General features: G+C 41.7%; 7 protein-coding genes and 1 long non-coding RNA gene across 17 annotated transcripts; 4 read left to right on the forward strand and 4 right to left on the reverse strand.

The window, feature by feature from the left end:
• Positions 1–8,305: 8,305 nt before the first annotated feature.
• tiam2a (TIAM Rac1 associated GEF 2a) lies at positions 8,306–99,958 on the reverse strand. Of its 4 annotated transcripts, none has more exons than XM_056393859.1 (27): positions 99,915–99,958; positions 57,445–57,539; positions 55,306–56,487; positions 51,565–52,018; positions 50,694–50,866; positions 49,593–49,817; positions 45,861–46,046; positions 45,408–45,551; positions 41,672–41,728; positions 36,653–36,829; positions 35,923–36,027; positions 35,743–35,821; positions 35,506–35,595; positions 35,185–35,403; positions 32,462–32,556; positions 20,480–20,713; positions 19,096–19,164; positions 17,924–18,049; positions 17,248–17,356; positions 14,767–14,946; positions 14,364–14,482; positions 13,686–13,794; positions 13,187–13,245; positions 12,968–13,070; positions 12,620–12,713; positions 10,887–11,041; positions 8,306–10,564 (listed from the first exon to the last, which is right to left on the reverse strand). In XM_056393859.1, exons 3-27 carry the CDS (start codon positions 56,479–56,481, stop codon positions 9,861–9,863), a joined length of 5,241 nt encoding a protein of 1,746 aa, XP_056249834.1. In that variant the 5' UTR covers positions 56,482–56,487; positions 57,445–57,539; positions 99,915–99,958; the 3' UTR covers positions 8,306–9,860. The 4 variants fall into 4 exon arrangements, with proteins under 4 accessions (XP_056249834.1, XP_056249833.1, XP_056249835.1 ...); XM_056393858.1 differs by lacking the exon at positions 99,915–99,958 and adding an exon at positions 79,524–81,807; XM_056393860.1 differs by lacking the exon at positions 99,915–99,958 and adding an exon at positions 61,394–61,526.
• Positions 98,527–124,730, reverse strand: scaf8 (SR-related CTD-associated factor 8). 3 transcript variants are annotated; one of them, XM_056393862.1, is made up of 20 exons: positions 124,593–124,730; positions 123,576–123,659; positions 109,131–109,175; positions 108,553–108,714; positions 107,939–108,095; positions 107,673–107,800; positions 107,322–107,498; positions 107,156–107,235; positions 106,913–107,033; positions 105,461–105,592; positions 105,142–105,251; positions 104,326–104,519; positions 104,134–104,234; positions 103,798–103,911; positions 103,451–103,607; positions 102,941–103,071; positions 102,495–102,636; positions 102,375–102,413; positions 102,023–102,244; positions 98,527–101,871 (listed from the first exon to the last, which is right to left on the reverse strand). In XM_056393862.1, the coding sequence occupies exons 1-20, from the start codon at positions 124,620–124,622 to the stop codon at positions 99,929–99,931; spliced, it is 4,269 nt and encodes a 1,422-aa protein (XP_056249837.1). In that variant the 5' UTR covers positions 124,623–124,730; the 3' UTR covers positions 98,527–99,928. The 3 variants fall into 3 exon arrangements, with proteins under 3 accessions (XP_056249837.1, XP_056249838.1, XP_056249839.1); XM_056393863.1 differs by lacking the exon at positions 124,593–124,730 and adding an exon at positions 120,206–120,299; XM_056393864.1 differs by lacking the exon at positions 124,593–124,730 and adding an exon at positions 120,206–120,296 and having other exon boundaries at positions 123,576–123,604.
• Positions 124,731–125,851: 1,121 nt separating this feature from the next.
• On the reverse strand, positions 125,852–174,677 carry LOC130179906 (connector enhancer of kinase suppressor of ras 3-like). 4 transcript variants are annotated; one of them, XM_056393045.1, is made up of 25 exons: positions 174,458–174,677; positions 158,517–158,680; positions 154,392–154,594; positions 152,956–153,043; positions 149,315–149,356; positions 148,317–148,436; positions 148,053–148,112; positions 147,228–147,296; positions 146,945–147,091; positions 145,382–145,506; positions 144,701–144,888; positions 144,507–144,593; positions 144,164–144,414; positions 141,922–141,959; positions 139,927–139,969; positions 134,613–134,666; positions 134,029–134,068; positions 133,355–133,524; positions 131,821–131,894; positions 130,118–130,189; positions 129,139–129,203; positions 128,589–128,713; positions 127,975–128,329; positions 127,369–127,559; positions 125,852–127,223 (listed from the first exon to the last, which is right to left on the reverse strand). In XM_056393045.1, exons 1-25 carry the CDS (start codon positions 174,507–174,509, stop codon positions 127,023–127,025), a joined length of 3,024 nt encoding a protein of 1,007 aa, XP_056249020.1. In that variant the 5' UTR covers positions 174,510–174,677; the 3' UTR covers positions 125,852–127,022. The 4 variants fall into 4 exon arrangements, 3 of the variants coding, with proteins under 3 accessions (XP_056249020.1, XP_056249022.1, XP_056249021.1); XR_008829341.1 differs by lacking the exons at positions 125,852–127,223; positions 127,369–127,559; positions 127,975–128,329; ... (3 more) ...; positions 131,821–131,894; positions 133,355–133,524 and adding an exon at positions 136,743–136,822 and having other exon boundaries at positions 134,038–134,068; XM_056393046.1 differs by lacking the exons at positions 125,852–127,223; positions 127,369–127,559; positions 127,975–128,329; ... (7 more) ...; positions 139,927–139,969; positions 141,922–141,959 and having other exon boundaries at positions 143,110–144,414.
• A 2,837-nt stretch (positions 174,678–177,514) lies between these two features.
• qpct (glutaminyl-peptide cyclotransferase) lies at positions 177,515–185,431 on the reverse strand. The gene is made up of 7 exons (XM_056394443.1): positions 185,272–185,431; positions 182,809–182,955; positions 182,141–182,422; positions 180,239–180,406; positions 179,503–179,602; positions 178,759–178,875; positions 177,515–178,664 (listed from the first exon to the last, which is right to left on the reverse strand). The coding sequence occupies exons 1-7, from the start codon at positions 185,392–185,394 to the stop codon at positions 178,465–178,467; spliced, it is 1,137 nt and encodes a 378-aa protein (XP_056250418.1). The 5' UTR covers positions 185,395–185,431; the 3' UTR covers positions 177,515–178,464.
• A 629-nt stretch (positions 185,432–186,060) lies between these two features.
• On the forward strand, positions 186,061–192,767 carry mocs3 (molybdenum cofactor synthesis 3). Its single transcript, XM_056393366.1, has 13 exons — positions 186,061–186,307; positions 187,457–187,589; positions 187,701–187,793; positions 188,434–188,554; positions 189,461–189,535; positions 189,733–189,850; positions 189,922–190,030; positions 190,132–190,194; positions 190,688–190,851; positions 191,058–191,105; positions 191,681–191,777; positions 191,882–191,989; positions 192,582–192,767. The coding sequence occupies exons 1-13, from the start codon at positions 186,215–186,217 to the stop codon at positions 192,737–192,739; spliced, it is 1,380 nt and encodes a 459-aa protein (XP_056249341.1). The 5' UTR covers positions 186,061–186,214; the 3' UTR covers positions 192,740–192,767.
• Positions 192,768–192,873: 106 nt separating this feature from the next.
• prkd3 (protein kinase D3) lies at positions 192,874–230,568 on the forward strand. 2 transcript variants are annotated; one of them, XM_056393363.1, is made up of 19 exons: positions 192,874–193,814; positions 194,692–195,339; positions 212,664–212,802; positions 216,598–216,729; positions 217,318–217,475; positions 218,952–219,144; positions 219,249–219,326; positions 219,421–219,607; positions 220,124–220,247; positions 220,466–220,543; positions 223,651–223,927; positions 225,263–225,315; positions 225,733–225,805; positions 225,913–226,019; positions 226,196–226,357; positions 227,318–227,416; positions 227,506–227,773; positions 228,271–228,356; positions 228,907–230,568. In XM_056393363.1, the coding sequence occupies exons 2-19, from the start codon at positions 195,064–195,066 to the stop codon at positions 229,078–229,080; spliced, it is 2,664 nt and encodes an 887-aa protein (XP_056249338.1). In that variant the 5' UTR covers positions 192,874–193,814; positions 194,692–195,063; the 3' UTR covers positions 229,081–230,568. The 2 variants fall into 2 exon arrangements, with proteins under 2 accessions (XP_056249338.1, XP_056249340.1); XM_056393365.1 differs by having other exon boundaries at positions 225,266–225,315.
• Positions 230,569–240,826: 10,258 nt separating this feature from the next.
• Positions 240,827–243,437, forward strand: foxa2 (forkhead box A2). Its single transcript, XM_056392720.1, has 2 exons — positions 240,827–241,151; positions 241,832–243,437. Exons 1-2 carry the CDS (start codon positions 241,080–241,082, stop codon positions 243,005–243,007), a joined length of 1,248 nt encoding a protein of 415 aa, XP_056248695.1. The 5' UTR covers positions 240,827–241,079; the 3' UTR covers positions 243,008–243,437.
• Positions 243,438–245,013: 1,576 nt separating this feature from the next.
• Positions 245,014–261,075, forward strand: LOC130179679 (uncharacterized). Its single transcript, XR_008829311.1, has 2 exons — positions 245,014–245,294; positions 259,141–261,075. It is a non-coding gene; the product is annotated as an uncharacterized LOC130179679 (long non-coding RNA).
• The last annotated feature ends 25,019 nt before the right edge of the window (positions 261,076–286,094 follow it).

Consider the following 286,094-nt stretch of genomic DNA (forward strand, 5'->3'; position numbering starts at 1 on the left):
GCATAAGAGGTCATAAAACCGTCATAGTATGGTCAAGCATCAAACAAAATAGTATAGTAAGGCATAAAAATGCCAAAAAACGTCATAGTATAGTATCGCATAAAGCGTCCAAAAAACATCATAGTATATTAAGGCATAAAAGGTCATATAAACATCATAGCATGGCAAGGCATGAGATGAAATAATATAATTAGGCATAAAAATGCCAAATAACGTCAAAGTATAGTATGGCATAAGAATGCCGAAAACTTCATAGTATAGTATGGCATGAAACGTCCAGAAAACATCACAGTATATTAAGGCATAAAAGGTCATATAAACGTCATAGTATGGCAAGGCATGAGACGAAATCATATAATTAGGCATAAAAATGCCAAAAAACGGCATAGTATAGTATGGCATAAGAATGCCGAAAACTTCATAGTATAGTATGGCACAAAACGTCCAAAAAACATCATAGTATATTAAGGTATAAAAGGTCATAAAACCATCATAGTATGGTCAGGCATCAAAAAAGATAGTATAGTAAGGCATAAAAATGCCAAATAACGTCAAAGTATAGTATGGCATAAGAATGCCGAAAACGTCATAGTATAGTATGGCATAAAACGTCCAAAAAACATCATAGTATATTAAGGCATAAAAGGTCATATAAACGTCATAGTATGGTCAGGCATCAAACAGGATAGTATAGTAAGGCATAAAAATGCCAAAAAATGTCATGGTATAGTATGGCATAAAACGTCAAAAAAACATCAAAGTATATTAAGGCATAAAAGGTCATATAAACGTCATAGTATGGTCAGGCATCAAACAAGATAGTATAGTAAGACATAAAAATGCCAAAAAACGTCATGGTTTAGTATGGCATAACACGTAAAAAAAAACATCATAGTATATTAAGGCATAAAACGTCCAAAAAACATCATATTATATTAAGGCATAAAAGGTCATATAAACGTCATAGTATGGCAAGGCATGAGACGAAATAATATAATTAGGCATAAAAATGCCCAAAAACGTCATAGTATAGTATGGCATAAAACGTCAAAAAAACATCATAGTATATTAAGGCATAAAAGGTAATATAAACATCATAGTATGGCAAGGCATGAGACGAAATAATATAATTAGGCATAAAAATGCCAAAAAACGTCATAGTATAGTATGGCATAAAACGTCCAAAAAACATCATCGTATATTAAGGCATAAAAGGTCATAAAACCGTCATAGTATGGTCAGGGATCAAACAGAATAGTATAGTAAGGCATAAAAATGCCACAAAACATCTAAGTACAGTATGGCATAAGAATGCCGAAAACGTCATAGTATAGTATGGCATAAAACGTCCAAAAAACATCATATTATATTAAGGCATAAAAGGTCATATAAACGTCATAGCATGGCAAGGCATGAGACGAAATAATATAATTAGGCATAAAAATGCCAAAAAACGTCATAGTATAGTATGGCATAAAACGTCAAAAAACATCATAGTATATTAAGGTATAAAAGGTCAAAAACCATCATAGTATGGTCAGGCATCAAAAAAGATAGTATAGTAAGGCATAAAAATGTCACAAAACATCAAAGTTTAGTATGGCATAAGAATGCCGAAAATGTCATAGTATAGTATGGCATAAAGCGTCCAAAAAACATCATATTATATTAAGGCATAAAAGGTCATATAAACGTCATAGTATGGCAAGGCATGAGACGAAATAATATAATTAGGCATAAAAATGCCCAAAAACGTCATAGTATAGTATGGCATAAAACATCAAAAAAACATCATAGTATATTAAGGCATAAAAGGTAATATAAACGTCATAGTATGGCAAGGCATGAGACGAAATAATATAATTAGGCATAAAAATGCCCAAAAACGTCATAGTATAGTATGGCATAAAACGTCAAAAAAACATCATAGTATATTAAGGCATAAAAGGTAATATAAACGTCATAGTATGGCAAGGCATGAGACGAACTAATATAATTAGGCATAAAAATGCCAAAAAACGTCATAGTATAGTATGGCATAAAACGTCCAAAAAACATCATCGTATATTAAGGCATAAAAGGTCATAAAACCGTCATAGTATGGTCAGGGATCAAACAGAATAGTATAGTAAGGCATAAAAATGCCACAAAACATCTAAGTACAGTATGGCATAAGAATGCCGAAAACGTCATAGTATAGTATGGCATAAAACGTCCAAAAAACATCATATTATATTAAGGCATAAAAGGTCATATAAACATCATAGCATGGCAAGGCATGAGACGAAATAATATAATTAGGCATAAAAATGCCAAAAAAACGTCATAGTATATTAAGGTATAAAAGGTCAAAAACCATCATAGTATGGTCAGGCATCAAAAAAGATAGTATAGTAAGGCATAAAAATGCCACAAAACATCAAAGTTTAGTATGGCATAAGAATGCCGAAAATGTCATAGTATAGTATGGCATAAAGCGTCCAAAAAACATCATAGTATATTAAGGCATAAAAGGTCATATAAACATCATAGCATGGCAAGGCATGAGATGAAATGATGTAATTAGGCATAAAAATGCCAAATAACGTCAAAGTATAGTATGGCATAAGAATGCCGAAAACTTCATAGTATAGTATGGCATAAAGCGTCCAAAAAACATCATAGTATATTAAGGCATAAAAGGTCATATAAACGTCATAGTATGGCAAGGCATGAGACGAAATCATATAATTAGGCATAAAAATGCCAAAAAACGGCATAAAACGTCAAAAAACATCATAGTATATTAAGGCATAAAAGGTCATAAAACCGTCATAGTATGGTCAGGAATCAAACAGAATAGTATAGTAAGGCATAAAAATGCCAAAAAACGTCCTGGTATAGTATGGCATAACACGTAAAAAAAACATCATAGTATATTAAGGCATAAAACGTCCAAAAAACATCATATTATATTAAGGCATAAAAGGTCATATAAACGTCATAGTATAGTAACGCATAAAAAGTCATAGTATAGTAAGGCATGAAAAGTCATAATATAGTAAGGCATAAAAATGCCAAAAAACGTCATAGTATAGTATGGCATAAAATGTCCAAAAAACATCATCATATATTAAGGCATAAAAGGTAATATAAACGTCATAGCATGGCAAGGCATGAGACGAAATGATATAATTATGCATAAAAATGCCAAATAACGTCAAAGTATAGTATGGCATAAGAATGCCGAAAACGTCATAGTATAGTATGGCATAAAACGTCCAAAAAACATCATAGTATATTAAGGTATAAAAGGTCATAAAACCATCATAGTATGGTCAGGCATCAAAAAAGATAGTATAGTAAGGCATAAAAATGCCAAATAACGTCAAAGTATAGTATGGCATAAGAATGCCGAAAACGTCATAGTATAGTATGGCATAAAACGTCCAAAAAACATCATAGTATATTAAGGCATAAAAGGTCATATAAACGTCATAGTATGGTCAGGCATCAAACAAGATAGTATAGTAAGACATAAAAATGCCAAAAAACGTCATGGTTTAGTATGGCATAACACGTAAAAAAAACATCATAGTATATTAAGGCATAAAACGTCCAAAAAACATCATATTATATTAAGGCATAAAAGGTCATATAAACGTCATAGTATGGCAAGGCATGAGACGAAATAATATAATTAGGCATAAAAATGCCAAAAACGTCATAGTATAGTATGGCATAACACGTCAAAAAAACATCATAGTATATTAAGGCATAAAAGGTCGTATAAACGTCATAGCATGGCAAGGCATGAGACGAAATAATATAATTAGGCATAAAAATGCCAAAAAACGTCATAGTATAGTATGGCATAAAACGTCAAAAAACATCATAGTATATTAAGGCATAAAAGGTCATAAAACCGTCATAGTATGGTCAAGCATCAAACAAGATAGTATAGTAAGGCATAAAAATGCCACAAAACATCTAAGTATAGTATGGCATAAGAATGCCGAAAACGTCATAGTATAGTATGGCATAAAACGTCCAAAAAACATCATAGTATATTAAGGCATAAAAGGTCATATAAACGTCATAGCATGGCAAGGCATGAGACGAAATAATATAATTAGGCATAAAAATGCCAAAAAACGTCATAGTATAGTATGGCATAAAACGTCAAAAAACATCATAGTATATTAAGGTATAAAAGGTCATAAAACCATCATAGTATGGTCAGGCATCAAAAAAGATAGTATAGTAAGGCATAAAAATGCCACAAAACATCTAAGTATAGTATTGCATAAAAATGCCCAAAAAACGTCATAGTATAGTATGGCATAAAACGTCCAAAAAACATCATAGTATATTAAGGCATAAAAGGTCATATAAACGTCATAGTATGGCAAGGCATGAGATGAAATAATATAATTAGGCATAAAAATGCCAAAAAACGTCACAGTATAGTATGGCATAAAATGCCAAAAAACGTCATAGTATATTAAGGCATAAAAGGTCATATAAACGTCATAGCATGGCAAGGCATGAGATGAAATAATATAATTAGGCATAAAAATGCCAAAAAACGTCAAACTATAGTATGGAATAAGAATGCCGAAAACGTCATAGTATAGTATGGCATAAAACGTCCAAAAAACATCATAGTATATTAAGGCATAAAAGGCCATATAAACGTCATAGTATGGCAAGGCATGAGACGAAATAATATAATTAGGCATAAAAATGCGAAAAAACGTCATAGTATAGTATGGCATAAAACGTCAAAAAACATCATAGTATATTAAGGCATAAAAGGTCATAAAACCGTCATAGTTTGGTCATGCATCAAACAAGATAGTATAGTAAGGCATAAAAATGCCAAAAAACGTCATAATACAGTATGGCATAACACGTAAAAAAAACATCATAGTATATTAAGGCATAAAACGTCCAAAAAACATCATAGTATATTAAGGCATAAAAGGTCATATAAACGTCATAGCATTGCAAGGCATGAGACGAAATAATATAATTAGGCATAAAAATGCCAAATAATGTCAAAGTATAGTATTGCATAAGAATGCCGAAAATGTCATAAAAACGTTATAGTATAGTGAGGCATGAAAAAGTAATAAAAATCTCATAGTTTACTAAGGCATAAAACGTCTTAACATCATAGTATAATAATGCTTAAAATGTAATAAGAACGTCATAGTATAGTAAGGCATGAAAAGTCATAGTATACTAAGGCATAAAATATCATTAGTATCATAATATAGCAAGGCATACAAACATCATGAAAACATACTATGGTAAGGCATAATTCCTCATAAAAAGTCATAGTAAGGCATGAAAATGTCCTAAAAACATCATAGTACAGTAAGGCATGATGAAGTCATATACACTTCATAGTAAGGCATAAAAATGTAATAGTATATTTAGGCATAAAAAGTCATAAAAATATCATAGTAAAGTGAGGCATTAAAAGTCATAGTATAGTAAAGCATGAAAATATCCTAAATACGTCATATTATAGTATGGCATGAAAAGTCATAATATAGTAAGGCATGATTAAGTCATATACACGTCATATTAAGACATAATAAGTCATAAAAATATTATATTAAGGCATGAAAAAGTCATAAAAATTTAATAGTATATTAAGGCACAAAAACATTATAGTATGGTAAGCCATAAAACACCATAACGTCATAGTATAGTAACGCATAAAAAGTCAAACTATAGTAAGGGCATAAAAAGTCACAGTATACTAAGGCATAAAAACGTCATAAAAACATTATAGCAAAGCATCCAACCTCATAAAATATCATAAAAACACCATAGTATAGTTAGGCATAAAAAGTCATGGTATAGTAAGGCATGAAAAGTCTTGGTATAATTAGGCATGAAAATCATAGTATAGTAAGGCATAAAATGTCATAAAAACATCATAGTATAACTATAGTATAAAGCCTAATAGTATAGTAAGGCATTGAAAGTCATCAAAACGTCATAGCATAATAAGTATAGTAACTCATAGAAACGTTTTAGTATAGTAAGACATGAGTAGGTCCTAAAAACTCAGAGTATAGTAAGGCATGAAAAGTCATAGTATAATAAGGCATAAAAATCATAAAAACGTCACAATATAGTAAGACATAAAAAGGTTATAGTATAGTAAGGCATGAAAAAGTCATAAAAATGTCATAGTATATTAGGCATAGAAACTCACAGTATAGTAAGGTATAAAAAGTCATAAAAATGTAATTGTATGGTAAGGCATAAAATGTCATAACGTCATGAAAACATCATAGTATAGTAAGGTAATATAGTAGTAGTAGGTAGTATAGTCCTCCCAAAATATTGGTAGGGACATGTCCCTACCATCCATATGCAAACTTCTTAGGAAATAGCATATGGTTTTTGATGCAAAAAAGTGATTTATGAAATGGGACAATTTGCCCTTGCTGGAGATATGCTCTGTTCTGAGCCATTCTAGTCTCCTGTAGATATAGCGAATGAGAAGTTTAAGTAGTATTCAAATAAGTGTAAGGAGGTAAAAAGCATGCCCTTCTGAATTGAATTGTATAAAGTATAAATTAGGATTAGCACTTTCAACCACTGTTGATGTACAGTCTACAGTTTTCTTTGTATGCATTTGATGGCACGTTATCGTGGTGGACTAACAAGTGTTGGTGCCCAGGAAAGAATGTAAAAGGTTAGAGGCGACTAGGGGACATTTTACTTTGTCAGTCATTCCCACACAAAATTAGTGTAATCATTTTGGCAAAAAAATAGCTCAAATGAAAAATAATGACCCTCAGCCCACCACCCATCATAATTAACTTAGATACTTTTTACTATGGATTTCACACCATAAACTGCCACAGCTGTCTTTTAAGTGCATAAGTGTAACCTTATAAATCATGCCCGACCTGAACCAAACACAGCTGCATCATTCTATTTATTTGACAGCTAAAAGTGTAGCTGCTACCCCAGACACAATCATGACATATTGATCAGTGATTTGTCACAGATTGTGAAATGAAATGACTCCAAAGTAGTGAATGAGCACTAGATCCTGCCCATATTAGTGTGCCAACATTATCTGTCCAAACATATTTGAATGCCTCATCATCATGGTTGGTTGTCTGGTAGTCCTCTACACCGGCTCACTATGTCATGAAAAAACTGTGTGTGTAAAACTTTGCTTGGAGGAAAATACTAATCATGGCCCTACAAAGAGCTTTCCTTGTCTAGCCCAGTGGACTGCATCAAAATGAACAGGTGGTGGGTTGGCATCAGGTTGTAAAAGAGTAATTTCACCCAAAACACAGAAATTGAGTCTTTGTTTCTGCTCAGACTCCTTCCTTTTGAGGAAGTCAAATCTGAGTTTTTAACATTTTAAAGTGAGACTATGTGCCATTTGAAAGTGGTAGCCATGTGATGACTAATGTGAGCAAGCTACATATTACTGTCGAGCAGACATCTAGTCAATTTACTGATTTTATGACTCGTCTCTACTTCTGTTACAATTAGTTAATGTTACATAGGTGCTTTAAACGTCCCTATTGAATTCCATTCACCTATTTGGAGAGTAGAAAAATAAAGCAGAAAGTAAGAAGCCATGCAGATAGTACAAGGGGGGTCAGCCCTATGTTCCCACAGCCCTATGTTCCCAAATTTCTCAGAACTTTTTTTTCACAGAAATTTTTGAAAATTAGGGTTAGGGTTTGGGCTGTGGGAATATAGGGTTAGAATTAGGGCTGTGGGAATATAGGGTTAGGGTTAGGGCTGGGGGAATATAGGGCTAGGGCTGTGGGAACATAGACACGCTCCCGTACAAGGCTAAGAGGGAAAATTAATGAGACTTGCAAAACATCCTTTAATTGATAATTAGATTGTTTTCAGTCTGCTGATTTTAAGATAATTAAGAATAGAAAAAGAAATTGTATTTGTGTAGTTTCTAAATATGTTCAGCTGTGAGAACATGTCCCAGCATGGGTAACTACACACGTTCGTGTAAAAATCCATGCACTCTAGTGAAGCTATTTCTCCGTCTTTCTTCGTATAACTGGCCCACTTCTGTCATATAATTATGTATTCTATTGAGGATATGCCTTTCCTTCAAATACCAGGATATAGAACTGTGTTTCGTATGACAGCTAATCAGGGACTGGTAGCAAGTCTAGCCCTGGGACTGAACCTGATAAGACACTTAGTTCCCTGCACTGCTTTACCTGTCAATAGAACATAAAAGATATGCAAAACTGAACCAACAGACTTTGAAACTGAAGTTGAAAGCATTGTTCTCCAGACATCATTCACAAATAAAACTTTTATTTATAAAACAATTCCATAAGAATGGAATAATGGGGCATTCACATTCATTGGTATCCTAGCATTAAAGGCATGGTAAAGTTGAGCTGAGAAGGTAAAAATGTTGCGGTTTGCCTTTTTATAGTACATCAACATGTACTTTATGCTATGGCAAACAATGTTTTACAAAAATATCAGTTGCATTTGTTGCAAATTCCTGCCTTGTTTCTCATCTGTACAGTGTCAAGTATGTATGAGAGAATACATAAATGTGTCAAAGATAGAAAAGATCATATATACAGGACAAATAGAAACATAAAAACAAACATTGGGTTTTAAACATTACTGCAGTTTAAATCATTCAATTAAGCAGCCATATCAAACATTTGTACATTCAAATGCAAATACTGGAAATTACAATCTTCAGCAAAAGACAGCCAAAATCCAGCAGGCTACATTTAAAAGTAAATAAACGCCAAACTGTATTACATATTTTTTATTTAAGAGTAGACCAAATCTTTAGCCAAGTGTTCAAGCCTTCACCCAAAAAGTTACTTTGCTAAGATATACATAATCAAACCTATTAATAAATAAAAACAGCATTAATAACATTAAAACCTGTACAAATAAAAAATATTTCAAATATATAGGCAAACAGTGTACTTTAGTGCACAAAATACCGCAAAAAGGCTTAGTTGCAAAAGTCAGTCTACTTCCTGTTAATTAAAGCCCATGCCCCTTCTCATCTGGGAGTCTGACTTGACAGCCACAGCTCTTGGTGTGGATCTTATTACTCTGTGATAGCTTTAACTCAGTGCCTGCTTTCATTTAAGTTTTGACAAAAATTACAATTCGTAGTAAGTGGTGACCTACAGTCTTTTGGTTCTGTGAAACCAAAAATACAAATGAATACTTCACCAATCCTGAATCCATGTGAAAACCTGCTGTGCCAAAACTGTCCCAAATCACCTAAGTGGATGTCTGAAAAACTTATTTTACCTCAGTATCTCAAGGATGCACTGTGGACTTGTCCTCCTCTTACAACTTTTGGGACTGAAGGACCAACCTGACAGACCAAGGACATTCTCCCCACTTCTTTCTGGAAAAGGTCAAAAACTGAATAAAAACTGCCAGTCAGTATGAGCTGCAGGGGAAACTTGGAGGGAATACGTCACTCAGACAGTTTGTTGGGAGGAGGCAAAGCCAAGAGAACCGAGGTGATCGCGGGTACGCATCAGTGCTTGGCAGATTCATTGCAGTCATAATCATGGGGACAGAAATCACCTCGCTTCGCCTCTCTAGGGAGAAAAACTGGGTCTGTTAGCCAATAGGTTTTCATTAGAATTTATCATTTACACCTAACCCTTCAGCAGGCAGGCGTGTGGCTTACTAAACCAACTTTGGAATTGAGGCACAGCTTCACAGTCACCCTGGTACAGCCCACAGTGGATGACAGGGGCTTCCCCTATTGTGATAAATGGGCTAGGGTCAGCCCCTCTGACCTCTTATGACCACTAACCTGTGGCCCAGGTACAGTATAGTCTCAACCACCTTACCCTCTAGGAGGAGGTGGTATTTTCAGAGTCGGTGGCACAGCTCTCAGCTGGGTCATAGAAACAGTCTTCATTGACTACAGACGTCAGACTTTGAACACTAAACTCTCGCTCCAGCAACATGTTGAAGTCCACCACCCCAGATGATGATGCTGCATCCGTCTGATGGTCCAGTGACCTGCTATGCTCCTTCATGTTCAACAGTGCACCCTGACTCTTCCTGAAACTGCTGGGTTTCCTCTTAACAGCATTGAAGTGTCCACGCATCAGTTTGGGTTGGGTCTCTGGAGTGTCCCCGACTCCCTCAGGTTGAACACAGGGTGCCGGTGCACATTTTGAGACAGCGTCCTCAGAGAGTTTAAGTTGGAGAAATTGAGCCTCAATGGCACTAGCTGGGGAGCTGCTGTCTCCACTGTCCCTCCTTGTTCCCCCCTCACTAAAGCCGTCATCATCCTCATCACTTAAAATATCTGACTCTTTGACAGAGGTGGAGCGGGATTGTGAATTAGACCCAGGTGTCTGAGACCAGTTCTGCTGGACAGGGAGAATATTAGAGTCAGAGGAGGTGCAGGGTGGAGGAGCCCCTGGTGAACTGCAGGTTCCACAGCTCAGACTTCCTTCATCTGAGTCTGGCCCCAGCTTGGTATTCCCAGCTTGGGCGGAGAGATCTCCAAGTGGCTGCTTACACAACCAGGAAGCCCTGGAGGAACCTGGTAATGAAGGTGGAGACAGAATTTAGAAATGCCACTCTTATCTGAGCAAAACACTTGCACCATAACCCGCTAGCATTTTATGGGCTAAAAAGTAAGATATGATCATCTGCAAAGTACATGCATAGCCGAATAACCTTCAAGGGTAAATGCAAGTCAGCAAGAATCACTCCTACGCCCTATGTGGATGTGTTTTTTTATTTCTTTCCCAGGAAGCATAGCCTGGTATGTGAAACAAGTGTCAAGTGTTTCATAGATGTTTAACTGAAGGAAATATCTCCTCCATAAAACACAGAAATACTTTTCATAAAAAAACACCCACCTAGCCTTGCAGAGGAGGGCAGGGTGCTGCGCAGGGGGGCCAGGTGCTCCTTACAGCTCCTGTCCATCGTCCCTTCACTCTTCATGTTCCTCCTCACATTCTCCCTGAGGATGGCGCGGATCACCTTGATGATGTTGACCTTGCTCTCTGGCACACTGTGGAGGACACAGCAGAGGTACCATAGTAACATGAGCACAGGGTATGTTAAACTTGATTTCAGAAGCTAAATATAGATTAAGAGGATTGTGAGAGAGCTCCATTGTTCCCCGGTGTCATGGGTGATTTAATTCATTAGGAGTGATCCCAATTTCACAGTGTGTAATGAGAATTACCAATTTGGTCACAGGCTTCACTCTCACCACTATCCACATGTAGACAGTTTGCACCATTAAATGCTAAAAACGACAGTAAACATTGCAGAAAATGCAGATAACTATCAACTATGAGTGTCTTTGGGGGCCATGATATGAAAACAAATGGCTTGACAAGATTAGATTATTGGACTATATATGAAAAAATGCTACATGAATAGGGAACAAAGTGGAACATTTGTATTTTCTAGTGGATTTTAGTGAATTCTATTATTAGAAGTCATCATTAAACAAATAGTTCAACATTTTGGGAAATATACTTGTTTCCTTGTACAAAGCTAGATGACAAGATAGAGCTGGATCCCAGTTACATATCTGCTCACTGACTATGAAGTTAGTGTCAATTAGCTTATCTTAGCATAAATGCTGGAAATTGGGAAACTGGTTCTGTTGAAATGAAAACAAAACCTGCCTCCCAGCACATCACTCACCAACACATCTCTCATTTGTTTAATCTGTACAAAAAGATAATGTGGACAGAACCAAGCTAGCTGTTCCAGTATTTATGCTAAGCTAAGCTAACTGACAGCTGTCTGTCACTTCATATTTAAGACAGATGAGAGTGGTATCGTCCAAAGGAAAAAAGAGAAAATGTGTATTAACTGAAATGTAGCACTATTTTTAGGGCATTTATTATGCTTCTGATACACTGAAAAAATAAGTGATGTTTTTTTCTTCACTGTTTCTCTTGAGCTGGATCAGCACCCACCCACTTTAATACTGGTTTACCTTAAAGAGGGTGGAATTTGGGGAATGATAATTCCAGTTTATCACAACTTGGGTATTTCATTTTGTAGCCTCTCCCATCCTTTCCATCAGTAATTAAGATAAACATCAACAGCAACATTAAGATTGGAAACATGGCAACATCTCTAAAGAGAAAACTGACTCTAAAAAGTAGACAGAACCTGTCTGATCATCTGACTTTTTGTTGGAAAAAGCAAGGGTGGTCAACTTATGTGGATGAAAAAATGAAACAATGGTAAACATTTGGGTATGTTCATTACAGTTTACATACCCACTCTGGTTCAACGTTGGCCTACTGTTTTTGCCATAGTTGTGTGCACACTGTTATTCCAAACATTATCATAGTGGTCACTTTGGTTTATGCCCTGTGAGACTTTTAATGATGCCACCATGTTTCCAGATCTCAGCAATTACTTTGTTGAGTACAATGTTATCATAAGCAATAGATATGGTGGTCAAAACTACAAAAATGCAAAAGTTGTAATAAACCTTAATTATCCTTTAAAATATATCCTAATTCTGTAATATGTAATGGGTAAAAAAACAACAGTGGCATCTATGAATGAACATCAGAATTAACCATCACTGATTCCACCTGACAGTTTAATCTCTGACCTGCTATACAGCTGGAAGACAGTCTCCGGTCTCCCTTTCACTTCAGACCTGGAGTGAATCAGCTCCCAGATGCAGCTGCTTTCTGTGCCTGTTCCTGGGAGAGCAAGGAAATAAAGGAGAGGCTTTTAATCACACAGTCCAAATATGGTTTATGGTTTCAGAAGGAGATAAGAATGGGGGGGGGGGGGCTGAAACGAAATGCCAGAAGAAGTGTGTGTGTGGGCAAGGAGAATGAGCTTAAAGGTGTGTGTGGGGAAATATGAAGCGGGAGAAAGAACAAAAAGATTTAGAGGATGTACTTTGTGAGTGATTTAGTGTGGGTAATGTGGCAGTATACCGGCCTCTTACCTGCAGTATTTCCCAATCTGACCTGCAGTGCAGAGAGCGGGATGAGCCATCGGAACTTAAACGGGTCTGAATCCCCGTGAAAAAGTGCTGATCGAGGGTTGGCCTGGTCATCACATAGAAAATGCCACATAGGGGAAAAAAGAAAAACGCTATGTTTCTCACCAAAGACAATATTTATGGCATGTGAGAGTAAATGAGTGCAACAGACACAATACTTACCATCTTCTTTTTCAGCTTGTTGTTTTCCCTGTAGACCAATATCACCGCTTTCTTGAACACTGGAGAGAGAGAACACATCAGCGTCTTAGTTCTGACTGCGAATGCCTCTTGGGGAAAGCCGACTGAAGGAGTGCAACCCACAGAAGCATTTTAGATGCCAGCTTGAAGCCCTAAAGCATATATCAGCGCTACAGCTATGGATATTGAAATTCATTGAGATCTGTTTGAGTGCTACTGCAGACAATTCTGTGTGGCTCTACAGCAAACCTAATAAACTTGGTTTATACTGATTAAACATTTTAACTGCAAACATGGGTGACATAAAATTGTCTTCTATTTGGTAATTTGTGCTGACACGAAACAGCATGTAGAGTTAGTCAGTAATAAGAGCCAAGATATCAGTTGCCAAACACCTTCTGGATTCTGGCAAGGTGGGAAGGGGAAATACACATTCCCAAAATGCAACAGAAATCATGGCAGGAGCAGTGTACAGACTCACCAAACACAGTCATTTCAGGATCTTTTCTCATTCTACCCAACGATGGATGTGGGTTGAGCCAGACAACTGAGGAATGCATGAGAAACTCTCCCATCGAGATCTCTGTGACCTGAGAGAGAAACATAAAGGAGATGTTTTGGAAGAGAGTGGGGGAAGAAAAATAACAAGCCAGACATTTGGCTTTTCACTGCTGTGTGAGATCCATACTAAGTACCACTGTCTGCGAATGGAGTTTCACAGACACTACAAGCTGGTGTTGGTACATAGTGTGAAAGCAGATTCCAATCAAACCTTCATCTGGTCTTTATCTGAGAAAGTGTTTAAATACATAAAGTACCCCAGACAACATTATTTAGCATTCACTTTGAATATTTATACTGCAGTGCTTACCAACTAAATATTCCATCAATTTGTAAATGTATTCAGTCCCTAGAGGCAATGCACAGAAGACGTCGTAAACAGCATAAGAAGCTAAACAACTCCACACTGATGTACTGATAGTTTGCTGGGTTGAAGTAGATAAGTTCTGTATTTCATTTAATCTTCTATGAGAAACCCATGTAGCAGGTGTCCTGTGAAATTCAATTTGATATCAATGTACAACTGATGCTAAGCCAACTTTAAATATATAAGACTATTCTTGGTGATTATAAATCTGACTCTGAAACATGTATCTACCTCCTTATCATGGCCAGTCTGCTCAGCAACTAGCTGATCAAACACGGAGCCGTAATCCTCGTAGATCTTCTGCATCTCATTGATGTGGCTGGCCACCTTCTCCATGGCTTTCAGAGCCTCTGCAGGGACAAGAACAGAGCAGAATTGTTGACTGTATATGTAGCTGCTTTGCATTACAGTAGCAGATTGTATTTGCTCATTGTGTGTGTGCATTGTGTATGGGAACAATGCCAGTTCTTATGTGCCAAGATCTGTCACTTAATGTTCCCATGCATGGCAGCATAACAACATGACACTGAAATGACAAGTGTGAGCATATATATTTTTATTGAATCTTATCCGTTTGAGGATGTGCATGTATGTCTGTAATTATATGTGTCTGTATATGTATTTCTCTCCCTACCAGTGAGGTGGTAGTGCTCCTCGCTGTCAGCATCGGTGAGAGAGACCAGCTCCCTGAGCAGCAGGGGGTACTTGAGCACCCTCTGTACTGGTTTAATCAGGTAGGACTCCAGGGTGGATGAGTGCTGCTTGGTGGGGTTCCTCGCATCCAGGAATTCCTTGAAGGCCTGATCTGTCTTAGCTGAAATAAAACACGTACTGTATTAATATGGATCTCTGGGCAGTCTGTTATCTTCATCTGTTTTTGGTGTTTGTGTTTCCTGGTCGTCTCAAGCAAACATACTTAGAGAGACGTGGCTACACTGTGAGCCAATCAGATGTGGCATAGAAAAGTGTTGAATATTATTAGTCCTAGTGCAGAATCATGGTGCAATAACATGTCTCCAGCAGGGGGTAGTGTAGGCTTCTCCTCGACCTACCATGACAACTGCAGTATTAAACTGTAAACATCTTTTTTGTTTATGAATCCATTATACGCACCACTTCTGAGTATCTTAATAAAGTGTAGACAAGGTGTTTTCACACAGTAAATACAAGTAAAAATTATTTATATATATATATATATATATAAAAACTATAACTATATCTAGCAGAACTGTGACGAGTTACTTGAATACATAGAAAAGCTGTTTTATTGACAACCTGGTGAAAATGATCAAGTTGGGGCTGCTGAGTTTACTCTGAAGCCAACAGCATAGTGTGAAATAGCAGGTATAATAAAGAACAAGCCTTCTGTAAAGGTGATGACATTTTCCCCGAACAGTATGCTTCCACCACGCGTACTGAGGGGGGCCATTAAAGTATTAATTATAGCACTCCCAGCCACAGACAGGCAGCCGCATTGACACCTCCCTGAGTAATTGGCAGGCAATTAATGAGTCGACAAATAAACAGAGAAACTGAGGCAACCCAGGGCCTTTGGCATGATGAGAAAGGGAGGGGAGTGATGAAGATGGCAGAGATGGGCATATAATTACTTAAAGGGTTTACAAACGCCCACAGATTTCTTGTCTGTGTCCTTGGATCAGCTGGTTGTGACTAGGATGGGCTGGATGTTCTGTATCAAGCCAAGCCACCTACATACTCAGTGTGTGTGCACTGTACAGTTATCGCCTTGTTATACTTCGCTGTTCTTCTCTGTGCTGTGCAATGATTGTACTACATGTTGCTCTAATGTTAGTGTATGGCACAAGCTATAACATTTAAAGCTCTGGTTAAAGAACAGGGTGTCTAAACCCTGTGAATACTGGTGCTTTGAGTCTGGCATCTTTCCCTTCAGTCAAACATTTGGAGTCATTTTGCTTCAAGTTGGAGCTGCCCGCAGACTGAAGCATTTAACAATCATTATGCAAAGACTTAAGTGGTGTTTTGAAAAGGACAGCCAGTAATTTTTGACCATATAAATCATAAATAAAAAAAACGTTTGACTCGTGGTAGTGGGGCTACCCCTCTGTTTACATTTGGATCACAGTTAACAGCTCATCTCTAAAAGAAACAGGAGGGTTCTCCTCCTATTTTTATAGTTCTTGGGTGGGATGATATATCTAATCATAATTTTCATGATTTTTCTAAATATTTAACTGTACAGAAAATCCTTCATTGCACCAGTGTTGCTTTGAAAACCATAGACACCGTACATTATTCTCTTCTAGATGATTCTGACCCATCAGAGACTTTTCATCAGAGCGTTTTTCTCCGGTCTAATCCTATTAAACATCAATCCTACTGCTTACTTCGAGGAATATCCTCCGCAATTCTGGTAATGGGGCAGATTTAAGCAGCGCAGGGGGGGCAATTTGCCCTCCCCACCCCCCCATGTCAGCAAAGAAGCCAATCTTCTTACATTTCTCTCTGTAGTGGGCAGAGTTCCCAAATAGTGGCAGAGGGGCTGGCTTCTTAGCGGGCGTAAATCAACTTTAAAATTTCTACTCTGTCATATGCTGAGGGAGACGCAAGGAATTATTAGGGCTCTCAAGTTGTCACGTTGGCATATCTGCCATTAGTGGACAAGGTTATCCAAAGTCTGTGTATAAATATATGCATGTATTTGTTTAAACTTCACCTGCTTGAATGTTAAGAAACTGCAGATCTCAAAATGAAAGGCGAGAAATCTTTCTCCTTTTTTGTAACGCTAATATTTTGGGTGTTTCTGTGCATGATGTTAGACATGGAACAGGGCTTGCAGTAAATTGGAGAGGCATCACTCACCTCACTTTCATCAACTCTCTCACTCCGGGACGTTTGCTTCGGTACATAATTGATTTGTTTCCCAAAAGTAAGGACCAAACCTTCAACAGTGAGTGCCGTGAGGTGTCTCTGATGCAACATGGGTGCAAGGAGGCTGAATTTAGCAGGGGTGTGGCACACTTTGGATTAATATGTATCTGCAGATGTATTTATGCCAATCCTCACTCCCACTTTGTGCGGCAGTAGTGAATTTAGGTCGTCATGTATTCTTCATGTGCTTAGGTGTGTGTTGTACCTCTCTCCAGGACCTTCTGGACCTTGATGTGGTTGGCACAGAAGCCGCTGTAGAGCTTGAAGTGGTCAGCATAGTAGAGGAACGAACCCCCAAGAGAAAACAGCAGCTTCTGAAAACAGAGAGGATGTGAGAGGAAAAACAGAGACAGGGAGTGAGTGTTGCACACGGATGGAGAGAGAGAACGATGCTACACATGGCCAGAGTCAGGATGAAAGAGTGCGAACATGTGAAGTCGTAACCGGACCTCTGTCCTCCCTCTCTCGGGAGACTATTCGAACGCCCCCTCTGTCCTCTCCTTCTTGCCTAACCTTTTGAGCACACTAGCTTTCAGCAGCTCACAATTCAACCAGTGAACCACTGCTTCAATCAATAGACCCCACATCTTGTCATGTCAAGGCTATAAATCAGCCGGCAATGCTCCCGTCACACCTCCTCAATTATTTATAAACCTCAAGATCTCAAAGATCACGCATTTCTATGGAATTGTGGCTAAAAATCCCCTGAGTTTGAGAATAATGTTGTTCTGTATACTCTGTATATCTGATGGAATCTAAACTGAATCTTTGGACATTTAATCAATAATATAATGTGTGTGTTTGTGTGTGTGTGTGTGTGTGTGTGTGTGTGTGTGTGTGTGTTGTGTGTGTGTGTGTGTGTGTGTGTCTGTCTGTCTCACCTTGAACTGTGAGGGAGTCTCCAGGGTGCTGAAGTCAGGTGAGGAGGCGATCCTCTCCTCCAGCGTCTGTAGGAACACCCTCTGGAAGTCCAACATCTCTGGCAGGCTGCCAAACAGACTCTCCATCTGAGGAAGAGAACAGGGGCAGAGGGTTAGTAGGATGAAGGATAGAAAGAGGCAAAGAAAGGAGAGGCAGTTTGGAATTGTGGGAAGCTCATGTTAATTCTCAGGGATGTATGAGAGGAAAATAGTACACAAAGTGTGACTGGGTGGATAAGAAGAAATATACGGCTACAAGAAAAAAAGAGCCAAGATAGCTTGTGATTCATAACAATCAGGGAGACAGGCACCCTGGAGTGTTATAAAACCACTCTGATGGCTCCATCTCTGAGAAAGGCACTTAGGGACAAGCTATAGCCCTGCTGGTAATACAGCACACATCCATGTATAAACTTCTCCAGCCTTACACACCCTGGCCACCACACATACCCAGGGTCAATGCTTGCCTTCATTAAAAAGCGTTCAGGGGCTAACATGCCCTTGTCCATTTTGTGTCTGGACACGTCCCGCTGTCCCATAATGGCCTTTTAATTTGCACCAGTACTCAGCGGCCTATCGACTAGTGTGTCTTGGGAGAGACGTCCTGTGTTTGAGGTCACGCCTGGCACAGTGCTGCATGGGCAGGGCTGGAAACTCCAACACTAAGGTCATTAGCATGCTGCGGCTCTTCAATATGTTGTCACAGGAACTCAAAACACACAGTTTGACATGTTTTTTTTTAAATTAAATGAAAAATCTCATTATCATTATCTTAATGAAAAAGGTGCACTGAAATCAGTGGACAGCTATAAGGTGGTAATGTGAAAGAGAGGTGGATGCTTAGAGGGTAGGTTTCCTCTTAAGCTGGCCTTTATTAGTGTGTCCCACTGGGATGCTAGAAGGTCAGTGTAGGGGAATGCTAATTTGTCCTCCAGCCTATCACAGTGGTAATGAGGGAGATATGGCCAACCAGAGTTCATCATCACCACCACCTTTGGGTAGTAAACACTCAATGAATTCGATGTCCTCAATTCTCAGATACAGCCTTAACACCTCCCATAACACGCCCCTGTGCACTACACCTCTCCTTACATGTTCCATTCTTCATACATACACACAAATTTGCCACCTACCTCGTCCAGTGTGAGGAAGGTTTCATTCTGCAGGGGTTTCAGGTAGATCTCAAACAAACAGGCCAGGTCCTACACCAAATATCCAAAAGGTTAGTGACAAGGAATCAAACACAAAGACTAAACATTATTCCTTAACCTGCCTGTCCTTTAACATCCATTTCATCGCCCCTTATTTCTCCCTGTATAACCTCTATCTGCCTGCCTCCCACAATCCCCCACCTCATTCCTCCACAATCTCCCCTCACTCTCCCCTTCTCCCCGCAACCCCCACTCCTTTAATGTGGCTGTAGCTTGTCTTGGTATCAGTGGGGATATTCTCATTAGGTTGATTTATGAGCTTCCTCCTGCCCCTCCTCTGCCTCACCCCCCCGCCTTAGCTACCTTAGGCACTAGTGGTGCACAGATACGGGTGAACAGGCACTCTGGGAAGACAATCTCCTCCCTCAATTACAAATCAACAGCAGGTTGAAGATGAGGGGTGCACGGGGAAAGGGACTCAATGAAAAATGAGGAGATGAAAAAGAAAAGGAAAAAATGCCAGACATCTCATGTGTTGCAGACACAAGAAGATCATGAATGTGGCTCTTTAATGTGCATCAGGGAGGAAAAGGTCATATTGGAAAACATGAGGGCAGCAAAATGATTGGGCGGGAGGAAGATAAATAAGGCTAGACAGGAGGAGGAGGGAAGGAGGAGCCCCAACTGTGACACAGGAAACAGCATCTCTTTCAGTTTCTCTTGTTCTTTATGTCCCATATCACCAGCACAATAACTTACATTAAGGGAATAACATGACATTTGTGAGATATACTTGTTCGCTTTCTTGCTTAGAGCTAGATGAGAACATTTATACCAGTCTCATGTCTGTATGGTGAATGTGTAGCTGGACCCAGCAGCCCTTTAGCTTCATTTAAATGATAATCCACAACGCACCTCTAAAATTGACTGAATATTGTATCTCATTTGTTTAATCTACATAAAAACCCAAGTGTAAAAATGACAACTTGTCATTTTATGGGGGGGTTATGTGCCAGACCATTTCTTGGCTGGAAGCAGTAACCTCCTGTCTCAAATGCTCGCGGCCAAGAAACAGTCAGGCACATAACCCGCCATAAAACCTCCGAAAGTTGTTGTTTTTACACCTCAGTTTTTGAACAAATTAAACAAAGAAGCTATAACATGTTAATTATTGAGCTTCAGAGATGCTAGGCAGATTCTTTACCTTTGAAAAGAGCAAGGCTTAAGCTAACTGGCTTCTGCTACATATTTTTGGCCTGGTTTTAAATATAATGATTTTATAACCAAGGAGTAAAAAGATTTTTTATTATGTTTTATCAAACTTTCATACAGGCTTCTGAGAAGACACTAAGCTTTGTGGTCTCACCTTCACGTAGGACTTTTCTGTGTCCACCAGCTCCTGGATGACCTTTCGTAACCTTTCAGTGGCACTCATGTGCTTGGGGCAAGGTCTGATGAGGGTGGCCTCTCTGGTGGGCCCCGAACCCAACTCCCCTCCCTGCTTCACCCGAGGTTCCTTGTTGTCCTCCATCACACCACCAGTGCCTGAGGCCGTCCCTTCCTGGAAGGACTGGTAGAGAGTGCACACTGTGTCCACGCTCTGTAGGGGGCAACAGAGAGACAGGCGTGGTATTTAGGTTAGGTAGCTCAGGGATTATAAACAGCCAGCTGGATAAAATGAGGATCACCCTTGTGATAATAACCTGCTTTGCATGCATCCAAACACAGTCGTGCATGTGCCCACAAACATATTCATTAAAGATGCATTAAAATGTCTTTTACCTCCCTCATTTAACTATTCACCACTAACGATTTCAGGTCTACAGCTGTATGAAATAATGATGTATATACAGTGGTTCTGCACTGTACATGGCCAGCCATTCCCCTGGGTATACTAAGGGTGTTATGGAGATTTAGTTATGCACCCTATGCTAATTGGCTTTGCATCAAAGACTTTACAGTGCATCTGAAAGACTGACTGGATATCCCAGCAGATAGTATTATAACACATTACATTCTTCTAAATCCACAATGGACAGTTATGCAGCTTTGTGTCACATCAGTTCCAGAAAATGCAAAATGCCAAGAGATCCCAAGAGGTCACGTATTAGTTTGTAATAGTTTGTATTAGAGGGAGTGGAGGACGGGGTTAGTAGCATCTCATTTTCTAAATTTGGTTGGTAATACCTCTGCTCATTCACAAAAAGTACAATCCTCCTCTAGCCCGCTTTGTACTTCTTTGATAGGTGGAACCCCATGACGAACTCAGCGTCATACCATTTACAGAGGTATTCGACGGAAACAGATAATCCGCATTATTTTATATTGGACTGCATTGCCTGGGGTAAGGAAATTAACATCTGCTCGAGGCACCATACTGAGAAGCCTTGCCTGTGGCGGGTAAGATTTTGTAGACTGTGAGCAACTGTGGCAGAAAATGAACCATAATCAGCCTCTCTGTTCTATTCCCTGGAACATGAAAAAAAAAGCTGTGGGGGAGAAGCCTCTCCCTTCTCTCTACATTACACCATGGTTGCCACTCTGCAGTATATGCTTTTCAAGTACAATAACACATGTATGTGCACTTCAATCAAAATAAATACATTACTTTCATACCTCACAAGCTACTCAAGCACATCACTTCATCAACTGCACAAAGCTTCGATACACTATATAGTGCAAGTCATCGAATATGATTTCTGTGCTAAAAATAACCCCATGATGACCAGTCCTTATTCCAAGTAAATGACATGATGTAGCATTATAATCTGTGGCCAGGCACTAGAATCAGCAGAGGCTGATAAGTGCCAGTAATAGCAGGTTCCAATCCGCTGCACAGCAACACAGCACGGTGGGATGGCCAGGCAAAACAGCTGTTCAGCACTCTCCATATTCCTCTGTGTGTCTATGTGCGAGTGTGGGCGTGCTGGTATTGAAAATATTGCATGAGCAAGCATCCAAGTGCAACTCACTGCTGAAAGGCTGTACACTAACACACATGGATCGATAAAGCCTTCATTCTGACACTGCAGGCATCGTTGCACACACATGCACACACACTGAGCAGTGTACGAAAGCTTGTCTGAGCCACTCAGCTCTGATACTGGTGTGAGCTACCACCCACAACCCACCCACCCGTCCCCAAATTCCACTCCCAGGGAGCCCAGAGACAATCAAGGCTTCCATTAATAAGCCTGCGACTCATCAGCTAGCTCATTATAGCATGGTCACTCCAGAGACGGCCCCTGTATGCTACAATATAGACTGTGCAAGAGTGACAGACTGAAAGAGAGAAAAGAGAGAAAGAGACAGAAGGGAAAATTCCTCTCTGTCTCCTCTCTGTATGTCTGGGTTAAGACTCTTTCAAGTGATCCACCGCCCACAGCAGCGCTCCACTCTGGATTGCTTTGAATGTGGGCTGATAATTACAACGGGGCCTTGATGCCTCCCTGTGCACTGGTGGAGGGACCAAAGATCCAAGTGGAGAGCCAGACACACTCATACACTGCAAACAGGCATACCTGTATAGGCAAGCACACACTGCCTCTGGGTTGATAATAAACCTTATGCTCTATTAACAGTCAAAACACGATGAACAGTTGACAACGGGCTCATTATAGCAGCCATACGAGCAGCTCTGTGAAGCAGCAGTTCTTTGGGCTAAATGCTAATGTCAGCATGCTGACATTGCTCCAATGAGAATGTTAACATGCTGATATTAAGCAGGTATGTTTACGATGTAGAACATCTTAGCGTGTTAACATGCTAACATAAGCTAATTAACACTTAACAAGCTAAGGCTGATGGCTGAAAAGGCCATACGGCTAGCTTTTTAGACTCGCTGCTAGCTTCCTTAAAAAGGCCTTATTACGCTAACGGTTTATCTAGTATAAGAGTGCAGCTTCCTCCAGTTGGAATACATGGTACTTTTTTAGCCCACAACTGTTTTCTTCAGTGTCTGAGCTGATGGGGAATTAAAAACATTTACCAACATTTATTTTAATTATGTGCATGAAAACATTAATGTAGCACATCGATGTAATTCATGTAAATGCAATCCATAAATAACCATTGAATATCACACGTGTAACTACAGCTGCTGACAAACACTGTCCAACTACAGATGATAAAATGTGCTCCATACACCGATGATGGTGCCACACACAGCGCCAGTCAACCTTCATTCACTGATACGTGCTCTGGGAAAACTCCATATTGCACCAGGCAGGGAGACAAGGGGAGATTGCCTGAAGGAAACACAGAGGTTGAAGGATATCAGAGCGACATAATCATCAAATAGGCCACTGGTAGCTCCACACACAGGAGAGCAGCCTTGTGCAGACAGATAACAGTCATATCTGCCATTTATTTCAGCTACAGGCGCCCGGAAAGGAGAGTGGAGGTCTGCCCGGGTCTTTCAAGATTCGTGTGTGCGCCCTGGCAGCACACACCACCGCTCAAGTGCTGAGTTAATTCTCATCACACCCACACACTGAAAGGACGTAGGCTCATGTTCACATTGCACACGCGCACAAATGAGATGATGGAGGAGCCACATGGTTGGGGTGAAAAGGAACATATATGCTTGATTGGGCGCTTGGGGACATGTACACAGACAAAAAACGCTTTCACCTCTCATGCAGCTTCCTAAGTAAATAAGATATCCTCAACATTAAATGGCAGATACCTGCAATGGAGCGTGACAAGAAGAGGTGGGCAAGGAAAGAGAGAAGGAAAGAGGAGGGGAAAGGTGGGGGCCCACACACTGTCATGACTCAGGAACTGCAATTGCTTCACAACAATCCTACCAACAGAGACTGACATGCAGCCCAAATAACCAATTAAGAACGGAGGACAGGAGCCAGCAGAGGCGGGAGAAAAGCCTGGGAGTGCCAGAAAAGACAAGTGGATTCGACAGTACCGCTGTGGATTCCTATTCAGGTTTTCATGCTGACAGCTATCAGCTCTGCATCATGTTTCCACCTCTCCATGTCCTCTAGTCAATTTAGAATAGAAGTCTCTGTCAATCCTTGCAGGTTAAAAAATAAATAAAATAAAATGCCCTGAGAGGCTGTTGAGTCATTTTGTCTCCATCTACACGGTTTCCTTTCTGACGGAGTCCAGCAGCATTTCTTTCATTTACAGTCAGTTGTCAAACACATGTACACGATGTTCCATTTTGCTAGATCCCTTAGGACAAAGTGAAAGGTTGCTATACTCTCCATGTCAAACAGAAACGTATAAATCCACTCACATTTTCATTCTAAACTGACCAAAGAAATCCCCCTGACATAAATCAAGCTAAACCTCTCCACCAGTCATCTCATCCCTCTGAAATGAAACCACATCTATTCAATCCAGAAAGCCCCTATTGAACCAACTCACTTTATGGAGCAGTCATACTTTTAGTCCTTTACTGATGACTTTCTATTGTCTCTCTTAACGAGGCCTCTTCATAAACTGCATCAAATGTCACAGCATAAACAGTGTCAGTCTTTTCTAAATATTTACTTGCTCTCTCGGTCCTCTGCTCACCATGAAGAGCAGTCTGTAGAGCAGCCTCCATGCTGCTGTGGCCTGCCGCTGGGTCCTCCGGGCCAGCGAGCAGCCCTTCCTACGCAGCCTGCCTCCCCTGGATGCTGGCATGGCAGCTCCGACTCAGAGACAGTATGTGGTTTGCCTGACCAAACTGGACAGAATATCCGTGACGGAACAGAGAAGTTGGCTTGACCGTCCTTGAGATCTTCCCGCTCCGTCAACCTCCTTATTTTTCGTCTGATGGTCAGTCGATCTTCTCTTCAACTTTTCTCACACTCCTCCTCCTCTTTCCCTGCCCTCTCTCTCTCTCTAATTTGCAGATGCCCGTCTCCGTTAGGCCCAGGGTCAGAAGCCTCAGTCTTGAGTACGCCTCAACCTCTGGGGTGGAGCAGGCTTTGATGGGGATCGAGCCATTGATCCTGCGTCCTGCCGTTCTGTGGGCGTAGGCAGAGAAAAAGTGCTTGCTGCTGGCTTGTGTTGCATACCAATCAGTCGTGGACGGTCTGGCCACTTGGTTTGTTAAAATAGAAGGGGAATTCTTCCCTTCACATTTGTCCTCGCTCGCTATCTATCTCTTTGCATCAGCGCTGGTCTATCAGCCTATGACTCTACCTCCACACTCTGCCATCCATCTTACTTCCCTCTGCCCATTTGCCTCCAGATATCTCCATTTCTCCTTCCTCTTCCTCTGGTTCTTTTCGGCTCCATGTGACCTCTCTGGTGTGATTTCCAGAGAGCTGAATGGAGAGGCCCGGGGCTGTATCCGTGTCCAGTCTCTCAATAGCAGCAGTACAATGTAGACTGTTCTGGCTTGTTACCTCCACACACAGAGGAATGGCTGACTCAAAAATGGGAGGCTCTGAGCCGGTGGGGGTAACAGGGCAGGAATGTTAACTATGGCCTCGCACAAGAATAAAACGTGACATGTATCGCACATTGCACAGACCGCTTTCACATGGAATAAATAAACAGACGAAGGCTCTGTCCTTGAAAACTGAACTTGTTTTCCAAACTTGTTTTATTACAACCAAATTTTGCCAGTTAATTAAAGGTGTTAGGATTTGGGAGGCAAGACTTTGGCTCAGGTACTTTCTTGTCTGGTATCCTGTAGGAAGACAATGCAGTGTCAAGGTGTGTGAAGGTTCCTCAAACTGTTCCTAAGCCTGACGACAGACAGTCAGTCATTTTTGGGCATTTTAGAAGAGAGACCAGGAAGAAAATGGGAGCAACATGCAACAAAAGTCCGAACAAGACATGAACCAGGGTCACTGCAGTTTACGGTCAGCACCTTAACCTCTGGCCATCATGGCGCCTCTCAGTCAGGATTTTTCTGTAAAGCCTCCATGCTTCAAACAAAATAAGTTGCATGATGAAAAAAAGAGAATTTCAAGCCCAACCAACTTTTAAACATCCGTACACCTGGCCAGATACTGTCATAAAGTGTTTCAGAGTCCACCGTCAGAAAGGAGGTTTGATGTCCTGTTAGAATATCCAACACAGATTTTGTTTCAGTCATGCCAAGGCCTTACCAAGCAGGGTTTTAAGGCTTTTTTGGGGGCACATGCACAATAGTTGTGGACTTATTGAGCTTGCCATCAAATATTCATTCTCATTTGAGTCATACTCCAATACTTGTTTTTTTCTCAAGTGTTGGGCACTTGAGAAAAAAGAAAGGGAAAAAAAAGAAAACACACACACAAACACACACAGCTCAGCACTGTCAGACGGGGAGGTTGCAAGATAAACACTAAATACAGTCTCCATCTCCCTTTTACGCTCCGATGGAGTCATTATGTTCAGAGCTCAGATGAAACGCTGCTCAAATCAAAGGAGAAGCCTCGCGCTTCACAAGTGGAGAGGCCACATCTTAGCAGAAATAAACAAACAAACTTGGGAAGGGAGAGGATAAAGTAGAGGGGATGAAATACAAGCGTGTCCCTGGGGCAGGCTTTACCCATCCCTCACAGGGTGCAGCCATGTCATGACACGATGAGAGCGTGAGCGAGAGAGCAAGAGAGAGAGAGAGGGAGAACGAGAGAGAGAGGTGGCCCGGTGGCCGGTAGGCAGGCCAGTGATTCATTTGCCATGTTAGTGGGCTATAGTGCCACAATGCCATCTTCTTTTCAAAGCCCAATAAAGGAAGACACATGCTCATAAATCAAACAGAGTAGAGGGGAGGAGAGAGGAAGACGAGAGGGAGGGCTGGTCCCGTCGCGCTCCACTCAAGCCCATTTACGCCTTTTATTATTCAGCCTAAACAAATATTATTCCACAAAGTCTCAGAGGACTTTGGGAGAAGAGTGTGTTTTAATAATGAACCCAGTTTCAGATTAAAGCACCCATTCTACTGAGTCCCCTAGGCTATTCAGATCGACTCTGCATGACTGCCAGTACAAAGGCAAAGTAATGCTAGCACTGTATGCTATTCTTACTCCTACAGGATGCCTAAACGCAAATGAAAGGTTAAGTGAAAATGCTTGTTGCCAATGTTAACATACCATGATGACAAACAAGTCTTTGGAATAACTAATGGAAACCCCTGTGCTGCCCCCGTTCCCCGTCCTGACCTGGAAAACACTCAATCTGAAGCAAAAGGACTCATCCAGGACTATCCACACCACTCAACTGCCAAAGATGACATGATACTAACAGATAATACAGCCACTGTGCACACAAGGTGACCGTTTGAGAGAAAATACACACCCATAAAGACACTAACTGCTGGTCAAACCAATACAATTAATTCTAATAGGGCCCATACTGCAGAGATAACATCATGGATGGCAGTAAAGGCAGGAGAGATGAAGCAAAAAGTAACACTATGACCTTTTGACCTGCTCCTCTCTGCCTAAACTATAAACCTTATAAGAGAGCATGAATTAAAGATCACCAGGACAGAGCTGTGCAGAGAGAAACCAAGAGCAAAGGTCTACAGCTCTGTGAATGACTAAATGCTAAAATCAACATGCTCACAGTGGCAATGCTAACATGTTGATGTTTAGCAGGGAATATTCACCATGCTCTGTTAGCATACTAACATTTGAAAATTAGCACTGAACACAAAGCCCGACTGAGTCCAGTGGAAATGTCATTAGTCTTGCAGGTATTTGGATAGAAACCAAAAAAGTGGAGAGATCTCCAGTGCAACAGCGGCAGATGAAAATTCAGAGGATCATCGTAGGCTCAATCTTCTGGGCGCCATTTGTATGTCTGCCAAATTTCATTGCAATCCATCTCATGGTTTTTGAGATGTTTCAGTCTGGATCAAAGTGGTAGACTATCCATCTGACTGTCTTTGCCCCACTACTACCATGGCTAAAATAATTCATATATAGTGCATATAATATTGTAATTCTTGTGGTCTTTAAAGTTGATGCTACTATGCAAATAAAATGCAAATAAAAGGCGTATGAATTCTGACTCACACTAGTCAAGACTCACATTCCTGGAGATATTTTTACCACATACACACAGAAGGTTGTGGGAGTTGTGTGAAACTTTGCAGCTTAAGTGTGAAGACTCATAGTATCAGCTACCTCAGTTAAAACCTCCCACAGCCCATAGTTACCGGTTGTTTGTCCCCTTTGGCGTCTCTCTGGCAGGACAAGCAGGCAGCCATGTCCTGGGCCAGGCAGGCCAGCTTGTCTTTGACGAGCCTTCCCAAACTGAGCAGCGCAGAGCCCAGGAACAAGTCCTTCTCTTCAGCCTTGCAGCCGGACGGCCAGAACCAACACATGGCCAGGAGGGAGCACAGGGCCTGGGCAGGGGACTGGTCCCACATAAAGAGCTCGATGAAAGTGGTGAGGTAGAAGCACGACTGAGGAGCTTCATCGTTCACTGGTGGGGCTACGATCGGGATGGCCACTGACATGTCTGTGCCAGGCACCCCCTCTGTGGTCATTCTAGCCAGATCTTGTTCATGTTGGATATGGGTCCCTGTTGGTCCCTCCGTCGCTCCTTCTTTTCAAGTTTTTATCTGCCTTTCCAACTTGTTTACAGTGGAGTGCATCGACGAGAGCAGGCTAGCATTAACGGGACTGACAGCAGTAAGCTTAGATTATTAGTCTGCTCACGGCCAGATGGTGGCTGATGGGCTTAGTCATAACACACACACACACACACACACACACACACACACACACACAAAAATTATACCCCCCAAACTCCCATCCCACAGACAGACACACACCAGTTGGGTAAAGGGGATTCTCTAAAGTTTAGGGAGGGGATGTTGTAGCTCCGAGGAAGACAGGATCATGTTTGAAGATGATGATCCGTAGGCATCCACCACATCTTTTTGAAGTCTAGGACCCATATTATGAGAGGGGAATCAAAACTGATTAATTCAGTCTTTTAGTCACACATTTTTATGAAAAGTGTTAAAACACCTCAAAGACTCCTCTCGACCACTGAGATCAGTAGAAAAGGAAGGTCGAGAACAGAAGACAGAGGAAGACGGAACAAAAACAGCACAAATGTTACAGTCTACTCATCTATATGTCTTTTCCTAATACTGAATAATATCACTGCTCATAATAAGTAAATAAAGCCAAAAAGTGAAGTGTAGTTTGGCTCTAGTCATAGCTTTCTGCATAAGACCATTTAAATGCTCTTACTCAAATGTCTGGACAAAAGCAAAGAGGCTTAATATGTCTGTCTGCTGTTTAACCTTTGGTTTAATACAAGACATGACCGTCTACTTTACAATGTGTCAAATATACCACATCAATTTATGGGTAAAAATCGATGCCACTGTATTTATAATATAATGGAATTTGACATTAATGTAACATGGCAGTAATCCACCATCAGGCCAAGACCTGATTATGTGCCATAAATAAGACAGATACTGTTTCATTAGATTCCAAAACATTATAAAAAACTACATTGTTACTATTGATCAGTCAGGAGACAATTTTCTCAACTAATCGAATATTTGTGAAACAACTGAAATAAAAAAAAGCCCAAGTCCGAACCAACAGTCCAAAATCCAAATATAGTCAATTATATTATATTACAAAACGCTCAAACTCTAAATAGCTAACTAAATATTTACATATGAAAAGCTGAAATCAGTAAAATGTTGACATCTTTGCTTAAAAAATTACTTAAACTAACTCATTAATTAATTTTAACGCATCTTTAACCGGATACATTAAAGTAGAGCTGAAACTCTCCCGTTATTTTCATTTTTGGTTCTTCAGTTAATCATTTGGTGTACAAAATGTCAAAAAATAAATCCCATGTTGATATATTCAGTGTCCGAAACCCAAAGGTATTCAGTTTACTTTCATCTGAGATCAAAAATAAAAACAGAAAAAGAAGCAGGAATTTTTGCCAAGAAGATGAAACAATTATTCAATTATCTGAATTTTTCCCAAACACTTTTCGGAGCAGGGATGAAAAGGTAAATTTGGTGCTAGAGGCCCTCAGTACATCCTAATATGTTTATCTGCATGTGCATGGATACACGTGTGTGACTTCACTTCAGTGGACTGGTGTCATGCGGTGAAACCAGACCATGCCAGATTACTTCCCGTGTCCTCCCATCTGTCCACTGGGATCGCCTGGTATACTATAGCTGTGTGTGTGCTCACATGTATGTGTGAGAATGTGCTGATGACCTGCCAGCCAAACAAATCCCCCATGAAGCATTTACTCGAGCCTCTCAGTTCCTAAACAAGCAGAGATTAGGTGAGGAACGGACAAACTGGATGCTGCAGTTTTTGAATTTGAAGATACACGTCCACATTACTGTGTCTCCTCACTAAAACAACTGCGTGCATGTCAAATCAATTCAATTTCCGGTGCCTCATGGGAGTTATCCGGGACCAATTCAGTTGACTTCTGCAATCGATTGGTTAAGCTCTTGATCGTACCACAACATTGTGTTAAACCAATTGCTATGGTGCTCTATAGCCAAATGTAACATTGAGTAAGGAATCACGATCATTATTCTGATGGCAAACAACAGTATCAACTGTGCCTAGTAAGCACTTTGCCTCAAACAAACAAACAAACACACACACACACACACACACACACACACACAAACACACACACACACAAATCTCTCTTCTGTAATAAGCGCAAATTTGAATGCGACAAACCAATTAATCAAAGGTAGTCAGTCTAGTGAGGTAGCCGATTACAAGGTGTGACAAATGCCTTGAAATTAGACATTCCCTTCCATCCATCTCTAATGACTCCCACGCTGTGTGCACGCATGTGTGCACCTATATGCTGATACATGGCTGATTTTCTACCCGGTGACTCGATTTCTTTCTCCTCGCCCCAGAGAACAAACTGATGGCAGCGCCGTGATTAAATTCCATTCTTCGTGACGGCAAAAATCTGATTTACCAGCACCAATATCTCACCCCGTGTTTTTTATATCGCCTTCACAGTGGCTGACTCTTCCTGATGGAGGGAGAGAGCTTTTTCTCTTCTTATGCCTCAAATGTGCACATATGCAGTGACCTAAGCGTTACACATTCATAAAGCTCCCCTTCCTCCCTGCTCCCCCCCTCCCACACACACACACCTATCTTCCATTCTTCCATTCATTCCTCAGTAAAAGACAAACGGCGGGGATGTAGCAGCAGCAGCAGCAGCAGCAGTGGTGCAGTGCAGATCCCAGCGCAGTGGGACTGACTCATGTCGCCGGGCAAACAAAAAGAGAGACGAATAGAGCCAGAATGGAGAGAGGAGAGCTAGTTGTCCTGTCTAATCCACCTCCTGGCTGACCTCAGGTCAAATAATGCACGGCATCTTCTGACACAGGCAATTAGAATAAAGCTATGCCAGCCACGGCAATTAGCGATGGTTTCTGGATATTTGGCCTGGATTTATTATCATTCAATCACGGCTGAAATGAGCGCAACACTGCTGCCTATTCCCCTTTCCATGTAGCTCAAATTACATAATGAGCAGCTTGTTAAAAGTGCGCCAAACAATCACTCACACTGTTGACCACAACCACATGCCTTTAAAGAACACGAAATCTTAGCTGAATGTTGGAGAAGACGGTGAACATGTATGAACACACACACGCGTCCACTCTCAGGCTTCAATCGCGTGACTATTCATGATGACCACACACACTCATTACTGCTCTCAGTAAACACCGGCATACAGATTGTCCTGTATTACAATACCACACTTCTGAGGCATAATTCCCAGTGGGACCAGTTCACACTCGGTTTACTGACTTCAGTAAAGTTGGTTTACACATCAAAAACCTGACCGGATATTGAACAACAGACAGGACAGAAATAGGTGTGCAATCTGCCGAAAATCGCAAGGGACAACCATTGGCATATTTATAGAGGAGATATTCCTCTAAACCGGTTTGAAACACAGGAGTTGTATTAATTGCAGGGTACCTAGACCAAAGACAGGACTTTTAAGGCAAAGACAAACACAGGAATATGTCACCAGTAAGAGAATCTGCCTGTCTAAAACATGCCCACTAAAGAGACCTATGTAGCTTTTCTTGTTATGACAGCCTCTTCTCTCAGTCTGGATCCCATCTGCATGACAGTAATAAGCTGTGTTTATACTGGTGGCTAAGATGGAATATCCTAATTATTATGGTAATGCTAAGGATTGTTGCTGAGAGCCCCACAGCTGCCACTGTGAGTGGGCACAAACACACACGCTCGACAATGTGCACATTTTGATTCACACAAACAAACCTGGAAGGAGAGAGAGAGGTACCGTATGTGGATGTCTAAGAGACAAAAACATACTTTCTGGCACACACACACACACACACACACACACACACACACACTCTTGCCCCTCCTACCTTGCTGTGCTGAACAGGCCTGTGTGCGCAGTGGGAGTGACCATTCTCCAGTCCTACGCACAGGGACTCAACACCGTCAGCTGCAGTACACACATCTGGAAAGAGAGGCGGAGGGAACAGTTTTAGAATTATGTTTGGTGTCACTCTGTGTGTGTGTGTGTGTGTGTGTGTGTGTGTGTGCGTGTGTGTGCATGCGTGCGTGCGTGCGTGCGTGCGTGCGTGCGTGAGTGCGTGCGTGTTCTGCTCACACCACCCATCACTGCATCTGTCCTACAGTGGTTTTTGCTACAGCACATCCTTCTTCGGACCACAAAACACGAACAATGCTGGCTGGTCTAAACCCATCATGAGCGTCTGCCAGTTGCACAGAATTTAAATATGTCTCCAAACTAAAAATGGCAATGGCCTTCTGTTATCCCAAAAAAGAAAAACAAACACTTGGCAATCCTAATTAAAGACTCTGTTATCTATTTTCTAAAGCCCTAAAATAGTTTCATAGCTAAAAGTTCACTGCTCCTCTTAGTAAAATGTATATTTGCTTACGAACCCCCCTGACATGACGAAATCATCAGATTAACCGACTGTTTTGAAAAGATTTTCCTGATATTACCTACTTCTCATTAAATTCAAGGTCCCGAGGACAAACTCTCTAGCAGTTGGCACATGAAAAGACTTATCCCTGATTGTAGCCTGGGAGGCAGGCCAATGTGACAGCACGAAACAAAAAGAAAACTTCTGGACTCCCTGTGGAGCTGAACTTCTCCCTTTTTTAAGCTCGCAATCATAGTCGACCAAATGCCTGACTGCTAGAGCGGAGTTACTGACATATCTCCTCTTCTAAATTTGATTCTCGTGTCTTAAACGTTTGCATCAGGCTGAATGAATCCAGATGACAGACAGTTTCCTTCTAGGAATGCCACCGTGAAATCGTTTTTGTAATTTGTGTCAGACAAGTGTTAATTCCTGACTGTGGGCATTTGCCTCTCTGCCTCCTTATCAGCCTGCCTGGAATCATGTGCCCTCTAGAGACGGAGAAGAAAACTGCAGGAACTTTGATCACACCACTTACTATAATGAGGCCTTCAAGTCATTAATCCATTTGTGTTCAATTATGGCTGCAGAGGAGCAAAACACTAATGAATTACTATCATTAAGATGATGCTTTCTCCAGAACTGACTCTTTCTTTTGACTGCTTTTTTGATGGAAAGCAATGAGTAAAAAAGACATCAAATGTTCTTGAAGGAAAATACTGTTAGCAGCGTTTTGGTCAATTTTGGCATAATTTCATTTGAAAAATGAATCGACTAACAGGTTATTCAGTGGGGTAAAGGGCAGGTCATGAATCAGCAACATGCTGTGTCCAAATCTGCAAGTCATGTCCTTCTTCTTAACTCGATTGACACCACCCCGTCTTCCTCTGACTCTCTAATAAAAACCAAAAATATAACCTTGGAAAAATCTGAATTGTCATAATATTGAAAACTGCCACCGTCTGCTCTTTTTAGAACTTGTACACTTCAATGCTGACCATTCCTGAACAATTTGTGAATCTACTTTTTAGTCATGACCTGTTGAAAGAGGTGGTGTACTGTACTGTACTGTACTTCTCTGACAAACCAAGACTAATTCAAATCAATAACAATGGTTTAAAATATAAGTTCTGATCCGACTGCATCCTCAACTGTACTACGAAAAAACATCAAATTGTTACATAGAGAACTGCATCAAATCCTAAACCTATATATATCTATAATTTATACACCACAGATCAGATCAGATCTGGTTGAATTTCCCCTACCTTCAGCGCGAGACCCAAACAAAAACAGATGGGTATCAGCTGTGCCTGTCCAACGACATGGACGACCTCACTGTTCAGTTCTGACACCTCGCATCCGCAGTGAGACCGAACCAAGCCGACAGAGCACTATATATTCATTGTGATAATGAGCTCTCTGCGGTCAAAGGCCCCTCCTGGTCTTTCTCTCTCTCCCCGAGGAAGCACAGAGCTATGAAACTTCATCTGAAACTTTTTCTACCGCTTTTAACTTTTGACATCCGCCGCATTATCTCATGCCTCTCTTTTGAGGAAGCAGAGAACTTAACTGGAAAGGAAGTGTGGTGGTTTTCTTGAGGCCGAGGTGAGAGAGAACAACCTACTCTCTCAGCTATTACTACTAATGTGAGCAACTAAACAAATTCTAGGTTTCATAAATAGCTCCTCACAAATTATTGCTAAAAAGAACATCACTGAGATGTGTGTTTTTTTGTTTTTTTTGTGACTTAGATGAAAGAACTACTACAGTATGCACCAAAATAAAGCACAACAAAACAGATCAGAAAAACTGGATGGGTAAACTGGGATTAAACTTTGAGCAGGCTGTTTACAGGTTTAACGACACAGCTCGCTTACAGAGGAAAGAAAACATTAAACTGGTGCAGAGTCAACAGAGACCGAGCTCCTCCTGAAGGGTGTGCCAAGTTGCTACATTTTGCGGTAGAAGAAATGTATCTCTCTTCATGCTTCTCCTTCTCTCTTTTTCTGTCACACACCAAAGAGGCGAACTAACTGAAACTAAAGGGTATTAATATCAACTTTAAATTTTGCTGCATTTCCATTAAATACAAATCTTTTAAGTACAAAAACAGTCCCACTAATGCTGGTTTGAGAATTTGTGCGTTTTCATCCAGGTGTGTGGTTTTGTATCATTTTCAATTTAAGCACCTGAGGAGGACTTGGTTCGGTGGTGCTTGCTGCGAACCTCCTGGTTCAGCTTGGAAGGAAGGGCCGGACGGTTGGGGGCCATGTTTGGTGGCAGGGGACCGTCCCGCCTCAGGCTCAGGTGCAGGCATTGTTCGGCGAACAACGTCTGGATCAGCGTCAGGTCCAGACCGGACACACACCGACTGTTCAGCACCAGGATCTCGTCACCTGGGCGCAAACCTGGTAAAAACAAGCACACACATTTCAGTTAAGAGATATTAAAAGCCACAGGGATCACACATGATACTGGTGATTTCAGGGTTATCTTTGTCTAGTAAGCACCTTCGTTGAAGGCCAGTCCATCAGGAAGAACCTCACTGACAAAGATGCGGCTGTTCTTTTGGCTGTCTATGTGTCCTGTTACTGCAAAACCTGCAAGGAGGAAGAGAAACAGAGATGCAGAGATGCAGAGACAGGGACAGTTAGACAGACAGAAGGAGTACACAAACGATCGTGAGGTGTATAGAAAATTACAAACACAATTAGACCTAAATCAATCCACATCAGAGGCCAACTCACCGAAGTCTCCGGTGGCGCTCGGCCTGCTCATGTGCAGTGTAAACACATTGACTGGGGAAACCTCCAACTGATCATTGAACTACAGGGTGATATCAAACAAACCAATACCCATTAAATAAGGTTAAGATAACGAAGAGCAGTGTGTATCCACGTGTGATTATGTAGGATTGCCCTCCTCACCATATCGTGGACGAGCTCTCCGGCCGCCACGTATCGAACCTCCGCGTCCTGCCCTGCTCGCCTGTGCAGTCGGAGGCAGTGCAGGCCCGGATCCAGCTGTTTCACCTGTTCACACAAGAGCCCTTAATGTTCAGCAGCCTGTATGCACACAATCATCCCACATATTTCATGCACCAACGCTTAGTATGACAGCTGCTGCGTGGCCAAAGCATGAATTATTCACCGACTTTACACTTAGTGATGAGAAATTTGAGGTAAACAAAAAAAAGTTTTTCCCAAGGGACTACATGTATGGTTATGTATGGTTGTGTGTGGGTGTGTGTGTGTGTGTGTTCGTGTGTGTGTGTGTGTGTGTGTGTGTGTGGGGGGGGGGGGTGTCCATCTATTTGCAGTCATCCTTAGAGGACTGTGTGGAGTCAGACACTGCAAGAATAGGTGTGGTATTTTAAGCCCTTGGGAGCATAACACAACCAGATCTCCTGCTACAGATGCTTAAAAAAAACAGACCACACCTGGTGTATTAACAAACACCACAAGACGGGAAAATATGCATTCTCACCATTAAGTGTGACTAGCAGGACTATGTTAAAAACATAAAATTATACTACACAACTAAATCTAAATGACATCACTGCCTTTATTTGGCGTTTTGTGCTATAACTGTCAGGAACATTGTTCTCTCGTTCTGGTGACATGTCATCATTTCTCTGAAACTGGCCGCCAACCCAACCTTGCAGGCTGCAGAGAGAAGGTCGGCGGCTGTCTGGTCTCTTCTGACGGGAACTTGGACTGTCAGGCCGTCTGGCATGTAGACACACGTCAGCATGTCCGTGGCACAACTGATGCTGTCCCACACACCGCCCTCGGGGGGCGACATGGAGTAGATGCTGGTCAGCACATCCAGCCTCTGTGGGAGTACGGAAAAGGGGGTGAAGAAGAGGAGGCAAAAGAAAGATAAAAAAGAAAGCAGGTGAGAAGCATTGGGCGGAGGAGAGAGTAATCAGAAAAAGGAGGAGTTGGAGGTAAACAGAGCGAGGGAGGGAGTGAATAGAGAGAGAAAGAGAGAGTTAGAGTTTGAGTAGCAGCACACAAATCAATAGAGTTCCATTAGTCTAAATGCTTGGCAGTGGATCAAGCAGCGGAGCAAAGATGTCATACAATTAGCCTCTCAGAAATTCATTTGACAACACAGACGGCAGTTGCTGCACATAATAGTCATCGTAATGACCGTGTACACAAGAGGACTGGCAAAGGTCTAGACGTCCAGATGATATCTGTGCACTTCTCCGGGACTTATTTGGTTTGAAAAGCCACAAGCACACTTTTCGCTTGAGTGATGTATAGGGACAATTTATTTTAAAATCAGTCAAACTTTCAGAGGGTAATTATTTGCTGGTGGCACTAACAGTGAGGTTTGAACTGGGTATTAAGGCTGGAGGGGTGGTGGGGGTTAGCCCGCCGCTCAGCTTCACAGGCAGCCATTTGGGGGTTTTGGTTGCGACTCTGTGTCTCTGGAAGGGAAAGCACTACTGCTGCGCTGTGGGGCTGTGGGAGACGCCACAGTGCAGCCTAAGACCACAATTATCAAGAGCCTAGATCTTAAGGAAAGGCTCAGTCACACCAAATGTACTGAAACTCCTGGGTTGAAAAAGCCAGTGATTCATCACTACTGACAAAAATATGAAGTCTCAGTTAAACTGAGACACAGGACCAAAGAGGAATATGTGCCTTAGAGAATAGGTCTGGGTATACGGCAATGTTTTAAATGCATTATGGGATCACAAAAATAGAGAGTGCTGTGTGTCTGAGGCTTTCTGTCTGATGCGCATGTGTAAGAGCTTCTCTGTCTGTTTCAGAGGCTGGATGCTTGCTGTTGATGAATCACCTCAAGAGGAAAAAGACCTTTTTTCCCTGCCAGACAAAAAGCCTAAAGGGACAGGCTAAGGTCTCTGATTCACAGCATCACTTAGCGTCTCACACACACACACACACACACACACACACACACACACACACACACACACACACACACACACACACACACACACACACACACACACACAGAAGTAGCAGTGTAGCTCAGAAAAACACAGGCACACAGACAAACATTTGCCTAATTTTCCATCTTAATGTCCTTTTGACTAGTCTACTTCAGGAATCAGTGCTGAAATAAAGGCCACCAATGTTCTCACCAAAATGTTTCCCTAACCTGTTGGTGATGGAGGAACACAAGGTGCCACTTCAGCACCCACCCTCTGCCCACCTCTTTAGGGATGTGAGGTCATGCTTACAAACTGAGGATGAAAGAATAAGACGTCACTGCGACTGGTTGCATAACCGCCGCGTTTGTGCCCCAGCAATATGGCGTGACCGGAAAACTAAGATTTGGTTGCCTGCGCTGACCTGACCGGCGGTTGACTAACACTATACACTCATTCATGGTCAGAGAGGGTTGTGACGGGCCGACGGTTGCCTGGTCAACGTTCCATGAACCGCTGCCAAGAGTACAAGTCCAGGCACGCGCTGGACTTCAACAAGTGCTCCCTGTGGCGAGCGTGTACTCTATTTACGTTCACATCCAGCCAAATAACTCAAACCAATACTTCAGTTTTTCCTCTAAAGTGTGGAAATTATTTCCAAGAAAGTCAACCTCCACCCTGGAGCTTCTAAAGATGGAATGTGGAGTTATGGACGGTTTGGTGGCTTCTGCACAAATACACCCTTTCTGTTCCACTTAGCAACTGGGTAACACACAAATATTACAGTGCTGCCTCGAATAGATATGATGACCATATAGAGGAACCAGAAGAGTAAGTTTATCCAATTTCCTTCTATTAAATCTATTAAAAGAGTTTTACTGTTCATTTCCTTAAAGCTCCACCCAAGATTCCTCTTTCCACGACTGTGACACACAATCACACACGCAAGGTGACGATAATGGCCACCTAGACGGGCACAGTACGAGTGCCTGCTCCACAGCAATGACTTCAAAGTCAAAGAGGGGGTGTGTATTCATGGGTAGTGGAGTGTGGTGACACAGAAAGGGGGCTCAGTATGTCACGGACGAGAGCGATGGCGTGGAGATCACGAGCCAATAAAACATTTCCACAACCCTCCTCTGGACTTTACTCAACAGAAGCAGGCATTTGCACACGTTTCAAATGAGTGAATGAGTGTGAGCATGCGATATCAAGTCAGAAAAATCACAGGTGAAGTAATATAAGATATTCTTCAGCAGTCAAAACATATACGCTCTCGCCACTGCAGACAGAGGGAGTGGGCGGATGGAGGACGTGAAGAGCAAAACCGAGCCATTCAACATGACCTGTGTTTTAACTTCCACAGAGGCCAAGGCAGCTCCTATAGTGAGATCCCATATAGATGTTTATTTCTCTCTGCTTTGTGCAACACTCACAACTTGCAGCTAGACAGTGTTAGCACACCCTCAGCCTGTTGAAACAGTTGCTTGGTTCAAATCGTGTAGGAAGCAGAGAGACCACTTGACAAACCCACATGGACAGTCGCACGCTCTACAAGAGTGCGCCAGCCAGTGCAGCTACAACGAAGCTTGGGCACACACTCATACAAACATACCCTTCACTTGACTTCACTTCAAAGGATTAGTGGAAGATGGCGGCTTATTAGAGTAATTTGGAGGATCTCAGATCCAAGTAGTACAGCAGGAACAAAGTCATCAGGACAGAAATGAAGAACCGTCGTTGTTGACAAAAATCAATACAGCTGCGCTAACCTCTCTCTCTCTTTTTCCTACTTCCCACCCCGAAGAGTCTTAATCCCCACTAAATCAAAATGGATCCTTGTGATGAGCTGTTTTCCAAATTCACATCCAAACCAAGGAGACATCCGAGCATTCATCTGAGGGGAAGCCACTACATTAAAAGCAAAATTAAAGCTCCGACCCAATGAAGGCCATTATTGTTTCCCAACCACTTCCTGTTCTGGGTCCATTTCTAAACCCTTAATGAGGGCAGTTTTAACACTCGCCACATTCACCAAAGGCTCACGCTATGAATCATTGCATCCTGTGGAACAGTGATCTTCATAACACCCATTCGCTCTGTCTAAAAGTGTCCATTATTCTCGTCTGTCAGCATCACACACATCTGTTCCTCCAGGAAGGCTTTGATGAGATTGTATTTGAAAGGCAAAATATATTTATAAAACATATTACGTAACAGATACCTGTAAAGAAATTCATATATTCTAGCTTCCTTTCATATATTTTCAAGCTTCCTTTTCACATGGAGGACAGGATACAGGCTCAGCAACGATGCAGCTCCATTTGAAGTTATTTTAGTTACCAGCTCAAAAGACGTGTCAGCAATACAGAGGTTTGTCAACAAAATCGTTCTTCATTAAAGGAATAGTTTGACGCTTGAGGAAATATTCTTATACGCTTTCTTGTCAAGAGGTAATTGAGAAGATCAACACTGCTCTCGTGTTTGTGGAATATGTCATGTTAAATATGAAGGTATGGCCTGCAGGCGATTAGCTTACCTTAGCTTAGCATAAAAACTGGAAACAGAGGTAAAAAGCTAGCCTGGCTCTGTCCAACCCTAAAATGTTCATACAAAAAGCAGTAAGTGTAAAAATAATTTAACTATCACTTAACATAACTATGTGCTGGGCTACTGGACTTCCTTGAAACCAGGCCAAGTAACAGTCCTGCACATCCCCCATAGAATGGCAAATTGCTGTTTTTACACCTCACTTTTGTGTGGATTAACGAACAAGATGTAGCATGTTAAGCTGCTGGCTGTAGCTTTGTATTTAACAGACATGAGAGTGATGTTAATGATCTTCACATCTAACTCTCGGCAAGATAGAGAATTTCCAAAAATGTGGAACTGTTTCCTGAGGGGATAGTTGAGGTTTATTACAATCTGGGCAATATTTCTGAAATCTAATGAGACTTCAACTTCTAATAAAGGAAAAATACCCTTTAGAAGGCAGCAGTCTCATTAAGCACGTCCCTACTGTCCAGCTGCTGATGTAGCAAATGAAAAAGGCCGACCAAGGGGACAAAGAGATGTTGAGGACAGCAAGGTTTGGAGCTGAAGCTACAGGATTATGTCACGCTTCCTTGATGGAGGCATGTAACCACCAATTAACCTGCAGATGCCGCAGCTCCAGCGTCTGGCTGCTCAGATGGCCGGAATTCACACTCATCAATCATTCAACACTTTTACCATAAGCCCATACACTCACACTTTCAACATCCAACACTTCAACCCAGCACCCTCCATTAACTCAATTATGGTGTGAATCGGACCCCTGTCCACAGCCGCGTTTAACACGGTTCTACTGCTGCAAAAATCTCGTCAGATATGCTGTCTGTTTGTATTTCAGACACCTGCAGATCGACATGAAAGGAATCTCTTCTTTGATCCTGTACAAATAATACACACACACAAACACACACACACACACACACACACACACACACACACACACACACACACACACACACACACACACACACACACACACACCCCATGTGTTAAAAATATCTTTACACAGCCCACTATCAAAGCCATGACAGACAGCAGAGGTCAAAGCAACAGAGGACTTGTTTCTGCCACGGCTACTTCACGCTGAAACTGATAATTCAGCACATAAAGCAGTACCGCAGGATGGATATGACAGATGGCAGTGGAATTTTTAAAAGATATATCAAAGATCCTCAAACCGTAATGGACGGAGAAAGTTTCTGAACACTATGACTCACCTCAGTGCTCCTGGGAGGCAAGGCGTAAGTTTGACCTCCAGCGTCGCCGTCAAAGATCTGAAATCAAGAAACAGACAGTCAGAGCCACAGACAGAGGGGCACCACACCGATTGACTCATGAGCGATTAAGTGCCCAGCCACTCCGGCAACACAATATTAGACACATACAGTGCTATTATGCAGTTAATTAAAAACTACGCATGGCGAGTGCAGCGCTTTGATACTGCTTCCAGACGGGTCTGCAGCCTTTGAAGGTGCAATAGTGGAAATATGGTCTGTGTGTGTGAGCGGAGGGGGGTGTGTATAGACCCTAAGTGGTTTCTGTGTAGCAGGGAGATGAAAGGGGTAAACAGTCCAGTTACAGATGAGAAGAAGATGAGCTCTCCCCCCCTCTCCATCTCCACATTCACCCTTCAGTGTCGAAATCTTTCACTTCTTGATCCATTCCTCTCTCTCTCTCCTCCTCCTCTCGAGCTCCTCTCCCTGGCTTGTGATTGTAAGGCGTCCTATGTCTGGCTAAGCCTCAGAGCTGGAGGTGACTCTGCAGCCTCGGAGGGCTTTAACAACTCTATAATACAGCAGTGACACAGAGCTATCCGTTATGTGAGGGTGTAGCCCAGGTCCTCACTCAAACCGGCTGCAGTTATCAGCTTTTGCTGGGATACTTTGTCACTGGGCAGGAGAGACATGATAGGTGGTGGCAGAAATGGGGCATTTTGTTCTCGATGACACAATCTCACAGGTGTTTGTATTTTGCTTTGAAATTAACTGAGTTGCAGCTGAATTTCCAACGACAATTCCCTCTTATACAAAAAGGGACAGTCCCCTCAAGTCTCCAGCACAGTCTCAATACGCTAATTTCAGGATAATTTTTGTCCAAAAACAATCCCAAGAAAATTCCTTTACAATAAAAAAAAAAAAATCCAGCTCCCGTTATGGTAGTAGAACCCTCATCCGACCTCTGATCAGCAGACTACAGTAACTCTCCCTGCCCAACACAAGTACATTTATAAAGTGGCTGTAAACAGTGCTGCTTCGCCGTAAACTGACTAATTTTAGAAAGCTTTACCAACTCTCCCACAAATCCTCAGACCTTTCTGGCCTACTTCCCACAGCCGACTGCCGGCCAGCTCCTTACTGTATACATAGCACTGCTAAGACGGATGAGAGATGGGAAAACGAGAGAAAAGGAGACGGGGGGGAAGAGCATGACTTTGGAGAAAGGTTGTCAAGCCCAGCGTCACAGTGGTAAATGGGATTTAGGCTTAGTCAACACAGATGAGTCAGTATGGAAACTGTGGGAGAAAGACCGCCGGGTAACGCTCTGATGTTTATGCTCTGTGGACCAGGGGGTTTGAGAGAGGACGAGGCTGAGGGGAAAAAAAGGAAAGTCAAATGGTGAGAGAAATCGTGCAAGAGATGGAGATGAGACTCTAGGTTTAAGATTAAATAAGCAGGAAAGAAGAAAAACCAAAAGATAGTGGGTTTGAGTTGGAGGAAGGTGGATAAATGGAGAGCAAAAAGGGAGGGAAAGCAAGACGATATCTTGAAAATCTTAGAGAAAAGCACAGTCTGAGAACCTGAGAAGGGAACAACAGATTAAGTGCATGGAGGAGAGTTTGACTCCTGAGATGACCTCGCTATCCAAATCCATCTCCAGCAAACACATGTCTCGTGAGTACCACATGAGAGATCAACCGGGGAGCTAATGACGTCACTTAAAATGGCCATGGCTGAATTTCCAACAGTGAATAACATTAAACCGAATTAACACTACAATGATCTCTCAAAAAAAAAAAGTCAAACAACACAAAAACAGCAGATGTCCAGGAAAACCCAGCGCTCTGAAAATCCCTTGAAGCACTAACAGCTATTAACTGCTCCTTATTATCCTCTATGTAAAGAAGAAAACACCAGAAAAGCACGAAAAAGAGCCTGAGAAGGAAAGTAAGTGAAGCCTTTTAATATTTAGCGTCTTTACACTAACCATCTGCTGATGTCTTCAGGGCTGAGGAAAGAGTGGAGAATGCCATCTACCACATATGGCTTTTAATAATTCATGTGTGTTCTGCAGCGCCACCTTGGCCTTCTGCACTGTGAAATGTAACTGGGCCTCATTAGGCCGGCCGGCTGGAGTTCCCCCGAAAAATAATAATACACACACACACACACACACACACACACACACACACACACACACGTACCTAGTCGCTGACAGACGTGTGCAAATGCACAAACATAAGTATCACTGAGCAGGTGGTGGGGTGGATGAGTGAGATAAGAGCAAGTGAAACAGGACAGAGAACATTTTGGGAGCAGTCAAGAGACGGGGCCCATCAACATGAAGAACATGACCGGTTCTTTGCAAGCTGTGCGTGCTCCAGAACAATAAGATCCCATATTGACATCACAGGATAAAGAAAAATGAAGGTAGACTGTTGTTAATCAAAACCACACTCTCCCTCCCATAGTCTCAACTAATGAACAGAGGTCCATAAAAGACTTGCGCAAATGAGTGTTTCCTGTGGCGATTCTTAAAATAGACCACCAAGAGTAGTGTAATCTCCAGGGCCATACCTTTAGGGTACAGAGTGGTGGATTTCTGTATCAATAAATAACCAGGCTGCATGAGTCTAATTACAAACCTGAGAGGATTTAGACTCCCCCCTCTGCACCTGGGTAAGGAATGCTCTCCTGTGTTTGTGTTGATGGGAGGTTTGCACTTAAACTTACAGGGAAGCAGAGGGGGACGAGAGCTTATGTGCTTCTAATTAATAAAATCTCCTTAGGGGGAAAATGTGCTGAAAGCGCTGCATGACTGTAACAATCTCTTTCTTTCTTTCATGTCAGCGCAGGCACTGTACATGCGAGTAAGCAATAAAGCAACATGTTTTCAGGTTGTTTCACTAACAACATTTGCAATGTGCACTGAGGGTGTAAGCGTCAGGACACAGTTTTTCTCTGCAGCACGTCTCAAGAGGCCGTGTGGGTTCACATGTACACATGTAAGCGTGAGATGCTTAGAAGTTAGAAGTTCTGAACACAACCTTCACACTTCTGCATGCTCGTGTGTGTGCATACTTTCCCCTACTGCTAAATGAGGTGGGTGATCCTGCATTAGGAATCCACTAATCCAGACCACCCGAAGAGTTTTATTACTCTGGGAATTCAGCTGAGCTTAGTTAGTGTCACCTCAAGGTCTAAGTGCTGCTACGCTGACAAAAACACAAGAACACATATAGTTTGTTATGTAATCTCTCATCTTAGTACCATATCTGTTTTTGACTGAAGTGATCGCTCGTGGGCTTGCTACAAGTCACATTAAAAATTCTTCTTTCTTCCGGTAGTTCAAAATGACACAGCAACAGAACACAGTAATCTTTGTGACAAGAAAATAGCTGCAAATGAAGCGCTATGTGGTGCACAATCTTATCCTAAGGCAAGAGAGCTGCACTGTGTTTGACTACAAAGAAAAACACCAATAGCGCTAAATTTTTAATGCAGTGTTTTACATATATGCATAGAAAATTTTCAATAGTTGTTCCTGAAAAAAGTTTGATGATATTAAATATGAAGATATTAGAAATTTTAACAGTCTCAAGTTAGAAGTTCTGAACACTTTGCCACATCCTTCACATTGTTAACATAAGAAAGACGTTAAACATACAATCTGAGTTTTGTAATTTTTACAAAATAGCACATATTTCCATCCATCCATTTGCGTGGTCAGTAATACCTGTGATGCAGACGGCCTCTTGTCCCGGCCTCTCTTTGTAAGGTTGTCGAGGCCTTTGAGCGAGGAGAAAAGTCCTCTCTTGCGCTGTCTATAAGTCAGGGACAATGAGCGCCTCCTGAGTGTGGCCTCATCTCTGGAACAGATCTGAACAGATTACACAATATCAGGACTTGGATCAGTTAGCTCAACAAAAAATTTCATCTAATCAGACCATCTTAATTAGGTTTATTTTCCTCCAGTAATGTATAAAGGGAGCGTTAGCAGGGTGCTTTTTAGTTTCAAATAATTATAAGATTTCAAAGGTTACTGTTAGACATCAAGTAAATTAAAACTGAAGTATCTAATACAAGGAGCTACTGAGCACCCAAACAAGACACACTGCTGGTTCTCTGATTCTTTATTTTTAAATTCATTCATTTGTCCTTTCCCAGTGCCTGTCCTGGGGTTCCTCACCAGGGCATGGAAGGAGGAGACAGAGAAGATCCCCAGGCGTCCCAGGGTGGTTTTGGTGGGGCGGCTGGCGATAGCTAGCAGGCTCTTTGGGTTGGGCAGCTCTCCACCCTGTAGACTGGCCAGGTAACATCGCATCCTGAAGAGATCCATGTTAAACCTCTCCAGGTTCTGCTCCCACTGCTGGATCTGAAGGGAAAAGAAGAATATTATTTTGGTAAGTTGGGTAGAGGTTCTCAATGTGAATTTGGTGGCTGAGAAAAGAAGGTTGAGGGGAGGTAATGGAGCGAGCTGGGAGAGGAGGGAGGGAGGGGAGGGAAAAGGGGGAGTCAAAGAGGGAGATCTAGGGTCAGTTGAGTGCTTTCCATCAAGCGGCAATTGCTTGCAGATGTTGGTGGAGGGCATATATTGGTGGAGGTTTGATAGTGAGGGGTGACTATGTATCTCGCAAAGGAATGAGTACGTGTGCAGTAAATTGAAATACCCATTTTTTATGTAAGTCTAGAGAGGATAGTGATGTTGCACAGACCACCCGTTAAACCTCCACCATGCACACGTACACACACACACACACAGTACATACACACAATACAGTTGCCTTCCCACTAACTGTTTGCAGTATGTAAGCTATGAGAAAGTGCTTATTTTGTTGGCTGGAGACTTGTTTTAATGAGAACATTCAAGCTAAACAACACTCTGTAACAACTGACTTTAATGGGTCTCGTCTGCACTGCAAGTTCATTTACAATAACGCACCCTATGGCGTTGTCCCATTAGGTCTCATTAACATTATGAACAAACTGAGGAGGGATGGGAGAGTTGTGTTTTATGAACCTCTGACTTAAACAAATTCAAACATCTTAAACAAGGAACTTGCACAGAAAATCACCAAGGGACATTGGTGTGCTATGTTATGTGCTAAACCCATGAAAATGCCTATGTATGTTGCTGTGCAGGTGGCCTCCGTTAACAAGTCTTGGGTCAATGACATTCAGCCATTATTCCCATTCCAGACATGAGACCAGCTGCTTGGAGTCCACATGCTTTGGTTAAAAAATGACCTTGCATTTTGGTATGTCAGTCATTCAAATAATTAAGAGAATGAGACACAAGAATGAAGCACTACCAGCATCCACATCAAACTTCATCTCTAGGAAATCAGCAGGGTTAAGATGCATATTACTACAAGGACATAAAAGGTTTGAGACTAACTTTTAAAAGAATAAGTGAAATAATTTGTCTCTTACAAATGAAAACTTGAATTCATGAGCAATAAAAACACACCATTGCTCAGTTTTAGCGCTACAGCTTTACTTGGTCTGGTATGACCAGTAGCTTTTAGTAGCTAATATTAGCAAACTTTATAATGATATAGATGTACTATACTGAGTCAGTTTGCTAACTTGATGACTCTTCTCTACTTGTTCTACTGTTACAACATGTTTTAGCATTTAGCATAATTTTGTCATTGTCACTTGTGGCCACATTTGCCGCAAGCAAGCAAAAGTTGCACAGTCTCATTTTGCTGTGTACGATAACTACCAGCTAATTACCAGCCATTGCTATGGACTATAGAGAGAGAATATGGGCAACTAGCCTCGTCTGAAAAGTTAAACGTAGCTCATAATATAAGACAACAACCAAAAAGTGGGTCGCCTTACTTGGATAACGGTCATCATATAGTATTAGCATGGTTAGCATGGAGCACCAAAGCAAATGATTCACCACGGACACATGGGTGACTTTGGTGTCTATTTTCCCATCACATAATAGGCAAGGTGACAAACTTCACATATTCACTCTAATGCCCGGTAATTCCGGTCATGTCTAATACTTAGCATTATTCTGCTGAACCCGAACTCAATGTCCATAAATCCTCTGATGTGTTCCAGACTTCCAGAGAGTAGACTGAAGACGACTTGAGATGAGGAAGGTGGTATTACTGGGCAAATCAGATAAGCTCCTTCCTCAAAAGCAAAGACAAATTTAGGAGAGTCGCTGCTTTGGATAAACTCATGTCTATGTGTAACTATCACACAAGATCCTAGCATGCTTCTGATTTACATGCCATCTGGATGTGTTTGTCAACAGTCAAATATCTGCATTTTCATTCGAGGATGTTCAAAAATAGTCCTGGGCAGAAAATTCGAGTTGATGATTAATGCCAGGGTGTATCACTGAGCAGCAGAATTTTTTGAGAGAGGCCTGAATGCAGTCAGTTGCTTAATATGTGTAAGCAGGTTTGAATCAGCGCAGTGACACAATCAACCAACATCAGTGAAAAACAAAACGTGTTTAGGCCCATCTGGCCTGCGTGCGCCACTTATTCACATCCATTTCAGAGCCATTGAGCTCAGCAGAAATAAGACTTTCTTTTAACAGATTCTCATCTTTTCTTGCTGCCCAATCTCTGTAAAAGCCCAAATGCATAATAAGTCTTTCAATGCAACTTGATCGCAGTGCGTGTGTGTGTGTGTGTGTGTGTGTGTGTGTGTGTGTGTGTGTGTGTGTCTGTGCGTGTGTGTGTGTGTGTGTGAGCTTGTGTGTGTGAAAGAGGGGGTAAAGGCAGACTTCAAAAGAGGTCTACTGGCACTGATTTCAGTAGACATGGGTGGGGGTGGGCGGGGACATCAAAGTAGTGCCCTGTTGGTGCGAGACAACCCCACCGAAACCTTAAATCTATCATCAGCCTCTGGGCGCCTGTATCAGAGTCCTGTCCCATACCCCTCTGACCCTATCATTGACTCCAACCCCGTCTGTCTCTTTGTCTACGCTGAGGTGGCATACTGGCTAATTGGAAACAGATCCCAGCACAGTCAGTCAACTAGTCAGGCAGTGACATCTCCATTTGTCATTACTGCAGTGAGCTGTCCAGCTTCTATCTGCTCGTTCTTCAAAATAACATATTCATGTTTCCACTCAGGGTGCTTTAACTTAAGAACAAATAACAAGACGGACAGTATCCAATTTACTTTCCTAGCGCATGAGCAATCAGTGCATAAGGACATGGGCAGCTGATGTGGCCACACAGATGCAGAAAGTATACATTTACATTTATTGGCATTTTAAGGCTCTGACCATCTGAGTTTCAGGTATAAAACAGCAGCGGGATTTTCCCACATTCCTCAACAAGCACTAGTTTCTTGTAAAAGTGTTTCTTGCTAAGCTATAGGTTATGGGCTTTTTATACCCATCTGAAATCTGCTGTGTGTGTGCTACAGCACAGTGCTAGGTGCTTGGGATTCTCCCCCAGGCTGTGAGGAGGAGGAAGAGGATAATGCATGTTGAGAGCCCATTACCAGGAAACATCTGGAATCCCAATCTGATGCTCGGGGAAGCGAGCTGCTCCCCTGGGCCCCTCGCGATGCGTTCGGGGACTGATGCATTTAGGCCACTTCACCCACCCACAGACAAAAATAAAGCACAGGCTTGTCACCAGAGTGACAAAAATCAGGAAATTAAGTAGGGCACATCATGTGGTTGCTACATGTATCATGCGGAACAATGACACAGAGGAGTCAGCAAATCATAGCATAGCTTGAGAAGAGCATACGTTACAGAGCTGATGTATCAATACTGTAGAATAATGCAGCAGATTTTCTGTGAAATTTATCCCAAGGCCATGAAATGTAAATGTAATGTGTAAATAATGCAACAGCGGCCTCCAATATTGTGACACTGGTATTAATTCCAACAAATTCAACTGATGCCGCAGTATCATCACCACCACCTGACCTGGTTCTCAATAGCTTTGCGGTTCTTTGGGTCGTTGACCACAGTCAGCTGCAGCTCAGCCATCTTCTTCATCTTTCCATCCATGTCGATCTTCTGCAGCAGGCCTCGGACCTGGCTCCGCAGCAGACGCACCGTATCCTCCTTCCCCTGGCGCTTGGCCAGCAGCGAGGCACTGGCAGAGTGGATTGCTGTCACCCAATTCTCCAGGTCGGTCTGGTTGCTGGCCTGGAAGGGGCAGAGAGGGACAGGGAGTTAAATTTGATGAAGCAGTAAGGACAAGATTATTGTTACAAGATGAATTCAGAGATCCAAAGCCTTATAAATCTCCTAGGATTGCCAATGCACCGCTATTGTGTTATTCTATCATACATCACAGTAAGATCATTGGGGCTGTGCTGGATCAATGAAAGAAACCTTGATTAACAGTTCCTCTATGGGAAAGCACAGGTTATGAACTCTTGCTGAAATTAAACATACATTTTCCATGTTAATAAGTCATTTCATGTGATTCAATCTAGCAGCAGAACATTGGTCGTGAACACCTTTTTCAGTGACAATGTCTCATGCTCATGAGGCCTTGTGAGTGGAAACAAAAGGATGAAACTGAGGTTCTATCGTCATGTTACAGAGGTGATTTTCTCCATGCTTGCCTCCAGGGACACATCCCAGCACTATTTTATTAGATGTAGGTTTGGACCCCTGCGACATAGAGCAGTCTGAGAAACCTGTAATCTTGAGTGGAGGAGGATACACAGAGGGAGCCGAGGCTCTGCATGAATTTGGTACTGATATGTAGGCCAGTAATCGGGTAAATAGGATGTTCTCTCAGACCCTTTAGCTGAGAAGTTTGGGCAACCACATGCCGAAATTGGTCATTTCATATGCAAAGGAAAGGGAAGTGTGTCTCTGGTATAATTCAACCACATCTGTGTACTGCAACTGCGTGCAGTGGAAACATGCTGGTGTATATCTATTTGCTGTGTTGGCCTGACAGAGATGTACATGTCCAAAATACTTCAATGATTCAACTTTTCTAATTATCTGCAACTGATTTTTGGTAGATGTTATATATGGAGAACTATATCATCTGACGTGTTTCACCTGAAAGAGGTAGACGTCTCCGTATGAGTTGCTAAGGCAGAAGACATTCTCCTTTTTGGGATGCTCAGGAACGGCCTGGACAATGCTGTCTTCGGCCAAGAGAGCGTAGCGAGGCGACAGCTCCTGCTCCGGAGAACCTTTACCATAAGTCTCATAGAACAGCAATGTACATCCTGGAATGAAGGTAGTGGAGATACAGACACAAAGACAAAGAGATAGAGACAGACACAGTCACAAACGTCATGAGCAAGTGATGCAGAAAGAAAGTGTAAATCATCAAGCTGAGTTTCTCTAATATTGTAAGTGTGTGTTTGGGGTTTTTACAGCTGTCGCTTAATGTTTTACAGACAAGATGTCCTTGTAAAAATATCTGAGAAATGAAGTTCAGCACGACTGGGATATTTGCAGCAGTATTGAAACATAAAAGCACAAAAGTTTTACATACTCCCAAAAGGCCACTTGGAATCATAAAAATGATAAGACTGTCCTTGCTTGTACCTTTTCTTTTTTTGTAACTTCCAAGAGGTAATCTTCAGTAAATACTTAGCAGTATGTGGACGTTCACACATTTGGTGGCCTGAATTTTTATCTACTTGACTAAGAAGCTTTTAGGGTTGGAAGGAAGGACGAATACTCAATGTCAAGTGTGATGCCATAGTCAAGGACGCAACTGCTGTTAAAAGGAAAACCTTGTCAACAAAAAGCAATCCGGTGCTCCTCAAACCTGACTTCAAGGAATTTGAATTTGGATAATCCACTTAACTCTCAATTTAGAACCACATGGCAGCACATTCTTTCACGCAATTTCAAGAATGACAAAAAATTGTTCCGCTCTCTTGCGCACCTCCTCCATCGCCAGACTCAAGCTCACCTTTCAGGGTCACCCAGTACTGCTTCCACTTGCGGCGGTTCACCAGCTCCAGCTTCCTGTCCTTGTGCAGTGTGACAAGGGGTTTAAAAGAAAGCCATCCGGCCCGTCGGACCACACCCTGCTCCTTCTCAAACAGTAGGTCCAGCTGCTCCAGGGAGCCCTCCGCTGACTCGCTGCTGCTCTCCCCCTCTTCGGTGCCAGTGGACGGGTCTCTCCTCTCGCCCCCTCCCCCTCCGCCCTGTCCAGTGCCTGTCTCCAACTCCCTCATGAAGTTCTCATAAATGTTCTGGCGGAGGGCATCGCTGGTTGTTTGGTGAATGGCTCCTGAAGATTGGGCCCTGGACGCTCCAGGGAACCAGAGGAGGCTGGAGACCTGTGAGGGGGAGCTGGTGTCTGCCGTCAGGCCGTCGACTCCACTGTCAAACGCATCGCTCAGGTCCTTGTACCTGGTTTCCTGATAGGGCGAAAAAGACGGAGGAAAGGCATGATGATTGTGAGCAGATGTGGAGAGAAGATAAGACTTTCATGATGGCTAACAGTTTTACTGATTATTTGGCATTGGGCTAGTTTGGAAATTTCAAACTTAGCTCAGAGATTCATCGTTCCCATCTACATTTAGACAAAAAAAAAAAAAAAAACACAACCCGTTTGCCCTAAGACGTGCACACCTCTGTAAGCACTGTGAGCTTACGCTGGGACCAAAAATCAAACTCTTTTCAATTAGCCCTGAGGCTCTGCAATATTGCGGTTAGAAACTTCTGAAAAAATCTTGTCAAACCACTCAAACCTACTTCAAAGTCCGCATTACAGTCTCTAAATCTAAATCTTTCGCGAGGCTGAGAAAGTGGGACAAATTTCCTGTGATGGCACCTGGGAGGTTGGAACCCTCCAGGCTCAGACAATTTCAAGTCATTTGAGGTCTGCTGTGGCTTCCCAATTCCCCAAATGAACACTTGATGGAATTGCACTCTTTCATGCCTAATGACAGCCTACCTACACTTGACTAGATTGCAGCATCGATTCTGCCCCTGGCAACAGAGTGGAGTGCTCTCAACATGCAGACACGCTGTATGTGCTGTCGCCACGAAGCTCATGCTCCATCTTTGTTTGTTAATGTGTCTCGCTCAGTTCTGTCCATGTCTTCTCCATTCTTGTTTCATGTCATTTTGACTGTCTCTTCTTGATAGTTAGCAAACAATTCTTTTTTTTATTTTTTTTTATTCTCACATCCTGTAACCAGACAGTCCAGAGATCCTGTTTAGCTACAAGGATCTCTGTGAACCTACAGTGTTCACTTAATGACAGCCCTAACGTCCAACTGCCGCCATGACATACACAGTATTTGTATAGCATAACCGTAGGAATATCAGTACTGTGCACAGGGTGTGTTTTCAACAGCTTTACTTATTTTCCTTTAGCAGGCACAACCCAAATGTATCCACCGTCTCCCTCACCCTCCTCCAGCTGCCTTTCATTACAAGCAGGTTCTTGGTCTTTGGCATCACGGGTCACTGCGTGACCTTTAACCCCTCAACAGAGCCCTGGAGCCCAGGTGGAGGGGAGCCAGAGCTGGAGGTGCTCCTGACTTTGGTTGACCTGCTGAAAGGAGGCACTGTGACCGGCCCTTGAAGATTTATGCCGCAGAGGTTTCGGCAGTCAACAAAATGGCCCCCGAAGGACAGAGGAAATTCAGTCTGAAAACAAGCTTCAAGCACCACACTTTAATGTAAACTAGTTACAGGCCTCGTCAAAAAGAGAATCCCAGGTGTAAAACACTGATTCTTTTTTTTTTCTTTTTTTGCATGAATTGCCCTCAAGGTTTAATGGAAATTTAGTCTTTCTAGAATTGTCTCTAAAAACAGAGCACAGCTTGTTGGAGTTTGTCACCATTACCGGGAGCTGGCAATGGATTTTATTTTCTTTGATTAACCACACCTCGTTTTTAAGTTTCTTGAGGATTTCTGCAGGCAAAAAAGCACAGCCTTCTATCAGCCTTACGTCTGGAGAAGGAAACAAAGGCTTAAGTAAATCTGTGCCCCTGAAACTGGTTAAGCACCTGCACATGGCCATAGATTAGCATGGTGTTATGGCAAGGAGGAGATTTAGTGGCAGACATTACTAATGTAAAGTGAAAGCAGTGGAACACTCAAAATGAATACTGCCCTGTCTACTAGGTATTTGTCACTACAGAGGCAGGTGACAGTGTCAAGGCAAAGTATCTCATATATTTCACTCAGCATTATCTGCTGTTTAAGCACAAGGAGAAGCTCGCAAATTCTCAGAAGGAAATGCCACAGCGATTGTTATGTTCCGTCCTTTGGTTTGCTGTCAGACCCAGCTGACTGAACACCAATCCCTATTAGCAGATTTACTCTCTAAGGGATCATGAGGTGAGCCCAGAAAATCTGCACAACACAACAGCCAGAACAACCATAAGTCATTAATTAACATTAGAGGAGAGGTGGAGTTAAATCTTCAGCTAGGATTTAGTTTCTCTCTAACAGAGCCTCTCAGAGGCTTAAAGCTATTCTCTTGGCAGTGCCCAAACAGTGTTCTTAAAACTTTTACAAGGCAAAGCTAAACGAATTAATGCAGAAACAACTGCTTTCAAGCCTGAAAGACAGAAGGACATGAGTTCAGGCTCAGTTTGAACACATTTTTCATGTCGAATTAAAGCTATTAAGAATGTAGTGGTTGTAGGATGTAATCCCATGGATCTTAAAACATGTGCAGGCAACATGCAGACAGTGCTGCGGTTATTTCCAACCTCTCCTCTGACCCGTGCCTGTATGGTACAAGTATCATTTTACTACTGGGAAAATGTTTATGTATATATCAGCTGTCTGCTCTGTGTCTCCTATGTTAAGTGTTGCACGGCAGATACGTTCCAGTCTCTAATTTTCTATGCACATCGGTCAGCCATTAGTTCAACTGAAGCCCTGAAAAATCCTTTTCAATAAAATGCTAATCTTGGGCTAATGAGCACCAAGGCTAAAATCATATCCATTAGGTCAACACCCTTACAGCCAACATGCGCATCCGCCTGTAATCAAAAGAGCTAAAAACATTAACACATGACAAGTACTGTACATTCAACAGCTAATCACAAACAATCACTATGCAATAAAACTTCACATGTACCCACCCAGATACAGTCATTATAGCATCTGCACGCCAGCCCCTGACTTCTCGTCCTCAGAGAATCATCCATGTCTCACATTGTAAAAGCTACTGCCTCTCATCTTTGTTCCACCGACATGAAAACAACAACACCACCCAGCACCGGTTGCTTTACAAATTTCATTTTGTGCTGCCCCACTGTGCCCTGTCCTCGGACAGCTGGTGTTGTGGTGCTAAAGACCACAGGATGGTGGTTGGTTACGGGCCATGCCAGGACAACCGCTGTGGCTCACAATCAAATAAACCTTGCCAAACAGAAAACTGTTTGTGCATGGCTGATGCCCTCTCCTGTCTAATAAGCTGTTACTCTAAGTGTCTAATGATGGAGGAACTACAGGTCACCAAAATTAAAAAGTAAAACATTCATCTATCTCACTATGAGCGCTATAAGTTACAGGGCGACAACAAACACCACATCTATGTGACCGAATCTTTTACCTACCATGTAGATAAGATCCCTGTATGAACCCTGGGAGTGATAAAGGAGTATGAATTATTAAAAAATGGTGAGCACAAGACTAAATAAATGTGATCCCCAAAACCTGTCATTGCCAAACTTACCTGAGACTTCCTTTTCTTGCGGCTGAGACTGCCTGTCCAGTCACTGAGGCGTCTGATGCGGTTTTTGATGGAGTCTTTCTTGTGGAAGACGAAATCTGGCGCACCCTGGTCCTGGTGCTGTTCCTGGTCAGGGTAGTGGTCTAGGTCCTCGCTCAGGGTGTGGGCTTTGGGCCTGCGACAAGGCAGGGTGTATGAAGAGTAATGTCGGACTTCAGGGCATTCTTCCTCCAAGGGCACATCCAGGACGGATGCGAAGGAGGCCCGGTGTGGCCTCGGGCCTGGCAGAGGGTCCTGTAACTGGGAGGACAGGTCCCTGGCTGTAGGAAAAGTGGCAGCCATTGTGGAGTCCCTGTATAGGTCTGCGATAGACACAGGGGGAGACTGTTCAGTGAAAGAGTCGAGCTGGTGGATGGGGGAGTGACCTAGCGTCCTGCTGGCAGAGCAGGGTTGGTCTTGCTCACACACCTCTGTGCTTTGCCCCCAGGGGGAATCGTACCATGAGCCATCAGAGCTCAGTGAACTTCCCTTGCTGGTCCTGGCCGTGGAGGAGGTAGAGGCCGGCGGCGGACCGCTGCGGTGGCCATCCTGCCTACTACCACTGGAACCAGGCAGACTGGGAGTTGAGGCAGACTCCACGTTGGGAGAGAACTTGAGGAGTTGTACAGGGCCAGAAGCCTCATCCAGGAGGAGTGGGTTCCCAGAGGTGTTGGTGAACTCCACCCTCAGACTGCCATCCTTCTTGATCACCACCCGCGGGCTGCTCTGTTCCTCTAAAGCCTCATGTTCATCACTGTGTCCATTCAGGGTGTGCCCATTAAGCTCAGTCCCGTACGGATTATCTTCATACTCATCTGACATATGACGCCTTCGTATACCACATCCAGGGGACCGATGCCAGCGATGTTCACTTGGGCTGCCCCTCGCGCCCTTGGTGACATAGTCGTAGTGCCGAGCAGAGTACGGCTGTCGGCTTTTAGCAGGGGACAAACAGCCACGGCCGACACACCTGGCCTTGTACCCTGAGCCTACTGGTGCGCTTTTCCACCACGTGTGGGGTGACAAAGCGTCGTCTTTGGCTGAGCGGAGCTTCAGTGAATATGGCTTCTGTTTCCCAGGGAAGACAAAGCTGGTGCCTTTGGGGCCCTGGATGCTGTACTGGCTCTCTGAATTTCCCATCTCTGCCTGGAAAAAAACAGAGAAGGAAAACAAAACTATAATGTCACCGGCATGCTGGAAGATTCATGGTTACCCACACGTAAGGCAGCATATTAATGTGTGATGGTATGACATAATGCCCGATCATCAGAGACATAAAATGAACATATTACTAATAAACAATAATGGCCACACTCCCATAAAACCATGCCATACATACATATAATCGTTTAATTTGCAGTGGCCATTTCCAGAGTAAAACAGCAGCAGCTCTAACATCTTCCTTATGCCTCTCAAAGAGAATAGTTACACGTAATTCTGTCACATCTGGCCATTAACCTGTTTGGTCTACCCCCCACTCATTTTACTACATTCTTCCATTCTTCCTCTCGAAAAGTCAAGTCAGATGAACAGGCTTTAGGCTGTCATGGTTGTTATGTGTGACAGACTTCAGGACAATGAAAAAAAAAAAATCACTTCCAGACTGTCCACAACATTCTTACATTAGTGACGGAGAGACATGGCCACACAGATATTTCATTACAGGGTTGATGCTATAGCACGTCAACAGCTGAGGACACCGCAGCCGGTAAGAGACAGTAATGCATCTGTGGCTGTGTGTGATGGGATTACATAATAAGGTTCAGGTAAATACCTTCAACGGTCTTCAAGTCATTGAATTAGCTCAGCAAGTAGATAAGGAACTAAAACAAACCTCTCTGCAACATGTGGAAGGGATAAATAATGAAAACAGTTAAGCTACACACCCTGGGAAAAGCTGCTGTAGTAAATGATGACCATTTCAAAAGGATCAATACATTTGAAGTAAAGTAACATCTATCTGTACTTGTATGTGACGATGAAAAAGCGAACCGACAGATTGTAATGTGTATACCAAGTACGGATTTTAAATCTAGGCTTTGATATTACCGAGCATAATAAAAGTGACATGGCAGATATGAAGGCCACGGTTCCCAGACTCACCTGCCTGAAAGTCTCGTCTCAGATTGGAGTTCCTATGCACGGTTCTCTGCGCCTCATTTCTTAGGACAAACTCATTCCTCCGTCGTCTGGCTCATCTGAAACACAGAAACACACAGAGAGAAGACTGACTTAGTGGCAAGTCTCTTTCCACAGCACTGTAATTTACTTCACGTAATGAGCTGCATGTTTGATAACAGGTGTGCCAGTTAAAGAGCAGATCCTAATCCCCCAGCATTTGGGGGAGGACAGTGTTTGGTAGGCAGCACTACGTGTTTCTCACTGGGGTAAAACAAAAGCCAATGCAAGGCTGAAACAGAAGTGAAGCTGCTCCACTATCTGTCTTACTTTTAGTAGTGTCTGGAAAAAAACACAAAAAAACATTGTTCATATTGGCAGGTTTGCAAAAAAAAAAAAAAAAAAAAAATGATACAGCCAATATTCCAGAGATGAAAACATTTCCTCTCCAAAACTATGCAGCCCTATATCAAGCAGGTCCAGTCAACAGCTTTGTACTGTCACAAGACAGCACAGTAGAGTAGTGCCACCCTGGCGCTTCAGTATGACTAGTTTAAAAATTCACTCCACCCCCCAAATTTAACTCTCCTCAATCATGCATCCAAACCAAACATTAGTCACATTTTTCCACCTTCCCACAAGTAAATGACGTCGTCTTTGATCAGGGTTGGGAAAGTTTTTGAAAGCCGGCTACAGTTTGCCCGTCTGTTTATTTTTAAACTTTGGAATCCTAGCTTGCTCCCTTTTTTTTTTCACTCGTCACCGCCAAATTTGTCGGGGGGGAAGGATCCAAAACCAGAAACGGCTGAGGAGCGTTCTTGCGGAGGCACCGGGCATCTTCTCCGTCTTGCGAGTGTAATATAACCCACTTACATGGAAGGAAGGCTTTCAAATAGTGCTAACACCACTAAGCCTCGCAGCACACGTACAGCATGTGTAAGGTTACAGTGTAAACAGCCGACTGCCAAAAGCCCTAACCTTCAGGATTAAGTGATCTGCAGAATTAAGAGTTTATCTGCTCCTGCTTGGATGCACCTTGACTGTGAGGTGAGATTAAATGGTGTTGACTGAGTAAATGGGCTACTGCGAAAGAGTGCGTTTAATAAATGAAGGTGAGAAAGAAATTCCACGAGACTTGAACGATTGAAGTGTAAAGCACATGTAGCCCTAGACCCCAAAGTCCAAGGATGGGGCAAAAATCCACGCTAATGTTACAAAAAATCAAACATGACAAGGTGCCACACAAGGAAATTACTCTCCCCTTATTTAAACTGTTTAGAATAAGTGTGAAAATGCAGCACCTAAAAGTGCGATGGAAACTTGGGCATAGACGTGTAAGCCTTGTAATGAACTTGAACCATCACTCTGAGCTGATCAGAGGATTAACTAAACACTTGCTTCATTCGTCATGAGTTAAGAGGGCGAACCAGAGAAGGAAGACATTGAATACAAGCAGCATTGATACCGAAAGGCGCTATAACCCTGAACCCGCCTATTGAAACAGCTTTTTGCCACTAACACACTAATAATTTCCAGCTTTGTCATGCTACTTGAGCTGGGGCCAGGGGTTCACATGGGCCCTGAGCAAAGCTGAGCCAATAGCGCTTTATGAATGCACGGTCAACTGCCCTTGGCTGGTCTAAGTATTTGAGTCCACTTCATTAACCCAGAAAGCTGTGAGGAAACTGGCATATTTTATTACTCAATTCCTTATGTCCCCTTTACATCCAATGTCCATGCTTACTCCACCAGACCCCCAACTTTTATTAGTATCAACAGTTTGCAGTGAAACTAGCAAGCATAGGAAAGTGAAGGTAAAGTGATTCAAAGTACCTCTACATGAATGGAGAGTAACTAAACAATGCTTTTTCTGAGTAAAGACCGTGAAAGCAGCTGCTGACAACAGCAGGAGTCAGCGTAAAGCTTGTTGTCGAACTTGTCACAATGACTCGTTCTTTTAACACTACTACTGACGCTTTTCTTGCAAAGTTTATTCACGCTGCGCAGGGCTGCGAGTATGAAAGGCTCAAAGGCGTGTCTGCCAACACACAAACTTAAAGACACACACGTTCGCCTTCTGCTGCGAGTTGAACTGGAGTATTGTGCGGCTGTTTTGGGAGAACAACAAGACAAGTCTTCCTTTTAGCTGCAAACCACTGGGCCCAGTCTGAACTCTCCCCTCCCTCTTCCCCTCCAATGCTCTGTTCTCGTCAATAGGTTTCCTACAGGCCATCTGCTCAGGGGCAAAGGGACCACTGCCACCCCATCGCTCCTCCACACACCCCATGACCTGACATTCTTCTCCTGCTGCCCCTGGGTGACTCCCACGTAAGCTCCATGTTTAGTCTGGTACTGGTTATGTCTTGGGTCTAACATTGAGGAATGAGCCACACCTCGACATGGTATAAACACAGTAGGTACATGAAGTGTTAAAGAAGTAACTGTCTTTTTCCTTTATGAAGACCACCGTGCATCTGTGTAACAGCAGGAAGCTACAACCTCTGCCTCACCGACGCAGCGTCTGGAGAACTACGCTTGTAATTCTGACCCTTGTGTCCTTGAATCTAAACTTGAGAAACAAAGCTGGAAGAACAAACTATTGACACAGCAGTGTGAAACACACGATGATTCCCCCAGAGAATTAAGCCACTGTAATATCATGATGCTGTTCATGCAGTTTTTTTTTTTTTTAAAGCTACTCTACCATAAAGCCTTGGAGATATTCGATTTTTTCACAAGTTTTCCACAACAGTACATTCAATAAGCAATAACTCTGAAAATATGGATTAACCATATGCTTAATTAATATGTGGCTCTGATAGAAGAAATTATAAATCAACAATGCAAATGACAAATAAAGTGGCCAAAATAATCTCATACCAACAAGCTTTCATGTTTTTGAGTTATTAGCCTGTGAACTAGACATTATGAGGTCATTTGTTATTGGTGGTGACTGTTAACACAATCACACTGCTTTCTTCCTGTCAAATCACAGCCCATGGGACTTGTCGCTTATCACTTCCCTCTGGCGCTGTGACAATTGAGCTCTTAAAGGAGCAGCGTACTTAAAGCTTCACTTCTTTTAAACACAGCCCCAATTCAAACTTATGTAAAATAACCGAAAAGTTCGGCCAGCACAAAACACAACTACAACAGGAAGTGAAGAAGAAGAGAGAACAGTGTTATTGGAGCCAAAGACGAGAAGGACTCCTGCCGGGTTTTTGTCATATGAACCAGATTTAAAGTATCCTGCGGTCGTTTGCTTATGAGGAGAAATGTCTATCTATGAATCATTCGCTGAAAGCCTATATTACTGTGTGGTGGATTCAGCCAAAGCCACCAAACATCCATCAAAGTGCTTGTTAAGTGTCTTTCGGACTTTTTCATAATACATTTAGAAGCTCTCCGTCTGGCTCCTGACCAAAAATGACATGGCAGCCTTCTGAATGATTTATACACATATGCCACTGCCATTCCAGAGTGATGCCAAGAAAATAAGATGTGTGTGTTAAAATATATACAGTGTGCTCCCACAGAGCACCCAGCAGCATTAGCATGAGATACAAAGTTCAGACGATGTGGTTGAGTCAGTCAAACACACTTATTCCTATGAGTGAATGTGAGTCGGGCATAAAGTGCTGACAACCCTGAAACACAGAGGGGCAGAAGTGATAAAGTCTGAGATTGTGAGCAGTCACTTTGTTCATTCACATGGCTACATGAGATAAAAACTAAAGCACAAACTGCTATCTGACGATTACAGGTAGAAACTAAACAGCACTCACACATGCAAACACACAGTATAACCCACACCTGTGCATCTCAACAATTGGAAACACAATGCAACCTCTTCACCCCGTCCTCCTCTTCTTACAGTACATTGTAGAAACAAAGGGAGAGAAAGATAAAACACAGAGCACACAACATCTCTTACCTCTGTGGCCCAGGCTTTAATCTAGAAGCTCTTTGAAGAGCTTGCAAAGGAGAAATCTAGCTGGTGTTCTCTGATCTCAAAGTTGATTCTCCCTGTGAAGACTCGTTGAGTCTTAAAGCGACGCACACACACACACACTGCATCTGACTCACACACCCAGACACACTGGAGGACACGTGGAAACTCCCTCCCGGCTTCGTAACAGCAGCAAATCACAATCCTCCCAGGGTAACCCTGGGTAACAGAGCACCGAGAGGAAAAGCCAGAGAGCAGGGAGGAAAAAGTGAAAAGTTCTCAACAGAAGAGCTCTCTCAGAAAGAGAGGCAAGGATTTTTTATAGCACTCATCCATTAGTCTCCACTGCGAAAAACGCTCCACTACTCCACAGTGTTGTTTTTCCTATATCCTGCTTTTCCGTTGGCTAAGAGGAGGATGCAGGGCTTGTTACAGCCAAGGCGGTTTTCCATAGCTGTTTGAGGCGATTGGCTAAGACAAGCTGGCGTATAATGGCTGCAGCGCTGCCTGGGAGGCACTGGGGAGGGCGCAATGACTGGAGCTCTTGTCTGACCCTAAATACCACAATGACCCCAGGAGGAGGCCAGGGAGGCAGCCAGCTACTGGGGAGACAGAGAGAGAGAGAGAGAGAGAGAGAGAGTATGTATATGTGTGTATTCATGAGTGTGAGCCAGGGAATAAGAAAAAAAGTTCAGTGAGTGAAGACAGAGGCTTGGTGTGAAAAAGAGCAGGGCCAAAGAAGAAATTACACAGGAGGAAACAGAGTTAGTGACATGGCTAAGCTGTTTGAAAGTTTCTCGGGGCCAGAGGGGACACATTTGCATCTCATTTTGAGCAGAAGTTAATTATAGCAACAAGAAAATGGAGTTAGAATTTCTGAAATGCACTCGATGTGTTGTGACTAAGCCTCATCCCAGCAGAGACGAACACGAGACTGCCGTCAGTCTAAAAACACACGCATGCCTCCATTTGTCTATGGTTCACATAACTGTGGTCACGCAGTCAAACTGGACCCATTCAGAAAGCCACACCAGAACACAACACAGCATCAGAAATGGACGGAGCGTGCCAGAGTGTTCCCAAAAGCTGCTGCCGACTCTCTTGCGAGCCAGTTTTGTTTCAGAGCAACTGAGTGAAAGTTATTAGTGTTCAGGGACGTGTCACAGCACTCCTACAAATGGAAAACATGAGAGCCTGTGTAACTAGGATGCTCAAATCAGGTCCTTCTTTAGAAATTCCTCTTGGTCTGAATAGCCATTCAAAGTCATGTCCATGCCACGCTGTATGAGCAGCTGTGGAATAGTCTGCTGCTTGACATAGAGACATCAGCTCCGGGGCACAATATCAGCACCGTTCACTGGGGCTAAACAACATTGTTAACAACACAATAGTCCTGAGCTTCTCTCAAAGCCCTTTGTCCTGCTACAGAGGGACGCAGCTAAAAGGTTCGTCAACAACACGCTCAGAGAGACTGAGAGGCATGAAAAAGTGAGGCACCGAAAAAGGCAGGGAGAGGGCAGGAAGGACCGTTGGGATGCATATTCATACAAAGCAGGTGCTGGCTTTAATTTCACCCGGCCAAATGGTCTGACCCCTAATTAAGATCAATTAAGGCTCCAGCAAGCTCTCCAGAGCCAAATTAAATCCCTTTATATCCAAAATCTGGGCAGCTAACTCACTCATGCAGCCTATTTTCCATTCATGTCTTCAACTGCTGAACTAATCCTGAACCTGGAGGGTGAAGCTGAAGGTCACATTGCACTACATCATGATAATGACCTAATTAGGCAAAATACTGACGTCACATTGTGCGTGCGTGTGCCTTACTCAGGAAAATCCAAATGCAGCACAGGAAAAGACATAAATCAACAGAATTCACATGGAGGAACTTGGGAGTGCAAGTGTGTGTGTGTGTGTGTGTGTGTTTGTGTGTGTGTGTGTGTGTTTGGTGACACAAGTTTCAGAGAGTTTATCAGCACAGCTTTGATTTGGGATAATGCTCTCAAACACCAGGAATCCCCTACTGATACTGAGGCCAAGATGGCCCCTAATGGCCTTGTTGACACTGTGCTCAATAACTGCAGTTGGACAAAATCCACATCCCTTACACAAATCCTCTCTTCCATTTCATGAACAGTTAAACCAACACTGGGGAGCCCCGGTAGCTCACCTGGTAGATCCAGGAAAAGTCCGTCTCGGGCCCTTTGCTGCATGTCATTCCCACTCTCTCTCTCGCCCCTGACTTCCCTGTCATATAACAACTTGTATAATGGCCAACAGGAAAAGTATAGGTCTGAAAAAGTCGCACTGGCATCTGGGAACGTGTAAAGAGCAATTTCACTATTTTTTGACATTTTTTAAAAGGAATAGATTAAGAATGAAAATAAAGATTAGTTGCAGCCATATTGTGCAGTGAGAGCAATAACTCTAGATGTATCCAGCAAACTGGCTCAAGCATCCCAGATGGATGCATTGCATTTACAGTATGTGTTAAACTGAAAGAGGAAGGCACCTTAACTTTCTATGCAAAACAGGATTTTTATCTAAAACATATAAATTATGTCACATATAATCTCAGACAGATTACTTGCAATAATCCGTCTCTGATGAATAACTCACACTGGTCTGGTGATGCTCATGGGACCGGGCTGACAAATGGGGTGGAGGGGTGTGAGTGGGGAGCCGGAGGGAGAAATATGAGTTTTCAGTCAGCATGCTAATATTTCTCGACTCCCTCCTAAACAGCATGATAGAGCCACTCTCATGGCTGGAGGCCGTTTGTGGTTTGATGCCATTGATTATCCTGTTCGCTGGGGACTGCAGTCTGCGGCAATTTGTGAGCGAAACGTCCGCTGGGAGGAAATAAATTGATCTTAATTGCTCATTGGAGCAGGGATTAGTACACTGCCTTATCCAGGAACAGTGATTTCAAATATCTACAGTCTGGGAATACATTAGAAATTATAACTTGGAGGGTCGGAGCAATTCGGGTTATAGACTGATGGAATTTACTTCAACTGGGAGGCTTTAAGTCAGGGTGAAAGGTCAAGTCTTTTGTTAGCTGTTTCTACCACCCTCAATCCCACTCCACTTCCAAATATATTCTTCATCTGAACATCTTTGCATCTAAAAAAATAAAGACTGAGGTCATATAAACTCCCCATATTACTTTACTTTACAGACTACACACTGAAAGAAGTACAAATATAATAAATGTGTCTCTAATGTTCTGTGACATTCAAATCATTCAAAGGTTATCACTCCCACTATCTATCTTCCATCCCTACTCTTCTGCCTCATCATCCATCTGTCCCATTCAGTGAAATCTCTATTTTCTGCCAGCCTCCCCTTCTGTCAGCTCAGTTCATTTTCTACAGATTGGAGCTGCTGTCAGCCCACAACAGAGTGTCCGACACCGACTTTAAATTAACCAGGATATGTCACCGCACGCAGGCTCTGTGTGTGTGTGTGTGTGTGTGTGTGTGTGTGTGTGTGTGTGTGTTGAGTGTGTTTTCGAGAGGACATCACCAGAGGGTTTGCTCTCTGCTGGCAGAGGCAGTGTAGAAATCCAAAATCAAGAGATGTGGTGTAAACATGTTCTGATTCTTTGTTTAGAGGAGACACCGACTCAGAACATCCTCAAGGAGGAGGTGTGTCGGTGTCTGTCTGCTTCTTCCTTTTGTGTGTGTGTGTGTGTGTGCGCACACTTTTATATGTGCATGTTGTGTGTGGCGGAGGGAGGAACAGGTTAACAGCTCTCATAAAAAGATGGTGAGAGTGTGTGAGATCTAGCAAACAGCTGGACGACTGCAGGTGCAAATCAGCTTTCCATCAGCTTCTCTGCTAATTAAGCAGCTTAATGGACAGAGGAAGGTTGCGTTGAGGGTTAAATCTGTGAAGGAATAAGACATGCACACACAAACGGCATGTACTTGACCTTCCAGATCTGCAGTATCTGGTTTCCAGACTGACTGATATTCCCATAATTTAGCTAGATTGATTTTCCAGTGCAATCAACATACTCTCCAGCACCACCTCAACATCTGTGCACAACATCTCAGCTTTGTTGTTTGATCAGCCTCCTTCTATTATCACATAAGCTTTAAGATCCCCTGTTCTTAAGCTGCAGAGTTATAGAGAAAATACCTGGGGGTGGTGGTAAAAGAGTGACAGGCGGTGCATGCGAAAAATGTGGAACCACAGTCTGTGGAAGCCACAGGGTCAGATAAGAGACCCCGAGGCCGGTGGAAAAACAAACAAAAACCCAGCCCTGCCCAGGAAGACAGGGCAAAGCCCGACAGCTTCCTTGCACAAAGGGGAAGGAGAGATACCTCATTATCTCCCCGCCGACATGAGATAGGGAAAGAAAAAGTGCCTTTGAGGAGGAGAAAAGGGAAAAGAACAACATCAGTTGTTAACCTTCAGCAAGGTCAGTTTGAATCTTGAGCATCATCTGTAAAGGTTCACAGTGACTTTGTATATTCTGCACATAAGAGTGCAGACGCCTGCATAATACAGCCGCATTAAACTCATTCGCAAACTGTATTATCTCCAGAGGAATTGACTGTGGCTGTCTTTTGTGCGCTGCCGGATAATCTGTCACACGCTACGTGGTGTGAGCTTTAGTGATTAATACAATCAGCCCGAGACTCACTCACTCATTACCATAGCAATAGCCACTGTAGTATACTGTGGCGGGTCATGTGAGACACACTCCAGCCTCCCTAAGGTGATCCATCAGAGATCATTGACCATTGGAGTACAATATCCATCACGCAGAGCCAGATGCTAGAGGTCACACGCATTCACCAGAGGTTTCAGGGGAAACAATGAAAGCACTGAGGATTTGGGAGCAGGTAGATGAGTGCATGTACAGTAATTTAAGCCACACATCCAAAACCACAGGCACACACACGCAGCATCAATCACTGGACACAGCAGGAAAACAAAATCCTACGGAGGGAGCAGAAATCGATTCATCGGCAATTTGAAAAGGACAAAAGTGAATCTCTCAAAGTGCCCCAGGTGTAAACTTGCATGATAAAAGCTGCGCCTTTGAATCAAAATGGCATGTGGCTGGTGAATACGGCTCTATCTGGGGCAGTAGGGCAAACAACCAAGCCTGGCTTCATCCCAACACACACACACACACACATAAACCACACACACACCTGCTAAACTGGCACATACTGCAGCAGGGGAAGGCCAAACAGTCTGCATCCAGATGCTCAGTGGGTATATATATGAGAGTGTGTGTGTGTGTGTGTGTGTGTGTGTGTGTGTGTGTGTGTGTGTGTGTGTGTGTGTGTGTGTGTGTGTGTGTGTGTATGTGTGGCTCTTCGCCCCATCCATCACTGCCGCAGACATGCATTAATCCCTCTCTGCATTCTTGAGGAGCTCTGACGCCAGAGTTTGCCCTTGTGGCCTCCCCCACCCTGGGTGTAGAGCACAACCCACGGCCCCTGAGCTGCATCTTCCCTCTGCAAGAGTAAAACTTTATTTGAAAATTTGTGTGAGCTGATGGATCACCAACATGTGATTTCAGCTCGGGGAAAGCCAGAGGACAGGTTGACGCTAATGGATATGGTAATTCAAATGTTATCTCCCTTTGCCAAGGCAAGCATATGTTCATGGTAAACTACTGCTCCAACTGGCAATGTCCCTCCTTTTTATGGCCTATTAAGGGCCAAAGAGTGGATCACAGTCAGGCCAAACAGAACATGAATCACTCAGCTCGCTCTGATCTAATTCATCAGAGTTATTCTTTTGACCGTGCAGGTTACAGGACCATCTGACTGACAACACAAGTAAGTGACCTGGAAAACAAACCAATGAAAATGAAAAGTAGGCAAGAAATACAAAATTAGGCATCGACTGGGTCACAGTAATTGCAGGCGCTTGCTCAGCACTTTCGCTGATGTTTATACACCATGGTCTTGTCTACTAAAGCTATTAAGTGTGACAAAGTGACAGGCCAAAGCCAAGATGACGCTTAAAATCTATTAGAGGTGGTTAGACTAGTCTGAGCCTGTCTGGTTGGTTTGCTCATGGTGGTCAAGGTTGAGACAGATAACAAAGGAGCTGAGCCATTAAAGGCCATTACCTGTGGCAAATTACTGTCTGCTTTAAAGCCTGTCTTTTTCTACATAACCAAGACTGAAAGATTGCTTCTGTTAAGTGCTCAGGATGGATGTTACCTGGTGAGAACTAGCTTGCTGACATCCAACATGGCAGCTCAGTCAATATGGTGCAAAAATGTCCCTTTCAGCGTGAGATAAGTCAGAGCCAATCGACTTGCTCTTCATGTGGCAAACTTCTCTTAATACGCCAGCACTGATCAGATTTATTCCGCCTTGTTTCAAAACCCTGACACTTAAAGAAATGCCTGAAACAAGTGAAACTGAACTACAAACAAGCAGGATAATCCCTCTCTGCCAGAATGGAGGATTAACTTGTTTAAAACAAATTTCAGGACTGCATTGCTTATTAGGGCTGACATTTTTTTTTCACAGCTGCGAATCCAGACCACATCACAAATGCATTAGACAGCGGAGGGAGGAATGCAATTTTCTTTCTGTTTAAACTGAAAATTAATGTGATGATTCACCGGAGAGGCTTTAGTATTCTCATCACGCTGTTGAGCCCCTGTGAGACTAGCATACATCCTCGTGTCTGGCTGAGCCGGAGAGGAGCCGGGCGGCCGGCTGTAGATGGTAGGATAAAGCGGTGGAGTTGTCAGCATCAGGTTGTGGACCTACATCAGAGCCCTGTAAACACAGGACGACAGTCTGGACGGCTAAATAAACCATCCATCAGGTGAAATCAACGCTGTTTATATACGTCTCGCTGGATCACGAGTCTAAATGTATGCATGTTTATGCATACGCAGCTTATAAATGCCCTTAAACACTCATGTAGCGTCTAATAAGGACGTATCCGACTTACAGTACAGCTTTAGTAAACATAGTTCTGAGCTCACAGGCAGAGAAAGCTCATGTAAATCTTCTCTTAAAGCAACCGTCCTCTGACGTAAACCTTCTCACAGCTACTGGCTATCTACAGATGAGGGGAGAGCAACTAAAAGTCTCTGCTGAGCTGGCCGTTGATCAAAGGTGTGTAAATTCCCAAAGCAATAAACAGGTTATGAAATAAAACCAGCTTAGTGCAATCTCACTTTTACAGCAAAGCAGAAACATTATTGCTCCTGTTATCATTAACCAAAACAATTTGTTCTATTGCAGCTTCAAGCCCAGCTGGCCATGATATACAGTATCTGTAACCATGTACTGTCCACAGCACAGATAACAGGAGGGAAATCTGAGCTAGATTGTCTGCTCAGCAGCCTGAGAGCACTGTTGATGGGTGAGACAGCTGGTGAGGAGCCAGGCACGCACACACACACACACACACACACACACACACACACACACACACACACACCTCATCCTTTAGAGCCACCAGTCTTGGGTGCCTGAGGTATCTGCAAACAATGTATAGGCCATTCTTTGTATGCAAAGAATTGTGCACACAGTCAAGCCACATTTTTCACTTGTATACATCTAAGTGTAATTTGATTAAAGCTCATCCTCTTCATACATTAGGCCACAGATTTGGAAGCGTCTTGACAGACTTAATTTGATTACAACAGCCAATAAACAGCCACACCTGGGTGAATAAAAACTTCAAGTGACCATTAGCCTTAAGCTATGACGAGCAGAGAAGTTTCGCTTTTGTTTAGAGTGTGAGAAAAATACGACCAGACCGGACCCGCCCCGCAGAAAAGAGCTCAACGCTCACAAACAACATCTTTTAACACCTGGTGAGAGTGTGTGCGTGTGTGTGTGTGTGTGTGTGTGTGTGTGTGTGTGTGTGTGTGTGTGTGTGTGTGTGTGTGTGTGTGTGAACACAACTTTGTAAATCTTCTTGCCTCTTTTCCAACAGATCCGTGGTCAGTACACAACCCGTGACCTAGTTTCTGTACCCAAAACTGTGTCATGGGTTAACATGTTATTAATTGAAATTCATACAATTCGTGTGAAACCTGTTTTAGGAAATCTGCATGTGAGAGTGCGCATTTAAGTGTGTACCACTGAGGTTTGTGCATTTATCTCCGAGTCATTTTCATTTCAAGTAGAAACAGATTTTCACTCTTTAACGTTGTGGCGGGAATTCTATAAAGCTCAGTCTAAAGGAGCCCAAATGACAGAGGCCCGATTAGATTTCACCGTTGAATTATCACAAGAAATTAGCTGGGAGCCGTTATCGACCTATAATCCAGAACAGGTGCTCGACAAAGCACTCAAGAAGCAGTGTGCTTTGAGTGGGAAAGTTAAATAAACGCAACAACAAAGACTGACCTGTGCATGCTGCAGGAAAAACACCTAAACCAGTTTCTCGAGTCATGCGGATGCAGAGGCACGTGAGATAATTGGATTGCTGCAGAGAAGTCACAGAGAAATCTTTGCAAAACAAACTCCTTTGTCCTGCGCCTCAAAGCCTTCTCACTAAGGAATGTGGTTCATAAAGGCCGATAACGTAGGAACAAGCCAATGCGGGCATCTAATGGCACCTCATCTGAGCGCATGGCACGACTCGGCTAAGCGCTAGCAGCTGTGCCACATGTGCACGGCTTTTATCGACATGATTAAATTAAGACCCCTGCCAAACTCATTATTATCCCATCCATACAGGGAGGCTCAAGAATGTCAATGAGGACCACGCTCATTATGTAGTCGTCATGCACAGTGCCCTGAAAAAAACAAGTACTTTCACACAATTACAGACAGTAAATCAACAGTATATTCCAGCAGACAGGCTTTCTTTTGTGACTCTGAAAAATTATAGACCAGTCTTTAATTTCTATCCTGTAAAATAAATTCCTCAACCAATTGAATTACTGCTCACAAGCAGACGTGACAGCCCGCTGATGTCCCATAGGACGGGCTGGAGGAATCGACAGGCAGATGCTCCGACCAGCAGAGGTCACGGAAGGTCAAGCTGTTCCATTATGAGAGGACAAGGGTGGTATTTATTCACTGCCGTCTCCTCCTAAGCAGGGGTGGGCTTAGAAAGAATGGAGATGGATACTTAACCCTGGAGGCAAACGGCTCACTACAAACCATCCACTGTCTCTCTCATTACTGGTGGAGATACGGAGAGAGGAAGGTATAAAAAAAAAAATAATAATTTTTTTTAATAAAGACAGAAATTCATAGATTATGCAACTCCTCAATAATCAAGAGAAAATACTGCCACCCAGGCTGGATAAAGACAGAAAAGAATAATACACACTGCCAAGACTCATGCACTGCAATCCACTTTAAACAGCAATAATGACCACAGAGGCATATAGCGGTTTAAACAAACTAACCTGATCTGACTTGTCTGCAGAGTCTGTGGGACTGTTTTGTCTAAGATTACATCAAAGCGGCTCAGATGTTCCTCTGCACACAGCTTATAGAAGATGACTGTGAATTTTTCTTCAACATTTTTCACACTATGTATGAATGTATCTTGGCCTTGGACTCCCGTGGCTAGCCAGAGCCATTTTGCAGGGCTTGCCAAAAATCCCGGTCATTAAGTGTGATGATATAGATGCTGGTAAAAGATCGGAAAGAATGAATGCAGTCTTCTAGCTTGTTAAAATACTTGTTGGCTTAGAAAAAAAAAAGCCTGTGGCACTGTATGATAGCATGATTAGCAAAAGCAGCGGGCATGTCTGGGACCAACCATGAACACTTAGACAATCCCCCTTACACACACACACACAAACAAACACATCATCCTTGTTTCAGAAAAGCGGCTCACTGACTAATGGCATACTTTCCCTGGGCCACACTTAAGGTCCAATTGTGAATGTCTATGAAAAATATAAGGTTGAAATGCATTAATTTCCACTTCTTAATTCAAAATCTCATCAGCTAGAGGACACATGTACACATGAATCACCGAGTGAAAGGAAAAAAATACAGAGTGAAATGATACATGAGGCTAATAATACAGCATGACTGTGTAAGTACAGCTCAGCCCAGCTCCTTTCACTGTCACAATCATCTTAGCTGTCAGGAAACCCCAGTTCCTGGTGTTTCTCAACTTTGTTATTATTAGTTTAAGCTGGGGCCTGCCAGTACGAACCTATGCACTGTATAATATCGTTATTAGAGTAAGAAATAAGGCAACCGCAAGTTTCCAGTGAGGCCGATTTCTCCACGCGAGCAGACCGCAGGGCTTGCCGCTGGAGACAAAACCGCTCGCGCGCGCACACACAAAATTACTACTGAGGAGCAGGACAAGCGCCTAAAGAGACAAGAATGGTTTTCAAAATAGCTTCAAGAAAGTATCACAGTCATTAAAGTCGTTCTTTTACAGTTAGAGTCTCTGCCAGGCAGAAACAGACATGTGGACTGAGAGAATTGGCAAGAACCAATGAAAACTGTTGTGCTGTAGCCAAGCCTCAGCATGGACACCTGAGGCAAAAAAACAAGTGAAATTAAGCTTTCTAGCTGTTGTTTGTATTGACGCACAATATGGATTACAATAATACAGACACTGAAATGCATCCAGTGTATGTCCATGGGTTTGAGTGACACAACATCCACCGATTAGTCACCAGTGAGGGCGTGCTCCTTGGATCACTAACCTCATAAAACTGAATAAATGATTTCACCCTCCAAAGGGGAAATGATTTATAATGAATGACTTCACCGCTGTACGCATTCACTTTACACCAGATCCTGTAACATGCGAGGCGAATATCAATGAGCATTTAAAAGGGCGGTTGCTGGATGCAGAAAAATGCAACATTTCTGAAAGAGGGTTTTTTCTTTGATATGCTGGCAGAGGGATTCCTAGCATGAGAGCAGATGAGTTAGAGATCACAACCTTGACTGTGTGAAAGCCAACAGGCGGCTCGCTCACACACGGCTACTCCATCAACATGGATGATGAGAGAGTTACGCCGTGTAACACAGACTTGTTATTATTCAGCTAGAAAGAATGCAAGCAGAGGAGCTGCTACACAACATGTGCGCCGCAGCGGACCCCGCATACTTCAGCAGGATATGCACGTCCCTTGTAGTTGTGAGTCAGTTGTTCCCGTTTCACCACGGAGAGACAGTCTAAACTGCAGACACTGCGCTCTCACACATCACCCACATCCAGAGGGATCCATCTGGAAATGCCAACAATGGTCCAGTTGAGTGGGTCAAACCACTGGGGAGGCTTGAGGGGTTGAGTGAGATGATCCGTACTAGCTGCTGTCCTCGCTATGGCATAAAGTCTCATGACTAGGTCAAAGGGAAGGGTGGGGTCACAGTGCAGCAAAGCTCAGGAAGCCCTAACGCCAAGTCATGACCATCTGAAGGCTGCTTTCAATTTTTTTTAATTCAAAGTATCTTTTGAATACTGTTCTATTGTATGTGCCATAGACTATGGTTAAAGAAACTAAGGAAACTATGGTTATGATATTTACCTTTTTAAAGGAATAGTTAACATTATGGGAAATTCGCTTATTCGCTTTCGTGCCAAGAGTAAGATGAGAAGATCGATAACGCTCTGGTGTCTGTCTAATATTAAGCTGGAGGAGATTGTTCGCTTTGCATAAAGAAAGCAAATGAGCGTATTTCCTAAAATATCAAACCATTCTCAAACTCATATCATGCAGCTTAGACGTTCCATATGTGAGAACCTTTCCTGGACAGAGGAACCAGGAGCAGATCAATCGCAGTCTATTAACCAAGCAGTTCACTTTCTTGGCTCCAGCACCTTTAATAACATTAGGATCGAGCTGCAAACAATTTACGAGTCAGCTTCTCCAATGACAGTTGAATGTCAAATACCATGAATAGCCTCTGATATCCCTTGTACACAGAGCACACACGTGTCTGCTGTGTTTACAGCAGCGTGGTGAACTGGTTGGCCTCCATCTCCTCCTTAATATCACACCACAAGGTTCACAGATTCAGTGTCATTCTGTGGAGCCTCTGTGAGAGGCGAGTTTTTTTATAATTCACTGACATGGCTTTGAACCCACGTTGGCTAAACTGCTAAAACTTTTAAAAAGCAGCATTTATGAGAGCCTGGTGGTATATGCCGTGACACCGTTTGGGGAAGGAGATGTATTAATATTGCAGGACTGTCTCAGGTTGCAACAAGCTGAGCAGCGACCTGCACTCTGCGTAATCTGCTTGACTTGGCAGCAACCCATGGAGGAACCTGCTAGCGGTAATACTGACCTTCTTGACTTTGTATAAATACAGTACTCGTATACAGTACTTGTGTGTTTGTTGTTGGTGATGTTATTCGATAAGAGTGATTCGTTTGGCTTGTTTCAAAGTAAAAATAATGCCAGGACAGGGAAGCAACCGTGTGCCACACAATTTCACCTGCAGGTACACGGGTTGAGAAACTTTTTTCTGCTTAGCCGCAAATATTTCTCCTCTAAACAACAGGGTAAAAAAGTCTAGACCGTTCTTTGCACCTGCTTTTGCACCTGCGTCCGTCAACTGTGAAAACCACCCAAGCTATGGACTGTGCAGCCAGGGCGGCATGGGGAGCTCGCCAGGCCGTGTGAGCTTGTTGGTCCCCCTGTGCCAAAGAGGGTGAACCCTGGGTTAAAAAGCTCTTATATAACAGCCGAGCAGAGATGATCTTGGCGCTAGCAGAGCAGAGAAAAGTGGAACTGAAAGTTTCTGGAAGATGAGGGAAACCCAAGTTGACGGTAGTGAGTAATGGAGAAAGGCTAGTAAATCTTTGGGCATCCAGAGGGTACCGTAAAACTAAGCAAGCCCACACACAGGTTCTGCTACTGCGGCCTGGCCCGACACGCCGCTTGACTTCCCTTACCACTGGGGATGTTATGCATGTTTTACACCATATTCCTGCCATTTCAGAGGCATTGACTGCAAAAACTGATGAAACTGATAAAATGTTCCTACAACTACTGTTTCTTTGCTCTTATCTTAATGTGCTTTACAGTAAGTTCCTTCTCTCACATATCCTTTTCCTTCGCACAGCCCGTCAGCCAAATAAGCCTTGACGATGATATCACCCCAGGAAACAGGTTATTTGGATACATTTACCTCTTTGGAGAAAGGGATTTTCAAGAAAGGTTTAATTGAGCATGTTCACTGAGTGGATGCCAGGATTGTCGTTGACCTAAAGCAATCAGGACCCTGTCTCTGTTGACGCTGGCCGGACGCCAAATGACTGAACCAACATGACAAAGGCCTGGAGACTGAGAAGTGGAGAAAAGAGCTTATCTTGCTCGGAGATCAAACCACCGACTGCTAAAGCAGGGAGGGGGCTGGACAGGGAGAGGAGTGCTAATGAGCCTGAAAATGTTCCTCAACATAACACGAATACAACGGCTGCCAAAGACCCTCCAAAGCACCTCACGTCTGTCACAAAGCCCAGGAAAGTGTGCAGATAAGGTGACATCATGTCCCATGCAATTCAGTTGAGCAAGTTACTAAGCAAGCGAAAGAAGGGAAACAACATCAATATCTAGGGAGACTGAAGAGTTATAGCAAGTGTGTGTTGTGATGGCTGATATATGGCTGCGAAAGATAAGACTATGATGAATGGACTGTTAGATACAGTTGGGTCCATGTGTGGTCACTGATGGATTTATGTACGTCTCAAAACTCTTTCCCATCTGCTATTTATAACTTTGCAGAACTAAGATTTATCACTTACTCAGGAGAACATATTGTGATGAGACACTAATCAGGCTGTGGTGATGGAGGGATTTGTAATCTAATTTAACTATAAAAAAATTATTTAACATTTGATTCTGAATATGTTGACACAAAAAAAATAAAAAATAAGAGGAGGCTGGGCTTCCTAGATTTCATCCAAAACAAAAGGACAGCCAATCTCCACCCACTGATGAGCAGGTGGGATGTGTTGGAGTAAATGTGTACCCAGAATTTGCTTCATCCATCACGGAGGACAATGTGAGACACATGGCGCCAATTGAACATCCCAGCACCGAGCACTTTGGCCTGTAGCACCAGCTGTGTTTGCCTTCCCAATAGGACAAGGATAGTAAGTGAGACCTTATGGCTACTGGACCGAGGTAGGGCAGATCAATCACAATTTCTATTGTTATCAGGATTGACTGGTAAGCAGGCGTAGAGCCAACAGAGGAAGGGGGTAGAATGGGGCGTTTCCATACAAACAGGGCCGTTGATTCCCCGAAGAATGCGGCAACATGTGTTGTCGTTTGAAGTAGCTATCAGAAACAAAATATATCAGTCTTTGTTGCACACAGACATGATGCAACTCGACTGTTTCCAGCTTGAATTCATAATCAAAGGCTCCAACAGGATTCTACACACAGCATCAACGTGCTGAAATAATGTGCTTTGAGAATATAAGATCACAAACACCCCAGCTGGGTTCTCCATAGCAGGCGTATTGTCAAGATAGCAAGTCCAATATGTGGATCATTACGCCAGCAAATAGCTTCTGTATCCAGTAACTCCTTGTCCTCCCCGTCTCATTGTTCATACATTTTGATAATCAAACTACTCCTTGTGCAGCCACGGCTTTTCAATCACTTGGTGGGGTTCAGAGTGCTGAAACAGCACCTTCTCCAGACTGAAATATTGTATGCCGTCTGCTATGCTTATAGGAATTACATGCACTGCTACTCAACTGCTACCATGGGGGCTGTTTGCCTCATGTACACCAATCTTCACATGATTTATATGACCATCAATAATAGGATGGTAATGGCGTGTCTTCCAGTTATTTCTTTGGGGTCAATGAAAGTCTGAATCACAAGTGAAGTCGTCTGGCACTGTTTAAGAGCCACCTCATTCCCTTGTTCGCCTACAGCCCAATCATCTGCTGGCTAACTCTTAATATGATACCTTTGTCTGACACTGTAAAAGCTCCCACCACCATTTAATCTTCATTTTTGTGTAAACCTTACAGGCCATTTTCTCTAGCAGGTGACCCAGAGGGGGTGCAATTCAATTTAGAGCTACACATTAATCTTCTCAAAGGCTGGTGCGTTGTGGCTGTTACGAAGAGCGTGAACGGGTGCGTCGATTCAGCTGGATGGCACCACGTCGCCCCTGCTGAGCTGGACAGAAGGTTCCTGTTTGTGCAGCAGAGGAGGAGATCTTGTGCTGGACCAGATACACAAAGTGCAGCTGACTGAACAAATCCCTCAAACTGGATGGCTGACCGTGTGTGTGTGTGTGTGTGTGTGTGTGTGTGTGTGTGTGTGTGTGTGTGTGTGTGTGTGTGTCTGCCAGCCCAGTAGCCACAGCAAAACAAGTTAAATTCAGAATCACTGAATTATGCAGCACACAAGGTACAAAGCTTCTCTTTGGGCTGATTTTGAGTCACAGGGCTGAGGGTTATTGTTTTTGTCCAAACTGCCGCTACAGGACAGGACGGGGAATGTCAGCATCGTGTTGGCGATAGCTCTCTGACCTGTAGTTGAGTGCACCAAGAAGGGGTCAAAGCCAGTCATGTGTCTCTCGGTGAGTGTGGTAGCAAATGAAAAGTCTTGGCCAACATGCTGTCAACACCAGCTTTTAGTCCACCTGCTTTTTATAGCAGCCACTCCAGACGCTGCTGGCCGCACACTACCGGCAAACACGTTGAAAGCCAAATATAATCTCAACCGCAGCAGTAAGAAATAGAAACATACAAGCCACTATTATGCCTTGCCTGACATGGCCATCTAAAAGTAGAATAAAAAAAAGCCTCGAAAGGGCATTTCATTGTAATCGAGAGTCAGAGTGAATATGTGGAGAAATGGAAAAAAGAACGTTTTTTGTTCATTTCAGTTTGATCCATTTCAGATCCCTTTGTCTGGAAGATGCAGCAGTCATGTGGAGCGCCTGTGGTTTCCCCCTGCAGAGCCTCTCTACCTAGAGACAGTAAAAGGCCTTCATCCCCGTGTGACAATAAGCACAGATGTTACCCATGCCTGATAAGTCACATGCACGCCACCTTATATGGAGAAAAATGTGCCGAGGAGAAGACATGAAACATCGGCGTTTTTCGGCCAGTGTGCTAGCACTTGAGAATTAACGACGATGGGCACTCACACACAGCCTGCGCAGAGGAGAACAAATCCTTTACTCACTCGACGAAATTCGTCGTTCACACAGAGCATCAAAGTATCAAAGGCAAGAAGAGTGCTCTTTCCACAACAGCACAACTGTTCTTCATCACATATCTCAACAAAGTTACACAAAAAGCAAATCAACTGAGTTCAAAACAGATCGTTTCATGGGGGAAGTTCCTGTGGCAGTTATGTCACTGTCTGATGATGTTACTGAGCCCTTCAACTTAAATTAGACGAGTGACGAGCTGTAGATGCCTGTGAAGCAACTCAGTGCCACCCAGAGAGGGGGTAGCATTACATCTCTCTTTTGTCACTGGTAAACAACTTTGACAATTGGCAGTCCTGCCAGCTGAGAGGCAAAATGTGCAACACTTGGCACAAAAGGAAAAGAGTGAATAAGCAAAGCGATTCACATGTTTTCCACTAAAAGGAAATCACAGGCCACACTCAATCAATATCACTCTGGTTCAAGACCCTGTCCCAACCCCGGGAAAAACAGAACAGTAAAAACATAATGTTCCCTGTGGTCGAGGATTTCTTTGCCACAAAAATGTGAGCCGCATAGGCCAAAATATCTATATAGTGCCTCGGCTTCTGACCCGTCTCTGGGTACACACATGAGAACAACAGCAATTATGTAAGTAAATAACTATTTCTGTGTAGTCCATTAAACAGGCAGGGAGGCTGAAACGCCTGACGAAATATAAACCAATCACACTGCATGTTCCCCCTCCAGAAAAATAAACAAATCACATTCTTGGGTATCTTTCCTCTTCCGCTCCTTCTGGGTTAGGGTTAGAGTCTAATTTCCATTCCACGTGAATGGTTGGTGAAACTTTACATGGTATCAGCTTATCCATCATTAAATAATCATTTATCACATTAATTACCATTACCATATCACATTTCCTCGAGATTGAACTTGGTAGAGCTGTGAGAATACTGGACTCCAGCCTTCACACAGATCAATGACCAGGCCAGCCCGTCCCTTTAAGTCAAACATTAGCCTGTGTTTTTATTATTGCAACCCTCCCCAGCAGCGTGCAAAGGTAGCAGGACAGCCACTCTGACACCTTCATGTGTGGGTTTCCATGACAGAGGGCCCACCATGCCAAAAGGCATGCCCGGCCCTTCCTCCTGCTCCATGGCTCTGTTTGCTGTGGGCAGGCCCTTCACTCCAGGGGTCTTTGGGCCCCTTTTGTTGCTTCTGTATGTTTCTAGAGAGCCCTTCACCCCAGCGCACAGCCAAACGACATACAAGTGGAGGATAAATCACATCCAAACACAAGAGCAGAGCATACCCCAGCATTTAGTGGAATGACCAATGCCCCCAATTTCTTAGTTCATAAATCAGAAAGAAGAAAGAGAAGCTATCAGCAGCCTCCCCGACATGGATGGACACTGCTGTGGACTACATGTTGAACATCTCCACACCCATTGTGTCAATGGAATGACACCCAGATACCTTTAGTATGGAGTTTTAATTAATTTCCAAGGCTGAATATAATAACAGGATGCAATTCATTTTATTTATCAAAGCAAATCATAGTTCACATTGCACAAAAGATTTAATAACCCATAAACAAACACCCATACTGACCGTTTTAATTTCAGATGATCATAAATATAAAAAGGGAGAGGTCATTCTCTGTATCTCCAGGACAAAGCACACTGATGAATAACTATAATGTACTTTTTATACTGTGACAAATGATGTTAAAACTCCTTTCACTGTGAAATTAGTTGTTTCACTGACGACAATCACATGTCTGTGCAGGAAAATCTTTTCTCTCACGGCTCCTGCAGCCAGATTTACTACACACAACGACCAAAGAGAAAACCCTGGTGAAATTCATTACGACTATCATGCAAACATGCTCAAACTTGTGTTTCACTGACACGTTGAAAGTGAATATAGTGATGCGTTTAGGAGTTAGAGCGGACAAAGCGCGCGCACACACAGATGAACGCTGATGAGTCCTTTAAAACCAACGTGACTGTAAAATAAGTTCGCTTGCAACTTACCGGCTAATGTTGCCTCTGATAAAACATTCTTCGCTGCGTATTCACGTGTTTCCCTCTTTGCGAAAGCTAAATATAGCGCTGCTGCATTTAACAGACACATAAAAAATTGGATTTTCTTGGAGTGTACTTCCACGATTCCTCTGTTTCCAGACCAAATGTTCCTGGGACGGAGCGCCAAGAGACTGCGGACTCCTCCCAGACAATGTGGGGTTAAACTCCTCCTTCCCACGGACACTGAGAGAGGGGAGGTGGTGGCCGCGCGCCTCACTACAACATGCAGTACCTATCTAAATGTATCATAAAACACGGTAAATCAGGAGAAGGCAAACTATGGTGAGTGGACCTTCAGAGGTCCCTCGGGGAGATGTCACGGTCCTCAGCTAAATCAAATAAAATTTAATTACATGACTGTTTCTCCTAAATGAAAGGGGCACTCAACTGATTTCGTCATGAGAAGGAATAGGATATACAGCTGTAATGGTGACTGAAATAAAATTAACCCAGATGATGTCATCAGGGTTATTTCAGTTTGGGCATAAGACTTTTATTATTCTTTTATTTTTAACAGAAAGCCTCCTTTATGAACTGGAGGTATGGGTTTGACAGATATGGACATTTTGGAGGCAGGGGAGGCTTTAAGGAAGAACGCCATCGAAGTGCACTGTATGGGAAATGTAGGACCCAGTGTTTTTGCACCTTGAGCCATACTGAGGACTAAAGTTAGGATTTCTCAACCTCTGCTGCTACAATTTTAACCTTTTTTTTTTTTTTTTTTTTTTAAATCTCTCTTGTAAGTCATACACCTTAATGGGGTGTAAAACTAAATAATCTAAACAACTAAATAATTGGAGCACCCTTTTTTTTTTTTTTTAAATTAAGGCTCAGATTTAGAGCAAAAGTGGAAACAGATAGTAGAAGCATGCACAGCTGTGTTTATAAAACACTGGATGTCTGCTAAACAGATCTATTCACACATTTGTCAGGCCATATTTTCCACATGGACCCTTCCACACATGGACAGATGATACATTTTATGTCACAGGGACACTTACAGACCCCTGTAGACATACAGATGTGGAAACTATAAATCAAGCTATGGTGTTCTGTATGTTTGTTTATTCACAGGTTTCACAGCAACAGATGAAATCTGATATTTTTGTTGTCACTCATGATGAAGACAGACGGAATATCTTAAGTGTGATTTTTTTCTACATCAGGTTTTACTGTTTTAACTACTTATCGACTATAGATAGATACATACACCTCAGTTCTGCCCTTAGGTTCTCATTCAGGTGTTTTGCTTGGGAAAGTGAACAAGGTGAACATATTTTGCATAACACTATCAAACCTGTCTGTCACAAGGATAAATGACCTGATCAGAAGAGTGATAGGAAACAGGTTTTTTTCAAATAGCATGCAAGTGAAGAGGTTGGTCATTGTTATTCTTGTACCTAATGTTTAAGCATTCATTCCTCCCTTTCATTTTCTCTCTATCATTCTCAGTCATCCTCATTGAAATGCATCCACTCCCTGATAACACAGTTGCAATGAGCAGGCCTTCCTTCCCACAATCTCCTTTGCGATGCTCGTAAACCTGGTGTTTTGTAATGTGTCTCTTTGGCCAGGCGTGTCGGCCTGGCCAGACCCTTCTAATCTGCATATCAGCCTCTTTACAGCTGCTACAGTGGCGTGTGAGCACAGTTCCCTATCTCTCTCCTGCCCATTGTAGCAGCAGATAGTGTAATGCTCTGTTCCTTTCATCACAGACCCATCAAGATCTGTCTACACAACAAGCAGCCCCCCCCCTGTCAAATTTAGCCACAGAGTATTCAACTCCAGTTAGCCAAGCATATTGTTTTGAAAACAACAAAATATCTAATTATGTGTCTACGGTCAGTGTCAAGGGATTATGCATACAAACAAGGTTGTGAATCATCGAGAAGAACCATCATGTTGAACTATGATTACTGCAATGATCCACTGGGAAAATGTCTCTCAGTTTTACCAGTGACGTGCTACAGATCTCCACCCAGTATGTAATGTTGTTCAGTGTCACATCCTGGAAATATTCTAGCCACATAGAGGTTCTCTGTGTCGTCCGGCAGCAATCAGGAGCTCTGGTCACTCTGCATCTCATTAAATATAATTGACTCTGACAGACATCCTGCCACCCATCCTCCTGTTCTGTCTGTCTGCTGGTCTGACAGGAGTAAACAACCCTGCCTGCGCCTTTCCCATTAACTCACAAACAACTGGTCGATAACTAAGGATAGCTGAAATATTAGTATTGCCAGTTTATTGCTTTAAAACACATCAGGGAGCAGAAAAACAGTGAGCTCAGCTAACATTTCCTTTTTTTTTGTGCTGACACACAAAAAATATATATATATATATTCCACAGATACGCAGACAAGCATGGGCTCATACACATGTACACACAGTCACACACTTATCAACACCTCAGTACCCACTCCCTCTCTTAAATGAGCCTTCTCAACACCTTCAACTAGCCATCCTGACTGTTACCACTTTGTCCAACCATTATGGCCATTCTAATAGGGTCGTGAAAGCGATTGTATGTGTATGTGAGTGTGTGTTACTGTATGTGAGAGAAAGGAAGGGGGTCGGCAGATCCCCTGCTAAGTGATTTTCTCACCCTTCTCACTGCTGCCCATTGTACAGTGTGATGCGGCCATTATTACCACTGTATGAGTTGCAGAACTGCGAGGGCTGGCCTGTTCAGTGTCTACATGTAATTACCCTGCTCATTTGTCATGAAGCCTTTAATGGCTGACTGTGGCTGGGAGAAAATCTTCTGTACAGTTGTTTGAAAGGCTGGCAGGCTGGTGTGGAAGGTCCTCTGCGGTTGTCTAGAGGGGAAGGTGGGTTTGTATGTGACAGCGTCCAGAAAGCACAAGGAGGGAGTTGTCATGCGGTGTGTGCGTGTGTGTGTGTGTGTGTGAAGCAGACAGAGGGAGGGCTATAATCAGACACTCTCACGCCACACCCTGAAACAACTCCTTACTTGTTTCTAAATACAGCAGCTAACATTAAAGCATCCACAACCACGAAGAGGCGACTGCAGCAGCTCAGACAATAGACAAAGGAAATCTTTGCGCAGGCAAGGCAATAGAAGGGTATGGGTGAAGATAAGGTATGAAAAAGCCAGGGCATTTTAAAAGGCTTTTAATTGAGCATGACAGGTCTGATCTAAGTGATAGCTTGCAGACTCCTGAGGCCCTAACTAATGAGAAATCAATGACGACAACGAGTCAACTGTGTGTCACAGAAGCCAACCTCTCACGCCAGTGTTATCATGTGTGGTCTTTGAAGCATGCACAGAGCGCTTAAAGCCGATCATTTATCTTCCTTTACATGTGATTAGCATTAGAATTAAAAAAAAACTCCTTTAGTCCTTCTTCTTCTTCTTGAGTCTGTAAAAATAAACTTTTTTTTGAATGAATTCCTTAAACTGTAGACCTGTGAAAACGATTCACCAGAATCATCACCTACAGTCTCATTTTGTGCTGAAACAAATTCAGCAGTAGGAGATGAAAGTGATGCTTGATTCAGTGGACATACTGTATACCTGTATTAATATATATGTGACAGATTTACCCCCCACACGTTGCATCACCTGGGGTGTCTGACTGCCTGTCTGAGAGGAGAGAGTAACACAGAGCAGGGGAGGGGGAAGGATGTGCATGAGCTGTTGATTACTTGAGTTCTAGGTGAAGGAACTACCACGAGGGTGTGAGAGAGAGTGAGGAGATGATTAGGTTTTTGTGTCCCCGCATGAGGAGAAAAGATTGAGACGGCCATTTGATGAATGGTTGAACTGGTTTGTAAGACAAAGATGGAGCTGAAGTGAAATTGCACCTGCGGAAAGTAAATTCGGGAATGTGTAAATAAAAGACCACATTAGCACATGAAGCCACTGTGTAGTGCTAAAAGTGCTAGCTAGTGCTAGCTATCTTGCTATTGAACTGATCGAATATTAACTGTATATACTGTAAATGACTATTTGCAAAAGTTTGTTTACTGCAGGGATTGTAATTACTTCTTTTCTCTTCAAAAATTAACCTGAAATTTGTCAAGGGGTTCCCACTTCTGCTTTCAACTGTATCAAGATCATGCATGACCAATTGTGCCTTGTGGGAAGGCGTCTCCATTCTCTCTCTCTGGCTGATTGCCTATCTGCATCTACTTGCGATCATTGCTCTCGGTCAAATGAATCACTTCAAGAGCACAGAGTTTGCATGTCTCAGACCAGCCAAGAAGGGATTATCAAGACAGCATCATGATATTAGTTTGTCACCATGGTAAATGGTAGAAGAAATCCCAAACAAGTTCAGCATAGGTGATTCCAGATTGTGCTGTGTTGATGAAATTGATCAAAGCCAGACACAGGAGCAAAGGGAAAGACTGTGCAACATCAGTTAAACTGTATCAAAATGTATCAAACCTAAACAAACCATACTACGCTTCAGGACATTGTTCAGTGGGGATTAGTCACTCATTGTTGTAACAGACATACAGCAGTGATTCTGTACATGAGTAGTTCCTAAGCCCTAGGCTGAACACCTGCAGGCTATTTTTGCTTGTCACAATTTGTCTTTTTGTGAAGTCCATCAAGTGCATTCATTCAGCCACTCATGGATATGTGATTGCCTAACTTTAGCTCTGTCTACTTTTTTATCACATTTCTTGCTGTACATGACACACGATCTGCATTTATTTGTTGCAACAATTATGCAATTTTTTGTGATGTGTGGACTGTCACGTCTGTTTCCATGTGAAGTAAGAATCAGATGATATTTCAGTCAGTCAACCACAGTCAGCAATGACTGTTCAGATGAGCAGTGATGAATCAGGAATCTCTTTCTTATTATTGACACACGCAGAGACTGTATGAATCCCTCATCGGAATATGTTCACTTACCATACAGTATATTCAGTTTACTGTATAACCCCGATGCTTGGCTCACTGAGACCAGCTTTGTGGATACATCTCAATGTCTGTTGTGTGAAACAGTGAAATCTGTTCTATAGTTTTACCAAATCCTTTAAGGCTACAACACTAGACAAACTACCCTCTGTAAGCAAATGTTTTTTTCTTTATCTATTTAAGCCCTTATGTTTTATTCTACCTCTCACCAATTCCTCTCGGGCAACATTGCCCACCTACATTAACTCAATCATATTGAACTGCCTTGAGTTTCTCTCTGGCTATTAGAGAGAGCTTCTCTATCTAATAGCCAGTGACTCTGCAGTGACTGACAAGAAAATTGCTTAACCTAAAAAGCCATGTTTGTCTTCCCATCAGGCCGTGTCAAGTCTGGCACACAGTGGCACTGTACCATGTCCAAACATGGAGAGAGAAAATATGATTGATAGACTGGTGGTGGGCAGCTCGACATGTGGTCAGCATGACATGAGACCACGATCTAAAAATGTACCCAAGAAAACAAGAGTGCCCGTTTTTACATTTTCTTTAACTGAATGTAGGGCAGATTTGACAATGACAAAGTTGCGAGTGTGTAAGTGGCCAAATATAACTCACACGAGAGAGGGAAGGATATAAATGATTGAGAGACTGTGAGGACATTACTTTATGAAAGAAAGATCAGGAACGGACAAGCTTTGTCTTTTACAGACTCACTGAAAGAGAATAAGGAAGTGGTCTGTAGCTCTGGGCTGGCGTGACAGTTTAAGCTCCTTCAAATCTCTTCACTCCTGGTTGAATGACTATAACCACAGCCCTGCAGCCAGAGGCCAGTAGAGGTGAATCCAGAGCAAACACAGGGACATTTGATTAAGTGATCATAAGATTGAATTGAGTCAAACGAGAATAACATATTACAAGCCAACAAACATACACTGACATTCAAAAGCTCTATTCAGTAAAAAAACAGTAAAGGCTGACTCCAATGAGTGAAATGCAATCATTCACTCTGAAGTGTAACGTGGTTTGTACTGGTCTGTGCAGAGGCTATATTCTGCTCATTCTAATTTAATAAGGGCAACAGACAAATGGAAAACAAGCCAAACAAGCCAGACAATTCAGACGCAAACAACTCAGAGCAGCAAGTTGAAGGCTGGGAATCACGAATGTGTTAATTACATTCTTTAATTACATTCTTTAATAAAACCAACATTCAACCGCACTACTACTTTTTCACCAATTAATGCAGCTTTGACGGTGACATTACTGGCAGACACGGATAATATGGAAAGTGTTAGAAACAAATAGGTTCTTATTGCTCCATTAGGACTGTGCTTGTTGCTCAGCCGGCCCACTAAGGTAACGTTCCCACACCCATTACCTCCTAGTTCCCCACTGAGAAACACTTTCACACCCATGTGAGTGGAGTAGAACATACGGGCTGTTAAAGTTACCTTGTTAAAATCTGCTCATTTCACTGTCTTAATTAGAAACACAACCACACTGCTCTGGGTCTTTCCCACAAAATCATCACCTACCAGTACGACACAGAGTAACAGAAAGCGCCAAACCAAAGCGAGGTGGTTGTCTGTCTGGCAGCTCAAGTTTTAAATGAAGTAAGAAATGTACGACCTCGAGCTGTTAGTGGAAAGATGATACCCCCCCCCCCCCCCCCCCCCCCCCCCCCCCCCCCCCCAAACTGTCTGGACTGGTTTGGTTACAGGCCCCATGGAGGGAATAACTGAAGTTTATCCCCAAGGAGAAGTCAACTGCAGCAGAAATACAGTTCACTATGCTAAATTTAGTGTTCCACTTGGCTGCACATGATACACTCTTTTATTAATTGACCAATTGCTAAACCCCGCTCCCGAAGAATGGGTGACCTGTCATATTTTAATAACGTAGTGAGATGCTGCAGGTCTGTCAAGCTTTTGCTTTCTTCACATTTCATAGCTGTGTGCATTGCACTGTAGTGAGTGTGATACTCAGTGTCCAGAGTTTGAACAGCAGTGTCTTATTTTAGCCTTTACAAAAAAAGCAAATCAAAAGCATAATGAATGATTAAACAGTGTGTTTAACTGCTCTAATGTAAGTGGCAGCTGTTAGCATGCTAGCTAAGTACATTAGTTTTTTGATTTACAGGCCCACTACTAGCATACCCAGTGACACATGCTCTGCCCTGCTCTTAATTTGATTTTGGAAAATTTACACACCAGAAAACCCTGTCAACTTTACCCATGATAGCATTATGTTTGTCAAACAAATATTGTTCTTATTCCAAAAGCCTTTTCTATTGTAATGTTAGAAATGAAAATATACTGTTTGAAAATATGAATAAGTATGTGGGCTAAAAATAGGGTAATGTTACTTCTTTATTATATTTATCATATATATGAATCATCAGCTGGTGAAGATGCTAACTTTTGCCTGGAAGGTGTAGCTTTAGCCTTAGTCTTTTAGAACAATATCAAATGTATATTTAAGACACTTTTACATTTTTACATTGTTCTTTTAAAAAAGGGAAACAAGTCAGCTGGAAACATTGCTCCATTAATTAAAAAGTCAACTAAAATGTTTTCAACCAATTCATGGAGCTAACGTTTGCCTAATTATCTAGCTAGTTACAGCCGATAAAATCTGACCGTGTGGGCTGTCATGTCAACCAATAAAATTGGCTGGGTAGAAATGAGAAACCTGCTTTTATCCACTTCCATCTGAAATTAAGGATCCATTGTTTCAAAAATTATTAAGTTTACTAATAATTACTAATTATGCGCCATGCAATGATTGAAATTGCGACAGTTGCAGCACTTAGCGAATCGTCATTCACAATCCCAATAACAGTAGATCTATGACAATTGTTTTTTGTGGCTTTGTGTCTTGTGGCTTTAAAACAATGCATCAAGAAAATAAAGGACTGGAAATTATACATTTCACCACATTTTACATTTACAGCTCTTCAGGCCCTCAATAAGTTGAGATTAATATTTAGGTTTTTAGGTCCATTTCAAAAAGGGTGCACCCTGGTCTATTGTGTGAATTCGCGTGGGAGAGCTGTGAACAAAAGGAAAGCACTCAACACGTTTCCATTTTGTAGCAGCAGGTCTCCCTTGGTGTTTATATTCTCCACAGCAACCCCTTTGTGTGTGTGTGTGTGTGTGTGTGTGTGTATTTACCTATTAGCTCATTTAGCTAATAATAGCTAATGGATCTGTGCATGCGAGACTCTTTTCATTTGGGCTGTAAAATCGGATTAGTTCTCCTGTGTGCTGTGATGTATGTGTGTGTGTGTGTGTGTGTGTGTGTGTGTGTGTGTGTTTGTGTGTGTGCATGCATGCGTGCGTGCAAACATGTTACAATGATTTCCTCTCGAAAAGGAGAAAGAATCTTCCACTACTATGAAGACAACACGGAGTGTGGTTTGCATACAGGTAACGGACAAAATAAGTGAAAAGCCAAATGGTATATGATGAAGTTAAGTATTGCCCTTCAAAACAGCTTCATGTCTTCTAGTGCTGCTGCTGTACAAATCCTCAACTGTGTGTAACAGGATATTGGAGCTTTCTATAAGAGGGAAAGGCTCCAGGTCTTAGAGGGAAGCACAGAGCATCCCAGACAGCTTTAATGATGTTTAGGTCTGGTGATTTGGGAGGTCATGGGAATCATTTGAGTTCATCCTGGTGTTCACCTCACTCTTACACTTGTTTAACAGTGCATATAAGGGCTTTATCATTTTAGGAATGGTTCATAGATTAACAAGGATGGATTACCAACAGGGCAAAGTGGCCAATTGCTGCATGGCCTAAGACCTCCAGTGGATTTAAAAGCTCCAAGCTTTTACTGTGCATCAGCTGCTTCCTGCCATGTTACTTAAACATATCTAACTTCAAGACTTGTATGTTTTAGTTTTACTAGTATTTTGCATATTCCTAATATGTTTAATTAAATTACCTCACCTCAAACCTGGGGCTAGAAAAAATGTACATATTGCACAGAGACTGAGGCTTAATCGGGGTCCAACATCCATTTTTTGCCCTGAGCCCACATTGCAAGTTAACCTGGCCATTTCATCCATTACAAATCAACTACATGATCAAAATGTGTTGTTTGGTAGCCTTCAAATAATTGTCCTGCAAAGATTTCCATTTTTTCATTAATTCATTCATCCATGTTGATCAAGTCTGACTTGTGTCAGTAGATCTTTGTTGGCAGTGCAGCTGGTCTCAGTTTGACTTTTGGCAGTTTAGCTGAAGGTTACCTTACCACTGGAGCTATATGGTTCTGCTGTTCCATGTAAACACTTTAGCACAAATTACACAGTGCAATTTGAATGTGCACAGCTCTGATACTAAATGGAAATATTATAAAATCCCATGCAGACAAGCCTGGCAGTTTTGTGTAGATGCAGATATCATACCTTTTAAAACTATCTTTGTCCTGTTTTCATAGTTGGTTGAACTGAACAGCAGATGAGTATGTAGTTACTGAACTGAAACTGTTCCAAATATAAGCAGTGGTTATATCAGCTATATTAGGCTTGTATAAAAATTTAAAAATGCATAAATCCACAACCCATATATTAAAACCCACAAAGCACTTATTAAAAAGCGATTGTCAGACCTCTTTTACGGCTGACACGCACCACTAATTGGCACACTGGTTACTGTGCCTGTGTAGCTAACCTTGTAATTACGATGATGTGATGTGATGATATAATGATCAAAGTTACTTGTTTTATATGAAATGTTTCTGTTAATTTGTCCACTGCCTATGTTTAATATAAATGTATACTTGCTCCTACCTGATTACTTGGAAAAAAGGTTCCAAATTGTAATAAAGTGGAATTATCCTTTAACTGTTGTATGTAAAAGCCACATCACCAGATCAACCATATTTCTTTTCTCCACGCTCAATCCTCTGTCCAGTCCCTGTCAGCTTGCCAAATAGACCTTACCTCTCAGCCTCCTCCAATTTGTCCCCCATCCCAGCCCAGAGTGGTCTGATCTGAAACCAGCCCACACTTATCATCCCTGACTCTTACACTCGAGATGAGTGCCAGATTCATGTTTTTCATTTTCACCCCAGTGTCCCATGTGACACTCAGGGCGTGGGGGCGAGTAATAAGGTGGGGGAGGAAGAAAGGATAGAAAGAGAGAAAGGGTGCAGGCCAAATTGATTGGCAGAGGAGCAGAGGGGCAGCTTATTCCTTACAATTCCCTCCTTCAACTTGTCAAACCCTCTGCACTGGTCCCTGACCCTCTTCTTGTCACTCTCCACCGAGGTCATTACTGGTTCCTGTTCTGAATTAGCTCCTGTTTCATGCACTGACACTTTCTGACTCTGTTTAGTTTTAGTATTTAGTATTCTAATGTTAGTGCATTACTCTGATTCAAACTAAAATTCAACAGGTTCATGAAGGTAGCAACTGTTGCAGGAATGGATTTTGGTCTGAATTATAGTGTAGAATCATCACTCATACTATGTTGAAGCAGTACACAGTCCAAACTTCTGGTATTGTCTCTCTCTCTTTAGCACACACTTTGCTGAGAGATCAAAGAAAGAGCAACATTATCCAAATAAGAAGACTGACATTTTAGCAGCAAAAAGCTGTTTTTGTTTTATTTTTAATACAGAGGGAATGAAATCTCATCAAAACACAATTATATATTTGTATCCAGGTAACCAGGTTTTCTCAGATGTATCCACATATTTTGAATGAATCAAAACCAGAGGAAGCTGCCGGTTCAAAAACATTATGTTAAAGATTTAAAACTACTTTTTATTCATGGCTACTAAAAAAATGTCTGTTTGTTAGAGGACCAGCTAATCCGTGATTTCCCTCTAAATGATTGACTTCATTTAAGGTGTATTCCCTTAGTTTGAAGAGTGATTTGCTCTCTCTGGACATGACGGAAATTAAACTTAAAAATAACCTTTGAGTATGGTTTCAAACTGTATTTTTAGTTGGTTTTATGATTCAGTAGATCCAACTGAGAGGCTCAGTTACCAAGTAAATCTGTCCAGACTGTGCCATGCTTCACTGGGGATTAAAAAAAAAGAAATAAAAAAAAGCAGCTATAAGAGGTGAGACGCAAATGGTAAGAGGAGGAATAAGAAAGGATGAGGGGAGCAAGCGGAGCGAAAGACTAATGAAGGTGAAGCACATGGGGAGGAAAGATGGATGAAAAAGGGAAAGTCCAACCATGGGGAATAGATGTGGAATCAGATGCAAGGATGTGAAGAGTGCAGCATCAGCCCTCCTCTGCTAATCACTCATTTGTCATTTCATTTGCAGAGGCCGCGGGGCGAAGCATGTATAGTTTTTCATATCACATCAGAGGAGAACAAATGGTATCCGAGCTCGAGGGAAGAACAAAGGAATGACAATGCGAAGGATAAAAACAAAAGGTTAGAAATGTAGATATGCAAGTGAAAGTCAAGCTTTTTTTATGGTGACATCACAATTTTATTTTATAATTAATATAGAATAATACTTCATCAGCTACTGTCTGCCATGTTTATCCACCTGCTACTACATGTCCAAGAATTAACAGGATAGGAGGCTGATCAAAAGAGGGACAGGAAGGAAGAGAGTATGAGAGCTTTTCTGCTTTATCTGCTATAGGTCATGGACTTCTCAACCCTGATTACAGAAACACACACACACACACACACACACACACACACACAGTCTCTCTCTGTCTCTCTCTCTCCCTCTCACACACACTGGTGTGACATCTGCTGTGGATAGGCCCTGTCACACTGCAGTCTCTGCTGGGGCCGGCCGTCACAGATGTTCACAGCGAGGTCCTCAGTCCATTCCTCCACCCCTTGGGAGAGTTCAGACCAGCGGTCCAGAGAGACAGGGAGACAGGAAATCTGTTCTTTTTCTATTTACCAGGCCAGCGGATCCACAGTTACACACACGCACACACAAACACACACACGCACACACACACACACACACACACACACACACACACACACACACACACACACACACACACACACATAAACACATGCGTACACACTTCAGTCCTTACTATCCAATTTAACCTGCATGAGGACAAGACAATTTATTCAGGAGTGTTTTTTTTCCAGAGGAAGACTGTGTAGGTGTATGAAAGAAAGTGCGAATGTGTGGAGGAAGGAAAAAAAAGGTGTGTATTTGCTTATATTTGTATATGTGTACAGTGTGTGTTTGTGTGTGTGTGTGTGTGTGTGAGAGAGAGGGAGAGAGAGAGAGTGACAGCCTGGAAATCCCTGATGCCTGCTGGTCATTAATAAACATGATCATGAATGTTTAATCCCCATCAGCAGGGTGGCAGGGGAACCCTCGTGGGTCATATTGACAAAGTCGCACACACACACACACACATACACTATCTCACACACACACTATCTCACACACACACTCGACAGATTGGAGGAGCGGCAGGAGGGAGGTTTGAAGCGCCCAACGTGAGGTTAACTACTCATGAGCAGGACACCGCCTCTCCCTTCACTGTGTTAACCGTGTGTGTGGGATGATGAGAATTTTCTGTACAACTTGTTTTACACGTAAAGCTTCAAATGAATGTCAACATAAAAGACTGTTCATGTGTCTGCGCACACTCCTGTCCAACTTTAAAGAACCTATTGATAGTAAGAATGCACAAGAAACAAACAGATTTAGCCATTAGGGCTAAGGAAACTGGGATACACTGTGAAAGTGTGACTAGGGAGGAATAAATTCCACAGCAGAGAGGTTTCCCCCGTATTTCAGGAATTTTCTACGAATGCACGCCTTGAAATAAAACAGAATAAAGTAGATCTCCGCACTTGAATCAAGAAAAAGATTCTCAAGTGAAGAAGCAAGTTGGTGTGTGACAGAAACTCGCTGAATTCATCTCAACCCTTGTGCAAAAATGTTTCCAATTGTTCCAGGAAACTCAGATTTCTAGGATTCAGATAAAGTGACTTATTAAGATAAAGTGAAGTTATTTCTTTAGAAAAACACTGTATTAAGAATTAGGCTGATAAATATTGATTTTCCAACATTTTCCTCATATTTAAAGTTGCTTATATTGGCCACTGACATGATGGACATGTGCTGTATGTCCTGTTGTGGTGGGAATAAACACAGGGAGAGGAAATGTTCAAGAATACAACAACTCTTTGTGCTGTGCCCCACGTCTTCAGAAATGATGCATTTTTAATGTTGAAGTAAATTCAGTGTAATCAGGATCAAAACCAGGTTGGTTTGTAGACACGGTTCTAAAGAACTGCAACATGATGCCAGTCTTTTTGTTCGGTTTCATTATTGTACATGTAAATGGAGATTTAATATGAAAGTACACAAACATGTAATTTATTTTTAAACAGGTTAATTTGCGAACGTAGCAACAAAAAAAAACATTCTGGTTAATGTGACAAAAACTATTTCTTTGGTTTGAGATTTGTCGCACATGACTGTCTAAGTGCTGTTTCAGAGGCTTCTGCATCGTGTCAAGAATATTTGGGGATTATTTGCCTAAAAATCTTAACAATTTAATGTTTCAGTTCATGCTCAATGTGAACAATTTTCATTGGAACTACTTTCTACAGAAGAAACAATCCCTGTTAAAACGGTTGAAAGTGTGTTCTGTGAACTATCCAAAGTAATTTGGACCTTGTTTCTTGGAAATAGATGATGATCTTTAATATTTGAAAAGTAATTTATCAATTCTGATTGTACTTCTCGCCAATGTTTTTATCTCCAAAATAAAACCCAAACTATCCGCATGATCAGACACCAGTGAAGATCAATGAGGAGATACGTTTTTTTAGATGTTAGCCATTGGATTTTGTATAACATTGGCCTAAAATGTTTGCAGCTTTATCTTAAAGAACTTGAGTATCTGCTTTAAAAACATCAGTGCTATTTCAAACATCTGATTTCATTTCATTTTGTTGTTTAACACAAAAACATCCATTAAAAACAGAACCACGTTTGATGACAGTACCTTGATATTTACAAATCTGTTGACTTCCTCTTACAACAAAGCAACCTCCCACCCCTCTGCCCGACCTTCCCATGATTCTGATGAGTCAGGAATTTCCTATCTTTTTTAATTTGACACCGTCTGCTCTGTGTCTTGTGCACACTTCAGAGTGACGCCTCCGACTCTCAGGAGGGAATTTGCTTCTTCCCATCGTAAACAAACACACAGACAACGAGGAGGCCTTCAGGGCTAATTACCAGCTAGCTGCTGCTGCGGCTAACAAACAGCACAGGGGGAGCAAAGGCAAGGGAACAAATGAAGTCACATGTGTGGGCAGGTAGACACACACACACACACACACACACACACACACACACGTTCACTATGGTTCTTAATGGAAACAATGAAGCTTGTTTTGGCGGTTGATGAACCAGGTGTCACATCTGCAGGAAGAAGCTGAGTCAGCCTTTAATAAGCAGCTTTTATAAGGTCTTCCTTTACAAACGATGACAGACATGTGAATGGAGGCGACCCAGACTGCATGAGAACAAAGTGAATATAAAACGTCTGCATTGTGAATGTGTGTGTCAGGCCTTTATCACACACCTTCTGTAGCTGCAGAGGACTGCAAGAATGAGAAGAGGCTACATAATCAGAAAATTGGTTGAGCATGCAGTGGGAGCTGGTTAAGCGAGTGTGTATGACTGCGATACGTGCACAAATGTGCCCACTCCCATGAGAGCAGCGCTGATGGAAGACCGTCAGCGGGAGGCTACAGCCCCTACCTGCCTGTCCTGTCTGATACATTTCATGTTTCCAAATTTCCACAATGTGCTGCGCTGTCAAACTCTCGCCCCGCTTGCTCAGCATCTCAGCACACCTCCCTCCCTGCACACCCCCCCCACCCCATCCCACAAACACACACATATTCCTCATTTGTGTTGTCAGATTTAATAAGCTCCCCTGTCACCCAGATTACACACACAGCACTCTGTGAATCATGATTGGATCCTCTCTAAAAATCAGGAAGAGTGTTTGTTGTGCTCATCACTGTCTCCTTGACTACTTCATTTTCCCAGACACCTCCCTGTCTCTCCAACAGTGGTAACCTTTAACCTCCTACGACCCTGCCCTCACCCTGTAATGAGCGCAGCGCAGCTTGAGATGAGAAGCAGAAGCACTAGCACTGACAGAAGTCATCTAATGATCCAGAGACAGCCACTTTGGGCAGATAGTCATGTAAACAGATGATGTATGTTCACTGATATTTGTGTTTTGAACTGGGGCCACTCACAGGGAAGATTAGGGGCTAACAATGTTAACAGAGACAACAGTTGTAGACATCAATCCTGAAATGTAAATGCCCTGTCTCTGCCTCTGCAAACCATGTTTGCACTAATGGGTTTAATTCTGGTTGCATTGTGGCACCGCTGACACACCGCCAGTACACACACACTTAGTTATGTGTGTAGGAAAAAGGTATTCAGTGACAGGCATGTAGACCACTGATAACACACACACACATACATACACCCGCCTCCTCAGTATGCAAATACACACTGACTTGGCAAAGACAACCTCTTCTCTCTTCCTGCTCCTGGCATGGATAAAAAAAAAAAAAAAACCCAAAACACTTGCCACCAAATTTTTATTCTCCCCAAGAGAGGATGAAAGAAATTAAATGTCCACATGAAAGTCAAGAAATAAAGGAATAATGAGTCAAGCTGCTGCCTTCAAAGACAAAAGTGGAGCAACACTCACTGTGTACAGGAGAACAATCAACAACATTGTCGAGAAATGCTACGTCTGGATTTGCTGTATTTGCTTTGAGACAAAGCAGTAGATAAAAGTTGTGGTCCTGCGGTCCTCGCTGCGATTATGAGCGTGTTAACAGATACATGCGGCATTATTACAAATTACTGGACTTGTGTCAGGGTGGTAGGGTCAACATCTAAAATCACTTGTGAGATTTTCTTTTTAGTGAGAATAGGAATAAACTTAATTTGAGCCATGGCAATATCAGTCAGCGTCCACAACTTTGGTCCAGAATAAAATATCACAGAAACTATCACAAAAGACTTTCAGGCTCCCCAGAGGATGAATCCTAAACATTTTGTTTATCCCCTGACTTTTCATTTTCTTTTCATCATCACTTCCACTCATCCAATAAAATAATTATATAAGAAATAAGGCCCCATATTGGCAGGTACACATGTGGGTGAAATGCCCTTGAGCAAGGCATCGCTCCCCACACCATCGGCTCCGGGGCTTCTGCTCTAACTTCCTACACTCACGCTTCCTTGTGGTGCAATGGGACAACTCTGTGACCTTGGTGCCTCTCTCAGCCAACTTGCAGCAGGGTGCGGCCTGCGGAGGGGCTGAAGTCCTGAGTAGGCCAAGTTCCTGGGTGAGGGGAACTTTGGGAACCTTGGCCGAGCCTTGACGAGTCTGCTGGCTCTGATAACGGCGAGCAATGCAGGAGAAACTTACACACACTCCCACAGTGGTGAGTAATTACTGTGGCTGCAGAGTGTGTGCCGAGATAGGGGATTCCTCTCCCGCATAACTAGGTGGACGAAAGATAGATTGTCCTGTTTTTTTGCTCGACTCGATCTCTGGTGCTCATGAATTCGTGAGAGCAGCCACTGTAACGCAGACACTCTGTCTCTTTCCACTTGGCACAGACTCCAGCATGCGAATATGATATCTGGGTATCTGGCCATGGGAGATAGAGGCTGATTTAAGTCTAGAGGTTTTGGGAAGGGCTAATCAATAGCTTTAATCAATTAAGAATGCAGCAACTGAGAAGCTGCAGAAACAGGCCAAATCTCACACTAGAAGGACCTCATTCCATTTATCACACTGCTCCTGTATTGATCCGAAAAAGGTATGGAGAGAGGCAGAGGAATTAATTTCAGCGAGGTGACACCGTGAGGATCCTGCATGGCAGCAATTTTCTATGCCCTTTTCTCTACCCTGGCCCTGCTGTTGTTTCAAAGGAAGTGATTTCATGTGTGGGTATACTTCGCCTGACGGGCTTTTTATTTGTCTAAGTGAGAGTGAAGCACAGAAGGTAAGAGAGGTGAGCACTGCAGATTTTGAGCTGTCGCACTCCAAGAAACCAGTCTGCACAGAGCACACTCCGTCTGCCATAATAATGATGAGCGCTGCAGTACCACACTGACCTCAAATGGTCAGAGACGGTACTGACATTACAGTTCCACTAACTGTAGTCCTGTTAATGGCAACAGGAACACTGTATCTGTTGTGGAAATGAGCCACTAGTCATCAGTCTGAGTAAAACTAATTAAAAATGCTCCTCACTGAGCTAATTGGGCCTTGAAGTTAAGGCACCTCCAGTTCATATCAGACTAGGAGATTTTATGATTTCCTCACATCATAGTAAAAACATTTACAAGTTAACCTTCAGCGCCGTCTAATTTTCTTCCTCTCAGCAGGGAACTCAAATGTATCTGACCTACAGTCAAAACCACACATTAGCGCTACCATCTGGGTATGAACTAGCAAGTGTATTATCATTCCATGCCATTACGGTTTAGGTGCTCTCATTACTTGTCCATGCTGAGGTAATCCTCACCTAAAGGTCAGGCTTGCTTTGGTCTGTTCCCATAGGCTTAGCTAGGGGTTTAGATTGAGTATAAATTGAAAATGATGTGCAAATGGATTGGCACATGAGCACCATTAGACTCATCCCTGAGCTTTATTGGAAAGCCAGGTCCAAATGTTGATATTTCATTCTATCACGTTTCCTAATTAAAGTTTACAATTGTGAACGCGTCCTTTATTCTGCTGTAGATAAATAACTGAAAGATGCTGGACCTCTCCTAGAGAGGGGATTTATTTTTATTGATGTCCAAACGAGCCCTGGCCAACTGCTGTGTACATGTTTGTCTGTTTCAGGGCAGATAGTGGTTGATTCAAAGTCTCAGCCTGTCAAGTCTTTCTGAGGGGAGGTCAGGAGGAGGTTGGACTTGGCTGACTGCCTGGGCCTCTGGGAGCCAGGTGGGAGCTAGAAATTTATGGAGTGAGTCATAACAGAGGACACACAACTGGGTATTTTGAGCTCAGCTTTATCCCTGAAAGGTCCCCGGATGCTTAATCCAGAGCCAAACTATGAAATATGTTGTTCTGTGTATTAATGTTTGGATTAGCAAACTAAGCTCAGGTGTAATTGGAGGTAGAGACATTTTGCCACACATAGTGCTGCTCTTCTCCCGGTGTTTTCTTTATGAGAGTAAAAAGCGCTGAAATGGCATCAGTAGACACCATGATGCATGCGATTGTTCAAATAAATCCCCTAGCTTGTGTTTTCTAACACTAGCCAGGCCATAAATGAGTATAGAGAGGCGTTGGTGTGTGCTGAGTGTGCACTTCCTCCAGCTGTAGCAGCCATGTCCCTAGCAGTGCAGGGTGGAAGGGGGTGGGGGTTAAAGGCAGCCAGCATCTTCTCCTGCCTCCTCCACATTTCCGTCATCTACCTACTCCCTCCTCCCCCATTTGTTCTGTTGTGGTAAGCACCAGATGGCTGCTTTTTATTGTTTTTCTTTTTATAATGATAGGAACTGTCCCCGTGAGAAATGTGCACTTCCCTAGAATTCAGCGAATCATTTGACCGCTTCAGTAAGAGGGCGCTTGGTTATAACCTACACCTTTATTGCTAGGTCTGAAATATATTAGTGGTTTGACTGGAATTGACCATTATTCGACATCTCAGGTGTCAGGAGGCTTTTTCCAAGGAAACAGGTTTGTTCTTTTCTATTGCTGCCCTCAACATTTGCTGGATACTAATTTTAAAAAGTACCTTAAGAGTTAGTCTGCAGTCTTAATGTTTTATTTATGTGAAAGAACCTTAGAAATAAGGATATTTGATGCTTATCTCAATAGACAATCTACTAAATAAGATATGTCAATACCAGAATCTTGTTATTGGTTTAAACTACTAACATGTCTGGTCAAAGTATTAGTTATCTTAGTTGCATTCTGCTCTCGAGGTCGAAGCTGCAGTGTTGATGTGTTTGCAAAAGTTCGTCTGATTGACTTCAATCAGGATTCATGACAATAAGAGCGGTAAAAAAACTGATGCACCTTCAACTTTTATTCAACATCACAACTCCTGTAGTAGACATTTGGTCTGAGAGAACAGCAGACTATGGATTTCTAGTAGTATGTCTCAACAGAAAAGCACTACAAGTATGAAATGAACAAGAGAGACAAGAAGGTTAAAACATGGCTACAGGCCTGCATGCACAGAACAATGGAGTATATATTGTTCTCCTCTAGGTGAGTGCTGTACAAACTGCCCAGCTACCATTCAAACGGTAGGCCAGTCAATTCTGTGCAGGTAGCATTCTGTTCATAGAGCTGTCTGAAACTGAGTTGCACGCACAGTCTTGTGTACATCACACAGTAGTGTTGGGTAGCATCATGAACGACAAATCCATTCAAAAAGGCACAATCCCCTCCTCAACAGTCACCCAGCAAAAGCTTAGGGAAACATACAGGCTGAAGTCATCAGTAACTAAAAACTACAAGTCCCACGGTTGCATCCAACAAAGCGCTCTGTGGATGGATGGTATAGCAGCAACTTGGGTTACGAGAACATCAAATCGACTGAAGTGACAGCACACAATGTGTACGAGTCTGTAAAGCAGTCTTAGTTTCCACTGGTCCTCGGTCAGAAAACAGTCCTAAAGCATATGTTTTTAAAACAGACAAAGCATGTTTATTTCAAACTAAAACAATATGCACCCGACATGAGAACATCCCTCTGTTCATTTTCTTTCTCCCCCCCTGGCATGTCATTTTCTGTTTGTGTTCACTGTATAATTAGAAACAAATTACAGACATTTATTTTGGGGATACAACATTTTCATGTTTTCATTTTAAAAGTGTTCATTTTTTTCCCAATTATAAGCAACTGTACTGGTCTCACCGTATGCAGGCTATTTGTTCTCCTTAGAAATAGAAAGTGTTGTAGGACACCACAAAAGCATTCTTTGAAAACTTTGCAGCAGCATTTTAAAAGAAGAGGAGACAGAAAATGGGGCCAGCAACTGCCGTTTTCAAGTATTGTGTTAAACTGTATTCAATCCATAGTTGAACAGCCAGGATTTCTTACTCTCTTCCATAGGAAGGTCAAAGCTTATTTTCCCCATATACAATTGAAACATTTTGGCAGGCAATTTGATAAAATTCACCAAGCTTAGATTAATTAAAATGGGTGGGGTTGCATTACATTTTAAAAAAGGAAAAAGGAAATAAAATACAAACAAAATTTCTATCAATAAATCAGCTAATGAGCCTTCTATTTAAGTACACTGGTATTTGTGAGAGATAAAATCATTTGTTATTGGCTATCAGACAATAACTGATGTGAGTCAGTATTCGTCATGTCCCGTGTGGTGGTGGTTTGCTGACATAAGTACAGAGAAGAAGAGACAACTTTACAAAATGATCTTTTACCTACTGAGTGATGATTATGTCCCCTCAGTGTCTGTGACAGTGTCTACCACTGGCTGACTCGCAGCTTCCTCCATGGGCTCACTCTGTTCATTGTCTACGTCCTTAGGAGAGGCAAGCTGCTCCTGCTCTGGTTCACTTTCAGGGTGCATTGAGTCAGAGGAAGGGTCTGCAGTGGGCTCAGGAGAGGCCTCAGGTGTGGGTTCAGCCACGTTGCTACTGTCCATCCCAGGTCCGTTGACCCACTGGGGGTGGGGTGAGGAGGCTCTCTCTTGTGACTCCTCCTCATCCTTCTGTGGACTTTCCTGCTCCTCCAGGGAGTGAGCTGTCTCTCCAGGGGGGCTGGCAGCTAGTGTGAAGGCCACAGGTGAGTCCTGGGATGACGCCTCAACCAAAGGTAAGGCTTGGATTGGGGTCTCAGTGTCTGGAGAAGCAGTGTCTGGAGAAGCAGTGTCTGGAGAAGCGGTGTCTGGAGAAGCGGTGGTCTTGGATGGGGATTCGGCTGTGGGCTGGGATTGTGATTCTGTTTGTGGAGGGGTTTCTGATTGTGGCGATGACTCGGCCTGGGTGGGAACCTCAGTCAACGGGCTCTGACTCTTGCTATTAGGTGATGCGTCAGGTGACTGGGCAGCCAGTGGCGATAGCGCCTGGGGGGTTTCAGATGGACCTGAGGTTTCTGACTGGGGCTCAGGCATAGCTGCTTGGCTCTGGGATGGAGGTGGAGACTTTATCTGCACCTGAGGCAGCTGTTGGTTCAGACCCATGGGGGAAGGTTTGGCCTGAGCTTGAGGCAGGAGTGGGGACTGAAATCGTTGCTGCATTTGGGGGTTCAATTTGAGTGGTGCAAGCAGTTTGCCTTGGTTCAGGGTCAGGTTGGGATTAAGAGGTGGAGTTGGAAGCAGAGGTGTAGGTAGAGGGAGAAGAGGTGTCCAGCTCCCACGTTCACGTTCCCTCTCGCGATCTCTCTCTTTGTCACGGTCTCTCTCGCGTTCATGCTCCCTGTTGCGATCTCGGCCCCGCTCCCTGTCTCTCTCCCTCTCGCGCTCCCTCTCACGGCTGTGACGGTTACCATTCATCTCCCTCCTGAAGTCAAAATCTCTTTCGTCTCTGTCTCTTTGTCTGTCCCATGGTCGTCTTCGGTCATCTAGGTCTTGATGTAATTCACTATCAAAAGGAGCTGTGGCACCACCACTTCGGTTCCAGGCCTGTGGCCCCCCAGCAGCACCAGCATTTCCAGGAACGCCTGCTCCTCCTGCTGTCCCAGGACGGCTGTCAAAGCGGTTGGGGAAGTTCTGCCCAGGTGTGGGGCGCTCCTCCTGGAAGCCTTTTGGAGCGCCAGGAGCCTGTGGGCCTCCTCTCATGCCATCTCGTTCATCAAAGTCTCCTCTGGCCTGGTTCCAGCGGTTATCAGGAGTGAAGCCTGCAAGAGCCTGCAGACGTCCCACTAGGCTGGTTCTGGCTGTCCCTGGGGTCTGGAGCAAGGGAGGCCTGCCCCCTCCACCTCCTCCTGCTCCTCCACCACCAGCTCCAAGGGGCTCCCTGTGCTCTGGTGGCGGGGTCCTCAGCAGGCCTGTGCTCTGCTTTTCCATTGGGGGGAAGCGATAGTCCTGGTCTTTGCCTTCATCAGCACCAGAGGAAGACTCATCTTCTGTCTTGGATAAACTTTCATTGGTAAGGTTCGGGGCCCTGTTGAAGGGGTCCAGTTGAGAGAAAGGAGCTCTGGCACGGGCCTGTAGAGAACTGTCGAGGAGGCCAGCAGCCTGCTGGGCAGGGCCCTGCTGCATGAGGAGTGGGAAACGGGCTGCAGCCCCAGGCTGAAGGAGGTTAGGTCGCACATCTAGAGGCAACAAGCCAGGCATTCTCTGCCCAGCCAGACCAGACTGATGCAGCGGGTGGGTGAGGGAGGCTGTAGGGTGCATGCCAAGGAGACCCATCCCACTGCGGACAGCATTCTGCATGCCTGGGAACAAAACATAACAAAAGAAATAAATGTTAAAATTCTTCTTAGTCAAACACAAATAACCTTTATAACCCCACATAAAAAAAACTTTTAAAAGAAAATACTCCACAAGATGTGATCCGAGCATCCACCAGACAAAATCTATTATCACCTTGCAGTGTGAGCTCTGCAGCAGCATCCAATCCCTCTGCAGACTGAGCTGTTTTCTCATTGGTGGCTTGAGTTTGGACTCCCACAGGGTTGAACACACCGGCTCCGGGGATGGCTGAGGGCATGAAGCTGCCAGGGATGGTGCTGGTTGGAGGGATCATAGCGCTGAATGGTGATTCCTTGACAGCTTCTTGGTTGGAGGCCACTGAAGGCTGCACTAGAGCTAAAGGTGAGTACAGGAGAAACAACAAATTTAATCAAAAATAATAAATTAAAACTAAACTAACTACTTTGCCAATTTTCAGACTATATGCGTGTATTAGCTATAGGAATAGCAAGTCATAAATACTTACAAGTAGTTGCTGAGGCCATTCCTGCTGTCTGCATAAAACCTGCACAATAGAAAATAAGTTTTGTGTAAGCTTGTGAATTTTTCTGGATCTGATCTTTATGTGGCTGTTTGCTTCATTTACCTGGTGGAGGCTGTGAGGCATTGAAGCTAGCCCTTATGAAGGGTGGTGGCGGCCCGTAACCTGGAGGGGGTATGCCCATGGTAACAGGGAAGGTGGGTGGCACCAAACCTACTGCACTGGGAACGGCCTGGGCAACTGGTAGCTGGATGAGAGAAATGTGAGTGAGTGTACATGCAAAACATGGGTAAGTTAACAGTGTGATATCTTACATGGTACACAAGTAACTGATTGAGTCTCAGTGGCTGCCCAAGCTCCCATTTAATGTCTGCTGCTCTTTCTATGTTTAATAGATCAACCAAGTACTACTTATTACAAAGAAAGATGCATCATCATCCATAAACAAAGAAAAAAATAAATAAAAAATCTAGATGAAATATTTTAAATTTTGAATAATTATTTTATGGAGAAGCTGGCAAGCATCAAAATAGTGTGTCTATGTGCAGTACCTGTACAGGCATCATGGTAACCTGCTGGTTGTAGGTCTCAGTCTGGGTGTTAGATACTGCTGTAGTCTCTGCGCTTACTGGTTGACTTGCAACTTCCTTCGCTGGCTCAGCATTCTTGGCTGCTTCCCACTCTGCAAAAAAAAGACAAACCATTCAAAAGAAATTCAAAACGATCAACCAAATATTTCTTTTGGATTAAGGAGTTTAGCTGTGTTTTTCCAACTCAATTTTTGTCTTCATTTTCCTAACAGGGTGGGGGGTAACCCGATGGGATTTCTTAAAGGATTTTGGGCATTACCATAACAATACCATCTGAGGGAATGAAAACTAATCCAGTAACATGATCAAATGCCAAGAAGTGTTTGTGTTTGGATATCTGCGTTATGCTTTCATCATGTGTGTACACACTTGCTTGTTCTGCTTATATTTAAACAATCACTGCTACCGAGTCAATAGACTTAGTATCTGTGTTCAAGAAAGAAGTTGATGAGTAAAAGTGTTTATTTTCACCATCATTGACGGTCTCCTGGTCAATGATTCCTCCTTCAGCAAAGCCATCCAGATCATCCAGCTTCACCTTCTCCCAGGGTATGTAGGTGACACCCAAGTCCACATCCCAAAACTGCTTGTACTCCTGCTTTACGCCCTTGTTCAGAGCCCATGCAATCTGGATCACATACACATATGAAGGTCAGGAAACAGCCTTTTCAAAGTCATTTCTAGGAGCATACAAGGATCCATGTGCCTGGAAAGCTAAACTATCACTGAGGTTACAACATTATGTAAAAGAAAAATTACATTAGAAACCACAAGGAGAAAGACAACACAATAAATCAAATTATTAAGATCATGTGTACCTTGATGACCTTTGAGCCAATCTTATAGGAGCCGGTGCTGAGCTTCTGGCGGGCGCGGTATGCATCCTGTCTATGGACCATACAGATGTAGGCACAGCCTCTAGGAGGGATCATCTGCAGAGACACACAGATTACATTACATAGGAGAATGGAAGGTTAAAAGAAAATGACAAACAAATTAAAACTATGGTGGTGATGGTGGGGTGATGGGGGCACAACATGATAAGCAGTTTATGGTCACAATAAGGTAATGACAGACTAAGACTCACCTACCAGTTTTCATTTTAACAATCTGGCTAACATGCTGTTACTAAATTACAGGGTTAGTATACTTACATTGATAGACTCAATCTGGCCAAATTCTTCAAACAAGTTGGTGAGGTCTTGCTGAGTAGCCTTTTTGTCCACCTGGCCCACCCACAGAGTTGTGCTGCACACTAGGTAGGAGATATTACTCATTAGAAAAGGCACAGACAGGAAAAAAACAATGAAAATATTCATCAGCAATCATCGACGTCTTCCACTTACCACTCAGAGTCTTGGATCGTATGGGAGGCAGTCCTTTCTTCTGCCGCTCTTTCTCTCGCTCTCGGGCACGTCTTTCACTTGAGTAAGACCGTGATGACTTCCTCTTGCGGTCTCTGGATCGTGAGCGGGAACGTTTGCGGTGTTTGCGTTTCCGTGAGCCAGACCGGGACCTGGACCGCCTCTTCTTGGGAGACCTACAGAGGGAACACCAAAACTTTTGGAACTACTTCCTCGATTGTTGTGCTACCTTTGAGCATCAACAACTTTTCTCAAATATCTTAACTGTATTGAACTGCACTATGATGAGTAACTAGTTGGTGTTTATGTACTACAGCAACCTAATATTACAAGCTTGTATAGGCAGATAATCACTATCCTAAGTGACTCCTCTATTTGGAAATACAGTCAAACACGGTCTTTCAAATGTCAACACATTTAGACAGAAGTACACAGAATCCAGATCTGGTGCCAGTATCTCTTCCTGACATAAATGTGATGAAGAAAAGCACTGTCTGGTCAGTCTGTGATGTCTTAACGTTTATCTAGTGGGTCCACAGAGGAAACATGGGTAATTCTTCTGAAGTAAGAAAGTAGAATGAGCTCCATCACCTCTTTATACATAAACATATTACAGTCAAAACCTGTTCCATACACTTATCTCGGCTGATCTTCAAAGCAACACGGTCAGTCCGGTTGTATCAATACTAAAGGGTCACAGCTTTTTTCACTTATACAATTCAGAAAGTTCAGTAATATTCCAGGTACGTTTGATAAATTCTGCCAAAAAAATGTATTTCTGAAATAAGTGGGACTGACCTAGAGCGTGATCTTGAGCGTGTTCGGGAGCGTGTACTAACAGTCTTCTTCTCCTCCGCCTCAAAGATCTCCTCCTCCATTCCATCTGGGCCCTCGTCCAGATCCATGTCCTAAAAAAAAGACATCATCAACAACTCCCTACACAGAAATGCAAAGTCATGCAGAAAACTGCAGTAATTATCATGAGACCTTGGCCTGCAGCTAAATCAACTCTTCTATGTGCAGTCCTTGTGTTGAGACATTCAGTCTATTTACAAAAGTTAATTAATACTTTCACAGTTTTGTTAAGTTTAGATAATGGCCCACTGATCAGGCTTACCTGCTGTTGGTTGTCTATGGAGTCATCCAACTTGTTCTCTGGCTCAGGAAGCTGTGGCTGGCTGCTGCCTTGAGCAGTCGCAACAGAGTTCTCTTGGCCAAAGATTGAATCCTGCCCTTCTATGCTCATGGCCTGGAGGAAGAACAAGAGCAATATTTTTAACAGGTCTTTCATTTAAAGCATCAAAACGGGTAAGTCTCTGCATATTGACTGATAACTTTGTTAAACAATGATAAGAACCCAACTGTTTCCATTTCCTGAACTTAATTTTTTTTTAGGAATTAGAATTATAAATGTAGGGAATCTCCTGTTGCAGTAGCTTAATTTGAGCACAATAATTGATTGTGTGCTTTCTGGTTTTATTTTTGTGCCAATATTATTCCCAACTACCACTTCCATTTCAAATGTAGGATCACTTGTATGTGGAGACCCACACACTGCTCTGAAATACAAATTGTTGTCAGTGTTCTTATCTGTACAACCGTTTAGGCCAAAGCCCTTAGTGTTCTAGTGCTGGAGCTGGATGTGCTTGAAACATTAAAAGTGTGGATCTGAGTATGTGATTGGACTGTTTGCAGTGGATGATATTTCGTTGTGAATCAATATAAGGCTATTTACTACCCAGTATGGCAGAGCAGATAAACAATCTTGATTGTTATTACAAAAAAAATGTAACGATGAGTAATTTTCGCTAAATGTACTGTGATGTACTGCATTAGGGTCAAACCTCTCCACAATCACCCTATTAGGCTACAACCCTAGGTTTATGTAGCTCACTTGTGTATAGAGGCAAAACAGAGAAAAAGCAATCTCTTTCAGTCACTACCCAAAACTAATGACCATCTGTGATGGTCGTAACGAAGACTGACTAGTAAATCGAGAGCTCTGCCTTCTGGCTAAGCTCCCTCTTCATCACAACAGCTGTACTGCTCCGCCTGTCAATCTCCCATTCCATCCTACCCTCACTTGTGAACACCCCAAGACACTAGCCACTAAGAAATTAGCCCTAAGTGCATGGAGCGTAATAAGCATAAATGCCAAATTGTTTAAAACCACAACAAATATTGTAATTTGTGAAGGGTTGAATTTTAAACTATACCCCTTGCAATTCAAATTAAAAAGTACCCTGTGTTCTTGTAAATATGTTCATATTCAGTTTTACTCACCATAACATGTTGTATGCATCCCTGAGGTCTAATGCACATATTTAATATGTTTCCCTCATCATTACAAGTATTAAATGTATATATCAATAATTATGAAAAAAATATTGGGAGAATATTTTTCACTCTATTGTCCTTCCCCTCTACCAAGGATGGTGAATGTAGTGAAAGGCGGGGAGGAAAAAAATAAACTGTTAACCCAAGCCTAGCTCCAGCACATTGTGAAAAATGTTCTGATGAAAACTGCTCTGAGTGTGTATGTGTCTGTGTCTTTGTCTGTGCGATCTACCTTCTGTTGGTGCTGCTGGTGCTCTAGCAGCTGCTTTTGAAACTGCTCCAGGTTCTGCTGTTGTAGCTGCTCAGCTAACTGATGGAAGAGGGAGCTGTTGATGGGCTCAGACACCATAGGCCTGGAAATGGTCAACAGGTCATTAGATACAAGCACTTGGTGGATGCGGTCAACACAGTGAAGTGGCATTAACTCTGGATCATTATTAACTAGTTAGTGTGTAATGATAAAAAAACAACTTACAGTTGAGATGACGAAGTGTCCTTTTTAGATTCTTCACCGCGTTCAGAATCATTGCTGAAGTCAAACGGACCCAAAAGTTTCTGCAGCAAAGACACAACATAATCACATTAGGGGGGTTCAGATGATGTAGGAAATAAGTAACTAACGCTGCTGTCTCTAGCCTTACCTTATTAAAAGAAGAGACCCTCTGCTCCAGAGGGTTGAGGCTGTTGGCAGTAGCAGCCGCTGTGAGTTGTGCCGTCAGAGCTTGCAACTGCACCACTAGGCCAGCATCCAAGGCCTGCAGCAGGGATGGCTGGGGCTTCTGCTGCTGCATCTGGAGACTCTGTACCAGCTGCTGCAGCTACAACAAGTGATAACAGAGTGTTATGTGAAACATTTGACCACCAGCAACGGCAATTTAGAAGTGTCAGGACTAGTGTAGTAAGACACAAAAATCCAACAGTGCTTATCATTTAGCCATTATCAAAAATCTTTAGTTTAATAACTGAGACTTTGATTGGACATGCACGCTAACCTGTTGTCCTTGGGGACTCTGTAGGATCTGTGCCACAGCAGCCACAGTGTCTGTGTTGGTGATCTGGGAAGCCCAGTCAGGCAGACCCTGGACTAAGTTGGCTGGGGTGGCCGGGGTGGCTGGAGTGCCTTGATGCACAGAGATACAAATGTTGTTATATAAAACACGAAGTAAACACATTACCTAGAGATGCCAAACAAGTAATCTGACCACATTATCAGAGGGTGTGTGTGTGTTTCACTGTGCTTATGTGTGCTCTGACAGACCAGGTGTAGTGTTATTGACCGGGGCAGCACTGCTGGGCATTACAGGGGTGACACTAGGAGGTGGAATCCCTGCTGCCATGTCCAACAGAGGCTGGATGATGTCACTCTTGAAGACAGCATTCTTTTGCCACAGGTTGAGGACCCGTACAATCTTACTCTGGAAACACCAACACAGAGAGGCAACGGTGACATAACAGTAAAATGTGACATTGACATTGTTGTCTAAATGACAACATTTAGACCAAGAAAATAACCAGCTAGTAACATAGATCAACGCTCTCTGATGGCCAGAAATGGAAGATTTATGCAAAAATTAATAAAAAAATATTTCTGGCCTTAAAATAGTTGCTTAGATAGCTACTTTAACCTAACTGAGAAATCTTCCACTTCTTTTACATTAGTTCAAAGCTAATCCCTTATATCAGCACATAATGTTGAAGGACACAGACAAACTCAAACAAATGCAATGATGCGAGTCCACTGCCAATCCCTTATCTATTCATCAAATTACCTATATATATAAAATGTCTAATATCATCTCTCATTGAACCATGACAAGCCAAAAAATGAAAAGCCACAGAGATGAACACAAAACCTATTAAAAACTATCTGACCTTATCATCTGAAGGGCAGCGGTAGAGGTGCTGGAACGTAGCGATGATATTCTTGCTGAAGCGAGGGGCAAAAACATCCTTCTCCGTGCCAAACTGGTGTCGTGACTGTCTAACAATTGAGTCGATGACGTACAGCCCTGGAACCTTGTATTCTGGTTTGCACTGTAATACAGACACAGACAGCTGGTGTTAGGATATTCTAAGAACACTTAATTAGTCTATGAATTCATTATCTGGGGCCTTTTATGCATAACTTAGGTAACGTAAGTGATGAATTTAGCAATTTATGCAGCTATACTAACACTTCAATTTGTTCAGAAGAAAACTGTTAAGAAAACACATACATACGTACATTTGCAGAAGTATGAACACTGCATTTACACTGAATATACAATTATTAAGAGCATATTCTGGCCTTTATCAACATTTTGTTTATGAGTTCTTTCGATTTTGAAAAGGGAAATCAAACTTAACTGAATTTACCTCATCATCACATTAACTGACTAGTGGAAGTGTCCTTAAAAGTTTGTAAATTATTCATGGGTTAACTGTTGTTCCTTATCTAAAAGATGACTCACCTTTTGGATAAACTTTTCTACACTCTGGACAACATGTTTGTAGAACTGAAAGAGAAGCAAAGGGAAGGCAACAAGGTAAGTGACTTGAACGGCAGTCTCTCGGAGCAGAGCTAAATAACAGTAAAAGCGGAAAGGTTCAAAAGCAGCAGCTCCAGTCTGTGAAAATCAAACAGAAAGGAACAGAAAGTACATGACTCCAATGTATATTGAATGTTCTTTTAAAAACTACTTTCTTTTTTGTTGGAAAATTTCTCCAGTTGCCGCATGTGTGTATTACACACCTGCATTACTGAGAGTGAAGAGGGGGGATTAGTGATGAACAGCAGTTGTCTTGTGGCAGTTAAAAATATGAAGAAATGTGAAAATAGCTGTAATACCATATCTTCTCAGCTGTTCTATCCTTATTTAGCGAGACTCCAAAAGGACTAATGAGCAATGACTATCGTTAATGGAGGGGGTAAACTGTCAATTCTAGAGGGTGAAACAGATAAATGAAAAAAAAAAAAAGAAAACTCACTAGTCAGGTGAGAAAGTAATCTTTTTTACCAGGACTTCACAACTACAACTACAGACTAAGTATGTCAGAGGTATGGTAGATATCCCTCTATAAGTATAGAGGATCAAATTTTCCATTTCCATTTTAAATTCTGATTTCAACTTCACTCACTTGCACACAAAACCTGCAAGCTGTGAACATTAAAATAAGTGAAAGGGTTAAGTATCTCAATTCAGTTAAACAACTCTAAAGACCAGAATGCCCAGCACAAATGGTCACTTTCCATATGTTGTTTTGATTGCTTGCTAGATTCAATCCATATAGTCTTTGGTTAAATAGAAATTTTACTAAATAAAATTTACGCTGCCAGCAAGGGGTAAGTAGACAGCTATCATATGACAGCTGTCATTTTGGGAAGGTTCAGATCAACTGATAATACTGACCTTAACTTGTGACAGACTAACTGTGCCTAGTAAAAGCTATAATCATTTATGACATTTTGGCTCACCCATCCATAACAGAAGGAAAGAAGGAAAAACAGATAAGGCTGTGCCACGTTAAAGTTAATTACCACAAAAATAGCCTATTATTAAATGAGCTGTCATGTTTTTTTCTGCTTTCTATCTGTCTATGCAAACTCTGGTGTACAATTGTACATGTTGAAGTTTAAACGTACAAGAATTTATACCACAGTAGAGATGTTTATTTTGTCCTTTTACAGAAACTGCACTGTTGCACCTTGTTTACTACCTACATTTACCATGGAGCTAAAAGGCCTGCACAGACAAAGTCTATAAAAGATCTGTCAATGTCAGGACTTGTATATTCCTGCTATGTACAGTGGACACACAACACTCAAGAGTGTTCAGTGGATGCTCTCCCTACCTCTGTGTCTGTCTACACATTATGAGCAGCACAGTCACTTTGTGTCAAGTGATTGCTTATGGAGAGAGATGATGCTGACCCTTGCAACACCACCACCTTGACTGCTGAGCACAGCTATGCCTGTGCCACTGCTGCTAATATTTGACCTTTATGCAAATGACACTGACTGAGAAGCTTAAACACAAACACTTACTCTGTGCCCCGTCCATCAGTGAGCACAGCTAGGACTGCTGATTACATTTTACAGCCTAGGACTTGCTGGGGTCAAAAATGTGCAGGTTCACAAACCATACAGGGTGATGTACAAAAATGCTTAAAGTCATGCCTCAATGATGGATAACAAAAGTCTTGGCTTAAGCTTTACACATGAATCCACTGGCACTGAGACAACTGGAAGGATTACATATTTAGCCTTTTCATACACAGTACAGTTCATTACAGTAAAAACATGATTATGAAAACAATTTTTTTTTTTTTTAAATTCCATATCTGGAAAGACTTTATCCAAGAGTTTAGACTTAGTGGTGTTGTGGGTTAACATTTCATAACTAAAAGATCAATTTCTACTATCATCCAGTAGATGGAGTCAAAGTACAAGAGGCTGATGGGCCTAGGTGCATGGCTCTTTGTCCCAGGGACCAAACAGAGGAATGTAGACATTTGAATTAAGTTTAAATAAGACAAATGAAACACTTTCAAGCAACTAGCAAGTATGCTCTCGACAATATATTAGGGATCACATATAAGGCAATTAGGTGTTGCTGTCAAAAGCATGAACCATCATGAACCACACATTAATTCTGGTATTTATAAACATTATTAACACTTGCAACATCCATCAGACTATGTTGTAAATAATTATTTTTACTTTTATTGCTTTCCATTTACAAAAAAAGTAATGAAGCCGAGCAAAAATTAGAATGTTTCAAGTGTTATGCCATTTAACTAAGAGCCAGGTGAGAGCGTCCAGCTTTGTAAGGCTTGCAGTGACTGAATTAACAGTGTGAAATGTATTTGTCCCACAGCACTATTACCTAGATATTATAGGGGAAAAAAAGTTTCAGCAGTTCCAGCCAACTTTCTAATGAGCAATAGCTCTACTAAAGCCTGAAATGTTGTCAGTAACTGAAAAGATCTGAGACCCAGACCAAGAACTCAAGAGATTTTTAGGAGCCTAATGCAATGACCACATCAGCAACAATAAGCAGAAAGTAAACAGATGTTAACACTAAGCAGATACAAGTAAATTAAGCTGTGTGTTTCAGTAGTCTTAGCAAGCCAATTACCATGTGATATTCAAGACCTACCAATATTTACAGGACAAAACATTGTAGCTTGACAACGAAAATAGGGGTTGCAATGTTGTCACACATGCACTCATTAAAATGAGCAAATCACACAATATATTGGAGCTAAAGGTGATCTGAAAAGCCGATCCAATCCAAGGATGGACAACAGACGTAATGCGCATTTTGAACTAAAGAGTCAATGTTAGCAAGTTCCTGTTGAGAAGAATGAGCACAGAAAAAAATATGCCTTTTTGCTCTTCACAGAGTCTCTCTCTTTCACTGAGAAACAACTTCGGAATGAAAACATTTCTGAGGTGACTAAATCAACCAGCTAGCTGCTGACAACGGCTTTTCACTATGACACCCACTATCAATAACTGTGATGAAAGGTATTATTAATGTGATATTATATTATCATATTTATAATATAATATTATCAGCTCACAACCCAGCTTAGCTTATTAACCAGATAGGTAGGTAGAAGGAGCAGACTTGGTTAGCTAAAGAAAAGGTAAGTTGCAGTGTCTGTGTGCTGTATTTATAGGCAGGGCGCATGAAATTGGCTGAAAGGTGAGGAGGTGGTGACTGGTGACAACACCATGGTCAAACACACACAATGAAATTAAATGTAGCATGAAATGCTGGGCATTCTGCCAAGATTGAAATAAAAACAGACTTTTGAAAGTTGGTATTTTAAAAATAAAATTAAAAATCTATAATGAAATAAAAATGAACTCCAATATAGCTCTTATTACCATAATAATGTGTTGTGTTGTAATAATTTCCTAACGAACCAAGCCACTAATGTGTATGTAAACACACTGACTCACAGCATGGATAAGAAATTGAGAAAAGAAGTAAATGCTGATGAGGAAACGACACATCGATAGAGGAGTTTGTCTTTTTACATGTGAAAGCTGCACTGACTTTATTTAGTAAAAGTTCAAAATATAGTAATGATTTTTAAGGAAAAGCTACAGAATTTTTCTCACACTGAATAGGATAATTTCTATCATGCCATGTATGAGATTCCTTGAGAATTATTCTGGACATAATCAGCACAATGACAATTGATTTAAATTATATTTTATGATGAGATTACCTGCCCTTACACATCAATAAGCTTAGCCCTTCTGAGCAAAGGCATGCTTTTTTCCCCATATGAAAAAGAAAACACATGCTCATACACTAGTTGCTGCAGTGTGGACCTGTCTCCAGGCAACCGATCTAGCATCTGCAGAGTCTAATTTGATTTCCGCATTTCCTCGTATTTAGAATCTGAGAATGTGTTTGACAAGTAATTATAAAAATCAGCAATGTTCAGCAACATTTTCACCCTTAGAAACCCACAGACCCATTACTAACTGAGATGAACTTGGGATTGGGTAATTAAATGACTGTTAAGGCCATGGGAAAAATGCATGGGAATTATCAAAAAAAATCAAAAGACAACAATAGCCAGGCCAGGCACTTTCCTCCTCAACCACACAAGCGGGATTCTCCCTAATCTGAAGATTGGGCTCATTTGTAAGATTTTTTTTAAAAGGCCAAACAAGGGCACCAGTTTTAAAACTGACACTGTATAAGTGTCAGTAATAATAAGTTGCAAAAGTCCTACTACATAACAAGTTGTTCAGTCTAATAGTTGTAATGTTTCAGTATTCAACATCCTTTGTAACCACACACACAAAAAAAAAAAAAGAGAAACTGAGATGAGCAAAAAGCTAAATATGTTTTCAAGTCCCCTGGTGACTGGGATAACAGTAACACAAGATTTAAGTTTAGTAATAAACAATCCAACATGTTACAGAAAAGCAAATAGGCAGTTTATTTCCATCTGGGAGTCTTTTGCATTCTCAAGTTGAAACCCATTCTGAGCTGTATCGCTGTAACCTGAATACCAGTTCAACAAACAGCACTTGATCCCTAAGACCTAAAGGGAAAAATAAGACTGAACACACCGACATATAAAAAGGTCTCAGTGGTTGCAGTACTGTTGGTAATAATTCCAAATCTATGTATCTGCCGGCTGGAGCAGGTTATTATTCAGAGTATGATCACAAAATAAAAGTAATAACATTTTCTCAGAACTAAGTACTTCAACCAACAACAGTTCACTTAATAATGGTTACAGTTTCACATGCAATTGGCTCTTCATGTCTTGTTACCATTTTCCTGTTAAACCCCAAATCTAAAAAGGTAAATTTTAATTTGAAAGTAATACATCTTATTTCCAATTTAGTCAATAGATTACTAAACTGAGTTCACAATGCGATAAGCCAGGGAATCTTTTTTTATTCTATTCTTGGCCAATTTCTGCTGCTGAAAGTATTTAGAAATATAAGAGACCATACAAAGATAAGTTCTACATTTATCAGCTTCTGTTTTCAGGATGTGATCAAGTCAAAAATGATGTCTGAGCTGGTGATTATTTTAATTTTCTTAAGCACTGTTTTTTTTGTCAGAGTGAAGATATTCCCTTATAAACCTCTGTTTAAACACAAATTACTTATGAGTTATAATGTCAGCATAAAAGAGAGTACCAATATTCTTTGATCTTAAAGAATTATGGGGGTAAAATCTGTTATTTCCATATGTAGGGGATAGAGGCAGGCAGGAATCAGCAAAAGAAAAAAGTATATTAGGTAAAGTAGGTATGTTGGAGGTTTCATATTTTTTGGCTCGAAAATATTTTTAAAAAGTGATTTTAAAAAACCTGATTTGTTTGGTGAATAAATATAGTTTATCATTAGTAAATGATTATTGTGCCGCATTCTGTTTCACAACAAATGTCTCCCCCCTACAAACACCATCCGATTATCGGTTCCACTCTTGGTATTGAAGGAATTAGGAAAATAGATTTCGTATTAGTTATTACAACATAAAAGTTTTCTTCCACATTCACCAACTCTGTTTCTAATTAAGACATTTGGAGATAAATATCTTTTACTAATTTCGTGTATAGCGGAAATAACTACATAGACATAAAGCTTTTGTTTTGAAATAATTTTTTTTATATTGTTTTTTCCCCCAAAGTCAATGAGAAATCGTGTTGAATAATCGTGATCTCAATATTGATCAAAATAATCGTGATTATTATTTTTGCCATAATCGAGCAGCCCTATCAAAACACTATACTGTCAGTAATCCCTATCATTGTCCTTCCTTCACTGCCAAGCAGCATGCCTTTCTCTACAGTATTATTTCACTGTAGCTATAGATTCAAGGATATAAACAAACAAACAAATTTCCAGTAAGACAACGTCAATCCCACCACACCTCCTTGTTAACAGGGGAGTCTAATCAGCCAAAATAATTGAAAACACCAGTGTTGGGGCAGGTCCTTTGAGTTCCCATTATGTACTAATGTAACACTAATCTTTATAAACTTATTGATGTTTTAAAAAAATGTCAACTTGCTATTTATCTTTGATGCATTATCAGCTGCTCGTTTGTACCTTCCCTCTATTTTTCCCTTAGTTTACGATTACTCTGAGCTGATTGCAGTGGGGACTGAGAACCTTGTTGCTTGTCTTCTTGGAGCATGAAATAACTGTTTGGATGCACAAGAACACTGGTGTGTCTTAAGAGCTCCATTTAATATCACATAAAAAACGACATATCAATTATCAAGAATTGCTCTCACAAATGTAATCAGTACATGTAGCCATGTGGCTTTTAACGTTTTGCTAAAAAATGGTATAAAACAAATGAAAAATATGCTAAATATGTTGATATGTTGTGGCAGTCATACTGCCCTACATAAATCAGAGATTAAATCAAGTATATCTGGAAATAAACCAGGATATAAACTGCTTATTTTCATGACAAATATATTTGGGAGTAAGGCTGAAAAATGTATCGAAATATTATCGGAATCGCAATGTGAAATATCCAAATCGCAGGAGCTGCCATTTTTTGCTTAAGGTTAAATGTTTCACAACATACCACAAATGAGGCATTGTGACACTACAGAGATGCCCCAGCCTAAAATCATTTTCCAGATGTAAAGGAACATGTGTGTTAACACATCATCATCATTTTTATGTTTTTTTAGTGAAAACTGAAATGCAAAAATGACCATTCCAACTTAAATTGTGACTCATATTGCAATCACAATATCTGCCAAAATAATTGCAATATTTTGCATATTGTTCAGCCCTATTTGGAAGTAAGGTTTTACTTCCTTTACTGCTTCTAAAGTATATAGAAACAACACTCATTTTACAGACCAGGGACAGACTTTAAACGTAGGTTAAGGAATAATTCTTATTAAATATACCGTAAAACCATAAAAGAAATTAGATAAATAAAGGCCGAATACAATCCTTGCTCTTTCTTCAGTGGTGTAAAATCACTGACCACTATTTGAGAATTCATGGGAATAATCTTATCTTCATGCAACTTGAGCATAATATACAAAGTTTGAGACACTTTATGCTGCAATTATCAAGTATCAAGAAGAATAGACCTCATCTTTTAAGCATTAACCAAGTCCCTTCGAAGCATCCTTAAAAGAATTACGAAAAAAGACAAAAGTGATCCCAGATTAGTTCCCATACTCTGACACACTGTCAATGTGCAGCGTTTCTCTAGGTTTTAAAAATATCAACCTGTCGACAAAAAGTGATAGTATGGAAATTTTTATGCATCCCACAAAGTGGGATGTGAAAAGATGAGGAGGTTTACACCATCAGTGTAACTCATGAATCCTAATGACCTTGTAAACTCGAACAACAGCCTTTAGGAGGCAAACAATTAGTGTCAGTACCGTCATAAATTATTGCTGGTAATGCTGTTATAAGCAGTCTAAGTAGTGATTCACTAGAAGTAGTTGTAAAGTTATAATACTGAGAATCAAGTCAGAGGCTGCTATATCAAAAAGTAATTGCACTGCACTTCTGTATAATAGACACAGGGAACAGTAGCTTACATAGGGAGTATTTAGTTATGACACTTGATTTTATACTGAACTATTTCATTCATGTTGTTGCAACACTTGTCTTGCCATAGGTCCACATTAATAAATTTGGTCCAACTCATTTGAAGCGACACACTGCACAAATCTTGGAATACTGGGAAGACAGGGATTTATGACGTTGTTATTATGAAAGCTTTCCTCTTTCTGTTAGAGGGAAGTAAAGAGAGACATGTACAACAAAGACAACAAACCAAAGAAAATACGCAAAGACAAGAGATACAAATATACAGCTGAAAAGATACTGGAGGGCACTTAATCAGCCACTAATAGGCCAACACTGGCATAATACACTACCTACTAGTGAACACAAACTCTGTGATTGTGAAAATGTGACTTCAGACGGAACCTGATTGGTCCAAATCAAACCATGTGTCACTCTTTGAATCACTGCATCTGTGGTAAAATTAAGCCCCTTCTACACTGGACAAAACACCTGCTATCCCCTGTCACATCTGGCTTTTGTGGTTTCTGTGAAAGGCTACTACTGGCAGTTAATCCTGTGTCAACAGTAATCATGGGTATTTATCAGCTCCACCTCCAATCAGCAGTGATGTAAACATAACAACACACTAATTTTTGCACCTTTTCCATGCTTATCTTTCTGTCTTTTAAAGCACACATTGTAAACAGACCTGTCACCTGTCGAGCACGGTGCTGTTAAACCAAAAACACCTTGGCTACACCTTCCACTGAGAGTGAGCTACGCTCCAGGTTGTAAGTGTGAACGCAGCCCTGAAAGTTTTTAAAACACACAGTCACCAAATGAAGTATCTAACAGTGGCCTCAACACTTACAGGAGCATGATTCTGGAGAGGAGACGTGACAGATCCATTTTACCAGTCTGCACAGCAGCTAGCAGCTCACTCTGAATCTGTGAAGATATTCCCTCCACTGCATTTGCATCTGTGTGTGCTCTGACAGACAGAGAATATGGAGTAATGCCAGCAATACCTAGTTCATAGTAGCCTTCTAAGTAGCTGTGACTAATGTCAGTACAGACAGTGCACCTAATGAATGTTTATAGTGTTGCAAAGGGATAGGTAACGAAAAGTTGTATTAAACTGGTTCCAGGACTACACTTTTAAGACCATAGCGATAAGCTCCAACATTATCCATTCTGCTCTTGGTACTGGAGAAATAAGGAAAAAAGATTTATTATTGCCATTAAAGTTCTTTTGCACATTTTATCTCATCAACTCCATTTCTGGCTAAGACGTTCGTCTATTTTCGCTGTTCTCAATCCAGAAGAGCGATGTCTCTTCTGTGTGTGCAGGCAGGGCAGCTCTGTCTCACATGCTGGAATACATGGCAGTACACACACAGAACCCCTGCTCTTACTGACAATGGTGGAGAGAACTAAACATTCAAAAGTGTGGTTACGTCTTTTGCATGCAAGGGCGGAAAAACAAGTGATCTCTCAAAGCATCTAGTGTAAGTCCTTCACATAAAAGCAGAGAAATGTACTGTTTTTGACCGCCTAGCTCGTAGTTTGTATGCTAGCAGCCTAGAGCCCACAAATGTAGTTAACCAATTTATACAAACATTGGCTGATGATAAAAAAGTAACCATTGGCCAGCTGATTGTTATGGGCATGTTTTTAAATTCAATTTGAAACAGACAGAGCATCAGCTGAACTTTCATTCAGATAATCAGTTTCTGTTTCAGATCACTCAGAGCAGAGGGGAGAAAGCGATTTGGGGGCTGCTGGTGAACTACTGCACAGAAAAATACTGTCAAAGAAAAAGTCCTGTAGTAATATAGTATATAATATATATAACTAGTAGTACTTTTTTTTTTTTTTTTACATTTCCATCATTACAAAATCAGTCTATAGTAGTCATTTTTTTCAAAACAATGCTGTTGAGGTTTGCTACTCATTAATGTTAATTAAGTACATATGAGAAAATAAAGCAATGTTAGTTCTGTTCTTACTTTGTTTTCTTTTTCTCTTACAAAATAACAAAGAGTACCATTAAAGTATTGGACTGATAAGCATAATCAGTTAAAGTACTTGTACTGTTAAAAAGTCAGTAAACTACTCTACTGTTCTCTTGGCTTATGAAAATGGAGCGAATTATCAAGCTGTGCTGAAAGGATAATTATGACACCAAACCATATGAATTGTAAGGCATTGAAGCATTTTGGATTCAACACCACAGATTTAAAAAACTTGTATAAAGGTAAGGTAAGGTATGCTACCTTAAAATAAAAATTTGATATCAAAATTAGGACTTATAATTGCATATCCCACAGGTTCAGAATTTACTTACAGTGGTGGGTGGCACGGCACAACCAAAGTACATGCAACCCATTTAACCCAGGTTTACTACAATTTACAGACATCCCCTAAATGCCTCACATGCCAGCTATTGGTAGATGCTACCTAGGCATCTGTCCACAGAGAAGCCTCTAGTCCCCACTCAGTTACTCTAGTGCACACATTTCAGACATGTGTGGCCAAAAATTTCTTAGTTTGAAAAAGGTTGAAAAAAGGTGTTAGTGATTTTCTCTTCCTGTGCAAGTCTTAATTGACATGGGCTTGCAGCTCAAGTAGAGCGTATGTATGGGAAATGCTGTGGGATCAGCAGTTAAAACGGAAATCTTCAAGTCCTTTTACACTACACTGCACCGACATGCAAAATATAGCCAGATTGCATGTACAGAAGACATGAATCACTGCTGCTCTGTCATAACAAGCATTCAGGGTTTATGCACTGTGAAATAGACAACTCTTAGGAGATGTATGAAGACTGTAGTGGTTTACTCTTGAATGACTGCTAACTCTCAAAGATTCTGCATGAAGAGTAGCCTAAAATAATGTCCATCAAGACCACTTCCAGCGATCTTCCAGACCACTCCACCCTAACCAGCCCGTGTCACCTGAAAATCTTTTATATATACTATATATGTGATGTCTGTTGTGTTGAGAATGAATGCTGAATTACTGTAATGTATATTTAGTATTAAAGCAGCAAAATAATATGGATATACACATACCCAAAGGGCAACATTTTATAAAATCACCAATGGAAACTTGTAGACTTGCCAACTCACATCTCCGGACTTTAAACGTCACAACTACCAACTGCTCAAGCTCCATCAATATGCAGTATGAAGCAACACAGACAAACAACAAATGCTTGGATTTATCGATCAGGAAATGTCGAAAGATATCTGCATCAACCAGACCAACACAAAAATACTGCCATCAGACAACTGAAGAAGAAAATGAACAAGAATGTACCTTCAACTTCAAATACCATCAAAACCTCAAAACCAACATCGACCAATGCATGACAACCAGAGAGGGAGCACACAGTGGCAGCAGAAAAAGCCTCTGTTTCTCTGGGTGTGTGGGAGCAAATTAACTTTAAATAATTTTAGTCTTCTTCCATCTTCCTTGTGAAACAACCCATACTCCTACCTAAGCTGGTTAGGGATTCTCTTATCTCTTTGTAACTCTCTCCACCCCATCCTCCTCCTTCACTTTCAGTGCATTGGGGGAGCTGGGAGAGCTGCTGAGGGAAGGGGAAACAGGTGTTATTCACAGGCAGCATAAGGCACAGCAACACCAAACAAGGAAATACATTAACAGAAGACTGATCGTTAAGGGCTGGTGTCCTTGCTCTGTGTGGTCAGGCCCTTGAACCTTTGATTAATTCACATGTATAATAATAGATAATAATAATTTGTTAAAATATCTTCACTCTTGGCCTTCAGCATCTCAGAAAAAAAAGCTAACCAGTTCAGCGCTTCAAGTGAAATACAACCATAGATGTTAATGGAGACTTGGTCAATGATTGCTGATCAGCCTTTTCCTATGGGAGGCTTTTAACAGGCCCATTGTGAAGGAAACCAGCCATTAGTGTAATGCAGAGTAAATACTGGAGACACATTATAGAAAGGGACTTTCTGGCAAAACTGAGACAAATCTGTACATAAAACTAATTAAAGGGGGGCAGAATTCCCCAGATAGTTTTTATTGCAGCTCAGGACAATATTAGAGCCCCGGAACAAAACAGGCCTTCTGAGATGGGCCTGTTTTGTACAGACTTGGACTTTCCTTTTAAATACCCCCTAGTCGTGTCACTGTTTAAAAAAACACTGGTGCCAAACAATGTTGTGCATTAAAAAGTTTCTACTAGTTTACAAATGACCCGTATCATATCATAAATCATGATGTGTTATCATGGTGTGTACTTAACAGAGAATTTTTGAGAAGAAATATCAGGAGAAGCAAACACAATATCATGATCTACCTTCAATATGTGATTCAGGGACTATTTTGAGTAGAGCAGCTTTTTTGTTTTTTGTTTAACCAGACAGATGTATTAGAAAACGACTTCAGTTGAGTAGCATTTTCAGTAAGACCATTAGCTAGATTTAAAAGGGGAGGCCATATACTAGGTATCTGCAGAATCATTTAAGTTAGATTTAAAACTTTAAAAGATGTTCAGCGTCACAGTAAGGTTATAAAACAATTTTTTTTTCATTTTCATATTTTTTATTTTCAAGATCTTTGAAACCTTATTAACCTCATTACTACCCAAACACAACATTCAATCATAAACTAATGACTGGTGTTTTTCTACAGTAATTGTATGTCTGTAAGGCAAGACCGTCTGTCTACATAGGATGCATTACAGCTTAGGAAATAAAGTCTGAAATACTGTCTCTCGCCTGCCTAACAGAACCGATATGCTTCCATTTTAATCAATATACCTGTCTACACAGGCTGCTTAATGACTCACATTTCACTCTGGTTTACATGCATACCCACAACCCCAAGCGTCTAACTTCAGTGATTGTGTATTGGGCACTAAGTGCTGCCAAAACAGGGTTGACTACACTGCAGTGCATCCAGTTTAGACACTGACAGAGGACTGGAGCTGCTGTGTGTAGACACAGTGTCATAATGCTTGCAAATTAATTGCATCTATTCATACTGTTACAGCTTCAAAGATTTTTTTTTATTGTTCTTGCATGCACAAGCAATTCCACTGTTCTACAACTGGACGGGCACAAAATCAACTAGTCAGTTCTAACTTAACACTGAGTCTCTAGCATGGCTTCCAATCAGAACGGCAGCTCATCAATAGAGCCATCAAACTTAATTTAAAACAACTAGTTAACGTTAGAGAGAAGCATTGAGATTTCACATGCCACCAGAGGAAAAGCACGGATATAAATAATGAAATGAATGATGGCTGAAAATCAATTTAGCTGCTTGGTTTCAGTGTCCTGGTATTGTTTATGCTGGCCTAGTGTCACACTGTCATGGCTTATTAGGACACTTAAATAGAACACAGCCATCATTTATGTTATTAGAAACATCTGTGCTTTTCCTACAATGAAACATCAAGATGTCTGCTGTGAAAAAGGTTACTGTTATAAGTAAAGCTAGTCATGGTAAAAAATGTTTGCTTTTGTGTGGATCAAGACTCTGGTTTTTAAGTGCAATTTTCGTACTATTCGATGTGGAGCAGCAAACTCTTATGAGTCTCAAATATTAGATCTTCCAATTAGCACGTGAATATGCCGGACGAGCAGATCTTTCAGACAGATCTTATCACCATTCACTGATAATGCAACTTAAAAAAAAAAAAAAAAAAAAAAAAATCCTGCATGTAATACGGTGTTATTGCATACTTTTCAGTAAATTAAGAATAAAAATGACTGATGTTCTAGATTAACTTTCTGATTTTAAGATACTAAAAAGTCATTATAAAGTCCCACAGGACATCAGTCTTGCTGCAGCCCTCTATCCTCATGCCTAAAACACACATCAACCAAGATAAGCAACATGACTTGTCACTTATGCAGTGCCTACATGATGAGCCCTGCGCATGGTACGACAAAGCATGGATATCCCATATGGAAATTTGGAATTACCAAAAAAGGTATAGTAAATAGCCTCATATACATCATAATTAAATGTTTTGGTTGTCATAAAACCCTTCCACTAACCCAACAATTGCTTTCTCACCATCTGCCTTACTTATTGGCCTACCAACTACATGCTGGTCTAGTGGGACCTGAGTTTCAGGGCTTCATAAGCCTCAAGGCTTTACAGACAACATAAAGAGGTACCTGATGAGCAACAGATGCTTTTACACTGTTTTTAAGTGATACAATTTTCCCAGGTATTTGTGAAAATACATAGTCATCAGAAGTTGAAAAGCCAACACAAGCCCTTCACTTTATTCCTACATATTGTGCACAAGTATTCACAGAAGGGACATAGGATGTCAAAAACAAAGTACTAGATCAGAGTGGGTCTGTGGATGGGTTTATCTGAGTTGATGTTGCTCAGTAATGGATCCACTGGCATAAGATGATCTGCAGTTTGTAAAAAGCACAATAAGGGCCACTGGCATCATGATTTTAGTGTTGCTGTAATTGACATGAGCACATTGAGTCTACATTTGAGAATTTATCCTTGATTCCATTTTAGCTAGATTTTAGTTGTTCATAAATGACAAAATAGCAATTAGTTAAAGTTAAGATAGAATTTAAGGGTTTAAACTTATTTTTAAAACTTTTTTTCATTAATTAAATGACAGAAGGTAGTGTAAGGCCGATAGCTGAAACAAACATATCTCTGATGGGAAATTGGAAAAAAGTCATTATCTACTCCACATTTTGCTTACTATTTTCCCATTTAACATTATTTATTAAAGAACGTATGTATGAACGCAGTCCCTCAGTCTTGACATATCTGGAGAAGAATTCCCTTTCATGACCATTTCTTTATTCCCCATTACCTGACACCTCCTTTAATACTACATACTTACTTTTATAGCTTTGATTCCAGACTTGGTGATCTGAGTCATCTTGGCCTTGGAGATGGGCGGCTTGTACTCATTCAATGAGTACAGCTGAAACATGAAATGGGACAAGAGAAGATCTTTTGTCAGACAATGTGTTAAAACGTACTACAATACTAACAGACATTTATTCAACTACTATATAAACAAGCAGTACTCCTGAGCATCCTCCATTCTTGTTTGCAAGCTTTGTTCACCATTTGAGAAAACGGTCATTGTGGGTATGTTAGTGGTCAGGGAGCCACCAAGTTCGTAATGAAAGGATGTAGAGGGTAACCTCCGATTAATTAGTTTGATACTCTCATTAAAACAAAATTGCTGCCAACTGTAGAATGTAATTCATGTTAGATTCTAACTGAGTGGATAGTGAGGCCAGCACAGACTGCTTGTACCAAAGGACAGACAGGATTTGGTGTCACTGCAGACAAATGATGGTTGCGCTACTAACTGCGATAGCTAGCCGTTAACCGAGCATTCTGAATATGCTAGGTTATCTCACACCATCTACATGCTGTGAAACTCTAGACCAGGAAGCTAACGCTAAATCAGCCAGACTTCAGTTATATAATTTCAATATTTATCAGGAAAACGGCAGTGAGATGGGGCATTTCCCCCACGCCCGTGTTGGTTAGCTACCATACCAAGTTATCGCGCAACTGAGGTGGTTTTGCTAACTTGTTAGCTTGCTAGTTACGGTTAGTTTAGCACCAGGCTAAGGAAAATATTTACACATAGACTACCAACTCAACGCGGTGTGCGTTAACATATTATTGTCTTTGCTTTAGTCTGGACAATTCGCATGAATTGGACTGAACGACGTAATCGCTGTATTGTTGTGAACAGACAGCGGCCTTGTCCGAGACTGGCCCCCCCTCTCCTTTCTGCTACTGGATGCTAACGTTGGCTAGCTCGCACCCGTAAATGTGAATTAGACAAGATTTTCTACCGTCACTGGTCAATATTCTACAAAGGTTTCACACAAACCTCATTGTTAAATGCTTTGACGGCCTCCATGATGTTGTCTTTAGGCTCGCAGGTGGCTGTAAATATTTACAGATATCCCCTCAGTAACCGGTTCAGACATGCATGCTCGACGTTTGGTGAGATGGAGGAGACTGCCAATATGGCGCATATAACCTCAACGGGAAGGCTGCAGCGGGACCGGCGACTCCTAGCGTCAATTTTGGGATACTACAATTTCTACTAAAGAATCCCCTCTGCTATTTTTCCTATTAAAGTACACAGTGCTTTCAGAGGCCTTCTATTTTCACATTTTATGTTGCAGCCTTATGCTTAAAAAAAATTAAATAAAATTTCTCCTCAATAAACTACACTCAATACCCCACGAAGACAAAGCAAAAACATTAGAATTTTCTTGCAATTTTATTTAAAAAAACCAAAACAAAAAAAAAAACCCTGGAAATATCACATTGACATAAGAATTCAGATCCTCTACTTATTACTTAGTTGAAGCACCTTTGGCAGTGATTAAAGCCCTGATTTTTTTGGTGTTGCACAGCAAGCTTTGTACACCTGGATTTGGGGATTTTCTACCAGTCTTCTCTGTAGCTCTTCTGTCAGGTGGGATGGGGACTCTGTGGGCAGCCATTATCAAACCTCTCCAGAGATGTTGGATTGGGTTCTGGCTGGGCCACTAAGGACATTCACAGAGTTGTTCCTAAGGCACCTCTTTGTTGTCTTGGCTGTGTACTTAGGGTCATTGTCCTGTTAGAGGGTGAACATTCAGCTCAGTCTGCAGTCCTGAGCCCTCTGGACCAGGTTTTCATTAAGGATATCTCTGTACTTTGCTCTGTTCAGCTTTCCTGCAAACACAAGTCTCCAAAATGTTTTGTAGCCTTCCCCGGATCTGTGCCTTGATACAGTCCCGTTGCTGAGCTCTGCAGGAAGTTCCCTTCTCCTCCTGGCTTGGTTTTTGCTCTGATATGAATTGAGACCTTACATAGACAGGTGTGTGTCAATTCCAAATCATGTCCAATCAGCTTTACCACAGGTGACTCCAATCAAGATGTTGAAACCTCAGAGAAAATCAAGAGAAATGGGAGACACCTGAGCTAAATATCTTGTGTCATGGGAAAGGGTCTGAATACTTATCTAAATAAAAAATTCTTAGATTCTATTTTTGCATTCTCATTACAAGGTAGTGAGTGTAGATTGATGAGGGAAAAACTAATTTAAATGATTTTTGACCACATGAATCAAAATTAAACCAAAATGGGAAAAAGTTCAATCATTTAACACTTTATTTCCCTATATACAAGCAATCACACTCACATTCATACCAGAAGAGATCAAAGAGAATTAACATCACACATCCATTTACAACTATTTACGCATAGTCTATTCAACACACACAACAGATGAATTCAGAAAAAAATGCATCTTTGTGCCTTGAGCTTGGTTGGGTCACTACCAGTAGGTCTGTCAGGACCCCTCTAGTGACCTGAGCTTCTTGTTGCTCTCTGGAGGTGTGGCTGGGCACAGTCACATAATGCCTGATGTATATAACTGTATGACCTCCTACTCATCTGCTTATGTTGTACCGGTACAGGGTTTGGGTTTGCTGGCCCAATTTCATTTTTTTCCTGAGAATTGTCTACCATGCATCCTATGTTTACATGCAAATGATTGTACTAAATCCTGTCTCAAGTCCAATGACACTGGTTACTAATAAAGTATTTATCACATTTGTAATAAAATATATATGAAGTTTTCTGTTGCTGTCAATGTTTGTTGTTTGTCATTATGGTTGGAACTCTTCATTTGAAACAGTTTGTTTTGGTTTAGTAGAACACAAAACCACACAGCCTACTGCTGAAATTGAGCTTTTCTGTCTGGGAAGTCTTAATGTTAAGTGTGGTGATGTAATTTCTGGGGCAAACAACATGCACAAATCATTTCCAACAAGTTCTGTGAAATGCAAGTGTAACAGGCTGTGATGGTGCATGGCACCAATAAGAGATTGAAAACAGATAAAAAACTTTGATCACTGATGAAATCAAAAAAGATAAAACATGTTGTAAAAACGAGTGTTTTCCATGCAGAGAACAATGGATCTATTATTTCAACGTACTCCATCATTCCACATTTTAAAACAATTTATGCATAGGTTCACAGAATTACATAATGAAAACAAACAGTAAAAGTAATACTAAAACACGTTTCACATTTTAATGTGACCTGCTATTCATATACTGTCTGCGTCATCTCCATTTAGGAACTAAAAACACTCTTCTTCACTGATCCAGTTAGTTGTTGAATAGCACTTAGAGTCCGCTGTCATGGAAAAGTAGTCTCAAATGAAAACATCAGTGTGTGTGTGTGTGTGTATCCAAAGTATGTGAGGGTGACGTCCTCAGAGTCCAGACATAGTACAAAAACAGTCATGAGGAGTCTTTATAAACTGGTCTCCACTACTGGAGCAGCACTGACTGATGCTGCAGCTTTTGTGGCCTCTGATGCCACCTGCTGGTCCTTTCTGACACAGATTTCCTGCACCAAGAGCGCATTGGCCTCCTTCCATTCTCTGAACTTGTGTGAAGTAAGCTCCTGGTCACACAGCACCTGTTCTATTGCCTGTAGGTCCGCTTCTTTTGACTGAGACAGAAAAGAAAAACAAAAAGACAATGAGAAAAATGAAATAATGGCATAAAGTACTCCCAATTCTAAAAAATCTACATTGTTTTGCATTGTATTGCAATTCAAGCAGGGGAAAAACAGACTTTGAAAACAGAACACATACCTTTAATGTGCTGTTGAGTGCCCTGATAAGGTGCAGTTTATCATTGAGGGTATGGTTTTTACAGCGTTTTATGAAGGACGCCCTGAATTCCCTTTTTGTGGATGGTTTACGATCTCCTAGCGGCGACAGGCTGGCCTCTTTTAGATGATTATACAGCGTCTCCATCTCATCTGAGCTCTTCCCACGATTCCCTGAAACAAGATAAGGTTTCACTGTATCACCACCACACACATCACAAAGCTTACACTGAGTCAAAGACAAAGCAAAATGCAGTTAAATGACATACAGATCAACAATATATCAGTGCTGCTTAATGGAACAAAATCTGAAACAACAAAAATATGCCAGCAAATACATTACCAACATATCTTACTCTGAGAACAGATGTTATCCAGAGTTGTAAGAAACAGGACATGCCCTCTACTAGCATGTTTTCTTACAACAAAAAAATGAAACCTAAAACAGCAGAAATCTCAATTACAATCTCTTTGCTCAACAAACAGAAGAGACTGAATCAAAGGTTTAAGGCAAGACAATAAGGTTAGTTTTTAAAGTATAAAGGTCACAAAACCACAACTGAATTAAAGGAGTAAAACAAAGTCTCACCTTCATCTTGAGCACCTAAAGCATCCCTCTGTGCCTCCCCCTCTGCAGCAGGGCTTTCCTCATTAGACCCTGTTCCTGAAGAGCCCTGGGGAGCTGAGCTCTCCAACACCTGGGAGTCTTCCTCCTCCTCTTCTGTCTCCTCTTGTGGAGGTTGATGTGAGTGTACTTGAGCTGAGCACACCACTGCTGTTTCCCCAGCAGCAGGAGACGCCTGCGAGACCAGGTCCAACCAGGACTGCCGGTGCTTGGAGAGCGAGGAGGCGGAGCCCTGCGATGTCATCGTACTGACGGGTGAGGAGAGTGAACCGTTTACTTCGCTGGGGACTGTGGAGGAGTAAGGGGGAGGAAGGGTACCCTGAAAGACAAATACTCCACGGTCAGATGTAATAATCTATTGTAAAGTAAACAGGGTTTTGTTCAGTTGAAAACAGCAGTTTTATTACATTTGGAAAGAAAGAAATGATGTGCATTTTAACACACAATTTCCCACTCAACCACAATAAACACACTATGAGAAATTAATCCAGTAGCTCCAATGTTTGGTGAATGGCAGGCTCCTATAGTTGTGACTGATGGCTTGGTGTTGACTGTTTATAGCCAGAGCCATGACTGACCTGATGTGTGCTACCAAGCGGTGCAGATGCATCCACAGAGTCCCGCAGAGTCTGTTCAGAGTATGGTGGAGGGGGAATCTCCGTGCTTTCAGTCTCTTCATGGTCACTGGCTTCACTATAACACTCTAAACAACCAAATGTGTGTGTTGGGAGGTGGGGGTGATGGGACAACACACACAAGATTAGAAACCAAATGCAACCAGAATCCAGAGGAAATTCCATTCATTTTTTCTTATTTTGGCTCTAAAATAACCAGAAAAGTTCTGTACTGTTGTTGATTGAAAACTTTTTAAGACATCCAAGTTTTTCATTTGGATGTGTTAAGTTAACTTGTACATAATCTTTTGAGCTAAGAAAATTCTCAAAGCTCTCAGGAATCCATTTCCTGAAAAAACCAAGAAAAAAAAAATCTATTTCAAGATCAAGTGAGTAACGTCAAAAAAGCATTTTTGTCACACTAAAATCAAGACATCTTAAAGGAAGAGGGTTTTCATCCAACAACAGTGACAGGTAACAAAAAAAAAAAAACAGATTTGTCATGAGTGCTCACCGGCTGCAGGGTTTTGTTCTGTTGGCTCATACTGAATGGAAGCTAGGCCAAGCTTATTCAGCCATCTGAAAAAAAAAAAAAAAAAAAAAAAAATCAACTCAATAATGTCTCTGACAAAACAAGAGAATGAATAAATAAGATTAGGTCAAAACATAGTATATGGCTGGACTGGTCAATGTGCACAATTGAGGATATAGTTTAAAACTGGTTTGGAACTGCTGTAAACAACTGACGTCATCGTGTCCTATTTGCACCCTGCCTAACGACAGCTGGTTTCAACCTGAATGCTCCTCTCCAACTCTCTGTGCTCACATACAGTATTATAATACAGTCCAATTTCCAACAAAGCTCATTTACATATTTTCTGTTTCTGTTGTCAGACAAGAGAACAAGTTTGCAATGCATGAAATGCAGCCCATTAAGCTACATTTTAACTTGAAAGCCATTTCCAAGTTGCTGCTCTGCAAGTCTCTAGAATCCTGAACTGTGATGCTGTCAGAAAGTTGGAGGTGACATAGAATTTTTCTTATTTAGTCTCTCATTCAGCACACAGCCTCTGTCTGGGTAACAAACTGCTGCTCCACCTCTCTGCCGCTCTCTGAAGAGAATAGACATGAGAGAGGGAAGTACTGGCAACTCTCTGCTAAGTAGCCAAGGTTTGTCCAAAAGTCTAGCAACAAATGCGCTAATTTGGCAACACTGCAGACTGTAAACAACCCCATGATAGAAACTGTTAATGCCAATTCATTTTGAAAGAGCAAACAGCCAATGGAGGAACTCCAAATCAGTCACATGGCATTCAGCTGAGCAACAGTGAAACTCTGATTACTCAACTCTATCACTCAGTCAGTCAGTCACAGACATTGTGCTGTAGTCAAGCCAAAAAAAAAAAAAAAAAGACAAAGAAAAAAAAAAAACACACATACATACTTACAAAAATACAAAAATACAAAAAATGCTGTACTGTTATGTGACTTACACGTTCATCTCCTCATGGCTTTCCGCAGCAAAATAAAACATCATGACTTGTGGGTGGCAGGCTTTAAATGCACTACAAGAGGAAAAATAAATGGAAAGCAGTTAAGACAGGATCAGACAGAAGACAGAAACAGTTTGAGTTAAACTCTACATTTATTCCACTTCAATTATCATTTTGAGATCATTTTAGTACTATACACTGCTTATGGGACCACCTTCTATGTCATTTTGATCCAACAATAGATATACAGTGCAATTAGAAAGTATTCACATTTTGTGTTGTCGCAGCCTTACGATAAAACTGTTTAAATAAAATTTTCCCCTCACAAATCTAAACCAATAACCCATGATGACAAAGCAAAAACAGAATTTTAGAAATTTTGCAACTTTTTAATAAAGTTAAAACTGAATTCATATTGACAAAAGAATGAAAATCTTTTCCTTATTTGAAGCACCTTTGGCAGCGATTACAGTCAAGAAGAACCAGGACCGTCAGTGCACAGCCATTTTCAGGTCTCTCTAGAGATGTTGGATTGGGTGTAAGTCAGGGCTCTGTGCCACTCAAGGACATACACAGAGTTGGTCCACAGTCACTGCTGCATTGTCTTGGCTGTGGGCTCAGGGTCATTGTCCTGCTGGAGAGTGAACCTTCGGCCCAGTCTGAGGTCCTGTGCACTCTGGACCAGGTTGTCATTAAGGATATCTCTGTACTTTGCTCTGTTCAGCTATCCCTCAACCCCGACAGTCTCCCTGTCCATGCGGCTGAAAAACAACCTCAAAGCATGATGCTGCCACCACCATGCTTGGGATGGTCTTGGGCAGGTGATGAGCAGTGCCTGCTTTTCTCCAGACATGACACTCCAGGCTGAGAGCAAACAATTCAATCTTGGTTTCATCATTCCAGAGAATCTTGCAGCTTTCATGGGTCTTTCACCGAGGACAGGCTTGTCTCTGGCCACTCTGCCATGAAAGCCCAGACTGGTGGAGTGCTGCAGTGTTGGTTGTCCTTCTGGAGGTTTCCCCCGGGTCTCTGGAGCTCAGCCAGAGTGACCATTGGACGTTTGGTCACGTATATTACCAAGGCCATTCTCTCCAGTTGATCAGTTTGGCCGAGCAGCCAGTTCTAGAGAGAGTCCTGGTTGTTCCGAACTTCTTCCGTTTAAGAATTATGGAGGCCACTGTGCTCTTGGGATCCTTCAGTGCAGTAAAAAAATTTGTAGCCTTCTCCAGATCTGAGCCTCGATACAATCCTGTCTCTGAGCTCTTCAGGCAGTTCCTTCCTTCCTCACGGCTTGGTTTTTGCTCTCTACGCACTATCAGCTGTGAGACCTTATATGGACTCCAATCAAGGTGTAGAAACATCTCAAAAATGATGAAGAGAAATCAGAGGCACCCGAGCTCAATTTCAAGTGTCATTGCAAAGGGTCTGAATACTTACAGTTTTAACTTTTTAATACATAGAAACATTTCTAAAATTTTGCTTTTGCTTTATTATTATAAACCACATGAGTATAACTGACTGTAGATTGATGAGCGGAAATTAAATGATTTAAGCACAAAGCTGCAACATGACAAATGTGAAACAAGTGAAGGGATCTGAGTATGGTTCTTTTTTAATCCAAACCACAGGTAGTGGGCGGTATATAAAATCTGATTCATTAAACCAGGAAACATGAACAGAGGAGAGTATAACTATGAGCTTACTGTTTCTTCTTGCACTCTATGGCTCTATCGATCATGAAGTTGGTGAGGTCAATGTAGCCCTCGGCTTTTTCTGCCTGCAACACACAGATTGAACAACAGTTAGCGTTAAAGCAAAATGATGAGTTCAAACCACTTCCTGACAATGACACCTGCCGTTATATTGCAGCAGCAGGCTACTTCTTCTATTTTCTCACACCATGGGATGGTGACATACAGTAGATCTGACTGAAGTCATCATCATACCAGTAAATCAAACATGTCAGTATGCCTGTATCAGGGCCTGATGGGCTATTAGTGACACCGTCACCGTCAGGAAACACAATGACAAGGCTTGGTGGTTCCTGCAGTGACAGGCTGACAGGGAGACAGCTGTGGCAAAAATAAGTATGATTTATGTGCAGCCCACCACTGCCTCACACTGCATCTGCGTTACTTGTGCGATGTGTTAAATTCAAATGAATCACTGCAGCACTTCAAAAGACGTGTCAACAAAGTGCACCGTTACAGACTGTGTGCTAATTTTCATTTTGAATGTTTTTCAAAGCCAAATTTCTTTCTCTTTCTTTCTTTCTAAAACTTGTGTAAGAGAAATAATTCCTCTAGTAGATATAATCACCCTTTTCTGTATTTTTCACGATGTTCAGATTGAGATGTTGAGATCAGTTACTGTCTACTTTGTGGATTTTTTAAGGCCTCATAAAGCATATTCCTCTGTGCCATAGAGCTCCACACACGTTGCACTCCCTCACATTTCTTCATGATGACAAACATGGGCGATGTAGTTTATGTTGAGTCAATATCACATGCACTTGCTGCTGAGAAAACTCCCCAACAAGCACAACAATTTTTACTCTGGTTTGAGTAATGTCTGCTAAAACCTATAGTTGTCAGCTATCTTAGAGATTAGTAAGCTTCTTTTTTTTTTTATATAAAAAGGAAAGTATATTTTCATGACTTAGTTTTCTAGATTTTTATCTTCAGTACGAACCACTTAGCTTAAGTCTAAGAGCTACAGACAAGCTGAGGAAAATCAGAAAGTATAGACAGAAAGAAGAAAGAATATCGCCATCAATGCATCAAATTGTTAAACAATATCTCATTTTATCATTTAAATATATGTTTTTAATGACTTGCTTGTTGTTATTTCTTTTTTTCAGAATTATTATATTTACACTGTAAACCTTAAATAATCTGCTTAATGAGGTGAAACTAATTTGAATTTGAGAGAGCAAGGGGAGAGCTACAGAGAAAGGGTAGTGGGGACAGGTGGGTGGGCAGAGAGAGAGAGAGAGAGAGAGAGAGAGAGAGAGAGAGAGAGAGAGAGAGGAGAGAGAGAGAGAGAGAGAGAGAGAGAAGCAGAAAATTAGCTTTATTTGACACTTATTTTCTGTGTAACTCACGATTTGTGGAACTACAGTCGCAGACTGGATTTTCTGTTAACAGTGATGAGCTGTGGCAGCCACCACAGCGGTTAAACATGTCTAAATCATAAATGGGTCCCCTAATGAAATGGTGGCTTAGAAAAAATACTCACCAGATTGTTGCTGTACCAGTAGAGAGCTGTCTTCTTCAGCACAAACCAATATTTCTTCCATTTGATACCCAGGAAGCCTTTGCTCTCTTTCTTCCTGTACAGCCAGCCCTGGTGGTCTGGCTGACCCAGCTCTTTGACCGAGACTCGTCTTCTGCTCATCGTACCATTGCCTACGCACAAAAAGCACACATGCACATGAATGCACAGAGACCTCCTCCCCTCTGTCCACAGAGAAGCAAAGCCACAGAATAGTAAAGCTCAAGCAAGAAGTCTGAAATCCTACCACAAAAAACAAAAAAAAAAATCAATTTGAGTCCAAATAGGCCACTGCATTTGGTCAATAACCAGATGAGTCCTAAAAATAAAATTGAACAAACCCACGCAAAACCAGGAACAGTCGACTGGGTTCAGAAGTTGCGCTACATTCAGCCTACCTATTCTCGTTATCAATGTCAACACAAAAATTCAAGTTAGCTTCCCAGAAGAACCAAGCCAGTGCCATACAGAGCTAAAATAGATGAGAACTGAAGTGAAACTAGCCAAGCGTTGCCTAAAAGCCCTCTGTACACACTAATTGCCCTGCCACTTCACACACGCCCACAGAGGGGACAAATTATAGTTGCAGGCACACACACAAAGACAAATTGATGGGTTGCTCACTGGTGAAAACTTACCTCCTCGGCTCTTCTTCTTGGATTTGTGTCGGAGGGAGACCTTTGGAAGAAGGGCAGAGGATGTCAACGTGAGGTCAGAGTGTCACAGGCAGCAGAGCAGAAGAACACAATGGCAGTTTCAGGGCCCTGAACCGAAACGAGGAGGCTGTCTGGAACATCCTGTTTCTTATATCAAATGTCACATGCATTTTCTCTTTGCTGTTCTCTCTATCTCACTACTGATACAGATATTAACACACTCCTCTCTAACATTCTCATCTGAGACTTTTGGTCTTGTGCTTTATCTCTTTTTGCTCTTAATACTTTTTACTTCCTTGTGAATTAAACTTAAAAAAAGAAAGAAAGAAAAGATAGAGAGAGACCAAACTAGATTTATGGCAAGCTATTCATCTGTTGACGTATAAACCCTTGTTGCTATAAATATTTAACTTTGTCACCATAAAATAACAGAAGCAGAAGTATTTCTACCATTAAAAAGAGAGTGGAGTTTCTGTTTCATGAACAGCAAGAACAAGTCAACCTCTGATTCTGAAGTAAATGTCATACACACAAAAAAAACAAAAAAAACCAGAAAAAACACTTACTGGGTTGTAGTCATCAGCAGCCATAGATGGGGAGACAGATATGGGGAAGGCAGCCTATTGAAAGAAACCAGAAGACACAACTTATTCACAGAATAGATGTGTGGGTTGACACTATTACTACGCACAGATAAATGGGCAGAAAATTAACAATTTGCTGCTCCAGCGTGACAAGAGGAAGTGATGTCATGGGCAGACAGTACAGACAATGTTTCTCAATATAATTTTTTTTTTTTTTTTTCTGAAGTGGAGGAAACATAAATGTGAATTGAAAGCAAGAAGAAAAAGCTGAATTTCTCCTTATATGGAACTGGAAGCTGTGTCAGAAGTAAAGGTTTAAAACTTATAAAGTTAATTCTGATGAACAGCACTGACTCACAGCTGAAGAACCATAATGATCACTGTCAGCAGTTTCATCTAGCCCATGACACACATTGCAAGCACCTAGAAAAGTCTGAGACCACTTTGGTAAGCTTTTGGAGCCATTTAGATACCAATGTATTTAAGTAAGGTTGATATGATTCTGCTGCAGTTATCACATCTCGAAAAATGCTTTTTTAGCAGCACATAGAATAAAAAAAACAGTGAAACATTTTATACTGTGCATCCTAAATGAATGGTGACACAAAATATATTGAGAAATCCAAGTTGCCATTATTGACTAACTTCCTCTGCGTACTTTGAGTTCCTTATTTGAAAAATGACAAAGCTTCCTGGGACACAGAGAAAATATCACTGACAAGCTAACACTATACCACCCATTCAACAATTTGCCACCGTTAAAAGGCCTATCCGGATACAATACAACAAAAACCACAGAAAAGCGGTCTCAACCAATCCATTAACCTTCTTTGTGGATTAGAGATATTAAAAAGAGGCTGCCTTTCATACAACCTTGACATTACACCTTGTCAGATCAAGTTCTACACAAGGAAGAAAAAAAAAAACAAAGGAAAAGGAAAAAGCACAGGTGGTGGTCGGGTCACAGGGTCCTCAGTTCAACTCCTGCTGCAGTTGTTCGCATTCAATCACTAACTATAAACTCAATCTACAAATATCCCCAGTGAGAACAGGAAAAGAAGATTCATACCTGGTTCTGTAAAACTTTACAGATTCACCTCGAATCCACACACTTCAGATGAGTATCCTCTGTGACTCTAAAAACTCACACAATGACAGCAAATGGCTCTTACCTAAGCGAAACTTGTCTGTGTGTGTGTGTGTCTCTGTCTTGCACAACACAAATGCATCATAACTTATTTTCCGGATGTTTGAATGAACTTGCTGCCTTTGGTAGCTAGATGTTGATAGCCACATAAACCACAGCAGAAGCGTGACGGTGATGGTGCCTGTGTGTTTATGAGCTAACTTCCTGCTGGATCTTTTTTTTTTTTAGACATTGACAGTAACGTGAATTTCAGGTCTGAGATCCACCTTGAACTAACAAATGTGCAGATTTACTTGTGTTCTTTGATAATAATAAAAAAAAAAATTATCTTACACTCACTGTCAGTGTAGGTAGCAGCTATCTGCTAACCGCATACTATCAGTATATTATCTGTCTGTATTCTTTTTTGCGAAGACAATTAAATGTACAATAGCTCTTCAGAGGGACATAAAAATTAAAGCATAACAAGTTGGTTGTGCATGTGAAATAAAAATATAAATAAGTCTTAGAATCTATACAAAAAGAAAATAGAGAAATAAAAGCTAAACCCTACAGTAATGCATCATGCAAACTCAAAATATATGTAAAAGGTGTGTTTTTGTACAAGTGCAAGACATCAGCAAATCTACATTGCATCGTAGTTTCCTTTAAACTAACCACACAATGTAAACCTAAAACACATTTTTTAAAGTTCATATTCCTGAGATATATAAATAACCTGTAATTTAACCAATGGCACTGCACTTTAAATGAATGTCATCAACACAAATACAATTTTAACAGTGTTTATGAAAGTGAAAAAATCTTTAAAAATATCATGTCTGGCCTGTAACGTTTACGTTAGTCCCATGTTAAATTCAGCCTGTCTGCTTGTGGTCTGGTAGCTAAGCTAGCCAAACACGACACCTGCGGACACAATAATCACTATGAGATAGTTTTAACAGAAATATATAACAACACTGTACCTTCCACCATAATCTCAACGACAAAAGTTTGGCCCGAAAGGTCTGTTCAAAGTCCGACCAAACCTTGGCGAGCATGTCGGCTAAAAAACAAAGAAGAAATTCAAAGAAAGCTCGGCTGGTTTCAGGTGAGCTCAGGACCAGTTTGGGTGTTACCCCCTTTGTTACCCTCAAAGAAGGTATCATGACCCACGCTCACACTGATGTGGCAAAAATAGCTAATGCGCAGTTGTTGTTTTTTTGTTTTAGTTTTAGTTTTTTTAATGCAGCCATGGAATATGTGATATCTTGGCATCTTTGTAGGCTATTATTAGTCAGACGAAATTAATAGTTAATAATAATAGTTTATTTAATAGCACTCGCAGTTACCACGCGTAGCCACTAGGTGTCCCTAAGTCCCTGCTATGTAACAGCCGTATGAGCCAAAACTAACAATCTGGTGACAGAGGTAAAGCAAATGTAGTGGAGAATAAATTCAGGACGTTGTTTTGTGTTTAAATAACTTACACAAGGATGATATAACTTGTTATAGTTTATGTCATTAAGTTACATGAGTAAAACTTAGTCTGGACTGGAGCTCAGTCCAGTCAAAATATCTGCTCTCACCTGCAAATCACCACTTCAAATACCTGAATAGTAACTCACAATGAGTGCACCTTCATCAGCATGGAAGTAATATTAAGGTCAAAACCCAGCTAACCGAATGCCACACAGCATTTTTTTCCCTATAATTTCTTTGAGAATAATTCACAAAACAAATATGGTGTCCTTCAGAAAGAAGGAGAAAAACAAGTGTTTCGTGTTACAAAGTCCACTCATAGCTTAGGGAAGCTGTGGCCTGGCTATCAACAACCTTAGCTGTCTCAGCGGTGAGCTGGGGTTGTAGCCATAACATCACTGCTCGAGCTGTATAACTGCACAGAGATGTTGCTTGGATGCTCTGGCCTGCGTCTGTCTGTGTCAGTATGGCGGTAAACCAGCAGACACATTCCTGGGTCCTGCATTATTATAGTCTCCATTTCATTTCTACTTAAATAGACAGGGGCCTCTTCTCTCTTTCCACTTGTTATTGTACTGCAGAGAGTGGTCTGAAGTGACCATGAAGAGACTCCCCTCCCTTTATATCTTCCACATTCTCACACCATAGCTTCCTCTATGCTTCCCCTACAATTTGTCACCCTAGCTGTCTCATCCATTGCAAGTATCTCCCTTGTGTTAGACCCCTCAAAAGCATCACCCTTTAACATTTCAATAAAATCTGATGAATTAAGTGAAACATTTCAACACAATTCACACTCAACTCATTTCTGCATGCCACTTTAGGGTGATTTAAAGGGGCATTTTGCTGAGGCTGAGTTTTGGTGGAAGTGAGGTAATATTGCATGCGACTCATGTCAAAGGCCTGAAGGATTCACGGGAATGCAGATTGGTCACACCATTGTAGCGCTCAATCTCCCATCATGATCCATGCTGAGAATTGTCATGGTACTTAACTAATGTCCTACCCCTCCCACCCAGAAACTATGTGTGTGCGTGTGTGTGTGTGTGTGTGTGTGTGTGTGTGTGTGTGTGTGTGTGAGGAAGAGAAATGAGAGAGGGGGGACATAGAGTGGCTATTATTTAACAGGGGAATCTCACACAGTGTAAAGGGGGAAGGGTGCAGGGCTGGAAATGATATCAGATTCTAGCTTGCTCAGTTTGATGGAGCTGCATGTCCCTCCCTCTGCTGTAGGTGGTAACTGCCCAGTTGCCCTGCTGCTGATCACCACTTCAGTTTAAATCTTGCTACATGTGCACATTGGGTCATTATAGTTCTAAATGCAGTATTGAATGGCAGTAAATGAGGATCTGGTGTGAAAGGATTTTCCTGTGTGAAGCACATGTATCCATTCAGGTATGCACACAAATAAAGAAGCTAGTGACAAAGAACAAAAGCAATAAAATACTCCATTCATCCATGTATTCAATCTTCCATCTTATATAAATGCTGACAGCAAGGTCAAGGTTTTCTTGTTTGGTACAACAACAAGTTGCCATTGGACCATAAATCTGTAAAATGTGATTTGCTCACTTGCCTCAGTTGACTATGCACCTAATCCATCTGACCTTTGAGAAGGTGCATGAGTGGTATGTGCCACTGAGGGACTGACATTAACTCGTGTGTGTGTGTGTGTGTGTGTGTGTGTGTGTGTGTGTGTGTGTGTGTGTGTGTGTGTGTGTGTGTGTGTGTGTGTGTAAAGACAGGAAAGCAATCCTTAGTTTACACCTGTGGTGATTGCATTTATACATCTGCCATAGCTTATAGGTGCCAGATCAATTTTCCTCTAGCAGCACATTCAATGAGGAACAAGAGTCTACAGCTAGCAGCTCTGTGAGGCAGGGCTTTGAGCTAAATGCTAATTCTAATGCACTCACAGTGACAATGATAACATGCCGATATTTAACATGTTTAATATCCAGTTTACCGTGTTTATCATCTTAGATTGTAATGTTAGTATGCTAGCATATACTAATAGCACTTAACACAAAGTAAAGCTGAGCCTGATTGTAGTAGTCTAGCTATTTGGCCATAACTTGAAATTCTGAGCAAATAAAAAATATAACCTGATGATCTTGCAAAATAAAAAGCTCAGGAAGCAATCACCAAAATTACTACAATTTATCCTGAGGGCATGATGAATATCTGTACCAAATTTCATGGGAATACATCCATTGTTGAGCCATTTCACTCAGCCCATAGGTATGTCCAAGTCCTAGTGGTGCTAGAAGGAAAGTCAGGGGGATCATCAAAGTCTTTAGGATTTATTCCCTGGGGACCATGAATGACTGTACAACATTTCATCCCATACTAGGCGAGATACTCTGAACTTGACAAAAGAGGTGGACTGACCGACAGACATAACTTGCCATCCATAGAATCATGCTGCTAGTGTGGCTAAAAAGGAAGAGCTTGATGGTGTCAATTCAGATTGTGTGTGTGTGTGTGATGGAGAGAAATTGTGGTTGTTGTCATATGTCACTGTGAAATATAATGGGCCTGTAGCTGAGGCTTTTGATTTCACCACCTCCTGCCAAGGCTGAGGCCAGTGACATTCCTCATATTGCACAGCGTATGTATCAAACTCACACAGACTGAATGACTGCATACACTTCATTTTTAAGTCAGTTAAATCTGATAGCTACTTACTGCTTGAGAGAAGGACCAGGATCGTATATGTGGCTGATTATACCTGTAAGAATAGAATACATAGACATTGCAAGTCAACACATTAATGGTTTAAAACAACCTACTTAAGTTGATGTCAGTACTTTACGGTAATGTTGTCTTGTACACTACTTTAGATCAGACAAAAGTCTCTCTCTAGAAATTTTCCAACACATACTTACTACTTCCCAGCTCATTTGTAACCATTCATTATCTTTATCTAAGTTCCAGTCTGGCTTACATTGATTTGGCCTGAACAAAACAGATCCCACGGCGAGTGTTTAAGGTCGGAATTTAGTTGGTGTGTCAGTGGTTCTGATAATACATTTGGCAACCAGCCCCAGCAGCAGGGGTAGACAAGAAGCTAGTTCCCAATGCTCAAAATACTTGATTTACCTCAGCCGGGCCTCACCCTGCAATTTCACGTCATGAAATTGTCTCTGGCTAGTTTTTCCAGTCTTTCTATTGCTAACTTTTCTTGTGTTCTCCTCCTTCTGTCATCCATAAATTTTCATGTCTTTGTCGCCTCCTTAAATTACTAGTTTGCTAGAGGAGATGCAGATTTTTTTCCCTTTTTTTTTTTTGCAGGTGTTTTTTCAACTTCAAATGCTTGTGTAGATATGTTCTGCCTACCACTTAAACAGAATGGCTCCCACATTTTTTTTTTTATAGTTTTGATAAATGACATAGAGATGAAATTGATGCACCATCACATTTTATGCTTTGTCATCAGGAAACGGGTTTGTTTTTACAGATTACCGAGCCAAAATTAAAATGACACTTGATTAAATCCACCGTCAATCAAATTCTCATGCTCAAAACCCCCACCAACGATGAGTCAACTGCTTATCTGCCAGATTTACTATAGCATGTTTCTATATATTCTAAATGTGAGTAATATGTTTTGATTGAGCGTGCAAAAGACCGGATGTGATGTGCCTGTGTGCGGCTCTTAAAATAGAACTGCCATGGAGGGTGGGGGCACTGTGCAAGGCGTTTAGTCATTGATCACGGTGTTAACATGGCGAGTCACACCTCCTCAGGCCCTACATCCAAGACCAGAGGAGGTACATTTGTTCCACAGATGGAGCAGCAATCCTCGGATGTCGTCATATTTTGCAGTGGGATGGAGTTATTTATGGTTGGAAGCGCAGGAGAATCGAGATTTGTCGTAACGTGACATTTCTAAAGATTCTCCAGAATGTGAAGGTGTCTTGTGGGTGGATGGCAAAGTATGGACACACGAGACATAATGACGTCTAAAAAACCTAGAAATATATCTACCCATTTAATAATAAGCTCTAAATTGATAAGCTGATTTAGCATTCAAAGCAGTGGTAACTCATTTTCATGATGACAAATGACCATCATTTATTTACAGGGGTTTGATTGAGTTTAAATTTCTTAACTTTTAGTAGTTCAAGCATTGCCTCAGCTAAAAAAAGCAAATAAGATTTTGAGCACATTTAACCACTGAAACAGATACATTTAGATTTTTTTAGTTCTAATTATATAAAGAAATGTAATATAGGGTAGGAGTGATACTTTTTCTAGGACAAGTTCAGTTCTACCCATGTTGCTGCAGTTCCCAATAGTCTCAAGCAAACATTGATTAAGGTTACTTGTATACCATCACACTTGGATGGTAAAAACGGCTGTTTTTTTTTTACCTCAAACCTGTCACCATATGTTTCTGCCCTGCATGAATCCCAGCCTGGTTGTCTATGGCATATTTTCCCTGATGATAAAAGCAGCCCACCTGCTGACCCTACACCCTGTGGCTTGTTTTAAAGAGATTCCACAGCCTGCTGTCACTCCCTGTAAGAAAATTAGACCCACCCTGCTCTTATGTTTCTCAACTGACCTATAGACTATGCAACACTGTGTGTGTGTGTGTGTGTGTGTGTGTGTGTGTGTGTGTGGGGGGGGGGGGGTAGAGAGAGAGAGAGAGAGAGAGAGAGAGAGAGAGAAACTCACCGGTTGAGGAAGTCACTGCTAGAGTGCCAGTCAGGTCCCTGTGATACATAAAGATCTATGTGTTAACGCATGTTGGAGATGGAGTCTTTCTGCTGGTCTTCTTTCATCTTTTTGATCATAGCCAACATCCAACATGTGACTTTATGTGGTAAGACTTAAATGTTAAATGTAAAACTGCAGCATCATCTCTTGCAGGCAATGAAATTTTAAGACACATTTAATAGCACACAATTTTGTGTTGTGGCAAAATAGATCTCTTCTGCATGACAGGAAAAAAAAAGAAAGAACAAAACATTCATTACATTCGCATAACTCTGTTTGTGATTTGTGATAAATTAACAAAAAAATTATTCCACATGCACAGTCCACCAATAATTCAGCATATCATTCCTGTGCAGGCATAACATGTTAGTGGTTAGCAAACTTAGCAGTGGGTTAAACAGAGTGCAGGTAGTACTTAAGCAGACCACAGGTTTTCAGAAAGTGCAAATTAGTGAGGACCGCAGGCGACTATAGCTTGGCAAGCTTGGGCAGAGCAAGACATGGGGAAGAAGAGGTGGAGGAGAGATAAGAGAAGAGGCCCATCTCCATCAGTAAACTCATGCACAAAGAAACCCAGGCAAAGGGAAAAGAGGTGAGAGTGGTGGGTTGTTTTCGACAGCAGTCAGATCTTCAGCTCCATGATGAAAGGTGCTGATCCTTGCCCGGCAAACACTTCTTCAAATCAATGAAAATGGTGAAAGCTGTCAGGCAAAGTAATCCTAAGCTCACATTTAAATTTTTAAAGGGCAACATATGTGCAGGAATAAGGTTCCCTGATGGAAAACCTGCTTTGACCATATGGACCCCCAGCTGGAATTTAAAGTTCATCAAAGAGGTAAGTAGTTACATAATCATCACCATCTGAGACACATTGAAAAAGGTAACTTGACATTAACTATCCTGTTTCACTGCAAGCTTAAAAAACAGAAGCAGGGTTCACCTCAAAGGTCAAAGCGGGTTAGAAAGACAGCCGGCTGCAGCTCTCAGTTCAAGTTGATAACTAAAGCTGCCCATCAATTAAAACTAGAATAACAGTTCAGCAATGTAGTTTTTATAAAAATAAATCATTACCCCACATGCTACATTATAGTTACACTTAGAGCAGTAATTCCACACCCAATGGTAAAATAAAGACAATACAAAAGATCACTGAAGTAACTGCAATTTTTAATAAACGCTATTCAAATCTTACAAAGAGGCAGATAAAGCAACAACAAACACTTCTTCCCTGTATTTTCTTATATAATACTGTCATTCTGTCTCTTGTGATGTGTGGTCTTTCCATAGCATGAGCTAATAGAAGGCCATTTGACCTGTGTTTCCTATAGGACTGGTTCAAAACACTGGCTTTAAAAGACCAGTTATTACCGTCAACCAGCTGTATATATAGGCCCCTTTAGATGTAGGTAATTGCAGAGTTTACTGTGCATAGCTGTAAAACCAGCACAAATACTGTATTTGCTAGTGACAAGATATAAAGATCCTTTTACCAACCAAAAAAGCACTGTCAAGTCACTGTAAAGTGACTTTAAAAATCTTTCTGAAGAATATGCATAGCTTACAAGAGGCAACCATTGGCAGAGGGTAGTGTAACTAACTGATCACAAAAGTGTAATTTGAAAAAGAAAAAATAACATGTATAGCAAAAGCACAGTTTCACTAACAAAATATGCTGTTTGTTTCACTTAGTTTTATTTTTATAATTTATTTACGCAAATAAAATCAAAATAAGCAAATAGCTGAAGTGATATCAGGCATGTTTTCTGAAGTATTAAATAATGGTACCAGAGAGCATTTAAACTAAACATGACATAACTTAATATGTACAGAGGAGTCAAGAAACAGCACACAAGGCCAAAGTGTCCTAAACCTGAACAAACAGTATCCTCTTGAGGCAGAGAAGGGACTTGTAGTCAGAGACGAGGAGGATTGTGGGCAGTGTTAAAGGGGTGATGATATAATGTAGTGAGTACTACAGAAGCAAGTTTGGTTGAGGAGTAGTAGTTGGTAGTAGTAGTAACGCCAGGGAAATATGGAGGTTGGGGAGAGAGGAGTGTGAGAAAGCCCGAAGCTGCCAAAAAAACAGCTGGACGTTAAAAATCAAAGGCACTGAGGAAGGACACAAGACAGGAACAGGAAACCCTGGACAGGAAGCGCATCATCAGTGAGTCAATAGCTTAAGCCGCGTGATCCAACTGACCAGTAGTGAGCGTTCTGCTGTCGTGCGCTTGGAGACAGGGGCTATGGGGGCCTTCTTCATGTCCTCCTGGTAAGGGATGGTAGCGCTGTTGTGGAGGTCTGAGTTGGAGTAGTAACGGCTGCCCCGGATGTGATCCACTCTGACCAGGTGACGTTCCCCCGCAGGCCTGTAGGGGGGGGACACTGAGGGCACCTCCTCTGCTATGGTGGGAATCCTCTCATTGCTCAAGTATCTGTACAGCAGGTCTTCACCTAAAACAGAGACACAATGACAAGTTTATGAATATACTATACTTATAGCATCCTTGTCAAACCACAGAGGATGGCAGCATGTGTGTACATACCTTTCCTTCCCTGTGCCCAGGGCTTGGCGTAGGGATCTACCACTCCAACACAAGTATCCGCTGGCATGGACAGAGGCCGGGGCTTTCCTAGAAGAAAAAGTAATGAATATTCATGAATGATGTTATTTTATGACAATTTATTTAATATCCATCAGCGGAATATTCATAAGATACCCTGATGAGAAAATACTGACCACGCGAAGGCCTGTGCTCTCTCATTCTGGGCTGTATCACGTTGGCCGTGATGGGACAGCCGATGCTTAGCTTCTCATAATCTGCGATGGTGCAGCGTCTCCTGCTCTCCTGGTCCAGAAAGGAGTTGGGTGACTCAGAGCCCTTTGGTCTTTTACTAATGCTGGAGAAGGAGTCTGTTCTCCCCTCTCTGCAGGGAGAAACACATGCTCATTTATTTATGTTGCAAGCCTCGGTGTAAAGTCAATTAAATAAATATGACAAGGCGTCTAATTTCTTTTTAGAAATTCAGTTCTCTAGCATTTTAAGTGAAGTGGTCACGTTCCATCATCTTCCTGGAGGTGGAAGATGAAGCAGCTGTTGCATAAGGACTCTGGTGGTACTGGTGGGAGCGGAGTGGGCAAGCAGAACAGAATGTACAGTAGGAGGGGATTGAAGTAAGGCGATCACGGGCCCAGGACACACTCATTATCCACCAACCTCAAAGGCCTCGGTGAGGAGGTGTAGCAAAGGTTGACTGGATTGTTTACTGAGGGGTGGAGGTTGGCCTCCTTCATTCTTACCATTAGTTCTCTAAAGTTGTTTCGTAGCTTATATTTAGTGCTTTAATTTTTATAACCCAACTCATTGAATAAAACTTAATCTCTTTTAATAAGCTCTGCAAATGAAATGGGACAGCTCACCGTGGGGTGTATGGTACTGGAGGGGGAGGGGGGATGTACAAGTCCAGGATAGCTGGCTTCTCTTTTTTGGTTGTTCCGTTAGCTGAGCCGCAGGGAGACTGGGCTCTGATCAAGGAGGAATTGTTCTGGAAAACACAGCGTACAATAAAGAATCAGCGATTGAGGGTTTTCTGTTATCTTAGTTATGCTTCTGTATATAGATACATATTTGAGTTTCCTGTTGAGAACAAATTCAAATCAAATTAAGTCACTGCTTGCCGTTTTCTACAGTGTGAATATAATATAAATATGACTTGCTGGCAAATGGGAGGAGTTCACCAGCAGTGGTGAGACATTCAAGTGCTTGTGTGTGTCTCCCCCCACCCCGAGTATAAACCTTCTTGTTTGAGGTACGGAAAGATTGTAAGTGAAGTCCAAAATAGCTTGTGAGACATGTACTTAAAACTGCACTCATTTACCGCAGTTATGTTTCCCAACACTCAACAACACTGTGCCCTTGACTCAGCGGACCACTCTTCTTCCCTGTCTCATTCTCATCAGACCGAAATGATACATCAGATAGTACAGTGCAGTAGATGTCATATATTAATGACAACCTAAACATCCGATCTGGGATCTCATGAATCATTCCCTCCTTGTCTACTCCAAATAGTTCTCTTGTGTACAAATTATATAGTATTACAAAGCCAGCACCATTCAATCTTGAATCATGGTGTGTGATTTGTCTCTGTTTTGCCTTCTGGGGCGTTATTATCACAGATAAACTGAGATGGTTAACTGTGATACCTCTGTCTACTTGTTAAAACAAGATGCTGGTGGACATGTTGACATTGGCCACCCTTCTGCTGAGAGGCTCTTTGTTGTTGTTGAGAAACCCACTCTTATCTGATATCCTCTCATCTTGCTTTCTGAGGCTATAAAACCAAAAAAACGCATGCTACGCATGATAAGACAATGCCAGAGCCTGAATTTTGGTAGTCTAAGCATACAATGATCTTATTGTCTCCCTGTCAAAGGGGACTCAGGTGCGGAGATGTACTTAAAAGCTAAGCCAAGCCTAATGTGTTCACATGAGGGAGAACGGCAAATTGGATTACAGTCACATAATCGTATTAGCACAATATTTATCAGCTACCCCTGGGTCTTCTTTGAACAATAGACATTTGGGGTGTTTTCTCTTGAAAATAGTAACAGTAAACACAAATAACACTGATTGCTATTGTCTTCTTTAGATGGCAACATCTGGAGCGTTTGTTTCTAATAAACCAGATATAATCTAACCAGACTCAAACACTATACACTGGCAGCTTTATCTCCCAGACTGAATGACATCATCAGACAGAGTTTGTTTGCCTCTGATACTGCATCTGACGAAAACCTCAATGTTGTATTCAATTGAGCCGGCAGCACTTTCAGGGTGTCTCCGGGACACTTGTCCTAACTTGTTGTTTTGGAACCAACAACCTGAAAATCTGATAATTGGTTGACAATGACACAGGCTTTTGTTTACTTTCAAGGATGAAAGGAGCAAGAGTGTGTGCTTGTGGGCATGTGTGTTTGTACCTGAGGTACAGGGGGCTTCCAGCGCATGTTCTTGAGCGGGGCAGGGGTGAAACCTGTTGTGCCAGTGGGCCTCTTCTTGAGGAGGAGAACCACACCTTTGGGGTCCTCCCTCAGTTTGACAACCAGGTTTTTCAGCTGCCAGCCCACCTGGTTAACAGGATGTGTACATACACAGACATATACACAGTCAATTTCAATAATATTTATTGTGTGTGTGCGCTATTTACCATTATGTATGTTCAAATATGTAGATAGGGTATCTAAATAAAGTGGAGGTTCTCACCACTGTCTGCTGGTTAACCTGGATCACCTCATCACCTGCATGGATTTTCCTGGTCAGGTCTGCAGGTGACTAAAAGAGAAAACATACACTTATAAGGTCAAAAAACAATGTTTATACATCAATGAACCTGCTGCCAACACAAAACTGATTATCATAAATTAGAAGCTACTTTGTGCCTGATTACAACTGTTTCCGCCTTTGCATTCCCATTCAAAGAGCAAATATCTGAAGAACAAACACTCCAAGTTCAAAATCGTGAGAAAATCCACACGACTCTCTGTTGATGAATATCAGTTCCATTGTTTTTCATGTCACACAGATGTCAAACAAGATTAACTAGTCATAAATGCTGATGATTCAGGTCCTGATTCACAATTAAGGACCGGAGACGAGAGGATCCAACCGTGGCAGTGATGCTGCTGCATTAGTCACTGACTGGTTGTCTCAGTGTGGGGAGGTGTGAGGTGGTGGTGGGGAAATAGGACTTCTTTTTGTGGAAGCTGTTTGTGATATGTAGTGGTTACTGGAGTTCAGAAACAAACAATTCCCTTTACGGATGAGTAGTTCTTCACTCCCTCAGATACAGTTCAAGTGTGCCCTCAGTTTAGGAGGAGGAGAATGAAAAGGAAGATGTTGAGGAGGACGAGGAGGATGAGAGTGAACGGTTTAAAAAAAAAAAAAAAAAAGACCATATGCATGAGACATTAAAATAGCAAGACAAATTAGCAGTAAATGCTTTATCCGGTGATAAGACTCTGATTAAATTAATTCAGGCATGGAAAGGGTCTGAATGTATTCTTGTGGTAAACATATTGTTATACTTACATGCTCTGTGGTTCCCGTGATGACATGTAACCCATCGTAAGTAGACTTGATGTACATCCCCTGGGCAAAAAGAAAGAAAAAAAAAGAAAACACAAGACAACCTTATGGTCAAAATCCAATATTCCCAGAGGGAGACAAATGTATGACAGAGATGTGAGGGTCACAATTTGACACACATTGCATGCATTCCTGGTCAGAGACAGCAAGTTTAGGATTGAAAAAAAAAAAAGAAAAAAGAAAAAGAAAAATCCCAGCATTCCTTACCAAACCCTCTCCAGGCTTGATGTTGGTCAACTGGACTTCTTCCAAGCAGGCCGACTGGCTCATCAGGGGGTCAGAGGTGGTTCTCACGGTCTGATCACAGATGCTGTTCAAAATCTTCGACTGCAGAGGAAAAGGAAAAACAAAATGCACCCATGAATAAAAGAGGAAGCACAAGACTCCAGCAAACTTTTGATTATAAGTGAAGTGTGAAATCCTCTAATGGTGTATGGTGCCCTTGATAACCAGCAGAGGTATTGTGTGCTTTACATGTTTGAACAAGACAGCTTACACTGCTACTTACCTTATCTTTCATCAGTTTGTTGTCGTAATACCTGTGTACATGCCTCTGTGTTTGTATATTTGTGTTCAGTGTAAGGCTTAATGGGCTAAAAGGGACCATTAGTGTGCTATTAACTAGATGTACCTGTGCACACACAATACTGAAATCAGTCCTGTGCACACACCCCTTCCCTCTGCTTTGTCCCTTGCTTGTTTTAGGACACAAACTGTAATTTGTCATAATTAGAGGGGTCTTTTCTGTGGCACATTGTGTACATTTTATGCGGAAGAACTCAGAAAATGGGGGAAATTAAGATGCAGCACAGGCTGGGAACAAAGAAAAGAGCAAGACAATGCAAAACCTTACAAAGACAGCATCAGCTCTACTGTGACTTGTCTGAGAGAGAGAGACAGAGTGCTAGAGGAAGCCCACTGTTAGCCTAAGGAGTCTGGAGAGTGTTAGCAACAGGAAACACTGATTGATGGCCGGGGTGTGTTAGTGCCGCCTCCTCCACTGGCAATCCTATAGACCTGTCTGCACTATTCACCCAGAAAACTGACCTTACTGCTGAGAGCATGTCACATAATCTCTATGTAAAAAGACATTTACCCAAAAAAAGGAAAAAAAAAAAAAGATCCTTTTCCCTTATACAGGAAATCCTGGGTCCTCTTTAGTTTACATTTTAGGGAAACAAAGAGAAGAGATAAAGTTTACTTACAACTTCGAGGATCTTCTCTTCCATCTCGTAAACACTGCAGTCCTGTAGCAGAGAAGGCAGTGATGACAGATTAGACATGTGAGCAGTAAACAACAGTGAAGAGGAAGAGGTTATTCAATGGCTAGAGAGAGAAAAAGTATAGGGGTTGGGAAAATACGATATAATCAGCATTCCAGATATAGAACTGAGAAAAATGGAGAGGAGCCACAAATAAACAGCTTTTAGTTTCAAATGACCTCTTTGCCTAAATTCTGGGGATACTATAATTGCATGATGCCCTGTGTGTTTCAGAAAACTATATTGGAACCTAAAGACCATATGAACACTCATCATATAGTGATAATGTGCAGATGACGTGGTGAGAGAAAATGTGTAATGACGTTCAGAAAGCCCTCATGCAAATAGTGCTTTAGTTTCCCGGGAGGCAGGGGTCTCTCAAGTCAGACAAGACACAGTAGCTGTGATCTTGATGATTTGGGGGAGAGAAGCGCTGATAAAATGTGCAGGATCAGCTGGAAACTGAGCACTATCCCCAACTCAGGACGGGTAGACTGCAGCTGGACTGGACACAGCTGAGGCAACAGCCTCCTCTGACAACTGTGTTGGTGGTGAGAGGGCCCGTGGTTAGGAAAGGGGGGTTCACAGTGCGTTATTTGTTGGGGGAAGGGAGGGGCTCTATGCTGGGAATGCCCCAAGGGAAGCCATCCATCAAAACACAGGTGAAATGCTTCTGTCAAAACCAGAGAGCACAGAAAGCCCTCGCAAGCCACAAGCCTTTGTCAAAGCAAAATAAAGGGAGACTGGTGTTGTGGCCCTCATAGTATTAGTGACATGCATAGGCATGTGCCATGTACAAAGCCTGCTCTGTTGCTCTTTATAAATCCATTGTGCAGGCAGCAAATGGGGGGGTCGAGCAAGTTTTCCCATATTTCCATAGCGTGCACATTCCACTGGGCTAAAGGCGAGCGTCTGTTTTCAAATGCATTTGGCTTGTCATGCTGTTGGTTTGTTTGCATGGACGAGGTTTGCATGACAGTCTGTGGCCATGAGCGATGGCTTCCTATCAAGACAGAGTCCACCCTATGTTTCCTAAGAAGTTTTGCTTAAAGTACCACATCTCCCTCACTTTGGGGAAAAATGAAAACCCAACATAAACATAAGTAGGAAACAGGACAATTATAATAGGTTTCATTTGACATACATTGGTCCCAAAATTATGTTTCCATAAAATATATTTTCTGAAGTCAGCCAAGAACATGTGGTGGTTTCAGAAAGAATTTGGCTATGCTTGCATAAACATGCAACTGCATACTTCTTTTACAGACTGGACCATGTTTGGATGACTACACTGTTGACTGAGCCAAGAGGGATGAGCTAAAAATACATATTTTGATGTTTAGAGGTCATGAAACAGAACAGTACCATTATGTGCTGTAGACATGGCTTGGCACATTTCCCATCAAGCTTTAACATTTACAGAATATTTCTCTCTTGGTTTCATAGTACCATCAAATTATGTGAAAACAATATCACAGATAATCCCTCTAAGATCTGTTTGTGATATCCAAAATAATCCCATATCTTTGCAAAAACCAAAGTCCTTCTAGTAGACAGGAGCCAGATCATAACTAAGCACTGAGAGAGGCTGAGGGACAATTCCCTGGGTGTACTGATCCTGCACGTTATGGACTTGATCCCACAGCCGGTGTGGATCAGATGACTCTCTGTGTACAGCTCTCCGGGCCTTTGATCTGCCACCAGAGCGGATTTGCATGGTCGAGCAATGAAGTGGCCGACAGAGAAGAGCGCTGGCACAGTGCGGGAACCTGGAGAGTAGCTGCCTTTACACTGGAGTGAAATAAAGGACGTGGACTGCAATACTTAATACCTGGCCTTCCAACATCCTGTTATTCATACAGTATCAATATAGGGTGGATATATTTGTTAAAGTGCAGTGTTTGGCCTTCATAATGGAATCTCTGCCTGTTTTTCTACAAAAAATAGAGAGAAATAAACTTCATATTTCATCCAAAAACTCAGGAGTGGGAAGCACGAACAAAAGACACGGGGGATCGATGAAAAATGTGTTCTTTGAAAGAGAATGACCTCCACACAGACAGGTCAGCCAAGATGGGTGATGCGTTCACAGTTTTATGGCCGTGTCCCATTGTGTTTGTACACACAGGCTTCATTCAAGCAGAACACATAAACTGTGTGATCTGAAAAGCCCTAATTCTTGGCTGAAGTTCATGAACGAGCTGGGCAAACCTCACGCTGTCCTCCCCCATCATAAAACTAATCACTGAGGCAGTCTCCTGTACAACCTATTTTAGTGGCTCATATGCTCACGTATTATCTTAAAAAAGAAAAAAAGAAAAAAAGGTCCAAAGAAATGAAAAACAGAGCCCAGAATTTCACAGCTTGGTGTGAAAGTTTAGATTCTTAAATGATGAAGTGAGTTGAAAATAAGCCTTTCTCTCTTCTGTGTTTCTGCAGCTCTGTACAATTACAGTCAACAATGAGTTGATTTAAAACTAACAGGGAACCAAACTACACCTCCCTTCCAGCTGTTGGAGGAAACTAATCACTCCGGTCTTACAAGACTCTTTCAGCACCTATCAGGAGTTTACTCTACACCATAACCTCTCTACTTCACATGGCAGTGTGGGAAATGTATACCCCCCCTCTCCTGGATGACCATGACCGAGACACCCACAGTAAATCACCAGAAGCACTGAAATCCCAGACTCTGGCAAGGAAATAGGCACTCTGGGAAAGGAATTTATTTTGATGCAATAACCCTCCAAAAACGACACCTGCAGTCTCAGCAGCCACTTTCACTGGAACTGTAAAATGAGTTGCTTATTGAGCTGCGCTTAGGACAAAACCTTTGCGGGGAAGAAATTATACATACAAACTAATGGATTTGATACTGAAGAAAAAGCCGCTCACCAGCTGCCTTTGTTTAATACATATGTATGACCAACCATGGCGGGTTGCATGAGACTGACAGAAGTAGACACCCAGTTGTGCCATGATGCAACGCTAGAGCAATTCTCTGCAGAAAGTTCTGGAGTACAGTGGATGCTTGCTGATGCTCTGTTTTAAGCGTTAGCCATCTCTCTGGCAGTCAGATAGACCTCCTCCTCATCCCTGCATTAAACCTACACACAGGAAGTGCTTTCAGACAGTTTGGTCTCTCACTGTGAGCATCTTGGAGAAGCAAAAACAGGAACCACATGGCTGAGGGAGAATGGCAGCCTGGGGAATGTTGGCAGGCACCTTTAAAAGCGTGCCAGCGGGTTTTATGAAACTGGAAAAACAAAAGCGACGTTTACCATTTACGTTAAACGTCCCCGCACGAAGGGGGTCTCTTTATTAGCCAGCGTGAGGAGGAAAAGATCCCAAGAAAAACATGAGCATTTGCAATAATGTGCTCAGACTGCTGGCTTCAGGTTCATGTCATGGCTGCCAGACCACATTTCCCATAACTCCCCTCTCCTACACTTTATCCTGCATGTCTGTGCCCCCGAGCTGGTATGTGCTCGGTGGAAAAAGCTATTGTGTGTGTGTGCGTGTGTGTGTGTGTGTTTCCTTGAGGCTAGCTACATGTGTGCTGTTGAACTAACTAGCATGCAGACCTGTTGAACTGTGGTGGTGAGCTCCAGGCACAGCTGAATGATCTTGTTCTTGGTGGCTGTGAAGTCACTGATCCCTGTAAGAGGCGTCCTGCAAGCAGACAAAGAAGGAAAGGGAGAACATTAGGGACCAGTGATGGGCTGCAGAGTTCAGTTGAAGTTTGAAATGCATGACTGCACAATTTTAAATTCAATTTTTTAAGAGCAACAATGTTTGATAATAATATCCAGAGTAATCAAGTCCTTCAGTCATAAAAATGCTAAAAACAGAAAACAGTGGATGTGTATGGCTGAAGTAACTCAGTAACTTGAAGTCAGATAAAACACAGCAGACTCAGTGACCTTGCTCTGATTACTGTGTTTGGGTGACTGGCCACAGACAGACTTGGTTATAACTGCAAAATGTCACCGCTCTGGTGCCATTTTGTTTCTTCTTCTCTCCTGACTCCATCTAAAAAAGTATGAACTCCAAAACAGCTTCCCAAACATCAGGCCCCAAACCTCCATGCAATCACTGAAATATGTCAGTGGCTAGACTCGTCATATTAGATTAGATCTGAGTAAAACCTGCTTTATCCAGAAGCAAAGGATTCCTAAACCTTGCCTGTATACCAGAACTTGTTGCTTACTTGGTGACTAGACAACAACACATGCAGAAGTGCATACAAATGTATTAATGTTATTGAAAATACACAGGTGGGACTATTTCTATGGTATGAGACCACCAGCTGCCATAACACTAAGTCCAAGATGTTTTGTTTGTTAAGACTGTGGGATGCTGTAAAAGTGCTAATAAACAAATATATTAGCATTTGATATTAACATTGTTTTGAGAGACAGGTACTAAAATAAGGAGAAAATCAGTAAACAGTATTGACACATAATGATCTAAAAACTGAACAATTACTATAACATTTAATGACAACAGTGACTTTATGTTGTCATCTGGGCACTGAGTCAACATTTAGCACAGCACCATTAAAGACTGTTGTACTGCTCTCATCTCAGCATCACAACTACCATTTATAATCATGATGTCACCGTATGCAAGCCTGCCACAAAAAGAGAAGCTTAATTTCAGCCAGCTAACACTTAATCCTGGCAACCTGCTTAACATGCTCTGCTTTTATGGTGTAATGTGTTTTGGAGCAGGTCATGGAGAGAGCAGAGGGGATATAGACATTCAGAAATGAACATATCTGCTTGGCCATCATGTCAAAATAAAGAATGACTTATTTCATCTGCCTGCAGTCTAGATTCAGTGCTGTATGAGGACCAAATGTCATACTCATATATTGTCAAATTATGTTTTTATGCAAAACCAGTGTGATATCTGCTTTTGTATGTAACCAGTTTAAGCAGTGGTCTTATGGCACCCCATCTGATATCTGATCTGATTCACAGTGTGCAGGTATTTGGTGGCGATAAAATCTTATTACCTGTCAAGCCAAGCCAGGAGGCTCTTTGCAGCTCCAATCAGCTCCACCACAGAAGTAAGGAAGTCGTTGGGTGGCTTGCGAGACATGCTGCCTTCATATGCTGGGCTTTTTCTGCGATCAGACGTGGCCATGTGGAGACTGTTGGTGGCAGCTCTCATCCTCACAACCAGAGTCTTCAAGTTGTCCGTCTCTACGCCATAGTTCTGAAACAGTAGATGAATACACGACTTAAACTATGCACCACACTCACACCAATCAAACTCAAAATCAAAGCAAACAATCCTTTCACACTCTAGTCCTGGGAGGTACTTGCTTTTTTTCCCCCTCAGGAAAGCATGTTGCTTCCTGTACATTGAATAGCTCTAATCATTTTTTGACAGATGTGATTTAAATGCATTTGTCTGTGAGGACAGCACATGCATGAAATTCCCCTCAGTCTGCAGATTTGTTCGAGGGTGTACACATGCCATCACCTGATTCCTATCAAGCAGAGCAAAGTTTGCATTCTTGAGCCGGGGTTGTTTCCTGCTTTTGCATTCCTCTAGTTTATAGGTTATTCACATGCACAAAGCAGCAGAGTTCTGTGTCTTCAAGGGTCAGTAAGTACAGTACAGTACAGTAGAGACCAGCTATGAACTGCACTAGTGCAGGGTAGTGAGCTGCAACAGGATGCACATTTCTTCTTGGGGGGTGACGTGTGTGTCTGAGGCTGAGTTTCACCACTTGTCAAATATTTTAAGAAGCTTGTTTTAAAGTCTTGTCAATGTTTTGATTGAGTAAATGGGTGTGTAGTGATGTGTTGCTTAAAGGTAAACAGAGGAATGGTGGCCTGGCTCTTGTCCTGGTAAATATCAACTTACATGGTGTTGCATCGCTGCCAGCAATGCTGCCATATGTGTGATATGCCAGCAGCTAAATATGCTAGTAAAAAAGTGTGTGTTTGGCAAACAACGAAGTAGATCTGCAAGTGGTTAGTGTCTACTTTTATTCCACTGCCTGTCTCCAACATGTGCTCAGAAAACATACAAATCATTTCACTCATTTTAATCCCCAAGGAATCACTGGAATAACCAGACCAGTGGAACAGTAGCTGTAGGCAGTTTTTCTCATGCCACACTCAACACATGAAATAGATGGTTGAAACATCACAAAAGAGAAGCAAACATCATCAGAGAATATAAGGCAAAAAATAGGGAAAGAAGTCATTTGATAGTTTGCTTTCTCATTGAGCCCTTCACACTGTCCAAAAGTGGAACTTTGGCACACAGGCAGTGTGAGTATTTTCCAGATCAAACGTGTCTCCTGGCTTTTTCATTAGCAGGCTAATCACACAGTCACAGCAGCTCTGACTGGCCCACAGATGTCCAGTGAGCCTTTGTCCCACACTGCCAGCTGAGCTAAAACCCACGTCTGAGCAAAAATCTGTGGTTCCAATCAAATACAATATTTCATTCTCAGCAACATTTCAGGCCAAATTTACGTTCTTTCAGTGCCTTTTTATAGACTTTCTGTTAATCTATAATCAAGATGGCAGAAGCTTTTTTTGTGTAGACTCTACTTGGGGCTCTTTGAAGGGAACTATATACTGATATAAGTGTCCTCAGGAGAAATGGAGGCCGGCTATCACAACACAGCACATCCTGCCCTTGCCACAGGCATTACATGGATCTGACTTGACTATAAAAGATACAACTGTCTGTAGCCTGGACAGAGCGTGTGTGATGGTGTGAGTGTGTGTGTCTGTTGCTAGATTGTGCCATCTAAGGCTGAGTGTTACATTACACCCTAGGCAATAGTAAAATACATTTACAGCTGCTCTGCGGCCAGATGATCTGTCATATACTGTATGTTCAATGGCCGTTGGACACAGCTAATATGTGTGTGAATATCATGAGGCGCTCGTCTCACAGTGGGCCACTAGGGTCTGAGAACAAATAAAGAAGTGTTGGGTTTCAACACTGACTCTGCAGAAGGCATCACGGCCTTCCAGTAAAATTAATTGAAATGTTCTTTCTTTGTCCCTCGACAGCAGTTTGGTCTTGAAAGATTTTAGGTGGAAGAGAATCACGAATATAAATGCAATCTTAAAGGGCTGTGGGGTTCTACATCAGGCCATCGGTCATCATGATTTAGGTCATAATGGTGTTATGATGGTGAAATCTTTATTTTGTGCACACATGAATAAATATTTAAAATTCAAGGGCAAAAAAAGAAAACAAATATTATCAACAGGACGTGTCTGAGCAAACAGTAAACCAAAAGAGACAAAGTGGGGGGTGTCTTAAGAGTGTGGTGGATTTCGGGTGCTGGTGGCCTGTGTTTCTGTTGGTAGCAGTGACCTTGCCACAGTTACAGCTAATTGACTCGGGGGCCTCACTTCCTCCCTAGGGGCCTGTGGAAGGTTGAGGCCTCATTCTTAATAAGGAAACCCCTAACAAACATAAAACATTAAGCCGCGCTGCTTCGATCAGAGGTGAAAGGTTGCTGAGAGTCCAGCATTCCTGGCTCTTAGTTCCATGGAAAAGAGAGAGAGAGGATGATTGTCCAATGTGCCAAATACTTCCTTACTAAATTGCATAAGACTATGCATTGCAAAGACACACAAACAAAGTATTACAAAGAAGAAAGAAGAAAAATGACTTCAAATAACAAAAGCAAGCTGAAGCAGCACTTTGGACGCCATGTTTATGAAGCAGCTCGAGGAGAAAATTACTTGAGATTTTAGTGCGTTGATGCAAGGGTTCTAGGATGAACAAAAGTCTGGGCCTGATTACTGTGATGGTAAAAGAGTTTATGGGCCACAGGATGTACCATATGGTATATATTCTATGATGACTATATCTATCAAAATAAAAGAGGCAACCACATGTGCCAAGTGCTTCCATGTGTCCATTCCAATGGTTTGAGGTATGGAAGATACTGTAGTCAGGTAGTGGACAGGTTGCTTAGCTGAATGAGAAACAATGGGAGAAACAGAAGTGTGTATTGTTACAGTGAAAGTTAGGTCAAAGGGAGGAGAGATATCAAATCTGTGTCTGCTTTGCTCAGGATCTAAGAAAACCCATCCCTAGCTTCAGTGTGCCGAGATGGCAGATCACTGCCAAGTCAACATGTTTTCGAGGCCTAAAATGAGTTGATTCAAACCCATGTCACCTACAGCTTTCAGATCACCATCATCACAAGACGCAGCCTCGTGTGGGAGAGAAAAGATTCAACTTCTAAGTTTCTTCAGAGTAAAAATAACCCTGCCCCAAACGATTAATGTAAAGCTTTTTAAGAGAGCATAAAGGGAGAAATGCTGACAGTGCGACCACAATCTGGGACTTTTATGGCACAGGAAGTGATAAAACTTCAAATCGATCCCATCTGCTTGAAAACCTGGTTCTCTTTCAGTTGGAGCATAGACAGTTTTCATCGCTCTTTTTATGCTCACTAGTTGAAGGCAGATACATTTTTGTTGGCAGTTCTTCTGGAGGCTGTCATGATGGACAGTGGGTCAGCTGGTTCGCTCCCACAGTGACTAATATGAGCCACACAGGGGATGTTTATTTGAACCAAGAGAGATGGCTCAGGTGAGCAGAGGTAAGAGTGAAACTGACGTTTCTGTCATTTTGCTTAAGACACTGGAGCCTAAAAAACAAATAGAGCTTTAAAATAAATGTGTTTTGTGTGTGAAGGAGAGTTTACATCTAAGGATCAAACTGTCACTCATTGCTACATGATAACCACCATTAACTGCCTCTAATAATCTCCCACAGCTTCAAACTGCCAAATCTCGCCCAGGGCCCCTCTGACCCGATCTCTCCTCTTCTGTGACACTGCTGTTCCCCAATGTCCTCGGGCTGCTTCATGTGTTGTGGTGCCTCCACACCCCACTGAGCTTTGTGGGGGTTTTGATGAGCCCTTATGCATCGCTGCTTCCTTTAGCTGCCCAACCAGAAACTACAGGCTACAGAGTTTTTAGTGAATACGGACACAGAGACAGAGAGAGAGGGTGGGGGTGGGGGTGGGGGGGGTGATGACCAGAATAGGCCACGCTTGTTATAAAACCTTTCTGAAGATACAATACAGTCACGTCCCACAATTATGTCATGCACACACACTCAGCAGCAAAGATGTACTGACCAGAGCACAGAGCAGGTCGACAGCCTCCAGCACCAGCTCCTGGTGTCCAATCCTGGCCACGCCGAGCTCCTCCAAGTCTTGATGTGTGATCTTCAGTAGCTGCTCCCCACTGATCTTCTCCCGCTCAAAGTTGCTCACATACTGCTGCAGGCTGTCATCCAAACCTGGATACACAAGATGAAACAGGCAAAGAGAGGGGGGACTCATTAGACAAACATTAAAAACACAACCAGCCTGCTGCTTTAGAAAAGTTCAGTTCAACTGTAATTTGCTAACTTCAGCTTAACTGCTGTATCTGTCTATTTAGAATGAGTCCTCATATTGTGTGTAAATGTGTATGTATTCATAGTGAAGATAAGGAACAGGTGGGACTGCTATCTGTGCTGCTAGCTTGACAAACACACCATAAACAGAGTAACGGTTGAGACCTCTAAGTCTGTTAGGCTGGTTAAACAATGGATGGCTATATTTGCGTGTCTGTGGATGTGGGTGTGGGTGTTTCAATAAACGTGCCAGTGTCAAGGGCGTCCCCTTGCTACTATTTGGAGCTGCAATAACAAATGAGTTGGACCGTTATGCTTCCAACGGCTCTGGAACATACAATGATTTAACTCATGTGAATATACTGTGTACTATAGTGCACTGCAACAGGCTGTTCTGAAACTGTAGAATGAGTTATGTACAATGCATCGCAATAAACAAACTCACAAACGTGCCCTCCCTATGCACGCGTTGTGTCCCTCAGCGGACCTTCAAGTAGTGTTTAGACAACAGAGTGAAGAACGAGCCTTTGTGTGCTCATGTGTGCGTCTAGCTGTGGGTGCACAAGTAAACGCCATCTCTCTCCCCATCAAAGAGGGCACAGAGAGGGGGCAGCTGCAGCTACATGGCCCTGCGCCCTGCTCCTCTGAAAGACCTGTCAGCTGCATGACACACTCGCTCACTCCAATCATACCCCCCCCCCCCACACACACACCGCAAATAATATTCCTCAGCATGATATTTGGCGGATCCTTTTACAGTTTGATATTCAAGTTGCAAAGGCTTGAATTCTTTCTTTCTTTTTTTTTTTTTTAGAAACATGAAACTTAACAGCAGATAACAGCATCCAAATAAAATGCAGAGCATGTAGTTATAAGTGAAGACACACTCGGTGGGTTCTTTTGTCACAGAGCCATTTTTGTGAATGGCACCTGGTATATCTTCATGCCTCTGAGACACTTAGTCTGTGCATTTGTTGCAGAGAGTATGCATAAGGGAAAGACAGAGATAATGTGTGTGTGTGGTGGTACTCAATGCTGACCTAACGGGCTGTATACGTAAGAAGCACACACTATATTTTAGGGTTGTCACGATACCAAATTTCTGTTTCGATACCGATACCAATATGTATTTCGATACTTTTCAATACTTTTTGTAAAAAATATTTCATTATATTATGTATTGCCTTAATGGGTTATTTAAATATTTAAAGAATGACATTTAATTTTTAAAAATATATTTTTTAATGTATTTATTAACCATGGACATGTTTTAGCTCTCTGTTTGCAGGCTACTGTAGGTTTACTACTGGGCTGGGAGGGGCTTTGTACTTCTTTCATTGACATTACAGTGCAGTGAACTGGTGAACAACATTATCACCTGTCGTTCTTGACTGAAGTCTCGGAACAAGTCCGCATGGTTGTCCTTTGAATGTTTCGACAGGTTTGAAGTGTTGCCTGCTTTTGCGAGACACACTTTGTAGCATCGCTTGCACTGCGGTGTTTCTGGGTTCAGTGGCTCGCCTTTATCGTTCGGTTTGAACCCGAAACATTTCCACACCGTACTTCGGGCCCCCATTTTGACCACAAGTACGGGATTTTCTGCAGCTGCCATCTCTATCTACGGTATTTTCTTCAACCCGCTCCGTCTGTCTAAGACGCGACCTGTCGTTTCTCTCTCCTCCTCAGTCTAAACATGCGAGTCATACGTCACACTCGCTGGCCTCGCTGTGCTTAAAGAGACAGGCTCCAATTTACCAATTCATTTGCATTCAATAAAATGAAATAAAAGTACCGTTTGTTTTTAAATGCTGGTATAGTACCGTTTTCAAAACTCTAGTATCGCGGTACTATACTGGTACCGGTATACCGTGCAACCCTACTATATTTACTGCCTTACATGCATATAACCTTTACTAATAAATATTTATTATGCATTTATTACACAATGCAAACTAACACCAAAAAATAATACAGCACATATTCTACATCCTGCTTTGAACTGCTGACAAAAAAAAAATCACAGAACAGATTTTCTCTATCAGCTCCTTACTATTAGTAATGGTGTCCTACATGAACACAACATTTTCTGCCAAAGTTAGAACAGGTTGGGTTATTTCATATTAGAGATTTCTGTCTTTTTCTGTGCTGTTCTTGATGTTGTGAAGTGGGAGGGGCTCAGTTAGAAAAACACAACGTCACATACTCCTGCCCACCAATCTTTAAGTTAGCTTTCAAGGTTAGCTCAAACACTTTCAATACAATACATGGATGCAGCTGCTACACAATAATAACGTACTTTATCAGACTTGTAGGATGGAAAGCTCTTACTTTGAAGCAGCTGCAGAAGTTTTCCAGCAAACCTGAAATGCTAAGTCGTTATTTGATGAAAGCTTGAGCAGAAGCCAAAGAGCAGAGCCAAGTTACTTACTTCATGATTCCTTGATATTGTGTTATTGCAGCCCTTTGTGATAGGCTGATAGGAGAAATACACATAACAATGACACTACACATCAGAATATGCTGCATTGTGTTGCCCTAGGACTCAAGCTACCTACAGAGGACTCTGTTCAAAGCCATTAAAATTCCATTATGGCACCACAGTTCACTTACAACAGCATTTTCAACCCTTGACAAAATATATGTGAGAGCTCAAGTCATCTCCACTGAATCAAAGGCAAAATCCATCATGACTTGTTAACCATTAGCCGCCACACAAGTCAAGTCCAGTTAGGCTCATTAGATTTTTCTCATTCCTCGGCATGCTAATTCCTAGGCACGACTTCAGAGAATTTTAAGCTTAACCCCTGACTGTCCAGGAGTCTGCAGAGGAATCCACTTCGAATTGTAAGAAAGGGACTTAGTGCTGGCCTGAGCCCACACTGCTGTGAACACAAGCCAAATACAAACACTAGGCTAGTCATTTAATGCGATTAGATGAAAACAAAGACGTGGATCCAGCAGGGGCAAAGTTTCTCCTTCCTGCTGTGTTAAAAAGGCATTTCCTGTGGAACAGTGCCATCGTCCTCACCAAACAGAAGAAGAAAGTGCACAAGGGAAACTTGTGGTTCAGCTTACAATAAAACATTGCTGAGGCTTTCATTGTGTGTTTTTCTGAGCTCAGTTGTTGTAAAACCACACAGACTAGATATGGGAAAACAGTCTGGAAAGAAACAGTGGGGGAATTAATCTGCACCCATTAATTGATGGATGAAGGGCCTTTCCGTTCCTCTAGACTGTTTTCACTTTTATTCATTCATTCATTGGCAAGTGTGCCCTCCCCACATATCCTATCCCTGATCTTAGAGTTTAGAAATTTCAGGTCACTTCAGGGTCAAAACTGATCTGCATTTGCATTGACATGGAACGACAGTGAGTGTGTTTACTTGCGTCAGAGAGAGACACCTTCCATTTTAATGGTAGCAGTGATGGAGAATAAGGGTAGATGTGTGCTACAGAGGAAATACATTACTCTCCCACTGAATTCAGGGGCCCTCACAGGAACATACCACACAGCATTCTCTCTCTCTCGACTCAACCATCGACACCTTCGGAATAAAAGAGGGGTGTCCTTACAGTGGGGCTTATAAAACATTTATTGGGCCTTGATCAATGGCTGCTGCAGTGTGTGTATGTGTGAGTGAAACTATCAATTTTCATTAAGGGTAGAGAAAGCAGTAAAGGAGATAGAGTGTCACGTTATTGTGAATTGAGAGGAGGGGGAGGCAGTAGGGAGGACTGTGTGAATGCTTTTCAAAAGCCTTCACAAGATGAAACGCTTTGGAGGAGTTTTATGGCCTCTGTGAACCACTTGGCAAATGTCCTCAAACCAGAGAAAGTGGGTGCAACTGTGTAGACACACAGCATCAATGTCAACTCCAATCACATGGCCAGTAAGCTGGAAAAGCAGTCAGTGCCCCCAAAATATAATTTTAATAACAAATTCAATAAAGGATTCAAACTGGACTTACATTTCAGTATGAATTAGCAATTGAACACTACACTACTACATGAAAGCTTGGTGCAACATGAAAAAACTCAATTCTAAAGAGTTAATTTACAACTGGAGATGGAGTTGGCAGTTTCTTGAATCATCATGAATTATTATAGTAATATAATCAAAGTACTGTATTATTTTAATAGTTAAAAATTAAATCCACACAACTGGATCCAGAGCTGAGTCAAAAAGATCCGACAATGAATTGCTATCTATTTTGAAAACTGATTTGGTCATTTATCAAGCACAAATGCAAACTTTTATCAGTCATTCTCCAATGTGAGAATTTCCTGTCTTTCAGCAGTTTTTAATCACTGTAAATTGAATATTTTAGGATTAGGAACGTGTGATGGATTATTTGGACTTTTCTGACATTTATGGTCTAAATAAATTCCAGGAATTGAAGATATTCCTGATAAAAATGCAAAAATGTAAAAAAAAAAAAATGCAATGATAGGAATTAAGGATATTCATGAAAAACATGCTACTTGTTCCTGGGCCCAGGCCTTACAGAATAGCAAAAAACTGTGGTAATCTAATATAATCAAATTGATTATTAAACAATTTACTTACATATGGTTTAAAAAGATTCCACCAGTATGAGAGAATCTGTCAGTGTTGCTCATCAATAACCAAACAGTGCAGGAGGTGATGCCAGTGTGTCCCAGTGTGGCACCTGTTGTTCACTGTGGGGTCTTTCTTACCACCCACCATCTCCCATTCAGTAAACAGTGATTATGTGGAGAGCAGGTTACCAACCCAACTGTTTCGGTGTATGTATGCATGGTTGTACACACAGCCATATTTCTGAACAGCTGGGAAAGCAAGAACCCTAGATATTCCAAGTCTGGATGCTACAAGTGGAACTGGACCCTGTTGGAGGCCTTCGAGCTCTGCAGCCTACGTAAAGGCTGTGTAAGCACACATTTTTGGCAATGTAAACAACAGAACCCTTTTCCAAATGGCTGGGCTATTCTTGTCATAATCTCAACATTTTCACATCCGTACAGAAGCAAAAAACAGCAGATTGGGTTTAATGTGGCCAAGTACATCACAGCTCAAGATCATTTTTGTGTTTGTGATGAAAGGATTCATTAAAGAGCAGCACACGGGTTTGGATGTGACATTTTACATAAGTTCAATGTTCTGTTCTTTGAAAAATGTTGATCTGTTTCGAGCAACGGTGCCTTCAATGCATCTTTTGGTTGCCAACTTTTCGTTCTCAGGGGTTTGATTACACTAGAAAAAGAGCAAACACTCTTTCACCTCCTACAGAAAGAACGAAACCAGGTCCGTCCTCTTCACCTCCCCCATCTTTCAACCCCTTCCTGTGCTCCCCATGGGAGCTGTAGCCACCCTGTAACACACACACACACACACACACACACACACACACACACACACACACACACACACAACACACACACACACACACACACACACACACACACACACACACACACACACACAAACCAATATCCCCACTGGGGTGGCCAGTGGGAAAGCTACTGGGTGTAGAATAGCAAAGCCACTGTAACTCTGCTGTCCTTATTTGTCAGCCTGGGCTGTGGACCTGTGGGGAATGGGCAGGAATTTGACTCATTGTTCTCCACTGAGCAGCTCCATTGTGGGAATTCACAGCGCTCGGGCACAATGGTCTCTGGCTAGACCAGGCAATGTTGTAATTAGAAAGAAAGAAAAAGCTTCTCTCGGCGACTGCTAAGCTATCCTCTAATGCATGACTTCACAGGACAACAACAGAGCCTGTACACACACTGGGTAGGCCCTTCCAATGGGAACTGGGGATAGGAGTTACACAATGGTGCTCTACATCTCTCCAATCAGCATGTTGTGTTCTCATCTCTGGACAGTATAGAATCTTACAGCTTTCTATGGGCCTCTCCACTCATAAAAAGGCATTGTTTCTTACAAGCTATCAAGTTTGATGGTTGTTTTTGAAATGAGCTGTTCTTTTACTGTTGCTGCTTTCCCTATTTCTATCACTCTCTGATTGCTTAACAGGCTGCGACCCCGTGTGACCCATGTTTTAATCTTATCACTGACAACAAAAGAGTGTTTCACTTCATGTACCCTAATCTGAAACACAGACAACTAGAAAATGGCAGTGACATGTCCCCAGTGGGCTTCTTAAGTGAGGAAAAAGCAGCTGAGGCCAGTCCCTCCACGGGCAGACAAAAGCAGCTCTGTCTCTCACAGGGTGATGGACGATGACTGATGAGAGAAAAGGAGGGTCAAAGTTTGCGGGGCTGTTGTGGTTGAAGCACACCAGCAGCAACTATATGAGTGCCAGCCCCTGGGCTCAGTTAATCCTCACCTCAAGCAGCACCCGAACCCAGTCACATTGCTGAGAACCTCGTCAGGTTTCCAACTTCCAAGTCTAAGCGGTGGACGGCTCAGTTAATATTGACTGGAGCAAGCTGAGAGGTGATTTCTGAGAGTGATGCAGGTCAGAGCACAGGAGGTTAAGAGAGGTATTTTGGCTGTCGCATGACATGATACATGATGACTTCTGGTCACAAGCAGATGAGAACATAGAAGAAAAACAAAATGCAGTAAGAGAGACACTAAAAAAGAGAGAGATGAAACAGACTGCTGCAGGCACAATAGTGACTGCAAACCTGCAGCAACCAAACAGTTGTTGCTTAAGCTGAGGGCGTGGAAAGTGGAAGAGAAAAACTGGCTTTCTGGGTCACTGAGTTTCTACCTGAAACACTGTTTAGTTTTCTTCTTGTCAGACTTCCTTGACATACAGTTGGAAAAACACAGACAGACATTTGATTTATTTACAGATAGTTAAGTACAGGGATATTCAAGATCAGGTTTGTAAATAAACCTCTTCCCTTTCCTGATTAAGACTCTGTCAGTGATAGTGTGTGCAGGTAAAGCGGAGCTGGTGCCTGAGTGTTGGACAGAGGCAGAGGCTGGAGCAATAACCTCTCAGGCCAACATAAACACCCATCACTCTCCAGTCCAGTCGGCCGCCCGGCCACGCTGCATCTCATTACCACTAGCATAAACACCCACTAAAGAAAACAACAAAGACCTCAAAAATGCCTCAAACTTCCCTCTCCTCCTTCTCCTCTCAGCCCTGTTCCTGCATCCCCACCCACCACAATCTTGAGTCTTTCCTGGCCCCTCCAATGTTCATATTGTTGTGGTTCCATCTGTTGTCAAGTATCCCAAGATAGTCACAATCTTTTGTGTCTCGAAAAGACATAAAACAACACAAGACTGTCAGTTTTGGAATTTGGAAATGTGTTGTCTTTTCCAGTTTTAATCACAATAGGTGTTAAATCATAGACTAATAAGGACATTCACTCTGTGTGGCCTGAGAGTTTCTTCTGGAGATGGGATGACAGCACTGTTTGTGTGTCAACACAACGTCTCACACACTCGCTTTGCAACAACCTATAAATCATTTTCCTAAGACAAAACTATAATTAAGGAGTTTTTGCAATGGAAGGAAAGAGGCAAAAAGCAGAGGAACAAAGGGCAGAAACAGAAAAAGTATGAAGTAAATGACCACTTTTAAGACATGACATCAAACCTAAACCTGGGTTCAAAGTCACAGCCACTGAGAAACAAACAGGTCACAGAAAAAAAATAGGGAACTCCATTTAGTGGTTTAAACCCGTCACATGTATGGTGTATGATCAGGGTGGCCCTACATGCTGATTACAGACCAATTTACCAGCATCATAATAGCTGCCTATGGAGACCACAATAAAGATGAACAAGGTTTTGGGGGAAGGAAATAAGCCCCACTCATTTAGCTTGCCATGGGAAAAGTGTGCAAGTAGACTAACATTGCACTAACACTGCATGTGGACATACAGTATATTGTAGCAGAGCCAAACTTAACTAAAACTTTGCATCAATTGTGTTATTATGTTGTATGACAATGCTTGATTTGGCTTTTATGAAACAGACGGACAGAAGCAAGCCTCTAATTAGACTAAAGATAGCTTTATATCGCCCCTGTGGCTCATACAGTTGACTGTAGTACTTTCTCCGTTCCTAATGTGGATCCCCCATAAGCATCTTTGGATAAGAACCTGCTAATTGCTGTAAATCTCCCAGAGTGTAAATCCCTCCTCAAATCTTGTTAAAAAGCCTAGCTGCAAAAGTGGAGAGAAAGATTCTACTGCCAAGCCACGCAGAGGATTTACTCGATCAAAACCGACAGTGGCTCCGTCAGTGACACGCAAATCTGAGATTGATCCCTGTGTTCTACCCCGGCTAAACCCAGCTGGAGCTCTTCGCTGTGGAAGCGCAAAGAAGCGACTGGTGGCCAGCCTCTCAGTCACAATGGCTGCCAACACAGAGCTGAAGAACGGTCTGGGGCTGTAAATAAAATAAAGGTTACTATAGTGACAGGAGAAGTGGGGGATGGGGGCTGGAGATTTGGAGAAGTTGGAGGAGAATGAGGTGGAGGGAGACGGAGAGGAGGAAGAGGAGTGTGTGATGGCAATCCAACAATTTATAGCTGGCTTGTGTCCAGATCGGGGGAGGAGTAGACAGGGGTCAGAAAGACTGAGAACATCATTAGTGTGTCCATCCTCTCTGTACAAGACTAATAAAAACAAAGACTCACACATACACACATAAAGTGATTAGCTTTCTCCAGAAAAGAAATTCTCAATGACTCATTTCTCAAATATCACCAACAGTTGAATAAATTATGCAATGTAAAACATTACTAGGCAGCCTACAGGCCGTGGGCAGCTGGGCCTGTTCTCCCTGCTGCGAGGGCTGCGGGTGGGGGAGGGTGAGTCATCTTACACGAAAGGTAGCGGTAAGCGACAGTGTGTGTCACCCGCAGGGCAGGACAGGGCACCTATGACGCAGACACACGGACGCACAATCAGACATTCACACGCTGCATGTTGTGCTGTGCTTACTGTGTCGACTCTCTGGCTCTGGTGTTAAGAGATGTGTCCCTACATTTGGTTTTAATGCTCTAAACCAACAATGGAGTCTTCATAAAAACACACACACGTGCGTGCTAAGATCTGTCACTACAAAAAACACACATATCAACCATTTGCAGGTGCGGTTTGTTTGTGCTCTTGTCGGCACTTGTGGGTCTCCCTCACAGCCATGACATTAAGAAAGGGACAGTTATGTTCCTATAAATAAATGTGCTGTTGACTGGAAAGGGTGTAACACACAAACAGAGATGAAAGGCAGGTGGGAGGCTTTTCCCAGGTGTCTTCACTGACGGTAACAAAAGGGAGAATCAACAGAATCTCCCATGATTGTTTCTTCAGGTCCAGGAGCCACCACTCCCTGCTTAAACAAATTAAAAACCCGCTTTTTGCTCGCAACAGTATTTGTTCAACCCATTGAGTTGACATCAAGGGAAAAAAAAACTTGCTGGCGTTTTCAGCCTTGAGTGTAGATTATCTGGGATATGACATAAGATTTGTCAAGTTTCAGCCTCTGGCAACAAAACATAGCCAGCAGATGATTTTAAGTTCAGTAAGTTGAGAGGTTTCACAAAAAATTACAATATGACAAAGCACGTCAGGGTGGATCTGTCATGGCTGACCAGTATTCTAATATGTTCCTGTGTGCTAGACCCTGTGGGAGACAATAGGCAAATAAGCAACACATGGTTATTTTTCTTGAAGGTAGGACCAGTGGAGGGGAAGTCCAGAGGAACAGTAAGTAAAAACGTTCATCCACACAATGTGTGACTTCACTGTATTGTGCTTGTGGAATTTTCTGAGGACTCCCTGGGTGATTTTCAACTATAACCAAATGAAAACAGAAGTCTGGTACAGGTGTTTCAACTATCAGCTTTATGACCTTTCCATAATAGAGTAGCATGCGCCTTTGTATGCTGTGGAAAACCAAGGATATAAATAACCACAAAGAAAATTTGCAGCTTCCCTTTAATCTTCCAGGTGTTTTTCTAAGTTTCCTGGTTAAAACCAAAACACTTTCATCCCTCCATCCACTCAGGGTACATGAAGCCATTCTGATGGTGGGCCTGGGGGCTCATCAGCGCACCATCAGCGGTGTGAAAACACAGACTGGCCCATTACAGCTGCCATGTCTATCAGCACTCTTTAATGTAACCAGTCAACAAGTGTACACGCAAACACAAGCGCGGAGACCTACAAACAATAACAGCCTGCAGTCAGTACTAATGTGATACCATCATGAAAATATAAACAGAATGGATTGTAAAAGGGAAGTCAGCGAATTGTTTTAAAGTTTAACCACAGGATTGCCGTTTAAACTGTGTGAATAGCTTGTCAGGAATTCAGTCAGTCTCTGTGGCGTACTGGGAAAATATGGACTGGTCTGGACATGTTCTGAACAAGCTCTGATCTGGCGTCTGTCCAAGTGCCCAGCTAAACCCAAAAGTGGGTAACAGTTCATAAAACTACAGACCACTTCGTAATCATAATGACATTGCACTCCATTACAGTGTAAGCTGGTGGCAGGATGAAAGAGCTTTGTGTGTATTTGGTCAGCGAAGGGGGACCGTCAATTCGACTGGGTTCAGCATTTTAAATCCGTTAAAAGCAACTGGTGGCCCCAACTGCAACAAAGGACATGTGTGACCTGTTTTGACTGCTCATTTGCAGAGCTGCTGGTTTAGTATGGTAGAAAAAAACAGCAGTTGACTGCATTCCTCTCATATTCTGTGGGTATTTGAGCATAACTGCATTAGCAGTGCTTAGATAGCAATACCAACACAGCCATACACTTCCTTTTTCGTTCTCTTCACCAGTTCTCCAGCACATTATGTGGTGCCGCAGCAATTTGAAACTTTAATATACTGGAAAATTCCAATCACATGACTGAGATGGTGAGCCGTCAGACACAATCATGACACGCAAACACATACAAACCAGTGAGTGTGGGCAGACACACGCACTTGACATCCCTGCACGAGAGGTCAGTCAGCATGTGACCCGTATTTGCACCCGCTGTGCCACCTCAGGTTGGAGCGTTTATTCCCCTGGCTTAAGAATGGCACTTCACAGGCCAATGCTCTTAGGGCAGAGCAGGGCCAAATAGCTTGGTCCAGCTAAGCTGAGATCATCAGGGAGATTTGCAATGCATATTTTAGATTTGAATGAAAAGCAAACTGGTCTAGTCCAGGTTGGCAGGGATACGAGGGGACACTTGGTCTCCTCCAGTGGCACGGTGAGAAAAACTGTTGGATATACACACAAATACAAACTGATATTATTTTACTGATGAAATTCCTCACCCCTATAAAGTGCTGTACAAATGAAGGATCATTGCTGTGTACTGTCCAAACACAACATCAAAGCTGAACACACTGTCTTGAAGCTCAAATGGATAGCAAGTTTTAACCACTACGTAAATAGTGAATAAAACATACTGACTCTTGCTTTCTCTATGTCTCCGCATCACTTGATCAGAACAGTGGCATTAACTATTGATGATTTCTCTAGAAGTCCCCATATGTTAGAGCTCCTAAGGCTATAAGGCTGAGACAGCGGGCCGTGTGAGAAACAGGCCGCGGAGAGGCCGACAGGAACAAAACCATGGCAATCCCTTTCAGCCACCTCTCCCCAGGGGGAATCCTCTTACAGCACTTCCCCTGAACTCGAAAGACCATTTTCTATGGAAAAGTAACATGGTTATCTTCCCATCAATGGAACACAATAGGTCGATTTTAAAGGCTGAATGGCTGGATGACTGGAGACTGGTAAATGACAAAGACAGGAGTTTTAACTTTGAGGGAACAGTTACTTTCATTTGAATAAATTATTTCACCTTGTTGCTTCCTTGTATACATGAGGTCAAGAGAGGGGGCATACAGACTTCCGCTGTTCCTAAATCCTATGTTTGGATTAATTGAACACCTGTCCTCCCTGATGCATATACACATGCAGCCTCTACGGCATAAGGGTTGCTAAACTGGATTAATGATGCCGGTGGAGGCTATCCAAACATAGACCTCCACTTGGACGATAGAGCCGGCACTAAAACAGAGACAGTGGATGCCTTAATAAGGGTGAGGTGTCTGCACAACGTCTGTTCACACTCCAGTTTAGGAAGTCTCTGTTTCAGCCAGATAAAGATCACAGACCATCATTGCCCACACCTCGCCATCAACTCTATAGATAAGGCTGCTGACGGTACCCATCAGTGCAGTCAGTTAGCATGTGTGGACTCGGACACAGTGGTGTTATTTTTCCAAGTGCCCACTTGTTCAAAGACAAAATCATATTCAGCACATGTTTGTCACCTCTCTGACAACCTAATTACCTTTTTGGCACCTTGGTGCTACTTGAGAAGCAGCATACAGCCACACAGCCACACAGAAACAGACACACACACACACACACACACACACACACACACACACACACACACACACACACACACACACACACACACACACACACACACACACACACCCTCGCTGCCACTCTTATGTTTCCCACCATATGACAACAAATCAAACACATCTGGGATGCCAAGCACGTGTTCAACCTGCATCTGACCATTCATGTCAGACTTCTGGTTATGGGGAATGTTTACACACAAGACACACATCTGCATCTGCAGCTCTATTAGCTTATCACTGCTGAGCTAATAGAGCCAGGCCTTGTATAGATGTGTCACAAACAGGGTTGTTTGGTCTAAAATAGGTATGAGATAGATGTAGGCCACTAGATCAGCAGGACTTTAATCATGACCTCATGCTCCAAATAAACTTCAATGCTAAAAATTCACGAGCCTAGTCCATTTACAGATACATGGCTTTGAAATTTGATTAGGCAGTATTAAAGCGTTGAAAATGTTGGAGGACATCCAGCGTGTACTGTGCTGCAAAGCCTGGGCTTGTTAAAGAACTGGATGAAAGCCATTCAGTCAGACAGTAGTTGTGCAGGTTTGCGTGTCTGGGATGCCTTGTTAAAACTTGGCAGTCGTACTCCCAGTAACTACAAGGTGGATAAGAGGAAAGGACAAAAAGAAAAGAATGTTTGGTAAATAAGAAGTTGGAGCTAAACATTCCCCGGTCAGTGCCAGCCCTTCTCAGCTGAAGCATTGCCCACATGGAGTCAGGACTATATTTGGAAAATGACTTACAGCATACGACTTAAACTTTTGACTTTGTGGACATGGGTATGTAGGTCAATGTATTAATGCCACTGATACAGCTCTTCAAAGCCAACCCAACCCAAAGGGATTCAATGGTCACAACAAACTGAAAATTTAATGCAATTAATGAAAACATATTATGGCTGTGCCATCTATACTATCATTAGAAAAGTGCTGATTTCCCCCTGGGCAAGCAGCTCCTCACATGACATATGGCACACCAATCACATGACACCACAGGTCCAGCTGGAAGATCAGACCTTGTGGTGAAGGAAGTGCGCTTCAGGGCATCTCCAGTCCCCAAACAAAAAACAACAGTGATTAAATTCAATGAACCAAATGTTCTTTCAATGGCAATAAACATCCACCAACCGCCGCTTGATCTCCTTTAACAATACAAGTGATTAACAATTGTCTCAATACACAAAACAAGCCCCTGTCTTACTGAGGAAAACAACCTGAGGCAAATAAGAGCATACAGTGCTTACAGGGACTTTAATTTGACTTCTTTCACACACCCGTGTTAGCCACTGGTGTGAACAGGTCAACATGAGGCCATGACCCGGCTCTCAGCAAGGGCTTTACCACAGTTTGACGTCGCTTGTCTTCAGTATGAAAGGATTACACAAGTTATTCCTCAGTCAAACAACATCAGTGGTGGTTACATGCCATGTTGTGGCTGTGTACTGTACAGCGGTCACAGAGGACAACACAAGGTCTTTTCTTTTCCATGGACACAGTTTCACAGTGAATTCTGGCGCTCCCTCAGTCACATACTCTGCTGTTCTTGAACACAAAGACGTTAAACATGCTTCTGGAGCATCTGACACTACAGAATAAACAAAATATCCTTGTTAATAAGGACAATTTAGCCTATGTTTTTGCAATTTCATGTTAAATTGCGTAAACTAAAGTCATTAGCCATGCACATTGGACCTATCATTGTTTTTCAAGAAGCACTGCTGTATTTTGAATGTTAGTTGAGAGCTTTCCTTGTTTTGTGTCTGTGACTGCTTAAAGACAGATCAAATTGCTTGCAAAGTAATTGTAGTGTACACTCATAGACAATGCCTCTAACCTAAGCAGATGACTATTCAGCCTTCCTGGACCACGATGAGGAAATTTAAATTTCAGGGATGACTATCTCCAGCATATAACGACAACACAGAAGTGACAATATGACAACAATGACAGGAAAACCTGGTATTTTCCCTTCTGTGACCCATCACTTGGCACAAGTGGTTCACTCCAAGTTGACCCTGTGATCAATATCCCATGTCCATGCACCAGGTTTGTATGTGTTACTTCAGTTAGTTCACCTCTACCAAGTTTGTATGGGTCTGCAAATCCAATGGTGAAGAGCTGCAGAGACAACCGCTGAGTCAGATTTTTAAGAGACTGACAGCAATGGGGCCTGTGTAGACAACTAATCCTCCATCCATACGTGCCCTGGCTGGGCTCTTCTCTTTGCACACACTGAAACTAACCCCTCCACAATCCCCTTTAGCTCCCAGCTATAGATGAGCACTGGAAGGCATGCCTAAATCAGCAGTTACTGCGCTCCAACACGGTTACAGTTCCAACTGATGACAAAAGAGCTCGCCCTGAAATACAAATTATGAGATTAAACAGGAAACCCCCCATGATTTGTTTTGGGGTTTGTTTTTCAAAATGTCCTAGACAGTAAAGCAAAGACAGACAGCTTTGTCCCACGGGCCACCATATAAACAGCCCATTAGTCCTTTTGCAGCATAATATAGACACACTTCACTGTTTCTGTGGAATGATAGCACAGCCACTATTTCCATCCATACTTCACATACCATTTGGTGTCCCTCACTAGACATACCTATGCCGTGACTGAACTCTGGCTCAGAGAGTAGTGAAGCTATTACCATAGCCAGCATTCCGGTCAGGTATGGTTTTTATGAGCTGTCAGATACTAAAAAGCACTAAAACACAGACTTGACTGTAAAATGATGGATGGAATTCAAATAATTTAAGTTCCTCAGAAGGCAGTGATTTCAAAACTGAGGACAACGACACAACAAGTAGCCTACTGGTTAAACATCAGTATTAGTTAATTTACCAAATGCCATTCCTTACTAGCTCAAATACCAGTAGAGTCTGTGGTCTACAGTGAGACTGGCTTAAAGTATTATTTTAGGAAACCGGTGTGTTTGAGACTGAATTAGACGTCTCTTTAGCAGCATAGTTTTCAGCTAATGTTTTTCTCCCAGAGCAAACACATTAGTGTAATTCAAACGTTGCAATAAGCAGCAGTTAAGCAGCCGAATCAAAGAAAAGCTAACACAACTGAGTGAACCTGCCAACATCTTTAAGTGAGAGTAAAGAAAACGCAAGTCCCATTGTTATGCGCCTCAGTGGAGGTATGTTGTCACACAGGAGCAGTTTCTACGAAACTAGCTGGAGATAACCGAGGAGCGACTCACAGCTGAGACACACAAGTGTATGAAGAGCAGCAGTGTCGTTAATGAGCCACTTTTTCTGTCAGAAAAAGCTTGAAGTGAAGTTGTACACAAAGTAAAGTGCTCCACGCTTACCTTTCATCCAGTCGACAACTTGCTTCGGCGCCCACTTCGTTATCGGCTCCATGACTTCTTCAACACAATATCAGTGAGAAAAAATATGCCAAAAAAAATTTGGCGACGAGGTTTTGAGACTTAAATAAAAAAGATGCTGTCACATTCTTTACAACAGCTCGGTACCGTTCGTCTGTTTGTGTTCACTCACTAACCAGCTCTGTACACGCATGACTGTGGGCTGGACTGAAATCCCCCACAGCTCCTCACCGCCCGGTCTCGGATCAATGCTGCCTTCACGCGCTGCTGGGAATACTGGGAAAAGTCACAATTACATGCAAAGTAACGACCCGGCAAGTAGTACTGAGATACTGTAACTTGCTTCTCTCAGTTATCGATAAACTGCAATGATTGTATAGTTTATGTTGTTTTTGCTTTATTAATATTTTATTCAAATAATCATATACTGATTTCTTCACAGTTATGCGTGCTTGCGGGATCTAATGTTTACCATGACGTAGTTTCACCTTTTCAGTCAAAGCAAATCTTTTTCTGTTGACTATTAGAAAACTGGTCATTTGAGGCCAATTTTATAAATATTTCTTATCATAACTAATATGAACACACAGCAGTGTGTAGGCTATTTACTACACCGGGCCATGTAGAGAAGTTTACTGAGAGCACATGAATGTAGCATGTGATGTAGGTAGTTTCTGTGTGTTCACAGCACTCATTTGAAACAGGAGGCTGTATACCAAACAGTGTGGTACTCAGTTTATGGTTTGTTACTCTTGAAATAAATGAGGAATACACAGATTGGTATACTGCCAACATCATTTAAATAATGGGTCACAGTTAACTATCAATTCAAAATTTTGTTAAATAAGTAACCTAATAAACGTATTATTTGTCATAGGTGCTAGAACAATGACAATACCTTATACTGACGTGACATTAAGTCATTAGTGTGATATTAGCTGAATTTGTTCAATCACAGCTGCAGTCACGAAGTTAACACATAAGTCATGAAAACCATCAGAGGAAAAATACCTCCTTTCCATTGAACTGAATATGACTCACCACTGCTCTCTTTTGGTGCCTTGTTTCTTTGCAAGTCATTTAGCAGTAGGCTGCTCTATAGTCACCCCAACACTGCTACTCACATGCTTACAATAATACTTCACATTGTACAGTCTCATCAACTAATTTAGAAACACATCTCCAATCCATCAAAACAATGAAACTGGATTTTAGGCTGTAATGAGTCTGACGACTGTCCCAGCTGAAGTGGGGAATTCACAACAATAAGGAGCCAAGTTGGAAAGATATTTATTATATATATTATAATAATTTATTGTTCTTGATCTTTACTGTATTTTATCATTTAAATTAAGTTTTTTTTCCTAATACTCATTGCTCTGTATAGTCAACTACGCTGTTTTAATGTTACATGGCGAGCTAACTAACTAGCATTATTGTCTTAATAGAAAATAAAACAAGAATTAGACAAACACATTGACTATATATGTACCGGTAGTCATAGGTATATAGTCGCAGTATGAACATAAAAATATGCATTTGACCAAACAAAATCTTATTTGGTTGCTCTTGCCTCACATTGTGGGATATTATGTATGTCACATAATGCAGACTATGGTTTATGAGAGACAACAGTGTATTTGCTTATAGATAGAACAGCTGACAGAGAGAGCACATCAGGTATAATCTATATTAAAAAGGTTTCCAGGAAACATCAAAAGAAAAAGAAAAAGACTGTCTTTAGTGGATAGAGGCAAGGTTCCTTTACTGTAAGGTTATTTACCACATCCCAAGTTGCAAGTTACAACTCTGGTAGGCTTTAGCTATATGCCTTTATTTAGAGGTGTTCAATAGAGCTAACGTTTTACAATCTGGTTTCTGACATTAAGTAACCTTTCCCAACTTATTGTTTTTTAACAATTTTAAACACACCTTTCATGGGAGAGTCCCGGCCCTTCCCATCACTCTACTACAGCTGGAAGCTGTTGTATACTCTGCACTCTAATCAGCTGCAGATTAAAGTTCAGCTGTTATTAAACTTGGGCAATGCATCAATTTGCTTTCAGGCAAAGAAAAATACTGGAAGCCACGATACAGTGCTGTACAACAATTTATTCTGCTTGTCTTCATTTTCCATGTTCAAACATGCTTGTTGTTCTGACCCAAGAAATGTTTTGGAAAAGACTCCTTTTCATCACATTAAAGTTAATTAAACTATTTTTTAATAAATAAAATTAGACAAACTAATATTTTCTTTAATGTTTGAGCCAAGTAAGTTTGGTCATGGCTGACAGGTAGGGAAGCTTTGATAGAAAATCTATATAACATAACACCTATACTTGGATGGAGGATGAGTGAAATTAGCATAAAAGTACAGTAGAATAAAATACAGTATAAAGCAAGGAAGCGAGGCAAAGGTCACTAAAGTAGTTTTGTGTTTACAAGTCAAAGAAAGTTGAAGGATTTGGGTGGAGACTGCGCAACATGTCCCCATCTTATTTGGCCTTTGAAGCAGTTATACTTTCCATCTCCTTCAAGACAGAGATATACAGTATGTTTGTGTATGTTGTTACCAGGCATCATAAACATTTCTGACTACAGCAAATGGGGGAGTGAGAGCCACGTTCAGTTCTCATGGGAGTGGGCTGGATTGAAGGGAATCTGGGTGGTGTGGAATTCAGGGGAGGTCCTCCCTGAGAGGATTAAGTGAATCATGGGATTGTTGTCGAGGTGAGGCGGAGGGATGGAGGGAGTGTTTGGTCTGCTCAGGAAGAGAGGGCCTGAGCTTTAAAGGCTGAGAGAAAGGTGGGGTTGAGACATGAGGAGTGGATGCAAAACTGGAAGAATTGTTCTGGCTATTCTTGCATGGCTATTAAATTAGACCTACAGAAAAAAAGTTCACACTTCCTCATGGAAAAGGTCACCTTTCTTTATCATAATGACCAAGCATCAGAGCAGGATCAACGTCTTTACCCATGGCTCCGAAAGTGCTAACATTAAAACAAAAGACTTAGAAAGATAAACAAACTCTGCATGATCTGCTTTGTATGTGTAACATTTATTTCGGCCTCAAAATACAGGAAGTCCAAATTTGGCACTGTATATTATTCTGGGATCTACATTAAGGTCAGGCTAATAATGTCATATAAACAAAGGCAGGCATGTGAAACATCAGCACAGGAAGTTATCCACTTCACTATCAGAGATGACAGGATATGAAGGGCTGAAGATGTTGTGATAATAAAAATAAACCCATTTCCTGCCACCGACAGGTTTGCTCTCTAAACACTGAACAGATTTACTGCAGGCGAGGAAATGTCACATCCCCTGTAGCTAAAACCACCTTGTGACACTGTCTCGTGTGTTGCTATATACTCTTCCCCTTATGTTTTTGTAGAATTCATGTGAATGGCCTATTGTATATATGCATCATAACAGATTATGAATGTTATTAGCCCAGAGTTGTTCATATAGAACATATCACCAACTTTGGACATCACAGCATTTTATCAACACAATTTATCATTTTTTCTAACATTCTTCCTCTTCTCTGATACAAGTAGAGCAGATCCTAGACATTAGCATTGACACTAAGATGTCTCTTCACAGGGTAAATGAGGGGTTTAGGCTGAAATAAAGAGCACAGTGTAGTAAAAACACACAGAGGATCCTGTGTGCTGATCTCACTGCTGGTGACTGAGGGCTTGAAGGGAAGATGAAGACATAGAGTCTCTTGAAAATACTTCTTATACATACTCACATAGGACAAAATATAAACTTTTACCTATTAAGACTTAGATTTCAAAATAAAATCTGAACTTTTTTATATGAACATATTCTCCACGTTAAATGTTCTCTGCAGTGGGCATCCGTATTGTGAACAGATGTGTTGGTATGTACCTAGCAGTAAATGCCAGTTTGTAAAATAAGAGCTGAGGACCTTTACTACATCCAAAGAAACAGAGTTACGGAAGAGTATACTGGGAATTTTATGGTGCATTCTGTGGGTTTGAAGGGTTTGAGGACACTGAAGGGATAGCTGGTCTGGCGTTGAGGTACTCCAGAACAAAGACTTGCAAGATCTTGTTTAGGTTCTGGATGGTGGAGCGATCCAGGTTCAGTTCATTGTCGTCAAACGTGTGCCACACGGATGGGAAGGGGGAGGGGATGAGGTGGAGGATACGTACACCTGACAGAGAAGTATAGGATTGGGAATCAACCAACAGAGTTTACACAATATACGCTATCATTTTTGTGTTAGTTTTGTTAGTTGGTGTGTATACCTCTGTTTAGGAATGGTATATGATCATCTTGTATGTGGCCAACAGGTCGATCGGGCCAGAAATACTGCACGATGTTAGGATGATCCACCAGCTGGTTCATGGAGTGGAGTCGCTTTTCTGAGGAGACAAAGAGTAAGAAAGTGCATGTGTAAATTCAGTTTAAAGAAAAAAACATATGATTCATTAGTTTAAAAATCAAGAATTAGATGATTTGCTTCATCAGGACTGTGTTGGTGTGGTTTGATCTTTAGGAAACATAAGCAACAATCCCACAGCTGTCATCACATTTTGACTCAAATGTTGTTAAATCCTGATTGGTGCACAGATCATGTGACTTTGAACCAGTGTGAAAAAACATGTTAAAAAACCAAAAGTCTTCTCACTTTGGTAGAAAACAGTGTATTAATGAAGCAGCCATTTGCATGAAGAAAGAAACAGATTGAGAAAATAGGCTTCCAGGGCCTTTAGAGTTTCATTAGTAATTTTGACTAAAAAAACACGATCCCTACAGTGCAGTCGCAACAGATGGAAAAAATACAGTGTAATTGCAATCATTTGTCAACACAGTTGGCACATTGGCCTCCATACAATGATGGCTATCTGTAATATGACTAACACATTAATGACTTGTAATGACAGTGACTGATAGCTGATTTATGGGTGTTTGTGGCACACCTTCAGCAGAGCAAAAAGCCCCACATAGCACTACATTTTACAATAATTGCAAAATATTGGATCATTTACCAATGTTCTGCAGTCTGGAGAGCCAGGGTGTTGTGCTGGGGAACTGGTTGCCAAAGTGAGGGCCAGGAGCTCCGATCAGGTCCAACAACACAAACAGATCCTGGAGAAGAAGAGACGGGGAGGGGGCGGGGTTGAACAACACTGATGAGAGCTCTCATGAGAAACTTTCCCTGCACATCCTGAAGATAAGTCCCTGACCACAAGCCTGTTCCCATAATAATCACACCTCAGAGCCACTGCTTTGAGGTGGCGTCTCACATCACACTTGTCTATTCACACGCATGCACACACACGTGCACAGACTTGATACTGTCTGCTTTATCTCTGTCTGTCCACACAGGCATGTCTCCATTTGTTGATAAACAGTTGCTCGATCTCAGCATTTCTACGATAAAGAAACATATACCAATTAAAGTGACGTCTTGTTATCATAGACTGTATAATAGATGACGCTTGAGATCAAGACACCCAATCCCCCCACATGATAAATTGAGTGGCTTTGTGAGCTTTTGATATTTCCTTACATTACAGAACTATTTAAGACATGTGCCTTCCCAGGTGTCTGTGTGGGCTGTGTGTGTGTGTGTGTGTGTGTGTGTGTGAGAGGAGATCAGGCTTAAGCACATTGTACTGAAATTGTTGTGGGCTAACGAAGGGATGATCTTGAGTGTGATTAAGTGATTATGCTAATCTCAGGTGGTTTAGACAGAGAACGATGAGCAGAACTGGTACACACTATGCCATTTAGTTGGTTGGTGCCTGTCGCTCCAGCGGGGTGTGGGGTGCTCTCCATCTTCTGGGCCAGGTGGCGGGAGCCGTACAGGGAGTCTGTGGGGGTCCACTGGAAAAGAGCCTCCTCTCCATCAAAGAAGATCAACTGCAGGGTCAGGTTGGGGCTGGAGCTCTACATTGGGGGTAAAGATAAAATATTGCATAGTCATATACAACTGCAGTTTCTATTCCAAGAGATTTTCTGCCCTCTAGTGGTTTTAAGACGACAGTGACACGAACACAGCTTGATGGTTTCAAAAGTAGTTTTTACATGAACTATTAATTTCATTCTTTAGTTTTGTTTCCCACAAAATATGCTTCTGTAATGCAAAGTTTGACTATTTTCTATGTGATTTATTAGCTGTGATATTGATTATGTGTCCTCCTCTGTGGCAGCTAATGTATTTGTATTCAGGGTGATTCCTATTCCCACAGTGACCTTTGTGACAGACAGCTGAGTCTGATAAACATGTCTCTTGGCAGATCTCCCTGTCACAGGCCCTGTCACTGTCCACCCAATAGATGAGGCTCTCAACTGTGAAATAGGAAAAGAACAGAGTAGCAAGCTGCATGAATACTAAATGTGCTGCTTCTGCATCATTTGTGCATGCAACAATTAAACTCTGTTGACAGCAAGTTTGTGTCAGTTACTATAAGATATAACCAATCATTATAACTTTTGTATTTGAAATGTTGTTGCCACTGAAGTTGGGTTTGAGCATAGACATTTGCAAGTTTATTGATGTCTAATTTATACATGACTTTGTACGTGAGACTTTATTTAAGCTTAGTTAACGTTTAAGTTTGTTTAGCAAAACCAATGAGCTCTTATTGAATGACTCACTGACAATGCGTACAGGATAAGGCCTGTGAAATAAAGTCACCATTTTCCCACAAACATCTACATTTGACTATTTCTGACTATTTCAATGCCATGTGATTCATCCATACCTGTCGCTGTCCAATACTGGTCAAAAATCTAATGAAACCAAACCAGTCTGATAAACAGCAGCTTATTCCTCTATGCTGTGGAGCCCCATTGTGGTCACAAAACTATTACAAACACATCAGTGAGCCAAACTGCTGCACTGGCTGACCTGTTCCATCGTTACCATGAACAGGGAGACTGTATTTGTTTTGAGTCAGTTTCACATAAATTGATCTGCTGATATAAACCGTCACTAATGTACCAAATGTATATTAACAGCTGAAAATAGTCCCCAGTAAATGTGATATTTACTCCTGTTTGAGTACTGTTTGCTAAAAACTACAATACCCAGGTGTTTAAGAAAATTACTCAGCCTTTATATTTGTGACCCATTTTAAAAGACTTACATTAAGTCAAAAAGGACTGACACATCATTGATTTTGGTCTTTTCATGAGACTTGTTGACAAAAGGAGAAATATAGAACAACACCTGTCTTATCTATTAAATTAAACTATGTTTGCAGCACTAATAAAATGTGTTGTAAGTGCTACGTTCTTTCTTCTTACCCCCACAACACTTCACTCAGCTTTAAATGATAATTATTTCCTATGTTTGAGTGAAGAAAACCAACAGTGATGTTCACCCAGTTTTAGGAGCTGCCACTTGTTTTGCCATGTTATTTTAGAGCTTACTGCCGTCAGTGTTGTTGTTGTTGTAAGACTTCACTATGACTCATGGCAACAAATCAAGTTAGTGCTAACCACAACCACAGAAACTATTACACACCCCCAAAATGGCCTAACTATAATTGAAATGCATGTTTGCACACTGGAGGGATTTAGGCATCTATAGTGCACATGGGGTCACAGACAAACAGAGAAACCATGTTTCATTTACTGCAGTATATTGTGGATTTAAGTCACTTGTTAGCCCACTACCTTCTGAGATTTCAGTTCCTCATCCAGGGCTCGTGCCATCTCCAGCATCATGGCACAGGGAACAGCAGAATCAGTCGCACCTTGGAACTCCCTCCCGTGCCACTGTGGCGGGTAGTACTTGGAGTCATAGTGACAGGCCAGAACCAGGCGGCGCTTGGCGGATGGGTTGAGGGTGGCAATCAGGTTGGTGAAGGACAGGGGGCCGTAGGGTGTTTGTGACATAAACCTATCCTCTGTCACTTCCCAGCCTGCACCGAGAGAGCCGAGAGTTGTTTTGATATGCTGTAAGAAAGATGAACAAACACACACAAAGAAAAGAGGCTGATTCAGACCTGTTGCTTCCCTATTTCTCAGAATGAAACAGTATTTTGTGACGACTTCTTGATGTGGATGTATTTCCTACTGAAACAATATGTTGCAAGACATAAAATGTGGAGGAATCAGTAACAAGTGTAAACCAGCATGGTATCAGCTCATATCTGCTGATTATCTTTAGTTTTTAGTTGCCACTAAAATAATGTGTTTTCCACAAGGTAAAAGAAGTAGGAGTTTGACATTTATCTTGCCAATTATTGCCTTAATGAATTGCCTTAATTAATAGCTTTGCCAATCATGACACACTGCATGTGTTCTGGCCATGATATATTATCCCACAATGATAAACTCACCTCCTGCACAGCTTGGCTGCCTGCAGAGCCTGGGTACCTGGTAACCAGCAGTGGCCTCAGATCCCTCTGCCACATCTGCTCCAGGTCAGTGTGAGACAGGGCGGTGCGAATCTCATCTTGTGTTAGCGTGACGGCCCGGTGCTGGAGCTGAACAGGACCAGAGGAGACAAACAAGATAAACCAAAATGGATGAGGGATGGCACTGGGTTCAACTTATATTCATGGAGGAAATAACTATTGCAATTCCAAAGGATGAAATGTTACTACTGTGATCAGATCACTAAGCTCTGCTGTTAATCACTGAGGCGTAATGTCTATACCTATTTTCAGTCAGTGTCTGCCATGGCATAGTTTCAACACCTTCTTAGTAAGAGCAGTAGAAGTCTTCCTGATACATTTAAATGGAGCAACAATGCGGATGACACACAATACAGAACCAGTAATGTTAGTGTGTCACAACAGTCAATTCCTCCTGTTTTATTACTGGAAACCACTAAAAGTGGAGTTTTTTTTTCTTCTATATTTAAGATATGCTGTGGCCATGAGGAGAAAATCCATCTTCAACAGGATTATTCACAGTCAGCTACAACAGTATCCACTACATGACAATGCCTAGAAAAGCCATACAGCATATTCGTGTAAAAAAGCAGCAATTTGATCTTGTGGTGAGGTTGTTTTAGATGAGATGCTAACACCTCCTCAGTGTGAGACACAAGAGCCAATTAGAGCTGTGTGAATAGGCATTAATTGACTGGCTTCAAACACACACAAGGGCTACTTTAGCAAATCAGGGATCTAGGGGACTAGAGAGGCAGAAAAGTGAGAGGCTCTTGTTAACACGTTATGTCTCCCTTTTGCTCTATGAAAAGGAACATGAGCCTGTTTGTTCAATTTAAGGAACACAACATGGATTTAGATTTCACGTTTCAAGCTGTGTGTCAATTCAGTGTGTTAAAAAAACATATTGATCCTCTAATCCCATGGCTCTTTTTTCATTTGGTCTCAAAGTTCAACTGCTGAGAAGCACAGTTGTCCTGGTAACAAACTGAACTGACAGGGAGGATGGAGAACGGGAGCATGAGGGAAAGAGCTGAGGGTGAACATCAGAGCCCAGTCAATGTCTCTGTTGTATCTGTTTTGCGCTGCTCCTGCCTCTCTGATAATTGGCACTCTGACTGCTCCAAGGTGTTGGAAGAGAACATGAGCTGGAGTTGTAAAATCTGGGTTTATGATTATTTCTGCAATTAGCAGTTAGTTTCATTATCAGTTAATCTGATTACTAATTTATCATTTAATTGTTTAGTATAATGATAAGTAGTATGGTTAATGAATGAATGTTTAATCCATAAAATTTCTGAAAATAGTAAAAACTACCTCACAAATTTTCCCAGAACCCACTGGGATGTCTTCAAATTGCCATTTTTAAGTCCAAACCCCAAAAAAAAAAAAAAAAAACAGCAAATAATCCCACTTGAGAAGATGGAACCAGCAAATGTTTGGCATAAATTATTATAAATTGACTGTGTGATTTATTATCTGATTATTTATTTTAGCACTTTTTAGTGTTTGAAATGAATATTTTTTTAAGGGAAATCACAGCGTACATTTGTTCTTTGTTCTAATTTGGTTTCACTTTAGCGTCTTGGACAACTGGAGAGGGCACATTCCTTAAGTCTGCTCATTACAACTAAAGCATAAAGATTCACTTACAACCTGTTCGCAGTGTGCATTGGACCCTTACTGGCCGACTCATGCATCAGTCCTGTAATTACAGAGTGGCGTACATATAGTGCAAGAGGTACAATTATATGGCCACACAGACTCAATATAGTCTTCCAAAGAGCTGGGGCTCACTGAGCTCAGAGAGGGTTAAAAGGGGTTCCACTTAAGATCTATAAATACCAAGACCTGCAATTGGAGGATCAATGATGATGACTGTGCTGCCATAGCAACCAGGCAAAGAGAAGAGGAGAAGAAGATCATAGATGAGGAACATGAGTGGCCAGGCATACCCAGGTGCATCTCAGGAGAATTACACAAGTGCTTGGAGACTGTGCAGAGGATTGTGGGAGTATCGTGACTAATTATTATGAATATACCATAAATGTAAAAGCCGAATATGAAAACTCTCCCATACAGAATAATAGTAGCCTGTTGATTGACATTTTTTCTGCAATTCATATATTTCTCCAGTAAAATAATTCAAGAAAATAGGTACAAATGTTTTTATAATGATAAAAACAATTTATTAAGAGTTAATCTATAATTGCAAGCAATCATTTGAGCCTTGTTAAAAGTCAGTCACATGACAGTAAAGATACAAAAACACTGCATGTGGCAAGTTTTTAAAAATGGTTTCACTTCTGGACATGGTTCTCTGATTGTCTGAATGTGGGCTACAATTCAGACTACCTGGTTGTGTTCAGACAACAAGCTGTTAACAGACACTCTTAATTGATTTACCTTTTCTTGTGTCCACGGGATTCCGTTGGAGCAGTGGATGAATGTCATCCAGATGGACACAGCGTAAAACAAACGCATTATGTGGCTCCGCTCAGCCGTCGTTGTTGTCGCTCCTCTCCACATTCCTGTCTCTCCTCTGTGAAAGCTTACAGATCATGTGAAAAGCAGGAGGGAGGACCCGAGGCTCTTTAAACCACAGCGCGTCACTATACTGCTGTGTGTGTAAGTGTGTACGTTTGTGTGTGTGTGTGTGTGTGTGTGTGTGTGTGTGTGTGTGTGTGTGTGTGTGTGAGATTCGTGGAACCACTTGGGTGCTGTGAACAGCAATGACATAGTGACCCCATGTACATTTTTTCAGCAACAAACACTTTTACAGCATACCTGAGGGTCACAAGAGAAAAGACTAGTCCCATCATGTCTACTTACTGGTCAGCATTTTCCAACGGGAGCTTCATATTTTACAACAAACAAACAAACAACAAACAAACAAAACCACAGAAAATAAACAAACAACAAAACAGAATGTAATAAGCTATCTATCAATATATTATGATTGGAACAACTCATGCTTTTCTTTTGTCGTTGTGTAGTCTACCAGTAGGTAAAGCATAGTATTAAATATTTATCTATTTACTTACTTAATTATTATTATTTTATCTTCCATTAATTCAGATTTGAAAACATGAAAACAATCAGACATACCAGTTCTTAAAATTTATACTTATATTCCGTTTGAGTACGAGCAGCGCCTTACGTCATCTACCACGTGGTCTCGTTTCACGTGGTCAGCCCGGAAGTGCGCTCCCTCGCCTGCTTCATATGTCAACATCTTTCTCAACACACTTGATACTGCAGCTGAAGCAGACTTAAAGTATATTTGTTGTGATATTATACATCTTTTTTTGTTGTAACCGCGGTTGTTCTTGTTGTGCTTGCAGCAGCGATGTCTCAGGAGGTGTGCTGTTTGAAAGCACAGCTCAAGGAGCAAGAGAGAGAGATTTCAGCTCTGAAGAATAAACTGGCTCAGCTGGAAAAGGTATGAAAGTTTTGCTAAATGTCAAGCTGACGTTTATTTATACACCAGTTGTCCACTTTTACAGCCTGTGCCTACATAAATTAGTTCCATAATAGTAATAGTATAATAGTATAGTATTCTCATTACATTTGACTAACTAAATGTTATGTAGGCTACTTATGGATAGCAACCCTTCCTTATTAGCGACTTTGGAACATAACATTAGCACATTTGACCCAGGTACTCCTATCTTTAAACTTGGACATTTGATAGAGAGCTAACTAGCACGCTAGTTACTTATCATGTTGAATTTTTGTTTCTTAGTGATGGTTATATACTGGACTGCGTTATATTGACAGGTGTTTCTAATATTCCGCCCACCTCCCAACCTTATATATGTAAATAGGGAGGACAAAAAATAGAGGACCCGAATGAATATAATGTAATAAAGTACAACACTACCTGCACCTATGACCAGAGTAATAAATTTGTAATTGAAATCACACATTTCCAACCATGTAAACAAAACTGAAGATCAATTTAAGGCATAGCTGCTTGAATTAAATTGCAATAGATTGCATAGGTGCATCTATTAAAGTAGCAGTATATGGAGACATAACTGTAGCTCCTCATGTCATTCATCAGGAGGCACGCACACATCCATAAATTCCTTGTAGGTTCTGGGTAACAATAACCAGCTCAAAAAGACAAACTGCTGCACGCACTGCTATCTCATTCACAGTTATTTTATTCTAAATGCTATGAGATGTCACACATCATCTGTGAATTGGGTAATTGATGACAATATGCCCAATTCTTCTTCTCCTAGAAAAAACAGTACCAATGTTAATGTCACATCAGCATCATATTGAAAATACAGCATTAAAAGCAAAAAGGCATTTTAGTGGTAAACATACTTAGTAAACATACAGCTAAACATACTAGCCACTCAGATGTTCCTCAATCCATTCTTATGTAAAACTATTGCTAATCAGCTCCTTATGTCAGACTTATTAGCTGGAGACATACGTAAAGAGAGAAATAAACAAAGCTCCTTATATTATACAGACAGATTGTTGAGGGCTGTGATGCCACCTGGCCCAAAGCTCTTGTACAATCCTGTTTCCTTTGTTGTTGTGAAATAATTATTGTCCCGTGTTGTGATATCAGAGCCATACCTCAGCACTGGAGCTGCATGACGAAGTGAGACCACTAATCCCACTGAAAGCCAAACCAGCCCTCAGCAATGAGGACATCATGCGCTACAGCAGACAGCTCCTTCTGCCTGACCTTAGTGTACAAGGTATGGATGGTTACAGGCAGTGTTATTCTGATGTACAGTACAGTAAGCATCCTGTCAAATGAGATTCATGGCAAGACTGAACACAACAGAGTACATGTTGACTGTCCACAGGTCAGCTAAACTTATCCAAGACCTCAGTGCTGATTGTTGGCTGTGGAGGACTAGGCTGCCCCCTGGCACAGTACCTTGCAGCGGCAGGCATCGGTAGGTAATGTAGTTGATTAATGTACAGCATGACCTTTTGCCAAATTAGTTAAATCATTAACCCTTCTATAATTATCCTTGAAATAAATAAATATATAGGTGTAAATAATTGTTGAGACGCCAACTGTTTGTGTTTTCCTTAAGGCAGAATCTAAAATTAGCAATGTGGCTCACCTCCCAGGGGCTGGTAAACTGAATAAATGTACCTGCAGGGGAGAGGTTTGCATTTCTCAAAGAAAAATATCCCACTACCAGTTTTAGTACTTTTTAATGAATAAAATCAGGAATCACTCTTATCTTACTGTGGAGAAGTGTGTGTTTATTTTGAGACATGCAGTATATGGCATATGTTTTTCTTTTGCGGTCAAACTTATATTACTTTCTGCCTCAGGTGAAATTTCAACTACACTTTGGTTATATAACTAACTGAGGATAACTGGAAAAACTGAAGGAAAGGGGTGTAGGAGTTTGTGTTAATATTAACATGCTGTTTAGGGGAAGAGTCACTGACTGTGTTCAGAAGTAAGCAGATACAAAATTTGAGAAAAGTCAATGACCATTTGAGTTTAACGGTCATGGTTCGTCAATGTTATCAGGGTTTGTTATTTATTTATTCTAAAGCTTTTCTGTGTGTCTCCAGGGCGCCTGGGTTTGCTGGACTATGACGAAGTGGAGCTGAGTAACCTGCACAGACAGGTGCTACATGGGGAGGAGAACCAGGGCCAGGCCAAGGCTCTGTCTGCTGCTAATGCAGTTAGAAGGTACTGACTGGTACCTGTACACATTTCTTGAAAAATTACACTTGGTGTGGGACAATATACAATACATAGAGGTCAAAGTACCTTTATACCAATATCCTCTAGTAGAACAAGAGTGCTTGAGAACATTTGAGAAATGTATTCCTGCTCAAATGTGCCAAAACAGCTCAAGCAGACCAACATTAAAACATTATCATTATTATATATCATTAGTAAATTACATAATATTAGTAGATGTTCTGTAACTATGATAATTGGTGTATTTAACTGCTTTTTGTGACCCTTTGGTTGCTGTGTAATGTATGCTGGCGTGCTCCTGTCTCACCACAAGTTATATTTGGTTGTGTATTTCTCCCCAGTCTGCAAATATTGTGTAAACATGCTATTTTAGAGACGGCTGTTTCTGGTGCTTTTCTCCTTCACAGTGGGCCTACTGTGGTTAGCACACACATTGTATAGCCATGGCCACATGAGGGCATCATTTCACTGACTGAGCAAAAACATGTACACAGTGTTTTGATGCTGTGTCACACGTACAAAACCATCCTCTTCTTTTTCTTATTGTTCATTCTTCATTAATGAGTTTTGCTGAGTGCATAATGCAAGATTATTTATTTGTTTTGTCACCTGTTTGATAGTTGGGAGACAGACAGTAAGTATTAAGAGGGGGGAGAAGAGAGGGGGCTGACATGTGACTCAGATCCCATGTCAGATTCAAAGCTCACATGTTGTTTTGTGATTTGGTTTTAACTGAAACACTAGTACAGCCCTGGGTATGGGATTTTTAAGGTCAATTGTAATACTGATGTCCTATTCATATTATCGTATTAATTCTGCTAACTATGGAGGATTGAACCTGACCTCTTGGGAAACTAATTGCTATTTTTGAATGTCACTTATTGTGTGCAGGTTGAACTCCACTGTAGAGTGTATTCCCTACCACCTGCAGCTATCGTCAGAGAATGCCTTGCAACTCATCCAACAGTATCCTGCTGCAAAGTCCTCAACCTACATCTGTTACGCAGGCCTGCCGCTGGCTAATTCTTTGTCATGAATATTTCTTACATCTGCCGTCCACTAAGTCCTATTCAAGCTCATGATTTCTTATCAAGTAGAAACTTAACAAGCAATCTATTATATTGATAAACTCTATGATGACTCCTTGACTTTGCTGACCTCATATATGACATTGTGGCTGATTGTTCAGATAATGTCCCCACACGCTATCTGGTGAATGACGCCTGTGTCCTCAGTAGCAAGCCTCTGGTGTCAGCAAGTGCGCTGAGAATGGAGGGACAGGTGAGGTAGAAAGCCCTCTTTCTTGTCAGGCTCCTCAAGATTAGTAAAATAATTTATGTGCGTGTTTGTAGTTGACAGTATATAACTACCGTGGAGGCCCCTGCTACAGATGTCTGTACCCAGTACCCCCACCCCCAGAGACAGTGACCAACTGTTCTGACGGAGGGGTGTTAGGAGTGGGTGAGTCTTGTCCCCTTACTTGCCCAGAAGCCATTAACTTTGTACAGAGAACAGTGTGTGTAAATAATAGCTGCTGGTAACATTTTCCACTTTTCTTCAAGTTCCAGGGATAATGGGCTGCTTCCAAGCTTTGGAAGTCATCAAGATTGCCTCTGGACAAGGCTGTATCCTTTGCTGTTCCATTCTTAACTCCTACATTACATTCTTCACCTTGCTTGGCCATATTGTTGGTTGGCAGCAGAATTTTTTGCCGAGTCATTGCAATGAATCAACAGTCAACTGCAGAAAGGGATTTCATTGTAGCAAGATTAGCGATGGTGTTTTCTGCCTGTCTGATAAAACAAGGCAAGAACAGAGATATTTTGTCTGGATTCTCTGGACTCTGCTGACTACTCCTTTGTCATTGTCTCATGGAGCTGTCGTGGTTGCAGTGTTCTCCTGCTAATATTGAGACTCACATCAGAGAATAGGCTTGCCCTGTCATGCCTTCTGACTCGCATTGTGATACTCATGCGAACACCTGGCCGTGATGCATCAGCCAGGGAAGTGTTGGGACTGTTTTCCTACCAAAACGCCTGAATGTTGCTATGGTGCCCATACACGTGTCTGACGTGATACATTTAACAAAGTAGCCTTATCCTTGACCAGGCGTCCCAGCTTCCTGCGGCCAGCAGCTGGTGATGTTTGACGCTCAAGATGCCAGATTTAGGTCCATCAAGTTGCGGCCCAAGCAGACTGGCTGTGCAGTCTGTGGAGAGAACCCCAGTGTAACCAAGCTTGTGGACTATGAGAGCTTTTGTGGGTCTGCTGCCACAGATAAGGTTGGTTGTAAGAGATGAAACAGATCGGGTACCTCATATTGTGGAGTTGGGCACATTTTCATAGGAATGTTGCTTTTTGAAGTAATAAGAAGTGTTTCTTACATCAACTGTATTTTGCCATTTAATATGACACGTAGAAAGTACATGTAATTATCCCCTAATCATAGGAAAATTCTCTTATTGCCCGATTTTTCCGTGTGTTTCAGTGCCGCAAACTCAACCTCCTCTCCAGAGATCAGAGGATCACAGTACAGGTAGGGAATATATTCTCCAGAACACTCGGCCATTGCGTGACTCCCTGTATTTAGCGCTGTTTATTGTATGATTACTCACAATTTTCTCAGTTTTCATGTGCATTCATAAACTGATTACATCTCTGTGCTGACCCAGCCCCAAATGGGAAATGACTTAATATGGGCCTGTAGATTTTCTATGGGAAAGAATAACATGTTCTATTTGGCACTGAGAGCAGTGGTAGTGGATTGCATCTGTTTATATTTCTGCAGAATTGGCGCTTTCAAACCCGCTGAGTCATTAAGCACAGAGATGGGGATCATGATTGATTGGGCTGTAATCGAGATTGTGCATGGGGCTCCAGTTAGAAACAGTTTTGTTTCCTGTGATTTAAGGAAAAGCAGTTAAAATGTTCATATTACTCCTCAAATACAAATCCAAGCAGTATTTCAACCTTTGCTGTGAGTAATTTCGGTTTCCCTGTTTAACTATGGTCATAAATCAATGTCTTTTTCCAAAAAATAAAGCCACACCTCTCTTTGATTATAAATCTGATAGTATAAGTGCATTAAGAGCTGTTTTAATATTATTCCAGGATTATCAATCCATAATGGACAAGGCAGAGCCCCATCTTTTGTTGGATGTGCGCCCTCTTGTGGAGGTGGATATATGCCACTTACCCTTCTCTCTCAGTATCCTTGTGAGTGATGGAGACACAAACTTGGTCTCACTTTGTCCTAATTCTGTACTTTCACTTCATTTTTCTGTGTGATTATCCTCCTTATATTTCTGCCAGACATCCCACTCTCAAGTTTAGAGGAGAGAAAGAGTGAACACATCCAGTTATTTCAGGAAAGAATCAGCCAATTGAAACAGCAGATGGCAGGTGACTGCCGGCCTCCAGGTAACATGTCAAAACACCATTTAGGCTCTGTGTATGTTGTTTGAAATGATCAGGCACGTAGAGCCACTTGTGCATATTCACAGTCCACTCTGTATATTGCATAGTGCCGGGCCGGAGGCCTATTTTGGACAGCTAGTAAAAGGTTGTAATGGGGTTGCTAGGTGACCTCTTTTCCAAAACAAGTGTGGTCAACCTGAGCAGCTGGCCTGCTTTAGAGAAATTAATATTCAAAACATTATTTTTGTGGTGTTCTGGATATTCACTGTGTTGAGCTTTCTTTATCAATGAGTTAAATTTAGGTTTTAGAGTTTTATCTTTGTGCTTTACAGTCTTGGCCACCTATTGTATATTCAGTTCTTGCATATTCAAGTCTTCATTATTTTAAACATGGATCTGTTTATAAATGTACCACTGAAAGTCTTGTGTGCAGCTTTTTGTCTGTTGTGGTGTTTCTGTGTATTATTTTAAACATGAAAAAGAAGTTAAGGTTAAGTGTGTTCAAATTCAATCTGAGGCAAATTTAGCTTAAAATTGAGTCCATTGCTTTGACCAAACGTATCTGCCAGTGTTTTCTCTCTGTGGCTTCCTCCAGTGTATGTGGTCTGTAAGCTGGGTAACGATTCTCAGAAGGCGGTGCAGGTTCTGGAGAAGATGAGCGGATCAGAAGTGGACAGTATTACAGTGAAAGACATCTGTGGAGGCCTAATGGCCTGGGCAAAGAGAATAGACCCCACATTTCCTCAGTATTAATCCATTAAAAGGCTTTTCTTTTAATAAATGCTGCATTCTGTTTGTCATTTTTGTTGATTTGTGTTAAATGTCATCACTGAATTACAAAACCTTACATTCCAAGTGTAACGATGGAGCAGTTCCTAAAATTTGTTGTGTAACCTTGCTGTGCATCAGTTCACCTAAACTATGAGCTGGCAGTTAGATGACTAGTAAGCATCCTTGCAAAATCAAGTCACTCTTCCTGTTTTTCTTGACAATCCTTATAAGTCCAGTTAATTGAATAGATACAGTAGCTTCCGTATATCAGATAAATTAAACATACACCATTTTATGTCATGGTTTACAGACTCCAGTTTTTAAACCTGAGTCTAAAAGGAGTTAAGCTGTTTATAGGATGAGACAACACAGTAGAGACTGAAAGCTGTGATCAGAAAACTCAAACTTATCCTTTCTTTGTTGTTAATTTGATGAAATAAATCAGTTTATTCCTCATCTTGATGGAGACTTATAGAATGAATCTCAGTCTTCAATGGCCCCTGAAGACTCCTGGACTCCACTTTGGAAACCGGCGTGTTACAAGCCGAACCGGGTCGTGTAGAATGAAGTTTTTTTTTCTTGGCATGGCCAAGTTGAAATAACGGAAAAGAAAGGCACATGCGCATTGGTTTGAGCTCCATCGGAGGCGCCATTGCTTCACACGGACTGTAGTTCAAGTTTTCCTCCCCACACATGGAAAGTCAGTTATGCGGAGATAATAAAAAGACTCCAAGCCCCAGCGACGGTCGCTGCTCTTTTTCTCGTCAAGCAGGGGGAGTAGTCACAGCTGGAAGGATAATAAGATGCGCATGAATTTACAATCTGGAATAAAAGATAAGAGAAAATAAATGGACGGCTCGAACAGTCTCGGTGCGCCTCTGTAAAAGTTAAGTTGGTATTTATTCTCTGTAGGCTACGACGCAGTGCTTTTGTGTGCGGACTTCCAGAAAGTGCAGAATAATAAACTTGAGGCTCCGCTTTCCTCAGTTGATGGAGTTAAAAAGTTTCTTCAGTCCACTCACAATGGAAAGGAAAGCGCCCTTCGCTGACTGTGAAGGTAAAGTATCATTTCACAATGATTTAATTCGACGTTTGGTTGTGAACGAGCTGTACGCGAACAGATAGTTCAAGTGCAACAGTGTCCCCTGAATGTGCAAATCTCGAGGCTTGTATAACTTGTTTTGCTGGCATTCTCGACTCGGCTTGTGTTCTGCCAGCGAGCCAATCGAAAGTGGGAGGGGTGCAGATGTTCAGAAGCCTTGGTTCCAGATGTTTGTGGAGTTTGAATTCTTGTAAACACAGAAATGATACGCTTTATCGACTTTTACGTGTCCTTTGGGCTTTAATTTGACTGTTTTGCGCATGAGCAGTTGTAGTCATAATTTTCTTACGTTCACCAAAAGTCAAAAAAGGTCGATAGTAACGTTAAAACTAAAACTCATATACAAAAGTTTCAGTTGTGGCTGCTTTAGCACGGCCCATTTACAAACAGGCAATGTGGAGTTAGCTTAAAGCTAACTTTGTGAAGTACCTCTGCACACAACCACAACAGTGCAAGGCAACAGCAAAACACAACACAGATGGTAGTTATAGAAATAACCTAGTCTCAATGAAATTTAAAGTTTTCAGAAACAATTCTAGAAAAGGAAAATATCGATCTTGCGTACTATATTTCGTCAGTGTGGTTGACTGATATTACCGGGTGACGAGTGCTTTCATTGTAAAGGTATATACAGTACATGTTTTTAAAGATATGTTGTTCCAAATCAGTTTAACCAAAACGTGTTCACAGTGTGATGAAAAGGAGTTGATTCATTCATACAGATGACAACAGAATAATATGCACCAGTGAATTACTTTCTCTAGGTGAATACTTTTTTCATTATAAAAATAGCTGTGTGTGTTTGTCTGTGTGTGTATGTTTGTGGTGACAGGTTTCCTGTGGTCAGAGTGGATTACTGACTTCAGTAAGGAGAAGGAACACCACTCCAGGATATGAAGTTTGTGGCAGTGACTTTACTGCAGAAGCCTGTGGATTGTTCAGAGACTTTCTCCATAACCTGCCCACTTAATTAATGAGTGTGTGGTGTATGAGATCAGGTGGGCGGACAGGTTATTACCCTCTCAATTTCTGAAAAACAATGTCACTTTGATAAACATACAGTGCTGAGTCACTACGACTGATGAGGACCAAAGGTTCCCCCTACCAAGAGTTTATCCCCACAGATCCAGCTGTGCTTTTTTGTATCACTCCTCTCTGAGTTCTCCACTATTCAGCATTTCACGTCGCCATTGGAAGAAACCCAATGTCTGCCTCCTCTCCCCCATCCTTACCTCGAGCCTACCTCCACTCTCTCCATCCGCACCACCCGTCCTCGTCGCCGAGCCCGCCTGGACCGCTCTACACGCGGCTGTCCAACGGCAGTCACAGCGCCCCCAGCCCCACCAACTCCCGCAGCTCTTTCCATGGGGTGTCCTTCCTGCTGCAGATCGGACTGACCAGAGAGACGGTGAACCTGGAGGCCAATGACCTGTCGTTGTCCTCTGTAAAGGACCTGGTGTGCTCCATTGTGGACCAGAAGGTAAGGACTTCTCTCATGCAGGATCCCTGTCAGGGACACAGGACATGCCTCATCAAACTTTCTTTCCCTATTATCCTCCGAAGTGAAAGGTTTTCCGCAAACGCACACAAACCCACTACAATTAGCTTGTTTTCAAATTTCAGCAGTAATCCTGAAGGCAGTAGACGACTGAAATGATGATGCACCCGTGTGTTTTGCCATCTTCTACCATATTCATCTGTTTAGGTTTTGTTTCCAACACAGACATCTGGGCCTCTTGCCCCAAAATGAGTCAAACACCACAGAGGCAAGTACACAACAGCACTGATGCTCCTTCTGTTACAGGACACAGTCTAGTAGCACCAGTTATTTACATTGTGGTGTAATGTTGCCGGACTTACATGATGCAAGTGCATGCATACACGCTCACATCCCCACACACACGCACACTGCTCAGTGGTTTTGCTCTGCCTGTGTGATGTAGGGAACTACTTTATTTTCCATGACATTGGTAATGTGTTGTAATGACACTGTAGTGTAGCCTCAGCATAAGAAGTGGCTTTAAACACAAGTACAGGCCCCACCATTTCACATCATTTGCCATCTCATATTTGGTTGTTTAAGAATATCCTAAGTGCCAATCAAGCTTTACTTTGCCTGTTCTAGTTCTTTTGTGCTGAGAGTGGTCGGGAGGTCCTGATCATGGTGTCTGTCTGCCAGTGTGTGTGTGTGTTTTTGTGTCCGTTTTTATGACGTGAAGCGAAAATAAGGCTAAAACATTTTAATTTTTGTTTTCTTATCTGAAGCAGTCCCATGTAATAATAAGCATTGTAAAGCTACAGCACCACAGATTTAACGCCTTTTATGCAAAGTGGTTTCCTCTGTCAGTAAAATACATTCATTGCACTACTACTAATACCAAATGAGATCAAAACAGTGTTTCACATAAACTGGAGCATGAAACTAGCAGTAAATTTGTACAGTAATACAATTAATATTGCAAATTGAAATTGAAAGTTAATAACATCCATGAATATTTGTACTAAATATACAATATTTCTAAACATATGAAGGTGCTCTAAACCTCTTACCCAGTTATTTTCTCTTCTTTGAGCCCGTGGATGTGAACTGCACTTTATACTTGTGTGGGATTAATGGCGTGTAAAGCCTGTTGGAATAATGAAATGGCTCCTATGTGCATCCACACGTTGCTGTTTTTTTTTTTAACCTCTTGTGAATAATGATGATTGCTCCATTTCTGTCTATAATTATCAGTGACTGGATAAAAAGAGGGTGATTAAACAAAGCCCTTTCATCAGCCACTAAGATCTGAATATGTAGGTAGGTCAGAGCTGTATTTGTGTTTGTTGAGGTGGTGATAATGGAAATAAGGAAAAAAAAAATGAATGAAGGGCTTGTGCTGAGCAGCAAGTGGAAGATAGTGAAGGATCTATCTGTATGGCGTCCGTGTCCTTTGGTTCTATGTTGTCCAAGTTGACATTCCAGAGGAGCAGGGTAATGTTGTTGTTCTTTACGAGGTCTGCTGATTCTCACTAGCTAGTTATGAACAGTTCTGGTCCGCAGAGCAGAAAATCTCATCACTGTGCATATTTACATGGATCCTGTAACATTGGCATGGTCGCAAGAATCTGTAACAGGAAAAGAGTGGGAAATACGATGCTTTGAAGACGACCCTGGAAGAAAATCAGTGCAGTGCATTCATAGTGAGTGGGTGCTGATAATCTGCCAAGAAGTGATTAAGATCATCTATTGGTTTTGTGCAATTTTACCACTGTGTATCAATTCATATCACATGCACTCATCTAAAGATACCATGGAGTCTCATAAGATATGACAGGAAACTATCTATCTAATTTATGGCCAGCAGTCATGGGAACTTTTAAAAGGCTATAGAATAAACATCTGAACATACTGTAGATCCTTTTCATCATAATATACTGCTCATTAGTACCACAGAACATATCCAGCCCGTTCATCCACATTATTGTGCATTTCTTCTATTAAACACTGCCAAATGCAGTGCACTGCCTCAACTATTTCATGAAATCCAGCCATATGGCTTTGATATCAATGGAAAATATGACTGTAAGCCTTCTGCACTCTCCAGTCCATCCCTGCTCTTGTTCTAAAATATGCATGACAATGGTGAGCCTTTTACAAAGTCCACTCATGGCGTCCAACTTTTCCAGCTGAGGATCTCTGACCCTCGCTTAGCTGTTGACATTCGTCCCAGGATGTCTCCAGTCAGCAGAACCTCAGGTGTCTGTCAGCAGAGGTGAGACAGGAAAAGGCTTTAGACTTCATGTGGTAATATCTGCATGGAGATGGAGTTTGGATGGAAGTCTATTCCCCCCTCCATGCTGCTGTTTCCTCCGCTGAGAATTGGCCTGCTTCACTAAAGTGACTCACCATTCAGCCATGCAACAAACATGGATGCTTATCCCCACTTAAATCTGTCCACTCCGTGTCAGGTTTTCTGCTGTGTCAGCTGTTGTGAGTGGGATTTAGTTGTATGTAAACAATGATATTAACCATGCTGGTATCTTGTTAGCCTTCAACAGTTACAGTGGCAGAGCAAGTTGTCCATCTTCCTGGTGATTATCTGGGTTTGGGTCACCGTGCCAGCAGGGCAAGAACGGCAGCCCAGATGCACTTTTCCAAGTAGTTCTCTTCATGGGACCCCAAGGTGCTTTCAGGCCTGCCAGAAGATGTAGTTTGTCACAGACAAGTTACATCAAGATAATTTTGCCTTGTGTCGCTGTATGTTCAATCATTCATTCATTGATACAGTGTGATTGTGATCTGGAGGTCTGCAGTGTAATGGCTTTTCTGGAAGTGTGTTACTGAAAAGGAGAAAAGAGCTGGGAGTCTTTCTTCAGCTTCTTTAATGTTTACTCTCAACAAACTCCACTGGCATCAGAAAGTTGAGAGAAAGCACGCACTGATCAATCACAGTTCTTGCAGTCCCCATGTAGCTTCTACCTTGCTCACATAGCCCCAATGTGTAGTTTGGAGGAGGTGAATGTTAGCTATGGTGCAGACTGTGGCTTACGCACATAGCTGCTGTAGGTATGGTATAGCCCTTTGCCACAGGACCATATATTCAGCTGAAGATTCATACTTTTCATATCAGATAATACAAAAACCCCATTTTGACTTTCTGTATCTGCAATCTCATTCCTTTAGTATCTTCTCAAAGCTTGTGACCATATATAGCTTAAGGACAGAAAGTTGGTTTTCTGGGGAAGTGAGTGCTTTAATTTGCTGCACTGCTGCCGGTGTTAGTACGATTTTTCTTTTTTGATGTTTTATTTTGGAACCTGTTCCTTCACTAGCTTACTGAACCATAAGATGTGTGAAATGTTTCTGTGTACTAGACAGCAACATCTGAAAAACTAGCTCATGTCCAATTTTCAGTGAGCCTCTGTACTGAAGATGCTTGTTACTCTCAGAGAAATCACAGTAAACACTGTGGATTCAAGCCTATGTGCTATAGCAGATGCACCCTGAATGCAGTTGGACAGCTGTATAATTTCCAAATGTTTGCATGTACTCTCTTCTACTGTGTATATTGTGTCATACTTCAAGGTTGACATTTCATATCTTTCCTGAACCCTTTAGTTTTGAATCAGTCTCATTGTTTGACAGGGAGTCATGCAGCCTGTTATAATAGCTGTGTATTGTATAGATTTTGTACGGCTCATTCTTCTTCCTGCTAAAGGCTCAACCACATGACTTGGCCAGAGTCTGCAGAATAGATTTACATTCTCTCTGTTCCTTCTACTGATCTAAAGTCGGTTTTGATAGTAGTGGTCTGGACCACATTCAACAACTTTTGTGGTTAAGGTCAGCCTCAGTCCGGCGTAACCTGATCCTGATAGGCTCGCTCTCTAAGAGCAGCTATTGCAGTTACTGCTCCTGAAATCTATTGAATAATTTAAAATGTGACTGTTTTAGTGTCACCACTTGGCACAAGGGTATCAACTCTTGGCAGGGCTCCTTGAGTACTGTGAGAAAGGACGAAAGGAGCCAGAGGGTGGCGGAGACCCTCCCAGTCGGGTACCATCCAGCCCAGATCTAACCCCATGATGGCCTGTTGACGGCTCCCCAGTGGCTACATGCAACTCCGAGTCAGGACAGCCTTGTTTCACTGGTCGGGTTTCGACTTCTGTGTCTGGTTTTTGGGGGTTGATGAATGGTGCGAGATAAACATCCATAGCTTCCACTTGTTGAACACTTCCTGTTTGGTGTCGCCCAAGTCCTCTCGTGCAGCCAGCAAGGGATCAGTGGCGGGACAAAAGTTCACGACTCCCTGAGAATGACTCCCAGTTAGCCACTTGGTCAGCCTGGACAGCCAGCCAGCTACAGAACATTCCTCTTCACCCAGGCATTTTTGGAGGATGATGTGATGTTGCTTGGGATGGGTGGGATTAGACTGCTAGGAAACTGAAAATATTTGAAGCTAAACACTTGCTTTGGTAGTGCTAAACATTTGACAGATTCGATGGATGTCGTAATGCCAATTGGGGTGATCAACATAGTTTAATTTTCACTCTTTATGAGTCTATATTTAATATCTTACAAAGTCGCAATTTCATTTTCAGTGGACCTGCTTTCTGGTGAATGCTGGCAGCGAACATGTTTGATATAAACAGTGAATTTACAGTGCAGCTTGGCGATAGTTAAAAGATTCTCTCACCGTCAAAGGGGATGATAAAGCTTAGCAGGAGGAAGGAAATTTGAAGTTCTTCTGGCATAGGTAATGGAAAAAATCATTAAACCTTTGCCTCAAATGTTAGTTTTATGAATACTTTAATTTTAGTGCTTGTCCTTAGGATGTTGCTGCATTTTCACTACAGCTGGAAATGCTGTGAAAGGCAGCTGCCTCAGCCACAGGTTTCCCTACTGGTTTTGTCAGCACTGTAACTCCCAGTTCTGGTTGAGGGCTGTACATCTGCCTCTGTAATTAGCGAGACAAAGGCCGTTTTGAGTCAGAACCAGGCTACATTGAGAAACATACAGTAAAATGGCAGAGTATTACAAAACAGAAGGATTTGGATTGTTCTAAACCTTTGTGTAATATCGATTGCATGATGCAAGGTAACACTTGGCAGAGAAAATGAGATCAGCTCAGCATTCCTCTTCAAGATTAATTAGACTGAGTTGCAACAGAGTTGAAGACTTTCTTTGGTTTGCATTTGTGTGCTTTCATCATAGTGTTTTATCTGCCTTTAGGCTTTTTTAGCAAAGGTTATTGTGTCCAATTTTAATCAGAAAATGTTGCTTTGGTGATTATGCTTTAGAATATAGAAACAATAAATGACTGTAATCTCACTAGCACTCTTACCTAAGATATTAATACGGTGTTAAAGTTTGTGATAATAAACCTGGTCTGGGAAAATTAATCTAAAGAAAATAGTAAGAGAAAATGGAATACACGAAAATGAGAAGCGAAAATAGCAAGAACGAAGGGTGCAGATGGAAAATGGAGGGACTGCAGTTCACATCAACCAAAACTAACTGAAACACACGGGAAATAAATCACCACCATCTCCCTCCCTCCCTCCCTTGGAGAGTTTAAGTCCACATCTGCATGTTCCTATGGAGCTGGCAGCCATATTTCACCCCAGAGGACGTCCCAACAGCATAGGGCTTTATGTGTGATATACATGGAGCCAGACGTTTCCTGGAGAGCACATTCAGCTCCTTCTCAAGAAAAAACAGGTCACCCTCGAATCAAAATACTCACTGTTGGTATTGGTTCTGAATACACACTGTTATGGCCTTAGCCTTTTTCCAACTTAGATGGTTTTCAGTGTTCATACTGGTGTATTCCAAAGCTATGGAGTTGACTAAATTGATATCACAATTGGGAATGCTGAAAAAAACCAAAAGTATTCCATGTAAAACTCAAAAGCCTACTTGCACTAGGAATCTATCAATTTCCCCAGTCTTGGAGTAATTTGTGGAAAATGGAGAGATAGAGAGAGAGAGAGAGAGAGAGAGAAGAAAAAGGAAAAAAAATCTCTGAAGTTAAGTGAGCTAAGTAATTTCTACCATCTGCAGTGCACATTTCTGCCGCCTTACTCTCCTTTAAATGTAAAGTGGCAAGGCAGAACGCAGGGCCTGGCCACAAGAGTCAGAGAATGACAGAATGGAGAAGAGCGGTCCTCTCCAGGGAAAAGGGGCAGGGGATGCTGGGACAGCCCTGCTGGCAGGCTTCGCATGGGGCACAGAGGGGGTTGTGGCCACCATACAGCTGATGTCTGATGCCAAAACCATCAGAAGAAGGCTGCTCCTGCCACCAACTGTGGCTTTGCTTTGGATTTTCTGCGCTTCGAGGTTGCGCCCAAATGCCCTTCACCATACTTGACTTTAGCCAGTGACGGGTGATAATCTCACATCACTCCAATCTCTGCTAATGCCAGCTGAATGGGCTTTGGTTGTGATTATATTGAAGTGGTAGGCAGCAGTAATTTAGAACCATTTAATACTCAGGAATCCCGGTGACTTTGTCCTTGTGAAGCCAACCACAAGTAGTGATTTAGGAACACTTCCTGAGAGACCCTGCTAGTTTCCATTCATAAATTTGTAACCATAGCATAACATGGTTTGCTGAAAGAGGATATTTCATTTCCCTCATTAATTTATCCATTAGCAGCGTAAGTTTCTTCTCTTCTTAGATTGCAGTTCCACCTTGACTGCATTTGCTGACAAACTCAGCACACTCAGAGGACTTCAACCATGACAAATGCTGAACGAAGGGGGGCTTAATGACAAGAACACGGCCCTCGTCAGGATATTAACCCTTGCTTATTTGGCATAGTTAATGACTAATGTTGCTTTCCTGAACTGAAAAACCCTTCAATTCAAAAGACTAGTACAAACAGATGTTATAATCATGACCATAGCATCTGCTAACATGCCAAAAATGTTTCCACTGTCCTGCAGTGAAGAGCACACAGTCTCTGTTGTAGCTACACAGACATATCAGTGCAGTATTATTGATCCCTGCAGTACGAGCAGGTTGCAGAATGTCTTATTCTGTGTTGTTTTCTCAGCACTGTTTGCCTTTCCTGTCTTTCAGCTTCGAGGGTGATCTGTCAAACTGATAGGAAGGTGGCAGGGGAAGTGCAATTACATGTTGATACAACAAGTTGTAGCTAGAACAAGAAACCTACTGTGTTATGAAGGGAAAAGGTCTTCAGAAATGCCACCCATATAATAAGCAACATTTGACCTCAGTGAAAAACACCACAGGCCAAATGGAAAGAAAAGTAGTTGTGTTACAATTCTACTTTTGTTTGATTGGTTTGTCTGGTCATTTCTAAACCCAGAGTAAACAGGCAGCCACTCATCATGACTCCTTTTGTCACTGTGTCTCTTTCTCCAGCCGTGCTCGCTGTTCGGTTAGTTCCCCTCAGAGCCGCTCCCTGTTTCCATATTCTCTCTCTGCTCCTTCTCTCCAATCTGCTGTGGTCGGCGGAGCAGCACAGCCTGTGCAGTCTGTGTGCCTGCGCTCAAATGGCTTTTCCCTGCACTGCACTTGCCATTATTCTTGTCTGTGTGTTTAAGTGTTCTGAGAAATTGCCTCTTGGTGTCTCTGTTTTGAAGAAGGTGACAGCTTGGGGTGTTGGAATTTGGCTGGACTGGAGTGTTTAGTTTAGTTTAGTTTAGTTTTAATACACAGGTACAATTGTATTTCTGTGAAGCTGCTAATTAAACAAAAGAAGCTCTGTAAAAGTAAGTTCTCATTATTAATCATAAAGAAAGAGAAAACCTCAAGCAGCTAGTCCCTGCCCACTTTGTTAAACAGACCCCAGAGCAATTATTAATGTTTCAGTTGAGCAACAGCAGCATGTTCCTACATCCTGCCATTACCGTGCACCTTCTGACCTCCTGCTCTACCAGAACAGGAGAAAGTGCTGTCGCCATCAATCTCACATAAATACCCCCAGGTTCACCTGTTTATTTGCCCCGTGTGGAGGTGAATCTGTTGGCTGTCCCCGGCTACTCCAGGCCTGAGAGGGGAGATGAAGTGTGTACTGCAGTATATCTCTGAGGTGAAGGCGCTGGCGGAGGATCGCAGCGGGGCTATAACTCATCAGCAGTGTGCGGGGGCCTGGCCAAGCATGTTTTAGATCACACTGCTCTCTTCCTGAGAAGCTTTGGATCCTGTGACTCAGCCTTCCTCTTCTCTTGCCTGGCCTCTGGACACTGTTAATGCATGCAACACTCATGCGCGCGCGTGCACACACACACGCACACACACACACATACACACACACACACACACACACACACACACACACACACACACACACATACACATACACACACACACACACACTCATACACTCATACATAAGTACATGCATGCAAGTAAACACCCACATATGTACAGGGCATTGTCATTGAAGAGAGATGAGTCATTTTCTGTCATGCATATAAAAAACTGGTGTTATATAGGCCAAAAGCCACCTGGCTCTCATTGGGGATACAGTGGCTAGTAACCAAACAGTGACCTCACCACCATTATCTCCACTCCACTTCAGTGCGCCTGTACTTCAGGCCAAATTACCACAGAAGAGTATTGTTTCTCTGGATCCAAATAATCAAAAGCCTGGTGAAATAATTGAGGGATTTTCTTTGGAAAGCTTCACAGCGACGTTTTGTAAAACCAGAGAGAAATGTGGCTGGAAACCATCAGCTATTGTGGTTGATGTAAATTGGGTAAGCGGTATAGCTTTGTTAGAGTCTCCTGATGATTGAAAGAGGTCTAGGATGACAGGTGTAGAGTCTCCCTGCTATATGCTGTGGTCTGGACAAGGCCCTGGACCTGAGTTCAGCGGTTAGAGTTGTGATTCCACCTTGTCTGCACCAGAAATGGAGATACACACACGTTCACGCAGGCTGCAATCACACACATGCACAGCTCTCAGTGTGCAGTAAGAAGTGAATTAATTGCATATGAGCACTTGGCACTTTTTCAACCCGTGTGTTTCTCATCTTACCAGTCAGCTATGTCCCTGCCAGGCCTCAGTGTTCACACTTTTCTGAAACACAAAAGATACAGGCGCGGGGTGAGTAGTAGTAGGTCAAACAATACGTTGCTTTGTTATTATGTTGACCCTTGTTAATACAAAAGCAGCATATGCCGGGGAGAGTTGAGAGCTGAGTGGCAGTGAAGATTTCCAGTGTGTGTGTGTGTGTGTGTGTGTGTGTGTGTGTGTGTGTGTGTGTGTGTTAATAGTCCTGGAAGTGCATTACTACACTGTCATGCACGTTGAAATTGACTGCAGCGCCAGATATATTTCAAGTTAAGCTTTATTTCATACTTGGCTGAGAAGCATCAGCAGCATCATTCACACTGGATTTATAGCTCTGAAGAAAATAGTGTTGTGTCCCAACGATGATACAGCCTCACACAGTAAAACCTATGAATGAGCTATGAGCCATGTTCTGCCACATGGAAGGAAACGAGTTAGTCAGCCCATAGAGTGAGAAAGTCACAGCTTCTCTTGCTGCTCTCCCACCACATGAGTTTCCTTTCCGCTGCACGAGGCTGCTTCAGTTGGTTACCCTTTGTGGAGTCTTCCTTGTGCAGTGGAAAAGAAGCTGACTTGACTTCAGGAGCAGCACATAGTGTATTATGAACATGTTGTGGAGAGTGGTGGGCTGAGTTTGCTTGATCCTGCATGTGTACAAAGACGCTTGCTTGAATATAAACCCTATGAGGGGAGTGCTTTATCAGTCAGCTACACGAATCCCCCCCCCACCCCGCTCTTTCTGCTTCCAGCTGTAGTGTGTTTGTCTTGGCCTGTGCCTGCAAACGGAGGAGTGAATCGTTTTATGTAATGTACCATTGAAATCAAGCATCCTCCTCTGCCTTTATTTCCATGCACTGGCTGCAGAGCAGAAGGGACGCATGGTCTGTGGAGTTACTTGACTCATCATGGGCTGTCGTCAGTAGATGTGCAGTGTATTGTAACAGCCTACGAAATGATCTGAAATGTCTGGTTAAATGAATAGAACAGTGGTTCCTGGTAGATGATGTGGCAGCTCTCGGATATGAAGGGATTTTATAAACTGTTGACCTGTTGACACTGAGTAAAGCTTTCTACAAGTTTTCCATGGATGAGCTTGTTAAAATTACAGCTAGACCCATAAATGTTGCAGCTGTGTATTGCTGTATGCAGCATATTCGTAGTTCCTAAAGGCCATTTACCGTATGTACATCAGTACGTGATGCACATGATGTATTATTCTCAGACTTTTAAAATCTCAGTCATCAATATTTGTATTGGTTTGGCTCTAACTAAAATGTACACGGCCTAGGAGAAATATTAAAGGAATAGTTTAACACTTTCACTTTGCAGCCAGGAAGTGTGTTGCATGTTTCTCTTGCTTGTTTTAATTAGTTAATTAATTTTCTGTACAATTATTGTTGATAACGATAACGATGTTATCATGATAATATCGTAAAGATTTGAAAAAAATAATAATCATAATATTAATAATGCTATCAATCAAATTCAACATTATTTATTGTGTGTTTTGCCTCTTTTTTGGCAAATGAATTAGACTCGAGTGTAGGGAGGTGAAGAGAGTCTATAACACAATTAACACAATAATAGCATTTCTTATTAGCATTTCTTTTTTAAATATTGTCAATATCAGTATATCACGACACTCCTAATTTTAATTTAAACAGCACAGTTATTTCATCCTTCAGACGTGGAATTGAAGCTTAATTTAATTTCTTTTTAGCAATGACTTGTCATTTCTATATAAACTGCTTGCTCTTAATATGAGACATCATACAAACCAACATTACTGATACATCATCTAAAGGTTACAACAAGATAAGTAACATTTGTTTGTGTGCATTTGTTCTAGTGTACAGAATTTTCAGTGTTGTAGTTATGGTAGTACCTCAAATCTCTATGTAAGATTTTCTGCTCACTGCTGAGTCCATTGGAACATCAGAAAAAAAATGTCTTTGAAAAATTGAATTGGATATTTTCTTTTGCCTGAGACTAAGAATGTATGTTTATATTAAATTTGCTTCATTCCTACTGGACAGTGAGGAGATCAAAGTGAATTATTTAGAAATCATGCAGCCAAATGATATGGAAACTGTTAAAGCAGGACCAAAAACAATTAATGTTGACCAAGACAGTGGAAAACCAGAGTGTTTCTAATATTACCCTCTTTTGATGCCTCACTCCAAGTGACAAATGAATTATTTGACCGTCGTTGATGCCCACATCTAGTGATCGCATAATTCGCTGTGTATGTGTTTCTTGTAGCGTGCTGTGTGGAAAACTTTTGGTTGGTATTACATTAATAATATGTACTGAAAACAAATACAATTCCACGGTTGGCTTTAATAAATTAACACAGTTTTCCACCCCGTGTTTGATGTGACTCGAACGGAGTAATTACACAGCTTTCCCCCAAGGTTCGCGTGAGCGCATAATTGGATTTTCCAATGCATTCATTTAACGGCTTCTTGAAGTATATTTTCCTCTGTTGTGGGCATTGACGTGCACCTCAAAGTCAAACAATGGTTTCCCTATTGTTTTGACATAAAACACTGTTTTCCTATTTGTGAAACTATCACTATAGCTCAGTGGAACTTATGGTCTCATTACAAGCTGAGCAGTGCGGTGATGCAGCACGTTATCTATTAAATCTGCTATACATAAAAACTCATCAAGTTTGTACCAAGTTTGAATACAACTCTCCAACACTCTTGGTCCAACTCTCTTCTTATTGGTCTCTTTTAAAGGTGTTCGAAAACAAACAGACATCAACATGTTGTGTCTCCTGATGTAGGTCTCTGGGGCAGTGTGATCTGGGTCTCAGCACTATTGAATAATTGCAGGGTTATCAGTCAATGGACTTATTTATCTGGTGAATAAAAGCACCTTGTATCATACTGATCTTGTGAGAGTCTTTATCTTTCCACCTCAAGCTAAATGCAGAAGGGCCTTCTACCTCCTGACTCTGGTTAAGTGTTTCACAAGAACCCTGCACCTTGATGAAAGTATTTAGGTTCAGGGAGGTTAGATAATCCTTTAGCCTCTGCTTTTGTAATGCTATCACTTATTCAATCGCTTCTGCACATTCACACCTGGGAGCTGACCAGGACAACAACAGTCTGTCTTCAGCCCTGGGCTAAGTGCCTGCTCAAAAGTACCTCAGAAGTACCTGTTGCTCGTTCACTGTCACAGTTTCCCAGCTGCACTTTGGATTTGAATTGGCGTGAGGGCATTCACTCTAGCCGTTCAGGTCTGTTTTTGCAGGTGTCCTCTCTGCATTGAAATGCCAAAACAATAGAAAAAGCTTACATTTTATATTGGGTACATGCAGAAAGAAGCAATGTGAGTTACTCAGTTATCTCACACAGTCAGATGCCTGGAGAGTTCTGGAAATTCTCTGCCAGCATTTGATTGGCTCTGAAAAGAAAACACCTTAGGTTATTTTCCTAATGTAAATATATTATTTTGTATAGTGACCGCTCTCTGTATTTCTTCCATTTTCAAAATGAACTTTTGGGCTTTCATTTCTATCTGAATGTGAAGTTCAGGCTGTGTCAGATTTATGTTTACAGAGCAAGAATCAAGACTGGCAGAAGCCAGCAAGTCAACATCATGAAAAACACCACGCTAGTGGTCACATGACAATCATACAGAGTTGTGAAAAGCTCTCTCTTTCCTTTCCCGCATTACAAAACTGGCATTTTCAAATGCATCCACTTTGAAGAGTGTTTTTGAAAAGCTCCATTGTTGATGATCTGAAACTCTGTTGGTGTGAATAAAAGGCTGACTGAGAAAAACTATAAAGAAAAAGATGCATTAGCACAGAGATAAAACGATTAATCCATAAATCATTTAAGAAAAAAATATTTTATAAGAATTTTCATAAATTTTAATTCATTATAATTTCTGTTAAATAATAAAATAATAATAAAAAATAATGTAATAAAAAATAATAAGCAACATCATTTAGATAATTTTTAAGCATAAATACAGTTCCAGCTTCTCAAATGTGAAAATTTGATGCTTTTCCTTGTCTTATGTGATGATATGTGATTTTGAGCTCTAAGAAACTGTGTTCACAATTATTTATTTAAGTATTTTTACTATTTTCTGAACATTTACAGGGCAAAGGATTGAAAGATTATTCACGAAAATAACAGACAGCACTCATGTAGCAGCCATTTTGCTAGCCTATTATCTGTGATACTTCTTTGAAGAGCAGCACTACGAATGGATGTTTTTATGAGCAGTGTTGTTTACGAAGCTACGCATACGCATGTATGTAACCCTTTGCTCCTATAGACTGATCTGGAGCAGGGCACACTGTAACTGCTCTCCACATCTGTCTGGCCTGCTGCCAGACTAATAAAGGTGTGAGGCAGACTGAGGTCAAGCAGCATACTTTTCCTTACTGTAATCACATGGCCATCTGTCAGAGCTTGTGCACCGCTCTCAGCACTGCTTCCCTTTGGCCACCCACCTCTGCCTGACATCACACTTGCACAAAAACTCAAATGTCTGACCACAAAATAATTTGTATGCTATTCTATTTCGATAAGAGATCTTATTGTCCTCTGTGACTGACAGCCCACACATTGGTTTTGTGTGTGTGTTTTTTTTCAGTGTGATAGCAAAGAAACTCAGTGGAACATTCAAAACAAGCCACAACTTTTTTCCCCAAGTGTTAATGTCATTTATCGTTACATTTGCATGAATGAGTTATGACTTATGAGTCATTTATCAAATTTATCATTTCTAGCTTTATAGTGCAACTGATAGTAATAGCTATACAAGAGAAAGCATCAACAGTCTTCAATGCCAAATGGCACAGTTGGTTATTCAAACCAGATCTTTTTTTCATGGCTGTCTTGAGATCATTTGTTTTTGGCTCCCAGCGAAACAGGACCATATTTCAGATCTACCCTCCCACACCCAAACCATGTCCCGTCTTTCCTCTTCTCTCCTGCCTCTCACTCGCTTTCCTTATAACAGGATTTAGCTTATCAATGGCGGATTAGTTCGTTTAACAAAAGCTTACTACTGCAAAGCCCCTTTCCACTCGTCTTTCCAGCCTGACTTGTGGACCTCACACACAGCTCCTCCGTGCTGGGGTCTTTGGTGTGCGTGTGTGGTCGCGGCTGCTCGGCTGAATGGATTTGAGGATGACAAAAGACATGCTTAGTCACTATGGGCTTCAGAGATGTATGCAGTAGCATGTGTGGGTGATGGTGTGTGAGGGTGCATATGTGTACAGCAGCATGGTGGAGGTGAATGGTTTATTTTTACATGCAGGGAGGAGAAATGTGTGAATATAGGGATTTGTGCTTTATGCATTCATTCCCCCACAGGTTAAACCATCAATTATAACTTTATCTGTGTGATCTGAACAACACACTGTTAAAATGTGCCCTAAACCTGCCAATCTATTGTTCTTCTACCCCTGGCTTCCTCTTGCTTTAATGGACCTTGGAAAAAAGTAGTGTCCTCTGCCCTCGCAGTCATTACGTGCTGGCCCGCAGATGCTCCTGTACTGGAATGGGACCCTGTTCTGTACGGTGGAAAGTGTTGCACGAGGTGCCAAGAGGAGGTGACTCCAGCTGGCTGGATTTGGGCATGGACCACAATTTTTGTGTGTGTGTGTGTGTTAGAGAGCAGGCGTGTCAAGCGAGTGGAGGAAAACCCCACCATGACACTGCAGCCGGCTCAGGAAGGATACCCCCACCCCTGCCCCCCTTCCCACACACACACACACACACACACACACACACACACACACACACACACACACCACCACCACCCCGGGCCTGCCTGTGGTGGTGATGGTTTGGGCCACATACCATTAATCACCTCAGAGGGTGACAGGACTTAGGATGTAGCTATGTCAGGAGGAGGGGGCCAGTTGGAAATGTTCCATTATACAGGCACGTGCCCTGTGCCTCACTTAGAGCTGAGCAAGACTGTTTCTGTGTAACTATTACCTTCCCATGCTACAATGGCTTCGATGCAGCTGAAATAATCTTCATACAGATGTTTAAATTACCACTCCTATGGAAGTTATAACATAAAAACATAAGGAAGGATGTGTGTGTGTGAGTGGGGGCGGGGGGGTTCGGGGGGGGGGGGGGGGTTCTCTATAAGATAAACTGTCACAAATTATCTTCAAAACACATTAACACACAAACACACCACATGCCTGTGAAGGCTGTTTACATCACAGTATTATCAACTCATCATTATCATCATGGCAAGGTGTATGGGTGTGTGAGAGTTAATTGTGCATGTTTGTCTCTGTTGTTTTCTCTGCTCTCATTTTGAATTCATACAATTTACATCAACAAACTTATTCTGCTTTCCCAGCATGCACCAGGGGAAGAGGTTAGGTACACAGGGCTGACACAGACAGACCTACAGAGCTGTATGCAGGTGAGAAAAGTGTTGCACTGGGAGAAATTCCATAGGAACACAGAGTATTACACCTGACTTGCATTATTTCACTCTAGATTACGAGCTTTAACCTTGCACAACCTCAGTATCAACCTCAATTATCGGCATCATTTTGGAGGGGGGATATTGCATAAATTCAACTCTCATTCATTTCAATTTGAATGGCCATATTTATACAAAGGGAAAGTTCACTCAAAATATTTTTTCGAGATAGATGGTTCATGAATGCTATTCTAAGCCTTTCATGGGAAAAGTCAATCGCTGTACAAGAAGTGATGTTTTGTGTTTTGATGTACTTCACTGATCCCTGAAGGGACATGTCCTCTTCCACAGGGAGATCAGCGTCCTGTGTTGGACCATCTCTCTGTCCGACCACTAGTCCGCTCTGCTGCCTCAAGTACCGCAGCAAACCTTTGTAGTTGTCAGTTTATGTGCAGCATTAAACTCCTTCCTTCTGATGGTTTATTACTCTGTCTTTGTTGATGTGAGTGATCTAATACACCCATGTTTTCCTGAGCCATCAATCTGTCTCGCTGTCTCTGTATATGCATTTCTTGGCAATTAAAAGGCTGCAGGTGTCTTATGTGTCCAGTGCCCAGACACTGTGCCAACCCCGGTGCTCCTGGGCCATAGTGGCATTGTTCTACGCGGCCCATTGTGTGTGACCCTGGTTCAGGGGGAAACAGCTGGTGGATCCTACAGTACCAGCCTGCTTGGAATTGAGACTGGGCTCATGCTTTGGTGTGAAATTACTGAGCTTCAATTCCTGAATTCCTACTACGCAGGACGGCTCTGAACATCCATCTACTGTTGATCGGCTATTTCCACAGAAAAAAGTGGTGGTATGCTGTGCAGGCGATGAGAGCCTTTCCTCTGGTATTCAAAACTGGATTTTTCTATTTGAGGTTAGGTTTTGTGTAGATATTTACACATCTGCTGTACACCTCATGTTTATGTGTCAGTGAAATTTTTTTGAGGCCCTATGCTTGTGACAAGAACATTGCTCTCCAAGAGGCTACGAGCTGCCCTTAGAACAGGAAGTGACTCAGTATTGACTGGCGCTGCACTTCCTGTGAGCTGATTCTCCTCTACTCCTCTCAGGATGTTTACCTCCTCCTCCTCCTCCTCCTCGACGTCCCCCTCTCCCACCCTCCCCTCCGCCCCCTTCCTTGATCAAGTGACTTTACGTCGGCGCACTCAGCTCCAGTTCATGACCTGGTCTGTCTAGGTTTGGTTTGGCCCAGACATCAGCACTGACGGCGACAGCTGAATTGGAGGTCTTGGCCAGAAGCAGATTTTTCTTTGTGCACACTTATTAAAACGTACAACGAGTACATTAACAATTATTGGAGTAGTTTATCATGATTATTCCCGGTTTGCATTAAGATATCACTGCATTAATGGAAACAATGTGAAATAAAAGACTCAGGATTTGCTCATAAAACAGGCACAAAGCAGAGCACCTGGACTTTATGACTCCTAGTTTATAGATCTGTCTGAAGGGAGGAAAGGAGGTCTGAGCAGGAGCTCTCTTCCTGAGCCACTGGGTTCAAAATACTCCTCACACTGGTCGTGATTTAAGCCACTTGAAATGATGTCATATGAGTGTGTGTGTGTGTGTGTGTGTGTGCTTGTGCTTGTGTGTATTCACAGGTGGTTTACTATAGAACAAACTGTGAGTACAAGTCAGACCAGTGCAGTTGATCAGTATCTCTCTCTCTTTTCAGTATCAGATTGATGTAGTAACCATCACTTGTGCTCACACTATTACTACTATTTCACTAGCATCTTCACTATACTTATATCTCAACTCTTGTCTTCGCTTCTCTCCAGTTCCCAGAGTGTGGCTTCTTTGGCATGTACGACAAAATCCTGCTGTTCCGCCACGACTTAAATGACGAGAACATCCTGCAGAGGCTGACCTCAGCGGAAGACATCCATGAAGGAGATCTCATTGAGGTGGTGCTGTCTGGTATGTAAAGTGCACTGCAGCTACAGATTGATTTGTTAGTGTGCTTGCTGCCTTGACAGGGTCTGCACACTCCTTTTTCTCCAGCATCTCAGATTAGCTAAAACATGAAGTTGTACTAAATGATGAATTGCTACTTTATAGCATCTTTGTGAAGAAAACAAAAACATTGACTCAACAGACCTTGTCAACTGTTGCTCTTGGCGAATATAAAGGCACAGAATGAACAAAAGCTTCTCATCATCGAGTCACAGAGTGTTTCTAAATTCATATTAGATATCCAGGTAAATTGCAAACATCCAAAGTGCTAACCCAGCTGGAGCCTATTTACCCATGTATTTCAATGAGGGCAAGAGGTATGATATAAAAACTGAAACTGTAAAACCAGCGACGCTGACGGTTCTTCATTTATCTACTTTTGCTCATGTCAGCTGAAATTCCAGCAAAGATTGTATACAAACTGTAATACAGTGACTTTGTTGGCACAGCTTCATTTAAGTCTGTTTAAGTCCAAAACAAACAGGCCGAAGGTCATGCTTCTTTAGACTTCCAAAAACAGGAGAAAAATGAACTTAAAATTCCACCATGCAGTATAAACCCAGTGTTTTAAAGTCCAAACAGTTGCCTAAAAACTAATAAACTGGATGAAGCTTCACTTGTTACTTTTTTTGTGCCTCGTCATAGCTGACACACCTTCCAGTAAACGCTGCCTGTTGTGTCTTGTTCAAGAGCACTTGTGCAGTAGATCAGATATTTGCTATCAGAGTAATCTGTAATCACTCACTCAAACTTTGATATTTTCCTTGTGCAATTTTATGATAAGCGAATGACTCAACACTTAACCCACTTACTCACCTACTTTTACATTTATGATAAATTTGTGTTTAGTTTTCTTCAGTTTTTGTGTTTTTCTTGCTCATCAAAGTTCAGATTGGCCACCTTTGTAGCAGCTACACAGGTGTTTGTTTTTTTCTTTTTGTCATTTCCTGCGATGAATGAATCAGCTTCCTGTGCGGTGCAGAGACCAACAAATGGCTTAGAGAATCTGTTCCGTTCTAATCTGTTCTCCTGCTCCATCTGCCTCCCCGAGGAAACACCTGACACCACCTGTGCTGACTATCTCCTCCTCTCTCCTGGGCTGGGAGTATTGTTTGCAGGGATTTAGATTGTATAGGTTCAGGATCTGAGGATACTTCAGGCATCAGGGCTGAGGAATGTAGACTAAAGACTGGAGAACTTCCTTCTTTTTGTTTCTGACTGTCTGTGTTTGTCTTGTGCTCTCTTTTGTTGCAGTCTTTGTTGCTCTCTCTTTCCCTCCTCGGCGCTCTCTTCTTCTAATCCCTCCTACCTCAACAAATCCATCTGCAGGTGTAAGCTCCACCAGCGGAGCTAGTCACGGCCTGAGATATACTTGATGAAAAGCGTCATTGAAGATCTTAGATTTGCTACATATGCAACACATGCTGGGTTTTTTTTAAATTTTATTTCATCCCACACTCAATAAACTTGGCCCTCTTCACAAGAGGGGCTTTGCGATGTCATACACTTGATCTTTGTTTGAGAAACACGAGCTGAGAGATCCACATTCCCAAGCCTTTCATTTGGTTCACAGAAAATATGAACCTTTTCTGCCCCACAATTTGTCTCCTGTCATCCTTTTCGCTCAGCACTGCCTAACCAACCTGCTGTTGGAGTCTGTGGCTGTGGGAGAGAGACGGTCTGAATATCTCTCTCGCTGCGAGAGGGAGGCAAAAGTGGCTTTTTCTTGGCTGTGGGCTCAAAGGAGAGGGCTTGTTTTTCCTGCAGTAAGTGATTGTAGTAGACCCACAGAGTGTAAACACGCTCTGATGTGCGGGGCAGCCCTGGACACAGCGGACACTGCACAGGCCATCTCGGCCCATGAGGTTGGAGGTTTGGCCTGACCGATTGTCCCTTTGTTCTGTTTTTCACTCCCTTAAAATTCCCACCCACTTGCACAAGCTCCTCATTCACCACTGCTGACGATGTGAAATTGATATTTTATAACACCTTCTGTTTGTCATAAATATGGCAAACTTGTTTTTGTCAGATGGAAACTTGTGGCCTCCAAATGGAAACCCACAGCCTCAAAGCAAACAGATAATGCATTCATGTGAGCCTCTCCGCTCGTGAGAAGTGCAGCGAAAAACAACGTGTCGAGTTTATGTTTGGCGTTGTTGGATGCTAACAAGCGCGACAAGCATTACATAACAGTGCGACTGCTAAGAGGCAGCCAGTTGTTTTGCAGACGTGTGTGAAAAAGCTCATGAATGCTGCCTTTCATGTGTCGGTGCCAGGGAGCTATGTTTGCCCCATGACATGTGACCTGCCTGAGCTCTTTCAAATAAAAAGCCAAACTACGAAACCTCACCCCACCAGCCGTCACATTTATCTGAAATGGAGTCTTCTCAGATCATCTCTCCTTGCATTGTTGATGTGCCTAAATATGAATATATTGGAGACTTTTATTGCAGTGATCCCAGTCCGTGACTTTAAGAAAAATATTTAAGTTAATTTCTTTGTTTGGGTTGACCCTAACATTGACCCTTGTCTGTGGAAATGTCGCATTCTTTGTCAAATTAACAGATCAGATTGATTCAGTGTGACTGGCTATTTATTGCCTCAGAGGAATTCTGTGACATCTAAGTGTTTTTTTTCTCTGAATCTCAAATTGTTTTCTGTCTTCAAGGATGTTTTCTCTTTATTTTATATGGAGCATGTGCAGATTCTTTTTTTTTTTTTTTTTTTTTTTACTGGCCCAATGTCATATTTGTTGTTCAAGTCTGCATCTCATCACAACAACAACAGCTGAGAATGTCCTCACTTGTCGCAAGAAAAATGTGTTTGGTTGAATCACCTCAAAGGGAATGAACTAACACACACTGGATGACATCATCATTGCTACCACACACACACAAGTTTAGCTGCTTAACCTGAGTGTAAAGATTAACCATTCCCTTGTTGGTCAAATGATTGCACAGAAACACTTTGATAATGCAGGCTGTGAGAGAACAGAGGCTTCACTCAGACACACACGCACACGCACACACACACACACACACACACACACACACACACACACACACACACACACAAATACACACACACGTTTGGCAGCAGTCACCTCCATATATTACTCATCTTCACATCTTTGATGATTCACAGTCATGATTAACCAAGTCCTGCTTCCAGCAATGAGCTCAGCGTGTCCCTTTGACACAACACAGCAGAAAAATAAGGGGAAGAATAAGAGAGAAACAGACAGAGAGACGTGTTCACGGCTCTGTTGGATTTGCTAGTAAGTGCATAATAACAAAGATGGACTGCTCTAACATGATCATACTGCATTTCTCTGGTGTCTTATGGGTGTGCCCTCTCACTTTGATACAAGGAATGATGAAATTGAAGTTATGCCTCTGCAGATGTGACGCCCTCTACTGCAGCACTGTGGATACAGCACTCATATAAGAGAGATTGCTTACAGTGTAGCAACTGGCAAAGAGATTCTTCCTTGCTTTCTTTTAAAAAAAAAATTTTCCCAACACAAGCACACACACACATAGTGAGACTCTACATTGTGTGTGATATTGCTTTGATATTAAAAACTGGATGAAATAGCTGCCAGATACATGTGATAAATAGCTGCTCTCTTCTTTTCTTTTGTCATCGTTTCTCATATTTTTTTTTCTTCTGATCCTTCAGCTTTCTTTCAAAAACCATTTTCCAGATTTGTTTTGCTTTTGCCAAGTTTTAGTTATACCACGTGTGTGTTGTTTCTAGCTCAAGCAACAGTTGAAGACTTCCAGATCCGACCCCATGCCCTTTTTGTCCACTCCTACAAGGCCCCCACCTTCTGCGACTACTGTGGGGAGATGCTATGGGGTCTGGTCCGGCAGGGGCTCAAATGTGAAGGTTAGGAACAAACACACATGCACGCACACACACACACCTGGACAGAAAAACTACAGAACACACTGTGTCTTTCCCAAGCCTTTGAGTCCTATAAGACCATTTAATGTATCTCAGGGATTTACTCTTAGAAATCCAGCCTGCCTCCTACTGTTTCCATACACACGCACTTGCACACACAAACATGCTACACCTCTGAACGTAAGAATGTATCAGAGAGAGATACAAGCAAACAAGAAAGATTTGGTCCAGGCAGTGGAGCCAGTGAAATGCTTGACATTCAGATCCCAGAGGAGTTATGGCATGCCGCCTCGCTTTCATTTTTTTGTCATCGTTGGAGCAGATTTGAATCATACTCTTTCATATTCTTGTCATTAGGCTTCATTTGAAGTCCCGACTGACTATGATTGAATTGAAATAGCTGATTTATTTACCAGTGAAACACAGTCATAAATTCTCTCAAACAAGCCTTTTCATCAGTGGGGCCATCTTGTGGCTGATATGCAAAATGAAATATGTTTTCACCTCACAGGCTGTGTGCTGTTTTCATAGGTTTTGTGACTGATGTCATCTGTGTTTTCACGTTTTCAGGATGTGGGCTAAATTACCACAAGCGCTGCGCCTTTAAGATCCCAAATAACTGCACTGGTGTCAGGAAGAGGCGACTGTCCAATGTCTCCCTGCCTGCACCATCTCTGTCTGTCCCCCGACCGGTACCTGCTGAGAATGCGGTGGTCGTCCTGGATGAGGTGAGTTCTGATTGGTGGAGGTGTGACATATACACACACATGCTTGGTGTTTCCACATTGCCCTTTGCTCTTTCAAAATGAATTGATGCAAATAGTTCTATTAGGGGGGTGTTTACAGCCTGCAGTGTTACCAACATAGATTAGAAACTTTTTATTTTCCCAAAAAAAAGCACTTAGCGACTTTTTGGACAAACCAGCCTACTTAGCAGAGTTGCCAGTAATGCCCTCTACTCTGTTCAGTGAGTGGCAAAGAAGTGGAGCAGCAGTTTTGTGAGTGACAAAATAAGAAAAATACTCTGTTGCTTCTTTGAGCGATCATTTAACAAGTAAATATAATTGAAACCAGTCTTTGTCTTTAACTTATGTGTATGCTGATTTTGCTAACATGTAAGTTAACATATAATCTTAACGGGCCTCGTTTTAGTCACTATTTTACTACTACTTTTTCCGTTGTCTGACAACAGAAACACAAAAACATTTAAATCAGAACAGCTGTACTGGGAATTCGACTGTATTAAAATACTGTACATGTGAGCACAGAGAGTAGAAGAGAAGCAAACAGATAAAGGAGTGAAACCAGCTGACACGAGGCAGAACGCAAATACGACACAATGACGTCAGTTATTTACAGCAGTTCCACAACAGTTTTCAGCTCAATTTCACACATTGACCATACGCGGTCCAGCCAGATACTAGGTTTTGAATTAGTCTTGTTTATTCTCACACACACAACCAGCTGGCCGGAGTTTTGACATCATCCTAAATCAGCCTGGAAGCCAGGTGAATTGGCCAAGAATGTTAGGCAGTCAATCTGCATGCTGTTAAACGTTTCTAAACTTATCAAATTTGGCTCTTTTCCATGGGTGAATCTCCTGGGCCCTGTTGTAGAACACCGCTGATGCAGAAAATTGAATTGAGCTGCACTGAGCTCTGTGGAGAGATCCTCAGTGAGGTCTTATGAAACAGCTTTTGCATAAGCCCACACTGAAAATTCTCCTCTCGTCTGTGTCCCCACGAAAGGTCATCAGGAAATATAATTATGCTAATGATGTTAAAAGTCCATTGAAGTCCAAGTTTACATATTTGCTCACTTGCTGGCAAAAACGAAGAGAACTTCCTTCTCATTTCTGTCAGGAGCTTCCAGACTGCGCAATGTATTCGTATAAAATCAGGAGTAAATGCTCATACATGGTAAAACATGACAAATCTAATATCCTTGCTTCGACCACTGGGATTGTGTAAACTATGCAAAGTCATGCTAACTCAGTGTGACAGACTTCCTTTTCCACTGATTTCTTTCTCTTCTTCTACTGCCATGTCATTATTCACTCTGTCTTTCCCTATCACTCAAATACTCCCTTTGAGACTGTTCTTCCTGTATTTTTCCCTTTGCGTCTTCCATGCATATGGTTTTTAATTCTTCCTAACATCCCTCCATCTTCCCCCTTTTTTTTTCCATCCTTCCAACCCCCGCAGCAGAGGACCCATCAGGAAGCAGGGAAGAGGATCCTGTCCTGGAGCGGAAGACCGATCTGGATGGAGAAGATGGTGCTGGGACGGGTTAAAGTGCCACACACCTTCGCCATTCACACCTACACTCGGCCCACTATCTGCCAGTACTGCAAGCGTCTGCTCAAGGGCCTCTTTCGCCAGGGCATGCAGTGTAAAGGTAGGACTACATATGGAGAGTGTGTTTCAGCACAACATGGTGGTTGATCAAAGAACATTTTGGCAACATTTTACTAATTCATGTTTTTTAATTTCATCTGCCAGATTGCAGATTCAACTGTCATAAGCGGTGTGCTTCAAAGGTACCGAGAGACTGTTTAGGGGAGGTGGACTTCAATGGAGGTGAGTTGTACATCCAATTTCACAGTGACAGTGGTATACGTATCTCTTAATATTTGTGATTTCAAATGTTTGCATATATCATGTACATGTATAGAGCCAGCCAGCCCAGGCCCAGATTCAGACACTACCATGGACACTATGGAGGTGGACAGTAGTGATTTGGATGGCGGCAGAGGACTGGACGACCCAGAGGAACCCTCCACAGCAGATGAGAGGATGTTTGACATGGATTCACCCTTCTTGGATAGAGAGAAGGATGAAGAGCCCATCAAGACTATTAGGTATGAAGATGCTGATGTAATTACAGGTCTTTTTACTTTTTCTGTTGATGATGTGTAAATCTCTGTAGGTGGCACTGTTTACTTCAGCCACCACGGCTGTCAGTGCTCATCTCAGTGACCCACTTCTGTTTTCATATATTATTGTTTTGGACAGTTCAGTAAAGAGTGACAGGGGAAAGACATGCAGCGAAGGTCACCGTCCTGATTCAAACCGGAGACTTTGTGGTTATGTTTTAAACCACCAGGTCTAACTGCCCAATTCCTGTGTTTATTCTACAGCAGCAGTGTTACCACTGCTGCAAACATACAATGCATCACGTCCTGTGCAGGATTTCTGTCAGGAAAGACCTACCAGACACTGGCTGCTTAGAAAAGCAAATATAAAAGGTCTCAATAACTGACTACGGATCAGTTAAAATGTAATCAGTTACTGTTTCATTACACTGAGTTGTAAAATCAGTCAGTAATTGTGATATTAAATCTGGAAAATCTTATTTTATGTGTGCATGTCTCTAGTCCTTCCACTAGCAGCAACATACCTCTGATGCGGGTGGTCCAGTCCATCAAACACACCAAGAGGCGGAGCTCCACTGTAGTGAAGGAGGGCTGGATGGTTCATTATACGAGCAGGGACAACCTGGTAAGACTGATAACCCCAAAAGCTGAGCAGAGGAAGCCAGTCTGAAATGGGCTGTGCTTAGCCTGTATGCTGGGGAAAACTCCTCCAAAGCTGTGCATGTGCTGAATTCAGCACAGAAGGTATTTTGCTTGAGAGACAACATTTTTAGACTACTGCAATATTGGCAATAATCTGCCATTTAGATTAACCTGGTGTTTGTTTGTTTTCCCCTTAAACAGCGGAAGAGACATTACTGGAGGCTGGACAGCAAGAGTCTGAGTCTCTTCCAGAACGACACCGGTGCCAAGTTCTACAAAGTGAGCATAAAACTGTCAACTCTGCCTTGTTCTTGGAAAATCATGTCTTGTCCCCGGGACAAAACACACAGTAACATTTGTTAAAATGTCAGAAAATTGCGCAGTTTAAGTCCTCATGTAGCTCCACAACTCTAATCTTTTCAATTCTAACATAATTACACTGAAGTCATTAAGGATGGGATACTTTTTCAAATCCTTATTTGAGTAATCTCTGTCACACTTCTGAGAGGTATGTAAATAAAATCTAAGCAGTGTATTCTGTGACTCAGCTCGGAGGGCTGTCGTGTTGCTACTGTAAACTCATAAGGTCAGTTTGGCTCAGTGAAAATTCCCCTGTGGTTTTTCACCCTACAGCCTGGTCTTTTCACTGCATGAAGTGAAAGGACACAGTCACTAACAGTCGCTACATGTAGCCACGCAGTATCACGTTAGACGGGACATTTGAAGGGGTTTTGAAGAAAGAGTCAAAAATTTTGACTATAGGGATCCCCATGTAAAAAAAAAAAAAAGTTTTAGAGAAGTATTTAATATACGCTTACTGAAATAAAAGATGTCATTTGTTAAGATTAATCTCTCTTAATCCAAAATTCCCACCAAATCAGGTCATACGTACATTGCACAACCTTATCTCAAAGTCAGTGGTGACTGTGAGTGAATGAAACGCTGTAATTTCGATGTGTAAAATCAGTTTTGGAGAGTGTGTGACACTTCCCGCTCGGTGCCAGCACCGTAGTCAGTCATTACACTGCCGCAGGGGCTTAATAGCACAGTAATTACACACTGAGAACTAAGGGAGGGAACTACAGCCTGCAAGGTAAAGACTTCCACATGTGTGTTGGTGGTTGTTTGTGTATGAGTGTGTATGCACGTGTGTGTGTGTGTGTGTGTGTGTGTGTGTGGGTGTGTGTGCGTGTAGAGTGGGGGGTTGCAATCATTTTATTGTTCATGTCGCTCTGTATGTTTTGAGACTTTAACACCTCCTTCAGCTGTGGTCAGAGCAGTGTTGCAGTGGGATGGTGTGTAGGATGCAGTAGAGTTTCCAGAGTGAGAGCCAGCACGTTCACTCAGTGTGTGTGTGTGTGTGTGTGTGTGTTAGTTAAAGGGTGGTTTTGTAAGCAGCTGTATATACAGTGCTTCTTTTCTTCTTTCTTACCATCTCTCCTTTATACTGGTTGTGAAACAAGCCTGAAAAAAAAGTCTTAAGTCCCTCACCCTTCTTTCCCAATTATTCTGTCACACCCTGCATCCCCTGCCACTAAAGCCATGGAAAGGAAACCTCAGTGGGGACTGACTCCTCAGGGTGTGTTTACAGGCAGCTTTATGTGGTTCTTTATTATCAACTTGGAACTCAGCTTCGTTTAAGACCTTCAGGAGGCTAATTGAAGGCTAGCTGTAAATGCTGTCTTTTCATGCTCAAAAGTTTTGTCTTTGTTCCATGCCTGTTTCTTCAGACTCAGAGCAGTACATTTTTTATCCGTGATAGATAACGTGAGATGATTTCATGTAGATACAGTAGAAAAAGGGTCTTTCAGGGGTTTCATTTCAGAAACCACAGATTCTCCATATGCTCAGCGTGGATGCGGGAAATCGCCCATCTTGGGCATCTTCCTTTAATTTCTCTGAAGTTTCTAGCCTGCTGCTGCTCATCAGTGTGTGGCCACTGTCCTCCCCTTTTCTTTATACCTCCAATCTGATTAGTGGTGGTCGTGTGGTGACTTGCTTGCCAGGCATGGCAGCCATTTTCACCATTTGGAAGCCATAACGGCTCCTCGTTTGAAGATGAGACCCCTGTACTTGTGGCTTTCTCTGAAGAACCTTTTATGGGGTGAGGGGGCTTCTCTCTGTATCTGCCAGATTGAGTCCTGTCACAATCAAACGTTGCAGACACACACACACACACACACACACACACACACACACACACACACACACACACACACACACACACACACACACACACACACACACACTACCCTGTAGAAGAACAGCAGTTGCAGTGGCTTTCGTTTCAGTGGCTGGCGGTAGCGCCAGCGGCTCGTGCTCAGATGGGGCCTCTGGCTGGCCCTGCCTTGTAATCAGGCAACCAAAGCGCTTCGGCCGCCGCAGGGCCCCGCTCACGTGACCCGGCCCCGCTAACCACAAGCACTTCATCTGATACTCTGTGGTGAGCCACGCGGAGGGGACAGCGTGTGCCTCTGTGAGCCCCCATTGGCTGGAAATTCTGTGTGTTTTTTTAATTTTTGACCCTCCCTCCTCTCTTTGATTTGACAGTGAGTATGAAGGGGAAGGGGGGACTTTTAAAGTGTGCCACAACTGTCCATTCTGTATGTGCTCATAAGACAGACAAGAGGAAAGGAGAAAGTTAGTTCTTGGATTATTTAATCAACACCCAGCAACTGAGTGTGGAGGCTTTGTGTGTGAGTGTTACTACCTGTATCAATATTGTTTCTGTCATGTTATTGTGTATGCTGAGCACCGCATCTTTACTTGAAGCAGTTTTCTGCTCTGATACAAAAATTGTTTTCAAAAAAGATAATCACCAAATTTAAAAAGTGGTGTTACTTTTAAAGTTACTTTAATGTTTAAATCAGTAAGTTTGAGCTTTTTAGAGGCAACAAAGAAACCTGACAACATGGTAAAGTGGAGGAATATGTATTTGTATTAATTTTTATCACTTAATTCATCTATTTTTATTTGTTATTAACTTGTTATTAACAACTCTAAACCTTCCTTTATCTGGTTAACATTAATTATTGGATTATTTTTCATCAAATTTTTTAAAAAATATTATTGATCTAATTATCCATTTAGGTATTTTTGTATCTTTTTTCATTTTTTCTCTTCCATCTTTCTAAGGACATACAACCTGTATAATACACATATGCATATTTGTGAATAAGCATGTGTATGTGTGAGAGTGTTTGGTCCCATCTGCTGCTGGACTCTTACTGCTTTGTTTTGTTAAAGAGTGTTTTTTGTTTCTACCTTTATGTCTCAGGTGTATGGTTGTCTGTGCAGACAGGAATAATGAAATACTAAGAAAGAAAGAAAGAAAGAAAAGAAAATTACATTTTCTTATTTATCACCACCTCCCTCCAACCCCACAGGAAATCCCTCTGTCCGAGATCCTCCAGGTCGAACAGTCCAGAGACTACAGTAATCTGGCCCAGGGCAGCAACCCTCACTGTTTTGAGATCATCACAGCGACAATGGTCTACTATGTAGGAGAGAACAACGGCAGTCACTACCACAGCCCCGCTCTGGCTGCCTCGGGAGTCGGCATGGAGGTAGCCCAGGGCTGGGAGAAGGCCATCAGACAGGCCCTGATGCCCGTCACCCCCCAGCCCAGCGTGGCCAGTGCTGCTGGACAGGGCAAAGATCACAGTAAGTAGAATATTTCACAGCTCTCTGGCTGATCTGTCTCTGGGTGACACTAAGAATGAATGAATATGAAAATATGATTTGTTTTTGGAGATTTAAGACAATTAATTGTTTATTAACTTCACAATAGGATTTCAAGGGTCCAAGGATTACATTTTGTTATTTTTACACATATAGTCTTTCTTTATGGCTGCAAAGCCTAGAATGAGGGCATATTTTAATATATAAAAGGTGGTGAAGATGGCTGGTATTTGTAATATATATAAAAATGAGGAATATGACTCTATTTGGTTTGCATTTCCCTTTTCAGTGATGACTTGTAATATTGCAGGGTATTTCCTGCAGCAGTGCGAGGCCAAAGTACCTACTAGAGCAACATTAAATGACAAGAGCCTTGATTATGTGTGTTGAAAGTTTGACATTTGTCCAAATTAAAAGAAGGAGACCTCATTGGTGAAGGTGGTACAAAAAAAACCTTCCATCAACTTTCGATAGGTAGGGAAAGCCCTGTGTCAGTGTCTATAGGCCAAAGGAAGTGAGGCTGTAAAGTAAGTCTCTATTTGACAGTATTGAAAAAATTAACTGACATGACAGAAACTGAGACTCACTCAGAAGTTTTGGTCCTTAACATTAAAGACAGGAATTATGTCTGAGCCTATGAACCATTATTAGAGGTTCTATGGTTAGAGACTGATTTATAGATTGAAGATCCACATGAGAGTCATCCCATTAGCAGCAAAGGATTTTAAGCATGTGCATGACATTAGAAAACGAGGCAGTCACAACAAGCTGTGGACCTGAAACAGAAATTCATTATGTCACTTTCGAAATGACAGCACAGCATATAAAACTGTCCATGCTCTGGAGATCTTCCTTCATTTATGAAGTGTAGGTAGAGGAACTTGTACATGATATTAATATTAAATCTACAAATGTAATTTATGTCATTTTTTCCAGGATGAAAATAAGTTTTTTGTATTAGTTTAATGATCACATCATGTTTTGTACTTTCTATTCATCGTGCAGAATTAGCCCCTGCCGCTGTCTAAATTCCAAGTTATGAAATGCAATGCATACTTGCACCATTCTGTCACACATAGCTTCCCAAATCAATTTGATAGCCAATTTATTGTGTAATAAAATGCTTCATTATGTGGGGCTGTGACTTATTGCATGCAGCTGCGATAAGAAGGAAAATTGTAAAAAAAAAAAATACTAGTATGTGAGCAATGTTCCTCTGACTACAATCACTTAAGGACTGACTGACTGCTTTATGCACCGGTAAAGTGGCGCTTTTCAGTTGTTGAATGTGGAAACATCATGTGTTTTCTCCTCCAGAAGAGCTGTCCATCAGCATATCTGTGTCCAACTGCCAGATCCAGGAGAATGTGGTGAGCAGGGTTTCTTTTTTTTTTTTTTCTGAGATGCTGTTGCACAATTTCCCAGCACAGCCTGCACATGCATGCATTCATGTGCTATTAAAGTAGCTGTTGTGGTAACATCAGAAATTGTATCCTACTGTCTTTCACTAAAACCTCCATTGGAAGCTTTTTATGTTGCACAAATGGGGAAGCTGCAGACTTTTTTTTTTTTTTTTGGTCAAGGGATTTTTGTCTTAGTTCCACTTCTGCATTGAGTGAAAGTTAAATATTTGGCAATACCAGAAAACATTTTGGAGGAACAGCAGTTTAGCCAGGCTTTAGATGATGTAACTGTTACGGATTGCCAATGACAGCATGGAAGGTTAACTGAATGTTTCGACAAGTAAAAGCAAAATACCATAATGAAGTAACAATTTATCTGTGTAGGACATTGCCTCGGTGTACCAAATATTTTCTGATGAGGTGCTGGGGTCAGGCCAGTTTGGCATTGTGTATGGAGGTAAGTTTCTCTTTTTGATATGGTACTACATACCTTTTAGATACTATAGATCCACTGTGAATTGTATTAAAGTTATATTCATTTTACCGTGTCCCATCATATCTTAGGCAAACACAGAAAGAGCGGCAGAGATGTGGCCATCAAAGTTATCGACAAGATGAGATTTCCTACCAAGCAGGAGAGCCAACTGAGGAATGAGGTGGCCATATTACAGGTAATTACCACAATCCACCAGACAGCTAAAGTGATTTATAGCACAATAACGTGTTACAAAGGATAGTGAGTACTGTCCGTTTTAACAGCTCTTTGTTTTGTCTCTATGTTACAGACCATAACAGTTCTATGAAAGCAGAAAATTTCAACTTGATGTCATTCTCTGCTTTTCTTCAGAATCTGCACCACCCAGGTATCGTCAACTTGGAGTGTATGTTCGAGACGCCAGAGCGGGTCTTTGTTGTCATGGAGAAGTTGCACGGTGACATGCTAGAGATGATCTTGTCCAGCGAGAAGAGCAAACTGCCTGAACGAATCACCAAGTTCCTCGTCACACAGGTCTGTGTTTGCGGAAATATGCTTCTCTTGCACGTGCTGACCTTCACTAGAGTGATCCGTAGCCTGTTGTTACTATATTCTCTCTGAAAGCAGCTGGTCATTGTCAAATAAACTGTTAATCGATTAGATTATAGCATGTGTCTTTGCCTTTCCACACTTTATACTTAAATTGCACCATCCTTCACTGCATTTTTCCATCTTTATTTTCCATCATCGGTTCCCTTCACTCTCTCTCTCTCTGTATCTTCCATTCTGTTTTCGGGGTGTGTTAGCCCACTGTGAGTGAGTCTGTGCTCCAGCTCCAGGGCCTGTTTATTCTTGTGGTGAGCTGATTTGTGTGTGTGTGTCGGGGTCGGTGGTGGGTGGGGGGATTGTTTATGGGATTGGTCTGCATGGCATCACAGCCTCCTCCCTGGCTGTGGATTACAGCCTGCAGCACGCTGGTGGCTTTGTGGGCTGATTAGAAAAGCAGCAGGGCCCTGGGCCTCTGCAGATCCCGGGTCCCAAACAGGAGCGGGACCATTAACAACGGCCCCATTAGCTGTGGCTGGCCTGGCTCTGATGTGGCCGGGAAGACTTCTGTCAATGCCAGGGTCAAGATAGGCGAGCCAGACGCGCTGTGGTTTTGGTACAGGGCCATAGGCAGACATGCGTGCAGCGCTAGCTTATGCCAGCACTCGTGAATATAGATGGGATGATGAGATGAGATCATATGTCTTTATGTGAAGGTACTGGTCGAGATGGAAGTATTTAAGGGCATTAGCATGCTTATACTGCTGTGATTTTTCCACATGGCAGCACCATAAATTCTACTGCATGGATTATACAAACATTACTCTGTTTATACTATATGCTATATACATTAAAATATTTAGACTCTGGTCTAAAAAACATTTAGATGTATTGTCATCTGGATTTTTGGAGCTAAATCTGTGCTTTTTGGACTTTTGGTTGCAATAGATCCTGGTGGCCTTGAGACATCTGCACTTCAAAAACATTGTTCACTGTGACTTGAAGCCTGAGAATGTACTACTGGCCTCTGCAGAGCCCTTTCCTCAGGTAAAAAAAAAAAGTATATGTATCAATGTTGCTGCTCTGTCCATATGGGTGTGTGTAAACGACAACCACGTTTTTCTGTCTTTCTCCAGGTGAAGCTGTGTGACTTTGGCTTTGCCCGTATCATAGGCGAGAAGTCTTTCCGGCGGTCTGTAGTGGGCACTCCGGCTTACCTGGCTCCAGAGGTGCTGCGCAGTAAAGGCTACAACCGCTCCTTAGACATGTGGTCAGTGGGAGTCATTGTGTACGTTAGCTTGAGCGGGACATTCCCTTTTAACGAGGATGAGGACATTAATGATCAGATTCAGAACGCTGCCTTCATGTACCCACCTACGCCTTGGAAGGACATCTCTACAGAGGGTAATTCTTTTGTTTGCTCCTTTACTTGGAAACATCCAAAAATTCACCAATGATCAATCTAATCTGACAGTTAGTTTGTCCTCCACTCTTGTAAACTCTTGGTGGCCTGGTTGCACCTGTATATTTGTGTCAAACTGATACTCAGACATGTAGCCTCAGTGTTGTCCTCCCCACCTACACGTCTGGGTCGCCTGAACTTTTCTCTGACTTGTCTTTGTCTGCGGTCGAAATGAATCACTTTCACATCTCCCCAGCTGCCCTAGGTGAAGCTCCACCCACATAGAGTGGGAAATATATTACAAGGTGAAACAACTGGTGAAGGTGTTGATGCTAATGTGTAGTAAACCAACTAAAGTAACCCTTGTTCTTGTTTTTATACACTGCTGATCTTTATCTTTTCCTGTGAACAAGTCACTTCCTGTTGTATGCTATTGATATGAGATGCTGTAAGATCCGTTTTCTTGACACAGCCTGCACATGATCTATTTCCCTCACAGCCACAGATCTGATCAACAATCTTCTCCAAGTCAAGATGAGGAAGCGGTACAGCGTGGACAAGTGTCTCAGCCATCCCTGGTTACAGGTGACATATATAGTTTTTGACCCTTTAAATTGACACAGCTTCTATCACAAATCACACTTGTTCTTCACGTCATGTCAGTGTGCATTACACTTTCCAAGGATATCGATATCTTTCCTAATAATAATCATGTTTGGATACTGATTGTTTTCTATAAAACAGTGGTTACAGTGCAAACAGGAACTAAGACTTTTCATGGTGCAAACAAAGGCTGAAAAACAGGTGTCTAGATGTAGCCCACCTGCTGAATCCCTTGTAACTGTAGTGAAAAAAATATAGCACAGAATTACCCCAAATATGAGTAAAAGAAATAAAGAATAACAACAGAAGTGAGATCAATCAAAATCAAAATAATATCCGTTTTTTTGCAGTTTGCACTCTCTGAATGTCCAACATGGTTCTTACTACAGGGACACTGACTCCTCTAACCATTCATATACAGATGGAGTTGAAAACCTGTAGCCATACAGACTCAAACTATTTTAAATTGCATAAAACAATTAAATAAACAAAGTAGTGACTGAATGTAAAAGTCCATATCTCTTTTCCTCAGGACTATCAGACATGGTTGGACCTCAGGGAGTTTGAGACACGGCGAGGCGAGCGCTACATCACCCATGAGAGCGACGACGCACGTTGGGAGGAGTATGCAGACGAGCACAGTCTCATTTACCCCAAACACTTCATCATGGCTCCCAACCTGGACGACATGGAAGAGGACCCCTAGTGGCATGGGGGACTTTCTACACCACATGTGTTAAGGACAAAGATTGTCACAGGGACTTTTTGTATGAAGCTTGGGGAGCGGTGGATTTTCCCTCCAGGACTGTTTGTTGTGGAAACAGAGAGAAGCCGATCAGATGGAGAATTACTCTCCAGAGGCTTTAAAAGTGCGGAAAACCCCGGCAGAAATCATAGCATGATGCTCTGCTTCAAGCAGCAGGCTGGCGATATGCGTGCCACATGAACGCATTAAAAAACTGTCAGGAGAGAAGAGTGTTCTCTCCTCCTTTTTGCACAAGGTCAAAACATTCCATGGATTCACTCAAGAACAATCACAAGTCAAAATACTCAAGGTGAACTTAAAACTTTTGTTAATGTACCTGTAGTTCTGATTCATTTTGAGCAATAATATGGCTCTGTTCTGTATGTGAGAGAGGAGATCGGAGAGAGATCTCACCCCAGGAGCAAAGGGCACTTTTCACAAGGGATTTACAGCCTGAAAATCAAACACACTTGAGTTTGTTCTCATTTCCAAACTGTTTGTGAGACTGTCCTTTGGCATGAAACTGGAACTATCACATGTATTTGTATATTTTTTTTAATGTATTTAGTAATTGTGGTAGGTTTTTGCACTATATTACCATTGAACATAGCAACTGAATAGAAACACTATTCGCTGCTACAGAGAGCAAACAGCTTTCGAGGGTCCGGTCTGGGTGCAGAGAGTTAAAGAGTGATAGTCACACTATCACACTATTGGCTGCTGTGTCACAAATCCCAGCAGGTATTTTCAGCCAACACACCGTTAGAGTGTATGATCTGTTTAGTGGCAGCTTATAGTGTGTACGTTTTATCAACTGTCCCCTGGGCAAAGTGACAAACAGACGCTGACCAATCACGTCAACAAAAACTTAATTTCAATGTCTCCAAACTGTTTTTCTTAATTAACATTGTTAATTTCTAAAGTGTTACAAGACCATAACCCTGAACCTTCAGTAAATGCAATAATGGAGCCAATACCTCCGTTCAACATGAGGTTAAAATCAGCAATGGACTCTATGTTAGAGCATCATCTGTCTGTGTACTCTCTTCTGTACTTTTGCAGTATTTTTGTATGTGACTCCAATTCTGAAATATGTGTTTTAGTTGCTCTGTAGGTGTCTGAAGTGTTGCATCGCCACATGCGGCCAACCTAGGTTTTCACATAGAACAAAATATTGGTGTCCATTATCCTGTTTATTATGTTGTCAGGACCATTTCGACAGCCCTTTTGTCTAGACAGTAGACATAGTAGAAATTAAGTATAATTACAGTTCGGTTCACATGGGAGTTTATAGTGCTACAGTTTTGTAGTTTGCTTTATTGGTGTGTTTTGGGAGTACCTTCCTGTTTCCTGTTGTCCTTTCCCTGTCTTTGTTGCCGCTGGATTGGCAGGTGTCAGTGTTTTGTATATTTCAGTTCATACCAATGGAATAAAAACCCATCTTCTTAACTGAGAATGAAAGTTTTCTTCAGGTTCTGAATTTCTTCCTGTTCGTGCTCATGACTTTAATAGATTCTGGATTTCAGTGCCGCAGCATGCATGCATGCATGCATGCATAAGCAGCCCTGGCTTGTAGTTTTGTGTATGTTGCATCATGGTGTATGAGTGAGTGTGTGTGTGTGTAGTGGTTTCAAATGTCAGATCCCATTCTCAGCAGCTGGATGTGATTGTTGCACCACACCGAGCAGTTTGCCGAGCCAGTCGCTCACCACAAGGGAGTAATGACATAGTTAAAGAGGGTGGTGGTGATGTGGGGGTTTGTGGAAGACTTTGAAATCACTCAGGATAAATGCTATCATGGAGTTCCTTCAAGTATCAAACGTGTGTTCAACTCCAGCCATACGAATGAAACGTCTTATTCCTGCACTGTACTTCTGAATGGGTCTATTGTCTGAAGGTACAGTTCACCATAAACTGCAGAGAATAGACAGCTGTCATTAATTTAGCAAAGTCTTTGAAGTGTGCCTTCCTTGATTCCTTCACCAGTGTTCACCGCACTTACTGTAGATACCGACTGACCACTGTTAGCAATCATGGCTACCCTTATTATAGTGCTATCTTCTAATAGCCACTGATGAGAAGTTGAAGATACTTTTTCTCTTCAAGATACTCAATACTGCTCTCTTGTGTCTGTTAGTCTGAATGATTTCAAGATGTGGACCTTCTTAGCAGGCCAGATGACCCCATTAACCCCAGAGACATTTATAGTCTCAACAGGCACAAATACAACAGCCCTGTTAGAGTTCACTGAGTTGATCCTGAACTAAATAAATACAAACTGTTCTCCACAACTTATTTTAGAGTAGCTTGTGTTTGTCAGATGTAAGGATACAATGTGAAAAGATGTGTATCTTCAGCAGTTGAGAGAAAAGGACATTAGAGCAAATGTTCTGGGGAAATAAGGTGCAATGTCTCCCTCCTCTGGTTGGATGGAAGTGTAATATTTCTGGTGGTTCATGGCTTTCTTCAAAGACTTAAATGGGTTTTATGCAGTGTTGTTCCATTCAAAACAATATTCCACTTTAGTAGAGAACAGAAAGATGTAGAGTTTGACATGAGAAGACTGCTTTCACATTCATCTGCAGAAGGGACAAATTTTCTCTATGACTGCTTTAAATCTCAGTTTCAGAGGAGCATGATTTTGTGATATTACGGCTGGTTTAGAACCAGTGGTCCAGAGGATTATTTAATGTAGACTATTTTCTATACATCATAAATATTATGCTAAGTGGGCCTTTAAACTTTAAACAATAAAAGCTCACAGTAAACCGCAGCACAGTTACTATTTCAAAGAGTGCTCTCTGATGGCAAGTTGACATTATTTTGAAGCTAATGACAAGGAAAATATTTAGTGTGTGAAATGTGTAACTTATGACACTATGAGCTAACATGATCAGAAGGGAAAAATGAGCAACATACAGGCCCAATGTGCTTAAACTCTCATTATATACTGTATATCTTTACTGTATATTAATATAATGTCATATGGGGACAATTCATGGACAGCCTCCGTGGAGAAAGCAATTCTCTGTGCTGCCAGAGGGTGTCACTCTTTGTAGGTGAATCCACTGAAATTGTGAGGGAGATTGTGAAAGTTTCTGAAACAGTAGGTTTGGTGCAACATTTTGTGATCATGAAATGGACAGAGATTAATTTTTGCCCCCTGAAATTTGATTATCAAATCATATGTGTTGTCCTTCACCACATTTAGAGATTACCTGTATAAATGCCAGAGATTTTGAGTGGATGAGTCATAAAAAATCTCCTTTAGAGTGAACTATAAAACACATTTGAGAGTTTGATTGGTAATTTACATGAATTAAGACTGTGCTGTCAGATGTGTGTCAGGAATAACATCTGTTGAAGGATTAGAGACAGCGATCTGTCTTTGTTGCCCTGATCCTGTGGTCTGTGTATATTTGTTGAGCAGCTTTGCCTGGTAGCTTCTGAGCACTTCTCTCGTCACCTCAAGGGGAGGTCTGTGTGTCATGCATCCTTGTCCAGCACCTCCTCTCCTCTCTCCTCTCTCTTCCACATCCTCCATTCCTCTACTTCTCCTCTCTACTTCATGCTGGGTATCCATGGGCTCCAGACCAAACAAGCAAACAAACAGAACAACAGAAAAAACCTATCACCCAGACAAGGTTGGTCTGGGCTTGGGGGAGAGATGGGGAGAGATCTTGTTTACTTTCTGGGCCAGTTCCATTTCACTGTGATGGCAGAGAAGGCCTCCCAGGACACGGCTATCCACACTTCTGTTTGACTTCCAGCGGGGATCAAGGTGGTTCTCAGTCTGCACTGACACATCATCTTCTGACCCAATACACAGCTGGCTGCATCCACGGGCCTGTAGCCTTTACCTAAGCTGATCCTGTTCTCTTTAGCTGTGGGCCTGGCCTTTCTGTGAGGGACTTGTTGGTGTGGCATTCAGCTGGTGGCCTTTCATCCTCACAATGCCGTCTGTCAGTCATGACCAGTAAATAGTGATTCATTTAATTAGTATTATCCTACGTTTTCAACAAATGTTGACTGGAATTAAGAAATGCTAAACAATTTCTCATGATGTGATGTCTGATACTAAAACAACAAAAAGCTTAACTTTATCTGTTCAGTGCTTTCTGCCTGCAACTAACTGAAACCCACACACTACCCACACTGTTTTACTTTTTCTTCCCATGTCCTTGACAAAGGGCACAAGTCTCAAGAAACACTCTATCTCCAATCTCTAATACAATCTCAGCACACAATGTATTTCCCTATCTTTTTTTCCACATTAAGACCTGGATGACAAATGAATGCAGCTGCAGAGGGCATTTACACCTTTAATGTGTGTAGTTGAGACAGAAACATGAGTGGCTCACAAGCTCAGCTTCAATTCCACTGCATGTGCTCCTATTGCCTAATGAGAGTTGTGTGTGTCAATTTCCAGGGAATTTTAGTTGATGAAAAGACAGGTTATGCTTTAAATTATATGTCTTCGAGGTCAGAGTTTTACACTGTGTATTGTAGAAAAAAAGGTCAAATCTGTGTGTGTGGTGGCTGATTGGGACATCAAGTAACCCTTTTGTTGTAAAAGCTGTGGAGAGAGGAAATGAAAGCTGGAAATGGTTTCCTAGTCTGGGAAAATGCAGATGAGCTATATAGGTATGTTTGATTTGCTGACTCCAGCTGTGCCTGGAGAATTCCCCTGACCCATCCTGTGGACTGGTTGCTGTGTGAGGCCACATGTACCCCTGTTGCAAAGCAGGCAGGCGCAATACGCAACCCCCCCCTACCACTGCCCTGAAAGGACTGGCCATTGAACTCTCAGGCAAGTGGCAATATTTGCTCACCTGAAATACACACATCTTGCCAATTGGGGTCGGGGTGGGCTCAGGGACTGGGGAAGGACCCCTTGATGCAGCTGTGGCCCGGAGAAAGACCAGACCAGGAAGTTCTGTGGCTGGAGGAGGGTGGGGGCTGTCTTGGCGGGGGGTTGTTTAGCGGTGGCGGCCCTATTGTCTCTTAAAAGAGGCAGGGACCGTATTTGTTCGAAGCCGCAGGAGGCTGATGAGGTGCTAATCTGTTGAGTGGCTGTGTCATTGGGCCGCTGTTCCCAATAGCCTGTTAGCTGTCAGGGCCTGTAAAAAAGGCAAAATTTACGGGCCCCTGGCCAGGACTCAGCCATCGGTGTCCACGGGTAAGCAAACACAGATTGGACACTTATGTTGTTGCTCTGGAAGGGCAGGCTTTACCACCAGGCTTCTGGGGTGACACGTAGGCAGCCTCTTTTCAGCCCTCTTCATGAGTTGTCGGCCCCTCTATGCTCCTCTGTAAACACTACAAATTAGCCATCTGCATATGGATGGACCCTCAGCCCATACAGGAAGGAGACAACTGCCTGGTAGAAGGTAGAAGATATATGCTCTGCTCTAATGTAGACCAGATAAAACATTTCCCCCCTATCAGTTTTTAATTTCTATCCTCATGCATACGAATCAAAGATAGCACGTTCAGACACAGGGATTTTAGATATGCCAGCAGCGTGGCTCTGCTCAAGAGAGTGTGAGATTTTGTTGTATGGTGCTTTGAAGCATGAGAATAATGAAAGTGCAGGGCTGGCCAGTTGTCTGAGATGGGTTCGGGTCAGCAGTCAGAGGTAATCCCAAACTTGAATTTCCCCATCAGCCTGGAATACAGATAAGACAGCAGCAGATATGAACCTCACTCACTCACTCACTGAGTGACTGATGGAAAAAGGAAATGGACCAAAAGCCTCTCTAAGATGTAGAACTGAGATGTGTGTGTGTGTGTGTGTGTGTGTGTGTGTGTGTATGTGTGTTTTCTCAAGAGGTCTCTCAGAGATGGTTGCAGCTCAGCACATTTGAGGAAATTGACCATTGTGATGATCAGAAAAAGATATTGCATTAAAGACTGAATTATTTCATAACACTGTGTCTATTCAAAACTACATCAGGATAGTTGATCAATTACTAAAACTGTCATGGAAAGGATGTCAGTATCTTTGTGCCCATGTCCCTCGAGTCAATTAGGATTAGAAAGACCATTGCTGATACACAACTCTTTAATCATCCGCCCAGGTTTGCCCTCTTGTCTGCGCTGACGGGGATCTGACAGCATGGCGGCCGAGTGTAAACGGCAATAGCTCATCATGGATTATGGCATGGGCTTGATTGTAGTGATATTTAGACACAGAGCTTCCCATGGGAGCCTGGCACTTTAATTAACATAGCAGTACTGGCCCCCCTCCTGTTTTAATTGCCTTCAGTCTGTGATTAAATGTGTATTGACTCTGCAGTTGGTTCACTAATGAATAACAATGTGCTGATTTGGTGATATTAAATCTTTTGGCTCTAATACACACCCTATCCATGTTGCTTAGAAAGTTCAGACAAGCAACAATGGGATGTGAACAGACCTATGTCAGAGTTGGGGTATATATAAAGTACATAAATATATCATGTAATCCACATGATGTGTGAGTTTTTTTCTTTTCTTCTCCTTAAGGTCATTCATAGTTTTAAATTGGACAGATATGTACAATTAATTATCCACACCAATACACATTAAAATGTTTTCCAATAAACTGCTGGTTAAAAATGCCTATAAGTTGCACCTAACTGGTTTATAAATGGTTAATAAATTGTTTCTAAATTTTGGGTTGCCGGCTTGTGAAAAACCGGTCTGGCAGGTGTTTATTAATTCAGTTTGGTAATAATGCAATTATAAATGTAAGCCATCTGTTAATAAATTATCATGGATGTCTCAATTTCAAATAAGCCATAAATGTAAATAGGTTGTTAATAAATGGATATGATCCATATTATTTGCAGCTCTTTTTTTAAATATAGAAATTGGTCTAACCAGTGAAGTAGAGTTTTGATAACCTGGCAACCCAAAAGTTGGTCTCATTAGTAATTTTAACTGATCTATATAGCATTATTAAATGATTTATTAATGATGAATAAAGCAAATCACTACAACCCTTTATGTATGGCTCCCTATTAGAAAGTGGTACCCACATTTATTTTATAAATGTAAAACTTAACACTTCCACCATGGGACCTCCTGAAGCCACTACTTCAGTGCACATGCATTCTTTAGTGTCATCTGATCTGTGCATCACTGGGGATCCCACCTTCCCGACTCTACTCCTGTGGTCCAATAGATAAACTGTCACCTTGTTTGATAAATGAAGGGCAGCAGTCAACATAAGGTCCTTTAACATGACAAGTACTGAATCTGCAGTGCCCTGGATACAGTCAACATAAAACATATCGAATGGCATTCCTCGCCACATTCCTCTCAATATCAAAAGGTGCATATTTGAGGATATCCTTAGTGCGTTTACGCCTGTGTTTGCTCCCTGACCCACTGGGGCCAGTGCAATAACTTTGGACTCCCTCCCACTGCATCTCGCTGCAATGACTACTCTCAGTTTTTATTTAGCTGGGTTGTGTGCCTTCCCAGTCCAGCCGCTTTTCAGATTCATTTCCAGGTAAACACAGTGTGGCCAGCCACAAACCTGCAGCCAACAGGCGTTGTCACAGCTGTGGCAGATAATGGCAAGTCCAAACTCCAGCCCGGCTATGGAATGTTTACTGTCACCACAGGCAAGTTGGCAGCAAACATTTTTTTTCCAGCACTTTCTAAGAGGAATACTCTCTCGTTATTAATTTTATTTTGATGAATTACATGCTTAACCCTTTGCCCTGTTCTTTTTTTGTGTGACTTGGTGCATTCAGAAGGATACAAAAGCACAAAAAGCAACATTGTTAAGTGAATCTTTAAATTTCAGTTGAAAAAAAAGGCTTACTTTGAAAGTTGAAACTTAAAGTTAACACATTCCTGCCAACAACTCCTGGGTGTTTGAAGGAATGTTCGAAGAGTTCCGCCTCCCTCTCACAGAGCAGAGAGCACACGGTTTCCATCCCCCTGCCCTGCACCCAAAAAAAAAAAACCCTCCCAGACACCCAACAGCATCTGTGCCACAAAACTATAGGCTTTGTGGGGCCATTTTAGGGCCTTGCTCATGCAGGTGTCTGTGCTTCACTTCTTTAAATGACTCATTAAACTTTCATCACCTCGTGTTTGCCCTTATCATAACCAGTAAGGGAATGGCACTTGAATGTGTGAAAAATAGCACTGATCATCATGGAGGCTAATCAACGAGGGGAGCAGAGATGTAGGGCACATGCACCACTGGGGATTTGTCAACTTTACAAGAACACAGTGTTTTGTGACTCGTACTTCTGAACACAAGCAAATGCAATGTTGTGTTTTTTTCCTTTGTATGCACACGGTTGTGAAAGCATGAGTTGGAAAGAGAGCATTCAACAATGAATGCAACAGCAGTTTGTGTGGCGCATGTTATAGTGATGCTTGTGAAGCATTTAAAACGACAGGGCTCCAGTTCATGTGCTGAACATGTGCTTCAAAAAGACAGATTACATACTGCAGATTAAAATTCAAGTAACAGGATAATCAGAAGTTATTAATGATTTGACCAGAAGTTAACATGTTCTGCACTGTATTATTAGCATGTAACTTTCCACTGGTACAATTATGCTTCCTCATAATATGACTATAATATAATCATAAGATGGTTTTATTGTGCATTGAGCGCTGAAATGTTTATGTGAAAAAACATTGTTCACAAAAATTAGATCCTCTTTATTGAAAATTAAAGGCAAAAAAATTCCTGTTTTAAAACTATTTCTCAAAATGGTGTTTCTGTTAATTTGACATCTATTTGCATGTCATCACAGTCAACTTCTCATTAAGAAACAGGCCTACGTACAGTCTGTGTATGTTTGTTAAATTGGGGAATAATGCAGTTAAATTGGATGTGTGATGTTTCAGTCACTATTTGTCATCCAACCATAATGGGTGAGTGGCCACCACCACTGTTGCAAGTTAAGGAAAATTTAATGTTGCAAGGCAGATGTTCTTGTTTTGGTGGTAAAGGGATGGTGCAATTTAGTGGCATATTGTAATTGCAAATAGAGATGAAAGGGAATTAAAATATCATCACTTGATGGTCACACTCCTCCTGTGTCCTCTGCACACACTTTATTTGATAATTTCTGTTTAAAAAACCTATTGAACCACGAAACATTTAAAAAGGTGATAGGAGTGAAACAGAGCCATGTTTCAGTTCTCTAGAGTATGTGACCCATGCAGTGTAGATATTGTCAAACTGACACTGACCGATTTCCCTCTGTAGCCCAAGAGAGATGTTAGAGATGTTGCACAACTTTTTTTGTACCCCACTTGAAAATATAATTGCATGATTTCCCTTTCCACCTGTGACATAGAGACACTGAGTGTATTAGTACACACACACACACACACACACACCACACACACACACACACACACACACACACACACACATACACACACACACAACGCCAGCGCATGAATAATTACACACGAAATCGGGTGATAGAGAAAATGGAGCCAGCTGAAGTTTTTGTTTTTAACTAAATCCAAAATGTGACCTTCACCCATGTCAGAGGAGTCCAGCAGGTTGATGATTAACTGTGGAATTAGCAACATGTCTCATTCAGGAACATAATGTCATGCAGGTCAAGGACCATTTTAGAGTACTGATGGTTTGTGTCCGTCTGTTGGAATCACTACGTGAAATCCTCATATTTTCAGACATACACACATAGATCTGGTGACACTTTAGGAGCAGTCTTACTGAAGTTAACACACAATGGGAGATTTTTGGTCAGTTCACACACTTGTGTAAAAAAAGTGTCCTACACTTTTCTTTTTACTCCGAAAAACCCCCATGCTTGTGTAACACTGTTAGTCACAGATGCAATATGTGTGAAACAGATTTTATTTAAATATTTTACATTTTTAAATATGTAATTTTTGTATGCATTATTCATGATGAGGCATGTATGTTGTTTTATATTAAGACCTACATGTTCATAATCCCTAACACATTAGGTACAGCTCTACAAATAATAATTTATGTTGATGGAAAATACATAAATAAATATTGAATAGTTATTTTCATTTGTTTTTTGTTTTTTTGTCATTCAGAAAATTTGAATCATTAAAAACAATAATAATCAAAATGAGTGTTGACTGAGTGAAGCCGAGAAGGCGCAGATTTGAGCTTCTCCAGCTCCTCCGCTGCAATCGCCAGTCCTCAAACACACACGCAGCGTTTTCTCATGATCTCATTTCCAAGTTAAGCAGACTCTGTTAGTCCCTCGTCAACACGACAGGTTTACTCGCCTTTACTAATGGGGCTCTATACTGATAGTTATGCTCTTGCGTAAATATGCAGTCAAATAGATGTACAACTACTGACACGTGGCTGGCACCGGACTGCAGCCTCACCTTGATGTTTGTGTCACACAAATACTGTACAGACAAGTAGAAGAGGCCTCAGCCGTCTGATACTGAGACAGTGGGTAGGAATAAAGTTTCATTATTCAAAGAGCGTAAAAAAAAACAGTATGAACAACACCCAGTCCACCCCACACCATGGTGCACACTCTGAACTGACATCATTAACATTTATATAAACCCTATACTCAGTTTAGCAAATAAAAAGGTGGGTAAATAGTTTGCGGTTTAATAACCTCTATACACCGCTGTTTATTGTGGCTTACATACATTATTTTGCATCTATTTATTGTCAAAAATTCAAAAGGAGATGAACACAATTTGCATCGATTCAAAAATGTTTCACGGGACTTTCATTTCAAGGAATTGGGCTGCTTTTTGTGCCACAAACACAATTGGACACAATAACCGAGAGAGGGCGCTCTGAAGCTGCGTCTGCCACATTCAACACTAATTAATACATTTAGAAACAGTAACACTCTCATCCAGGTCAGTAAAGTAGAACAAAATCTCGCCTTTTCGCAAATATTGGTGAAAATATTTAGGAAAAAAATGGCGCGTATTTTAATGGTGAAACAGGTGGAAGAGTCCAGCAGCTTTTTATTCAAAACATCTGGGGCAAAGTGATGATAACTGGCCTCTTGGCATCACTTGAATATTAACCCATTTTACCAAAAGTGTTGAAACCATCTGAATGGAGCTCAGAAGGCTCCCCGCGCACTGCAACACATGCATGCATGCAGGCCCACATCAGCGATCAGTCTGCAGGTTCACACTGCAGGCGTTTAAAAATATATTGATGTTTTTCTGAGTAACAATAAACAGCTGGATATGGCTGGGTTCGTACAGCAACACACCCCTGCGAGTGTAATACAGTTATTAATGAATAGGCGCATTTACCTAAAGCGGATTTCTACTATAGATCTACCTTTATGAGTATTAAATTCATAAACTTCCTTGTTGTTGGTGTAAAATAATTAACAGTTATATATGGTAGGTTTAAGCTATAAATTCCTTGAATGCAATAAAAATGGATTATGATTGCAGCTCCGTTGAAGTGGAATAAGTAGGTTGCGCTTATTGAGGATGTGCGTAATGAAAAGCACACCAAGGACGAGCGGCAAACATTCCTTTTATAGTTCCTTTTTTTTTTTTAGCCAAAATACAATAAGATTAGTTTATAATGAAGCTTTTCATATGAAACTGTTCTTTTCAGTCAGCGCAGGTGTACAATTGGGGTGGTGGTGGTGGTGTAGGGAGGGAGAGGAGGAGGGGGGAAGCTTGAGGAGTCTCACATCTAGGTGCGAGGAGATTATTCAAATAGGGCCCAAGGCGTAGAAGTAGGGATTGGAGGCTTGCCTAGCGCACAGAGCTATATCACAGCGTTAACAGGCAGCTCGGAGCGTCATTTGAACTCCAGTCACTGACAGACGCATTTCACGGCTGGCTCCATAAGACACACATGCGCCAGTTCTTGACGAAGGGACACACCGACGACCCAAACACACTCAGTGGTCCCCAGTCACCTGCTATTAGAGAGACTTTTGGCTTTTCCTCTGCTGGGAGACGCTTTGTAAAAGTCCTCCATGATGCTTGGAGCAGTTAAAATGGAAGGACACGAACACACCGACTGGAGCACCTACTACGGAGAGCCCGAGGTGGGTACCTTAAATATATATATTTTTCCGTCTAAAGCCGATCCCATTTTATACAACTCAGTATTAGCCCTGAGATAATATTAACTTTGTGATCAAATATTGACTTGAGGCGCCTCCAAATCCTCCCCCATCTCCACGCAGCGCACTATCCTAACAAAGTTGCTTGACATGTAGGGGGGGGGGAAACTTTTCACTCGGATTATAATTTGAGAAGTCTATACATATCTTTACTGAATAAGATTATTTTTTGTCATGTTTCCACTCAACAAACACTGGAGCTGTTTGATTTCGTGGAGATTGATTCAAATATTTGTGTTGCAGTCGCTGTGAGCTCAGTCATATTACGTGTCAACAGTTTCATCCGCGTTGTTGTACATTTTGTCTAATTTCATTGACCTGCTTTAACTGTGGCATAGGACTACATGGATTCTCAAACTATTTCACGCGAGAGCGAGAACCCTTTATGATCATTTCAACCTTTACCAGCCTCTGCACATTTAAAATAAGCCATTATCTTAATATTATTATGTATTATTAAATTAATAGTAATAATAGTAATCTGGTTTTATTAGTTTTAAAGAAAAACTAACCTCTATGTTTAGTAATTGCAGTTGTATTTAATTCCTGTGTTATGATTGTGCCAAATGAAACTGACGAGTTCCTCTTTCCCTCACTGACAGTGTTACACCTCGGTTGGCAACATGAACGCGGGCCTGGGAATGAACTCTATGAATACCTACATGAGCATGTCCGGCATGAGCACCACTGCCAACATGACGGCCAACTCCATGAACATGTCATACGTCAACACGGGCATGAGTCCCTCCATGACCGGGATGTCACCGGGCACCGGAGCCATGAACGGCATGGGCGCAGGCATGACGGCCATGAGCGCAGCCCTGAGCCCCAGTATGAGTCCCATGACCGCGCAGCCCGCGTCTATGAACGCCCTGACATCCTACAACACCATGAACGCCATGAGCCCCATATACGGACAGTCTAACATCAACAGGTCCAGAGACCCTAAGACCTACCGCCGGAGCTACACGCACGCCAAACCCCCGTATTCCTACATTTCTCTCATCACCATGGCCATTCAGCAGTCTCCCAGTAAGATGCTGACACTGGCCGAGATCTACCAGTGGATAATGGACCTCTTCCCTTTTTACCGACAGAACCAGCAGCGCTGGCAGAACTCCATTCGCCACTCTTTGTCATTCAATGACTGTTTCCTCAAAGTGCCCAGGTCGCCGGATAAACCCGGGAAAGGCTCCTTTTGGACTCTGCACCCGGACTCCGGGAACATGTTTGAGAACGGCTGCTACCTGAGGAGGCAGAAGCGCTTCAAGTGCGAGAAGAAGATGGCCATGAAGGATACCGGCCGTAAGGGAGGGGACGGCGGCTCCTCCAACAGCAGCTCTGAGAGCTGCAACGGCAACGAGTCCCCGCACTCCAACTCCTCCTCCAGCGACCACAAAAGGTCCCTGTCGGACATGAAGACGAGCCAGGCCCTGAGCCCAGAGCACGCCGCCGCCTCCCCGGTGTCGCAGGGGCAGCACCTCATGTCCCAGCATCACTCGGTCCTTGCCCACGAAGCGCATCTGAAGCCGGAGCACCACTACTCCTTCAACCACCCCTTCTCCATCAATAACCTCATGTCCTCGGAGCAGCAGCATCACAAAATGGACCTAAAGACTTACGAGCAGGTGATGCATTACTCCGGCTATGGCTCCCCCATGGCCGGGGCTCTTTCCATGGGCTCCATGGCGGGGAAAGCCGGTCTGGATTCTTCATCCATACCTGACACAACTTACTACCAAGGCGTCTATTCCAGGCCAATCATGAACTCCTCATAAACTCTGCACCCCTCCTTCCGATGTGGACTTTCTTTCCTTCAATTTGTACATTTGTAAAAAAAAATATAGAGTTTGTGTACAATATGTATTTCAGATATTTTTGATGTTTCCCACCGTTTTAGTTGTCGAGTTTGTTAGTAGCCTTATTATTTTGAGAAAGGATGTTGATAATAATTATAATTAAAAGTAACGATAATGTGACGAGATCTGTTCAGAAGTCGGCTTCAGGAATGGACCCCAAAGACAAACAAAAACGTGCTGTAAAATAGCCTCCATCTGCATAACTGGATTCCTAAATGAATTTAAATGCCTCGCAGGATTTCTTCAATCATTTGTGTGATTCCTATTTATGGCTTGTATATGTGTATTCTTGTAGTGACAAGAACAGAATCTATATTAAAGTGTTATTGGTTTTGTTTTCTGAATATGACCATGTTTGACCGTTATTATTACTATCATCATTATTATCATAATTATTATCATTATTATCATTATTATTGTTACTATAACTACTAATTATTATACTTCAACAGTAGTGCTAGCCTAGCAGAGGAAACCATTAAATGCTGTTAAGAGTTACTGGGGGTGGACTTTGGGGCTAAGGTTAAATGAATAGAACAGAATATAAGCAGAAATATTACACATTAAATACAAACATTACTTTTGATTACAGTTCACGTTAAACACATATTAAATATTAAAAACTAAAATTTGTGAAGAGGAAGATACAAATAAGGACAGAATTTTTTTATAACATGAATAATAACATCGACGCATTCTTCTTATATTCAGGGGTACATAAGATCAGTTTCCCGGTAATAATATATAATGATATATAGATATATATATTTTTTATTTTTTTATTTTTTCTTAATTGATACGGCGCATATATTTTCCGCAGGGATTAATCGCTTTGCTGGACAACACTGAGCACAATGCTCTCAATTTGTCATTTAAATGTAAATAAAACAAACACACTCTCATTAATCCAAAACATAAATTTGGATATTTATGGGGGAAAAAAAGTTTATCCACCACATCAGCAGCTTTGTGATATTCTAAGACTGATGTGACGAGGAAAACAAGACAACCCCACAGAGAAGCAGTTCAGAAAAAAGAGAGTGAGCTGAGATATATAAACCCTATTCCAAGTATGCTGCAAATAAAAAGGAGTGTTTTCTGCAGAAATTTTCCCCGTGCAGAGACTCGCTAACATACATGTGTGTAGGCTATATAATTTGATGTGGCTGATAGGCAGCTGCTGACTCCCAGTGTGCAGGAGGAGCTGGTCAAATACTAACTTTGTAAATTTATTCAATCAGCCATTTAAATTCCCACACACATACAGTGAGACATATTATGATTCAGGCTGTCACTCACACACCCTGCCTGCCTGCCAGTCACCCAGGTTGATCCCACTTCCCCACACATCCACACACAGGCACAGTCTCTCTCTCTGTCTCACACACACACACTGCAAAGTTTAGATCAGTGACTAAGATTAAGTGTCATTGTCACATAAAACAGCGTCCCGTGGCGCAGGAGAATAGTAGCTGGAAAAGGGGGCTGATTTGGGAACAGAGCCGCCTCAATGCGCTGCTCTAACTTCTATCCTCACAATCTGGGGTCCATTGTCTACTCCCTATTTTTAAAGTAGTTGGACCCTCCCCTCTTGTTAGATAAGATAGGCGAGTTGTCGTCCAAATGAATCGAGCCCCCCCCCCCGCCTGTTTTCCCCTGCTGAGCTCAAATCCAAGGCCAGGGGAGTTTGGGGACATTTCTGCTCCCCTTATAACCAAATAACACCCCTTCGCCTTCTGAACACGTAGGGCCTAAAGTGTGCGTTTATTCTCCAGACCCTCTTTACAGATCGTACTTTAAACAGCGTGATCTGCGAATAAACAAAGCCAGTAAACAATAGAGTGGAGGCTATGCCCACATATAGGAAGAGTACACACACAAACCAAATTGCACAAGTGTAAACTTTGAATAGGACGCCGCAGCTCTGTAAATTTACACAGACATTAAATTTCGTTCTATTCATTTTAGACATATAATGCTAAGCTGATTTTTTTTATAGCACACTGATCGATATCTCTGTAAAATAATCATTTTTTTAACTAGCGGGGCAGTGAAATCTTTGCTTTGTGCTAAAGTCAACAGTGACAGAGTTTGAGCTCAAATAAATGCCGTGATGTCTGGAGCCCTTTGCAGAAGGCAGAAGGCGAGCTTCTACAATGGGCTCCTGTGTGGCTTGCCAACAACAAGCACCGGCTATTTTGCACAGGTATGAAGCTTTTATTTTCTACAACGCTCTCTTTAGTATTTTGAATCTTTATTTTCTTTTAACTGGGAGAGAGAGGTGGTTTGATGGCCGTTCCCGGACATGCATGGGGAGTAGGAGGGGTGGTGGTGGGGGGGTGGGGTGCAGAGGATGATATCCTAAATTCATGAGAAAGGAGACCTATTGGATTTCACGACAGGGTGGTGCAAAGCTGAGGGGATCTGCAGGTTGTGTGCTAGAGGTTGCTTCAAGTTTCTGTGTCTTTGAGCATCGTGATGGAGAGGGATCCTGTTGCTCTGCAAAAAATTTTAAAAAAGTCATAACAACTAATTTAGTCTTGTTGTTGGTGCATCTTTAAATTGCAACTTTTAAAAAGCGATTGAAAAAAAATGCAGAGGATGAGAGAATCGCATCCGTTTTCAATGGTGGTGATCTCTTAAAACTAAACCACCTCACAAGGCAGCAACACTTCATCAGCATCTAGAAACTATCACCTCATTCAAGAAAATGCATATTGATTTTTACTGGAGAATCTACAGCGGATCTGATCACTTGTTCAGTGACATATGAGACTCAATGTGGACCTATGACTTGTTGGGATGGATATTTTTTGCAGTGTGCGGCTGATTGATATCATTGCCGCTGCACTGTTGTCATGAAAACGAGCTTCGCTGCAGCCCTTACCCTGCTGCTGCCTTATTATCAGACCAGTATGAAAATACATTTTTACACGGTATATTACAGTTATTGTTAAATATACATAAAACATTTCGTGATTGTGATTTAATAAATTAGGCTACATGCTTTTTCTTATTCAGAAATCGGAACTTTATTATAGATGTATTATCATTTAAAATAGGTTATGTTATTAATATAATATACATTTAATAACAACAATAATAATAATAACAATGATAATAATAATAATAATACTACTAATAATAATAGTAATAATAGAGCCACTCATAATTCTGCACTGATGCTTTTACAAAATAAAGTCGAAGAGGCCGTGTTTAAATAACTAATTCTTCTAAATCTTAAGTAGATGGAGAGCTCTCCAAAATGTCCATTTGCCAACATTAAACAATTGTGTCCCGACGCGTCTCTCCTCCGACCCTTTAGAGGCGGGATAACCCCAGTCAAGCCCTCTCTAGTGCACGCTGAGATGGGAATGGCCTTTTGGAGCTTTGCCGGTTCAAAGGTAACCGACCTCAATCTGTACTGACGGACAAAAGTTCGCCGAGGCCACATCACTGCACCTTCCCCATCTCTTTAACTTTGTACTGGCTTTTCCATCTAGGGAGGATAGCCTACCTCTGCAGCCCCATGGCGCGCCATCATAGACGAGCACATCTGTTGTTATAGCAACTGAATAAAGGATGGTCCAGCCTGTTGATCCTTTTTTTACTCCGCTAACCTGATTTCTCCGCATTTCTTGTGGACGCATTTGCATATTTCTTGATTAAAGGCCTGGACGTCAGACCGCGATCTCACAAAGACACAAAGCTGCACAAAGACCGTGGCTGAAGGTCGGTGACAGAATTGCTGCAGTTACTGAAATATTATGTAGTTCTGTTAAAACGAGGCATGCATGAGAGGGCAATAATATAGAGACACAAAATCTGCTATTCATAATTCAGCTTCCTTTTTTTTATCAGTAGCAGATTGTAATAGAACAATAACCAATTTACATATTTTCCTGTTCATGCCTTTAAATAGCATCTAATTGTACCAGACCGCCTAAGTGAGACATTTTCCCTACAGCAATGCATTATAACGCCTAGGCGAGTTTGGGCCTCTATTTTTAATGACTCAGTTCCCTATGAGCCATCCACCCATGGGCGTCAACTGATTATAGCAGGGTAAGAGTGCTATCAGTCACCTGCGGTTTTATGCAGGACAGAGAAAAAAATGAATAAAAAATGTTAGAAAAATATACGGAAGTTCCCATTAGGGCAGTAGCAGCCGATAAAATGAGCATGTCACAGCAGAATAGTGTGGTAATCACTCCTCCAGTCGGCCTAACAAAGACTCTTGGATCATCACTAATGGCTCGTCTGATTAGGCTGTAAGTCTGTAGACTATATTAAATCAGGTGAAGAGTTATTTCAGGGAGTCAGATGGTGTTATATACAGCAGGGTGTCTGCCGCACCTTCAGGCTCTGCGCTGCAGCCCGCTGACTGGAACACCCAAGTAGATCTGTCTCCATGACGACGGCGGGACACCGGTCCAACAAGCTGTAATTCTGTCTCAGCCTTTTGCAGGGGAGGGACAGTCCACACTAGCCCGACTTAACTCCTCTTTCACCAGAAATACTCCTAATCCCATATCCTAGCAAGGCAAACTGCCGTCCCTCAGTATATTAAAGGGACCACAAAGTCAAAACGCAAAGCCACCCATGGTTTCTCAGCAGGCGGCCCGTCCCGGTGCGAAGCTCCGTCCTCCCGTCCGTCCATAGACCATAACCGATGTGTCTCAAATTTTCTTCGCACTTATTTACCGGCAATGAATAAATTTGTTAGGCTTTAAGCTATTATAACTGTTTAATGACGAAAAGTGCATCTGTGTGTGTGTGTGTGTGGAGGGGATATTGTTGAGACTGAGATATCAAATTTAAGGACACAACTTAAGTTTTAGATGAAAATATTTAAAATAAAAATCTGTGCTCATCTAATCAATGAATAATTATTTTGATCTCTATTATAGCTGTAGTGCTGCTGTTTTATTATTATTTTTATTTACTGTCATTATTGTGTATTCTTTTCTAATACTGGCTAATAATTGGCTAATATGATGAGTGCACAACCAAACTGGATTAAAAGTTTTGATACCAGCCTGCACAATATAAAAAATGATAATTTGCTTTAAAATTAAAATTGAAATTATAAAGTAAGCTTCAATGCTAATTTGTATCCTAATTAAAATGACAAAAAATAATAATTTTGTTGTCAATTTTTAGACTGAAATTTAAATTAAATTAAAGTAAGGTTAATATAAATACACGTACATGTCTGCATTCTGCATTATTATAGATTATTTTGCTATTTCAGGCCAAAACAATGAATTCAAAAACATGAAGTAATCTACAGATTGGGCACATTGGGCAAAAATATTAGTGCATAATTTATCAATACAATTCAAACTGTACTATAACTTTGTCTTCCTGCTGTTGTTCACATTGTTTCACTGTGTTTTAGGACTTCTAAGGCCTCAAACGCTTAGGTGCGGCTTAAATCTCCTTTATGTTATATTCTGTTTTACTAGGCTAAAGGAAATTGAGAAGTTAAATTAAATTAAACTGGAACCTCTGGCAGACAAAGGAACTGTTTGACTGACATCACTGACTGTGATGGACTTTCCATGAAATTGAAAAAAAAGATTTTTGGATGAGTCTTCAAATTAAAGTTGTCAGCATTTGTAAATTATGCACATATAGTTTTATATTATGTTATTATATACTGTTGTTAATATCTAAATGTTTGGTTATTATATGTTGTGGAAAACAATCTGCAGTGAGTAGAAACTAACAGAGAGGTCTTTTCTTCTGATCACAGAAATATCCTTTAGATTATAATCAGGGATTTACAGATGTGCAGAAAAGCCATAGATACTATACTCATTTCTTCTCCCTTCCTACTGTTCACATAAAAACATGACTCCTTCCTCCTTTCTATTTTTACCTTTTTTTTCTTTCAACTGAAAATACATTTTACAACAAGAGGCAGATTTTACATCATAACTACTCCCTTCTTACAATAATTAAAGGTCACAATATAACGTAGTGAAAAGTTTCAGTCAAAATAACTGACTGATGTGGCCGTTATTTTTCAAAACTAGATGTATGAGGGCCAGGTTAGGGTTCTGTTATGATGGCGCAAGAGGTGTGTGTTGGAGAGAGAGAGATCATGAGACAGAAAGCGAGAGAAGGATGGCAGGATAGACAGGGTGAGAATGCGGTCGATGACTGTGATGTGTCTGCACTCTTCTGACATGACTATGTGACATTCCAGTGCAGAACTCCTTCATGTCCTGAGTGAGAGAGAGAGAGAGAGAGAGAGAGAGAGAGAGAGAGAGGTCCATCAACAATGCCCATTGAGTACTGTGAGGCAGCAGCTGGTGGGACGTGCAGTGACCTAAAGGCGATCTATTCAGGCCAGCACGGGGTGCCTCTCACTACCCTGCTGCTTTTATATGGCTGGAAGTGGATGGATGGTCAGTGTTTATCTTTGTAAAGTATTGCAACACAGGTCTGCCATCATGCAAATGGAAGGGAAACGGTCTCCACCTTACCAAACTAACTGAGGTTTCATTAGGGGACCAACTGAAAATCAAGGGTGATGGAGATCATGTAAATGTCTGATGAAAAAGATAAAACGGCGATGACAGTCCAAGCTTTTGTCTCTCAGGAGTGCTGAAGTGAGACTCAGAGGAGGGGAAGATTAGCTTCTCAAGGAGAAACATAACGTGTACAGAAAAACCCTTCATGCAAGATAACGTATGTGTGATCAACCAGGCAGAAAGATACAATATTGGATGGAGATTAAAGGTGCTCAAAATATGAAGTTAGGTATTGCTTGGGTTGACTGCTGGAAACATTTGTGTGCATGCACGCACTCATGCTTCTAGCCCCTCTTTGGTAATTCTACAGGCATTTCCCAGTGGGTCTCATGCCTGTCTTTGAGATCAAACCTTGTTGGCAAAGCTACCATAAAGCGATATGTCAGTCAGCTGTGGTAAGGGGATGCCTGCTTGGCTGTGATTGATCTGCCAAGGTTTCTTTATTCCCCATGAGGCTCGATACCTCCAGGTTTTAGATTCAGCAGTTGCCAGTGCTGATGGATATCTGGGGCTTCTGCTTTTGGAATAGTACCACATTATATCCTCTTTTTCTGACCCATTTCCACCCGCTGTGGCACATTCAGCAGCACATGGTCATAACATGGAAGCCAACATACTGCAGTATCTCCTCACTTCCCCCTCAGCTCCAGTTCCAGGAAGTGGAGGCAAAGCTTTGCCAGCCAATCACAGCGAAGGACACCCAACTCATTAAAAGTTAATGAAACCTATAAACGTGGTGCGCCAGCGATTCATTTAAACCCCCAATCCAATCTCCTCTCCCAGCAAAGGCAAACAAGCCCGTGTGCCCCCAGTGCCGTCCTCGGAATAACAAACTACGGAATATTTTGTCCTGCATATGTTCTTCTATGCAGACATGTGCACTGTGATAGGCTATCTTACAATGGGACTTGTCCAATTTAGTGAATGCCAGGATGGCGTTCTGCAGGGGTGAATTCTGTAATCTGTGTCCGAGCTGAATTTAATGCCTTTACTTTACACTGCACTGCTTGTCGGAAATGGCCACAATAGATATGCCATTTCAACATTCATGAGAATCACTGACATTCAAATAATGTGCTCATTTTAATACCGTATGAGTGTGAGCTAAAAAAAAAAAAAAAACCTGTCCTCACGGTCATGCAAGTCTCAAGAACTATTCTTGATCCATGCAGATGTGAGGGTAAGCCCTCTTTCCCTTCAGATAAACCCTGTTCTCCCTGCTCACTGTCTATTCACCTAATAGCATTGCAGCTCTCAATTTGATAACAACCCATCAACAGCAATAAAGTGCCACCTTACAAGTGTCCAAATCTTAAGTGTGGAACAATATCCCCCCTTGTCTTTAAGACCTCCATTTCAACACAGCCCCAGTGCCCCATAGTGCTTCCCTTGGGGGATTCAAATTAAATTCTCCCCATGTATAGCGCCACTGTCTGCCCGCTAATGAATTCCCATACCCTGACTTGAATCAAATTAATCCCCAATTTAATCCCATATAAATGGCTGTGTTATTTATAATGGAAAGGCTGATGCTCAGTTGAAGGATTGAGGAAAGCTGGGAGATGTCTATAGGGCTGTTGAACAGATTATGGTGAAGGATGAGGCCTCTATGTTTTCCCAACTGCAGAGTAGTCCCCTGATACACACTATTTAACCCTCGCCTGCTTGACGCTGACAGAAACATGACGGCGTTTGTCACTTAATATCCTTTCAGATTAAGGAGTCAACTGGCATATTTATTGGTCAGAGCAGGGATGCTCTTATCTTGAAGTGCCCAGCAGAAGGATAATGTAATGTGCGAAAGGTGCACATACTGCATATCATAAGGTATTTGTGAGGGCCTTGGTTACAGTTAAATTAGCTGTGAGCTCAGACTTGTTACAACCAGCCACTGTTTGAGGTCATAGTGTCAGGGACAGTTGTGTTTATGTATTGATGCAAATTTCACACTGGCTTCCTTTCATATGCAAACCTGTCATGGGAAGAGAAGTTGCATATTTTTTGGGTACAACTCCCACTTTTTAGATTGGAGGGCTACCGCCTTGAATGATTTTAGCCACCAATAGGTGAATGACAGGTAGTTTGTTAAAGAGCTTATTTATACAAACAGAACAGCATCATGCGGCACGGTGATATATTACCAATGCTTTCTAGATGCAAATATAATGGTTCACTACACCGGCAGATGTATTTGAGTAAAGAAAAGTGAAGTCCAGATGGTGCCTCCAGGTTCAGTTACTGATGTGTGGCTCTGAAGACTGGAACTGTTGGACCGCCTGTTCCTGTGTTGTTTTTGGCCTGTTCATATAAGAGTCAATAGAGAATGAAAACACATCATCCAGATACACCAGCATGATGATATTTATAAAAACTGCTGCAATTTTTTTACTCCAAAATAATAAAAAAATTTAAAATCTCTGCATACGATAAATGGAATATTTGGGATTGATACACTGGATTGGAAAGTGTGTGAGCAGCCGAAAGTTAAACAGTATCAACTTTGTGATTTTATTTAGTGCATTTAAGAACGTTAGTGCAAAGTTTGTCATAAAACTGGAAGTTCAAGATCCCAAAGTTGTTGGTAAATGGAGTTGGGTTGGACATACGACTTGCAGGCATATATAGCTTTTCAGTCTAAATGTATGATTTACTGTGTATAGTTATTAGGTAAGCAGTGGCATGGGATGGATATGAGGATGACAGACGGTTCTGAAGTCACTTTGGCAGTTCAGAGGACAGTTTGGAGCCTTTAAAGCTCGGTCCACCAAATGTCTGAACAGCTATGGTTTATTGAGGCATCTGTAAGCTTACTCATTTTATTGCCAAGCTTGGCTCGTGTACCTACCGTGATGGAGAGGGAGAGAAAAAAAAAAAACACACACACACAAAAGTTTGCTGTTTGCCTTCATTCCACCAAATCCTTGACAGCCGTGCTATAGCCCATCACTATTCACACCATTGTGCTGTCACAACAACTAAACACATCATTTGTGTTGCAGAAACTCATCCTGTATGTATCCAATACCAAATGTTTGGCGACTGAGAGAGGCGATGGTGGGTGGGGTGGGGGGGTTGCATAATTTGCTAGGAAACATTTTACCGAACATTTGGTGATAAAAACGCCGGCGTCGGCCCCGAGGCTTAAAGCAATTAATTCAGGATCCTGACATAAACTCTCCAATCCTTTGACAGCTTGGAGCTGAAATAAAAATGCTAGTTCTCCTGGGAACGGCAGGAGATAGCTGGCTCTTTTCTGGACTGTTTGCTCACTGGCCCTGAGAGCAATCTTCCCCAGTCAGAATGAAATGCAAGGACACAAACAATGTACCGGCGAGAGAATGGGAGATGGGGAATGAACAGTTTGGACTATTTGCTCAGCAGAAGGGCAGCCACAATGGCCGGCCCATGGCTTTCCCATGCATCAAGCCTCTTAGTCTTAGGCCTCCCTTTGTTGCCTGGTTTCTTCTTCCCTGGCCAGATAAGAGCCCAGCTGCCCTATACTTTTAATTCCCATTGTACACCATACTGTATGGTCATTTATCTGTCCACATTCTGCCTGCCATGACGGTGTTGTCTAATTGAACGGGTTATCACATGTGTATCTCTGTTCACCTTAGCATGTGTACTCGTTTAGGGATTGAATCGCTTCCACTTTGGTATAAAAGGCAGGGTGGCAGCCGGCGAGGGGGGATAGCGGCTGACCCCTCTTCTCTTCTTAGAGGAGGCAGCACAAGTCAAGCACAGGGTGCGATAACGATACCCAAGTGGATTTTTGCCTAAGCTGATGCCGAATTTCCAGTTTTACAGTCATTTGGATCATTATCAAGCGGAAAGAGAATGAGAAGAGTTGGGTTTGGAAAGTGAGAAATATCAAGGTGTGTATAAAAGTAATAAACAGTAAGGTGTCCTATTTCAAGAAGCCGACAAAGATGTACTTTTCCAGCCAAAAGCTGAAAGCTTCTGAGGGCTCTTGAGGGAGAAATGAGATGCGGTCATTATATGACCTAATGGCAACTCCAGCCAGAAGAGAGGGCAAACAGAGCAAGTGTAGTGGCTCTGGCTGAGAGAAAGATCCATATTGTGCTCTTTTGTTTTGGTTTGTTGGTTTGTGTTTGCATTTACATTGACCAGTTCTCTGCTGAATGTGTATTCACACTCAATACATGTAATGTTGTCTGCGTGGCAGGAAATGGAAGTAGCGTGCTTCCCAGTTGAAGTCTGCTGGGAATAAAATAACAATAGTAAATGTGTCCGAAACAAACAAACAAACACACAAACAAAAAGAGGAGGAGTGGGATGTCACAGGAGAATCAATACACATAAGATGAAGGAGCATATTCATGCATGTGAGCAGACACTCGCCTAAACACAAACACAAACACACACAGACACACACACACCCATCCCCCTCTGTAAAGGTTGTGGTGTCAGGGACCCCCTGGGTGGTCAGACTGAGGATGATTTCTACACAATATGATGTTGCAAAGAAAAACCTTTGAAATAAGAGAATGTCTGGCTGTGTTTTAACACTATTACATTTATAGAACCACTTAAAAAAATGTTATGTATACTTTTACGTAAGAGTTGTAATGTATTTGAATAGAGTGGCGAGCGGCTTTTATGCTCACAGAAACGACAGGAAAACTGTTCTTATTCCAGCAGAGTGAAAACACAGCCCATGATGATTCCACAGTGGTTTATTCTAATGGCTAAGCTCTTAATCTGTCAGATCAGATTTCAAAGTGCCAGGAGCTGTGCCAAGACAGGTCCCAGGAAGGAAAACCCTTTTGTTTGGGGCAGAAATTTTTAAATTTAAGACCAGACTTTATTCACAAGGGCCCTAATCACAAAAAAGGTATATGACCTGTTACAGAAGCAATACCTCAAAGAGCAGCATCATTAAGAAACAGTAAGTGCTTGTTTTCACATCCACCTTTGGTGCAACATCAGCATTTTGCCAGCATGTCAGACCTCAGGTATGGCAAGATAAATAGCTGTCTTATTTGTGCCTGTGAGAGCCTGGCTCCTTGTGGGGTGGTGCTCTCAGCTTCACGCTCCACCAACACTGAAATAAAGCTCTGTTCGAGGCATTTCAACACCGCTTAAGGTTGTCCGTGGCCGTGTAATTTATGAGTTGAGAGGACTTCGTTTTTAAGTTCACTACGACCCACAATCTTCCAGCATTCATGGGTGGAGAAAAGAGCTGTGTGAGTCATAGGAAACTTACAACACTCCTCCAATTACCTTAAACAATGGCAGTCTGAGTGATACCTGCAGGGAGCTGGTGTGTGGTTCGGTCGCTAAATGATAATATGATGCGACCTAAAGGTATTGGACATTCATGCACTTTAACAGGTTAGATGTTTTGTCACCTGTAGGTCAGTATCAAACTGGCAGGAGGGAGTTAGAGCTGATGTTCCACGGTTCTCAGTGGGTGGTCATATGGACAGACAGACAGACAGACAGACAGACAGACAGACAGACAGAATGAAATGCTGACTTGTACTTGCTGGCACTGGTTGCCTCTTTGGCAACCCACTGCAGAAGAAAAGACCTGAGAGGGCGACTATGATGAGGTTCTTGGCATTTGTAAAGTAGTGTAAAAAAATATAATCAAAATACTGGCATATATGTATTTTGTAAAGTTGATAAAAATCAGACAAATGTGCTGTAAGCTATACAAATTTTCTATATTCAAAAATAACTACTTTTATTTTTATTTTTTCAATGTTTTGTTCAATGTCCACTGACTATTGTATTCTTTACAATTCTTGATAAAACATTTTAATCTTTTTTGATGTGTATATTATGAAACAAACAAAATACCATTGTGCATCACCAGAAATCATATTTATTCTGCACTGAAAATTAGACTTGAGAACTAGCTACATCAAAAGCTCAGTTTTCTGCAAAAAAAAAAAAAAAAAAAAAAAGGAGTTGTGAATTATAATGACACTGCTTTGTTGAGGCAAACCGTTAAACATTTATGTTTACATATCTTATGTTTGCTCTTTGTTACTGGATAATTATGTTTTATTGCTAAAACATCACATAAGGGAAATTAAACCACACATTATCAGGTTAGTTTTATCAGAGTAATTACATTTTGTTTATATTATAACCACAAAAACAACACCTTTGAATGGCTTCAAAAAAATGTAAACTTATGGAAAAGGCTAAATTAAAATAATAAGATAATGTTTCTATATTTATAATAAACAAAAAAGGTCAGTTATTATCTTTTAATGTATGATTAAATTAGTTTTATTTAATTGTGGCAGTAAATAAACAAAATATGTAACTGTTTTTGAAGAAACAAATTTGTTTTGCCTAGATACTATTATTGATCCAACAAACTGTCATTATGGAAATGTATAATTTTGAAAAAAATTAATTATCTTAGACTGCAATTTACTTCACATATAAAAAGAATTAAAGTTTTGAAGAATATGCAAAATAAACATGTAAAACATAATGTATTATATTACATTTAATTATATGTATACATATGGTTTTCATTATTATACATTTGAAATAATGAGTGAATCATGTATTAAGAAAAATATAAAATAAAAGAAAAAAAACTATAACAAAAAACAAATACTGATAAAAATCTAAAAATATAATATTTATAACGTAGGCCTATATTTCATCATTTATAATTACATGAATTTTAAAAACAGATTCATTTTAGTGCTTTTCAGCTGAAAATGCTTCCTTACTTTGTACATCATTATTAGATTACAAAAAAAACAAATTAAAGAAGTGAACTGCAGAAGTGTTTTCAACATCTTCATTTAAATGCCACCGCTCATACTGGAACATTTTGACAGCGAGATGTTGTTTCATATTCGTTGTGTTGAACAGCTCAGCCAGACATGGCTATACCACTCACATTACCTCTCTGCCAATGTGTGAATGTCAACACCCTGTAAACACCTTTGACACACATGCTTGAATGCGACGGGCGAGTTAACTAAACATTCCTGGGTGTTCCCATAAAGGTCTCCCACTCATCCACCAGACTGCAATGACCCGTCTCCCATGCTTCAGACTGCACTCATGGAAAAAGGGCATTTTTCTCTTCATATGTGTAATTTTTCGCCCTATTTTTCTTTCACACATAACACATGTAAATATAAAATATTAAAAAGATAAACATCAGAAAATTGCAGTAATTCACCCGTCTATATCATCTGGCAGTTTTCTTTCTGTGTATGTGTCTTAAAATGCAATGGAACAATGCTCTATAAGGATTTGGGAATTTGGGAGTATAATTCCAGCCCCGTGCTTATCGCCGCACCCAGACTATTTGAGTGTTTTGAGATGCGGGCTCCCTGAGGACGGATCGAAGGCGTCCTAGTAGAACTGCACATCAAATAAATAGGAGGATGGGATTTATATGGAGGCTGTGTCTCTGTCAAACAGGGCTCTGCTGACTGAAGTGATCCCCATGGCCCGAGCGGAGGAGAGGAGGGAGATGAAGCCTCAGAGGGAAGAGGGATAGCTGCGGAAGAGCTACACTGATGCGTGTCTCTCACACACACACACACACACACACACACACACACACACACACACACACACAACACACACACACACACACACACACACACACACACACACACACACACACACACACACACACACACACACACACACACACACACACACACACACACACACACACACACACACACACACACACACACACACACACACACACACACACACCACACACACACACACACACACACACACACACACACACACACACACACACACACACACACACACAACACACACACACACACACACACACACACACACACACACACACACACACACACAACACAATGTCCCTCTCAGTCCTGGGCTGTGACCGGCCCATGGCATTGGCCAGGTATGTCAGCTATGTTTGCCGAGCCATCCATCACCCATGCACCTTCCCTCCTGAAACAGGAACTTTTGTTTGAAGCATACACTTGTTAAACCCATCCTTTGACTCTGTTTAACCTAATTTATTTCCTTATAGCTGAGGCAGAAGATTTACTAGCACCTATGTTTTGTTCTTTATTTTCCTCTTATTGTGGGGCTGCACAGGACAAATGTGTGGATAGAAACATGGGCGCTTTGTCATGAAGAGAGATTGTGAGCTACAGTTTGGGGACACCAATGGCCCTTATCATCGGTGACCAGGGTTAGCAAATAAACACACTGCAGTGCAGTTGAGCTGCATGTAAGGAAAAGAAAGATTTGTGGCAGCATCACACTCACACATGACAAAGAGGACATGAAATGTTTTTATGTTCTGGTAGAGTCTCTGCATTATGCTACATCAAAATGAAAAGAAAATGACATATATTTCCATTTTTGTTGCTTAAATGATTGAAAATTGCTATTTAGTTTGGGTTTCACTTATTTTTGAGGGCATGTTATGTCACACAGAAAACTATTTAATTATTCATATACCAGTTATTCAGCTAGTATATTTGATGGTGGAGAGGTGAAGAAGTAAAGAGAATACAGGACGTGTCATATTGACGTTAACACAAACATAAACCTGAGTCATTTCACCATTGTTGGCCAGCTTGAGAACATATTGTCTGAGTGAGACTCTGACATGAGAACTGGCAACAAAAGTCTCAAAAGAAACCTACGTGTGGGTTGGTATGTTTGCTAAAGCACCTAAGATGGAGCCTTTCTTCATTCCCTGAAACACAACCTTCATTTATCTTTTGACTTCTACTCTGAGCCAGAGAGCAGATATCACTAAAAGTGCCACGTTAATGATTGACTCTCGGCGCACCAAGCATCCTGCGTTGAGTGGCCACTTTGCCTGCTCTTGTGCTGCATTTTCAGCCGTAAATGTTTGTGGTCCCACTCTCCTCTCCAAGTCCCATACAGTATTATTAGCACTGGGGGGTTAGGGTGGGGTCGAGACTAACTTTCAATAAAGAACCATTGGCATGCTGAGGTAAATGGAAGATAAGGAGTTTGTCTCTGACCCTTTTAGTGCTTTATAAGAATGTGGCTGTGTAAACCTAATCTCCCCTCAAGATAAATTTGGCTCTGCTTTGTGAAAGCAAGTTCATGCATTGCCTTTTTTTCCTCCTGTTCTAAAGCCCACTTTGACAGGCGTGAAATGAGTCCTGGACTTTTCATTGACAGTTCAAGATGGAGAGCAAACTGAGATTAGGGCATGTTAATTAATTGTGGGGTTGGAAAAGTGGCCTCCCATCCCATGAAAGACCTGTTCCGTTTATTGCCATCCTGCCAAACACTGACAATGGTGTAATCATGAATTTGTCGTCGTTTTTTTCTATTTGGTAGTATGGGATTTCTTGTGTAATCTAGCACACCTATTGAGCTTTTATGTACCACCAGCATGTATTGACGCTACTTAGCAACTCACTTCTACCAGTCAATAGCAGCCTCACAATTATTATATTGTAAGAAACATAGAATTACATGTAAGATTGACCTGTGTGTTCTCCCTGTCCTCCACAGACATACATGGATTTCATTTGAAGGACACTTTTCCACTGCTGCTTACCGTCTACTTTCATCACCCCGCATCAAGCGACCTAAAAGCACTTTCCTGTCGATGTACTTGGCTATATCTACGTCTGACCTGTCTGCCATATGTAATATCAAAGCCTCTGTCAGCGTGGAGCTGAATGGGAACAAAAGAGAGACCTCCATTAATGATTAACTGTTCTAAAAGCCCCGGCTTTTGTATTCCCATGGTGCCCAGGCTATCTGGCCACCATGTGACATGCTCACAGCATTTTTCGAGCAGATTGGGGGAAAGCTAGTGAGCAAACACAGGTGCTTTGGAGCAGCGTTGCCGACGCTGTCAGGGACAACCACAAACAAGAGCAGCTATGCCTGGCTAAATGAATCCCCACCCCTCCCAACACCATCACCACCTCCACCACCTCCCTCTTCTCTGTCGCTAGCTAACTTGTTTGCTAGCTCCCTATAGCTTTCTCCCTGCAAAGCCTTCCTTCTGGAGAGTCACCCACGTCTAACCCCCCCCCCCCCCCCAACAACAAGTCCAATGTCCGCTCCAGCCGCGCTCCACAACTTCTCACACCCTCCAAAGAAACAAACAAATAAAAGTGAGGACAGCCGACCACTTCTTTGAGGTGATGGCATTTGCTGTGGTCATGACTAGTGGGAGAGCAAACAAATTAATGGTGTTCGAGTTTTCACTTTCCAAACCAAACTAAATGTCTTTTAGTTCAAGTGGGGCAATTCCACTGACCCTGGTGTCAAATGCTGTATAAGGGTTGCACACTCTTGCACTTGAAATGCCGAGAGGAGGCCATAAGAAATTAAACAGGACTTGAGTAGTGGCCTACATGAGCCTGGTGAGGTGAGATGCCTCAAATCGGCATCTGACAAATAATTCTTGAATAAATTGTGTGTGTAGTAAACACTGTGCATACTCATGGTTTATTTCTGCTGTCTGTATTTTGACCACAAACTTTAACAAGAGGTTTGTGGAGCACTTAACCTTTTCATCCAGGCTGACTGATATTTCAGATTGACTGGGGGTGCTGTGTCGCTCAACTTTGATAAGACAATCAGATGATAGGATGGCGTTATCTTAACATGGCTTTCCGGCTGGGAGACAAATGAACAGTGCGCGATAACAAGAACAAAAGCTTGGCTCTTATTGGCTGGCTCCTCTGAAGAAAGGAAAATTATCAGGGTGGAAAATTCACATTAGGTGCAGTTTATTTCATTTTCAATTTTCTACTTAGCAGAGGTCACAGGAACAGCTTTTCTTTCTTTCTTTCTTTTTTCTTTTCTTCTTTTTTTTTTTTTTTTTTAAATCACTCAAATATTTATATTGTCTCTTGTTGGCATTTTGGTTTAACAGTGTGCAATTACCTGTGACTATAAAGCAGTTATCACTGGAAAGATGATAAAAATGTTTTAAAACAAACAATTTAAATCAACAGGAGAGGAAATGAAGTTGTAAAAGTGAGAGAAGGAGAAAGGGAGGCTGACAGGGAGAAAGCAAAAATATACACTGTGTGTATATGTATATATATATATTACACACACACACACACACACACACACACATATATATATAAAGAGAGAAATTGAAGGATAGAAAAATGGAGTGTGTGTATGAGGGGAAGAGATAGGAAGAGTGTGAAGGAAGAAGGTCAAAAGTAGTTTCCACAGAGACCTGCTACTGATCAGTAAAACACCACTTCTGACTTTTGCAGGCTAATTCTCAGAGTCAGAGAGAGGTGTGTATACTCAGGGATTCACTCAGGGCTTTGTTTGCTCTATTCCACCCCAAAAAATGATTGGAAAATGTATTGGTGCCCTGGCATGAAATGTTAGAACTTTGTCAGAACAAAAGAAAACCTTGCAACTGTGTAAAAATTGCATAAATAAAATATTCTCTTTATAATAGAATGTGTTGTGTGTTATTTGAAATATAAAAAGATTTTCATTTTAACAGGCTTTTGAAAGTACAGTTCCTCAATTTTGCTTAAATTAGCATATTTTAAAATTGAATTTAACCTGCTTAAGCCATTCCTGCAGGGACCATCAGAAAGGGTTTAAAATGGGCAGAGATATATTCGGAGAAGCTCATCTCATCCCCTGTTCTGCTGCTGGTTCCCTGCAGGGATTTAGTCTCTGTTGGTCGTGAGCTGAGTCTGATCAGAGGAGTTACAAATCCTCACTTTTAGGGGTCTTACTGTAATTCACAGGCCCGTTGGCCACAGTAAAGCGTGGGGGCCCAGCATCTCGAGAGGGATTTGAGACAACATCTTTGTTGCCTTCTCATTGTGTTACGGTGAAAGTCGTCCAGCCCCATTGTCTGATCAAACTCCGCTCAGACCTCGGCTCAATCAAAGAAAAGTTTTCCAGTAATGAGGTAAGACATGAAAGCTCATTGAACACAGCGACATGTTGAAAGGGCCCTTTTGATCTTGCCAGGCACAATGGTAAAATTTGAAAAGAGCAAAGTGCGCTTTAAGCAGCAATGCACTGCATTAACCCCTTGTCTTTTGACAGGCCCACACCTACAAAGAAGTAATATTCCGCCCTATGGAAAATGTAGTTCATGAGGAATGGCCTCCTTGAGGGGAGAAGACCTTTGTGCTAATTATACCTACTGCCTTTAGAGGTCGGCTGATTAAAAAACAGGAGGTGGCCTGTATTCAAATTCGATTTGTCATAGCAACATTCTTTTGGTGTGTTCTTATTAGTACTGTATTAGTACTGATTTAATTAACGTGAGGGCTTACAAAGTAGCATCACAATGAGTCACGTCTTCAAAATTTGTCCAATCAAATGATTCAAGATCACAGATTGAAGAGAATGGTAAAAAGTGTCTCTTCTTTTTTTGATAAAAAACTTCATAGCAGTACGCTGGAGCTCACAGATTACCCAGCAGCCAGCTACAATTGGTCGTGGGTCAGTGCAGGGAAGACTCTGTCCCTAGAACTCACATGACAGGTTTTTTTCTGCACAGCCAGAACCACCTACGATTTCTCTGCTCACACTGTACGTGTCAATCAATAAGCCACAAAGTGTAGCAGATAAGTTCAAAGATGGCAGTAGCCTCAAAGTTGACAAAAAGAAGGAAAGGCAGCATTACTTTGTGAAATTCTGATGTGAACGAAAAGTAAGAAAAAAGAAAAGTAATCAAGGGAGACGCAGATAATATGGTCCAGTGAAGTCACAGCAGTCTCTACACTACAGTTTTAAACACAACATGTGAAATACTTCTGAAATAATATTAAAAAAAGCCCTTTACAGTATCTAACAGACAGCCAACCAAAATTTCAGACATGCCAAAAATCCATCCATTGTCCAGGAGCCAGATCGTTGATCTTTCAGGTGATTAACTCAAACTGCTCCTCAAACAACAACCAATTTGGCAGAAATTTGGTCTAGTTCTACAATTTGTTATGGCTAAAATCAGTACAGTATCTACTCGGGGTAAGTTGGGCCAGCACTATCTCTGCCCATCAGCCAGTCAGTCCCCAGAGAACACTAATAAAATATACCTGTCTCCTAGTTTGAGAGGCTGGTTTATTGTGTCTATTAATTCACATAGGTTAACTGAAGTGATAAACCAAATGCTTTTAAAAATCTCTTAGTTTAGTGACTTTTAAAGCTGATAAAGTGACTTTGGCAGCAGCTAAAGCAGTGTCCTCATGAAACCACATTGTCTCCCTGTTATGTGATCAGACTCCAAAGACTCCAGAAACCAAAGAGCAGGTGTTGCTTGCCATTAACTCGATGTAGATATTCAGAAACGTTCAACAATGCTCTCAACCCTTGTCCCCCCCCTCCAGCAGCACATATACAAACAATCCTGGTGGATGAGGTGGACCACTCAGGTACACAGTCTGCTCAGGTGGAAGAACTCTGTGCTGCCATTGTCATGCCTGAAGTGCAGTCCAGTGACAGACATACAGCCTGACGCAAAATCCACATCAACCAGCCTGCAAGAAGCCTCTGTTCCAATACACCTATATTCACTGAATTGTCTCCCTGCCTCCTTTATGAATACAGCATGTGTCCCTCGTGTTCAATTACCTGAGTCAATATGAATGTATTGAACCCCAACATATGAGTCAAATCATAAAGTGTATATATAAGAGCAGGGATGTTATGGCCATCTCAGAGGGGCAGTGAAAATTACATTGGTGATTTGCAGCCCAGGAAGTAAACAAAGTGGTAATATATGAGGGTAATAACACAAATATGGTTCCAGTGTGGAGAGCATCTGGCCAGTTGTTGCTTTCCACCAGTTTGACATGATGTGTTGATGCACTTGAAATGATTATATTATACGGTAAAATACAAGTCTATATGCCACAATAATGTCTGTGTGAATGGGTTCATATGAGACCATGTGTGCATTGCGTGTGTGAGACAGCTGCTGCTTTTTGGCAGACACACACGCGCAAACGCACATGCATGCGCGCGCACACACACACACACACACACACACACACACACACACACACACACAGGTAGCAGCTGGGCCGGCTCACCTGTCATATTAATAAAACCAGACAATCCCTTCCATCAGCAGCACAGCAGCAGCAGCAGCAGCAGCAGCAGAGGTAAAAGCAGACAGAGAGACAGAACAAAAGAGCGCTGAGGCGGAGAGACGTGAGGGAGAAAAAGAGCAGAATAAAAGGAGGAGTTGGTAACACTCTGTACATATCCATAATATAGTAAAGATACTAGCTTTACAAGAGCTGCTGTTAACCTCAGTGATGTATTATCATGTCTAAAAGTGAATTACAAAAGGATAAAAAAAAAAAATAGGGTCTGGTATCAACATGACACAGTTTGATTGCTGTGTCCTATCCTGATCCCTATAGTATGTTTGCATTATATCAGTATACTTAGCTGTCATAAAGGCATCATAACACAATCTCCTTTCATAATGATTAAAGAAAGTACAAGGATGTTCACACAGGACCACAAGACCACAGAGAGAGTCATGCAAAATCATCAAAATGATGAGCAATTGTGATATTAATAATTAATAATGCCACAGGACTGGAGGGAACATATAGATGTTATTGTCTCATTATAAATGAGTATAGCAACTCCTAAAATTAATTTATCATCATACATTATCCAGATGTATACAATACACTGATGGCACATCTGGGCCTCATAGAAGGTTTTCTCAAACTTCTATTTTTTAACATTGAAAAAAAAAAAAAAAAAAAAAACTACATATACACACATACATACATACTATATTTCACCATTTGTTTTGTACACACACACACACACACACCTACACACACACACACACACACACACACACACACACACACACACACACACGGTAAAAAAGAAATAAAGTAAGAATATTTATTTGGTTTATTTGGTGCCCAGTCTGTTTCAACCTACTAAACAGAATGCGGCAACTAAAATGTTTACATTGTGACAGTAAATAACATACAGTTCCTTAAATTCAAAAAGAGAACATTTCAAAAGAAATAGAAATGTCCTCTTATTATAATTTTTGAGCTTATTCCACAACTCTTAACTATAAACTCTACCCCTTTTTTTGGAGTCACTGGGCAATCAGACAAGAGGATTGGCAGTGGGTGATAGAGCGATGACAATACTGATAAGATAAGACAGCCCTTTAGAGACTTTCTGATTGTGTGTGATTGTTCTGTGTCTGTCTTTATGAGTGTGTGTCGATGTGAGGCTGCATGTTGCTGCTTGTTTGTGTGTGTTCTCTTGGCATCAGAAAAGGCCTTGGACAGAGTGGAGAGAGGGCCCAGGGGAGAAGGAAAAAGAGGGAGAGAGAGAGGGAGAGAGAGAGAGAGAGAGAGAGAGAGAGAGAGAGAGAGAGAGAAAGAGGGTAGAACAATAAGGGGTGGTGGAAAATGACAAGCCGGGTGAAGGAGGGCTTCCTGAAAGCCCAACATCTAACAGAGGAGGCTGTGCCTTACAGAGAGCCTGTCCGCCTCCTCCTCTTCCATTAACCCCTGAAGCTTCGTGGCCCAGGTAGAGCAGATTCATTGAAGCCACTGACAGCTGCTCCATGGGTGGGATCCTGTCTGTTTACTTTTACCTGTAGACTCAGAGGACTCATCCTAAAGCCAATGAAAGCTCTAATGTGTCATAACTGACAGCAAAATGAAAACACTCTCATGGACCACAAGATCACCTGACAACCTGGTGAGATTGAAGTTGATTAATTTAAATCTATTGCCATCAGCACAAATAAAATACAGATTTTTTCCCCCTCCTTATTTGCATAAATTAAATTAGTGGAGCATCCATGCTGCATTGTGGCTGAATTGTTGGTATCCTGGCAGCCTCAAAATCCACGAGTGCGATTAGGCTGATTACCTACATGGGTGAATTGACAAAACGTGTCCGAGGGAAGAAGTAGGAAATGCTCCATAAAGAATCTTTTGAGACAGACTGACAGGGCCCAGTGAGTGAGCACCGATTTATGGATGAAGGCACAAAAAAGAAAGTTCCCAGTGTTCATCGGAGGCCAGTGAATCCAAAATGAACTCTTTTTATGAGGCTGACTTTGCCTCCGTGATGGTGCTCGCACAAAGCAGCCAACAAAGGGCGGCAGTAAAGGGGGAGTTGTGACAAGATAGCAGCACAAAGAGAGAATCAACTTTCACGTGGCTGAATGCAGACAGGAGCCCGGCCCAGCTGTTTTTAATGACGATGCATTGACAGGAGGGCAGGCTATTTTTAATCGCGTGCACTTCTTTCAGACACACACACAAAACCCCCCTTTCACCACGCTTTGTCAGTAACCTGCGGTGACCTGCATTCAAGGCTGCGTCAGGGTCCCCTGCACAAAAGATACTGGAGGAGAGGGGAACAGGGATGTCTGCAGCTGGATGTCCAGTCCAGAGCCTGGAATCCCTCTCTAGACCACCTCAGACCTCCAGCATGGACAAGAAAAGAAAAAAAAATTGTAGTAAAACTATTGGGATAATTGACATAAGAATGTGTGCAGAAACATGTAAAGCCATGCTAAATTTGTTACATTTCAAGCTAAATAAATCCATAATGTCTCTGCAAACACACACAAACACACACAAACACACACACACACACACACACACACACACACACACACACACACACACACACACACACACAGAATGTACAAACAAGTTGGAAAACAAAAGGCCCTTGTAACAGGCCTTGGGATCTTGATGAAAAATTCAAACAATATTAAATGGGGAGTGTCAACAGCAGACACACTTCTGCTGAGGGCCCTTCAAACAGACAGAGTAACTCGGCACACACATTACGCAGCCACAGTTCAACCTCTTAGTGTAATGATGATGGTAGCTTTAACTGGGGCACAGCTTTTAAAATCCCTCTCCTGCAAACACTCTCCTGAGGTGGTGGTGGGGGGTTAAAAGCTGAGAGAGGAGTGAGGAGTCTCTGTGTCCAGGCATGTCACTTCCTACAAATTTTTACCTGCCAGTGAACGTCATGGGTCACCTGAATTGCCCGCCACCCCTCCCTCCCATCTCTAGTGACCACTTCATCAGGAGTCGTGCTCCTGAAAGGCGCAGATTAAGATATCAGTGCGGAAGGATTCCAACTGTCCTCCTGCACAAGACGGCGCAGTAATGCCTCCTGACAGGCGAGCTTTAGAGCCAGGCCTCGGATTCTCACATCCATCAGTGATCCCTCATCCCGGGGCGTCGGAAAAAGAAACAACTCACATAAATATGTAGAGTTCACTGCACACATGAGAAAAAAGTGCACAAGGGAAGGATAAAGGGCCACTCTTACTACAATATGATGCTTGTGTGTCTGTGTTTGTATTAAAGAGAGAAAGTTTGTATGTGAGGCATTCCCTGTCTGACCAGACACAGGACCCCATGTTGGACTGCAAAAGATCCCACAGCACCCAGGAGACTCTAAATAAGAAAACTGTTCAATTTCTTGTCACAACTGTGAATCTATTTTAATAACAGGATTTGCACTGTGTAAATTATATCATGTTAATTTTCTTTTTTTCAGAGATTTTATTTTCAGATTGCTGATTTTAGCTTATTTTATATGTTGTTGTTTTGTGCAGAATACATGCCTAAATAAACTGGTTACACATCTTATATACCTTGTATGATTTTCGACACATATCATTTATAATACTATACTACTAATTCTTGTCCCTTACTGTATTGAAGGACATTTAATGGCAATAAAATGGCCAGATGTGTATTAAGCACAGTAAACAAGCAAACCGACAAACACATTTTGTGTGGGGTAGCAAACAGTCTGGTACAAACATCTATGGTCTATAGTGAGTGTCTGAGTGCAGTGATGTTCTGCCATTATTGAGGGTTCATTAGAAATTAACCTAAGTGGCAGATACAAACACCATGTCTTGCAATAGATATTTGTAACTTTCACCTCCAATCAGAGAGGATAAAGAATTGTCAAAACTGAAGCACAAGAAACTGAGAGCTCTGATGATTTTTTAGTCCTTTTTAGTCTTAAATATGGGTCAAGCTGCAAAAATGTTGGATATTACTTTTCCCATAATGCAAATAACAAAGAACACTACTGTGACATCATTGTGGTTATTTTTTTTCATACATAGGTAAACTGAACCTGTGTGTAATATTGGTTGAGTGCTCCTTTAAGGCCGTATTTAAAGTAGTTTACTTGTTCATAGAAAAGAAGGTGACTTTAAACAGCTAATCCTACATAAAAAAACACAGTCATTATCAGAGCTGTTTGCCATAAGTGTGTGGATCTGGCAGTGCTGGAGGTTCAGCAGCTCCTCCGCCACCTGTAGGCCGACAACCACGCTGACTGGGAGGGGCTCGACTAGCTGTGGTCAGACACAGGAAACAGAGACAGCAGGTGCACTGTTATCACCTCCATAGAAAGGTAATGAAGCCACATCACAATCAGCAGGAAATGAAGCAGCACAGCTGAGACTGATAGCCTACTCTATGACACTGAACAACATTTTAGACATGTATAAGGGGCCGCATATGATCATACATCAACACACAGGGAAAATTTCCCAACTTCTGTGCCTTGCAGTTGTATCCCCATTGTTCCTGAGTGCTCCATGCAGTCTCAAAGTGGTGTGACATTTACGGGCGCCTGCTTTGAAGAGAAGCCAACTGCTCTCCGAGCAGTAAAAGAGCCACCTGCCTTGCCTCACCTGCCCTTCTGTGAAGGCTTAGTGAATAAAAACTCCCGAGTTCCAGTGTCGGTTAGACCCTGCCCTGTAGCTCCTGTACAGTGCAGCACACCTTCAAAATCCCCCCCCAATTTTGGCTCTTGCAACAGACAGAAAAAAGGATATAAAGAGGAGAGCTGTTTTCTTTTCAGTGTCTCCCCTCGGCTAAGTCTGGGGTAAGCCCGCTAATCCTGCTTGGTGTGATGACTCACAACGGGTGTGGCCAATGTGTTCCCAAAGATATCTTTTCCACAGTATGAATATCAATAGGAATGTTTATGTTGGCTTTGTGAATCATGTTGTGTGGCATTTAATAGTTTCTAATGGCTGATGAACACCTCTTCTAATGTTTATATTTATATGTCTAAACTAAATAAAACCAAAAAATGTAAATCTGAAAAACATTTTCAAGCCATTTCTCATATTTGCTCCATTTTTTTTTAGATGTATGTAGTGTTGTATGAGTGTGTGTTTCTGACACATGTGTGTGTTTGTGTATGTGTGAGGGAGAAGAGGGTGAGGGAGAGAATTGGGCCAGTGTCCCACCTAATTGTTATTGCGTCTGTGTTTGGCCTGGAGACAGTCGATAGGAATCAGCAGAGAGCCTGGTGGTGGCAGTGGGGGGGGGGTTATGGAGGGCTGTGTCTCCCACTTCCCAGTGTCTTAGTTGTAATGCATCCCTCCACTAACAGGGATCAAGGTATTAAGGATTCAGGTTATTTGTATTGATTTTATGTGCTGTCATGCCGGGCTCGAGGACGCCCTCATATTTGTGGAAATTGCAAATTCCACCTCGGAAATGTCACCAGCGTTTAATCTCTTCCTGAGTGGTCAATATGGGACCCTCACTCTGGTCAGACCACGTTTATTAAACAGAGACCAAGCGTTCCCTCGGTTACCATGACACCACGCAGCGTGGAACGGGATTGGTCTAGACCATATGGTAACATGGGAGTGAGGAAGTCGAACTTCAACATTAATAACTTTTAATAAGATCTGTGTCAGTGGTTATGAGATTGTAGGTAGATAAGGAGAGTTGACTCTGGATTAGGTTCAGCACAAGGAGGATTATTCATAGTTGGGTTTATAAGTCACACTGAGAATATAATCAAAGGTCATTCTGAAGGACTGCAAAATTATCTGAGGTAGTGGAAGCCAGTGTAATTTACAATACTGGGCATTTATAATGGTTTCATTTACCATAAAATACATATTAAAAGGAGCGTTAATGTCCTGACATCATTGTAAAACCAGGAGCAGCACTACTACCATCAGTGTCATTATTTTATGAGGACTCTTCAAGGTCTGCAAAAGCAAACTGCTTTGTTGCATCTGCTAACATTTGCATGCTATTATCATCTTTGCTTTATCCATGTCATAGCAAATGTTTCTCTTTCTCCAGTGTTTACAGGAATGGCCAGGCCACCCCTCCTCTCTCCATTCACCACAATCAAATTTACTCTGGCTTGAGTACACGTTTAGTGGGGACCATTTGTTTGAGGCAAACACTTAGGGCCCTCGTATGTCATTGACCAGTGTCCACAAATATAATCCTATCAAGTTCAATCTTAGGATGTTCTACGCCATTGTTTTTCTAATGCAATAAATGAAAATAATCCTATCTGGCTTGTTTTAATATAAAGCCATCTCCTTTTTTTGAGTGCATTATGAACTTCCTCAAGTCCCTCTTCTGTTTATTCGAGTGCTAGACAAACTTGTTGATGATATTGGGATGGTTTCACTGAAATCCTACTGTTGACATCCACCACGCTTGAAGTATTTACAGTACAAGTAGAGGAACGGCACAGCTAACAAACACGAACCTGCCGGGTGGGGCGGCATGCGTGACCGTACCCTTTCTTGCTTGTTGATAAACCCCTGCTTCTTCCAAAAGCCCTCAGTTGACATGTACCTACAGAGAAAGCCTTAGCAAAACAAGCAGGACCCTTGTAAATATTCAGTGTCCAACAGTGGCACACGCAGTGTTGGCTTACATACTGCTAGTGGTGTTTTTCTTTTTACCTCCAAATTTGCTCGGAAAACTAATCATGGTCTGATAAAGCCCATGGTAAATATGGGAGAGATTGACACCCACATGTCAAAGTTTACATAGCCAGACCAAGTGTACATATAGGGCAGGAGAATTGTGGGGCAGAGCGGGGCTGAACTGATCTGACCTCGGTGAGTCTGTACTGGTGGAATAGACACTTTGTGAGAAGCCACAGAGGAGGTAGATTACTCAAAGACCCCGGCCAAGAAGGAAGACTGTCTGGAGATAAAGTTTCCGTCTGCACAATGTGGTTTAACCAATGAAATAAAATCCAAAGATCAACAGTGTAACGGGTGCACAAATCAGAATATCAGAAAAAAGGGTGATTATTAATATTTTTTTTTATCATTTAATGTGGTTATAATGTTTCTGCTGTTTTCCTTTCACCCTCCCTTGAAATACATAAAAATGAAGACTGGATGTCTTTCTTCTTGCCAGTTGCTGTCAGCCTTCCAATTGCTTGATAATCCACAGCAAAGACAGTGCAGCTAACAGAAAAGGTTAACCCCTGACTGATGTGTCTGATGTTAATCTATAGATCAATTAGGGAGAGGCACACTGGGTCAAGCTACAGATATTGCAGTGGCTATTAGTTCCCCTATCTGCCATTATTACACAGTCACATGCTCAAACATTGCGCTGGGTTGGTATGCTAGGCACAGATGCCTAGGGTAAACAGACAGGCCTACAAGGCTTGCACAAAATATTGATCTGACAGCAGATGGGAACCTTGATATCAGCCATTCAGTTTTCCCGTGTCTGTGTATTCTTATGTGTGTGCATGTGTTGGAACATTTGTGGCAAATGTGTTTGGGAAAATATTTAAAAGCACATACTGTGTGTTTTTCTTGCCTGACGTTAATCCAGAAAATTTCACTTCCAATTTCAGTTTTAGCACATGATCGTATACTTTGTTATGTTGTTTGTAATATGGGTGAATGCATATGGGCTGACAATTTACAATTTAATTTTTAATATTATTATTTACAATTTTACAGGCAAAAAAAACCCATTTTGTATAAATTCATATTTCTGTTCAACACCTCCAGACTACTTGTGGTAACTTCACAGATTTCAGTATTTTCCTAGTCCTGATCCTAAAACGAGTTCACAAATGTAAGTTGCAAAATTGACGATACAATGGGCTCTTTAATGTAACTCTAATTTACAAGACAATAGATAAAAGCTACTGCACATAAGCTGGATTCAGGAGCAGCGGTTCACATCTAATTTTGAGATTTACATTTGATGTGACGTTCTTGACTTTTTTTTTCCCCAAATTGAACTTTCACTCTCCTTCAGAATAATCCAAACCTAGAGGCATTTTTTCTCTCTCAAAAATAGCAAACAAAGCATGAAACACACGCATCAGCTTCTTTTGTTGCATTAAGCTGCATGTAAAAGAGGGAAGGGTTGTAAGCGAGAAAAGATGGCTTGAAATTTTCCATTACTTCACTCAAAGCTTCTCTTTCAGTTTCAGTGAATTAGCTGCATGGTAAAATAACAGAGAAGATTAAATGATACCTTGTCTATTAGCTGAATGAAGGAATAAAGTTCTTAAATCCTCTTTCGTTGAGTCTGAACTCATAGATATTTTGGGTGATCGAAATGGTTCATGCTGGGAAAAATGTCAAAAGGAATGACCCATTTATTGGGAAGGGATGGTTCTTTCTTTTCCAAAGCTGGCAGTAAGATTGAAGCATCACATCATAATGAAGAAATGCAAGTGCTCTCAATGGTTATGAATAGGCAATCTCTATATATGAAATTTGGATTTCTAGGGAGGGTTAGGCGGGGTCACATATTTCTTCGGACTATCCCTGAGTGCCACAATGCAGCCAACTTGTCCAAATAGCACTGATGGGTAATCCAACATTCCTCAATCCTAAAATCTCAGGATCATCACAGCAGGGGTAGGGAGGCATATTCATGAGTAATTATGTTTCTATATCTTCCTTCTCCGCCTCTCTGTGTTCAGAGCTCCATGGTGTGTTCTGGCCCTGGGGATCAATCACTCTGAGCTGCCTTGCCAAACACCACTGACAAGGCAGACGTAACGCAAAGCCGGTGCAGCACCTCCGTGGCATACCACCATTCAATTAGTCTTGGTCAGCAGGAGGCATGATTATTCCAAAATTAGTGATTCTTTCCCTGGGTAAACAGGCCAGATTGGGATGTGTCATCCCTTGTGCGCCTTGCTGGTCACTGGGCCTCCACAAAGGGGGCTGGGGCCTGGAAGAGAGGCCAGGGTACAGAAAACTGCTTCTCCTGAAAGAGCAGCCCACTCCCCCTTCTCATTGCTGGACCCCGCGGCTCGACACAGCCCTCCCTGATAAAGTGGTATTTCCCGCATACAAAGGAGGCATCGGGCTTAATCCTCAGCCAACCCACACCCCCTTCTTTCTTCCCAGCAAGAGAGCACAATGAGTGTGGACCTTGTCTTAATCCAAAGGTGGGCTATCACAGTAATCTGATAATACATGCTGATCAAAGTCTATTCAATGCTAATCAGGACAACAGATCAGCATTATGATCTAATTAGGGACACCCTATGTGCCACTGAAGTGAAATGCCAGAGCACTGTAAACAGTAGAGGATGGCACTGAAATGATAGACAAGAAGAAAAGGCTGAGTGTGATGCTGTGGCCAAACCCAAGCTCAAACCCATATTAACAAAATAACTAAAGAGCAGCAAGTTAAATGGGAGTTGAAATAATTTGAGGATCAAGACGTGAATCAAGACTTTACAAATCTTTACAATGATGAATCGTAAAAAAAGGACCTGACTTCATGTGGCTCTTTTCACATCTTGTACGCGTTTTTTAAATTTTATTTTGCAGTTCCATGGCAGCAAGAGGCCACTGCTGACATAAAAGATGATGAAAAGGTCAGAGGTTGGCCATGGTAGTGTACTGTCTCACAACATGTCATGCTCTAGCCACAGTAAGAAAAAGAACAACGCTTTCTTTTATCAGCTGGTAAAGAGATATTCATTGAGCCCTCCTGGTAGTTTTGACTTGTGTAAACCCATTGTGTACTTCTGTTGATTTTGCCACTCATGGTATGCCCAATTAGCCATGAGCTAATAACAAAGCACCAAATCAATTACCCACTTGCCTTTCGGAAGTTGTCGTTCTCCTCTGGGAGGCGCATCAGTCACGCCCTGCCTGCAGAGCCATCCCCTGCAACTCCAGAAATCTGGGTGGCCACGGCTCTTTCAAAACAGCACAATGCAGCTCCTACATTTGGATAAACTAAGTCTACTATAACAAGGCGCCTAGCAATGGCTAATCCTATCAAAATGGACTCCTTTTAGAAAAACATTAAAAGCTAGTGCACACTAATGACAGTGATATGTTACGCAAGGAATGCAGCGAAGGCAGAAATCAGCGTGCAATGAAAATTCCTTGTGCAGCGACGAACATCCCTTCCACCTGGGCCTAAAACAACAAAGCCGTTTTCGAACTCAGCACTGTTTAGATACTCCTTAGCTACGAAAATAAAAGCCAGATGTGCAGGCAGCAGCCTCATGTGGCTACATGTAGGCTACTTGTGTGTGACGACGAAAGGCAGCCTTGTCGACAGCCATTGCTTTGCAAACTGACTTTCCCTTTCAGACAGTGTACAAAGAAAGGTTTAACCCTTTAGTACTAAGAAAATGTACAAACATTACTGACACCGTGAGAGTTGAACTTGGCAGAACTTCAATCATGCTGTGTTTATGTGTGTGATAATATACTACATCTATTACATTTTTCTAAATATAAAATGTGATGCTTGGTATTTCAAAAGTGGCATGTCTAGACAACAAAGTAGATTAATGGGATTAGTCATTGTACAAATCTGATGACTTTAAAATGAGTCAAAAAGAAAAGTTAGACAGACAGATTAAAAGGCAGCCCAGCGTTTCAGTTTAACCCCTAAGCAGCTTCTAAGTTTCTTGAACTTTATATGTTGTCCTGTGTGGGTCAGCTCAAGGCACTGCCCCCACCCCCATCCTTAGTCCAACTCCCACACACAGGCAGGAACAAAAAGACCCACCTCAGTGTGGCCCTATCAATGTCACCGCTTTGTGTAGCAGTCTTTCAGGGTACATGAAGTGTCTTTAGCCACAATGAGATCAATAGCACGGCCAACTGTGCAGCAGCTAGCTGCGGCAGCAGCCGCACAGAGCTACAAGACAGAGAAGATAAAGCTGACCAGACTTGACACATTGTCAGATCTCTATCTTTGATCTACTTGTGCATGCTCTGCTTTTATATAGAACTTCTCAGTCTGGTTTCTCTGTTGCATTTGCTGTGTAGGAAATGGGAGTACTGCAGTCCAGATGCAATACTGTGGTGCCATATCTCCATTTAGTTGAAAATGTCCCTGAGGACCTTTCAAAGTTTTCTGTGTACTCTGCTGAGCCAGATCTTTCCTGACAGTGACCTCAGTCAGCCTATAGGTACACTGGCTTGGACAGGTCAGTTCCATTGATTTCCCATTCCCTCTTGGCACAATAAAGACTGTCAACGAACCACTGAGATGTGTCCTTGACCAGAGTGTAACCCACGCTGTTTTGTCATGTCTACTTTGGAGCTTTTAACTCAGTAAAAGGCTTGTTCATGGTGCGATGATCCATTGAATAAAATGCAGATTTAACTGTCCATTACTGTTACTTTGATCGTTCCCTTCTGTAATCATGTAAACTGTAGATGAATATATCATTATGAATAAATGGAGACCACCAAGTTAGAGTTTAGAGGTTTCTCCTCTTTTTCCCAACAGTAAAAAAGCCCAAGCCTAATTTGCCATCATCAGCTTCTTTTGTTCAAACAGGGCCTGGTATTTGAGAATAATCCTCCCTCCATAGATGAAATAGTGCCTCGACAGGCAGCGGCAAGACTCTGTCAAAACCTTTTCCAGAGGCGAATCTTTGTGAGATTTGCAATGTTCAAGGCTGAAATATGTCTTGTTAATGACAAAACAAGTGATGTTAACTTGCCACCTGGCTTTGAATACAGGAAACGTGCAATTAAAGCCCGGGCAAGCAGTTGGATGTTTGCTTTGTTTGTTGTTGCACTGAATGCTTTTCCTCTGCAGTGAAAATTTATTTTAACCTTATTACAAGTACTTAATGTTTTATTAGTGTTCATTTACAAGCGTTTTACTAATTTCCTATTATTTGGGAACACAATATGAATTGAACTAATACATGAAAGAGGAATACATGCCTTTACTTTATATTCAGTGTCTAGTTATCCTTTCAAAATGCCATGTGTAATGTCATGCAATATCTGACAAAATGACCTTAATTTAAAGGGCTGCCATTGATGTCAACACGAGGTAAATACCAAGTTGCAAATGTGCATTGATTGTTTAGATGCTCCAGGTGACACCATGCCAGTAGAGGGAACTTTTGTTTACCTCTCAAATTTCACAGAATGTTGAAGTGGCACTAAAAAATTATTGACATATTGCTAAAGTGTCTGTGCTAAAAGACAGAATGAACAATCAATATTATGCATCAAGTTAAAAGTTCTTTTTAAAAATGCTTTGTAAAGTGTGAAAAAATACAGCATATAAACACATGTCCCCTAAAAAAATGTCAAATGTCAGACACATTGTCAATTGTGAAGTTTAAGTCCTCCGTGAACAACACTGGATTTATATAAAGAAAGATATAAATAGTATCCAGGCATCCTCGCTATTCTTCTAGCTGTCTCACCAACAACCAAGCTGGCCAGTGTGTACGGTGCAATTCAATAAGGAAATGAGATGCAAATTACTCCATACATCTACAGCATATTTTAGGAACGTTATTCAGTGTTTTGATCTAGACTATCCTTTTGTTAGTTAAAATGTACAAACTATTCAAAAGATTTCTTTTGTTCTTAACCTTTGTTAGAAAGTGGAGAAAATATTTGGAATGCATTAAGTTCTGAAAACCGCCTGTCATGGCCGACAATAAAGGGTAGCCTAATAGATGTTAGCATTGATGGTAAAGAGGACAAAAAGAAGCGGCTCTCTGTTGTGCACAAACTGCCTGGCGCAACTAAAAATGAATCCATTTACTTCAGACTGTTTACTTTGTACTTTTGGCTGTAAAGGCAAAGAAAATAAAAAACCCCCAATTCACGAGGTGCAGGAGCCAAGGCCTCAACTTCTCTTTCACAGGCCACGTTTTTTCAGCTTTTTAAAAACTCACACGCCAAGCGCCCTGGCAGCCAGTGCTGACAAGATGCAGGGGAGAGAGAAAAGACGGAGCAAGGAGACAAAACCAAACACAAAAACAGTAACATCTGCAGCCGCTTCCAGCCAGACAGTTTGATGTGAATAACTCAGCACTTTGTGCCCTGACCTTGGCGAACAAAGGCGGGGTGGGGGGATGCCTCAGGAGTGGAGCGGGATGCCCCGGGAGGCGAGCGCCCAGAGAGCACCCCTGCTCGTTTCGCTGAGTTGGAGTTATTGTCCCCCGGCAGGGCGGAGAGGTGCCACCAGGGCACCCAGGCACTGCATGCCACTTAGACTGTCATAGTTTCAGCACAAAGATGGCTGCTTGTCAAATGAAGCAGAGTGGTGCTGCAGGAATAAAATGTTAATTTCAGACTGGTGCACTGCTGGGATCCCAACATGCCACATGAATGAAGATCAGGGTCAGGCAAATAACTATAGAAGTGCCTTTTACAGAGACAGTTAAATGTAGAGATAAATCAGTGCAAAGGGGAGTAGATGAATATTTATCAATCCAGTCAGAAGATGCTAATATATATACAGATTTATTTCACCTCAGTCCAAAGTTAGAAAAGGCAAATTCCTCCCCATCAAATCAAAGGAAGACACAACAAAGCAACTGTGTACTTCAAGACTTAAATCTTACAAGTTGCTAATCCTTCTGAAGTCCACACGGGACCTTTGGTCTCCATGGCAACGGCAGGGCATTCAACCAAGTGATTGCCTCCAATGAATTTCAGATAAGACAAAATGGAAGTGAATTGATGTGATTTTAATGCAGAAGTGAGCGGTGGAGGGGAGGTCCACTCGGTTCATATTTGAATAAAGCAAACAGAGCAGACAAAAGGCTGACAGCCGTAAATGACATTGTCAGTACAAAAATTATCAGCCAGTTTACAATCTGTTTGCTCATGTAGAACAAACAGAATGTGTGTGGCATCCCCAGGCTTTGTGAACGGCAGGGACGGCAGCCGGCGGCGAGAGAAAAGCAGATATCAGCTCCCCCTGCAGCCCTGCAACAATTAGATAGCAATTTGACAGGCACACTCAAAATGTGAGTTTGTTATTCTCTTCCAAGGGCACATCTTTTTTTTTTTTTTTTCTTTTTTTTTTTAAATCAAAAAGGAAATACATAATTGAGGCGTTGGGAACAAAGACAAATTGTGTGACCTATGGCCAGAGGACTTGCAGGGTGGGATATCACAAGCGTAGGGAGACACATTCCAAACATAAGACCCTCAGTTACCTAGCAAGGACTCAAATCAAGGTCCCCCTTTTCTGCCTTGCCCTCCTTTGGTGGTAGGGGACTAACAGGGAGATCCTCCTTAAAAGACAGCCCCGTTAGGCCCCGTTCACTCCCTGCTGCCCTTTGTTGCATTTTGTCACTTGTTTTGTTTTGAGCTTGTTAACTTCTCTATAGCCGCATGGACAAGCAGCAGCTGGTGAGCTTGCGGTGGGCTGCAAGGCATCAATTTTATCCTGGGACAAGGAGGGAAAACAGGCCAGGCTTGCTTTTGACAGCACCTTGAATCTTCTCACTGTAACGTCATCTGTCCATGTTGCCAAGCAGCCATGAGGCTGGCACAGATCAGTGACTACTGAGTTGTGTAAAGGTGACCACAAGCAATGTCACCTGTCATTGGTAATGTAGCATATTTCCACTGAGTCCAGTGTTATGAAACAGCCCTTTTCAAAATGTTTTTAAATGAAAAAAAATAAATGAAAAATGAAAAAAAAAAAAACTTGAAATATGAAAAATATTGAGTGCCTACAGGGGTTCACTGAAAGTTCAGCTGTGTTTAAGTTGTGCAAGTCCAGCCAGGTTCAGTGTTTTCTTGCTGATGAACAATGAGATGAATAATATGGCCTTGAGAAGCAGTCAGATTTGGAAGCAGCAAACAAAGTCAGCCGAATATTCTTGATACTGTGTCAAACTTCTCATTGCAGAAAAACAGCATGTCAGAGTGTTAATTGATATTCATCCCAAGATTTTCCTCCCTGTGCTGTGAAGCCCTGCTCTGTTCTCTGGTGGTGGAGATGCCGTTTAGTCTTATTAAAAAGTTGTTTGATTAGCCGGCCCTGGAATGGAGGCTGTGGAAAGGTCTGGCAGCAGCAGATAAAAGGGGAATGATAAATAGGTGAAAAGCCAGCCGATTGCCAGTCAGCCACTAGAGCATCAAAACACATCCATTTCTCTGCAAAGTTGATCCAATTATTGTCAGCCACTCACAGATAGCTACTATGCTTTACTCCTTTCATTCTAGGCTAAATTGCTCTTCCCCTTTTTCGCCGATACGGCAATCGGTCATAAAGGGCCAGCCATCATTAGTGCTGTTTGAATTGGAGCCCTGTAGTGTTTGGTTAAGAGGGTAAATGCAAATTTGATGAAAGAATAAGGCTGCATTTACATATCAGCCTCAGCTCACATGGGTAGGGTAAACATTCTGTTTATCTCAAGTGTCAATTTATGATTTCAGTCGAATATAAAACCGACCTTGGCCCAGTCGGAGCAAAAGACCAAGGAAATTTACTGTTGTTTAAACACTATTTATTCAAGTAGAACTTGTCAACAAATCTTCTATAACTGGGCAAATAAAAGAAGAATTTCAGGATGTTTTTACTGGAAATGGATCAGAAGATCCTCATTTTAAAGTTCACCTCTTGTTTCTCAATTTAATAATTTTGCATCCTAAACAATGCCCCTATTTGTGATAATATTCTTATTTAATACAAATAAAATGGTATGCTCAGAGGAAAATTAGATGATGCCATGCCTATCATATAATTTACAAAATTAAAATGGCATCATAAATAAAAATGAAAATCTAAAAGCTTCTACAGCCTTTACTCATTTATACATTATATTTTCTTTCACTAAATAAAAGTACCTTAGGGGGAATCACTGTCCATACTTGAATCCACAAAATCACTCGTATGGTTAAAGTACAAAAAAAATATGATCTGATGTTAAGATCTAGAATTTAAAACAGTGAGAAGACTCACTCAGTATGTGAGGCACTCTTATCAGTGTACCATGTGAAAATCACCATTTCCTATTATTTAGTGTTTAAGTGTTTGATTAATGCAGGAATTTCCCCTCAAGTACTTTAGAGAATTGCAGATAAAACTGTGAAATAAAAAAAATTAAATGTACGCCGCAACAAAAAAACATATTTCACACAAACAATATTTAATTTCTGCATAGCCACAGAGCTGAGTGGGCTGTTAAAAATAAGGCAAAACACTGCCATCTATGGCTATGTTCCTAGGACTGCTGAGGTCCTGTGCACCCAGCACAAAGGCAATCAACTATTCCTAGAAAAAAAAAAAATTGTATGGCTTGATATTTGTAAATAAGATTAATAAAATATAATTGTAATCATAAAATTGTAAACATGCCTGACAATTCTCAATCTAGTAAAGTAAAAAAGTGTTTTGGAACAGTGTTCACACCAAAGTTTCTTGCATTGCTCATGAAGCTGACACGTTTTTGGCTTCCGAAATTGACAGACTGAAACCTAGATTTTCATCCAAATGGGCATCTGGTGGCCATATCCTTTAAGCAACACAATTCTGCACAAATCAGGGGTTCTGTCAGAGATTTTCGTACCACCTGCTGTGTATCTTCCCGTCAAAATGATTGAGCCTGCCTTTATTGTTTCATCATAATTTTATCTTTACAGTTTGTTGGCCAAAACACAACACACATTGCACATTTTGTACATAAATGGGCAATATAATGATGCTGTAAGCGTCATATACTGTATGCTGGTATAACTTACTGTATATCTTATGGCAGCTACTTCATATCAAAGAAATTTATATTGGCAATAAAAACACATTTCAGGACTAAATTTTGACTGCGATTCAAGAGCGCATTAAGGCGCAATAATGAAGCGCATATAGCTGCCAGACTGGGGTAGCAGGTTGGCGGTGAAGCATAGAAGAAAGCCAGATGTCAGGGCTTCTATAGCTTAGGCCTTGACCAGGCCTTCGTCTGCGGCGGCCCTTTATGTAGCTCTCTGTGTGATGCACTGGTCCCCAATGGGAGCCCCAAGGCTTTAGTGGTGATGAGACGCGATCTGTCCCGTCTGTCACCTCTCTCCAAGTTATTCATACACCATCCATACAGTCAGTCCTCCAAGGCCTCTAATCCCCGTCTCCCGAGGTGGAGTACAGACAGAGAAGCAGACAGCCAGGCAGGTTGCAAGTCTGTTCATAAGATGTTTAACACGCTGAGCATGACAGAGCATTTCACATTTACAAAATTTCAGAAATGGAATCAGCGTGAGGCTGCAAAACAGTGGGTTATTCCTGCAAGTGTAAATCCTGATTCATACTATAATGTGCAAATGCATGAGTTCAAAGATGCAGAAATTGGACATATACTGGATTTCCCTTTTGACTTTGCACATGCTGTGAAACTGGTTTAAGTGATAGAAGTGAGACCATGCTTCGAATTCTGCACTCAAATTTTCATTTATCTGTTTTGATGAGAAGTGAAAAACAATTTCATATTTTCATATGCTAGTTATTGCAGAAAAGTATTATTCTTCTTAATTTAAAAAAAAAAAAAAATCAGGAGTGAGCTGGTCCATAATGTTTACAAACTCATCTTCACTTTATGAAAAACTGAGTCTAAGTGAAATCTTCAAATGGCAATATGCATAAAAGTCCCTAGCTGTTAGGTGGCATTATGAATTGGAGCTACTTCAGCACCCCCGTGACCACACATGAGAGTAAATTTGCTCAGCACGTCATCTCCTGATGTTTACAAACAAATACAGAAAGAGTTTATGTAATGCATTTATTTAAACAAGACCTAAGAAATGAGCAAATAGATCATTCTTAGGGGATTCTTTGCTTTGCAAACACACCTATTATAGATTAAAGTTTGACAGTATGCCAAAGTTATCAAGGTAAACTAGAACTGTGACTGACAACTGAAAGTGGTTTCTCTTTGTTCCAGTGTGTGTGTGTGTGTGTATATATGAGTGAGTGAATGAGAGAGAGAGAGCGAACTAGAGAGAGAGAGAGAGAGAGAGAGAGAAAAGCCATGCATAAAGAGGCTCAGCAAGTCTCACTGTGTGGCACTTATTTTACCTCCCTCCTTCCTGGAAGCACCATCAATTTACTAGGGACAACTTGACCACTCCCTTCAAGGATCAGCACAAAGAGACTGACCTGGGACAGACACACAGGGTTCACCTCAGAGCCCATTAATCAAGTGTCATGGTTGTGTGTGGATGAGGTCAGATCCTGGTATGTTGTGTTGCAACTGCTAGGTCATGTACAGGGCACTGGATTTCACCCACAATATCTTAAATAATGCCAAAAGAAAAAAAAAAAAAAAAAAAAAAAAAAAGAGAAAGAGTGATTTGTGTTGCTGTTTTCCAGTTGAATATTGATTCACTATGTGTGATCAGGAATGTTTGTCAAACTCAAATAGTATTGTTTTTCCTGCAGAGATTAACCTGTTTAATGCAGAGAGCAATCACCCATTGAGATTGCACTGTGTTGGAGGTTGTCGATGTGTGTGTGTGTGTGTGTGTGTGTGTGTGTGTGTGTGTGTGTGTGTGTGTGTGTGTGTGTGTGTGTGTGTGTGTGTTCGCGCGTGTATGTGCATGTGTGAGACAAAGACCACCTGTGCAGTGGAGGGAGCCAGTGAATTTGGAGCCAGAGTGCGCTCTGTCAACTGGCATTTGATTTGTCACTCAGCAGACTCGGGCTCAGGCTGAGTCACTTAGCAGGCCACACCCGCTTTTCTCCATCTCTCTCTCTCTTTCTGCCTTTCCCTTTTCTTCTCCCTCCACACAAGGTGTATCCAAGAGTTCACCTCCAGGCCAGCACTGTTGACACACATACCTTATTGCGCGTGGCTAACACCCATGTCTTTCAGAGACTTGTGTTAAGCTGCAGCAAGGAAAAAAAATCATCACAGAATATAAAATTTTCATGATCAAGACTTGCTGTTGGTTATTCTTTGAAAGATCCTCAGGAATATTACTGATGCAAGCTCAGGAAAATATTTGAATTAGTTGTATTTTTTTCCCACGGTACATGCCAAAACACTATTTAGTTTTCATTATTTGAAATCATAAAGGAGGTTCCCACCACATTTACAGGACTGCACAGTTCTGTATGTCGCTGTTGGCTACAGTGTGACCATCTGCACTTTGAATTGTGGTGATAGTTACATTGTCCTCAAATCATGTGAGAATGCGTGGTCCAAAGAGAGCTTTTATTTCATGCACACTTACCAACATAAGGCATGTCTGTGGCTACAAGAAGAGGACCATATAGCAGGTATTAGTAAAAGCCACATCTGAGCAGCACTGCGGGGATGCAGGTGGCAGACAGTATCACGCTCAAAAAGAGAGCTGAATGGATACCGCAGCCAGAAAAGATCACAGATGCACACAGAAGCCTGTTTATTGTACACACTGTGCCTTAGAGATGATAACAAAGCATGTAGAGACCAAATTATGTAAAGGTAATGGTAGATAACATACTGTATGCTACTTGAATTATTTAAACAGTTAAACCTAAATGTAAATGTGCTGACTTACTTTTAATTCTAATACTCGAAGTAATAGCTTTAAAAAAACATTTTCATTTTTAATCAAAATCATTCCAGTAGGACAAGACATATATGTGCACGCAATCATGGCTGACATAACAGCGCAAATATATTAGTCTTACAACGAAAACAAAAGAAACGCCTGAAAATTCCTGACTGAAGTCACATTCTGAAGTTGCCACAACGGGTTCATTCATGAAGGCTTTTAGGGTGTGGAGCTAAATGTGAGGTCAACCACATCAAACACTTGATTAATTGACGATGTGATGCTAGAGGGGGTGCAACATGGATTGTTGCAGCAAAAACATCTCCATCAGTGACTCTAGTTTCTGTGAATTCTTCGCCTGAACTTCATCCGACGCAGTGTTGCACCAAACTTAAGTCCAGTTTAGGGTGAAACACTAACAAATAGCCCACCACTCCCTTTAGTAACAAAGCACATCTATCTGTAGCAGGGCAGTGTGACAAAGGGACAAAGCATGTCTGCACTGTACCAATGGGTTTCAGCAATGATCTCTGAATGAACTGAAACCACCCAGGTCAGGTGAGAGTAAGTTTCCCATGACAGAGGTCTTTGAAGACAAGTTTGGAGGCTTCAGACAAAAGTGTGGGACTGTTTCAGCTGTTGTATATTTCTTCCATTTATTTCTTTAAAAACCTCAAAGTTGCTAAGATGAAAAAAAAGGATAAATATAACACACAAATCAAACGCAAACTGCACACCTCAAAATTTGTAGCTTGGTGAGCCAGTTTAAAAACAACAGGGTCAGTTTTTCCGCCTGTGGAGACAAGCATGAGGGAAGGTGTCCATTGCAGTAAGCAGCTAATTGATATGGTGGCCCAGACAATAGGTGGGTGCCACCCGGTCACATTCCTCACATGCCAGTCAGTCTGCCAGTGACCCTGAAACGGAGCCCACTTTCCCAATTAGGGTCATTAGTGTGAGCCAGTAAGTGCCCCAGTCACACATGGCTGCAAACCAGGCCCACTTTGGCACTGTGGAAAGACCCCAAGCAAAACAGCACAAAAAGAGCCAAGCTCAGTGTTTTCACCAAAGTTGCCTAAGATGTCCATCAATGCATTGGGGGGTTATTCAGTGTAGATGCAAGTGAGATGTTTCCCGATTTATGGAGCTAAAGAAGACAGGTTTGCGCATCTGAACATTTTAGAAAAGAAGAAAAGCTGCATGAATGATTCATTGCAGGACGTAAGGCTTGTAAGAATGTGAATGAAAAAGTTGTTGGCAGTTAGAAAGCTGCTCAAGCCCGTGTTAAAGGCACCAGACTGACAGTTGTGGCAGTTGCTACTTTCTCACTGTTGTAATAAACAGTAGACCACATGACTCAACATAGTATGGTGTGTTTTCATGGACACGAACCAGTGAAACACCTCCTAACCACCGTTCCTTGTCGTACCATCTGTAGAAGCTTTTAGGCCTATTATCATTCTTATGTCATATGGAAATAGATATTGATTCCGTGAATGATATTTTCCTATTCTTCACAATGGTCATCAGAATGATGGAACCATTTTAAATCCGGCAATTGAAAAGAAAAAGAGGCATTTGAATCTGCGGTCACATGTTTTTTTTTTATTGTCTCTGGAAAATACTGTGATGTTAACGTATAGCAGATGTTGTTGCTCATTTGACTGCTAATTTGGTTAAACACTTTAAAAGTAGCTTCAAAACGTCCGTTTATGGATATGAGGAAAACGATGCTGGTGGTACAGCATCGTCAGAGTTTGTTTGATGTGATTGGCTGTTGTAAGACAGCTGGGATGCCCTTTGTTTGGCCCTCTTGTATCTCGGTGCTTGCTCTGAAATACGTAATATAAAATGTTTCGACCAGAAGAAAGTACGTTTTTCATGCCATGCTATAGCATCATCACACTTATGGTTTGCTGACGCTGCTGGGCTCTGACATTGTTGCCTCTGCTTAACTGTTGTGATAGTTGTCTTAGAGAATTTGTTTGTGCTACATATTGACTACTGAGACTAATTTAGTGTGAATTAGCGGGTAGTCTTAATGTAAAGTTTGTTTTCTCCAGTGAGGCAGAATTCTTGGCACATTTCTTTAAAATATATAGAGTGTGCTATCTCTGTGGCATAGGGATTTAGTTTCTTCCTGCTACAATTTACAATGAACAGTATGTGCACCTGCATTCACTTCAACCATTACCAGGCACTGGCTTTTATCTAGAGATAAGGTGCGCTGAGAGATTTGGAAGGTGGCAGAACACTAAAATAGTCAGTCATCAGCTTTCACATTCAAGAAACAATAAAGTGAAATGACTGAAAGAGAAATCAGAGGAGTGAGAGATTAGTGCCAAAGCTGTTGCCAGGTTTGTTGGTGAAAAGACGCCTCTCTACTGTGCAGCTGGGAGCTGTGCACATTCATCAGGTGAGATTCAGATAGCAAGTTGAGCCAGCTAGCAAGGTGCTGAAAGGTGCTAGAGCCCATGTAGAAAAGATGGCACCTCCCTACATGCTGTATAAACACAAAGTGTTTCTTAATACTACAAGTGTTAAGAGAGGAATAAAGTCAGCCACTTCTGATCTTATCAAGACTTGGGAGATGAGAAAAATGCAAAATGCATGTTCACACCTAATACTTGTAAAATACTGTAGTCTTTTGGCAAATAGCAAAACATTGTTATTTTGTGTAATGCACATATCTAAAATATAAACGTGTAAATGGACTTCAGCTCTGTAGTGATTGATTGCAAGCTGTAATATTGTTCTAATGTCAATAAATGCTCTAATAACACAAATCGGATGGTACAGAGTGAGTGTACTCAGTGCCTTTAGTGTGTTTGTTTGATGAGTTGTCTGGCTTGTAGTGTCTGAAGCCACTCACCTCGCTCTCTGTCATAAAGAGGCTGTTTGCACAGACTTACTG

This window comes from Seriola aureovittata, chromosome 13 (assembly GCF_021018895.1).
Source record: "Seriola aureovittata isolate HTS-2021-v1 ecotype China chromosome 13, ASM2101889v1, whole genome shotgun sequence".
Taxonomy (NCBI): Eukaryota; Metazoa; Chordata; class Actinopteri; order Carangiformes; family Carangidae; genus Seriola; species Seriola aureovittata.

Excerpts from the sequence above, each read along its gene's own strand:
- foxa2 (XM_056392720.1), top strand. The coding sequence starts at position 241,080 with ATGATGCTTGGAGCAGTTAAAATGGAAGGACACGAACACACCGACTGG. Across the intron at positions 241,152-241,831 it reads CCTACTACGGAGAGCCCGAG|TGTTACACCTCGGTTGGCAA; the intron begins GTGGGTACCTTA and ends CCTCACTGACAG.
- tiam2a (XM_056393859.1), bottom strand. The coding sequence starts at position 56,481 with ATGGGAAATTCAGAGAGCCAGTACAGCATCCAGGGCCCCAAAGGCACC. Across the intron at positions 50,867-51,564 it reads GTACTGGGTGACCCTGAAAG|GATGTACATTGCTGTTCTAT; the intron begins GTGAGCTTGAGT and ends CCTTCATTCCAG. Across the intron at positions 13,795-14,363 it reads AGACTGGCCATGATAAGGAG|GTCACAGAGATCTCGATGGG; the intron begins GTAGATACATGT and ends TTTCTCTCTCAG.
- prkd3 (XM_056393363.1), top strand. The coding sequence starts at position 195,064 with ATGTCTGCCTCCTCTCCCCCATCCTTACCTCGAGCCTACCTCCACTCT. Across the intron at positions 212,803-216,597 it reads CATTGAGGTGGTGCTGTCTG|CTCAAGCAACAGTTGAAGAC; the intron begins GTATGTAAAGTG and ends TGTTGTTTCTAG. Across the intron at positions 220,544-223,650 it reads CCGGTGCCAAGTTCTACAAA|GAAATCCCTCTGTCCGAGAT; the intron begins GTGAGCATAAAA and ends CCAACCCCACAG.
- LOC130179906 (XM_056393045.1), bottom strand. The coding sequence starts at position 174,509 with ATGGAGCCGATAACGAAGTGGGCGCCGAAGCAAGTTGTCGACTGGATG. Across the intron at positions 158,681-174,457 it reads AGTTGTCGACTGGATGAAAG|GTTTGGATGACAGCCTGCAG; the intron begins GTAAGCGTGGAG and ends TTGTGTATCCAG. Across the intron at positions 147,297-148,052 it reads TCACGGGAACCACAGAGCAT|TCACCTGCAGACCTGACCAG; the intron begins GTAAGTATAACA and ends TTTCTCTTTTAG.
- scaf8 (XM_056393862.1), bottom strand. The coding sequence starts at position 124,622 with ATGGAGGCCGTCAAAGCATTTAACAATGAG. Across the intron at positions 105,593-106,912 it reads ACCAGCAGCACCAACAGAAG|GCCATGAGCATAGAAGGGCA; the intron begins GTAGATCGCACA and ends TTCTTCCTCCAG. Across the intron at positions 102,637-102,940 it reads TTACCATGATGCCTGTACAG|CTACCAGTTGCCCAGGCCGT; the intron begins GTACTGCACATA and ends TCTCTCATCCAG.
- qpct (XM_056394443.1), bottom strand. The coding sequence starts at position 185,394 with ATGTGGAGAGGAGCGACAACAACGACGGCTGAGCGGAGCCACATAATG. Across the intron at positions 182,423-182,808 it reads GCAGCCAAGCTGTGCAGGAG|CATATCAAAACAACTCTCGG; the intron begins GTGAGTTTATCA and ends TCTTTCTTACAG. Across the intron at positions 178,876-179,502 it reads CTCCAGACTGCAGAACATTG|AAAAGCGACTCCACTCCATG; the intron begins GTAAATGATCCA and ends TTGTCTCCTCAG.
- mocs3 (XM_056393366.1), top strand. The coding sequence starts at position 186,215 with ATGTCTCAGGAGGTGTGCTGTTTGAAAGCACAGCTCAAGGAGCAAGAG. Across the intron at positions 188,555-189,460 it reads GCTGCTAATGCAGTTAGAAG|GTTGAACTCCACTGTAGAGT; the intron begins GTACTGACTGGT and ends TATTGTGTGCAG. Across the intron at positions 191,778-191,881 it reads CCACTTACCCTTCTCTCTCA|ACATCCCACTCTCAAGTTTA; the intron begins GTATCCTTGTGA and ends TATTTCTGCCAG.